Here is a 288,358-nt window from a genome sequence, read left to right as displayed (position 1 = left end):
GTGTTTGGCATATCGTATATGTCACAGGTAGCTTGCCATTGCTCTGCCATGCGGGCGCGATACTGTTGGTAGCTTACCGAGCTCTCCAAGAGGGGCGGAGGAATCGAACCTGGATGGGCCAAACCTGGGTCGGCTGTGTGTAAGTCAGATGCCCTCAAAAATCAAGATTAAAAAAAATACAAAGACTTTAGTCACTGAGATGGTACAACTTGTCACATATTTAAAAGAAAGAGTTGGATGAAATATCCTGCTATACTTTGAAGAGGAGAGGTAAAGGTAAAGGTAAAGGCCCTCCCGTTGATCGTCGATTTGCTCGAGCGGGCCCAGTAACGTCTCCATTGGAGACTTTGTTGTTACTGTGTCTGGCATATCGAATACTCTCGGTAGCTTGCCAGGCTCTCCGAGAGGGGCGGAGGAATCGAACTCGGGTCGGCCATGTTGGCCGCTTGTAAGGCGAACGCCCTACCCGCTGTGCTATCGCTCCCAAGACAATAAATATAGCAGTTTTGCGGTAGCCTATCACCATACATGCATCAGAGCAGTTGGGAATAGGAATTTAGGATATAAAGCTCTGTAACCAGTGAGAAAACAAAAGAGACACAGAGACTCGATGGATTGACTTTGGCAAAATGTACATACTTTGTCATAAAAATAAAGATATTAAAATTGAAACTGAAATTGAAATAGTTCCAAATACTTCCAGAGGCCAGGAACCTCCCCCACCAAAAAAATTGCAGAAACAAAAGAGCCAAACTTTTCCCAAGAGGAAGAGGAATTGAAAGTCACTGCTGTAATGAAACGCAAAGGGATAATGTTTGAAATATGTCAGAGAACATTTTTACTTAAGAAAAAGTTTTTAAAGTCTTTTTAGAAGAACAAAAATATCAATTTGCTGGAAAGAAATATTCCCCACATACCCAGAACATATTTTTTCATGGCAATCAAGTGCTGGTTAGGCTCAAGGAGGAAGAGTGAATACATGAATTACCAACTTGAATTAAGTGTTTTAAAAATTAAGTCAAGTAAAGTTTCAAGAGACTTGAGAGTGCAAACTCATTTTACAGACTTGTCTGTTTAAAAGAAAATATAATCATTACTCCGTGGAATTAGAATCATTGTCTACCCACTTAACCTGATCCAAAGAAATGTCAAAACTCAGCTAGCAAAAGATATCCTTACTAGTTTACCATTACTTTACAATCCTGTTTTTGTCATCCCATAATTATTTCCTAAGATTCACTTTTTAAATACATTGTAATTATGGGTGGGGGGGAGGGGAGACAGCTAAGATTATTTTAAAGTAGAAACAAGGTCCAGGAGGACTGGTCTATTGTTGGAAGCTTGTCACAAGTAGAGAGGGGCAGTTAGGATAGACCACTGTAGAGTGGTAGTTGGAAATGATCAGTTTGGACAATAATTGAGAACTGAGTGTAGGTAAAGGGGAAGGAAGGGGAGAGTGAGAGAGAGGAGAGGAGAGGGAAGGGGAGGGGAGGGGAGGGGGGGAGGGGAGGGGAGGGGAGGGGAGGGGAGGGGAAGACAAGTGCGTGCCATACAGGCAGACTGAGAGGGTGTGGATCTGAGGAGTTGTGGCAGGGAAACTTGGGACATTGGTGGTGGAAAATGTACACTGGTGTAACGATGGATATTAGAGCATCCTACGACTTAAAGTCAATCATGAACAACTTTGTAACTTTGTATCTCATAGTGATTAAAAAAATTGTTTTACATAGGTAACTAAGGCAAAAGTGTTGAGTGCAGAAGGTAAGGAATATTCAAAATAAGATCATATATCTCATAGTGTAGCTTTCTTTTCTCATCTGCCATGATTCAAGATCTGAGTATTTTATGTCTTGAGATAAAATACTTTTTCTCTTTCTCATGTTGCTTGTCATCCATACTCTAGCAATTTCTCTTCTTGATGATTATGTTACAGTCCTAGTTTGTCAAATCCCAACACAGGACATGCTTCAGAACATTTCAGGGTCTTTTGTATGGCTGTGGTAAGGTTCTAATGCAATGAAACATATGATTCCAGCCTTTTTACCAGGCAAATTTAGGAAGGCTATTTGATTGCAGCCATATGTTATTAGACAATGGTCATGTTTTACAGTCTCCCTAGAAAGCAATTTGCAGAAATTCCATCACTGTTATTTAGAAAGTATAGTCTTCACAGTGCTTTCACAAATGTGCTACTTTATTGAACTCACCTAGAAATGATTTGAACATCCAACTCATCATGGAATAACAGCAGGAAAAAATGGTAGTCAGATAAAGATCTCAGCTATCTCTATTAACTAACATACTTGATAACTCTGGTCACCTCTTGGGATGTCATAATAAGAGATTTATTTCAGCATAGATCTCATCTGAAAATTTGTTGCAGCAAATAAAATCCGTAGCATCAAATTGTAGGGAGCCCTATATTAGATAAACCTTCAAATCTTTAATTAAAGCAAAGTGGGGATTATTTAAAATTGACATTTCTCTGGAAAGCTTTTGAAATTAATCACAGGTGCAAGAATATAACATATACATATGTATGTGCTTATAAAATTATATATGTGCCAAGATAAACTATTTTCTTGGCAATTGAACATAAAAAATTTATTCAGAAAATTATATTGTGGAAATAAATTGTTTCTGATATAGACAGCATAAGTGAAATCTTATGAATTACTTTCTAAATTGTACATGTAGAAAAATGAAGAGACGGGTATAGGATTATTTCCTAGCAAGCTAAATGTACAAGCATCAGGAATAAATGAGGATGGGAATAGAAATATGTTACATAAATATATGCATTAACTTCATACCAAAAATAGCTTTAGGTAAGCCAAATTACTTGTTTAGTACTGAATTCTACTGTTAAGAGAAAGTTCTCTTCTAAATTGGCAGCAAGAAGTTTAAGGGGAAGCAGAATAGAGTTGAAATTAAAGTAAAAGACAAATAGATGAGAAATATAAGTACTCAAATTATTCATTTTGAGTATTCAATATTTATTGACTAGATAAAATTTTAGTTACTAAAGAGTAGAAGAAAAGACTCCATTCTTAAAGTCAATCATGAACAACTTTGCAGATTTCCAATACTCAAGGACTTCATCTCATAGAAGAATTTATAATACTCACATCAAAACTGATGCAATTTGCTTTCTTGTTATTATTTTGGTTTGGGGGCCACACCTGGCTCAATACATCAGGATCCTCTGTGAGCTGTATTACAGATTCACTACCAGGATCTCACCATTCTACAAGGAAGTAATCATCGAGTCAAGAGAGGGATTCGTCAGGGTGATACCATTTCACAGAAACTCTTCAGTGCCACCCTTGAGAATGTCATGCGACAACTGGAATGAAAAGAAATGGGAGTGAAGATAGACGGCCGGCAACTATACCACCTCTGCTTCAGTGATGACATCATTCTAATAACACCAAACATTAGCCAAGCGGCATAAATGCTGGCCGACTTCGACCTTGAGTGTGAAAAGGACGGACTACAGCTGAATCTCATGAAGACGTTTATGAGAAACAGTTTTGTTCCTGACGTTCCATTTCCTCTCAATGGAATGAACATCTCCGAATGCAACAGTTATGCGTACCTAGGTCGAGAGGTCAACATGACAAATGACCTGGCAACTGAGTTGTGCAGAAGAAAGAGAGTGGCTTGGAACACCTTCAAATAGCTAAGAGGACAAAGAACCTCTGGCTCCAGGCATATCTCTTCCATTCCACCATTCTTCCTGCATTAACATACGCCTCAGAGACCTGGGCCCTATGAAAACAGGATGAGAACACTGTTCAGGTCTCCAAAAAAAGGAATCAAAAGAGCTATGCTTGGATTATAATGCTTCACTCAAGTGAGAGAAAGAATCCAAAGTTCCGAACTCTGTCAAAAATCGAGAATCAAAGACGCTGTCTCGTTTGCCGAGGCATCGAAAATCAGATTGGCTGGACACATATTGAGATTTGGAGATGACCACTGTACTCGAGCTATTACCAACTGGATTTCACAGGTCGTTGAAAGATCATATGGCCGCCCACCTACGAGATGGTCAGACTTCTTCGTCAAGACCCTGAACAATTTTTTTCAGGTTTGAGGCTCTTTGCGTTCCTGGAGCAAGCAGACGACATTGGGCTACAGTAGCACGTGACAGGGATGAATGATTCCTGGCAGTGCTCAGCGTACCATATGTAGTGCTGGTGATAGAATCTCAACAGTTGCATGCAAGGCAAGTGCTCTACCCACTGTGCTATCATTCTGGCCTTTGGTTTTCTTATTTTTACCATAATTTGTCCTTTATTCTCACATTATTCTTTTCTCAAATACTGACAAGAAATTTCTAGAAAAAAATGTACAGACATTATGCTAGATGGTCAAAATTTTAGATATCTGGCTTGAACATTCTCTTTAACACATAGTCGGCATGTACTGATCAAAAATACGAGACTAACACCTAAGGATAGTGGAGATAAGGGTCAGGAGGATGGCTCCACGGCTTGGAAGCCAATCTCATGTTCTGGGGGAAAAGCAACTGGATGGAGAAGGGACCACTAAGTAAATGATGGAGGGATTGCTTGGGATGGGAGATGCGTGTTGAAAGTAGACTATGGACCAAACATGATGGATGCTTAGTACCTTTGTTGCAAACCATAACAACCAAAAGGAGAAAGAGTAAGAGGGAATATGCCTGCCATGGAGGCAGGATTGGAAAGGGGTGGGGGCTGGGGGAGGGATACTGGGAACATTGATGGTGGAAAATGGTCACTGGTGGATGGATGGGCACTCAAACATTGTTTGACTGAAATGCAATCATGAAAGTTTGTAAGTTTGAAACTGTATCTCACAGTTAAAATAAAATATTAATTAATTAATTTAAAAGAATACTTAACACAATATATATTATGATAACATTAAAAATGTATACATCTAAAATAACTAGTTTCATAGACAACATTACCGTTTTCTTGTCCTGACCAATAGAATCAAAGTTTTTGATACATCCAACACTCCCCAAAGCCTGTTGAACACATTCCCCTTAGAAATAAAAATGCACTAAGTGATTTATTTATTTTGAGATGAAACTTTTCTCTTTCTTGAGGGAAATTTTTGTGTTTTTATTTGGTTTGTGGTATTTTATCTATAGAGTTCCAAGCCAGCAAAATATATAAACCCTAAAAGAAAGAACAGCAGTGTTGACACTTTAAAACAAACAGTTTCACACTGTTAATTGATGAAAGCAGGTTAGAAAATAAAAGCTGGCACAACACTGCTATGAAAGCAACCGATCAAAAGGAAAAAGGAAAACAAAATAAAACTCAGAAAACTTTCAATGGTTGTTCTCATTCACTTCCACTAGGACAAAGGTCCATTAGGTAAATGAACCATTGTTTTTATTTTTATTTTTTTTCTGTCTCTGGAAATAGGCTCCTGGGAAAGAAAAGGGAAAAGTCTGATGGAGCAGTTGATGAGTTGTGCAACTCATAGCAAGTGGCACCTTTGCCTAACTATTACTTCTCCAGTTTTTTTGGATGAGTTTTGCAGACAGGGAATCAAAAGACAGCAATTAGCGATAACAGTGACCACAGAAATTGAAATGCCGAAACTTAGCCCTTCCTTAAATAATGCTGAAACAACAGTCAATTCAGATGGGAAATGCAATCATGAAAGTTTGTAAGTTTGAAATTCAGGAATTCACAAAACCATGATAAAAACAAATGAGTAGACAAAAAAAAGTAAGGTTATTTTTGTAATAATCTCATAAGTGCTCATTAATACTTTTAATGAGAGGCAAAAGAACTTATTTATAAATAAATTGGAGATATTGAAATTAATACTACCCTTAACAGTAACGAGATCAAAATAACACATTACTACATCATATGGAATAATGCACTGAAGCATTTATTACAGTCACCTGGAACCCATTTGATAAATAAGAAATTTTGTTAACTCACTCCACACCAAACAAACAACAAAAAAAAAGATAGCATTGAAAGTTAACAAAAGTAGGGGCTGGAGCGATAGCACAGCAGGTAGAGCATTTGCCTTGCACGCAGCCAACATGGCCGACACAGGTTCGATTCCCAGCATCCCATATGGTCCCCCGAGCACCGCCAGGAGCAATCCCTGAGTGCATGAGTAAGGAGTAACCCCTGAGCATCGCCAGGTGTGACCCAAAAAGCAAAAAAAAAAAAAGTTAACAAAAAAAGTTTTTCTTACTAATTACCACAGTTTCATCTAACAAAATGTTGCTTTTGCTTTTGGAAAACAATATGAACACTCCTCAAAAATTTAGGAATTGAGCTCCCATATAACCCAGCAATTTTACTTATTGGCATCTACCACAAGGTTCTAAAATATCTGTGTTCATCACAGCACCATTTACAATAGCAAAAACTGGAAAACATGCATGTCCAAGAAAAAATAGCTGGATTAAGAAATCATGGTACATATGCACAATGGAATACTATTCAGTTCTAAGGAAAAATTAAATCATACAATCTGCTGCTATGTGGATAGGTTGAAGAGTATCATGTTGAGCAAGTTAATCAGAAATAGACACAAAATTTCTCTCTTATATCACTTGATCACGTGATCACTTGACTTCCCGTTAATCGTCAATTTGCTCGAGTGGGCGCCAGTAACGTCTCCATTTGTCCCTGTCGCATGCTAGTGTAGCCCAATGGTGTCTGTTTGTTCTAGGAACACGAAGAGCCTCAAACCAATCGTTCATGATCTTGATGAAGAAGTCTGACCATCTGGTAGGTGAGCGGCCACGCGGTCTTTTGACATCCCGTGGTATCCAGTCGGTAAGGCTCTAGTCCAGCGGTCGTCTCTAAATCTCATTATGTGACCAGCCCATCTGATTTTTGACGCCTTGGCAAATGAGACAGCGTCCCTGATTCTTGATCATCAACGGAGGTCGAAACTCCGGATTCTTTCTCTCATTTGAGTGAAACGTGATACTCCAAGCATAGCTCTTTCAATTCTTTGGGAGACCCAAATAGCACTCTCATCCTGTTTGCATAGGGCCCAGGTCTCTGAGGCGTATGTTAATGCAGGAAGAACAGTGGAATCAAAGAGATGTGCCCAGAGCCAGAGGTTCTTCATCCTCTTAGCTATTTCTTCAATGCTCTTGAAGGTGTTCCAAGCCGCTCTCTTCCTCTTGAGCAGCTCAGGTGCCAGGTCATTTGTCATGTTGATTTCTTGGTATACATAACTGTTGTATTTGGAGATGGTCATTCCGTTGAGAGCGAATGGAGTGTCAGGTACGAGGCTGTTTCTCATAAACATTGTCTTCGTAAGATTCAGCTGTAGTCTGACCTTTCCACACTCACGGTCGAAGTTGGCCAGCATTTGTGCCACTTGGCTAAAGGTTGGAGTTATTAAAACAATGTCATCAGCAAAGCGGAGGTGGTGTAGTTGTCGACTATCTATCTTCACTCCCATTCCTTCCCATTCCAGTCGTCGCATGATGGTCTCAAAGGTGGTACTGAAGAGTTTCGGTGAAATGGTATCACCCTGCCAAACCCCTCTCTTGACATTGACATCTCTCTTATATGCAAGATATAATCATTGTAGGGGAGTAACAAATGTCCAAAAGCAACACAAATTGAAAACTGGTCTTCAGCAGGAAGCTTACTATGGGGAGTGAGAAGGGGGAGGCTCACTGGGACAATGGTGGAGGGAAGCAGGCACTAGTGAAGGGCATGATGTTTAATGTAGGAAAACTTACCAACAATAGCTTTGTAAATCATAGTGCCTAAAATAAAGTAATAATTTGTTTTTGTTTATCTTATTTTTAGTAAGAAAAAAATTTAAGTTGGTGTTAAAGCAAAGTCTTGAAAGAAATAATTACTTCCTTTATAATTCTTTCATAACTCAGTTTACATCAAATTTAAAACTTATTTCTGGGCCAAAGAGATAACACAGTTTTTTTAATTATAAAAATAGGTTCTTATTATTATATTTAATTTTTAGTAGCATTATTCACAGTTAATTTAACATTATCTGAAGCAATTACATATCTAACTAAGAATTTCACCTTGCCTAAAATATTTCATGTTTTTATTACTTTTTCTAAGGCATTTATTTACCTTGCACACAACTGACCCAAGTTCAAACTCTTTCCCAACACCTTATATTGTTGCCTAAACACTGTTGGGAGTTCAGAGAAATAGCCCCAGAGAAATGTCAGTGACATCCAATCCTTCCCCCAGAGATCTATTTGCTATATATGAAGAAGTGATTTAGTCTCAAAGATACTTCTAAAGATTACACAGAGACTTGGATTAGTATAGATATAATATTATGATACTCATTTGCCCACTCATTCAACAGCATGTATTCTTTACATACTCAATGATGGACTAGTAGAAAAATAAAAAATAGCAATATATATCAATACATTGTTACCACTTGATCACCTGATCACTTGACATCCCATTACTCATCGATTAGCTCAAGTGGGCACCAGCAACATCACCATTTGTCCCTGTCCCATTCTAGTGTAGCCCAATGGCGTCTGTTCATTCTAGGAACACAAAGAGCCTCAAACCAATCATTCAGGGTCTTGATAGGTGGCAGTCACGCGATCTTTTGACGTTCCATGGAATTCAGTCGGTAATAGCTCTAGTCCAGTGGTCATCTCCAAATCTCATTACGTGTCCAGCCCAGCTAATTTTCAACGACTTGGGAAATGAGACAGCATCCCTGATTCTTGATTGTTGATGGAGGTCGGAACTCAGGATTCTTTCTCTCATTTGAGTGAATCATGATACTCCAAGAATAGCTCTTTAGATTCCTCTTTGGGAGACCCAAATAGCGTTCTCATCCTGTCTTCGTAGGGCCCAGGTCTCTGAGGCATATGTTAATGCAGGAAGAACAGTGGAATCAAAGAGATGTGCCTGGAACCAGAGGTTCATTTGTTCTCTTAGATATTTCTTTGAATCTCTTGAAGGCATTCCAAGCTGTTCTCTTTCTTCTGTGTAACTCGGATGCCAGGTCATTTGTCATGTTGACTTCTTGACTTAGGTACACATAACTGTTGCATTCGGAGATGTTCATCCCATTGAGAGTGAATGGAACGTCAGGAACGAGACTGTTTCCCATAAGCATTGTTTTCATAAGATTCAGCTGTAGTCCGACCTTTCCACACTCACAGTCAAAATCGCCCAGCATTTATGCCGCTTGGCTAATGTTTGGTGTTATTAGAACGATGTCATCAGCAAAATGAAGGTAGTGTAGTTGCCGACCGTCTATCTTCACTCCCATTTCTTCCCATTCCAGTCATCGCATGACTTTCTCGAGGGTAGCACTGTAGAGTTTTGGTGAAATGGTCTCACCCCGCCGAACCACTTGGTTGCGCATCTTGAGGTCAATAATAACCTCCCTGTAGAATGATGAGATCCTGGTAGTGAATCCTTAATACAGCTCACAGAGGATCCTGATGTATTGAGTTTGAATGCCCTGTTTGGCTAGGGCTTCAATGAACACTCAGTCTCAAAAGAATCAAAGGCCTTCTTTAAATCAATAAATGTTAGACAGAGTGGCATCTTGAACTCCCAAGAAACCTCAATGAGCTTGGTTATCATGTGGATATGGTCGATTGTGCTGAATCCCTTTCGGAAACCGGCTTGCTCACATGGTTGGCCTTCATCTAGTGTTCTGCCAATCCTATTAAGGATGACTCGAGTGAACAGCTTGTAGACCACAGACAACAGGTAGATTGGGCGATAGTTGCCAATGTCATAGATGTCTCCCTTCTTGTACAGTAGTACAGTCCTGCTGGTTTTCCATTGGGACGGAACCTTGCATTCAGAAAGGTAACATGTGAAGAGCTGAGCCAGTGTGTTGATGAGTACTGGCAGAAGGTTCTCCAGGTGTTCAGGTCTGACCTTGTGTGGGCCAGGTGCTCTTTGCTTCTTTACAGATGAAATGGCGTGTCGGATTTCACAAGGGAGAACATTGGGAACAACATATCCATACTGCAGAATTTGGTATGTGGGCAGGTGTATGTGACTATCAAAGAGATCTGAGTAGAAGTAATGGATAATCTTCTCCATTGCCCTTCTGGAAGATGTGACAGATCCATCAGGACATCAGAGGGCAGTCAGCTTGGTCTTGTAGTTGGCAATGGACAGGCGGGCGTTACGAATGCTTTTCCCAGCTTCTGCCACATCTTCCAGCACTGCTGCTCTTCTCTCTTTGAGGTCTTCCTTGATCGCTTCTCTGCACTGCTTTGTTAGCTCGGACGTTTGCTTGAGGTTGCCCGAGGCTTGCTCTGAGCCACATTGGCAAATGAGTTAGAGAGTTTTTGAAGACAGGCGTCTTTTTGTGGCTCTCTCTCTCTCTCTCTCTCTCTCTCTCTCTCTCTCTCTCTCTCTCTGTGTGTTCCTCGCACAATCATGGAGTGCTGAACCATTCCATCATATGCTTCATCAATATTGCCAATGACGGCATCTTCCCATGTTGCCACAATAGTGCCAAAGAGCTCCCAGTTGGTGGTCGTGCTGGGAGTTGTCTTCTAAAACTTTGCAGCCCTTTCTCCCCGATCCGTGAAGTAGAATTTTGCATGAAGGAGACGTGGTCCAATCCCACTTGGAATTTTGGGACAACAGTAACATCAGTCAGGCAAAAACGTTGATTGAATATGATGTGGTCAATTTCGTTGTAGAACCGTCCACCGGGAGACTCCCATGTCCAACGTTTAGATTCAGTCTTCTGGAACTGTGAGTTACTATGGATGGTCTTGGTTGACATGATGAACTCAAACAGTTTCTTACCCTGTTCATTCCATTCTAGTCCATGGGTCCCGATATGTTCTTTGGCTGATCTTCTCGGTCCTACCTTGGCATTAAAATCACTGACAATGATCTTGTAGAAGGTGTGGTCTTCTTTATAGAACTTCTCCATTTTCATGTAGAACTTCTCAATTTCTCCTTCATCATAATTGGATGTTGGTGCATAGACAACGAAAATAGAAACTGCCTGCAGTAAGCCACATCCATTCAAGTGTAATCATTCGATTCGGGTTGTTCTATCTCCATTGTTACCAGAAGAGATATATGGAAATAGCTATGGGTGTGTCATGGTGAGTACCTGTATTTTGTGGGCAATTATTTCACCAGTTGTTTAGGTCATTTGGTCATATCTACTTCCACATGATCTGTTATGCCCAGCAAGCTACCGAGAGTATCTTGCCCACATGGCAAAGCCTGGCAAACTACCCTTATATATTCAATATGTCAAACACAGTAACAACAAGTTTCAAAATGGAGACATTACTGGGCCCGCTTTAGCAAGTCGATGAACAACGGGAGGACAGTGATACAGTGATACTGTTATGCTTAAGAATTTACTCCACCAGCCAGGAAGCGCTCCTGCCCCCCAGCCGTGCCTCAGATTCCCACCTGGAGCCCAGTGAGGAGAGTGCCCGTCCAGCTCTGCAGGACCGCCCACCAGTCCATCGGCCCCTCCCCTCCAGGTGGGTAGGGGACGTCCAGCCGGGAAGCGCTCCTGCCCCCCAGCCGTGCCTCAGATTCCTGCCTGAAGCCCAGCGGGGAGACTGTCGACCACCCTTCCTCCATTCCGGGATCCTGGGTGGGAGTCGCCTGGGATGGGCTAGGGGCGTGGCCACCAGGAAAGGGGTGTGGCCTCTTAAAGTGGGCGTGGCCTTCTCAGCAGGCGGCCGCTAATGCAGCCGCAGTTATATCACTCACATCAAGCACTTAGGACTCTCATCACACAACTTGCGGCCTAATACCAACCAAAAATTTTCCACCTCTTCTACTACAATCCAACAACAGCCCACTCGCCTACTCAATTTCCAACAAAGACCTGTTTGAAAATAGCTGTATAAGCTCGGTACCAAATAGCACCTCCTCCAAAAGTTTCACTCAATGTCGGTTATAAAACAAAGAATAATGCCTGATTGAGAAGAAGGTCAAACTCAGAAACGTAGAAGGGTGCCTACCATCAACAAAACTTACCCAAAATCCTTTCCCACTATAAGAGGGAACAGTATAATCTGCGCTGGACGGGAACCGAGGCCCATCTTTCGGCAACAAAAATGAACGGCTCCTGGCAGTCTCTCCTCATTCAACCAGGTACAGCCTGCCCCCACGGCTTGGGACTCCCCCAGGGAATGCGGAGCTAGCTCGATCCCCTAGAATTACCGGTTTTCTCCCTTGACCTGTGCCGCGGGACGGGAACTGAGGCAACATCACATCCGGCGGCAACAAAGCTGAACGGATCCGGGAACTCTCTCCTCACTCAACCAGAATAGTAACAGTGAATGTGAAGGACTAAAGCACACTGGTCACAATGGTAAAGCAACACAAAAGCCCACCAAACTTTCTTATTGAAGAGGCTAGCCCAGAAGACACCAACAGTATTGTAGTGTTAGACAACCTCTCTGACAAGGAATTCAGAAGGGAGCTACTTAGGATGCTTAGGGAACTAAAAGAAACAATGGAAAGCAATGCCAATAAAAGACAAGAGGATTTGAAGGCAGAAATGAGGAAAATGCAATCGGAAATGTCAGACCTAAAAAACCTGGTAGGCGAATTGAAAAACTCAGTGGAAGGCCTCAGCAGCAGAGTAAGAGCTGCTGAGAACAGAATCAGTGAGCTCGAAGATGAAGATCAGAGACTCTCCAGAAAAGAGCAGAAAATGGAAAAGAGACTCACAATTCGGGAACAGATGGCAAGAGAAGATCATGATGAAGCCAAGAGGGGTAACATAAGAATTATTGGAGTCCCAGAGGTACAAGAAGAAAACCTTGATGAAGAAGAAACTGTCAAAGACATCATTACTACAACGTTTCCAGAGCTGAAGAAAACTTGTGACCACATTCAGGAGGCACGAAGGGTACCAGCTAGAAGAAACCCGAATAAAAATACCCCAAGACACATTCTGATCAAAATGACCAAAACCTTAGACAGAGACAAAATTCTGAAAGCAGCAAGATCGAAGAAAGAAATCTCTTACAAAGGAGCATCCTTAAAATTCACAGCTGATTTTTCTGATGAAACCCTCATGGCCCGCAAACAGTGGTGGGACCTAGTGAAAAAACTCATGGAAATAAATGCCTCTCCAAAAATACTTTACCCAGCGAGACTCTCATTCAAAATAGAAGGAACAACACACAGTTTCACAGACAAACAACAGCTCAGGAACTTCATAGACTCAAGATCATGGTTACAAGTACAACTAAATGGGCTACTTTAAGACAGGACAGGCCCCTCAAATACACCTAATTTCAACAGAACAATGGGACAAAATCCCATAACAATAATCTCTCTCAATGTCAATGGGCTAAACACACCAATTAAAAGACACAGAGTGGCAGGATGGATTAGAAAATTGAAACCAACATTCTTCTGCCTGCAAGAAACACACCTCAATAGTCAAAGCAAACACAGACTCAGAGTCAAAGGCTGGAAAACAAACTTACAGGCAAACAGCTCCCATAAAAAAAGCTGGGGTAGCCACCTTAATATCAGACCACATCGATTTCAGAGTGAAGAAGATCATGAGAGACAGTGAAGGCCATTTCTTAGTGTTCAAAGGATCTGTACAACAGGAAGAACTTACAATAATAAATGTATATGCACCTAATGAGAGACCAGCAAAGTACTTAAAACAACTACTCATAGATTTGGAAAAAGACATCAATAGCAACACAATACTAGTGGGAGACTTCAACACCGCTTTGTCACCTCTGGATAGATCAACCAGACTCAAGCTTAGCAAGGACATACTTCATCTGAGGGAAACAATGGAGGAGAGGGACTTAGTAGATATATACAGGACACTTCATCCTCAAAAAGCTGAATACACATTCTTCTCAAGCGTACATGGAACATTCTCCAAGAGGGACCACATGCTGAGTAACAAAACATACCTCCATAAAATTAAGAAGATAGAGATTGTATCAACAATCTTCTCAGACCACAATGCGCTTAAATTAGAAGTAAATCACACACAAAAACAGAAAACTAAATCAAACACCTGGAAATTAAACAGTGCGCTATTGAACAATCAGTGGCTTAGAAAGGAAATCAAAGAGGAAATGAAAAGATTCCTAGAAACGAATGAAAATGAGGACACGAGTTACCAAAACTTATGGGACACAGCAAAAGCTGTGTTAAGAGGAAAGTTTATAGCTCTACAAGCATTCCTCAGGAAGGAGGAGTGAGCCCACATAAATAAACTAACCTCACAGCTTAAGATCCTGGAGAAGGAACAACAAAAGGAGCACAAACCGAACAGGAGGAAGGAAATAATAAAACTCAGAGCAGAGATTAACGAGATGGAAACCCAAAAAACAATCCGAAAGATCAATGAAACCAAGAGCCGGTTCTTTGAGAAAATTAACAAGATCGATAAGCCTCTAGCAAAACTCACAAAGAAAGGGAGAGAGAAAACCCTAATAAACCAAATCAGAAATGTAAAGGGGGTCATAACAACAGAAACTACAGAAATTCAAAGGATCCTCAGAAAGTACTTTGAGAAGCTTTATGCCACGGAACATCAAAACCTCGAGGAAATGGATAAATTCCTAGACTCCTACAGATTCCAAGGCTGAACCAAGAAGACCTGGAATACCTGAACAGACCTATCACCACCAAGGAAATTGAAATGGTAATAAAGGTCTCCCCAAGCACAAAAGCCCGGGCCTGGATGGATTCACTACTGAATTCTTCCAAATCTTTAAAGAAGACTTACTCCCAATCCTCTTTAAGCTTTTCCACGAAATTGAAATATCAAAAACACTTCCGAATAGTTTCTACGAAGCAAATATCACACTGATACCAAAAGCAGACAGAGATACCACAAAGAAAGAGAATTACAGGCCGATATCCCTGATGAACACAGATGCAAAGATCCTCAACAAACTACTAGCAAATAGAATCCAACAACTCATCAAAAAGATCATACACCATAATCAAGTAGGATTCATCGCAGGGATGTAAGGATGGTCTAGGTAAAGGTAAAGGTAAAGGCCCTCCCGTTGATCGTCAATTTGCTCGAGCGGGCCCAGTAACGTCTCCATTGGAGACTTTGTTGTTACTGTGTCTGGCATATCGAATACTCTCGGTAGCTTGCCGGGCTCTCCGAGAGGGGCGGAGGAATCGAACTCAGGTCGGCCATGTTGGCCGCTTATAAGGCGAACGCCCTACCCGCTGTGCTATTCGGAAATCAATCAACATAATCCATCATATCAACAAAAGAAAAGATGAAAACCATATGATCATATCAATAGATGCAGAGAAAGCATTTGACAAGATCCAGCACCCCTTTATGATGAAAACCCTAGCCAAAATGGGTACAGAGGGGACTTTCCTCAACATAGTTAAAGCCATCTACCACAAGCCTACAGCAAGCATCATCCTCAATGGGGAAAAACTGAGAGCCTTCCCTCTAAGATCAGGGACAAGACAGGGATGCCCACTCTCTCCACTGCTGTTCAATATAGTACTGGAAGTACTTGCAATAGCGATTAGGCAAGAAAAAGATATTAAGGGCATTCAGGTAGGAAAGGAAGAAATCAAGCTCTCACTATTCGCAGATGATATGATACTCTACTTAGAGAACCCAATAACCTCCACCAAAAAACTCTTAGAAACAACAGACTTGTATAGTAAAGTTGCAGGCTATAAAATCAATACCCAAAAGTCCATGGCTTTCCTACACGCAAACAGTGAGAGAGAGGAAAGCTACATGAAAAAAACAATCCTGTTCACAATTGTGCCCCAGAAAATCAAGTACCTAGGAATCAGCTTAACTAAGGAAGTAAAGGACCTGTACAAAGAAAACTAAAAAACGCTACTTCAGGAAATAAAAGAGGACATGAGGAAATGGAAAGATATCCCCTGCTCATGGGTCGGGAGACTTAACATTGTCAAAATGGCAACAATACCGAAAGCATTGTATAAATTCAATGCAATCCCTATAAGGATACCCATGACATTCTTCAAAGAAATGGAGCAAACACTCCTGAAATTTATATGGAACAATAAGCCCCCGCGAATAGCTAAAGCAATTCTTGGGAAAAAGAAAATGGGAGGAATCAACCTCCCGAACTTCAAACTCTACTACAAAGCAGTAATAATTAAAACAGCATGGTACTGGAACAAAGGCAAAACTGCAGACCAATGGAACAGGGTTGAATACACTGACATCTCCCCTCAATCATATGATCATCTAATCTTTGATAAAGGTGTAAGAAATGTGAAGTGGAGTAAGGAAAGCCTTTTTAACAAATTGTGCTGGCATCACTGGACGGCTACATGCAAAAAAATGGCCTCAGAACTCTGCCTCACACCATGTACAAAAGTAAGATCAAAATGGATTAAAGACCTCAACATCAGACCAGACACCATAAGGTACATTGAAGAAAAAGTTGGCAAAACCCTCCATGACATTGAGGCTAATGGTACTTTCAAAGATGCCATGCCACTGGCTGAGCAAATAAAAATAGAGATAGATAAATGGGACTATCTTAAACTACGAAGCTTCTGCACCTCCAAAGAAACAGTGACCAAAATAGAAAGAAAGTCTACAGAATGGGAAAGGATATTTACCGAATACATATCTGACAAGGGGGTTGATATCAAGGATATACAAAGTACTGGTTGAACTCCACAAGAAGAAAACATCCAACCCCATCCAAAAATGGGGCAATGAAATGAACAGAAACTTTCTCAAAGAAGAAATCCGAATGGCAAAAAAGCACATGAGAAAATGCTCTACATCGTTAATCATCAGGGAGATGCAGATCAAAACCACAATGAGATACCATCTCACACCTCAGAGACTGGCCCACATTCAAAAGAACAAAAGCAACCCATGCTGGCGCGGATGTGGCGAGAAAGGGACACTCCTTCACTGTTGGTGGGAATGTCCACTGGTTCAGCCCTTTTGGAAAAGAGTATGGACGTTCCTCAAAAAATTAGAAATTGAGCTCCCATTTGACCCAGCAATACCACTCCTGGGAATATATCCCAGAGAGGCAAAAATGTGTAGTCGAAGTGACATCTGCACTTGTTTGTTCATTGCAGCACTCTTTACAATAGCCAGAAACTGGAAGAAACCTGGGTGCCCAAGAACAGATGACTGGTTAAAGAAACTTTGGTACATCTACACAATGGAGTACTATGTAGCTCTTAGAAAAGATGAAGTCATGAACTTTACATACAAGTGGTACAATATGGAAAGTATCATGCTAAGCGAAATGAGTCAGAAAGAGAGGGATAGACATAGAAAGATTGCATTCATCTGGGGGATATAAAGCAACAAAATATGAGATTAATACCCAAGAATAGCTGAGATCAACACCAGGAGGATTACTCGATAGCTTAGATGCCAGCCGGGTATTCTAGTGGAAAGGGCAGTTCAGATAGAGAAGGGAGCACCAAATAAAGGGTGCTTGGAGGATCCTCCCAGAAGGGGAAATGCTTGTTGAAAGTAGACTATGGACTGAACATGTTTGCCACTCAATGCCTCTTTTGCAGACCACAACACCCAAAAGGAGAGCGAGAACAAAAGGGAATGCCCTGCCACAGAGGCAGGGTGGGAGTGGGGGGGTGGGGGAGATATTATCCATGGTGGTGGAAAATGGGCACTGGTGGAGGGATGGGTATTTGATCATTGTATGACCGAAACCCAAGCACAAAGATTTGTAAATCTACAACTGTACCTCATGGTGCTTCACTAATAAAATTTTAAAAAAAAGAATTTACTCCAGTTTCGCAAAATCTCAGGAGACCTGTGGAACTTAGATGAGGGTGAGATTTAGCTCTTTCAGAGAAAAAAATAAATAGAAGTGTAAGAGGTCTCCACCAGCTTCTTCATCCTCCCAAAGGAGTGAATTCAGTCATGAGACTAAGTTACATCTAAGTCATGGTTACAGAAGGATCTTACCAGGAAAATATAAGAAGGCCCCACCCCTACCCTGCTCCAGTTTTTGATTCTTTATTAGAGAAAGTTTTCAAGAACAAGTCAGTAATAACAGTAGAGTAGTTTATTTAAGAGTTTATGCACATTTGAGATAGGATGCAGATGCTCTCAAGGCAAGTTCCTCTCTGGGTTTCCTAAAATTCAGTGAAACATTTTTAAGGAGTGAGCTGAGGAGAGGAATACTCTCTATGGGCTGGGCTTGAGTAGAAATACTGTAATGCTTTTAGAGTTGCGCATATGTCTGAGAACTACAAACTTGCTCCTACGTTACATCTATCATTAGCATCCACTTATGCTGTTGGGGGGGGCATATGATTTAATATGTATTTGGTATTTAATGAGAAAACCAGTGTAACAGTGCTGAGGTCCTATCCACTAAGTTCCAGCAACTGTCTAGATGTAGTTTTCCAAAATCCTCTATTAGGAAGTTGGCCACTAAAGATGCTTTGGTTGGAGTCCCAAATCCCATGTGTTTGTTATTTTTTTAAGACGCATTAACTAGTCCTTTTCTAGTAGTTTTCCCACAATGCCTTTCTTATAGCGATAATGAAATAATATATAGAAAATTCCTTTGAAAAGCACAAAATTTTAGGGCTGGAGTGATGGCACAGCGGGTAGGGCATTTGCCTTGCACGCCGTCAACCCGAGTTTGGTTCCCAGCATCCCATGTGGTCCCCTGAGCACCACCAGGAGTAATTCCTGAGTGCAGAGCCAGGAGTAACCCCTGTGCATTGCCAGGTGTGACCCAAAAAGCAAAAAAAAAAAATTCACAGAAATGACAATGTTAAATAATGATGGTGATAAAAATGATACAACCATGTCCTTTTGGAGAAAAGACAACATAGTCTCATTTGAAATAAAGGAGAAATCATGTGTATAGTGGCTATAAAAAGGGATCACTTATTTTCACAACAGAACTTCAAGTATATAGTAAAAATATTCTGTAAAATGTCAATGTTAGAGTCAAATAAGTGAGCTAAGAATTTTGAGTAATTCCTGGTTTGAGTGAAAAACAGGTCAAAATTAGATATTTCTTGGTATTGAAAAGCATTTATTAGAAATATCTCACTTAATGTTTGTTGCTCCAAAGATTTCAGAGTGATATCTCTGCTTGCAAACAGTTCTTATTCAAGATTACTAAATAACAAGCTGGCTAGGGTCAGTTAGATCTGGTGAGTTGTAGAATAAAAACTGACAAATTAATTTTACAATCAGAAATGAGGAGGCAGAGCAACAGTATAATGTGTTTGCCTTGCACACACCCAACCCAGGTTTGATTCCCAGCACCACATATTCCCTGTGAGCCACCAAGAATGACCCCTGAATACATAGTCAAGAGCTAGACTTAATGGTTGCTGGATGTGGTCCAAAAGTAATAATCAGGAATAAAAAAATAATGGGGAAGGAGAAAACCATAGAATAATAGCTTCAAGAGGATAGCTCCTTGTGTGAAAATAAATCAGAAAATAAACAATCAAGACATTATTATCATTGTCCATTTGTGCAAAAACTTGACCATGATCCAGGAGTCCTTTCTTCACCTGAATTATGCACACTGTTGTTTTGACATGTGTTGTGATAATGTTTTAAAATGTTTGTTCACCATCAAAATGAACAAGGAGTTTGAACACAGAAAAATATAAAAGCAAAGGAGTTTTGTATTTCGTATAGGAGCGATAGCACAGCGGGTAGGGCGTTCGCCTTACACGCGGCCAACATGGCCGACCCGAGTTCGATTCCTCCACCCTTCTCGGAGAGCCCGGCAAGCTACCGAGAGTATTCGATATGCCAGACACAGTAACAACAAAGTCTCCAATGGAGACGTTACTGGGCCCGCTCGAGCAAATCGACGATCAACGGGAGGGCCTTTACCTTTACCTTTATTAGTGAAACAAATGTTGGAAGGAGAATCCTTATTTTCTTTGAAAACAATCACACAATACAGTTTTGCAATATGAAAAAGGAAGATGTTTAGAAGCTAAAGCTGGGTCATTGAGACACATGTAAAAAGATTAATTCTCACAACACCAAGTGTAGCAAACATTAATCAATTCTTCCAAATATTAGAAAGAACTTTTACTACAAAAGCAGGGAAGGAGACATAATTTTCATTATCCTTATCTAGAACTATAAGTAAGACATTGCACCAATTCATTAATTAGACAGCTTTATTTTTAAATTGAATTACCATGACATACACAATTACAAAACTGTTCATGATTAGGTTATACAATGTTCCAATACCCATCCCTCCAGTGTACATTTCACACCACCAATGTCATCAGTTTCCCACCTGCCACCCAAACCCTCGACTCCTCACCAGCCTGCCTCTTATGGCAGATAATTTTCTTCTATCTCTCCACTCTCTCTCTGGCTTTCTCTCTCTCTCTCTCTCTCTCTCTCTCTCTCTCTCTCTCTCTCTCTCTTTCCTTATGGGTATTATGATTTGTAATAAAGAGAAGTTGTCATGTTTGTTCCTTTACCTACTTAAAGCATGCAGTTCTTCTCCAGAGTGATCATTTCCAACTGTCATTGTCATAGTGGTTCTAGAAGACTTTCTTTCCCTCAGGAAAACAATGTTGTCTTTTGCAAACATTAACTTTGCAAGTTGTACTTTGATTAGAATAATATACATCACTATCCATAACATACACTTGATAACAGACACTATTTTCTTGAGTGAGTAAACTAAAAGTTTCTTTTATTGAAAAATGTCATTAAATTAATATAAATTATGAGAGAAAATTCTTATAAAATATGACTAAAAATATATTGTATTCAGTAAAATAAGCCCAATTCCTTTTACACATTTTCCTTTGTTAAAAGTCCTAGAAACTTAGAGTCTATTCACAGTTTAATCCAACTGTCTTTATAGATTTACATATTCATACAGTTGAATGATTTTGTACATATTCACTTTGAGAGATATTCCTTCAGACTGATCCTACCGAAAAGTCTGAGGTATTTGAAGACTATGAACACAACAAAAGCACATGGAGAATAAAACCCATATTTCTAAATCTGTTTGCAATTCTGAGAAATTCTGGTTAGTTCAAAAGAGTTACTTCTGCTGACAGGGATCCAACTGGGGATTAAGATATTATGACATATACACTCTTAACAGATAAAAGCAGGAAGAAAGACACTGGAGCTAAATAAGGATGTCAAGATGAATTGCACACCATTCTTCAGTATAAAATTTTGTCTTACCTATGGGGAATCATCTCTCATGTACAAGCCAAGAGAGAAATAATGTAAGAGATTTTAAACTAGGGTTTTTGTACACAGAAGAAAATAATATTTAAAAGATTAAGTTCTTGTGACTTGTAAAGCAGCCAAAAATGACACAGATACCCAAATTTCTTTGTATAGTGTTGGTAAAATTGGTAGTTAGAATGCTTGTTTAGGAGACACTCATGACTAAACACATATGAACATAAAGTCTCCTTGTTTGGGTATGGATATAGCATTGTTATACAAAGTGATAGCATTTCTGAGAATAGCGTTATACTTTCATATTCACCAAACTCAAATCAAAGTTTCAATGATTTTTCACTAGGAAGGGAAAACCTTCCATTCAATCCTCCCACTCCAGCTCTGTTTTCTCTCTGGCAATCACCCCAGTTATCAGCAATTCTGGGGTTAATTTTATTAGTTTTTGCCAGTTTTTTAATTTTAGTTATTTGATTCACCACTTGTAAGAAAAACTGTTCTCTAATCATTTTTCACTTATTTGTTTTACTTACCATAATTCAAGTTCAAAAATGTTGTTGGTATCTAGTAGTGATTGTGTTGAAAATGAAATTGCTTTAGGTAAGATGTCCTTTTAATAATATTACCTTTCCAATTCATGAACCCAGGATATCTTTCCATTTTTTTGTCGATTCAATTACCAATGTCTTATATTGCTCAATGTATAAACTTTTTACTTTCTTTGTTAGGTTAATTCCCAGGTATTTTATCTTTTTGATGCATTTGCAACTGGAATTTCCTTAATTTCCATTTTTTCTAACTTATAGTTTGCATATGAAAGTGCAACAGATTTATGAATGTTGATTTTGTATCCTGTCACTTTACTGAATTTACTGTTACTATTAAATTTTGGTTATATCATTGATTGCCACTCAATGCCTCTTTTGCAGACCACAACATCCAAAAGGAGAGAGAGAACAAAGGGGAATGCCCTGCCACAGAGGCAGGGTGGAAGGGGGGGTGGGGGGAAATGGGCACTGGTGGAGGGATGGGTATTTGATCATTGTATGACCGAAACTCAAGCACAAAGATTTGTAAATCTACAACTGTACCTCATGGTGCTTCACTAATAAAAAAAAAAAATTAAAGCAGGCAACTTTAGGAAAAAAAAAATTTGGTTATGTCAGGATCCTTCGTGAGCTCTATTGCGGATTCACTACCAAGATCTCACCATTCTACAAAGAAGTAATCATCCATATCAAGAGAGGGGTTCGGCAGGGTGATACTATTTCACCAAAACTCTTCAGTGCCACCCTCGAGAACATCATGCGATGACTGGAATGGGAAAGCATGGGAGTGAAGATAGATGGTAGGCAACTACACCACCTCCGCTTTGCTGATGACATCGTTCTAATAACACCAAACATCAGCCAAGCGGCACAAATGCTGAACGACTTTGACCGTGAATGTGGAAAGGTCGGACTACAGCTGATTCTTACGAAGACAATGTTTATGAGAAACAGCCTTGTTCCTGACGCTCCATTCGCTCTCAACGGAACCACCATCTCCGAATTCAACAGTTATATATACCTAGGTCGAGAAATCAACATGATGAATGACCTGGCACCTGAGTTGCACAGAAGGAAGAGAGCAGCTTGGAATGCCTTCAAGAGCGTTGAAGAAATAACTAAAAGGACAAAGAACCTCCAGCTACGAGCACATCTCTTTGATTCCACTGTTCTTCCTGCATTAACATATGCCTCAGAGACCTAGACCCTACGAAAACAAGATGAGAATGCTATTCGGGTCTCTCAAAGAGGAATCGAAAGAGCTATGCTTGGAATATCACGATTCACTCAAATGAGAGATAGAATCCGGAGTTCTGATCTTCGTCAACGCTCAAGAATCAGGGATGCTGTCTCTTTTGCCAAGACATCAAAAATCAGATGGGCTGGACACGTAATGAGGTTTACAGACAACCGCTGGACTAGAGCCATTACTGATTGGATTCCACGGGACATCAAAAGATCACGTGGACGCCCACCTACAAGATGGTCAGACTTCTTCGTCAAGACCCTGAATGATCACTTTGAGGCTCTGCATGTTCCTAGAATGAACAGATACCACTGGGCTACGCTAGCACGCAACTGGGATGAATGGAGACATTACTGGCACCTGCTAGAGTAAATCGATGAATAACGGGGATTAAGTGATTAAGGGAAGTGATTATGCTTTAGGATTTTCTATGTGTATTATCTATCATCTGCAAATGAAAATAGTTTAACACAACTGATTTTCTTTGTGGAAATCAATAGTTTTATTTATTTTTATATTAATATTCATTTTATTGGAAAGCCAGGTATGAGCCGGTCATGATGGGGCAACTGAAACCTCATGGGAAGGGGGGCATTCCAGGCTCATCCTTCACGCCCTACCGAGGTCATGAGTTATCCCCCACAAGTGGCTCTTCAGCATGGCCATGGCTCCAGAGCACAGAAACCAATCTCATAATTATCTGACTCTCAGCAGAAATACTTCCAGGCTTAATAAGTAAAATTCCAGAAATCCAAAATCATCATGTGGTTTTGTAACCAGCTGTAGAAAACAAATTATTTCACAATGTTTTTTCAGAATGTCTGATTTTGGGGTGTAAACTCTAAATAATGATGGTGCATCTTTTGTCGAAACAATGAATCTAATCAAAGTAGACAGAGTGTTAACTAGAACTCATCTGCCTCCCAGGCGTTGAGAGGGTTGGGGGGGGGGGGTTATTGGGGTTTTTGGTGGTGAAAAATAAGCACTGGTGAAGGGAAATGTGTTTGATGATTGCATGACTGAGACTTAAACCTGAAAGGTTTGTAACTTTTCCCACAGTGATTCAATAAATAAATTTAAAAAATTTTTAAAAAAGAAATGAAAGTTAAAAAAATTCTTTTTATATCTTTTCTTGTCTGATTGATCTCTCTAGGACATCCAAAACTATGTCGAGAGAAGATAGCCTTGACTTGTACCAGATCTTAGGGAGAAAGTTTTTAATTTTTCACAACTGGATGTGATATTAACCATGTACTTATTATACTGAGAAGCATTTCTTCTATTTCCAATATAGTGTTTTTGCTATGAATAGATGTTGAATCTTGTCAAATGATTTTATAACATCTATTGTATGATTATGTGATTTCTATCTTTTTTTTTATTTTTTATAATTTTATTTATTGAATCACCGTGAGAGCAGTTACAAAGCTTTTGGGTCTAAGTCTCAGTCATACAAAGAAACACCTGCACCTTCACCAATGTCCATTCTCCACCCCCAACAACCCCAGTATACCCCCATCCCACACCCTCCACCCTACCTGTAGGGCAGATGATTTCCACATTACTCTCTCTCTTCTTTAATCACATTCAACACTTTGACACCAGGCCCACCATTATTATTTGAGATTTTACCCCAACACTCAGATCTGCCAAAAAGGCAACAGTAGACAATCTATTTTCTATTGCTGGTTATGAATAACATATGATGTCACGTGGCTGCAGTAGTGCCATGCGATTTTGAAATTCCGAAATTTTAACACTTAAATCTGGAGGGATTTCAGCCAAAACCTGCTGGGTTCTGAGATTTGCTCCTGAGTCTCTGGGATCATGGCCATTAAACAGCTTGATCAGGAGCTAGAAAGGCTGTTCATGGGCGATGACTTGGTGTCTCATTGGGGTGAGGAGGATAGGACCGGCTCCACCCCCATCCCGTGAGGCCCAAAATGTCTCATCACTGCAGGCTCAAACCTGACTGTCATATGGCCTCTGGAGGATGATGGCCACCGAGCCGCCAGAGGGAAGCAGGCGGAGGGACAGCATCCTTTCCCCCTGGGGTGGTCTGGCGACAGTAACCTACTGCATGGCCCAAACACATTTCTGCCAAAAGCCTCTGGGTTTCGAGGTTTGTTTCTGAGTCTCTGGGATCATGGCCATTAGGCATGATCAGGAGCCAGAGAGGCCGTTCGTGGGTGATGACTTGGGGTCTCGTTGGGGTGGGGAAGACAGGACTGGCTCCACCCCCATCCCATGAGGCCCTACATGTCTCGTCACTGCAGGCCCAAACCTGACTGTCCAGTGGCCTCTGGAGGATGGCAAGTCACCAGGCCACCAGAAGGAATAGGCCAAGGCACAAAACCTATTTCCACCTGGGTTGGCCCAGCACGGGTAATCTACTGCAGGGACTGGACGCATTTCTTCCCAAAGCCTCTGGGTTTCGAGATTTGTTTCTGAGTCTCTGGGATCATGGCCATTAAGCAGTTCAATCAGGAACCAGAGAGGTCATGCCTCCAATTATATAGCTGAGCCCGAATTGGTTTGTGGGTGTGTTTTCCACATACCTAACTTTTGGCTGTCTACTTTCTTGGCAAACTTTGCCCCAAGTTTTTGGAGTCTGGCAAAAGGCATAGCAGCAATTTTGGGGTATCTGGAAGTCTGAAGGCACCATCAGGCTGCTGATGCACTCTCCTTACAGGTACAGATTGACCTGCTGGCGGCACCATACCCTCTCTATCATTTTTTTAAATATGGCTTTGCATACATTCACTTCCCTGTGTTGAACTGTCAATTAATTACTGGGATGAATCCTACTTGATCATGATAAATTTTTTTTATGTCACTGTCCACCCACTGTTCATCCATTTGCTCGAGCGGGCCCAGTAACTTCTCCATCGTGAGATTTATTGTTACTGTGTTTGGCATATTGAATACGTCATGGGTAGCTTGCCAGGCTTTGCCATGCGGGAGAGATACTCGCGGTAGCTTGCTGGGCTCTCTGAGAGGGGTAGAGGAATCAAACCCAGCTTGGCCAGGCTGACTGTGCGCAAGGCAAATGCCCTACTGCTGTGCTATCTCTCCAGTCCTTTTCTTTTATGTATTGTTTGATTGCCTCGAGCAGGCCCCAGTAACGCCTCTTTCATCCTAGCCCTGAGATTATATTCAAGGCTATTTAGGAGAGTGAGACCCATCATTGTTACTGGTATTTGGCATATTTGGTGCGCCACGGGGAGTTTGCCAGACTCTGCCCTGTGGGCAGGCTACATTCGATAGCCTGCAAGTTTGATTAAATATTCTAATGTTTTAAAGAATTTTGCATCTATTTTCATCAGAGATATTGCTATATGATTCCTTTTTTAAAATGTTGCTCTTTTCTAGTTTGGTCCTTAGAATAATCTTGGTTTTGTAATATGTGTTACTTTGAGAGTTCTTGCCCCCCTTAAATTTGTTTTTGAAGTTTAAATATTATGATCACAAGTTCTATGAAATATTTTTACAATTTACTTCTATTCCTGAATATTTATACTTAAACATATTTTATTAGCAGTGTTTTTGAGTTATATAGTTAAATAAATTGATTGAGTTGATCTACTCAACCTATTTCTTTTGGTTCAGTCCCAAATATTACATAAATCTAAAAGTTCGTCTACTTCTTTTGAGCTGTTCTATTTGCAAATAAATAAATAATAATAATAATCTCTTATCATACTTTGTATTTCTGCAGTGTCAAATGGAAGTTTCATTTCTTTCATTTCTGATTCTTTTTGTCAGGGGTTTCTCTCATTTTTGGTGAGCCCAGTAAGTGGTTACCAATTTTATCAATCCTTTCAAAGAACTATATTTTGGTTTGATCTTATCAACAAACTTATAAGTTTTATTTATTTCCACTCTAATTATTATTATGCCCTTTCTTCTAACTTGTTTTATGTCTCTTAAAATCACACCAGCTTTGAGAATATGTTACAATGTTGGTATATGATTGATAAAACATATAAGAGTTAGAGAGAGTATAGTGGTTATAGTACATTCCTCGCAGGTAACTTACTCCATTTTGATCCCTGGCACCACGAGTGGTCCCCAAGGAATCACAGGAGGTATTACTGAAAAAAGAGCCAGAAGTGTGTATCAAGATCTGCCTTGTGTGCCCATCTCCAGCACAATCCCTCAACAAATATCTGTCAATACATAAATATTTTTAATTTTCTTATTAAATAGACAGATAAGTGATCTACAATAATACTTTTCTAGCCTTTATAGTAAAAGCTAAAAAAACAATGCTTATATTTTTGAAAATGTTTACGTACAACAAAAGTTAAGATTATTGAAAAAATATTAGGCCCTTCTAGAGATTAATATTTATCCAAATTGCATAAATTTTTAGATTGCTATAAGAGAAAATTTTCTAAAATAGCTCAACTATATTATTAATGTATAATTATAGTATTCATAAGAGGAAACTTTTTTTTAAATTTTTTGTTAGTGAAACAACATGAGGTACAGTTGTAGAATTACAAATTTTTGTGCTTGGGTTTCACTTAAACTTTTAACTTGAGAGTCTCCTGTGTCATTCAGGTGAAAGCAGACATAAGAAAATTCAACATTAACAGGAAAAAGATGTATTAGGTACTGCAAATGACAGCTCATATTCAGCTAATAAAAATCATCATCCTACATTTCTTGCTTAATATTATTCCTATATTAGAGGTTTCATTAATTCTGTCCTTCCTGACATGTACTGAACAAGGAAAACAAAAAATTTCTTAGGAAGAGAAAAATTAAGCTATAATAATATCTATTAATGTCTGTGAAGGATATTAACTAAACTTACTGAGTATTTTAAAATATATGTTAAGTAATTATGTTATACATTCCTTATAGCATTATATAATGTTACACATGTCAATTATAGCTCAATAAAATGAAAATTTAAATACTTCACACCAATAATATGGTCAAATCATAAAACAAAAAGCATAATATCATAATGTTATAAAGCACAGGTATTTCTTTTTGTTTGTTTTTGGGTCCTAGTGCAAAAATTCTTGGAGTCTACTCCCAACTTTGGGCTTGGACATTGCTCCCAGTAGTGCTCCAGGGACCACCTAGGGACAGGGATCAAAGCCAGGCCCCCTGCATGCAAAGCTTATGCCATATCCATTGAACTATCCCCCAGGCCCAAGAAGAGTTCTAAAAAATTTATTAATAGATGTGCAAAAAATAAAGTGCTTACAAAAGGGAATGCCCTGCCACAGAAGTGGGGTGGGATGGGGGAGATGGGGTGGGGGGGTGGGAGGGATACTGGATCATTGGTGGTGGAGAATGGGCACTGGTGGAGGGATGGGTACTCAATCATTGTATAACTGAAACCCAAGCACGAAAGTTTGTAAGTTTACAACTGAACCTCATGGTGTTTCACTAATTAGCCTTGTTAGCACTGTCCTCCCATTGTTCATTGATTTTGTTTGAGTGGGCCCAGTAACATCTCCATTGTGAGACTTGCTGTTATTGTGTTTGGCATATCGAATACGTCACGGGGATCTTGCCAGGCTTTGCCATGCGGGTGAGATACTCTTGGTAGCTTTATGGGCTCTCCGAGAGGGACAGAGGAATTGAAACTGGGTTGATCGGGTCCGGCCGCATGCAAGGCAAACGCCCTACCCCCTGTGCTATCGCTATAGTGCATAAAAAAAATATTAATTAAGTACTTACAATTTGAAAAGAGTATTAAATAATAAACAACATCAAATAAGAAATAAAGTGGCAAATACTGTTATCTGCCTAGACTAGCATTTCTTCCCCCTTTTCTACTTAGTCACAATACCCTGATTTTGGTTGGATGTGTTGACCCCCAGCATTTAAGACTCTACTTTCCCAGCCTACCTTGTAGCCAAATGAGGTTAGGAACCATGCTCTATGTTCAGAACTGCTTAGTGTAAACACAAGGAGCACAGATGTGGCCTTCTAAAAATTATTTATAGAAGCAGAGTGTTAGTACACTGGGTAGGGAAGTTGTCTTTCATGCAGCCATCCTGAATTCAATCCCTGACATCACATTATGGATCTCTGAACATGGTTGGGAATAGTTTCTGAGTGTAGTTCCAGGAGTAAACGCTGAGAATTTCCAGTGTGGTCCCAAGACAAACAAACAAAATGTCATTTATATTTGGTAATCTTGGAGCAGGCTCCTTTTTTTGACTATCTAATTGCATTCCCTTTCTAGGCTGCAACTGCAAATGCCACATTGGACACACTAGTTGACCAGGATCATAGAAAACACACAGTAAGATGTGTGTCAGGAAGATTAGACGTTGGTCCTCAATAATGGTGGATTACCCTGCCAGACCACAAATGCTGCCTACGTTTATCTTTTGCACAAAAAAGAATTCAGGTCTGTTTTTTTGTTGTTGTTTTATCTTCTTTCAACCACTATTATTTAAGATTCCTTTCCTGAGTCCTTGAACATAAGCCTAACTAAAGCAGAAGTTCAGAGATGCTGAGTAAAAATTAAAGTGCAAAATAATCAAAAGCCTAAAACCATAAAATAACCAACCTGCATTAATATGATAAAGATTAAGAACCATTAAGATAGAAAAACTAATACAAAGATAAAACAATGCATGAAAACTATAGAACACATAAATCAAATATTCAACTAAGATAAGATAAAATTTGTCAAAATAAAAACATTAAATTAAGACAAATGTGCTGAAGAAACAAAATTAAAACCAATAAATCCTAAATGTATTACATTCCCACCCCCAAGATTCTTTTTAAAGGGTCTCAGTTAATTAAGGTTCACATATAAATCTCAAAACAAAGGCTTGTATAATAACTTCATGTAACTGATGATCAAGCATAGTTTTATTCCCCTTAGGAGCAAAGTTTCTCCACAATTTATGAGGGAAATGGATGTGATCATAAATACAACTGCCCCAACTGAGAATATATAAGTATTAAAAAAAAAACTCACCTCTTACCTACAACCATAGAACAAGGACATGGTAGACTTCCAAACCCATACAGTAAATTTAATTTACAATTTATTTCACGGATGCTGATAGTAATATTGTAGTTTTTAATATGAAGAATAACATCCTTACGAAAAAACTAGAAATTAAGTTTGCTTTTATTTGCATGCAAAAGATGTCTTTGTTAAATGTTTCAGATAGCGGTCTTATTTTAGCCTTTGTTTTGAAATTCAGAGTTTTAAAAGAAGTTTAAACAATACATAGTCTTAGGCATGACTTTTCTCTCAATATTGAAATTTTGGGGATAAAACTTTTCTTACCTTTTCATAAGAGTAAGAAATTGACACACTCAAAATTGAACTTGAACTGACAGTGCTCAGAGACTTCTGAGGAAAATATCTGAGGGGACAAAGCACATAGACCAGAAGTTCCAGCTCCTCCTCACAGCCCCATAGGATGTAATGATCAACACTTACCAAGAATTCAGGCTCTATTAAGTTAAGCAATTTTCTTCTTTACATGTCCCAGAGATATAATACCAAAGAAGTCACTAATTCAGATGATTAGCCTATTTTAAATCAAGATGATCATTTGCAGAAAAATACACAATAATTTCTATATAACGGCTCTCTTGGTTAAGATTATTGTAGTAATTTTTTTATCAGTTCATTATTAAATGCGCAAACCCATAGCAGTAGTTGAAAAGAAAAATGTAACACAATAAACATAAGATTTCTTCCCCACCCTTCTAACTCTTAATAAAATCTTTAACTTGAACAATATTAATGATGCTGAGGGATTATTATCTCTGGGGAGGGAAAGTAGTTGTAAAATAAAATTCCAGTATTCATTTAAACCGCGTGCAACCTTATACCACTGTTATTCGACCTAGCTCAGGCCGGCTTCCTCCACTGAGCACAACCTCTCCACGCTGCTCCACTCAGGAGCTGGCTGACTTTGCTCACAGGTGCTAGTGTGCAACTCACTGAATCAAGCCATCATGGCGCATAATACTGGCCCCTCCTACCAGTGCATCTGGGCAAATAGCAGCCAACCATCCAAGCCGGGTAATCTACATGTGGAACTGGGATGGGAAAGATGAGCTAAAAAGACTTCCACAGCACACACCGAGGGCAGTGAGAAGTTAGATAAGATCACAAGAAACTTTGTGAATGAAAAGTCAATGAAGTATAATCCCCACGGTAAGCAGAAATCTAAATGGAGATGATCCTAGTGGAGTGCTAAAAAAAATGAATATAGATTGATAGATCAATGCTAGTTATGTGTGCGTGTGTCTGTGTCTGCATGTCTGTGTGTGCATGCAGATGAATACACATGAATAACACTTTTAGGGAATGATCTAAGTAATTTTCCCAAATTTGTCCATTTATATTTGTTTAGCAGAAATTTTAAACCTTGAAAATATATTAAACTTTGTTATTTCTTTATATATTAAAATGAAATACTATCTTTTTTTGAGGGATGGTACAGTTGTTACTAATAGAACTGGACTTCTACTTAATATTTATGTAATTGTGTAACCACCAAACTACAAGCTAATGCACCCAGCCTGCAACCTTCAGTCTCCCCTGTTCCCTGGACACTTGTTTTGATTCTCATTTCACACCCACTACTCCACTCAAAACTTATCAACCTGAATCTGCATCCATGTTTCTGACAGTGATTCCTTGCTTGACAGGAAAGAAAGAAAGAAAAAGAAAGAAAGAAGGAAGGAAGGAAGGAAGGAAGGAAGGAAGGAAGGAAGGAAGGAAGGAAGGAAGGAAGACAGGTATTTGCACAGATTATTTTTACTTTTGAGATAAATGATACATCTGCAAAATTTCTATCTGATGAAATTCCCAGTATTCCAGATAAGCCAAAGCTGCAGCAGTTGTGCTTTAGGAAGCCACCACTAACTTGGCTGGCCCCAAAGTTCCATTCTTATAACATTCTCAGTTGAGTTGACACAATTCCTTTCCAGTCATTAGCTTAGAAGACTGCCCACTAACAGAAAATGAAGTCCTGAAGGAAAAGAAGTGACAGCTGACTTTGTTGGAAGATTCAACAAGACTCTCAAAGTTGCCAGATTAAAGGAAAGATCCTATATAGGAGAATTTAGAGCAGAGGTGGGGAACAACAGGCATGTGAGCCTAGTAAGGCCTGTAAAATCACCTGGTACGCCCTACAAGGCAACCATAACCTAGCAGCTAAATGTTTTAATAGGGGCAGGATGCTTGCCTTGCATAAGGCAAACCAGTGTTCACTAACCAGCATTCCATATTGTTCCCTGAGCACTGCCAGGGGCATCTACTTCCTGGCAGAGCAGGGAGTAACCCCAGAGTATCATGGAGAGTGGTCAAAAAGGAACAAAAGAACGCCCTGCCATAGAGGCAGAGTGAGGTGGGGGAATACGGAGGTAGGAGGGATGCTGGGACCTGTGGTGGTGGAGGATAGGCGCTGGTGGAGGGATGGGTACTTGATCATTGTATAACTGAAACCCAACAACAAAAATTTCTAAGTCTATAACTATACCTCATGGTGTTTCACTAATAAAAAAAGTAGAGAGAGAGTAATGTGGAAATCATCTGCCCCACAGGTAGGGGGAGGGTGTGGGATGGGGATATACTGGGGTTGTTGGGGGTGGAGAATGGGTACTGGTGAAGGTATGGGTGTTTCATTGTATGACTGAGACTTAGACCCAAAAGCTTTGTAACTGCTCTCACGGTGATTCAATAAATAAAATTATAAAAAAATGAAAAAAAGAACAAAAGACAAAAGATTATTAAAATTTGATAAATAAATATTTTATTAAATACTGCTGGCTAGAGAATAGTATAGTGGGTAGGGCATTTGCCTGGCATGTGGCCGGACCTGGCTGACCCTGGTTCGATTTCTCTGCCCCTCTTGGAGAGCCCAGCAAGCTACCAAGAGTATCTCGCCCACACGGCAAAGCCTGGCAAGCTCCCCATGATATATTCGATATGCCAAACACAGTAACAGCCAATCTCACAATGGAGATGTTACTGGGCCCGCCTGAGCAAATCGATGAACAATGGGAGGACAGTGCTACAGTGCTGCTGCATCAAATTTTTAAGTCTATATGGTCCATGAATGATGACATTATAAATATCCAAAGACGCCTGGCAAAAAAAAAAGTTCCCTATCTCTGCTTTGGGGAATCTAAGGGCAAGACTGACAGACACTGAGTTTGTAACTCAACCAAAGAGTGACAGCAACGAAGACTCTGAGCTCACCTACCTTAGCTAAGTGAGCTAGCTCCACAGGGTCAGTCCCAGTCAGAAAGGGAAAACACCAGCAGGAGACTTTGAAGAGGAAGCCAGATCACAACTCAATAGAAGTCTGATATAGAAATAGAGAGATTTTTATTTTCTACGTAAAAGTAGAGGAATATTTCCAAATTACATTTAACAAGGAAACAGTTCCTTAAGACTATGCTGGTCTTACACTGATGTATCGGTGGCAGATGTAATAGCATAATAGTTGAAACAATCCTAATAGTTTTCTTAGAAACTAGTGCTTCATTTTAACCACAGTTTATTATTTAAATATTGGAGTCACTCACAATATGTAATGTCACATATATTTAGCCTGTAAATAGTTAGACTGGTAAATGCGGGGGGTGCTGGCAGCAAACACCTACCTATGTTCAATATTATGATTAGTTCCACTTGGCTTGTGCCAAATTACACACGTTAAATAGAGCAATGTCTTCACAGTGACTTGGCAATTATTCTGCCATTACATTGTCCCCCCAAACCTGCAGATTTTAGCAGAGATGCTATAAGGGGATCATTTTTTGATCTTAATATTTTATTCCTAATAAATGCTGTGAATGCACTGCTGTGAATATACCTCTTGAAACATCATAAACCATATAATTGTTCTTAGGCTCTCTCTGTAGAAAATTTCCCTGAAGATTGCACTAATTCGAGTAAGCATGAAAGAAAATTACTCTAGACTGAAAATTGAGGGTGTTTATGATTTTTTTAAAAATGCAAGCATGAAAATAAGTCTCTTCAAAGAAGAATAAAATTAAAATCTGGTTAATGTTCCGGTCCGTCCTTCACGCCCTACCAAGGTCACCAGTTGCCCCCGCGAGCGGCTCTCCAGCATGGCCACGGCCCCAGAAGCACAAGGACTTAATGCAGAACCCGGCAGCTTGGAGCAGAAAAGTGAACGGACTATGCGTTAATCCAGGCCATCAGGTCTGTCCGGAGGGGAAAGGGTGTTGCCCCAGTCGCCTTCTCCTCTCTGGAAAGAAAGATGGCGGCCGCATGGGAGCCTTGTGGACAGCAGGTATGAGCCGGGGGACTGGGGGGCGACTAAAACCTCATGGGAAGGGGGGCGTTTCGGTCTGCCCTTCACGCTCTACCGAGGCCACCAGTTGCCCCCCACTAGCGGCTCTCCAGCACGGCCACGACTCCAGAGCACAGAAACCAATTTCTTAACTATTTGACTTTCAGTAGAAATATTTCCAGGGTCAATAAGTAAAATAGCAGAAATCCAAAACCAACATATAATTCTTGAACCCAGCTGTAGAAAGCAAATCACTTCACAATGCTTTGTCAGCATGTCTGATTCGGGGGGGGGGGGGGGGCGGTAAACTCTAAATAATAGTGGTGAATCTTTTATTGAAACAATGAATCTAATCAAAGCAGATAGAGTGTTAACTAGAATTCATCTGCCCCACAGGGACTGGGAGGGGTGGGGGGTGGGGTTTTATTGGGGTTCTTCATGGTAAAAAATAAGTTTTGGTAAAGGGAAATGTGCTTGATATTTGCATGACTGAGACCTAAACCTGAAAGCTTTGTAACCTTTCCCATGGTGATTCAATAAATAAATAAAAAAATAATAAAAATTAAAAAAATAAAAAATAAAAAAAAATAAAATCTGGTTAATGTACCAGTAGAATAGAACGACATTAAGCATATGAAAGAAAACCTATTATAAAATTCAACATAATTCTTTCTTTGGGGGGCAAGGACTTAGGCCACACCCAGCAGTACTCAGAACTTACTCCTGACTTTGTGCTCAGGAAAGCACCCTCAATTTTCAGTCTAGAGTAATTTTCTTTCATGCTTGCTCGAATTAGTATAATCTTCAGGGAAATTTTCTACAGAGAGAGCCTAAGAACAATGATATGGTTTATGATGTTTCAAGAGGTATCACTAATGAAGAGGCTTGGGGGACCATATGTGGTGCCAGGGATCAAATCTGTATGAAAAGTAAGTGCCCAAGCTGCTATACTATCACCCCAACTGCTGAATATAATGTCTGATCACTTCTGTATCTCTCAATAAACTACCTGATTATTTCAGTTGCCAAATGCTGTACAACAAATTTACCCCAAATATAGTGACTTAAATAAGTGATGATTATACTTGATTCTGCAAGTGACTTTTATTTTCTCTGTTCCATATGATACAGGTAATGTCACTCATAAGCTAACTGATACAAAATGTATGGTGGACAGAAGCTCCTTTACTTGTCTTATCCCACAAAGTGTCTTCAAGTGGCCTCCTTCACCAACAGGAAGGCCAAAATTCTTTTCTGCAGCAGTCTTCTGAAGAACAAAATCTGAATTTTCTAGCTTGCTTATTTGTTTGTTATTTGGGGATGGGGTCTACACAAAAAGCACTCAGTGCTTACAATTGGTTCTTTGTTCAAGGATCACTCTTGGAGAGGACCTAAGGATCATATATCGTGATGAAAATTAAATCTAGTTTGGTCACTTGAAGGCGAGTGCCTCTCCTGATGTACTATCTCTCGGGTCCCAGTTGTTAGATCTTTAACGGGCTAAGTTCAGAAATTCACAGCATCACTTCTGTCATAAAAGTGCACTTTCTGATTACAATGCAGACTACTTAACAAATCCAAATCAAATGCCTCATACAACTATTGTTTAGTATTCAGACAATCACACAAAGAGGAAGGATTCAACATGACATCAAAAATCAAGACTAAGCAATGAGTTTATCTAAGAATCAGAAAAGGTTGCAGAAGTTGATAGGGAATGATGAGAAATCCTTTAATAACTGATGTATTTTCTACTTCCTGATGCAAGGAAAATAGAGATACCAATTAATAATGTCAGTATCTAATCTGGCAACAAGGAAGCTGCACAAATCTAGTAACAATAAATACAGAAATAGCCGAGAGATAAATCAAGTGAAGTGGTATATTAAAGAAATAAAATTAAAGACCTCTATCTTGGTTTCTACCCTCTCTCACTCTAAAAAAATGTTTTGTGATGCACCAGCCACATGATATGTGGACACAGATTATAGAGTTGTAGGATGAATACACATTACTCTGGATGGCACAAGATTACCAGGGTCAGAGAATCCATAAAACATACAGATGAAAATACAGGAAAAACACTCCATGATATTGGTTTCAGTGTTGTCTTCAGTGATTTAACTTCACCAACAAGGAAAACAAAAGTAAAATTAAACAATTGAAATTACATCAAACTAAAAAGTTTCTGCACTGCAGCAAAAACTATGATGAAAACAAAAAGCATCCTACTAAATGGTAGAATATATTTAAATGCCATGCAAATCATAAATATCCAAGATATATATGGAACTCACAAAATCAACAATAGGCATTTTTAAAATGAAAATAAGAGAATAGATAATTCACCAAAGACATACATATAAGCACATAAAAATTGTTTACTACCACTGATTATCATGAAAATGCAAATTAAAATAACAATATTACTGGAGCTAGATAGGTAACATGGGAGTAAAGGAGTTTTCTTGCATGCAGCTGACCCTAGTTTGACATCTGGCACCACCAGGAGTGACATTGGCTTACTGGCACCTCCAGTAAGCATAGAGTTAGTAGTAAGCTCTAAAAACCTCTAGATGTGACCTCCTGCCACCCCTGCCCCCCAAATAACCAACTCTAAAAAACAGACAGTATCACATCACACCCGTGATAATTACATATCAAACAGTCAGAAATAAGGAGCACTGGTGGAAATACATTGTAATAGCAACCCCCATTCACTGCTGGTAAGAGTGTCATTCAGTGCAGCCTCTATGAAAGGCAGTAAGAATAGGTTTTAGAAAATTGAAAGGATAAGAACCAGAAAGACGGTGAAGAAGTACAGGGAAGTAAGGTGTTTGCCTCAAATACAGCCAACCCATGGTTGATTTCCAGCACATGATCCCAGGAGTTCCACTAGGATTAATTTCTGAGCACAGAGCCAGAGTAAACCCTGAGCAAAGTCGGGTGTGGCCCAACCCACAGCCCCTTAAAAAAATTAAAAATTTGAAAAAATTAAAACAAAAATATGAGATGATACAACAGTTCCACTCCCAGGTATCTTTCCAATGAATACAACACAACAGCTGAGTGAGAGAAAATATTCGCACTCATATGTCAGATAAAGGGTTGATAATAAAGTGTTCACAATGATCAACAACAAAAAATATCTAAAAGCAACGAATGGCCAACAGGCACATGAAAAAATCCTCTTCATCATTTATTTGGGAGAACCAAATCAAGAGGACAATAAGATATCATCTTACACCCGTGACAATGTATCACAAATATTGGGAACAATCTCTGTTGATGGGGAATATCATGGAAAATAGTATGAAGGGTATTCCGTAAACTCATAAGTGAGCTTCCACATGACCCAGCAATTCCACTTTTGGATACTTATCCCCAGAACAGAAAATTATTCATTCAAAATAATAAATGCACATCATTATTCATTGTGTTATTCAGTAAAATAGCTAATATTTGAAATCAACCTAGTTGTCCAACAATAGATATGATATATATACACAATAGAATACTATACAGCTATAAGAAATTATAAAATCATGCAATTTGCTGCAACATGAATGGAACTGGAAGCCATTGTATTAAACGAAGTAAGCAAAAAGCATAAACACTGGACGATATCACTTATATGCGGCATTTAGAATAACTTGATGAGGAAATGCAATGCTTTAAAGTGGGGAGGAGATATCTCTTATAATCTTGCTCCCAGAGTATAGAGAGGAGGAAAAAGAGAATGAGGAGAGGGGGAGAAGAGATAGATGGGAAGCAAAGGGGAACAGGTCAGTACCTCAAAGTACAAAGCTAGTGTAGTGCCAAAGATACAAACCACAAAGTCAACAATATTAAAATTAAGAGAACCAAATCTTAACAACTGAACTTAGAAAGGTATCTGTCAAGAAGACAGGCAGGAGATAGGGGAGGAGGGTGTAGGGGAGGGAACCTGCGAACATTGGTAGAGGAAAGTTGAGACTGCAGGTGGGATCAGTGCTGCAATATTTTCTTTTGTCTAAAAGTTAACTATAATTAACTTTGTAAATCATGATGCTTTAATAAAAAATTTTAAACTATGAGAATCAAAGTAAGCATTCCAAGACAAATAATTTGAATTCTTATGTGCTTCTGTTTTCAACTTAGGCATTAAGGCAAAGTAATAATTATCAACAAATGACTTATGAAATGTTTATCACTGTTCTGTTTTAGAGAGAAATAAGAAGTATTTATAAAATAATTTTATACATAAAAATATTCATCCTAAAGGTATATACAGGGGCTGGAGTGATAGTACAGTGTGTAGAGCGTTTGCCTTGCATGCGGCCAACCCAGGTTCAATTCCCAGCATCTTATATGGTCCCCCGACCATCGCCAGGACTAATTCCTGAGTGCAAAGCCAGGAGTAACTCCTGAGCATCAGTGGGTGTGACCCAAAAAGCAAAATAATAAAAAACAAAACAAAAGGTATTATACATATCTGTGTACATTAAGCACCTTTTATAATACCCAAGGCTTGGAAACAACCCAAATGCCTAATGACAGTAAAATAGATAAGAAATTGTGGTGTATATGCAAATGGACTAGTATTCGGTATGACAAAAAGATGAAATCTTGCCTTTTGCTACAAAATGAATAAAATCTGAGTTTCCTAATAATTGAAATATGAAAGTGAAAAGAAATTGAGATAAGTTCACTCTTGCACTACATATAATGAAACAGAGCAATGGAATAGACAATGTCCAATGCAAACAAAACCCTAGATTTCTGAGCACAGAATTGAAGTTCTCAAGGGACAACAAACAGGGAGGAACTGAAAGGGTCGTAGGTCCTAGGGACAGTGGTGCAGGGTTACTGGCACTTTGATGATGATGTATTGTGACACACCTAAAGTACATAAACATTTATACTCATAAATGAATGCTACCTCAAAAATTAAAGTAAAAAAATGATCAATAAGGTCAGGGAGGGTAGCCTGTTATGATATACTGAAGACTCAGCTTGATTGTGCAGGCACTTCAAATCATCCGTGGCAAATCATATGCCAACGAGAGGTGAGAGTTGCAGGAGTCAGGCTGACAGTCTATTTGGGAAGAAAAAAAAAAAACATGAGCTGAGGCTAGGAATTTTATACAACTGGTATGTCATCAATATACTTTTGCATCTTGTTAGTTCCCACTAGATTAATATCAAGAGCAAAGTGCTTTTACAATGAAAAATGAGCAGCACTTCATTTTCACATTATCCATGATAATCCATGTGGTTCTCTTTCATTCATTTATATAAATATAGAGATTTCATTGCATTACAATGTCACAATATATTTTCTCCTCCAAAGGATAGACATACCCACTCATTTTGGTATTTCACTCTTTAAGTGATACTGAAACAATTGGATTGTTTCCTGGTTCTTGTGTGTATGTGAGAGTTTTGAACAGGTACATGACTGGCACTTCTAACTAGTGTCAAATATTAACTAGGAATATGTAAAATTCACTGTTATTTTTTTCACCTACTTGCTAATTTTTTTATTATGGAGCTTCATGTGCATTGGAAAACTAGTGAATATAAATTGTATTTTTATCATTTTAAATTTTTATTTCTTGGGGACTGGAGGAATAGTACAACAGATGGACATTTACTTTGCACAGACCAATCTGGGTTTGATCTCCAGCATCCTATGTGGCAAGCACCAAGCACTGCCCCTGAATATTGCCAGGCATGGTCCCAAAACAAAAACAAACTAACCAAAAAAAATCTTTTAAATAAATAAGTTTCTATCTCTTTACATTATTGTGATTGAGCCAGGGCAGGCCAACTCCCTTTGGGTGGATAACTTTTTCCTATCCTTTTTTTAAGTTTTAGGTAGAGTTGCTCTAATTTTCACTTTATTTGAAAGAGGCACTTATATTCGTTAAACAATACTTTTGAGATTTGTGAATATGTTCAGCATTCTTGAGCCTTTCTTTTCATAGTGACCACTCCAATAGCTGCTGGAGGCAAGGAGACTTGCAGTGCGAGGGACCTAACCCAGGTCATCACACATGCGAGACACAGGCCACTGCTTCAGCCATGTACATAGGCCCTCTTGAGCTTCGCTTTTAGGCTTAATCTTCATGTACATAATATATGTGTATATATACATATATACTTGCAAATATGGGCTGGGGTGATAGCACAGCGGGTCGGGCATTTGCCTTGCAAGCGGCCAACATGGCCGACCTGAGTTTGATTCCTCCTCCCCTCTCAGAGAGCCTGGCAAGCTACCGAGAGTATCTCGCCGGCACGGCAAAGCCTGGCAAGCTACCCATGACGTATTTGATATGCCAAACACAGTAACAAGTGTCACAATGGAGACATTACTGGGCCCGCTCAAGAAAATCGATGAACAATGGGAGGATAGTGACAGTGACAGTGACTTGCATATACATATATATATATACATATATATATATTTGTAGTTTTTAAAAAGACTTTTTAAGTTCATAAATTATTTTTTATTTTTTAATTTAATCACAATGAGATACACAGTTACAAAGTTGCTCATGATTGGGTTTCAGTCATATAATGTTCCAATACCTGTCCCTTCACCAGTGTATATTTCTCACCAATGTCTCATTTCCTTCCTGTCCCAGCCCCCCACTCTATAAAAGGCACTTTTCCCCCTCCCTCTCCTCTCTCTCTCTTTCCTTTTGGGCATTATGGTTCACAATACAAAAACTGAATAATTATCTGGTATATCCCTTTACCTACTTTTAAAACTCAGTTCCTGTCCAGAGTTATCATTTTCAACTATTGCTGTCATACTGGGCTGGAGCAATAGCACAGCGGTAGGGCGATTGCCTTACACGCAGCCAACAGGGCCGACCCGAGTTCGATTCCTCCGCCCCTCTTGGAGAGCCCGGCAAGCTACCGAGAGTATCTCGCCCGCACGGCAGAGCCTGGCAAGCTCCCCGTGACGTATTCAATATGCCAAACACAGTAACAACAAAGTCTCCAATGGAGACGTTACTGGGCCTGCTCGAGCAAATTGATGATCAACGGGAGGGCTGTCATACTGGTCCCTTCTTTACCCAACTTCCCACCGCCCCACAAGACATATTTGGGCAAGCTTTCTAATCATTGACTGGCCCTCCTGACCATTGACCAGTCCTCCTGGCCCCTGATTTCCCTTGCCTTGGATTTAAACTTTGGTAGCATGAATAATCCCATACAACCTATTAATTTTACTTCTTGGTATCTATCCTCTAAATATATAAATTTAAAAAGACATATGCACACATGTTTATTGCAATAAGCATATGACTTAGTATAATAATGAACAAATGAAAAGGTAAAGGCCCTCCCGTTGATCGTCGATTTGCTCGAGCGGGCCCAGTAACGTCTCCATTGGAGACTTTGTTGTTACTGTGTCTGGCATATCGAATACGTCACGGGGAGCTTGCCAGGCTCTGCTGTGCGGGCGAGATACTCTCGGTAGCTTGCCGGGCTCTCCGAAACGGGCGGAGGAATCGAACTCGGGTCGGCCATGTTGGCCGCTTGTAAGGCGAACGCCCTACCGCTGTGCTATCGCTCTAGCCCCGAACAAATGAAAACAACCCAAATATAATCAACAACAGATTAATATAGAAATTGTGTAATATATATAGTGGAATACTATGCAACTTCAAGAAATCATGCAACTCAACATAATGTGAATAAAACTAGAGTGCATCATGTTAAAAAAATAATAAGGGGACAATACTGGATTATTTCACACATCTGTGGTACATAGAGAGACAAAACAAGGGAATATACCATAGAGAATAATGACAAACCCTAGGCATTAGATAACAAAAGAAAACAAACACTAACCAGTGAAGGTGTGTGTGTATGGGTGGTGAGGAGGCGAAATCAGACTAGAAATGATTTAGGGACAGTGGTACAGAGTTGTAGGAACTTTGGTGGTGATGGTAATTGTGTACATCAATCCCAAAAGCTTCAATGCTATTGTAAATATGCTACCTAAACCTTAGTTAAAATATTTCTTTAAATATCTAAATCAAATTTCAAGTTTGCTTTTACATTTTTACATTTTTAATCTACCTGGAATATATTTCTACATACAAGATGTTGATACATTATTTTCTTAAAAGATACCTCAGGGGGCTGGAGTGATGTACAGTGGGTAGGGCATTTGCCTTGCATGTAGCCAACCCAGGTTCAATTCCCAGCATCCCACATGGTCACCCAAGCACCACCAGGAATACTTACTGAGTGCAAAGCCAGGAGTAATCCCTGAGCATCGCCAGGTGTGACCCAAAATAGAAAAATAAAGATACCTCAGTATCATTCATTGAATATGCTATTTGTCTATCACTGACTTATATTTGCTGTTAGTTCAAATTTTAGCATTCTATCATTCTATTCATTATTAATGAATCACCATGAGATACAGTTACAGACCTATACTTTCATGATTATGTTACAGTCACACAGTGATCAAGTACCCATCCCTCCACGAGTGCCCATTCTCCGCCACAAACGTTCCCAGTATCCCTCCCACCAACCCCATCCCATTCCCTCAGTCTTCCCTCTGTGGAAGAAGCATTTGCTTTTATTTGCTCTCTCCTTTGGGGTGTTATGGTTTGCAATACAGGTACTAAATGGCCATCACGTTTGGTCCATAGTCTACTTTCAGTACACATATCACATCCTGAGCAAGCTCCCCAAGCATCATTTACTTAGTGGTTCGCTCTCTATCCTAGATACCTTTTCCCCAAGCAGGTGAGGCCCATTCCCAAGCCATGGGGTGATCCTCCTGGCCCTTATCTATATTATCCTTGGGTATTAGTCTCACGTTCTGTAACTTTATATTCCACAAATGAATGCAGTCATTCTATGTCTGTCCCCCCCCCCTCTCTCTCTCTGACTCATTTCACTTAGCATGATACTCTCCATGTTGATCCACTTACATGCAAGTTTTATCTTTTCTAACAGCTGCATAGTATTCCATTGTGTATATGTACCAAAGTCTCTTTAACCAATCATCTGTTTTCTGGCACTCTGATTTTTACCAGATTCTGGCTATTGTAAATAGTGCTTCAATAAACATTCAAGTGCAGACGTCATTTCTACCATATTTTTTTGCATCTCCAGGATATATTCTCAGAAGTGGTATTGCTGGGTCAAATGGGAGCTCAATTTCTAGATTTTTGAGAAAGGTTCATATTGTTTTCCCAAAAGACCAAACCAGTCGGCATTCCTACCAGCAGTGAAGGAGAATCCCCTTTTCCACACATCCATGCCAACACTGGTTGCTTTTGTTTTTTTGGATGTGTGCCAGTCTCTGTGATGCGAGATGATATCTTATTGTTGTTTTGATCTGCATCTCCCTGATGATTAATGATGAAGAGCATTATTTTCATCAGTCTCCCTGTGCCTTTTGGCCATTCAGATTTCTTCATTGAGAAAGTTTCTGTTCATTTCATCGCTCCATTTTCTGAATGGATTGAATGTTTTCTAATTGTAGAGCTCAACCAGTGCCGTATATGTCCTGGATATTAACCTCATATAAGGATGGTATTGGGTGAATATCTTTTCCCATTCTGTAAACTGTCTTTGTATTCTGGTCACTGTTTCCTTTGAGGTGCAGAAGCTTCTTAGTTTAAGATAGCTTCTGAGCTGTTATTTATCCATGAAATAGTGTATCATTCTTTCAAGTTTGAGTGAGAGTTTAGCTGGATAGAGTATTCTTGGTGCAGCATTCATTTTTTTCAAAGGGTTTTGCGCTATATCCCACCATTGTCCTTAGGCTCAGATGGTTTCCTCTGATAAGTCTGCTATAAATGTAAGAGGAGATTGTATGTGAATTCCTTCTTTGACCTTGCTGTTTGCAGTGTGTCTCTATCTGTGGTATTCACCATTCTGATTATGATATGTCTTGGAGTCTTTTAATTAGGGTCTCTTTTAGTTGGTACCCTTTGTGCTCCTTGGATCTGGAAGCCTGCATTCTCCACCTCTGGGAACGTCTCAGCAATGATATCTTTAACTGTTGCTACTTCATTGGGGTTGCCTCCCTGTCCTGTTCCTCTTGAGTTTATCCCCTAGGTTTCTAATTTTCCCTAGAACTCTTTTGAGGTCTTTCTCCCATTGTATGTTGTTCCCTGTATGTTTTCTGCAGCTCATCTTCAAGCTCACTAGTTCTATCTTCAGCTGTTGTCATTCTACTATTGAGGGTGCCCACTGAGTTTTCAATTTCATCTACCAAATCCTTTATTAGTGACACTTCTGTTTGTTGCTTTCTTATTTCTGCTCTCATTTATTCCTGTATTTTATTGACTGTCCGTTCCACTGTTTCTCTCATGTCCTCATTTAATTTACTGGATGCCTATTCCACCATTTCTTTGAGTTCATTAAACATCTTTAATATTTCTTCTCTGAATGCTTTATCAGAGAGATTATATTTGAGGGTATTCCCTATTGAGGTTTCTGGGCTCTTTTCTTCATGTACTCCTCGTGGTGGGGATTTGTGCTGTTTCTTCATGTTCCTGTGATCGTATGGAGGTGGGACCCTCCAGTTCACTATCAGTGCCCCCTTCTCAGGCGAGAAAGGATTCTAGATAAGCTCAGTCAATAATGGTCACCTTTTCCCCCTTCTAGAATACTAGCTTCTTCTTTGGTGCTATTCTATGACTTATATGAGTCCCCTGGTGTAGCTTCAGAGGGTGTATTCTTTTATATTAGGCTTGTTCAGTTTCTTGTGTTCACATTTATTTTGGTGAGATTGGAAAAGACTAGTGGGGTATCGGCCTAATGTGTTTGTGACAATTAGGCTGTCCTCCTCAGCATTAGGTAATGGAGATTGAGCTGTGAGTCCAAAGTGCTGGGAAAGGGAAAAATAACTGTGGCCAGGAGGCCACGCCCACCACTGCTGCTGGGGGCCACGCCTACTTCTGTACCTGCTGGGTATTTGGCTGTCTTTGTGCCTGACCCTGATTAAAGTCCCATTCCTGATGCAGTACTAAAACTTGCGTGGATGCCCTCTGGCAAGGGTGCTCAGGGGGACATCTTGGGTGAAAGGGGTAGCATTCCATTCATTTTAACTTTTCTTTTCTCAAAGGATTTTAGAAACACAAGGGTTGATAACAGTGTGCTACTTACTGCTACAAGCACCTGATCAACATTAACTCAGGAACCCTCATTAAAGTGAGGAAAAGGAATCAGAAACGTGAACTAACTTGTGCTGCAAAGACACAGATACTGACAGAAACACAATTCAAGCCAGCCTATGATTTTGTGTAAGTTCAAGCTAAAGCTATTGTTTGGGTGTTTTGTTTTGTTTTGTGAGGGTGTACACTTACACACTTAAGGATCATTCCCAGAGTGGTGGGTATTTTGGGGAGGAAGAAGGGAGTCAATCCTAGCATTTTTGGGGGACCATGAAGTACTGAATGAGATTCTGGGCCTCCAGGTTATTATTCTCATCATCATCATCATCATCACTGCCCTCCCGTTATTCATCAATTTGCTTGAGCCGTCCCAGTAATGTCTCCATTGTGAGATTTCTTGTTACTGTGTTTGTCATATTGAATACTCTTGTTAGCTTTCCAGGCTTTCCAAGCAGGGCAGAGGAATCGAACCCGGCTAGGTCGGGCTGGCTGCGCACAAGGCAAACGCCCTACCACTGTTATTATTAGTATATAATATGTTATATTATTATTATATTCTCCAACCTTTGAGCATCAATTCAGTTCAAGAATCCTTACTCTTAATCATTTAAATTTTAGTGGTATTTTTGCCACAAAATCTTTGTTTTTGTTCAAATTTATTGTTATTTGCTTGCCAATCATCTCCTTTTCTTCCTGAATAATATAATGACCTCTAGTAACACTTTCAACATATTTAAAAATGATTATTTATCTATGTCCTCTACCATACCCTCCCATTCTCTCATATTTATATCCAAATGCCAATTACAGCCTTCAGAGTTCATTAAGGAGACTGAATCACAATTTTGAACTATAGGTCTCCTTTTTTCCAGTTATATTAAAATATTTTCACTTTTATGGGGCTAGAGTGATAGTACAAAAGGTAGCAGTACTTGCCTAGCATGTCTGACTCTCCCAGCTCCCCTTGTGATCCACCCAGCCCTGAAAGTAGTGATCCCTGTGTGAAGACCCAGGATTAACAGGAGTAAGCCCCTGAGCACTGCTGAGGATGGCCCACCAGCAAAAAAAAGATATCCTGGTGTTTTCTAAATATAATTTAAAATTTTCTTTTATCACCATGTTCATGTTATCTAACACCACAATTGCGACCTGCCATTATCATTACAATCTTTCCTGTTCCAAGTCTGCACATTGTTTAAACATATATAAAAGTCACCATCATGGCTGGAGAGATAGTACAGTGAATAGGGTGGCTGCATTGTATGAGGCCAACACAGATGGTATCCCTGGTACCCTATAGCTCCTAAACCTGCAAGGAGTGGTGTATCCCTGAGCACAGAGCCAGGAGGAAGTCCTGAGAACTGCCAGGTGTGTCCCTAAAACAAAAAAACACACAGAAAAATAGCACAGGATTTAGAGCACATGTGTTGCATGTAAGGAACCCCAGTTTGATCCTTGGTACCACATAGTCCCCCAAGTATCTCCAGTTGTACCCCTAGAGACCCCCCAGAACCACCTGAGTGAGCCTGGAGGTCCCAGCAGCACAGGGCCTAGGGAGTGCTGCACCCTTGGGCCCTGGAATTCAGCCATCCAGCCTGATGGTAAAGAACAGTCAGGAGCGGCAGGCCCTGTGCCTGGGACCTGCCACTAGCGAGTGTACCAACACAGCAAAATTAATTAGGGATCTTAAACTTACATTGAGAGATGTATTTACTTGATAACTAAAATGTCTACACTGAACTATTTAAAGGAATAATTCAGGAACTGTTGTGTCTGAAACATCACGCAAATCTTAAAAGTTTTTCTTTTCTTTTTGGGTCACACCCGGCAATGCACAGGGGTTACTTCTGGCTCTGCATTCATGAATTTCTTTTGGCAGTGCTCTGGGGACCATATGGGATGCTGGGAATCGAACGCAGGTCAGCCGCATGCAAGACAAACGTCCTACCCGCTGTGCTATCATTCCAGCCCCAATCTTTAAATTTTTTAATTTATTTATTTTTATTTTTGAACCACACCCAGCTATACTCGAAGCTTACTTCTGGCTCTGAGCTCAGGGGACATTCCTGGCGGTGCTCAAGAAACCATATGGGATCAAACTTCGGCCAGCTGCATACAAGACAAGCACCCTACTGCTGTATTCTTTCTGACCCCCACTCCCAACAGATCTTTTTTTAGTTACTCAACTCTAAATATGCTTTGGTCAAAGATCTTTAATCAAATCCCCCTCTTCTTTTTTTTTTCTGGAATGTTTACTTAATGTGATTGGGCTGGAGTGATAGCACATTGGTAGGGTGTTTGCCTTGCACGTGGCCAACCTGGCTGACCCAGGTTCAATTCCTCCACTCCTCTCAGAGAACCCGACAAAGTACCGAGAGTATCTCACCTGCACGGCAGAGCCTGGCAAGATCCCCGTGATGTATTCAATATGCCAAACATAGTAACAACAAGTCTCACAATGGAGATGTTACTGGGCCCGCTGGAGCAACTCAATGAACAATGGGAAGGCAGGGCTACAATGTGAGGGGCAAATAATATATGTTTGGCAAAAATCTAAAAAAAAAATTCTCCTTTACTTAACTGTAAAGGACTCCACAAAAATATCTAACCTCCATCTGAAAGTTTGTCTGCATAAAAGCCCCTTTTTTTCTAATAGGACCACACTGCACTGGGGTAAAGGCAGAGTTAAGTGTCACAGCAAATCGAACTCTCCAACACAATCAGTCCATCAGCCTAATCCATATGCAAGATTTTCAAAACGGCAGTTTTCAGTTTCTCAGAAATCTGTGTCTGCAATGTACTTTGTGCAATGAAATAAAACATATTTTTAATATTTGGCCAAGACTTAAATCCTCAAGAGCCAAGATTCAGAGCAAATATTTCCACATTAATTGAAAATTTTATTGTCAAATATATTTCATGGTTTATTCATGCAGAGTAGTGCTTCTTGTCTTCTACCATTTATTCCAATGATTTCACGGAGAAGCCAGAGGCTATTTTCAAAATTGGGGTGACATTTAAAATCAGGGTGACATTGTTTTTCTCACAGCAAAAATAATGATTTCTTCCTTTCTGCTGAATTATCTTCTCCACTGGGTGATTTTGCTGATAATAATCTTTTCTGCCTCACTCACAGGAGAGTTATGAGGAGTCAAAAAGATAGAACACATGTGAATATGCTACATAAACTGTAGAGGGTTTTATAAATATTGTAGATTATTATCATCATTATTATTATTATTCATCTAAAGTAAGACTCAAGCATCAAGGACTCAAGGGGATATGGAACTGAATTGAGGAAATTAATTTTGAAGTGTACACAGAGAGGAAAAAGAAGAAATGTGCAACCCCCTGATCAAAGGCATTGTGCTGAGGTAATACTGCCTGTGTTTAGTTCTGACTTCATCCTTTACTTGTGCTTTCATCTTGTGTAAGTTACTTCACTGATCTAAAACCTAATATTTTAATTTTATAAAATATGATCAATAAGAGCACTTTATCAGAGTTCTATATTAGTAAATTAGGTGATTTATTGAAGTACCTGCTCTATGGAAATATCTGATTTGCTACTATTATCTTGCTAGCAACACAACAGTAGGATATTTTTCAAGCATTCAGTTTCTTATTCTGCAGACAAATGTTTATTGCCAGACCCTAATCTAGGCACTGGGTATACATCAATGAAAAGAGACAAGGTTTTTGCACGCTGATAATAAACAAGTCATTAAAGATACTTTCAGTTCTGCAAAGATGCTGAGACAGACTGATCACCTAGAATTAAGAGTACAGAAAGGAAGCAGCTGTTTTTTATGGGGTGTCGAGAAGCCCAAGCCAAAAAAAAAAATTATAATTGACCTAATGATCATCCTTCTCATCATAGGCCACATGTGCCAAGGTCCCAAAGATCTGAAGAAAAAGAACCTAAGACCAAGGGGATAACATTTGCAGCATAGTCAGGACAAGAAACTAGTTTACAGTGCTAAAAAAAAAAAAGTCCCCATTTATTCTGAATGTTATGAATGAACAGAAAAGTTGGGCGAGGGGAAGGTGAACAAACACAAACACCATGACCCTATATTCCCACTGCAAAACATAAAGGACTAGCGAGCAAGAAGAAAGGAGAAAGATGCTCCTAACAGTCACTGAAGAAAAAGCCACACCTTGGGAACAATAAAGCACAATTGGGAAGCGACATAGTAGGAAAGAGAACACAAAGATGCATGATTTTTCTCTAGGCTGGGGGAGGAAGGCTATGCCTAAAACTCTCACCTCTATCCTATGATCCAGCATAGGAGAGACAAACCCTTCTACCTTGAGAGTCAGAAAGAAAGGCCAGCATAGAAAAGCCAAGGGAGGAAGGAAGATTTAAAAACAGCCCTTAGAGTGGCAATCATGTTTACTCAGTGCCTCTTTTGCAAACCACAACACCCAAGAGGAGAGAGAGAACAAAAGAGGCAGGGTGGGATGGGGGGGGGGGGTATGGAGAGGGGAGGGATACTGGGATCCGTGGTGGTGGAGAATGGGCACTGGTGGAGGGATGGGTATTTGATCATTGTATAACTGAAACCCAAGCACAAAAATTTGTAAGCCTACAACTGTACCTCATGGTGTCTCACTAGTAAAAATTTAAAAAAAGGAAAAAAAAAACAGCCCTTAATCAGACCGTAAGTAGAGAGGGCAGGGTGGTAGGACATTTGCCTTTCACATGGCAGACCTGAGTTCATTCCTGGGCACTTCCTGAGCCCACATTGAGTGATCCCTGAGCATAAATCTTAGAGCAAACCCTGAACACATGCAGATATGTGGCCCCCAACCAAAAATCAAGAAAAACAAAATAAGATTGTGAGTATATTCACTTGCTCTAGGACACAAAGCAATAAAAAAAAAATAACCTGTACTTTATAACCTTATACTTTAACTCAAGAGATTGTGAAGGAAATCAACAAAAATGAGGAAATAAAGGAATTTGCTTTAGTTAATAAAAACAACAACCTGGGGGCAAGGGCTGGAGTGATAGCAGATCGGGTCGGGCGTTTGCCTTGCACGCGGCCGACCCGGGTTCGATTCCCAGCATTCCATATGGTCCCTAGAGCACTGCCAGGGGTAATTCCTGAGTGCAGAGCCAGGAGTAACCCCTGTGCACCGCCAGGTGTGACCCAAAACGAAAAAAAAAAAAGAAAAAAATCAAGCTGGGGGAAATGTCTAACACAACAAAACTAAGTAAATTACCTTAAGGTTTAAAAGCAACTAGTTACTGATTCTAGAGAAAGCGCACAGTAGGTAGGGTGGTTGGCTACATATAGCACAACACATAGCAAATACATGGCAAATCTGGGTTTTATACCAAGCATTTCAAATGGTCCTCTATGCTCTACTTATAGTGACCCCTGAGCACAAAGCGAGGAGAGAACCCTGAGTGCTAGTATGATTTTAAAGAAAAAGGAAATTTCCAAGATTGTTGGGTTGGAGGATAGCACAGCGGTAGGGCGTTTGCCTTGCTCGTGGCTGACTCAGCCCACCTGGGTTTGATTCCTCCTCCCCTCTCGGAGAGCCCCGGAAGCAACCAACCAACCAAGAGTATCTCACCCACAGGGCAAAGCCTGGCAAGTTACCCATGACGTATTTGATATGCCAAACACAGTAACAAGTCTCACAATGGAGACGTTACTGGTGCTCGCTCGAGCAAACTGATGGATAACGGGAGGACAGTGCTACAGTGCTACTCTAAAACTTATACTCTTTATTAATTCTAATTCAAAGAAGTTATCTTACTTTAGCTGCGCTACTAGAATCTCTATAAAGCAAATTCATCTTCACAGCAAACTCCTCAGTCATTATAAAGGCTGTTAAATAAACAGTAATTATAGCTTTTCTAAATGAACAAATCAGGAGAAAATTAAATTTTTAATTAGATTAGGAATAAGTATATTAAAGGTCTTTTTATCATCTACCACTCTGAAATGTTACAAAACTCTAATCATTTATTTTATTTTTTAAATTTATATTTCACTTACACTGGATATAAACACTGTGGCTTACAAAGTTGTTTATGATGATTTGTTACAGACATTCAGTATTCTAACACCAATCCCACCACCATTATTTCCAACCACCCCTTAATCCTGCTCCCACGGCAAACCCTCAATATTTTATTTTATATTGCTTGTAATAAATTATTTGCTAAAAGAATGATCAAAAACTGTTCCCTTAGAAGAAAGTTAGTGAAGATTGTTATATCACACCATGGAACCCTGAAGCCCTTGTATAAGATATTATTAAAATGCTGTTACAGATTAAGCCTTCTATGTTTATAATTGTTAATTGAGATTGGTTGCCTACAACATTACATCCTATCCAATATGGTGTGCTACTCCTGGTTCATCAGTGTTGTTGAGTTTGAGACGGCATTTGTGGTGCTCTAGGAAGTCCAAAATTTATACGGGTGTGATACAGCTGAGGTTAAGTTTTTAACTGGGTCACAGCTTTGGGGCATGTGGTGACTGCTGGAGCTTGGAAAGTATAGGGATACAGGGAGAGGCAGCCCATTCCTAGCTCTGTGAAGGTCTGGAAAATTCTTTATTTCTTAACACTGAACTTGGATATATTCATTGGGTTTTCTAACTTATGAATATATCCACAATATACTTCCGCGAACAACAGCAAAACCAGTTTAATTATTAAAAGTATTTTGAACAAGAATAGATACTATTGGCATTAATAGTTTATGTGGTCAACTGTAATTTTCATCACTGAGATTAACTGACTCTAAAGACAACTTTGGTGACAATATGATTGACTCAGATAATTGTAGAAATATGCTTTGCAGCAAATTCTTTAAGGTAGACCAATAAATCTGATCAATAAATAATTTTTAGTGTCTATTATGCATAAAACAATATGAGTAATTTAGGAATATTAGCATGTATTCAAGACAAACCTATTAAGAATCAGATATGTATTAAATTTTAGGTTAAATATGTATGAAATATCTTCAAAATATCTTGAAGATTCTTGGTAAATTTGTGGCCTTTGAAACAAGCAATCATATCATTATGAAGTAAATTTTAGTGATATCATGTCAGGAGAGAGCAATTAATTGTATCACATAATACCCAATATAAAGTCCAGAAAGCTATCCTATGACATGCATGATTTTATCTTTGTTCAATTTCACAGCATTAACCTTTTATTCAGGCAGCTCAAAAATAGCCAGTGCTATATTTATTGTGAGTAATTACTATTAATCTTATGTTATTGAATAATATCATTTCATAATGACAAAGATATCATAATATTACTGTTTTTATTCTATTGTCTTGTAAAGCTACTTCACATAGAATTATATATTAGCAAACACTGTGTATATGTACAATACAGTGGGAATTTCTGCCTATAATCATAACCTGAAGGGACCTTGAGACATCAAAATAAATAATACAATCTGAAATATTAAGCAATGAAAGTCATTCAATAAGCAAATATCTAAGTTTCTTTTACTATAGAAGTATCTATAATACAAATTAGCATAATACAAAGATGTGTCTAGACATCATTTTCAGGTTTGCTCTTCAAGCCATGTTCTCCCTTGAACACAAAATCTTGCTTGTCTTGATGTTTCTTTGCTTGCCTATTTGTACTTCCGACAAGTCCGTGTTTTCTCTCAAACACATACTTTACTCTTTCTCTCCCCTCACATATTCTAAATAAGTTTCAATAAAAACTACCTTGCTTCACACCCACCAAAAATAAAAAGATAAAGTGTGTGCTCTCAAGAAGTCCACAGTCACAGAGGGATCAGTGCCCCATGTTCTCAAGCTTCCTTCACTTTCTGATTTCATGTGGCAAATTCAGGTATTGAGCGTGAACCATATTGTCCTGCATATATCACCAATGAGGGTAGCAATGGAAGAAATGGAATGATTTTCTATAATCAATGAGTTGGTTTTTATTAAGAATTACTATGATTCTTGTATAAAGCGCTGTAGCACTATAGCACTGTCCTCCCGTTGTTCATCAATTAGCTCCAGTAATGTCTCCATTGTGAGATTTGTTACTGTTTTTGGCATATCAAATATGTCATGGGTAGCTTGCCAGGCTTTGCTGTGCGGCCACAAAGTAATAATTAAAATATAAGCTTAGGCATGTTAATGTTTTAATCGTTCACTTTAGCAAAATCTCTTAATTTTAGCAACAAATTAGAATGTTTAGCAAGGCTTTACCAATAGGAGTTGAGGAAAGTTTCGTGGGTTTTTTTTTAACAGAGAAATGGTGGAAACAAAGTAAAAAAAAAAACTAGTGCTTGATTATAGCTTAATTCTTAGCTGCTTTGATTGTTCTTAGTCTTTTATTTTATAACTGTGAGGCATTTTCAGGCTTAGAATTTGACTTGTTTGTGTAACCAAAACATCATTAGAACAATATCACTCTACTGAGTTCTTGTTTAATTGAACATTACACTGTATAGTCAATTTTCTCTAGGCGTATTGATATATAATTTACATATAACATTTTGTTTCACATACAATGTATTTAATTAATACAGCTAAATATTGTGATATGAATATGACAATTATCTTAGCAACCTCTCCTTCATGTCACTTATAACCATTTCACTTTTGTTGTGAGAACATTTAAGATCTACTGACTTAGCAACATTCAAGTACATGATACAGTATTGTTAATTATATTCAAAATGCTGTATATTAAAATTCTAGAACTTATCTTCTAACTACATATTTGTAGCATTTTTTACAATAAGTCCTTCAGATACATTTGACATGAAAATGACTGCTTTCCCTACATACATTTTTATAAACAATACTTATATATGCCTAGGAAACTCTAGAAAATGAAAATAGGATTATGTAGCACAACATGAATCAATTTTGTATGAAACTAAAGTTATCATCTAACTACCTTCCTCATTCTCTCTCTTGACTATAGGTAAGGGGACACAGTCATTTCAGTACTGAGTGACCTCCCTTCCCATTTCCCTTTGTATGTTTTGTGAATTATCATTTATCAAAAGCAAAATTTTAAAATTCATAGTAGTTTAGTGTCAGTACATATTATAATTTTACCAGTCATTCTAGGGCTAGAGCGATAGCACAGTGGGTAGGGCATTTACCTTGCATGCAGCTGACATGGCCAACCAGAGTTCGATTCCTCCACCCCTCTTGGAGAGCACGGCAAGCTACTGTGAGTATCTGGTCCACTCGGCAAAGCCTGGCAAGCTACCTGTGACGTATTCGATATGCCAAACACATTAACAAGTCTCACAATGTTACTGAGCCCACTCGAGCAAATCAATGAACAACGGGAGGACAGTGACAGTGACAGTCATTCTAATGATAACTATTAAAACATTTCCATCATTGTTAGTGACTGCATGTTACATTACCATCAGCTGTTATGTTTCTTTGGGCACCTTTATTTTGAAGTGGTTCTTCAGCCTGGCTTTGTGTTTATTGCCCCTGCTATATTTGTCATGGAACTGTACATGCAGTAATTTGATAGCACGTTCCTAAATTTAATATGCATCCATATTATCAAAATCACACTAGTTGAAATTTTGATACATGCTCAAAATCAGGCTATAATTTTACTTGACATATATATCCCAAGTCTATCTCTTCCACAAACAAAAGATGGAGAGTGGTTCCTCCATTCAGCCTATGAAATGTGAGCTTATCACACAATCGTTTTTACAAATTTGCTTCTGGGAAAATCTGGACCATTAGAAATGGGTTCAAAATGAAGGGTTATTTGCAAGAGCAAATATTTTCCCATTAGCAACAATCTAATTAACATGCCATATTTAAATGCAAGTCTGTATTTGCTATCTTGATTGGGGAAGATGAAATTATACTTATTTCTTCATAAATTTTATTCTACATTTTACTTATAAGTTTCTGTTTGAAAAAATTTAACATTGGCCAAGATTTACATTTTCCTCAATTACATTTTCCTCAATTATTTCCCTCTTTCTTTCTGTCTCATATTCATGTCTATACACATATGTATTTACATATATATCAGAACTTTTTGAGAGTAAGTTTTAGACATCATGTCACTTTAAACAAACATTTGTAGAATACTTTTTAACAAATAAGTATATTTTTATATAACTACAAGTTATCAAAATCAATATTTTTAGAATTTATGTGTCAAATGGAAGACCATGTTCAAATTTTATCAATTGTTTCAATAATGTTCCTTGCGGTTCTTTTTTCCCTTGTCCATGACCACACATCACATTCAGTTGTCATGCCTCTTTAGTCTTCTTTAATCTGAAATAGTTTCTTAGTCTGATATTTTTGAAGTACACAGCAGTTTTTTTGTAAGGTGTCCCTTAAGATGTTTTTCTCTGTTTTTGAGATGGGAGTTTTGTGCTACACAACTTCCATTGCTTAAACACATTCATTCAGTTGTTATCACGTATCTGGGGTACCCCACATTTGAACTGAAGCACTGGGCAAGAGATATAGCTCAGTGATCAGAGGGATATCCCTTACCTGTGCAGGAACCTGAGTTCCGTTCTTGGCAGCACTTGACCCCACCCAAATGCTGCTGATTACAGTCCCGAAGATTCTCAGCTTCTCTATGCATGGGCCTGATGGCTTCATCACTTCTGGGCCTGAAGTTCGCCACATCACTGAGTCAGAGCATAGAACTCTCCAGCCCTACTAGTCAAGTATTACCAGTAGAGGGCCCTGGTCTCCTGAATACTGCTTGTAAAGTCCCCAGAAATAAAGTGGAAGGAGATGGGCACGGTGGGGGATGTAGGAGGTGGAGGAGGGGAGGGATTAGTTAAGATAGAGAAGGGATCAGTAAAACACAAATAATTGGAAATGATCACTGGGAAAGAACTGAGTGCTAAGGCAGGTAAAGGGATATACATGATAACCACTCAGCGCCTGTATTGCAAAACATAATTGCCAGAAGGGAAAAGACAGAGAAAGACAGAGAGAGAGAGAGAGAGAGAGAGAGAGAGAGAGAGAGAGAGACAGAGACAGAGACAGACAGAGAGAAGAAAAGTGTGGTAGAGGCAGGCTAGGGGGAAGGCAAGCTGGGGAGGGTGACAGGAGAGAAATGGAGTATATTGGTGATAGGAAATGTACACTGGTGAAAGGATGGGTATTGGAACATTGTATGACTGAAACCTAATCATGAACAACCTTGTAACTGTGTCTTGTGGTGATTCAAATCTTTTAAATAATAAATGAAAAACAAATAATAAATCAGACAAAGTAAATACTATATACTACTATTCCTTACTTGTTGAATAAAAGGACACTGAAGTTATTAAAAAAAAGAAGAAGAAAAGAAAAGAATAGAAGCCTAGTTACCAGAAGCTGGGGTGAAAGAATTAAGAAGTTGTGTAAGGTTACAAGTTCACAACTAGTAAATAAAAAATCTTGGGGATCAAATGTACATTATAATGATCATTGACAATAATGTCATATTATAGCTTGAAAGTTACTAAGGGTTGCTAATTGTTCCTTTTATAGAAAATAAGTACTATATGACTTGAGAGTGGCAATTAGCCCTGTCATGACAAGCATACTGCAGTATAAGCACACATTAAGTCAACATCTTTTTACCTTAAATTTATACAATCTTATATGTCAAATATATCTGAACAAAATTAAATGCCCTTAAACTTGAAAAATATCTTTGTGTCTTTCAGTGTGTATACATACATATAAACGATTTATCTTTGACATGACAGTTATTCATTTATTCACTTTAACGTAAATTCTATATTCTCAACTGTTCTTGCAGCATGCAAAAAAATACATTTTTATCGAATTAGGTAAACATGGTTTAAAAAATTGCTTTACAGCTTAAATGTATATTCATTTAAACATTTGACAATTTATAGCCAACCTTGCTGTAAAATGTCAATTTTTAAAGCTTTTACCACAACAGATACTCTTATTAGACTTTTGAGAGTATTTGATAGCTCATTTTTAAGTAAATAAGACATTTCCTTATTCTTTCTCCCTATCTAAAAACACAATGGTAAAATTCTAAAAATATCCTTTTTTTTTTTCTTTCCCAGGGTCTCTTCCCCTTCTAGTCACACCACAAAAGTTAAAGTAACAAAAAGAAAATCTAACATCCAAAATGGCTACTTTCCCAATACTGGAAAGAAATTGTAAAGCAGGTAGCATGACAATTTTCTCTATTTACCGTGCTGTCGAGAACTGAATCTGACAGACTTCTCAGAAATATCTTTGCTTCTATCATGGAAATAATTCAAAAACAGTTAAGCTAAATGCTGCAGTCTTTTCTAAACACAGAGCCAATACCAAGTTCTTTTCCATTTTATGAGACATTGTTGACATTGAGATTTTCCACGTCCTCGGAGCCTTTATGCTACCTCGGTTGGAAGGACGGGCTGTTTTAGTCAATGCCAGGTGCTCTGACAAAAAACGTGCCTAGATCATCCTCTGGTGGCCATCGTGGGTATCATCAGTTTTGAAATCACAAAAGTTTCATTGCCCAACCCAGCTCTCACAAACAGCACTCCCGAGGAAATACACATAATGACAGAAAAATCGGATCTGTTCAAGTCAACGCAACTACCTCTACCTCTCACTTTTTGAAATCAGTCTGCTGAAGTTCTTACTAGGTGCTAGCATCATCTTGCCACAGGACTTGCATTCCTCTTTTTTCCATCCCAGTATAAACCTGAAGTGAAAAATGGAGACCTTAAGAGTTAGCTTTTCTCTCTCACTTCCCTTAAATTTGTTTACACATTTATCTTATCAAACCAATAAAAAACGTTTTTAAAGAAAGTGAAATCTAAAAGCATTCATAATAAAATAATAAAAGGACAACAACAACAACAACAAAGAGTTAGCTTTTCTTTTCATAAAGCAAAGTCTCACATATTACTGCTTTGCAAATTTCCAGAAAGATAAATTATTTTTATACAACATAAAAAGTATTTTAGTTATTTCACACTTCACACACACACACACACACACACACACACACACACACACACACAAAGTGGAACTCCCTATAGTAAGAAACTAGAACTAAACATGGAAAAAAGAAAAAATATTGATCAAAGAGTACAGGTTTAAGATGAGTCAATTCTGGGATTCTAATAATTAGCATGAAACTGGTCAGTGATACTGTACGAACATTTTTAAATTTGCTAAGTGGGTAGAGCTTAAGCACTTGCATTTAACACACAAAAAGAGAAAACTGCCATGAATGTGGTGATCAGCTTCTTTGTGGTAATATATCATAATGTATACATACATATATAAGATTATCACTGTGTACATTTCAAATACATACATTTTTCCAATTGTATTTCAATAAATCTGGGGGATTAATAACCCTTTAAATAAAATTAAAATTATTTTTTCACAAAAACAAAATGCTTTTGAAGCTTCATTGTCATGAAAATCAAAGTGTAATAAAAACTCTCCAAGCTATGACAGCCTGAGATTCAGAAGTTGCAAAATGACATTTCCTCACCTGATGACCGTGGTCTTCACTCTTTGTTTCAAAACCATGAACCTCATAGAAGATGTTTTCTGATGGTTTGTTTGTTTTTCTGTTTTTAATAAAAAGCAAATTTTAGATATCAGTAAACAATAACCATCTTTTTGGAAACAGGAAAGCTCAGCTCTTGATCATAAATTAGCCAACCTTTTGTGGTAATAAAAATCTATAAATTTAGTGAGGAGCATTCATTTAAACCAGTGATAAGTGCATTTGAGAGCAACATTTTCCTACTATAGGACACATGTTCATTGTATTTTATTACACATCATACAGTGAATTAAAACTAATGAGGCTGGCTGGTTTCATTAAAGGTATCTATTAATGTAAAGTATAAAGGATGTGGCAAAAAAAACTCTCTGTTGACTGTCAGGCTCATAAAAAGGTAAAGGTAAAGGCCCTCCCGTTGATCATCAATTTGCTCGAGCGGGCCCAGTAACGTCTCCATTGGAGACTTTGTTGTTACTGTGTTTGGCATATCGAATACGTCACGGGGAGCTCTCGGTAGCTTGCCAGGCTCTCCGAGAGGGGCGGAGGAATCGAACTCGGGTCAGCCATGTTGGCTGCGTGCAAGGCAGACGCCCTACCCGCTGTGCTATTGCTCCAGCGCTCACAATTCACTACAGGCCACTAGCTCCCAGAAATGTAATTATTCTTAAGAATGACAACTTTGCAACTGTGGCCTTTGTAAATTATTAAAAGACAAAGAAAGCAAATATGGACATATTTTCCAGATTCCTGAACAAGAACATGAAATTTAAGGCAACCATCAATCGAAAATGACAACAATATGATTTTTTTTAAAAGATAAAAAACTTCTGGAGCTAGAGCATATAGAATAATGAGTAGGGCGTTTGCCTTGCATATGTTCAATCTGAGTTTGATCCCGGCATCTGACGTGGTCCCCTGAATCCTGCCAGGAGTGATCCCTGAGTGCAGAGCCAGGAGTAAGCTCTGAGCACAACTGGGTATTAATGACCACTCCCCCAAAAGTTTTTAAGATGTAAATTTAAGATGTAAAATTCCTCACAGATCCGGAAAAACAGAACACTCTGACCTTGGACTACAGGCTCAGCGGGCCCAGGAGCAGAGATCCTCTGCCTGCTTCCAGCAGCCCTGCAGACCTCCACTGCCTCATCTACCTCCATTGCCTGACAAATGCCACACTCCAGGATGCTTTCCGGACCACACGACTGCAGACCGGCCACACTACACATCATAAAACACTTAATACAGGATTACTGCACCATGTTTGATTGATTTCAAATATGGTTTGAACCATGTGAACACCTGCAGGGACGATTAGAGGCTGTCCTAAAAGCCTCTATCCCTCTCAGAGTGCCTGGCAAACTACCGAGAGTATTTCACCTGCATGGCAGAGCCTGGCAAGCGATCCATGGTATTTTCGATATGCCAAAACCAGTAAATATAATGGGTCTCATTCCCCTGACCCTGAAAGAGCCACCAATACAGCAGTGTTAAGAAGGATGAGGAAGGAGAGACTGATAAAACCTCAGGGCCAAACTAGGCTGCCAAAACGAAGAAGGACAAAAATGACTGTCTGTACTTTCAATGCACGTACACTGGCATTGGATGCATCCATGGAGGACCTGATGGTGCAAGAGCGAAAGATTAAGAAAGACATCATTGGTCTGATCGAGACCAGAAGGCATCAATCACATTTTGCCATTTTTCACACTGGAAAAGAACTATTCCTCGGAACATGCGACAAAAGAGGCATTAGTGGTGTCGGTGTCCTTGTCAACATGAACTTGGCCATAAACATTGATTTATTCGAATGCCTAACAACCTGAATTGAATGATTACACTGGAATAGATGTGGCTCACTGCCAGCAGGTTCTATCTTCGTTGTCTATGCACCAACATCCAATTATGATGAAGGAGAAATTGAGAAGTTCTACATGGAGCTGAAGAAGTTCTATAGAAGACCATACCTTCTACAAGACCATTGATGGTGATTTTAATGCCAAGATAGGACCGAGAAAATCAGCTGAAGAACTCCACATAGGGACCGATGGCCTAGAATGGAACAGGGTCAGAGGCTGTCTGAGTTCATAATGTCGACCAAGACTATCCATGCTAACTATTCCAGAAGGCCAAATCTAAACATTGGACATGGCAGTCTCCCGGTGGACAGTTCCACAACAAAATTGACCACATCATATTCAATCGGCAGTTTTGCCTGACCAATGTCGCTGTTGTCCCAAAATTCCAATTGAGATTGGACCACCATCTCCTTCGTGCAAAATTCTACTTCACAGAGCAGGGAGAAAGGGCTGCAACATTTAAGAAGAGAACTCGCAGAATGACGACCAACTGGGAGCTCTTTGGCACTATTGTGGCAACATGGGAAGATGCCGTAATTGACGACATTGACGAGGAATACAATCAAATGGTTGAGCACCTCCATGATTGTGCAAAGAACACTGTGAGAGAGAGATAGCCACAAAAAGATGCCTATCTTTAAAAACTCTCATGCTCATTTGCCAACATGGCTTGGCACAAGCCTCAGACAACCACAAGTAAATGTCCAAGTTCACAAAGCAGTGCAGAGGAGTGATAAAGGAAGACCTCAAAGAGAGAAGAGCAGGAGTACTGGGAGATGCAGCAGAAGCTGAAAAGAATTCGCAATGCCCGCCTGTCCTTCACCAATTACAAGACCAAGAAAACTAACCTTCAACATCCTGATAGATCTATCACATCTTACAGAAGGGCAATGGAGAAGATTATCCATGACTTTTACTCGGATCTCTTTGATAGCCACATACACCTGCCCACATACCAATTTCTGCAGGATGGATATGTGGTTCCCAATGTTTTCCCTTCTGAAATCTGAAACGCCATTTCATTGGTAAAGCAGTGAACAGCACCCGGCCCATGACAAGCTGTGCCAGTCATCCTGAATAGGATTGGCAGAACACTAGATGAAGGAAAACCATGTGAGCAAGCAGGGTTCCGAAAAGGATTCAGCACGATCAACCATATCCACATGGTAGCCAAGCACATGGAGGTTTCTTGGGAGTTCAAGGTGCCACTCTGTCTAATGTTCATTGATTTAAAGAAGGCCTTTGATTCTGTTGAGACTGACGTGGTCATCGAAGCCCTAGCCAAACAGAACGTACAAACTCAGTGTATCAGGATCCTCTGTGAGCTGTATTGCAGATTCACTACCAGGATCTCAGCATTCTACAGGGAGGAGATCATTGACGTCAAAGAGGGGTTCGACAGGGTGATACCATTTCACCAAAACTCTTCGGTGCCATCCTCGAGAATGTCATGTGACAACTGAAATTGGAAGGAATGGGAGTGAAGATAGACGGTTGGCAACTACACCACCTCCGCTTTGCTGATGACATCTTTCTAATAACACCAAACATCAGCCAAGTGGCACAAATGCTGGCCAACTTTGAGCATGAATGTGGAAAGGTCAGACTACAGCTGAATCTAATGAAGACAATGTTTATGAGAAACAGTCTCGTTCCTGACGTTCAAGTTCAATTTGCTCTCAACAGGACGAACATCTCTGAATCCAACAGTAAGTGTAGCTAGGTCAAAAAGTCAACATGACAAATGACCTGGAACCTGATGTGCTTGAAGGGAGAGAGCGGCTTGGAACACCTTCAAGAATGTCGAAATAATAGCTAAGAGGATGAAAAACCTCCAGCTCTGGGCACATCTCTTTGATTCCACTGTTCTTTCTTTATTAACATATGCCTCAGAGACCTGTAACCTATGAAATCAGGATGAGAATGCTATTTAGGTCTCCCAAAGGGGAATCGAAAGAGCTATGCTTGGAGTATCACATTTCACTCAAATGAGAAAAAGAATTCAGAGTTCTGACCTCTGTCAATGATCAAGAATCAGAGATGCTGTCTCATTTGCCAAGGTGTCGAAAATCAGATGGGCTGGACACATAATGAGATTTGGAGATGACCACTGGACTAGTGCCATTGCTGACTGGATTCCACAGGACGTCAAAAGATTGTGTGGCTGCCCACCTGTGAGATGGTCAGACTTCTTCGTCAAGACCCTGAACGATCGGTTTGAGGGTATTCATGTTCATAGAATGGAATGAGCAGACGTCATTGGGCTACATTAGTACGCGACAGGGATGAATGGAGACGTTACTGGTGCCCGCTCGAGCAAATCAATGAGTAACAGGATGTCAAATGATCAAGTGATCAAGTAAATTGTCTTCAACGGTACATACCAGACTTCACAAAACACCCTACCACTTAACCTCTTCTCAAGTAGAGAATTCATAAATCTCAAGAAAAAAGAAAAAAGCCCTGAACTCTGGCTAGATGAAACATATGGTAAACTATTAGAAAAATACAGGAATGCTTCTAAGTCTTGCAGGCAAATTGAAGAGTCCAGCTTGGCAAAGTCAAGAAAATGCAGTTCCACAGTTTCCATGTAACAAGGGTTAGTGGAAATAGAAACAGAGATTCTTTCGGCATACCCCTCACAAGAAAGACAGAAACATAAATTTACCATTCCACCTCAGACCTAATACAGTGTGAGAGAAGCATTTTTCCAAAGAGATATCAAGGAACACATGTTGTGATAGGCAGCAAAACAGCGCTACACATCACCCAGGACCATGGTCCACTTTAGCATGTGCCTTTCCACCTGCTATTTTACATTTCCAGCACTCTGAACAAAGCACCACTCATTCAAATGTTTTTTGTACGTCCATTAAAGATTTTGACTTTTTATTATAGATTTTCATGTCTTTAATTTTTTCTCATTCTAAAATAGCATAAGTGTTCTGAAATACATAAGAATAAAAATATTAAACAAAACCTCTATTTCATAGGTCAGGGTGCCAGGCATAAGTGATTATGACAGATATGACATCTCTTGATTGACAAAGATACTAAAGTCTATAGTGAAGTTTAAAGCCACCAGCCAGCAACCATGTGAACTGGTTTAATTACTTCTGTGACAAAATCCAAGTAAAGGGGTTGAACTTAGTAAGAGTAGTAAGGCATAGGTCAGAGAAGAACTGTCACTGTCACTGTCACTGTCCTCCCATTGTTCATCAATTTGCTCGAGCGGGCCCAGTAATGTCTCCATTGTGACACTTGTTACTGTGTTTGGAATATCAAATACATCACAGAACTTGCCAGGCTTTGCCACACGGGTGAGATACTCTAGGTAACTTGCCAGGCTCTTCGAGAGGGGTGGAGGAATTGAAACTGGGTCGGCCAGGTCAACCACATGCTAGGCAAATGCCCTACCTGCTGTGCTATAAGGGTTTATGAAAGTTTAAGACTCCAATAGAGAGCAAGAGCACAAATCCCCATGAAGTTTAGAGATAATTAGTAAGCACAAAGATACAAGGAGAATTAGCATACAGAGAGTCATAGGACACACCAGATACTGAACGCAAAACCAGGATGATGCTAAGTCAGAGTTCTATTGTTGGTAAGGATTGGGTTTGAACACACATATCTAATATGCCTGCTATGGTTATATAGGACTGTACAGAGCTTAACTAACATGAGGCAATCCTTCAATAGTAGTAGCTGAAATTTGATAATTTACTATTACTAACTCCCACATGCTACGGCATCTCCAGAAGGCTGATGACAATAAAATGGCCCATGAGACAATAAAATAATCTTGCCATTGGTGTGTAGCCCAGACTGATAAAGTCAAAAATGGTATTGACTATTTCTCCTAGTCTTGCTTCTCCCCATCCAAAACTAATGGGACAGTAAAATCACATTTAATTAAGGTGATAGAAGGAACAAGGTCTCATAATTTTCTAGTAAGCAAATGTGGAAGGCAGAAACACCTAGTTATCTATTAATATTAGAATAAATAAAGTCTTTTTAATGTATGATCCTATTGTTATTATAATTATTTTAATAGCCATAAATACATTTTAAGACAAAATATGTATTTAAACCAAACGTTGGTTCCCCTCTGCCTAACAAAAATTATTACATATTCCTGCATATTAAAAAGAAACTTGTATAAACACAAAGCAAAATGATAGAAGACTCCTTTAGAGTTACTTAGGATGGTTTTAGAAAATCATCAGGAAAACTGATTGCATTAATTGGTGGAGGGGGGGTAGAAACTAGGGCCTGTTGTTTCCAGTGTCATTTATCATAATTTGTTATAGGTCCTTGCAATAATATAAATGTTTGACAATAGTTATACTTTATCTCAATCTAATTAACTCATTATTTCCCAATTCAGATAGTTAGATATTTATTTGTCTTCAACCAAATAGGCCCTATAAAACTGTAGAGATAATATCATATGATTCCTGTACTCAAGGGTACAGTATAGTATTTCGGAGACAATATAATAACTACAGGGCTGAGTGAGACTAAATAAGAAACCACAAAGTATTGAAGTACAAAGAGAAAGCAAGTTACATGAAATATAACGTTCTCAGAAACACAGGACATCATGTTACAGATATTTTATTTGATAGGAAGTTTTGTCTAATTGAAAATTTTATATATTCATTCTTATTCTCCCTTCCATATTATAAATAAAACAGTACCCTTCATATCATTGGACCTTGAACTTTAGTTTGCATAAGGATACCTAAAGAAATGGTAAACATGCAGATGCCTCTCCATTTTTAAGCATCTGATTCAGGGGGTTTTATATTTTAATGTGTACTCAAAGTGATTTTCTTGCAGATCCTTGGACCATGTATTAAGAAATGTCAGTTAGATATTGATATTTTGTTCCATGTCCTTCAAAGTTTTTATTCCTTGAACATTACTGAAATGAGGGCTTAGGATATGTGAACTTTTATAAGGCACTTTGTAAGGGGAACTGAGGCAAAGTCATTGAACCTGGAGTCATAGTATAACTGCATCAATGTTGGAGCAACAACTTTGAAAAGTATGAGAGTGAAAGAGAAAGAGTGTTGAACAGACATACAGAAGAAGAACTAAAAGTTAAAGTAATAGTATTCAAAATAATAAATAACCAAAATAAAATCATGGAAAAGCATAGTAAAGTCTGAATGCAGACACTGGGGAAATGGTGCTGGAACAGTGGCACCCAAGATAAAGTCGGATCCTCAGTGATCAGAGTTCCCACCCATGTACACAAGGGTTTGTCCTAGAGTAGGGTGGCTTCCCTGGTTTGGAAGGAAGACTTTTCTAGAGAGTGTAGAGAATTCTGAAGTCAGAGCCTGAATTTTTTGTTGTTGTTGTTCTGTTGTTTTGGGTTTTGGTCTTTGCACCACACCTGGCGATGCTCAGGGCTCACTCCTGGCTCTGCTCTCAGGGATCCTTCTGTGGTGCTGAGGGTGGAACCCAGGCAGCCACGTGCAAGGCAAGTGTCCTACCCACTATGGCTCTGACCCTGAGAATTGAGTGTGGTGAGCAAGGTGTTTATAGTGAGTGTCCTTCATCCCTGTTAGAACTGTGGCATCGATAGACATACTGTGAGAAGAGTTGCCACAGAAGACTTAGATTAAGCCTAGAGAGAAAGGCATAAAGCATGAAGCCCAACTGGCCCGTACAGGTATCAGGGGCCTCTGTAAAGCCATGAGCAGTGTCTCACAGCTGCAGGAACCTTTTACCATCCAGCTTCTCTGCCCTTGCCGGAACCTCAGACAGGAAATTGTTGCCTGTCAAATATGCCAAGATCAAAGCCAGGAGATAGCAGAGATGTGATTGCAGCTGAAGTTTATAGAAAGTTTTACAGAGAGAATCTTCCTTGAGTTAGCAGTACAAATAGATCTTTTAGGCAAAGTTCAAACAACTACAGCAGCATACTTTGAGTGGGGAGGCTAATGTGTTCTAAGAATTCTGTCACAGCAATTCCTCCCTTCCCATCTCTGCAGAACACACACTTAGGCTGGTTACCTGGGCCATTACCCTGTACTGATACTTGAGAGTCAGTTACTTTACTCAGTTGACAAGGATTTAAGCTATTTGAAACAGAAAGAACAGCATCCAGGATAAACCAATTATTGCAACCTTTGATTTCAACAAGAGACTGTTACTTTAGACCTGGGAAAGAAGGCAGTTCTATAAAAGAAAAAAAAAACATAGCACCATAAATAATGAAAAAAACTGAAGAATTCTTTCCAACTGATACATCAAAACAACACATGGTGCGGGAAATTTCCAATGAAACAGAACTAAATAAACTAACTGAATAAGACTTATAAGAAACTTATAAAACTTGTAGTACTGTAGCACTTTCCTCCCATTGTTCATCGATTTTGCTCAAGAGAACACTGGCAATGTCTCTATTGTGAGACTTGTTACTGTTTTTGGCATATCCAATACACCACAGGGAGCTTGCCAGGCTCTGCCATGCAGGCAGGATACTCTCGGTAGCTTGCCAGACTCTCCGAGAGGGATGAAGGAATCAAACCCGGGTCGGACGCATGCAAGGAAAATGCCCTACTAGCTGTGCTATCAGTCTATACTTACAAATCATAATGATGTTCACTAAAATAAGGATATCAAAGGAAAAGAATTTTGACCAAAAAAAAAATATAAGAAAACCTAAACCAGAAATCATAGAGGTTAAGAATGAAGTAAGTAATAGGAGGTATGGTGCCACCAGCAGGTCAGTTTGTACCTGTGAGGCGAGTGCATCAGCAGCTTGATGGCACCGTCAGGCTTTCAGATACTCCAAAATTGCTGCTGTGCCTTTGGTCAGACCCCAAAAGCTTGGGGCAAATTTTACCAAGAAAGTAAACGGCCAAGAGTTAGATATGTGGGAGACACACCTACAAACCACCTCCGGCTCAGCTACATAATTGGAGGCATGGTCTCTCTGGTTCCTGATAGAACTGCTTAATGGACATGATCCCAGAGGGCCACTCCAGGTGGGAACAGGTTTCGTGCCTTGGCCTGTTCCCTTTGGCAACCCGGTGACCACCATCCTCCAGAGGCCACTAGACAGTCAGGTTTGGGCCTGTAGTGACGAGACATGCGGATCCTCACCAGATAGGGGTGGAATCAGCCCTATCCTCCCCATACCAGCGAGACCCCAAGTCGCCACCTACAAGCAGCCTCTCTGGCTCCTGATCAAGCTAAGTAACAGCCATGATCCCAGAGACTCAGAAACAAATCTCGAAACCCAGCGGCTTTTGGCAGAAATGCATCTGGACCGCATACAAGGTGGCCGCCACCTCAGAGCTTCTTGGAAAGCCAGTTATGAGCCGGCAGTGACAGGGCAACTGCAGTCTCATGGGAAGGGAGACAGTACCGGCTCATCTTTCACGCCCTACTGAGGTCACGAGTTGCCCCCCACAAGCGGCTCTTTGGTACAGCCATGGCTCCAGAGGCAAAAGGACTTAATCCAGAGCCCGCCAGCTTGTGGCAGAAAAGTGAATGGACGATTTGTTCAACTACGGCACCATGCCTCCCTGGGAGGGAAGAGGCGTTGCTCCCTTACACCTTCCCCTCCCCCCCCCCCCAAGCAGCAAGGTGGCCACCGCCTCAGAGCTTATTGGAAAGCCAGGTATGAGCTGGCAGAGATGAGGCAACTGCAGTCTCATGGGAAGGGGGGCACTACTGGCTCGCCCTTCGTGCCCTACCAAGGTCACAAGTTGTCCCCACAAGCGGCTCTCCAGAACGGCCATGGATTCAGAGGCAAAAGGACTTAATTTTGAGAGCCCGACAGCTTGTGGCAGAAAAGTGAATGGACCATGAGTTAAACCACGGCGCCATGCTTCCCCGGGAGGGAAAGGCTGTTGCTCCCTTCTGCCTTTCCCTCCCACCCCTAGCAGCAAGATGGCTGCCACCTCAGAGCTTATAAGAAAGCCAGGTATGAGTCGGCGTTGACGGGGCAACTGCAGTCTCATGGGAAGGGGGGGGGCGGTACTGGCTCATCCTTCACGCCCTACCGAGGTGACGAGTTGCCCTCCACAAGCGGCTCTCCTGCACAGCCATAACCCCAGATGCACATAAATCAATCTCGTAATTATCTGGCTCTTTGCAGAAATCCAAAGTCACAAGGCCGCTATTGCAGCCATGCAAGATTATATGATTCTCATAACCAGCTATAGAAAATGAAGTATTTCACAGTGCCTTTTCAGCAATTCTGATTGTTAGGGGGTAAATTCTAAACAATAATGGTGCATCTTTTGTCGAAATAATGAATGTAGTCAATGTAGAGAATAGTTAAGTGGAAATCATCAACCTCAGGCATTGGGAGGGGTGGGAGGGGGGGTATATTGGGGTTCTTGGTGGTGAAAAATGAGTACTGGTGAAGGAAGAGATGTTTGATCATTGTATGGCCGAGACTTAAACCTGAAAGCTTAGTAGTAACTTTTCCCACAGTGATTCAATAAATAAATATAAGAAGAAAAAATAATAATCAAAATTATGAAAAAAAGTAAGATGGAGTTCATGCCCAATTTAATCAGCTAATCAGTGGCTGAATAAATAACAGTACTTCTACATAGAAAAAAAAGAATGAAGTGATAAAATTTTAAAAATTACTTTAGCAAGGTAGCATAGTCCTCCCATTGTTCATTGATTTGCTCGAGTGGTCCCAGTAACATCTCCATTGTGAGACTTGTTGTTACTGTGTTTGGCATATCCAATACGTCAGGGGTAACTTGCCAGGCTTTGCTGTGAGGGCAAGATACTCTTGGTAGCTTGCCAGGCTCTCCAAGAGGGGTGGAGGAATCGAAACCAAGTTGGCCACGTGCAAGACAAACATTCTATCCACTGTGATATCGCTCCTTAAAAAAAGAAAAAAAGGAATAAGGTGGTTGAACTAAAAAGCATGAGTAAAATTCTCAGAAAAACTTAATGGAAGAAGGTAAAGATAAATCAATGATCACAGAGACAGATTGGTAGAAAATACCCAAAAATAACAGCAAAATAAATCATATGAAGATAACTTAATAGACTTCTAGAAAACATCAAGAGAAACAATATTATCTCCATAGAGTTTTCAGAAGAAGAGAAAGATATAGGTGAACAAAATTTATTCAAAAAATAATACAAAAATCTTCCCCCAATCTGAGGAAACAGTCATCCACATCAAGGAATCTCCAAGGTCCAAACAAAATAATCTAAATAACTTCACATAAAGAGCCATTACCTTGTACAAAAATCAGGCTTGTACATCATCAAAAAGTGTGTAGACTGGGTGGATAAGGCACTTGCCTTGTGCACAGTTGACCCAGGTTCAATTTCTGGCACCACAAATGGTCCCCCAAGCAATGCCAGGAGTGGTCCCTGTGTGCAGAGCCAGGAGTACGTTTTGAGCTTGGCCAAGTGTAGCTCAAACCCCACCCCTGACTACCACCAATGTACAGACCAATACTTCTAGTGAAAATATATGCAAAGATCATAAACAAAATCTTAAAGACCCCAACAACAACAATTCACTGTCACTGTCACTGTCCTCCCGTTGTTCATCGATTTGCTCGAGCAGACCCAGTAACGACTCCATTGGAGACTTTGATGTTACTGTGTTTGGCATATCAAATACATCATGGGTAGCTTGCCAGTCTCTGTCGTGCAGGCAAGATACTCTCGGTAGCTTGCCAGGCTCTCCGAGAGGGGCAGAGGAATTGAACTTGGGTCGGCCATGTTGGCTGCGTGCAAGGCAAACGCCCTACCAACAGCAATTCATTAAAATTATATCTCGAATAAGTAGATTTATTCCAGCAATGAAGGAGTGATTCAACATGTTCAAATAGGTTGATACAATATACCACAATAATAAAAAGAGTTAAAAATAATATTGTCTTCATATCTTGATGCAGAGAGAGTTTTTGATGAGATTCAACATTCATTTATAGTAAAAGAAAGCTCTCTACAAAATGGAATTCAAAGAAATATTATTCAATATAGTAAAGGTCATATATGACAAATCCATTATTAACATCATATTCAGTGGAGAAAAACTCGAAATTTATCTCCTAAGCTTAGCCACAGAACTAAGATGTCCACTCTTCCAACATTTATGTAAGAAACAGAAATAAAATAAGCTCAAATTTGAAGGAGGAAAGCTATCAGTATTTTTTCTGACAATACACACAGAAAATCTAAGAACTCCACAAAAATATATATAAGAAGTAATAAACCAAAACAGAAAAGTGTCAGTCTACAAAATATATATACAAGTCAGCTTCATATCTATATGTAAGCAAGAAAGTCAAGATAAAGAAATCAAAAAAGCATTTCATTTATAATTGTATCAAAATTAATTGAGTATCTAGAAATCAATTTAACAAAAGAGGCAAAAGAAATGTTGATTGAAAACTCTAAGACACATGCTGAAAGAAATAGAAGACGCAAAAAAATGGAAAGTTATGTTCTCATGGATTAGAAGAATTAACTTTGTTCAATTGACAACCCAACCAAAAGCAGTATATAGGTTTCAATTATCAGATTACAAAGGTATTTTTGTAATTATTAAATTTCAAAGGTCTTACCTGGTGGTGGTCAGGACTTACTCCTGGCTCTGTCCTCAGGGATCACTCCTGGTGAAGCTTGGAATATCTTACACAGTCCTAGGGGTGAGCCTGGGTCAGCAGCATGCAAGGCAAGTGCCCTGCCTGCTATACTATTTCTCTGGCCCCAGAGGTATTCTTGAAGATAGTAAAACAAAGATTACGAAAATTTACATAAAAAAAACAAAAAAAAACTTGAGTAGCCAAAACAATTCTGAGGGGTTAAAAGGATGTACCACATTCGTGAATTCAATTGTAAATTATACTGTAAAGCTATGGTAATCAAAAAAAATGCAGTATTGAAATAAAAAATAGATATATAGAATATTGTAATAGAATTGACCCCAGAAATAAATCCTCATATATGTTGATACTTAATTTGTATGAACCAAGGACATGAGGAACCAAGAACACAAAATGATATATAGAAATCCTTTTCAATAAACAATGTTGAGAAAACTAGTCACATGCAAAAGAATTATACTGGTTGCTATTGCACACCATGTACAAAAGTTAATTACAAATTGAGCTATATATTATCTCAGTGCTACCTCTAAGCACAGAAGAAATCAGGTAGCATAATATTATCTTTAGTGTTTCTTGATGATTCTATTCTAATTCCATGGGGAAAAATAAACAGATGGGATTACACCCAACTAAAAGCTTCTGTACAATGAAAGTATTACTAAAACAAAAAGACATCCTATCCTACTGTATGAAAAAAACTGCATCTGGCAAAGGGTAATATTCAAGGTATATAATGAACTCACAAAAGTCAAGAACAAAACAATAGTCACATCAAAAAATAGGCATAATTACAAATAGAGAGTTCTCTAATGGACACAAACAGGTGGCCAATAGGCATATTTTTTTTAAAGTTCAGATCAAAATCACATGAGATACCACTTCATACTTGTGAGAATATCATATAACAATAATTCTAGAAACAAATGCTGATGAATATGTTGATAAAAAGACTGTTATACACTGTTGTAATGGAAAAGTAAACTGGTCCAGCCTTTATGGAAAAGAATGTGGATGGAATACTATTGAGTGATAAGCAAAGATGAAATCTTGTTATTTGCAATAACGCTGATAGAACTGAAGGAGGTAAATGCTAAGTGAAATAAGTCAGAAGGAGAAAGACAAATGATGGAAGTTTTTTTTATAAATGGACAGAAATAATCAAAGCAAGGAAATAGGCATAATCAAATAAGGGCAAATCCTTGGACTCTGATGGAAAACAATGCAAGAAAAAGGGATGTGATTAAATGGATAGGGATGTCTTTTGGCCTGCAGTGGAGGGCCTGGTCTGATAATACACATTTGACGAGATACAAACTGTACTCCTAAGGCATACATTAGCTTGCATATATTATCTCAGTGCTACCTCAATGAAAAACTAATTTTAAAAATATTTTATAATGATATTACCCTTCTCAAAGTAAAAGATAATGAATAGTTTCACTCCTGTATGACACATAAATGAAATAATTAATGGAAAAATCTGACATAGCTAGTCCAATAAATATATAGTAGTTACCAGAGGAGAAAGGTGGAGGAAAGAAATTAGAAAATGAGAAAAGAGAATTTTTTTTCTTGTTTGGGGGAATACTTTTCTGTTCTCTGGGCTTACTCCTCACTCTGTGCACAAAAATCATTCTCTGGTAGCACTCACGGGAATGTATGTGGGTGGGGGATTAAAACAGTGAGAAACGTGCAAGGCAAACACCCTATCCTCTGTACAATCTCTCTAGCCACAAAGGATATGTTTTCAGCTGGGATGGTTTTATACACATATCAAAAACATGAAAATAAATACCTAAAGTTCTATCTGTATCCACCAGAGTAAATGCAAATTTTTCAGCAACAAAATAGTAAAATTGACACATTATGAGGTCTATACACCATTATTTGGAAAATAGACATATATATTATAATATTTGGGGGAGACAGGCACAGATATTTTCACTTCTTTCCTCTGCTAATTTTATGTGCTGCCATATAATATCAAAAAATTATTAGATTTATATGACATTGATTTACTCTGCATAAGGCTATGCTTCTTATATCTCCATTCATTTGATTGTAGAATTTTAATAGACTATAAAAACAAACTTCTAAGATTAATAATCTTAAAATTGCCTGAACTGGTGAAAGCATTTATTTCAATTACAGAATTTCATAGCATTTGCTTTACATCTCATAGTTACTATTATAAATCTAATAAATGGCATAAATTGTACTGAAGAGCAATTTGAATAATTTAAAACACTGTATTTAATGTTGGTCATTAGGTATAATTGAAGAGTTACACTATTATAAATACAATATATATACTGTACTATTTCTATTCTGTTTATTTCTGTCATATTACCTATTATTATTTACTATTAATAAACAAAACATAAGTAATCATTATTTTTACCTAAAGCCTCTGGGAAAAAGGAAAAAGTAACCATCCATCTTTTATAAATAAACTTATAAAAATATTAAACATTATAAATATTTAATATGAAATTTAAATGTTTATAAAGTTTAAAGTTATAAACATTGACAACGAATATGATCGACTGGTTCAGCACCTCCATGATTGTGCAAGGAGCGCCAAGAGATAGCCACAAAAAAACTCCTGTCTTCAAAAAATCTCCAGCTTATATGCTAATGTGGTTTGGTGCATGCCTCAGGCAACCACAAGCAAACATCCGAGCTTGCAAAGCAGTGCAGAGATGCGATAAAGGAATATCCCAAAAAGAGAAGAGCAGAAGTGCTGGTAGATGCGGCAGAAGCCAGGACAAGCATTTGTAATGCCCATCTGTTGCCAGCTACAAGACCAAGACGACTGCCCTTCGACGTCCTGGTGAATCTATCACATCTTCCAGAAGGGTAATGGAGAAGATTATCCATGACTTCTACTCAGATCTCTTTGATAGCCACATCCACCTGCCCACATACCAAATTCTGCAGGATGGATATGTCGTTCCCAACATTCTCCCTTTCAAAATCTGACACGCTATTTCATCAGTAAAGAAACAAACAGCACCTGGCCCAGACAAGGTCAGACCCGAACACCTGAAAACCTGCCATCAGTACTCATCAATAAATTGGCTTGACTCTTCACATGCTACCTGTCTGAATGCAAAGTTCTGCCCCAACGGAAAACCAGCAGGACTGTATTGTACAAGAAAGGAGACATCCACGACATTGGCAACTATAGCCCAACTGCCTATTGTCTGTGGTCTACAAGCTGTTCACTCGAGTCATCCTGAATAGGATTGGCAGAACACTAGATGAAGGACAACCATGCAAGCAAGCAAGGCTCCAAAAAGGATTCAGCATGATTGACCATATACACAGGGTAGCCAAGCTCATTGAGGTTTCTCAGGAGTTCAAGATGCCACTCTGTCTAACATTCATTGACTTAAAGAAGCCTTTGATTCTGTTGAAACTGAAGTGGTCATTGAAATCCTAGCCAAAGAGGGCATTCAAACTCAGTGCATCAGGATCCTCTATGAGCTGTATTACAGATTCACTACCAGGATCTCACCATTCTACAAGGAAGTGATCATCCATGTCAAGAGAGGGGTTCAATCAAAATCTCGAGGAAATGGATAAATTCCTAGACTCCTACAGACTCCCAAGGCTGAACCAAGAAGACCTGGAATACCTGAACAGACCTATCACCATCAAGGAAATTGAAATGGTAATAAAAAGTCTCCCCAAGCACAAAAGCCCTGGCCCGGATGGATTCACTAGTGAATTCTTCCAAATCCTTAAAGAGGACTTACTCCCAATCCTTTTTTAAACATTTCCACGAAATTGAAATATCAAAAACACTTCCGAACAGTTTCTACGAAGCAAATATCACACTGATACCAAAAGCAGACAGAGATACCACAAAGAAAGAGAATTACAGGCCGATATCCCTGATGAACACAGATGCAAAGATCCTCAACAAACTACTAGCAAATAGAATCCAACTACTCATCAAAAAGATCATACACCATGACCAAGTAGGATTCATCCCAGGGATGCAAGGATGGTTTAACATTCGAAAATCAATCAACATAATCCATCATATCAACAAAAGAAAAGATAAAAAGCATATGATCATATGAATAGATGCAGAGAAAGCATTTGACAAGATCCAGCACCCCTTTATGATGAAAACCCTAGCCAAAATGGGTATAGAGGGGACTTTCCTCAACATAGTTAAAGCCATCTACCAAAAGCCTACAGAAAGCATCATCCTCAATGGGGAAAAACTGAGAACCTTCCCTCTAAGATCAGGAACGAGACAAGGATGCCCACTGTCTCCACTGCTGTTCAATATAGTACTGGAAGTACTTGCAATAGCGATTAGGCAAGAAAAAGATATTAAGGACATTCAGGTAGAAAAGGAAGAAATCAAGCTCTCACTATTCGCAGAGGATATGATACTATACTTAGAGAACCCAATAACCTCCACCAAAAAACTCCTAGAAACAATAGACTTGTATAGTAAAGTTGCAGGCTATAAAATCAATACCCAAAAGTCCATGGCTTTCCTATACGCAAACAGTGAGAGAGAAGAAAGCTACATGGAAAAAACGATCCCGTTCACAATTGTTCCCCAGAAAATCAAGTACCTAGGAATCAGCTTAACTAAGAAAGTAAAGGACCTGTACAAAGAAAACTACAAAACGCTACTTCAGGAAATAAAAGAGGACATGAGGAAATGGAAAGATATCCCCTGCTCATGGGTCGGGAGACTTAACATTGTCAAAATGGCAACACTACCGAAAGCACTGTATAAATTCAATGCAATCCCTATAAGGATACCCATGACATTCTTCAAAGAAATGGAGCAAACACTCCTGAAATTTATATGGAACAATAAGCCCCCACGAATAGCTAAAGCAATTCTTGGGAAAAAGAAAATGGGAGTAATCAACCTCCCGAACTTCAAACTGTATTACAAAGCAGTAATAATTAAAACAGCATGGTACTGGAAAAAAGGCAGAACTGCAGACCAATGGAACAGGGTTGAATACACTGACATCTCCCCTCAATCATATGCTCATCTAATCTTTGATAAAGGTGCAAGAAATGTGAAGTGGAGTAAGGAAAGTCTCTTTAACAAATTGTGCTGGCATCACTGGATGGCTACAATAGGCAAAAAAATAGGCTCAGAACTCTGCCTAACACCAAGTACAAAAGTAAGATCAAAATGGATTAAAGACCTCAACATCAGACCAGAAACCACAAGGTACATTGCAGACAAAGCTGGCAAAACCCTCCATGACATTGAAGCTAATGGTATCTTCAAAGATGCCACGCCACTGGCTGAGCAAGTGAAAACAGAGATAGATAAATGGGACTATCTTAAACTACAAAGCTTCTGCACCTCAAAAGAAACAGTGACTAAAATACAAAGACAGTCTACAGACTGGGAAAGGATATTCGCCGAACACACATCTGACAAGGGGTTGATATCAAGGATATACAAAATACTGTTTAAACTCCACAAGAAGAAAACATCCAACCCCATCAAAAAATGGGGCAATGAAATGAACAGAAACTTTCTCAGAGAAGAAATCCAAATGGCAAAAAATCACATGAGAAAATGTTCTACATCATTAATTATCAGGGAGATGCAGATCAAAACCACAATGAGATACCATCTCACACCTCAGAGACTGGCCCACATCCAAAAGAACAAAAGCAACCAATGCTGGCGCGGATGTGGCAAGAAAGGGACACTGTTTCACTGTTGGTGGGAATGTCGACTGGTTCAGCCTTTCTGGAAAACAGTATGGACGATTCTCAAAAAATTAGAAATTGAGCTCCCATTTGACCCAGCAATACCACTCCTGGGAATATATCCCAGAGAGGCAAAAATGTATAGTCGAAGTGATATCTGCACTTGTTTGTTCATTGCAGCACTCTTTACAATAGCCAGAAACTGGAAGAAACCTGAATGCCCAAGAACAGATGACTGGTTAAAGAAACTTTGGTACATCTACACAATGGAGTACTATGTAGCTCTTAGAAAAGATGAAGTCATGAAATTTATATACAAGTGGTACAACATGGAAAGTATCATGCTAAGCAAAATGAGTCAGAAAGAGAGGGATAGACATAGAAAGATTGCATTCATCTGGGGAATATAAAGAAACAAAATATGAGATTAATACCCAAGAATAGCTGAGATCAGCACCAGGAGGATTACTCCATAGCTTAGAGGCCAGCCAGGCATTCTAGGGGAAAGGGCAGCTCAGATAGAGAAGGGAGCACCAAATAAAGGGTGTTTGGAGGATCCTCCCAGGAGGGGAGATGCATGTTGAAAGTAGGCTATGGACTGAACATGTTTACCACTCAAAGCCACTTTTGCAGACCACAACACTCAAAAGGAGAGAGAGAGAACACAAGGGATTGCCCTGCCACAGAGGCAGGGTGAGATGGGAGGGATGAGGGTGGGAGGGATATTATCCATGGTGGTGGAAAATGGGCACTAGTGGAGGGATGGGTATTTGATCATTGTATAATCGAAACCCAAGCACAAAAAAATGTAAATATACAACTGTACCTCATGGTGTTTCACTAAAAATTAAAAAAAAACAATTACAGGGACAAGACCATCGGCAGTCACATCTGTAGCTCAGACTTTATTTCCAATTGTTAACTATTTTCATTGCTTTTTTACATAGTACCTCTGGGGTTTACCGTATGGCAGTTTACCTAGGAAAACCGTTCCCAGAGCCGAAGAAGCATCTGCAGCAAATTTTGGTGTGTTGTACGACTTCAATGTAAGTGTCTAGAAAAACTTGTGTGTTAATAAAATAGATTTGACTGTAAAAATAAAAAAAGAGAGGGGTTCAGTAAGGTGATGCCATTTCATCAAAACTCTTCAATGCCACCCTCGAGAACTTGTTGCGATGACTGGAATGGGAAGGAATGGAGTGAAGATAGACGATTGGCAACTACATCACCTCCGCTTTGCTAATGACATCATTCTAATAACACCAAACATTAGCCAAGCGGCACAAATGCTGGCCAACTTCAACCATGAGTGCAGAAAGAACTAAAGCTGAATGTCACAAAGACAATATTTATAAGAAATGGACTCGTTCCTGACATTCCATTAGCTCTCAATGGGACGAACATCTCTGAATGCAACAGTTATGTGTACTTAGGTTGAGAACTCAACATGATGAATGACCTGGAACCTGAGTTGTGCAGGAGAAAGAGAGCATCTTGGAATGCCTTCAACAGCATCAAAGAAATATTTAAGAAGATGAAGAACCTCTGGCTCTGGGCACATCTCTTTGATTCCACTGTTCTTCCTTCATTAATATATGCCTCAAAGACCTGGGCCTTATGAGAATAGGGTGAGAATGCTATTCGGGTCTCCCAAAGAGGAGTCGAAAGAGTTATGCTTGGATTATCATGCTTCACTCAAGTGAGAGAGGGAATATGGAGTTCCAACCTCTGTTGATGATCGAGAATCAGTGAGGCTGTTTTATTTGCCAAGGCGTTGAAAATCAGATGTGCTGGACGCGTAATGTGATTTGGAAGACAACTGCTGGAATAGCCATTACCAACTTGATTCCACGGGACGTCAAAAGATCACATGGCCGCCCACATACCAGATGGTCAGACTTCTTCGTCAAGACCCTGAACAATTGGTGGAGTTCATGCCCAATTCAATCAGTCTAATCAGTGGCTGAAAAAATAGCAGTACTCCTACATAAAAAAAAGACCCTGAATTTTCGGTTTGAGGCTCTTCATGTTCCTGGAGCAAGCAGATGCCATTGGGCTACACTAGCACGCGACAGGGATGAATGGAGACATTACTGGTCCCCACTCGATTAAATTGATGAGTAACGGGATGTCAAGTGATGAAGTAATCAAATTATTACTGTTTAACGTGACAATATTATTAATACATTATAAAATGTCATTTGTAGTTACAAACTTACCATAGTAAATGTGAAATATTAAAAATCAAGGGAAATAAGGGCGGGGCCTAGAGCAATTCCTTTTGTCTTCTGTTTAATTTCTTTTTTTTGAGGCCACACACAATGATTCTCAGGGATCACCCCTGTGAGGATTTGTAGAGCCAGGGATTAAACCCAAGTCAGTTTTGTGCAAAGTAAGTGTCCTACCCACTGTACTAACTCTCCAGCCCCAACAGGAATTCTATGTTCTCTCCTTACAACATTTATGTAATTGAATGCTTTTAACATTTAAAAAATAATTTAAGTTATAAACAGATAATACCATGAAAGGAAAATCTAGGAGAAAGTATTGGCAACAACATAATAGACAAATGATTGATCACTTGATCACTTGACATCCTGTTACTCATCTATCTGCTCGAGCAGGCATCAGTAACATCTCCATTCATCCCTGTCACATGCTAATGTAGTCCAATGGCGTCTGCTCATTCTAGGAACACAAAGAGCTTCAAACCAATCATTCAGGATCTTGATGAAGAAGTCTGACCATCTCATAGGTGGGCAGCCACGTGATCTTTTGATGTCCTGTGGAATCAGTCAGTAATGGCTCTAGTCCAGTGGTCATCTTCAAATCTCATTACATGTCCACCCCATCTGATGTTTGATCCCTTGGCAAATGAGACAGCATCCCTGATTCTTGACCATCAACGGAGGTCGCAATTCCGGATTTTTTCTCTCATTTGAATGAAGCAAGATACTCCAAGCATAGCTCTTTCAATACCTCTTTGGGAGACCCAAATAGTGTTCTCATCCTGTTTACATAGGGCCCAGGTATCTGAGGTGTATGTTAATGTAGGAAGAACAGTGGAATCGAAGAGATATGCCCGGAGCAGGAGGTTCTTTGTCCTCTTAGCTATTTCTTTGATGTTCTTGAAGGCGTTCCAAGCCGTTTTCTTCCTCCTGCACAACTCAAGTGCCAGGTCATTTGTCATGTTGACTTCTCGACCTAGGTACACACAACTGACATTCCATTTGCTTTCAATGGAACGAACATCTCCGAATGCAGCAGCTATGTGTACCTGGGTCGAGAACTCAACATGAGGAATGCCTTGGTGTCAGAACTGCACAGGAGGAAGAGAGTGGCTTGAAATGCCTTCAAGAGCAATGAAGTAGTTGTTAAGAGGATGAAGAACCTCTGGCTCCAGGCACATCTTTTCAACTCCACCATTCTTCCTGCACTAACATACGCCCCAGAGACCTGGCCCTACGAAAACAGGAAGAGAACACTATTCAGGTCTCCCAAAGAGGAACTGAAAGAGCTATGCTTGGAATATCACATTTCACTCAAGTGAGAGAAGGAATCTGGAGTTCCAACCTCCATCGATGATCAAGAATCAGGGACACTGGCCACAGGACATCAAAAGGACATGTAGCTGCCCACCTATGAGAAGGGTAGACTTCCTTGTCAAAACCCTAAACAAAAAGTTTGAGGCTCTTCGTGTTCCTGAAGTGGAGTAGATGCCAGTGGGCTACACTAGCACATAACAGGGATGATTGGCACCCACTCTAAAAAATCAAAGATAAGGGGATGACAAGTGATACAACTGATATGTGAGGGTCTATATCAGGATATTGAATCTTAGTCCACTGGTCTGTGAGTCTGCTTCTAGTCCAGTACCATGTTGTTTTAATTACTACTGCTTTGTAGTACAGTTTGAAGTTGGGGAAGGCACGAATCTTCTTTTTCTGAAGAATTGCTTTAGCTGTTTTGTGGGGGTTTCTGTTCCATATGAATTGCAGGAGTGTTTTGTCTATTTCTTTGAAATATATCATGGGTATCCTTATAGGGACCACATTGAATATATATAATGTTTGGGGAGTATTTCCATTTTGACAATGTTAATCCTTCCGATCCATGAACATGGGATGTCTCCACTTCCTCATGTCATCTTTTATTTCCTGAAGTAGTGTTTTGTAGTTTTCTTTTTACAGGTCCTTTGCCTCTTTAGTTAAGCTGAATTTGAGGTACTTGATTTTCTGAGGCATTATTTTGAATGGGAATTTTTTAATGTCTTTTTCTTCTCTTTTATTATTTATATATAGGAAAGCCATGGACTTTGGAATATTGAGTTTTGTAACCTGCCACTTTACTATACAAAACTATTATTTCTAGGAGCTTTTCTGTAGTGTCTTTAGCATTTTCTAAGTATAATATCATATTATCTGCAAATAGTGATAACTTGACCTCTTCCTTTCCTATCTGGATGTGCTTGATATCTTTTTCTTGCCTAACTGCTATGGCAAATACTTCCAGTACCATACTGAATAGAATTGGTGACAGTGGCCAACTTGTCTATCTCCAATCTTAAAGGGAAGTTTTTTTTATTAGTGAAACACCATGAGGTTCAGTTGTAGACTTACAAATTTTTGTGCTTGGGTTTCAGTTATACAATGATTGAGTACCCTTCCCTCCACCAGTGCCCATTTTCCACCACCACAGATCCCAGTATCCCTCCCAACCCCCATCCTCCCATCCCACCCTGTCTCTGTGGCAGGGCATTCCCTTTTGTTCTGTCTCTCCTTTTGGGTGCTTTGGTTTGCAAAAGAGGCATTGAGTGGCAATAATCTTTGGTCTATAGTCTACTTTCAGCATGCATCTCTCATCCTGGGAAGATCCTCCCAACACCTTTATTTGGTACTCTCTTCTCTATCTGAGCTGCCTTCTCCTCCAGCATGTGCGGCTGCTCTCCAAGCCATGGAGTAAACCTCCTGGTACTTATCTTGGCTATTCTTGGGTGTTAGTCTCCCAATTTGTTACTTTATACTCCCCAAATGAATGCAATCTTTCTATGTCTGCCCCTCTCTTTCTAACTCATTTCACTTAGCATGATGCTTTCCATGTAGTACTACTTGTATGTAAATTTCATGACTACATCTTTTCTAACAGCTGCATAGTACTCCATTGTGTAGATGTACCAAAGTTTCTTTAAGAAGTCATCTGTTCTCGGGTAGAGGGAAGGTTTTTAGTTTTCCACTGTTGAGGATAATGCTTGCTGTGGGCTTGTTGTAGATGGCACTTACTATAATGAGAAAAACTGCTTCAATTCCCATTTTATTGAGAGTTTTTTAAATCATGAATGGGTGCTGGATCTTGTCATATGCTTTCTCTGCATCTACTGATATGATTATATGGTTTTTATTTCTTCTTTTATTGATATGTTGAATTACACTAATTGACTTGCAAGTGTTATGTGATCCTTGCATCCCCAGGATGAATCCTACTTGGTCAAGGTATATGATCTTTCTGATGAGTTATTGGATTCTGTTTGTTAAGATTTTGTTGAGGATCTTTGCATCTGTGTTCATCAGGGATATCTGCCTGTAATTTTCTTTCTTGGTGGTTTCTCTGTCTGCCTTTGGTATCAGGGAGATATTTGCCTCATAGAAACTGTTTGGAAGTGTTTTTGATTCTTCAATTTCCTGGAAAAGTTTGAAAAGAATTGGAAGTAGGTCCTCTTTAAAGGTTTAGAAGAATTCACTGGTGAATCCATCTGAGCCAGGGCTTTTGATTTTTGGGAGACTTTTGATTATTATTTCAATTCCCTTGATTGTGATATGTCGTTCAAGTATTCCAAGTCTTGAGTCAGCTTTGGGAAATTACAGGAGTCCAGGAATTTATCCATTTCTTCAAGGTTCTCTTGTTTCTTGGCATAAAGATTCTTAAAGTAATCTCTGATTATGCTTTGAATTTCTGTGGTTTCTGTTGTGATGTCTCCCTTTTCGTTTCTGATTCTGTTTAATAGGGGTATCTCTCTCTTCTTTGTGAGTTTTGCTAGTGGTTTATATATCCTGTTTATTTTCTCAAAGAACCAACTCTTGGTTTCATTGATGGTTCAGATTGTTTTTTGGGTTTCTATGTTGCTAATTTCTGCTCTAAGTATTATTTCTTTCCTCCTACCTGTTTTGGGATCTTTTTGGGCTCCTTTTAGGCTCCATAAAATAAAATTATGGGGGTATGTTTTGTGGCCCAGCATGTGGTCTATCTTGGAGAATGCCCTATGTGCATTTGAACAGAATGTTTATTCAGCTTTTTAGGGGATGAAATGTCATATATATGTATGTATATATATATATATATATATATATATATATATAAAACCCTTGATTTCAATTTCTTCTGTGATGTAAAGTATATTCTTGCTGAGCTTTATTATGGTTGATGTATTAAGAGGTGACAAAGAGGTCTTAAAATCTCCAGCTATTACTGTGTTGCTATCAATGTCTTTCTTCAAGTCTATGAGCAATTGTTTTAAATATTTTCTGGTCTCTCATTAGGAACATATACATTTAGGAATGTAAGTTCTTCCTAATGTACAGATCCTTTGATCATTAAGAAATGACCTTTACTGGTGCTGGAGCAATAGCACAGCAGGTAGGGTGTTTGCCTTGGACACTGCCAACTCGGGTGCAATTCCCAGCATCCCATATGGTCCCTTGAGCACTGCCAGAAGTAATTCCTGAGTACAAAACCAGGAGTAACCCCTATGCATCACCTGGTGTGACCCAAAAATAAAATAAATAAATAAATTACCTTTACTGTCTCATAACCTTTTCCAGCCTGACGTCTATGTGGTCTGATATTAGTATGGCCACTCCAGGTTTTTTTGAGGGAGGTGTTTGCTTGGAGAATTGTCTTCCATTCTTTCACTTTGAGTCTGTGTTTTCTCTGACTATTCAGATGTATTTCTTGCAGGCAACAGAATGTTGGGTTCAGTTTTTTTTTTTTTTTATCTATCCTGTCACTCTATGTCTTTTAATTGGTGTGTTTAGCCCATTGATGTTAAAAGAAATTATTGTTGTGGGGTTTTGTCCCATGTTTCTGCCAAAGTTTGGTATATTTTAAGGACTTGTCTTAAAATAGCCTGTTTAGTTTTTCTTGTATCCATGGCTTGGGTCTATGAAATTCCTGAGTTGTTTTATTGTTCCTTCCAAGATGAATGAGAGTCTAGCTGGGTAAAGTATTCTTGGTGAGGCATTTATTTTATTTCATTGAGTTTTTTCACTGTACTCCACCCCTGTCTTCAGGCCCTGAATATTTCATCAATAAGTCTGCTGTAAATCTTAAGGATGCTCCTTTATAAGCAATTTATTTCTTTAATCTTGCTGTTTTTAGAATTTTATCTCTGTCTATAGATTTTATCATTATGATAAGCATGTGTCTTGGAGTATTTTTATTTGGATTTCTTCAGGCCTCCTGAATCTGCATGCATATGCTCTTCAGCTCTGGAAACATCTCAGCAACTATATCTTTGACAGTTTCTTCTTCAACAGGGTTTTCTTCCTGTCCCTCTGGGACTCCAGTGATTCCTATGTTATTCCTCTTGGCTTCATCCCAATTTTCTCTTGACATCTGTTGATTTATTTTGAGGCCCCTTTCTATTTTGTGCTGTTGTCTAAAGATTCTCTGCATCACATATTGCTGCTCATTGATTCTGTCCTCAACAGCTGTTACTCAGCATTTTTCATTTCATGTACCAAATTCTTTAGGTCTGTCATTTCTGCTTATAGTTTTGTTTACATTTTCCTCATTTCTGCTCTCAGATCCTTTTGTATTTTATCAGCAGTGCATTCCATTGCTTCTTTGTATGCTTAAAAGCTCTATTCTAAATTTCTTATCTGACAGGCTATATAGTTCATTATTACTGTTTGAGTCATCTGAGCTAGAAACTTCACTCATTAAGTTTGGTGAATTTTTGCATTGTTTTACCATTGTGACCTTTGTGTTTTATAGTTTTTTCCTGTGCACTGTTTTATGTTTTGGCCCCTGCCGTGGGCCATTATGTGTTAGTGTGGGTTATAGATAGGTAAAGGATTGTGAGCCCTGGATTAACTAATACCTCAATTGTAAGTTATAAATGAAGTAACTTTGCGCAAGCACTGTCATATCTGTGTAGTTTTGTGGTTAGAGATTTGAAAGGTATGCTGTAAGGGTTAGATCCAGGGGCGATGCTGGGGTCTGCACACCTGTTTTGAGAAGTTAGATTGGTACATTGGGGGTGACAGCTGGCAGAGGAGGCAGTTCCCTGGGAGACTCTGGGAGGTAGAACTTCCCTTCAGGTTGGGGGGTCAAGATTCAGACAGGGGGATGGACATCGCTGGCCCCTAGGGTCTACACACCTGGTTTGAGATGTTAGATAGGCCTATTGTCTTAAAATCTTTGTCTCTTGATTCCTTTTTCTTTATTGCTTTGGCCTCCTTTACACTGGACTTTATACTCCACAAAACTGATCAGATTTTCCTGCTTCTTTACAAGCATAGTGCTTTAAAAAATAACAATAATAATGATAATGATAATAATAATAATAATAATAATAACAAATTTTTTAGAAAAACACCTGATCGTTACTAAGAATTTCAAGTCACTCCATGTTGGATTTTGTTGCTATCCATTGTCAATGAGCCAATGACCGTTTGGCTTATTGCATCACCTTTATTTGAACCTCGGTTTTGACCCTTTCAGCTTTGCTTTTAGGGTGAGCCCAGAGCAGCCATTTGTAGACCTAATTCTTTTCCCTGAGACATAGTATGATCTCACTAAGAATTCTGTAAAGTAACCCGTATTGTACTAATTTCTTCACTCAACTTGATGAGAACTCTCCCAAGTTCCTTGGAAGCTCTTAGAATTACTTGATCTACTGCTTTCTGCTGGCTCTTTTCTCAAAAGGAATCCCCTGCAAATGTTCAGAGAACGGTCTGTGTGGTTCTCTCTTCGACTTCACCTGCAAAGTGTGTGTGTTTCAAACTCTCTGAATCATACACCATACTACTGCAAGTGAGCAAACCACCAGTTTCACTTCTTTTCTCCATTTCTGCTGCAGCCTGGAAACTGACACGAAGACTTCACTTGTGGAAATTTTAGGGCTCAATGTACCATTTTCCTTCTCAGGAGATTACAAACCAGTTTTCTAGGTTTATGGTTTCTGAAATATTTCATTGTTCATGAGCTGTGAAAGTCCTACAATAGCTATTTTTTCATGTTTTCTTTCACATTAATAGTACAAATATAAAAACATGTAAGCCTATTTTTACAGCACATATCAATTTACATCTAGGATTAAAGTAATAATAACCACATTTTTCCCCCGCGCCTGGCTGTCCTCTCCAAGGCCCCTTGGAGGAAGCAGGTTGAGCTTTCCTTCCCACCCGACCAGGGCTCTGGCAGCCAAAGACCTCCAAAACCAGCCACCACCATGCTGAGACCACTCTCCACACACATGAAGGTACCAGCAGAGGAACAAAGGCATGTGGGTCCCGGGGCTGAGATCTTCAAGCCTACTCGGATTGGGGCTGAGCATCCTCCACCCAGATCCTCCAAATTCCAGTAGGCAGGGGTCACACCCACCAACTGGCCTCCTGGCGCCATGTAATTCCATCAACGGCCAAGGCCAAGACCCAGAGACTTTATATAAAACCCAGCTCCTAACATCTTATTATCTCATTCCTACTTTGGACAAAGTGACAGGCTACCGAATGTAACCTGCCCACACGGCAGAGTCTGGCAAACTCCCCGTGGCATACCCAATATGCTAAATAGCAGTAACAATGATGGGTCTCATTCTCCTAACTCTGAAAGAGCCTTGAATATGGCACTTTTTAAAAAATCTCAGGGCTAGGACGAAGGAGACGTTACTGGGGCCTGCTCGAGGCAATCGATGAATAACAGGATGGTCATGATCGTGATCGTAATTTTTTTCATCTAGCAAAGCTTCTCTAAGAGATATTAGCATACTCTACTATTTTGCATAACGTATTCTTGGAATGAATACATCTGAATTTCTTTTTGACTATTCTATAAAGCTTTTTATTCATTCACCCAACTATTGCTTTTTTAAATAGCATTATTTTTGTGTGCGTCTGAAACATCTGTAAGTACATTTGTTGCTTGTAGGTGCTCTGAAAAGAAAAACTGGAGGAAAAGAAACCTCATCAAAAATGGGAAGAAGAAATGAACAGAAATTTCTTCAAAGAATTACAAGTAGCCAAAAGGCACATGAAAAAATGCTCTGCATCACTAATCATCAGGGGTACGCAAATCAAAACAACAATGAGGTATCATCTTACACCACAGAGACTGGAACACATCCAAAAAACAAGAACAACCAGTGCCGGCGTGCATGCAGGGAGAAAGAGAATCTCAATCATTACTGCTGGAAATACCATCTGTTCCAGTCTTTTTTGAAAAACAATATGGGCATTCCTCAAAAAAGTAGAAATTGAGCTTTTATTTGATCCAGCAATATCACTTTTGGGAATATACCCTGGGGATCCGAAAACACACGGCAGAAATACCAATTGAATTTCTGTGTTTATTGCAACACTATTGACAATAGCCAGAATCTGGAAACAACCCATGTGCCCAAGAACAGACTGGTTAAAGAAACTATGGTACATCTACAGAATGGAATGCTATGCAGCCATACAAAAAAAATGAAGTCATGAAATTTGTTTATGAACTGATGGACTTGGATAGTATCATGGCGAGTTAAATGAATCTGAAGGAGAGGAACAGATATAGAATGACTAAACTCATTTGTGGTATATAAAACAAAAGTAGTATGAAACTAATATCCAAGGCCAGGAAAAAACAGGGGTCAAGAGGATTGGTCAATGGTTGGAAGCTTGCAACAAGTGTATGAAGGGCAAAAGGCAGTTAGGATAGAGAAGGGACCAGTATAACAATAATAGAAATTATCACTCTGGACAAGAACTGAGTGCAAAAAATTTGTAAAGGGATATAAATGATGACCTTTTAGTATCTGTAATGCAAACAATAATACCCAAAAGGAAAGAGAAAGAGAGAGAGAGAGAGAGAGAGAGAGAGAGAAGAAAAATGCCTGCCACAGAGGCAATCAGAGGGGTGGTGGTAAGTGGGAGGGAAAATGGGGACATTGGTTGTTGAAAATGTACACTGATAAAGGAACAAGGGTTTGAACATTTTCTGACTGAAATCTAATCATGAACAACTTTATAACTGTGTCTGTATAACACTAGTTCATTTTACTGATAATGGGGGTAGAATGAACTTATTAAGATCATGCAGTTAATGAGAGATCATTGTGATTCAACTGCAATTTCATACTTCTTCCCCATCATCTATCATCAGAATGCCTTGTTTATTGAAATAGCAATATTTTCAACATGGGTAGAAAGTGCATAATTTATGAGACAACTAATTCACTGACCCTCTTAATCATATAGAAGATAAAGAGGCCTGAACTCTAAATAACTTATATCTATTCAAATATCACAAACCAAATGCTAGATACCACAGGGAAAGGGGAAGGCAGTAGGTAAAATGAGAAGACCAACTGTATAGTGGTGAATAGAAACTTAATCTTTGGGACTGTAGAGATAGCACAGGCTAAAGCCTTCAATGCTTGACCGACACTGGTTTTATCCCTGCTACTACATATGGCAACTGGAGCACCACCAAGAGTGATCTAAAGCACAGAGCAGGTATGATCCCTGAGCACCATGAGGTGTAGCACTGTCACTGTAGAACTGTCCTCCATTGTTCATCGATTTACTCGAGCAGACACCAGTAACGTCTCCATTGTGAGACTTTTTGTTACTGTTTTTGGCATATTGAATACGCCATGGGGAGCTTGCCACGCTCTGCCATGTGGGTGGGATACTCTTGGTAGCTTGCCGGGATGGAGGGATGGAGGAATCAAACCTGGGTCGGCCATGTGCAAGGCAAATGCCCTACCCGCTGTGCTATTGCTCTAGGACAAAGGAGTCCAAAAGGTGTAGTCCAAAAGAAAAATAAATTAATAGTTGCTGATAATCATAATGTATCATGATGTTAAATATCATGCTGTACCTATGAAGCCTATATAATATTTTAAACTAAATGTTCCTTTGATTAAAAAGAAAGAACAAGACAGAAACTCAGGATGCCACTGTCAAGATCTCTGGGACCCTCATATAGGCTTCAGTTTCCTCTGCATGAAACATATGAACACTTAAATTTTAAAGGCTTCCAAAAGAGCAACACAAAACATTGTGAATTTATTTCTAAGAGTTTTAAATCTGATAAAAATCTAGGATAATAATTTAATATCAAAGGCTCTTTCTCAGTTAGTCATTTAACCATTACCCCATTTTTCTCCTTCAAATATCTGCTTAATTACCTGAATATTATTATAAAATATAAAATATTCATCATGGACGAGCAGATGTAGCATGCTGACTAACCTTGCTTAAGAAGAAACACAGAAATCCTATTTTTGATGGTCCTAATGGTCAAGGGTTAAAAATTAGAATTTCTGCTTGAAAAATGACAATTCATTACTTGTCACTTCCTGAATCTGAGTAATTTATATCATTCTGATACCTGGCATTTGAAAGAGTAGATATTTCTCTGTGATTTTGTTACATCAGATTTATTTTTGCCACTTCTGAGGAAAGTGTAATGGCAGAACAATCTGCATGAACATCCTCTGAAAAAATCGCACAGGGCAAAGCATTAATGGAATGGGATATTAGCTTATGGCTAGACTTATAAGAAGGGACAGAGGACACGTCAAAAAATAGTAGTTATTGAGGGAAATGTACATAAAGGAAACAAAACAATGCCATGAAAACACAATTTAGCAAACAAAATAATACCATCACTGCTGGAAAAATGAAGAGATTTTTAGCATCAGCAAAACTCTACTACAGGAAGATTTCTAAGGTTTAACAGTATTTTATCATCTTTCCCATGGTACAAAACTATTTAATGCTATATGTTTAAAACTTTTTCACCTAGGTACATGATGAATATTTATGACATTTTTGGATGAAAGCATTCTAAATGACCAGCAAAGATTTTGTTAAAAAGAAAAAAAACACAGTAATGAAAAGAGTATTCTAAAACATGGAGACAGAGCAAAAACATAATGTCAGATGAGAAATAGCAAACTAAAAGGAAACATATAATAATAAGTGAATACATAAAAGCATGCAAAATCAGACTAGGGAGATAGCTCCACAGGCTGGAGAACTCAAAGCTGAACAGCAAACATTGCATGCAGGCATCCAGGGTTCAAAGTTTACCAGTGTATGATCCCATAAGCACTACTGAGAAGCAATTTCTGAGCACTGCCTAGTACAACCCCAACACACACACACACATTCACACACACACACATACACACACAGAGTATACATAGACACACACCATATATTATGATATATATGCAAAATATGCTAAAGCAATTTATATAACCACACATATGCGTTTAGATAAGCTGAAAATCTGTGCAATAATTATAGTGATTGCCTATCAAAGTGGGTTAAGGGTGGAACTCATAATGTCATTAAAAGAGACCTTAGTTACGTGTTCCATTTCACATATTTAACAAACAGGAGAAACAAATATGACAGAATTTTTTATAGTGACAGTGAGCAAATACATACTCTAGCTGATAAATAAATGTGTACCCTTAATTTTGCTATTATTTTAATTTTAAATAATTTAAAAATATAATTTAATTTCTCAAGATAAAAGAAATTCAGACTCTGAAATTTGTAGAGCAATTTTCAATACTTGAGTGCTGAGAAAGATAAGATATTGTTCATGAGCGGATTAGAGTTAAGTAAAAATGTGACTTTGTGTGATCTACTCAAGCTGTGACAGGAGGTATGGCAGTGAGCTGTGTGCCCTGGAATCTGTGGAGCTGACACTACTAGATAGTTAAATAAAGATAGAACAAAATTGTATACTAAGAAGGGCACTGTGAACTCCCAGGAGAGCCTTGGTGAAGAAGATAAAAGGTCACTGAAAAAATATTTAGGTAGCATGGAATGCACTCATACAATTCATATGCTTCCATGGGGTGCTTGGCAAGAAACACCAAGGGAAAAAGCAGCAGAAAAACTCTTTTCTCAGTCTATTTTTATATATAAAAGTGTTAACCAATGGTGGTTTTGAGCACAGCGATTAGAGTACCGTTATAGAATAAATAAAGACGGAAAGAAGGATTAATAGGATGAAGATAAAATAGTCAGACAAAAAAATAGAGAAAATTAATTAAAACATTAATAACTGGGGCCAGAGAAGCAGTAAAATGTTAAGGTGCTTATCCAGCATGTGACAAAACCCACTTCAGTCCGATACCAATTTCACCCAAGCACCACCAGAACCCACCTAGGAACAAGGAATAAGGCTTGAACACCTCAAGTGTGACCCCTAAACAAGCAAGACTCCCAAAGTATTGATTGCTTTTAAGAGAACATTTGAAGTTTTAAAAAATCTAATAGGTCAATATATTTATTATCCTCTTAGCCTGGCAAGCTACCGAGAGTATTTGATATGCCAAACACAGTAACAACAAAGTCTCCAAGGGAGACGTTACTGGGCCCGCTCGAGCAAATCGACGATCAATGGGAGGGCCTTTACCTTTACCTTTACCTATTAAAGAAAACTTAACTACAAGAACCATCTTGAATTAGGTAATTTTCTAAGTTCTATCAAGTTTATCTTTGCATACTTAAAAAGTAGTACGAGACCATATCCAAGGCATTGTTTATTAAGACAATATTGGCAGTTGTTCTGATTCTGCAGATCCCTTATTTTGTAGATCCACCCACATCCCTTTGCATCAGGTTATAGCAATAGCAGCACTGTAGCACTGTCCTCCCATTTTTCATTGATTTGCTTGAGCGGGCCCAGTAACATCTCCATCGTGAGACTTGTTGTTACTGTGTTTGGCATATCGAATACATCATGGGTAGCTTGCCAGGCTCTCTGAGAGGGGAGGAAGAATCGAACGTGGCTCAGCCAGGCTAGCTGCTTGCAAGGCAAACGCCCTACTGCTGTGCTATCGCTCCAGCCCCATAGCAACAGTAATAGAGAAAACTTTTGACTTTAGTGGTAGAAATGATTAAAATCAGGGAAAATTAGTATCAGCAGAAATGTGTAGGTTGAATTCAGCTAACTCTTTTATGGTCTTAGAAATAGATTTTAGCCAAATATTATGTGAAAGAAACAGATCTAAAAATTTTATTCTAAATATGCTCCTTCCACTATATACACCACATATTTTGGCAGGGCTGTTCTATTATTTTGTTTTATTCTTAGACCAATACTCAGCAATGCTTGAGGTTACTCACAACAGTGCATACAGACATCCCAGTGGTGCATGAGAGACTGTGGCATCAGGGATTGAACCCAGGCCTCCAGAATCAAAAGCATGTGTTGAATCAGTTGAGCTCTCTCCAGCACCACCCCATCACTTTTTGAGCATAGCATTTTGTATATGATATTGGAATGAGTAAAATACAGTTAAACCCAAACCCAATAAACATACTAAAGTAAAGATTTAAACTTTAGATAAATCTATTGACTCGTTATACTGGTAGAAGGTTACTCTTCGTATTCCAAGAAAGTTCCTTCCTAGTAGTGTGATGGAAAGCAAACAAACCTAGTAGATTTAATGAAGCAATATAAGTGGGAAACCACTGAATGAGAAATACTCAAAACTGTCTTACTGCCTCTGATACAATGGATGCCTCAATTGTAGACTGAGATCATACATAAATTTTTTTTCCCATTCCACCATTAAAAAAAATTTTTTTAATGATAGAGACAATGTCATTGTTTTAAATGTGCAGTGCTGCCATACCATATCCACCATCATAATGCCTGGATCCTTCTACCATTATCCCCAGATGAAAAGAAAATTGGGGCATATCTGGACCAAATTAACAACCTTAGTGTGCAACTGAAATGAAATAAAAGTCAAATATCATAGTGCTTAACTACATTGTGCTTCTAACCAGAGACAAGCAGCTAAACAATGAAATTGGAATTCTTACTCATATTGCAGAGTCTCCTGCCCCCACGCCTGGCTGTCCTCACCAAGGCGCCTTGGAGGGGAGTGGGTTGAGTTTTCCTCCCCGCCCCGACCAGGGCTCCAGCAGCCAAAGACCTCCAGAACCAGCCACCACCATGCTGAGACCACTCTCCACACACATGAAAGTACCGGCAGAGGAACAAAGGCACGCAGGTCCTGGGGCTGAGATCTCCAAGCCTACTCGGATCGGGGCTGAGCATCCGCCACCCAGATCCTCCAAATTCCAGTAGGCAGGGGTCACACCCACCAACTGGCCCGCTGGCACCGTGTAATCCCATCAACGGCCAAGACTCAGAGACTATAAAACCCAGCTCCCAAAAGACATCTTATTATCTCATTCCTACTTTAGACAAACTTGCAGGCTACCGAATGTAATCTGCCCACACAGCAGAGTCTGGCAAACTCCCCGTGGTGTACCCAATATGCCAAATAGCAGTAATAATGATGGGTCTCATCCTCCTAACTCTGAAAGAGCCTTGAATACGGCACTTTTTTAAAAATCTCAGGGCTAGGATGAAGGAGACATTACTGGAGCCTGCTTGAGGCAATTGACGAATAACAGGATGTTCGTGATCGTGATCGTGATTGCCAGAATTCAAGTAGTGATTTAAAACCCATTTGAAGGCTGGAAAGATAGCTCAGTGGACTGAGTGCATGTTTGTCTAATAGGAAACCCAGATTCAATCCCTGGTACTGCATAGTCCCCCAAGCACAATTGCGACTTTGACCCCAACTCAGTCAAATCCCTGAATATGGCAAGGGTTGGCCTAAAAAACAGCAAAAAAATTTTAATGCTTCTGGCATAGTCCTGAATCTGTAACTAAATGTCATACTATGGAAGCAGAAACTACTTCACTCTCTCCTGACCTAAAAAAGTGCCTGCTACACAGAGGGATTTATAAGTATTGATAGTGGCTGTGCTATATTTCACTCATTTGCTACAGGTATTAATGCAAACAATTCACTTGAAAATGTACTTGTTTTTTTCAAAATGTTTGATTCCATATAACTGAAATATCCAGATATGGATACAAGTAAGTTTAGATGCATTGGTCCAATGGACATTCTCACAGACCTCTTATTTGTTTGGTTTTCTTTGGGGGGAGTAGAGAAGTACAGACACACTTGGGAGTACACTGGGATTACTCTTGACTCTGTGCTTGAGAATTTGCTCTCGTGGTTCTTTGAGATCATGCACTGTCAGGGATAGAACTGCGTTCAGGCTACCATGGAAAGCAAGTATCTAATACCTGTACTATCTCTTTGTACCTCTCAAAGATCTCTTTTGCAGACACTCTAGCTCCGTGAACTCCTTTCTCTAAAGGTTTAAATTTATCACAATAATATTGAACTATAACTGATTCTAACATAACAATAAATTACATAGTTTTGAATGCTCTCAGCTTGTCTTATACCTGGAAAGCAACATAAATGCATCTTTATAGTCTTTGAGTCTGAGGAAACAACTCATTTACTCTTCTTCCCTGAAAACTCCAGAAAAATCTTTACATCGGCTCAGTTTGGACGTTTTTGTTCCCAGCTAATTACTTGGTCTTTAGGATTTAGTGTTCAGATTTCCAAATCTAAATCACATCATAGACAAGGTAATAATTTGGCAATTTTGTTATTCAGGAGAGAGGAAATTTCCTAAAAGAAAACTTCTGGGTAGTATAAATGTGATAAGTGTTCATAATAAAAAAGGCCAGGAAAACTCAACTCCGTACACAAAATTTCATAGATGCTAAGAGGCTGAGCCACTTAAGTCAGCTTGACTAATTAAAAAACTTGAGCCAGTGTTCCAATCCCAATGCCGTCTATTACACTAAATATGTAACTTACATTTTTAGTTAAAAGCTGAATGTTCTTCAATTTCTTGGAAGTAAATAGGATCTCCTTTGTGGTTTAGCACAGAAATTTGAAACTTATGTGCAATGGAATAGTATAAAGACACAAGGAATGATGAAATCATGCAATTCGCTTCAACTTGGAACTGGAGGATACTAATGGTAAGTGAATTAAGTCATAGAAGGACAAATTCTGAATGTTCTCACTAATCTATAGAGATTCTCTATAGAGAAATGCATGTCTAGAGAACTGGCGGTATCAAAGATACACAAAACAATGATTCTAGATGACAGAACAAAAAAGTCCAGGGAAGGAGATAAATGGAAGGATGGGAGGGGAAGAAGATGTCTGGAAATAAATAACATAAGAGACCTTGACCTGCGTTTGGTGTTTGGTGGTGAGATATATATCCAAACCATTAGATCCTACACTACTGAACACCTGGGACCCAAAATACAATAATTAAACTTAAAAATGTATGTCAGGTATTCAGGTTAGAAGAAGAAGGGCAGGAATTTGGGTTTGCTGGTGGAGTGCAGTGAGGGGGGGTTGGATCACAGGGTGATAAGATCAGACGTGGGAACAATGTATGCCCAAAACCCTATTGTAAACAGCTTTTGTACAATGAGTTATCTAAATTTTTTTTAAAATAAGTTTAAGAAAATTGAAACATATAAAGGTAAAATTCCTAGAAGAGGAATTCCTGGCACTGCTTAATGTTGAATGCTTTCTACCACTCAAGGTTGTAAGGGTTTACTAATTGATCTTCCAAATACTTTGAAAATGAACCACACTAAGTGCACTCAGCTCACTAACATCAGAGGTAGTTTAACTGAATAAGGCTAAAATATGCTCCCTTAAGAGATGAGGAGTAGGACCATTATGGTGCTCTATTTCTGTCTTTCATCTATTGTGTTTCATCTCCTCGCCTTTTCTCAGATTCTACCTGTAAGAGCTCGTCATTTGAATTAGTGAGAAAATGAGTAGTGAGTGCCTGTAAAAATGTTTTTTATGTTTCTTAAATCTGTTTTATCTTCTAAACCTCAAAATGATTTTTATTTTTCCTTCAAAATGAAAGGGAGAGAAAAAAATCTTAAAAAGTATCAAAGCAGGGATGAGACATTTACATTTATTCCCCAACGCAATAGGTATTCTTCAGGGGTGCCAATATATGAGGAACTTATTTTAAATGTTGCCCGTTCCTACCTAGGCTCCAGTATTCTATTCTGTACCACTGAAAAAAGAAAATAAAGTAAATGTTGTTTATAGTCAAGGGTTCTGGAAAAAGACTGGGGCATCCTTTCTGGCTTTGTGGTAATTGTGTGATTTTCATTAACGTTAGCAGGAGTGCTTTGCACTGAAAGAACAAATTCCATGTTTTTCAATGCTTGAGTGATGATTCACACAAAGCTGGAGAAAGCCTTTTTGTCTGGCAGCTAGCTCTGCTGTGGCAGAACCAGGATTACGAATCACAGTAGGCTGTCCTTTTAAGTCAGTTCATCCATCCACAATCATTTCAGAATGCTTGGGCAGAAAAGGATGTCATGACAAAGCAGTGTCATATTTCAAGCATGGTTCATCATTCCAATATTAATGGAGAAGGCTTACAGGGAACACTTATGTTGAATCAGGGACAAAAAGAAATCTGAACTAATTGAAAAATTGGTCTAATTTTCTGCAGTAAAGTTAAATTAAAGGGGAAAAAAGTTATTTCTATGTTTGCAACTGTGGAATTAATTTGCTATAATACACAGACACAGAGCAATGACTCTAGCATTGGTGGGAAGAGGTTTGGACCACATCATTCCTATCAGTGCTTGGGGCACCACATGAGCTAGGGATTGAACTAGAGTCAGCAACAGGCAGGACAAGCATTTTTAACCCCTGTACTACCCGCTCAATCCTGATTTGTTATTTTTGATGTTGTTTGGTTATTTGGGTTTTTTTGCGGGGGGGGGAGGGGGATTTTGTTTTTGGGCCATATGCAGTGGTGCTCAGCACTTCCTCCTGGTTCTGCACACAGGCATTACTTCTGGTAGTCTTGGGAAGAACCATATGGGATGCAGGAAATCGAACCTAAGTCTGACAAGTGGTTGGTAAGCATGTTACTCACTATACTATCTCTCTGGCCCCAGTCCTGGTATTTTCTAAGCTAAGGTTTACCACATTAACAAAATGACTTTTATTTAACGTTCACTTCCAAGATAAAAATAAAACTACAGCATTGTAGGTAAAATAATTGTGGAATAAGGTGATGTACTAAGAGGTTTCTAAAGATCCAATAAGCCATAAGTTAGATTTTTCGATTAATGTTTGTAAATCACTAAAGATCTGAAGAAAAGACATTAATTATGGAGACAAATCCCTATTAAAATGAGAAATAGTACACTAGATTGCATTAAATGAAAAATCACTCAAGTGGCATAAAACAGAAAAAAGCAATTTGTAAATGGATACAAATATTCAAAGGAGTGCTATTACAAAACAAAATCACACAAGCATTTGAAAATTGAATGCTGACAAGACAGGGAATGGGCTATCCAGAGCACAGAAGTGGAGCTGCCAACTCAGGCTGGCTGAGTTTCCTAAGTTTGGGCACCTCTCAGCAGTGACCTCCCTGTCCAACCAGCTGCTACCAGCAACTGTACTCGAGCAGGTAGAGGAATACCTAACACACACTCTGTCAACATTGTCTTCAAATTGCCCAGCTCCAACATGCTTTTGGATTTGTCTGCATGGATAAAGCTGCATGGGCTTGGGTGTGGCACAAATACAGAACTGGAAGGCAGGCCTACAGGTGCTGAGGAAAAGCTGAGGGGCCTGGAGTGTCACTGCTGATTCACACAATCCCTGGGAGTATCACTGTCACTGTCATTGTCCTCCCATTGTTCATTGACTTTCTCAAGCGGGCCCAGTAACATTGTGAGACTTGTTGCTGTGTTTGGCATATCAAAACGCCATGGTGAAGCTTGCCAGGCTTTGCCTTGCGGGCGAGATACTCTTGGTAGCTTGCCAGGCTCTCTGAGGGGGTGGAGGAATTGAACTCGGGTCAGCTGTGTTGGCCGTGTTGACCATGTGCAAGACAAATTCCCTACCCGCTGTGCTATCATTCCAGCCCCCCCGGGAGAATATTTATAGAAAATAGAAACAAGGTCAGAAGTTGATAGGTTCATTACATGTCCCTTAGTTTGTGTCAAGACAATACACCCATCCTGAGTGCCTGATCCTGGACAACTCTGAGTCAGCAAGTTAAAGGAAGGGGAGTGGGGGTGGGGCTGGGGCAGAGAGGTGCTTCAGGATAATATTGAAGGCTCAGGAACACCATAAATATTTTAACTGGGGCTGGAGCATTAGCAGAGTGGATAGGGCATTTGCCTTGCATGCAGCCAACCTACGTTTGGTCCCTGACATCTCATATGATCCCTTGAGCACTGGCAGGAGTGATTAATGAGCGCAGAGCCAGGAATAACCCCTTAGCATCACTGTGTGTGGCTCCCCTCAAAAAAAATAAATAAATGAATATTTTAACGATGAAATAGTGGATTCAACAGAGCTAGCTGAGAAAATATGGAAGTGCTGAATAAGAATAAAATATATACACACCTTGTATTTTACATTTCCAAAAGATAAATTTGCATTTGTATTTGATTGCTATAAATTGGGGGGAGGGGAAGTTTGCAGGGGAGAGAATGAAAGTGTGAGAGACAGATAGTAAACCTCAATTTTTTTTTATCTCATTGGAAAAACTGTCAGAAATCAAAGGTGTATAGGAGAACTATGTCTCCAGAACCATTTGGAGGGATTGAACACAATAGTTCTTTTTTTTTTTTACATCTACACAATGGAACACAGTAATTCTTATCTCAGAGATGCTTAAATGCGACTAAAACCTCATGGGAAGGGGGGCGTTCCGGTCCGTCCTTCACGCCCTACCGAGGTCACCAGTTGCCCCTCGCGAGCGGCTCTCCAGCACGGCCACGGCCCCAGAAGCACAAGGACTTAATGCAGAACCCGGCAGCTTGGAGCAGAAAAGTGAATGGACTATGCGTTAATCCAGGCCATCAGGTCTGTCCGGAGGGGAAAGGGTGTTGCCCCAGTCGCCTTCTCCTCTCTGGAAAGAAAGATGGCGGCCGCATGGGAGCCTTGTGGACAGCAGGTATGAGCCGGGGGAGTGGGGGCGACTAAAACCTCATTGGAAGGGGGGCGTTTCGGTCCGTCCTTCACACCCTACCGAGGTCACCAGTTGCCCCCCATGAGCAGCTCTCCAGCACGGCCACAGCCCGAGAAGCACAAGGACTTAATGCAGAACCCAGCAGCTTGGAGCAGAAAAGTGAAAGGACTATGCGTTAATCCAGGTCATCATGTCTGCCCGGAGGGGAAAGGGTGTTGGTCCCTTCCGCCCTCCTCCCTCTGGAAAGAAAGATGGCGGCCACATGGGAGCCTTGTTGACAGCAGGTATGAGCCGGGGGTGTGGGGGCGACTAAAACCTCATGGGAGAGGGGACGTTTCGGTCCGCCCTTCACGCCCTACCGAGGCCACCAGTTGCCCCCCACTAGCGGCTCTCCAGCACGGCCACGATCCAGAGCACAGAAACCAATTTCTTAACTATCTGACTTTCAGTAGAAATACTTCCAGGGTCAATAAGTAAAATAGCAGAAATCCAAAACCAACATATAATTCTTGAACCCAGCTGTAGAAAGCAAATCACTTCACAATGCTTTATCAGCATGTCTGATTTGGGGGGTGGGGGGTAAACTCTAAATAATAGTGGTGAATCTTTTATTGAAACAATGAATCTAATCAAAGCAGATAGAGTGTTAACTAGAATTCATCTGCCCCACAGGGACTGGGAGGGGTGGGGGGTGGGGTTTTATTGGGGTTCTTCATGGTAAAAAATAAGTTTCGGTAAAGGGAAATGTGCTTGATATTTGCATGACTGAGACCTAAACCTGAAAGCTTTGTAACCTTTCCCATGGTCATTCAATAAACAAATAAATTTAAAAAAAAATGCTCCTGGAAGGATCCCACACAGACACAATAAGGGGAGTTTTAAAGGGAAACTCACATTCAAGGCCTTTTATGAAAAGTAGATATTTTATATTCTTGGAGCCTAAAGTGTAATATAAAAATTGTTCAAATAAAAGGTGAGACACAGTCACTTCCTTGTGTCTGGTTGGTGATCATTCTAGGAATTCTCTTCTTAAACTTTGCAGCCCTTTCTCCCTACTCCATGAAGTAGAATTTGGCATGAAGGAAATGGTGGTCCGATCCCGTTTGGAATTTTGGGACAACATCGACATAAGTCAGGCAAAACTGTCAATTGAATATGATGTGGTCAATTTCATTGAGGAACCATCCACCGGGAGATATCCATGTCCAACGTTTAGATTTGGCCTTCTGGAACTGTGAGTTACCATGAATTGTCTTGATCGACATGATGAACTCAGACAGTCTCTCACGCTGTTCATTCCATTCTAGGCCATGGGTCCCAATGTGGAGTTCTTGGGCTGATCTTCTCTATCCTATCTTGGTATTAAAATCACCAACAATGATCTTGTAGAAGGTATGGTCTTCTTTATAGAACTTCTCCAGCTCCATGTAGAACTTCTCAATTTCTTCTTCATCATAATTGGATGTTGGTGCATAGACAACAAAGATAGAAACTGCCAACAGTGAGCCATATCTATTCAAGACTTATCATCCGATTTGGGTTGTTAGGCATTTGAATGAATCAATGCCCACGGCCATGTTCGTGTTGACAAGGACTCCTACACCACCGACACCTCTTTTGTCACATGTTCTGAGGAACAGTTCCTCTTCAGTATCAAAAACGGTGTGATATGATTGATGCCTTTTGGTCTCACTCAGACCAATGATGTTGTACTTGATCTTTCGCACTTGTACCATTAGGACTTCAATGAATGCATCTGATGCCAGTGTATATGAATTGAAAGTACAGACTGTCATTTTTGTCCTTCTTCATTTTGGCAGTCTACCTCGGCCTTGAGATTTTATCAACCTCTCCTTCCTAACAACATTCTTGACATGACAACATTGATGAGGAATACAATCGACTAGTTCAACACCTCCATGATTGTGCAAGGAACCCGGAGAGAAATATAGCCACAAAAAGATGCCCGTCTTCGAAAATTCTTGAGCTCATTCAACAATGTGGCTTGGTGCAAGCCTCAGGCAACCACAAGCGAACATCAGAGTTCACAAAGCAGAGAAGCGATAAAGGAAGAGCCCAAACAGAGAAGAGCAGCAGTGCTGGCAGATGTGGCAGAAGCCGGGAAAAGCATTAGCAATGCCCACCTGTCCTTTGCCAACTACAACACCAAGATGAATGCCCTCCGACATCCTGATGGGTCTATCACGTATTCCAGAAGGGCAATGAAGAAGATTATCTATGACTTCTACTCGGATCTCTTTTATAACCACATCCACCTGCCCACATACCAAAATCCGCAGGATGGATATGTTGTTACCAACATTCTCCCTTCCAAAATCCAACACCCCATTTCTTCAGTAAAGAAGCGAACAGCACCCAGCCCAGACAAGGTCAGACCTGAACACCTGAAGAACCTGCTGTCAGTACTCATCAATAAACTGGCTCAGTTATTCACACACTACCCGTCTGAATGCAAGGTTCCATCCCAATGGAAAACCAGCAGGACTGTACTACTGTACAAGAAGGGAGACATCCACAACATTGGCAACTATTGCCTGATCTGCCTATTGTCTGTCATCTACAAGCTATTTACTCGAGTCATCCGGAATAGGATTGGCAGAACACTAGATGAAGGATAACCTTGCGAGCAAGCCGGGTTTCAAAAAGGATTCAGCACAATCAACCACACCCACACGATAAGAAAGCTCTTTGAGGTTTCTCAGGAGTTCAAGATGCCACTCTGTCTAATGTTCATTGATTGAGACTGAAGTGGTCATCTCAGCCCTAGCCAAACAGGGTGTTCAAACTCAATACATCAGGATCCTCTGTGAGCTGTATTACGGATTCACTACCAGGATCTCACCATTCTACAGGGAAGTGATCATCGACGTCAAGAGAGGGGTTCAACAGGGTGATACCATTTCACTGAAACTCTTCAGTGCCACCCTTGAGAACGTCATGCAATGATTGGAATGGGAAGAAATGGGAGTGAAGATAGGTGGTTGTCAACTACAACACCTCTTCTTTGCTGCTGACATTGTTCTAATATCACCAAACATTAGCCAAGCAGCACAAATGCTGGCCAACTTCGACTGTGAGTGTGGAAAGGTTGGACTACAGCTGAATCTTATGAAGACAATGCTTATGAAAAATGGTCTCGTTCCTGACGTTCCATACACTCTCAACAGAACAAACATCTCCGAATGCAACAGTTATGTGTACCTAGGTTGAGAAGTCAACATGAAAAATGACCTGGCACCTGAGTTGTGCAGGAGGAAAAGAGTGGCTTGAAATACCTTCAAGAGCATTGAAGAAATAGCTTAGAGAATAAAGAACCTCTGGCTCCAGGCACATCTCTTCGATTCCACTGTTCTTCCTGCATTAACATATGCCTCAGAGACCTGGGCCCTATGAAAACAGGATTAGAACGCTATTTGGGTCTCCCAAAGAGGAATCAAAAGAGCTATGCTTGGAGTATCATGCTTTACTCAAACGAGAGAAAGAATCCAGAGTTCTGACCTCCATCATCAGTCAAGAATCAGGGACACTGCCTTGTTTGCCATGGTGTCGAAAATCAGATGGGCTGGACACGTAATGAGATTTGGGGATGACTGCTGGACTAGAGCCGTTACCGACTGGATTCCACAGGACGTCAAAAGGTCACGCAGCCACCCAACTTCGAGATGGTCAGACTTTTTCATCAAGACCCTGAACAATCGGTTGAGGCTCTCCGTGTTCCTAGAATGAGTAGACACCATTGGACTACACTAGCACATGACAGGGACAAATGGAGATGTTACTGGCTGCCGCTCAAGCAAAACGATTAGTAATGGGATGTCAAGTGATCAAGTGATGAATCAAAGCATTATCTAGTTTATATAGAGCTAGAAATGAATTGATTAAAAACTAATGCCCCATATTACTCATATTTTATGTATGGAATCTATCTTGATTCAAGCCTTCATCTTTTCTATAAGCTGACATATTTATACTTTCAAGTAATAATTAAACAATCTGATTAAGTCATTTGATAAGTATAGAAAAACAAGAGCTTCTCTGCTGATAATCTTATCATCAGGAGCCCAAAAGCCACCTTCTTTCACCCATCATTCATGCACAGATTTAGAGACTGAAGAACAGGTTCAATCTTTGAACCAGTCACTGCATATGACCCGCACTCACATTGTAAGATAAGACTATCTCAGGACCCTGGAGAGAGAGGTTAGTGACGAGTGGGAAGTCATCTGGGTTTCATGACAATTGATTAATTCAAAGTCAATAAAGACTTTTCAAATGTAGTACATGATGTATTTCTATCCTTCATAATAGATTATGTACTACATTTGAAGTTCTATACTGGCATTTACTGGGAACTTTTGTACAGTGCCAATTGGACATGACTACTGACCTACAAACATCAATCTAATGCAGTTGCCTTCAAAGTGAGCAGCAAGTAGGATATAATATTAAGTCAAGTGAGTCAAAAGACGGACAAAGAGATTAAATTACTTATTTTGAGATACATAAGTGAATAATGGGAGAGGGGAATACAAAGTATCAAAAGGAAGGATAACCAGATTGCTCTTAACCCTAGATCATAGGAGTGAGAAGAACAGGCAAGGGAAGAAACCGAGGGGAGAAGTAAAAAGTAAGAAGTAAGAAGTAAAAAGATATAAAAGGTGTAGAGGCCAGGGGTCTCACATCAGTAGTTGTGAGTTGTATTTCTATATACCTAAACCACAAAACCAACAACACTGAAAGCATGAGATCCAAACTACAACAACCAAACTTAAAAATGTGTCTGTCAAGGTGACAAGTTACAGGGATGAGAGAGAACCTGGGGACATTGGTGGAGGAAAATAGGCATTGGTGGTGGGACTGGTGTTGGAACATCCCCAAGCACCTGAAACTCAACTATGAACAATGATGTAAATCAAAGGCCAAAAAAAATTACTAGAAGAAGTGATAAGCAAACTGAGCAAGTAACCTCAACCTCATTTGTATTCTAGGATTTCTGTCCTGGGGAGACATTTTCTGCCATTTTTCAAACATGCAATATGCGTTTTAGCATGTCTGAGATCTGTGGACATGTTTCCAGTATATGGATGATTAAACTTCTGCCTCACCAATCAGTGCTCTGAATTCTTACATGCAGATTCCTAAATTTCCTGAGGCAGGCAAAGAGGAAGCCATAAAACAAAGAAATGTTTGGGGAGACAAAAATAAAAAACACCATAAAACCAAGAAATGTTTGGAGGCACAAAAACCTATAAAACCAAGAAATGTTTAGAGAAATGAGATACAATCTGAAACGGAGACATCCTGCTGCCATCTCAGTGCAAAGGCCAGAATTCACCCCAAGATAATTCACAGGGATAAATGGTGCCCTGAAAAGACTAAGAAAATATCAGAATTTAAAGTTTGTCTTCTTAACTATTCCCAAAGTCCTTCGGCTGAAATAACCTTAATGTCCAGATAGTGCTGGAATACCAACAGACTACCAGTCCTGACCTTCCAGATACAGGTCTTCCCTATAACTCTCCTTATGAATGTAATCTCTGGACATCTAAACAGAAATGGTCAGGCTCTCCAAGAGGGCTGGAGGTATCAAACCCGAGTCAGCCACGTGCAAGGCAAACAGCATACCTGCTGTGCTATCACTCCAGCCAAACATATATGGTATGGTACTGGGGATTAAATCTAAAATCAGCTGTGTACAAAGCATTTGCCTAAAACTGTGAACTAACCCTCCAGTCTAAGCTTGCTTATTTCTTGATAGACACCTTACTGCATAAAAATCTTATATATCGCAAGGGAAATGGAAGATTATTTCAGTCAAACATTAAGGAGCGATAGCACAGTGGTAGGGCATTTGCCTTGCACGCAGCCACCATGGCTGACCTGAGTTCGATTCCTCCGCCCCTCTCGGAGAGCCCGGCAAGCTACCGAGAGTATCTCACCCGCACGGCAGAGCCTGGCAAGCTCCCCGGACGTATTCGATATGCCAAACACAGTAACAACAAAGTCCCCAATGGAGACGTTACTGGACTTGCTCGAGCAAATCAACGAACAACAACAAACAACCTTTACCTTTATTAAGTTAAAAGTTACTTTTGCAGGGGTGTGGTGCTGCCAGCACGTCAATCTTTAGCTGTGAGGTGAGTGCATCAGCAGCCTGATGGTGACTTCAGACCTCCAGATACCCCAAAATTGCTGCTGTGCCTTTGGCCAGACCCCAAAAACTTGGGGCAAAGTTTACCAAGAAAGTAAACGGCCAAAGGTTAGGTATGTGGGAGACACACCCACAAACTGCCTCCGGCTCAGCTATATAATTGGAGGCATGGCCTCTCTGGTTTCTGATCGAACTGCTTAATAGCCATGATCCTGGAGACTCAGAAACAAATCTCGAAACCCAATGGCTTTTGGCAGAAATGCATCCAGTCCCTGCAGTAGGTTACAGGCGCTGGGACACCCCAGATGGGAATAGGTTTTGTGCCTTGGCCTGTTCCCCCTGGTGGCCCAATGACTGCCATTCTCCAGAGGCCACTGGATGGTCAGGCTTGGGTCAGCAGTGACAAGACATGTGGGGCCTCACAGAATGGGGTGAAACCGGCCCTTTCCTCCCCGTCCTAATGAGACCCGGAGTCGCCACCCACAAATGGCCTCTCTGGTTCCTGATCAAGCTGCTTAATGACCATGATCCAAGAGACTCAGAAACAAATCTTGATACCCAGCAGCTTTGGCCAGAAATATGTCTGGACTGCACAGCAGGTTACTGTCACCCGGCCACCCAGGAGAGTAAGGGGGCTGTCCTTCCACCTGCTCCCCCTTGGTGGCCTGGTGGGCCACCATCCACCTGAGGCTCCTGGACAGTCAGGTTTGGGCCCACAGTGAGGAGACACACGGGGCTCACGGGATGGGGGTGCAGCCAGCCTTTTCCTCCCCACCTCGAGACCCCAAGTCATCGCCCATGAACGGCCTCTATGGCTCCTAATTAAGCTGCTTAATGGCCATAATCCAAGAGACTCAGGAACAAATCTTGGAGCCCAGCAGGTTTGGGCAGAAATCCCTCCAGATTTAATTGTTAAAATTTTGAAATTTCAAAATTACGCAGCCACTACTGCAGCCACACGACATCATATGTTATTCAAAACCAGCAATAGAAAACAAATTGTCTATTGTTGCCTTTACAGCAGATCTGAATGTTGGGGTAAAATTCCAAATAATAATGGTGGGTCTGGTGTCAAAGTATTGAATGTAATCAAAGTAGAGAGAGAGTAATGTGGAAATTATCTGCCCTACAGGTGGGGAAGGATGTGGGATGGGGGTATATTAGGGTTTTGGGGGTTGGAGAATGGGCACTGGTAAAGGGACAGGTGTTTCAGTGTATGACCAAGACTTAAACCCAAAAGTTTTGTAACTGCTCTCATGGTGATTAAATAAATAAAATTATAAAAAATGAAAAAAAAGTAAGGTGGAGTTTATGCCAATTCAATCAGCTAATCAGTGGCTGAATAAATAGCAGTACTCCTTCATAAAAAAAAAAGTTACTTTTTCTCCAACAACATTGATGATTTCTTGACATCCTCCATTATGAGGTAATGAACACCGGTATTGCCTGTGACAAAGAAAACTTCCACCATTGGATTCTACACAATGCAGTGAGGCAGAGAGATTTTAGCAGATACAGACATTTTCATTAAGTCTGTGTGGTAATGTCATGGAATATGCTAGAGCAAAGGGAATCCTTTGAAGAAATAGACTGAAGAAAAATACAAATTCAAGATTGTACTTTGAGCAAGGACATAAGCAAAATTCTATGAATGAATCACGATGGGAAAAATATTTAATGAAAAATAACTGACAAAAAGGAGAGAAAAAAAGTAGTTTTCTTGAAAGAGAATAATATGCAACATAAGGAATGGATCCAGAGAGAACAACATTTGCTCCCTTTGCCACATTGCTTAACCACTACTAACTTTTCCTTAGTGAGAATCTGTGTATTTGCATCTAAATTTACTGTATCTTCTTTATACCTTGTTGTATAAATCATAAGTATGACTTTCTTTACTAGCTTTAGCCTCAAAATGGTCAGAGCTCTTATTCATTTTAGTGATCTTCATTAATAGGAAGGCTACATTCCCAAACACTAGGCAAGCATCCAACATTTTCATCAAAGAAAGACAGTCCAGTAACATTATTATTCCTGCTTCCTTGAATCTAAAGAGGCTGCCACAGCACTGTTACCCAGGATGTAAGGAGAAAAGAGACATATTTCCCTTTAAAATGCTGAAACCAGTCAACAGCTGATGTCCCTTGATTTTCAACCTTCATTTCCTTGTGGGCCCTGGAGTGAACTCCTGTAGATACCCTAACTTTCAAGTTCACTTAAGATACTTAGCTCCCTTCCTCCCAGAAAGTTCCTAGGTCCTTATGGAAATATCTTCAACTCTACCCCTAAGCTCTCCTTACCCAAGAGATACCCTTTTTTCAAGGTCAAAACCATTTCTGTTTTTTCCCTCTTAGCACTAAGAGCCTAGCTGACTACATTTGCAGCTCTAATAAAAGTCTCTCAGAGGATTCTGCAGTACAAGAAAGTTGTATCCTTGGGGGATTGGTCAATCTAACTGAGGCAGGAAAACAGAGTTAATTATTTTGCACCTACAAAAAATAACATAAGATATTACATATAGTACACATCCACTTAATCCTCATTTTAGAGTTATACTTGATTCATTCTTCACAATTTTGTCATAATCTTCTTCCAATTATTTCAGAATTTGAGGCTGATGTTTTGTAAGGATGATAGCTACTTCTAGTGCCAATTTCATGGAACAAAAAGAATGAGAAGTTTCTTGGGAGAGTTCTGCCTTGGGGACTAATAAACTCTCCTGGTTCTTGAGCATGGTCTAAAACAGGCACACAAAACAAAGAGAGGCATGTGATTGCCTATCCAAAAGGCTGTCAGTGAATAAAGTGAGCATAGGAAAAATTATCCTTGCAAAAAAGGGAAGCATGAGTGAGAAAGAAGGGAAAGGTAACAGTGGTGGTCAGACCTGCGCCAAATAGCTCAGAGCAGTTGGCCACAGCTGATGCAAGATAAATTTTTTACAACAGCCTGCCAAAAATCATAAGGAAATCACAGAACCTCAAGGCTTGTCCATTTCATTGTCATAACAGAGTTACTACCTCTCATAACAAGACAAAGTACTGAAAGCTTGTTCCAGTTCTAGTGATTCAATTTTGCATCTTAACATTATGATAAATACCAATGTTTGCTATTTTGTCATGATTCTGTAAAAATTTAGAGGAAAGCCACTTCTCAGTGTTCCACCTAGGAATAAAATCTATAACTGGTTGTCATCACTATCCACTAACTTGCCTATAATATGGATCGTGGTTGCCCTGCGAAGCTAAGAGCCTGAACACAGAAACAGGTACATTGCAAACTCTCCAAGAAGAGTGAGAAATGGGTAAGTAAGCTGAGATCACTAGACAGCCTGGGCACTTAATTCCTGTCAACTCTGAGGGTAGGGATAGCTTGTGCCCAGTTTGTGACCTTCTCATTATCCTCCAGCACAGCGCCGGGAACTTTCAGATGTGCTCGATACAATTACTGAATGAATAAAGGTACTCATAGAAATATAACCATATGGCACATGGTCTTCTCTAAAATTTTACATATACCTATAAGAGTAATAATGGAAGGCACTTATTCAGACACTCTCACTAGCACTAAAATAATTAAATATATTTTTGAAAGAATTTCCCAAGAAGTGCTCAAGGAACCTAGAGGCCCCTCCTTACAAATCTCAACCAAATGAGTTGGCAACTCATTGTGAGGATCCAAAGATGTGGTACTTCTCTAGCCTCGTCATGCCAAGGTTTACCCAAACCACATGGACAGTGCTCTTGGGCCACATCCAGTGGTGTTCAGAAGACTCAAAAGACCATGCGGTGCTGGGGACCAAACTGGGTTGGTTGTATGCAAAGCAAGAACCTTAACCCCCACACTATCACTCGGGACCCTAACACAAACATTTCAAGATTTAAGTCTTGAGATTAAAGATGAGGAAATTAATCCCCCAAAACATTAAACACAATGCTCAAGGTCACGCATTGCTGTCAGACCTCAGATCCATATTTAGTTTAAGCAATTTGCCTTCCGCCTAAGCCTTGAACTTCTACAATGTCCAATATCTGACTGCTTGATGAACACTATACCTGTCACAAAACTCTGCTCAGTAAATGGTATCCTGATTCGCTAATTTACATCTCCCAGTGTAATTACTCCACTACTGACATCACTGAATTCTCCTTTTGTGCAGTCTGCACAACATTTTTCTTTTCTGTATCAATCTTGAATACATTCTCTTATTATATTAAAAAATTTGTTCTTGGAAGTACTTTCTGTCTCTCATTTGGTTCCGTTGTGGTATATTTTCCACATTTGAACTGGAGATGTGCCCTAGTTTTCAATGACTTATCTCACAAAATGATGGTAGGAGGTAAATCTGTTTGGGAAATTTGTTTTGTTAAGAGTATTGTGAAATCAGGCCAGAGCTATAGTTCAGCAGGGTGGTCTGCTTGCCTCACACATGGATGATCAGGATTGATCCCCAGCAACCCAAATGATTCTCCGAACACTGTCAGGAGTGATTCTTCAGCCAGAGCCAGGTATAAGCTTTGAGCACAGGTGGGGGTGCCACCTCTCAAAAAAAAAAAAGAGCATAGGGCAATCTGTTGGAACTATCCTAATGAAATTCAAAACAAAAAATTCTTTATCATATTCATTGATTTGTTCACACACGTACTTGATGCAGCTTTTCTTTTCTGGCTAATAGCAAAGGTTGGGGTGAAGGCGACTTCTCTTATATAAACCAAAGAACATAACTAAGAACCCCAGAAATCAATTATGTCATCTGATTTAGAAAAGAAAATATAGTATTCTGGTTTATATGTTGGCTATATTTTATGACCTAATTCCCTTAATCTAATGATAGCAATGATAAAATATATATTGAATACAAATGCATGAGGTGAAAATTTCCTATAATCAACTGTCCAGAAAATTGCCTATAATCCAGAAGTAAGAGAAAAACTTCAAGGATAATATTGAAAAGTTGTGCTCTCTCACTAAAGATGTCTAAGTTAGCAACTGGGGATCCTCCAGTACCCCACAGAGGCACTGAGAATAGAGAAACAGAACATTTGAAGCCCAAGGGTCAGAGTATATAGCAATATAATAGGCATAATCAGTGTCTATAAAATGTTTTCAAACACACGGTTTTGTGCAAGGACTAACAGCATTTAATGGTTCTAACCTATATCAGATGTGCCATGCAGTGAACTCAAGTGCTCACTGCCTCTCACACAACAGAGTACCACTTAGGGTATTTTCTCACACTTACAGAAATAAGAAAATCACCTCCTTGGTGCTCTGGAAGCATTAAGTCCTCTGACTGAGAAGACCAATTTACCTACAAGAAGTATATTCACATTTCCTGTCTATACTTAGAAAATAAAAGTCTGTGGCATCATAAGGTTTTTACTTACCCTGGTTCTGTTTGCCCCAAACAATTTCTTGCTTCTGGTTATGTGTAAAGGTTGAGCTTGGCCATCATAACTACTGCACCTAACAGCAGAGACAGTTTCCTTTCTGAAAAACCTATAGAAGAGACTTCACTAAGAGAGATAGAGATAGAGAGCAAGAAAGAGAGAAAGAGAGAGAGACTTCACTAAACTTGCATGTATTTTTAATAGGGCTCCACATATATTTATTGATGACTTAAAATATTTCATATGAATATAATTCCTAAATTTAAGTAGGAATTAAAAAGGAAATAAATGATATACATTTTATGTATTGTTATTATTTCATTCAAATGAAGTTTCTTCAAAATGTATTTGTGAGAAAATTTAATATGACAGATATTTCAAGGATTCCATTTTAATTTCAATCTTTTACAATAATAAAACTATTGATTCCCTCTTATGCCATAAGAAAGTTATGTTATAAAAGATAAAATGGTTTTCATGCAATGTATAGACTTCATTTACATTTCAAAAAATTCTCTTTGGGCCATATTCTAACATAATTTTATAGAAAAATTCCTACTGTGGCTGACTAAATTCCAATATAATTTGAAGGTAATTAAAGTTTATCAAAAGCATTATGCAAAGTTATTCTAGAAATAAATCAGGTCCCAAAGGGAGCAAAGTAAGCATATCTTAGTCTTTGGAGTAAGTTTAAGAAATATCATGAGCTCTACTGACTCACAAGGATTACAGTTGTTCTTGTGTGTGTACTGGGGAACAGGGTAAATTTATTACAAAGCAGCCCTTTATGCAGATTGTTTCTGAGATTTCAAAGTTTTCAAAACACAAAAGTGTCATTTGGAAAATGGGTGCTTAAGTACAACCTAAAGTATAAAAGTTCTAGAATGCGTTATTAAAATGTGTTCTAGTCAAATGTATCATAAAAATCCAATTAAATACCTTCATTACTGCTTCTAATCTCTTAAAAATGTCTGAAGGCTCATGCCTCACTACTTATCTACCACAGTGGATGTTTTCCATCTGCACTGGAAAAATGTTCATTGCAACAACATTCACCATAACCAGAATCTGGAAACAACCCGAGTGCCCAAGAACACATAAATGAATAAAGAAACTATGGCACACCTACACAATGGAATACTATGCAGCTGTTAGGAAAAATGAAGTCATGGAATTTGCCTATAAATGAATGGACGTGGCTGAGTGAAATGAGTAGGAAGGAGAGGGACAGATATAGAATGACTGCATTCACTTGTAGTATTTTAAAAGAATATATAGTAGAAGACTAATATCCATGCTCAGGGAAAACAGGTGCTAGAAAGACTGGTCAATGGTTGGAACTAATCAGAAGTGTGTAGAGGGTTAAGGGTAAGTAAAATAGAGAAGAGACCAGTATGACAATATTATCACTGTAGCACTGTTCTCCCATTGTTCATCCAGTTGCTCCAATGGGCCCAGTAACGTCTCCATTGTGAGACTTGTTGATACTGTGTTTTGGCATATAAAATACGTCAATAATAGCTGGGAATAATCATGCTTGACAAGATCTGAGGGTTAAAGAAAAGTAGGTAAAGGTATATTTTTGATAATCTTTCAGTACCAATATTGCAAACTACAGTGCCCAAAAGGAGAGAGAGAGAGAAAAAGAGAGGGGGAAAGAAAGAAAAAAAAGAAAGAAAGAGAGAAGGAAGGAAGGAGGAGAAGGAGAAGAAGGAGAAGGAGAAGGAGGAGAAGGAGAGGGAGAGGGAGAAGAAGAAGAAGAAGAAGAAGAAGAAGAAGAAGAAGAAGAAGAAGAAGAAGAAGAAGAAGAAGAAGAAGAAGAAGAAGAAGAAGAAGAAGAAGAAGAAGAAGAAGAAGAAGAAGAAGAGGAGAAGAAGAAGAGAAGAAGAAGAAAAGAAGAAAGGAGTGGGAGGGGAGGGGGATGGGAGAAAGAAAGGAGGAAGGAAGGGGAGAAGGAGGATGAGGGGGGGAGAAGAGCAACTGCTATAGAGGCAGGCTGGGAAGGGGGTTGAAGGGTGATGGGAGAGAACCTGAGACATTAGTGTTGGGAAATGTACAGCAGTGGAGGAATGGGTGTCGGAATACTGTATGACTGAAATCTAATCATGAAGAGCTGTGGAAGGGCCTCTTACAGTGATTTAATAAAAAAAGTCCAGCACTATCCTCTCATTGTTCATTGATTTGCTCAAGTGGGCACCAGTAACGTCTCCATTGTGAGACTTGTTGTTACTGTTTTTGGTATATCAAATTCATCACGGATAACTTGCCAGGTTTTTGCCGTGAGGGCAGAATACTCTCGGAACTAACTCTTAAACAAAGGAAAGAAATTTAAAAAAAAAAAATGTAGGGCACATATCTTAGAAACTGAATTATATCCGTACCTGAGATATGTTCCCATTTGCACGCTCTCTCTCTCCCTCTCTCTCTCTCTCTCACACACACACACACACACACACACACTTGCCTCTCCTCTTTTTCTAAATAAAAGTATTCTACTTCAAAAAACAAAAGGAATGAACACTTCTGTGTAAATATCTTTATAAGCTGTATTATATCATTGGTGTAATGGCATTTAATATCATCTTAATTCGTATTTAATATCATCTTAATTCATGATACTCTATACAATATGAGAATATATTGTATTAAATTAGCTTTTTAAAATAATAACAAAATTCATCAGATTACAATGTTCCAAAAGGTATGACTAGATCATAAGGAAAATAAAACTTATTAGATGTTTGTTTTGTGTATGCCATATTTTGTGTATATCATATTAGAACAATGAGAGGACAGTGCTGGACTTCTTTATTAAGTTTGTAACATAAGACTTGAAAATCATTTGTCAGTACATACTAGTTGATATTTCGTCAAAATAAATAAATAAATCATTACGTTAATACTAATATCAACTTCATTTTCATTTAAATAGATTATCAAAACTATAAGTCTCTGCCCAATCATAATAATACTATTTAAAACAATTTTTAAGTTAACTCAAATTAAAAATTTCAAAAGGGAACTGGATATGACATTTTAATTCATGAGTTATGAAACAATAAAGAATTACACCCAGAACAGCAATCTGAGGAGCTCCAGAGATGTGCTGCTCACCAGTGACATATCAGAATGACTAAAAAAAAAATGGGGGGCCAGAGTGGATAGTACAGTGTGTGGAGCGCACTTGCCCTGCACACAGCAAACCCAGTTTTAATCTGCAGAATCCCATATGGTCCCAAGTGATTCCTAAGCAAAGAGCCACGTGAGCCCTGAGTACCACCAAGTGTGACACAAAAAATAGAAACAGGGATCTGAGCAATAGTACAGCAAGTACAATGCTTGTCTTGCATGCAACCAACCCAGGTTCCATCACCAGCACCCCACATGGTCCCCAAGCCTGCCAGGAATGGTTCTCAGAGTCAGGAGTAAGCCCTGAGAACCTCCAGAAGTGGCCCCAAAATCAAAACATGCGTGCATGCAGATACACACACACATTTTATACATCTTGAAATTCTCCTTAGGATTTGCAACAAATAAAATATTTCTTCCAGCCAACCTCTTAAATCTCAATAAGAACAGTGAAAGAATATTTTGAGCCACAAACTCCCTCTGCCACAGCACAGCGGTAGGGCGTTCGCCTTACAAGCGGCCAACCCCAGCTAAGACAATTAAATGTCCGCTTAGGTGGGTCTTACTAAAATGATGCTCCCACTTCTCAATTAGGAGCTACTTTAGCAGAGACTCCAGTGAGATTTTGCAGAGGCTAATCTATTCGGAACTACTGTCAGAAGTCGCAGGTCCTGTTCTTCTGCCCAATCCCTCTCACAGAGCAGAGGTTCTACCTCAGGTGCCACCCGGGGAAGTTCCTGCAGTCGATCACCACCTCTCCACAGCTGACTGATACACAAGCTGGCTGTTACAAGAGACAAACCTCTAAGACCAGAGGCTACCCAGAACCTGCTGGCCAAGCAGGAACTTGACAAGAAGCAAGCTGCAGACCCACCCACAGCTCCACGGGGCAGCTCAAGATTTTTCCTAGGGTGAGAACAAGGAGTATCAAATCTTGCTTTAAACGCTTTAAAAGAATTGACCTTGCTTAATGGGATATCCAGATCTAAGGATATTCTGAAAAACAATAGAGATTCAGAGACAAGCCATTAAAAGCAGCTGCAGGAGGGTAACAGCTGAAACCACTAGCTGATTTATCAGAGAAAAAAAGGAAAAGGAAAAGCCTTTCTAGGGCCAGAGGGAAAAAATACCTCAAAGTTGTCCTCAGAGTACTGTTTCAAAGGCTCCCAAATTTAACTGAGTCAGATGCACAGCAATTGTGCACCAGGGCATTTTAAAAACAACAGAGCAATCAGCTGGTAATTAGTGGCCCTAAGAACTGAAGCAAGCAAGCCTTCAAACACACCGGGAAGAGCTGGCAATGAGTTCTCTAGAATAAAATCAAGATGTGCTTCAGTTACTCTTGTCACTAGCCCTGAAGTAGCCAAAAGGCATGAAGGCCAGACCTACTTTGCGGACCAGGAACTGAGGCCAGTAAAATTCCAGCTAGTGCTTGCACAGGGACAGAGAAGGTGGAGCTCCTCCAAGGAAGAACAAAAGTCTGTGATAAGAATGTGAAAGGGAACTACCAAAAGTTCAAAACCACCCCCCTGGACTTCCTAGCTACAGTCCTTTATCTACAGAGAAAGCTGCACATGGGAGTGGTTTGCAAGAAAATCTGTAAAATCAACTTTGCAAAGGCAAGCAGGGTGACAACGCTCTTGGTCAGAGTTGAACCTCTCTCAGAAGTCACATCGCAGGCTTCCTTCCCATTGTATGGATTTCCAGTTGGGATTTTGAAACAGCAAAATGAACATTCCTCAGTTCCCGTAGAAAATAAATCATATGCCAGTTCATAAAAAACTCTGAACGTTATTCTCTGGCCAGAGTGGAAGTAAATTATCAATCAATAACAGAAAGTCAGAAAATCACATATATGAGAAAATTAAGCCACACATTCATAAATGGCCATTGGGTAAAAGAGAGAAAATCACAAGAGTTGAAAAATACTTTGACATTAATAAAAATTAAATGAATCAAAATATGAGGTGTGATTAAAGGATAGCTTAGAGAAAAAAGTAACATTCCACCATGAGATTCTGGAAAAAAGCATAAACACCAAAGAAAGCAGAATCAGAGAAATAATTATAATTGGCATTCAGTGAAATAAAGAATAAAAGCACAGTGGAGAAAATAAAGAAAATAAACAAAATTAAATGTTACTTCTTCAGAAGAATCAACAAAATTCGCAAGTCTTTACTAGATTGACTAATGAAGAAAAAAGGAGACTCAAATTATATTTTATTACCAACAAATTTAAGAATATCACTTTACATCTTGTCAGGTGCCTTGAATAACACGAATGAGAAGCACTTATATTTGGAAAAGCACCTGGTTGTTGCCCTTTTTTCCCTGTATTAGGTAAACAAAATCAACTCCAAATAATAATTTCTCCCTAGCCAACTCTCCCTCCATCCTTCCCCCTCACCTACACACACACAGACACACAGACACACAGACACACAGACATACAGACACACACCCTCTCTTTTCTTTTTGGGAAACTCCCGCATCAATTTCCATTACAGATCTTTTACTTTTCTTTCTCACCTCCCAAGAAATAGGACAGATCAGAGACCAGCTATTTCTTCTTTTAATGTTGTTTGACATATTGTTCTTTCAAGGATCATTTTAATATTAAGCTAGCACACAGTCTTGAAAATGGAAACCAGAAGCTGAATAAATTAATTCCTGTTGTTTTTTTTTTTTTTGACTCAGAAAATAGCAAATAGGATCTGAGGGTTTAGGTCCTCCTTGCCTTGAAAACGGTCAACCCTGGTTTGATCCCTGATGGCATATGTGGTCCCTAAGACCCACCAGAAATGATCCATTAGCACAGAGTCAGGAGTAAGCTCTGAGTACTTCTATGTATGCCCTCCATGAGAAAAAAGAAAAAGGAAGGAAGGAAGGAAGGAAGGAAGGAAGGAAGGAAGGAAGGAAGGAAGGAAGGAAGGAAAGAAGGGAGGGAGGATGAGGGAAGTATAGGGAAACGGAAGAGAGAAGGAAGGAAGGGAGGGAGAAAAAAGGGAAAAAGACAGAAAGGGGGAGAAAAGAGAGAGGATGAAGAAGAAAGAGGAGGAGAAAAGGAGGAGGAGGAAGAGGTGGCGGAGAAGGAGAAGGAGAGTAAATAAATTTGGTTGCTTTAATTATTTTTGTTTGGGGGCCAAACCCAGCAGTGTTCCAGCCTTACGTCTGCCTCTGCATCAGGGATCACTTCTGGCAGGGCTCAGGAGTCCACTTGGGGTGTTGGGGCTCAGAATCTAGTCTACCATCTGCAACACAGCGCCTTACCCACGGTACTATGACTCTGACCCTGGTTGCTTCTTTATAAAAAAAAACGAAAGGGGAATGTATATGTCTGTCAGTCATTTGAGTTTATTTCAATTGTTTAAATTCACTGGAGTCATCTGAATTCATTTTTTTCATGTTTACTTTTCACTTTTCAGACACGGATGTTTGGAGACTATTAGAAGCATCAGAAGTTCAGTCCTGGAATGTTCTCTGGCCACTCCCCAACGGTCCTGTAGGGAGCAGAGGCTGGGTGCCTGTGGGCCGCTGTCCCCTGGCCTGAGCTCAGGGTCCACCAGTAGAGCACAGCAGTGTTGTGTGGCAGGCCTCTCCCTGGCGACAGGCTTCAGAGTTCTGTCGTTTGCAACATTTGGCAGACAGAAGGATGAGTTTTAGTTCATAAAATTATTGACATGTCACCATTTCTAAAAGCAATATTTTTCCACTTCTTTACTTGTGCATATAAAAATAGCAAGAGGGAGTCTCTCTGCTTCCTAGGCACACTGCCTGCTGCTGCTATGGTGTATGGTCAATAGACACATCGTGGCCTGCACAAGCCACTTTTTTAATAGACAACAGGGTGGTACTTACTCTCCTTGCCCCATTCTAGTACTCATGAACCTCCTTCACTTTTGTCTGCAAGGATGATTGGAATATTGCATTATTTCATTATTTCAGTCCTACTCAACACAACCCACATCTCGGAAACACAGTCTTTCCACCTGCATTATCTGTATTTCGAATAGGTTATTTACATCACAAAATTCTTCACAATAGGAGCCCTGTTTTGGAACTCATTTGCTTTACAATCAATAAAAACCACAACAGTCTTTATTAAATGCTTGTCTTGTGTCAATCACTTTACTTTTCAATTGTTTCCACTCAGTCACATCGAGCTGTACCTAACGCTAACTTTAGACTTGCCAATAAAACTTAAATAAAGATACTGGTCATCTTAGAAAGAAATGTCTCAATATACCCAAGCAGTGGAATCCACAGAATATTTTTCATTTCCTATATTATTCTTGACCTTCAAGGAACCACAATTATGTCAAATAATTAGGTTCATATATTTGATAAAACTATTTAACTAAGAAAATAATGTATAAGGTCTAATTTTCATGCACTAACTTCCAAATCATTTTCTATAATAGCAAATCATTCTGAAATTAATTGTATACAAATGTCAAAAATAATGCAATGTGATTTTCACTAGTTCTTCACATCGCATTTTGAAGCTGTATACTCTTATTGATCAAAACTCTTAATTTTAACATCAATGATAAAACTATTCTCCAAATGAATGAATTTGGTGCTGGAGACAAGAATGAAGAACTGCTATTATTGGTAATATATTTTCCCGACTCAATATCAATAAATTATATGTATTCACATTGATAATGCTGAAAACTAGTTTAATTTCTTCTACACATAAGCAATCACAGAATTGCAAAAATACGAATACTAGCAGTAGTGATGTAGATATATAGTACAGGGTTTTCTCTGTATGTACAGCCATTTCTAATATTTCATTAGAGCCTATGTACAGACAACTATTACAGAAGTCCATCAGAGCTGGATGTGATGATGACAATGCAGGCTTTGAGAAAAATGAAGTTGCACTCAAAGTTTCCATTGCTCACTGAAGAGCACTGTAGGATCATTGTCTTCTTCCTTTAAGCAAAAAGAATGAGTGAATTATGTTACTGACATGACACAGTCCTCTATAGTAGGCTGTAACAAAACCAGACACAATAAAAATTAAGTATTTTATAATAAAATGTGGAAATTTAAAAAATATTCTACGCTGTCATCTCTGCAATTGTTCCACCAAGTCTGACATACTTTTTATTTCTATGGTCTAATCTGTTAATCCAAAAATTGATAAATACAAGTAATTTCCACCAAAATAAGCAAGTTTATGAACTGTTTTCTAAGCAAAAATATCATGGATAATAATAAATAAAAATTAATGTAAGCATTGTCATTCATTTCAGTGACGTCATTAAATTTCCATGTGCAAGCATTGTGGACTGAAGGAAACTGCTTAAAAACAAAAAGCAGTCATTCCAGTACCCAAATAACTTTTAAAGTCTAGTACTTTACAGGATAAGGTGTTTTCCTTGCACATGGCTGACTCCGGTTTGGTCCCTGGCATTAAATATGGTTGCTTGAGCACACACACACACAACGTTATACCAGAGAATTCCACAGAGCCAAGAATAAAGCCCTGAGCACTGTCTAGTATGCTCTAAATATAGATTCACATATATATATACATATATCTGTATGCATATACAGATATATGAATAACTCATGAAATTATACTACTTTTGAAACGGATGAACAGACTCCCCATTTTGGAAACAGTATAAGCGAAGATTTTAATTCAGTGTATCTACTTGTGTCACTAGAATAGGAGAGGTTACTGACACTTCTGACAGGTGATGAATGTAAATTTGTATAGTATTTTGGGTTACAGATATGATTAAAATTTAAATGCATATAACTTTTAACCCAAAATTAAACCTCTGAACACAAAAATCATCCAACAATACCTTTTATGTGTAAGTATATATACACTGTAGCTAAAAAAAGGAAAAGAAGCTGGAAACAAAACAACAACCTTCATGAATTATGATACAATGTAATACTTAAAAATTATCTTTGCATGGCTTTTACTCACGACTGTGTGTACATATATACATACACATTTCCATGAATTTGTGCATAAATACATAGTTGTAAGTTTTGGAATAGTTTAGTAGAAATCTTTATAATGTTGAAGGATGCATTTCCAAACTACATTTCAAACAAGACAATCCTATCAAATCTTGTTTGTTTGGGGGGACCAGACCCAGCAGTGCTGAAGGCTTACTCCAGACTCTGTGCTCAGGGAATCTATAAATATTTGGGGCACCATATGTGGGGCACAGGTCAAAGAAGTGTCAGCTATATGCAAGGCAAGCACCTAAATTCCTAAACTATCACTCTGGCCCCAAATCTTTTAATAATATGCTTTGCTCGAGCGGGCCCAGTAACATCTCCATTGGAGACTTTGTTGTTACTGTGTTTGGCATATCGAATACTCTCGGTAGCTTGCCGGGCTCTCCGAGAGGGGCGGAGGAATCGAACTCGGGTCGGCCATGTTGGCCGCTTGTAAGGCGAATGCCCTACCGCTGTGCTATCGCTCCAGTCCCAATAATATGCTTAAAAAACATTATTTCAAAATGAGATCATTGTTTATGCATATATTTTATCTACATGTATTTACGAAGCCATAAATTATAAATCAGTGGTTGACAAGAAAATGACTGATAATATTGTCACTGTTACTGTCCTCCTATTGTTCATCTATTTTCTCAAGCGGGCACCAGTAACATGTCCATTGTGAGACTTCTTGTTACTGTTTTTGGCAGATCGAATACATCAGGGGTAGCTTGCCAGGCTTTGCCCTGCAGTAGTGTAGCAGGTAGAGCGTTTGCTTTGCACGCAGCCCATCTGGGTTTGATTCCTCCGCCCCTCTCGGAGAGCCTGGCAAGCTACCAAGATCCACCCGCATGACTAATAATATAAATGGTAAAAATGGAACCAGAGGGTACAAGGGGTAGGGTATATGTCTTGATTATGCCTGACCCCAATTTGCTGCCAGCACCACACGATCCTTAGATAACTGACAGGTTACTGTCACTGTCCTCCCGTTGTTCATCAATTTGCTCAAGTGGGCCCAATAATGTCTCCACTGTGAGACTTGCAGCCTGAAATTCCATGAGCATTCTCAGATATGGTCCTGGAAGTCCTTAAGCACTGCCAAGGTGACTGAGGTAATTCCCAACACCACAGGGTCAGAACAACAATGCATCTTGGGCCACTGTATTGAGCTTCTTGTCCTGTTAGACCAGAATCCCTGGGAGGAGCCCCTGGCCCTCCTGAGCATGTTTGGGAGATCCCCTCCCCCCAGTTGTAAAACTATAACATTTCAGATTTAGTGAACAATAAGGTGAGCTATAAAATTTCCACAAGTTCCCAGTTTCCTAAAATGTGTATCCTATAAATCTAGAATCAGAAAATATATCCACATTTTTAGAAAAAAAATTAGTAAAATATGGTTCTTAGGACAGAGAGATAGTACAATAAGTAGGGTGCTTGCCTTACATGTAGCCAACCTGTGTCCAATCCCTTGCGCCCTATATGAACCCTAAGTATCACCAAGAGTGGCCACAAAAAACTAACAGAAAAGTAAAATATGATCCTTTCATACAAAACCATCTCCGTCTCTAATGTTAATTTTCATTGTAAATATCTAAAAGAAATATGTCATATCCAGAGTAGTACAAATTTAGGTGCATAGTTATTACCTGATTTAATAAACACCATAAAGAATCATGTACAGAACATAGAAGCAAAAGCTGGTCTAGATGCCCGAGGTATTATTTAAAAAGACATATTCAACCTTTCCAAAAGTATCAGATCCAAAATATCAACTAAACAGAGATGGTTAAGCAAATACACTCTTAAAAAATATATTAAATCTGAGGCTATTTAAACTTTAAGGGCTTTTAAAATTAAACATGCACCAATAATGCAAAGACATAGGGACTTGTCCATTTGCTCGCTGGGGATTTGTTCGCTTTTGAAGCCACAAGGACTTGAGTTAAAGTGTCCTCGATGCGTGTCGAATGAATCTTGATTTACCTGAGGATCTCCTCTGGTGGGAAATTCAGGTACTCTGCTAAAATCTCCCTCCTCGAGGAAACTAATGCCTTATGCTTACTGAACTTTTTCTACATATGTTTTTCAAAGAAACTGTCACTTCCCAATATCAAGGCTCACTAAAGATGATTTTTCTATCAATTCCCCCTAGAGATGGACAATTGTTCTTATTTAGTCATTTAGAACATTTGCACAACTACTCTTATTTAGGTATCAGATCTCCTGGGAGGAAAATATTTCAATTAATCACAATCTGGGATACAGATTGGAGTCAGGAAGATACTAGTTTAAATCTGTCATCAACTCAGTGTAAGATTTTAAACAATCTAATTACTCTTTCAGAGTCTAGGATAGTAACACCTACTTCATAGGGTCTGTGTGAAAATGTAATGTGACAGCACATATAATGTGACAATAGTGTCCCCAAAAGCACATAACTGAAAAACTAGTAATACTTTTGGCTGATTTTACACATATATCACTAGCTGAAATTAAACTATATTGGAACCAAATATTTTCCATAGCATGTTTGAAATTTAATTTTCAGCATTTTAGAGTGAATTTTTATGGAATAAATATATACTCTATCTCCATCTGTATTACTTACAAAGTCCAGCAAAATATTTGACACAGTGCAAACACTCCAAGAAAAGTCATGTTAAATGTGTAGTGTATATACTAGAAAGTACAGAAAATAGTGGTAGCTCTATTTTCATTTTTCTTCTTTGTATCAAAATTTACACAGCTATGGTTTAAAGGGTTATACAATGCAAAGGTTCTGAATCTCCCATATGCCCTGAGTTCCATCTCATCAAGATTTTTTGTTGATTATTTTATTAACATCATAGATCTATACCATGACCTTACAGAGTTTTTTAGTACAATTATTTGATTACTGCCTTTAAATTTCTAGTGTTATGTTACTTTTCTGTTAGGGCATTTGCTTTGCACATGGCCAGCCCAGGATTGATTCATCCATCCCTCTCGGAGAGCCCAGCAAGCTACTGAGAGTATCCTGCCAGTATGGCAGAGCCTGGCAAGCTCCCCGGGGCGTATTCAATATGCCAAAAACAGTAACATTAAGTCTCACAATGGATATGTTACTGGTGCCCTTTCGAACAAAATTGAACAACAGGAGAACAGTGCTACAGTGCTACAGTTACTTTTCTTTATGGAGAATGAAAATTTGATTCTCTTTTCTCCTATCCCTTCTACCTCCCCCCCCACCACCACGCACACATGCATCCTTCCCTTCACCCCACCTTCCCAAGATGGTTATTTCACCAGATCAATATTCAGTTTCTATGACGGTGATGATGCAAATATTGTTCAAATCGGAAATGATCTATCTGCATTAATGTATCATTGATTTTTCGTTTAAGCAATAATGTTTTTTCTGGAGTGAATAGTTTTATCTCCAAAATTTTCTACTAATTTCTACCCACCAAATGCATAACTATCATTTCAGTAAATTAAAATATGTCGTGATTTCTTTCAAATTTTTCCCCACCACAAGGATTTTTTTTTATCAATTTTCTCAGCATCTCATATCTGGACTGTCCCTCTGACCCCAATTCACCAGTTTTCTGAGATTCTCCTTTGACTTTCTCTTTTGTTAGAGCTTATTTTCTGAATTCCATGTTTGCTTTCTTTGCTTTGTTTTTCTTCCATTTTGCTGAAGCACATCTTCCAGTATTATCTGAGAAGCAAATTTTCCATCCCTAAGTGACTACCGAAAGTTTGAAGTTGGTAAGGAGTTCCGGTAGGTTGTCATTTACTCTCGGTATTCTGAAGGTCAGACTTCATTGACTCGGAGATGTCAGGATTGGTGCTGAGAACCTTCAGTTTCATTTCAGCTTCTTTGATTGTGTCTGTTTGTTTGTTCTTTCTTTCTTGCCCCCTGTTATTTCTACCTTAATTATCAGAGATTTTAGAATAATATTCTCATGATTTGGGTGTGTTTTCTCCTACTGGACTGGAAATTCAGTGGTTCCTTTCAAAATTTCTGCTAATATCCATGAATTCTAAAAAAAACACTTTGAACAATTTTGTTACTGGTTTTCTTTTCTCTCTGTCTCTCTTCCTCTCTCTCTCCCCATCTCTCTTTCACACACATATATACACATTCCCTTTCATATTTTTCTATTATTTGGATAATAGACCATCACAGGTGGTTCTCCAATTTTCTTATTTTATTTTTCTCCCGATTTTGCTCTACTTTCCAAGAAATTTCTTCAATTCTGTTTTCTGTCACTGCTATAAAATTTTTCATTTCTGCTATCATGTTTTTCAATTTCCGAAAGCTCTTGTTTTTTAATATTTCTGGAGAAATTGAATACTGAATAAGAACAGCATCCCATTTCTATTTCATGGATTGCAATTTCTTTCTTTACCTCTCTCAAAATACAATTACTTTTTTGAAGTTTTCCTCTTCATAAATATTTATTTCTCACACTTTCTCTTCCTGTTTCTTTTGGGCTTGTCCCTGTTACAGGCTTTCTTCAAATCTCCTTTGCTTCTTAAACTAAAACTGGGAACAACCACTGCAAGAAAACAGGAATACAGGCTCTGCACGTATGGGGTGAAGTCACCCATCACAGCCTCACTCTAAAAAACAAGTTCCAGGATTTTTCAGAATCCCAGAAAGATTCTTCCAGTCCTATCGAGAATAGATGCCTTTCTGCCTTTATATTGGATGCTGAGTGGAAGAGAATGTAAGTAGGATGTAGAAATCATGTTATCAATAATCTTATTTTCAGCCAAATTAATTTAGTTTTAATGATGCCTTCTTCTAATAGATTCTCTCTTCATCATCTTCTAAGGCCAAGTATTTCTAGGCAACCATCAAAGATGGGCAGAGAATCTGGAGATGTAAGTGCTGCTCAACAGTTTTTAGCCAGTACAGATTATTTTGGTCTCTTTTCACTCCGATTTAGAGATCTCTACTGCTACTTATTCCTGGGTATTTGGGAGATTTTGTCACATAAAGAGGCTTTGCCTAAATCTGTTAAATCTGTTACCACACTACTATCTACTTTGATTTTTCAAAAGAATATTGCTAATGTATTCTATTTTGCTTTTTTCTATCTTTATAGGTATATACAATTTAAAACTTCCGTTCCTGAGCTAAAGGGATAGTACAAGGTGAAGGCATGTGTCTTGCATGTGGCTGGCCCTTATTCAATATGGTCACTTGAATACTGCCATATGTAGCCCTTGAGGTTTCTTCAGTTCACAGGGGTAAAACAGGTAATCTCCAGCATTGAAGGGTCTGAGCAGTAAGAGACAGACACTTTGGCCCTCACATTGAACTGCTGCCCAAATTTCTTGGAGTGGCCCTCAGGGCCCTGTATGCCACTTGTACAATCGGGACACCATACTCACCCCCAAACCCTTTCTTAGTATTGTAAAGCAATTTGTGGTGATAGTAAAATTGTATATGTTCAGGGACCAGAAAAAATAGCACAGTGAGTAGGGTGCCTAATTTGTACATGGCTGACCAGGGTTAGATCCCCAGCACTCTATATGGTCCCCTGAGCACCACCAGAAGTAACCCCTGAGCACAGAGCCAGGAGTAATCCAGCTGTGACTCAATGCACAGGAGAATTGACAGGTATGACTCAATGCCTCCCCCAGTTGTCTACATTCAATGGATTATCATCATTTGATTCAAAAGTTCCTTTTTAAATATTTGAGTTTTTCTAAAATTTTTACAATACCTATGTTACTTAGCAACCAGCATAAGTTAAAATAAAAAACTAGAGAAACGACATCTTTAAAAAAATAATTACTGATTTCTGATAAAAGAATTTAGTGAACTCTAAAATGCAAATCATATCAGACTACTTTTCCTTTAGGAACTTCTTCCAAATATCATCCATCATCTACCCATATGTCCTAAGAAAGCCTAAGTACAAAAAAAGATAACCCACTATCCAAAGATCACTTAAATCTTAAAGTACAGCCATATCCTAAGAAGTCTTCTAAATTGTCAGATATTTCAGTACAATTATAATGCATGCTATCTTTTATGCATTTCTGATCTTTATTTACCCTTCTATGAATAGATCCTAGAGAATGAGTAGCACTATAGCACTGTAGCTAGCACTGTCTTCCCGCTGTTCATCGATTTGCTTGAGCGGGCACCAGTAACATCTCCATTGTGAGACTTGTTACTGTTTTTTGACATATCAAATATGCCATGGGGAGCTTGCCAGGCTCTGCCATGTGGACAGGATACTCTCCGTAGCTTGCTGAGCTCTCCAAGAGAGACGGAAGAATCGAACCCGGGCCGGCCATGTGCAAGGCAAACGCTCTACCCGCTGTGCTATTGCTCCAGTTCAGAGAATGAGTACAAATTAAAATATCTTAGGAAGACTTCCGGAAAAACTACCAAAAATTTAAAAAGCACATATAGCTATATGTTCTATCTCAGAGGCCACTGCAGGTCACAGGGCTGGCCCATGTTCTAGTGAGTCTAGCTCAGCAAACAGCGCAGAGTCTCCTGCCCCTGCCCCTGGCTGTCCTCGCCGGGGCCCCTTGGAGGGAGCAAACGGCTTTGAATTCACTTCTTGGAATCATAAGGCTTAGTTAACCCCTCCAGGTGTCGCCTGGTGCTCACTGAGCACTCCCAGGGTGGTCCTGGTGCACACAAACACTATGGGTCCTGCGATGCACTGCATCACCAACTCCTAGCACTAGCATGAGACTAGCTTGGCAATTATCACTGGTATTGCCCCCCAAGCTTCAATACAAGTTGAGGATCCCAAAAGGAAAAAAAAAAACCTCCAGGAAAGTCATATGCTTAAGAATTTTCATGTTATTCTACATCAAAATATCATAAAGCATTAAATTTATGTTTTAAAGTCATTCAGAAGTAAAGCTATAATAATCTGACACTTTCTCAATCTCAATTAGCACTAAACTAATTAACAAAACTATTTTGTACACTACAGTGAGTCACATTTTTCTTCCTTCTTTCTTAATTCCCATGTGTTGTAAGGGTGATTGAGTATCTAATTACTCCTTAATTGAATGCTCATATTATACATTTTTCACTAGTTGAAGCATAATGCTTTTAGTTTAGAAATCAAAGTCAATAAAATTAAGTTAAATAAGAATTTGGGCCACTATTATAATGAGAAAAGGTTTTTATTGTGTCTAATTATAAGTAAATTTGGATTTTAGCATTATTTTTTATGAAAAAAATAATCCATTTTTAATGCTAACACCCATGTTTTTGTATAAAAATATTTCATAAATTACAAATTTAAATGATAGATAATACTGTTATTTTTATTTACAATTTTTTATTTCTCTTGGCTTGAACCCACTAAATGACTAAACATAATCATTCTTTTCAAAAAAATACAATTAGAAAACTGTTGGTTGTATTCACATTAAAATCAAAATGAACAATTATATTTGAGAAAAATATAATTGTTGTTTCTCCACAACATCAATGTTGTAGAAATTCTTACATATTAGAAACAGTAGAGGAACATGAATATTGAAATAATTTGAATATTACCAATTACATTAATAACATATATATTTAGTGATAAATTATAGAAGAATTGCTTTAAATTTGAATTATAGAAGAATTGCTTGAAAATGTCATTCTAACCAGTTAGTTAAGCAGTTAATACTTTATGAACATAATATTTCCTGAGGCTTTTTTCTTTTTTAATTATAGGTGTGAAAATACTCTACAGTAGATGCTTAAGGACTACAAGTGTTTACTTGCTTGTTTCTAGATGTGGTGAATAACCATTTGGGATAAAATTCTCTTTAGGCAAATGACTAAATAATTTTTTGAAAATCAATTCAATTCTGTTTATAAGGAGTTTCTGAAAATAATTTCTACAGATAACCCCCCACAACTTTTATGAATATCTAACCACTAAACATACAAAAACTCAGAGTCTTTTAAAGGGGGTTTTAAAAAGCATCGTAAATGCTTTACATTTACAAACAGCCACATACAAAATTGATGTGTTTTTAATATTTTAACAATTAATTTATTTTGAAAGCATGTTATCTACTCACAAACATTTTGATCAAATATCACTGTTATTGACAAATATTTCAGATCCTGTCCAAAATATTGCCCACTCTCTATACTACCTTATCTTTTTTATCCAAAAAATGTTTCAACAAGAATATTTGTTTATTTAAAACTGAAGCAGTCAAAAGCAGCATCAAACCCATCTGTCTTATGACAAAAATATTTTTGGGACCAGTACAGTTAAATGAATACTTTTGTGTATGGCATCTGATTTAAAATATTGAAGAGTTTCTTATCTTTGTGAGGATCCTTTTAGCTTCACTTTCTTACAAAATTTCTACTCTAAGTTCCCCTTTTCCCTACTTCAGGAGATGATTTCCATTAATACAAAGGTCTAGGGTAAATTAATATACACTGTCATGTGAGTCCTTTCTTCTTCAACCACATGCCATTTCATTTCCATGCTAAGATGTCAGATTTTCTAGGTCTTGCTAAAATTAGCGATTTTAATTAGAACCTAATACATAATAAAATTAAGATATTTTTTAAAAGATGAATCATGGGGCTTCAGTCATTGTATCATTTTCTGTATTTCTATAACAGCTAACTCCTAGTACTTATCTAGGTGGATCTATATAGATCAATTTTCCAAAGTCCATTTCAAAAGATTTTGTACCTTCACATGTAGGACATTGACATTTAAAATCTGATTCCAATAAAACTCAATTCATTATGGACAGCCATAATGAACTACAAATCACCAACAACAACCTTCAATGTCTGATGCTGCTAATTAGTTATGTCACTCTTTCCTACAGTGCAACTCAGTCGAGGTCCAAATCCTTCTCAACCTTTGATACAGCCTGAAGATAGACCATACAGATCAAAACTGACAGGCACACTTCAATGCTTTTCATCCATTTTTAATGCTAACACCCATGTTTTTTACTTAATAAGTGTTCAATAATCCTGTGTGATACAAACAGAGGGGCGTTCCTGTAGCAGTACATGCAGTGATGATGCTATATTGGGGGGGAGGGGGGGTTATGATGGAAAAAGAGACACACAGATGGAGCTGGAGGTTTCAGAAAGCAAATCTGCAGAGCTGTGTGATATAGTAGAAATGTGAAGTGAGGTGAAGAAAAGAGGTGTTAAGCATGACTCAAGTTTCTAAGAAAATTGAGAAAGCCAGGTTTTGTAAAGATAAGTCATCAATTCAATATTGTATGTATACCAAGTTTGAGATGCCCTTAATACAATTCCAAGAAAAGCCACACAGACATTGGAAACTCAATTCTTAAACCTGAAAAACCTATTTGAGGAATGAAAATGAGCAGGTAAACTGTAGTAGTGATAAAAGACACTGCAATGCAGATGTGTCTTATGGCAGGGCCATAAAGGGGCCCCGCAGTCAGTAGGCACCTGAAAGAAGCTTCTGGATTTGGGACTTTCATAGTTCTATCTCAACAATTGTTTTCTGGAATCTTTATTCTAGAGCATATGTTCCCAAACTTATTTGGCCTACTGGTCCCTTTTCAGGGAAAAAAAATCATTTGGGGTCACATGGAAACCTACCTTCTATAACCCAAAGGGGTTTCCAAGTGTATCTGTAGCTACTATAGCTTTGGGGGTGTTTAATGCCCTGGGCGAATGAGGGGTGATGGTATCACCAACTCTGAAAAACTGAATGAGATCAAGAAAAAGAAAAATTACAGATACAAAAATAGACAAGGGAGAAATTAAAATGACTAGTTATTAATAAGGCCTTCTACGTCTCAAAACTAAAGATATAAAGCAAATAGACTGATTTATGTACTAAAAATGAGTCTCCTGGAGTAAACCAGAGTATAACATATTTAGATGAAATAATCTAGTCTCTCTGATTTTTTTTATAAAAAGTATTTCAGCTTAAAAATCATGAAATTACTTTACTCAGGGTATCAGAATATATTTATATTCAACATACAAGTTTACCAACAGTTGTAAGACATTCTTTTTTCTAAACAAATACAATATTGTTTTATTTCCTAAAGGAGAGATAAAAATCATTCAATAATTTTTATGCACAATAAATTAATACTTGTGAAACATAAAAAGGAAAGCAGGACATTTTAAAAATAGGGATTATTTTCTTCATTCAGTAACCCTGAAGAAATACCTCTTCTGTGTTGATATTTTTCATTCTTAGGTTAATAACCATTTTTATATCACATAATCAAAATATGATAGATAGGTTGAGCATCCTAAAATCATTTTGAAATCCTTTAGGAAATCCATTCTATTTTCAGGAAATTCTACATGATACAGTAAATAGAAAACAGCTATATCCATTGAGCTTTCAATTCTCACTCTAATGCTGTGCATCATGTTAAATTATTAGAGTGAGGAGAGTCCAAGTTCTATTGACTGAAAATATGACTTTGAGCTTTGCATTTATACTAGAAGGATAATAGCTTTTACCTACTTGGTCATTCAGACTTGGCATTTTCCTTTTTCACATACAGCACTCTCCTTTTCTTTAATACCTTATTCTTTTCTAACCTATAACTCTTTTTAGTTCATAAAAGAAGGCTGATAAGAAATTGGAGCTGGCTATTACTTTACTGAAGTTAAGAAGACATTATTAATTGCAATATGAAGAAGTTGCAAAGTTAAGAAGACATAGTAATTGCAAAGTATATATGGGGAAGAATTTTTAAGTCAAAAATGACATCAAAGACCCAGAAATAAAAATAATGGCAGGTTTAACAAAAGGATTATTTAGAGATGCTTGCAAAATAACCCCATTTTCCCCCTTTTTCTAATTTATTTGATACATACCGATACTTCTTAAAAATTTTAAAAAGTAAAACTATTTATGACTGGATTTTATCAAAAAATAATTGCAATAAATTATAGCTACTGTTAGCATGTACACAATTCAATGATTTTGATTCACTGGGGAAATAGATATATGAACAGTGAGAATAGCCTTTATGAATGAGTCAAAACTTAATGAAACAAATAGACAAAAAATCATTTCTTAGAAGAAAAGCACCAGTAAAATTATACCAAGGGCAATAGATAAACTGAACCGAAAGTTTAGACTTAGTTTCTGTTTCTTCTTATTAAGACTTGTTTCTCTTACTTGATAAAGGAAATTTATTAAGGGATTAGTTGATGTCAATTGGTGCTGAAGTCTGAACTAGCACTGCTGAACTAAAGATTTTTCAACACCTGGCTGAGTAATATGCTAATTTTTAAAACAAGTACCAAACCACCAAGTACTTCTCAAATGGTAATATTAAAAGTCACAGATTATTCATTGGTGCAATAAGTCTTAGTTATCAAAGCCCTCCAGATGTCTAGACATGTCATGAAAAATAAATGTCATTTTAAGTCCAAAATTAAAGTTATTTTAGTAAAACATAGCTAAAATGAATCTGAATTATTTTAAACAATTTTAAAGAACGACCAGAAAAAAATTTCCCCTTTTCAGTTCCAAGAGCTTAAATGAAACATTCATGCATTAAATTCAAAGTCTGACTGTCAAATCATTTCACTTTAATAAAAATTTGAATTACCTGCCTTAGGGCATTATTAAATATCAAATAAAAAGCTCACATCCATAAGTCTGATTTCCCAATATAATTTTATGTAGAACTATGACTAGATTTGTATTACATATTTCAAGATAAAAGGATCAAAATGTATTCATAAAAGAATAAAGTCAGAGGGGTGGAATTGAAAGAATGTGTGCACCATTCTTAGGAATTTGGAGGGAAATGACCTCCTTTTAATAATCTCACAAGATAAGGACACAAATCCACACTACTTTTAAGGATGCCTAAATAAATTAAAGTCTTTGGAAACTTACATGTGATCCTATCATCGAATAAATATGAATATCTTAACCATAAACAACTTTTCAGCTTGGTCAGGATGTGTCAGAGAAGAAAATAACAGTGATAGATGACTATTTAGACATTTAGAGAGGCAACATTAGTCTACCCAGAGATCTCTATCAAAAAGTCAAAGCAATTATCTTACTTCACAAAAACTGCCCTTTACAGGTATTGAAATACAAGTACAGGTATTGAAATACTAGAACCTCACAATCACAGTCCTGTTGTTCATTGATTTGCTCAAGTGGGCCCAGTAACATCTCCATTGTGAGACTTGTTGTTACTGTGTTTGGCATATCGAATATGTCACGGGTAGCTTGCCAGGCTTTGCTGTGCGGGTGAGATACTCTTGGTAGCTTGCAGGGCTCTCCTAGAGGGGTGGAAGAATCGAACTTGGGTCGGCCATGTTGGCTGCATGCAAGGCAAATGCCCTCCCTACCCGCTAATCTAAACTGGAAAAATTCATAAATTCACGTTCACCCCAAGATGGACAACGCCTGTAAGCTCACTTGTCATCCTTCATTCTGTTCCATTCTTCCATCTTCCCTGCTGCTCTCACCCCTCATAGTTACTATCCCATTCTTCCATAATTTGCAAGTCACATTAACATTAAGTCCATAAACCTCTTTTTTCCTTCCCAGCACAATGTGTCAATTCTCTTAAAGAAAGTCAATCCCACATCTGCAGGACTTCACATGCCCTTTAATTTTCAACAATCTCACTGCTATAACCTCTGCTATCTACTGACTCATTTTCCTGCATACAGAGAACTTCTTCTGTTTACCAAAAACAAAAACAAAACAAACAAACAACAACAACAAAAATGGTCTGCCTCAAACATTTCCCTGTCTGTTGTAGCCATTCTTCCCTTCCAGGCTCACTTATCAAGAATCTCCATCACAGATATTTTGGCAACTCCCTTTGCATTCAGCTTTAGCCTCCTGCAACAAGCATCTCTCATCTTCAGGCCACTCTATTTGCCAGTGTGAGCCATATACTGTTTTTGAAAAGGGTTTCTGCCACTCAGAGCTGGGTTCAGTTTCCAGTTCTGTGGTTCAGTGCCTCAGTGCCTATATTAGTTTGCATGGTCTACCTTCTCTCTTCTCAGGTAACTGCTCTGTAACACTTCACACATAAGGTTTCAGGAAGACTTCATAAGAGACATCCTACATGTCATTAGAACATTGTACACTGTAGGATAACACTCTTTTGTCCTTTCTCAGGTAGCTTAGGTTTGTCAGGTCACACCCATCTAAGAACACTCAACTTGTATTATAAGCAATGGCCTTTCTGTGTGGACACAGGAAGACAGTTAATATTATGCTTTGTAACTTGGGAGTTGATTGACTCCGAATAATATTTACTCCTGGGCATCTGATTTCTTGACTCAGTTGCCCTTAGTTCCTAGCACCCCAAAAGCAGGGTCCCGACGAGGGACTGAATGGACCCAGGGCAAGCAGTGAGCTACCCTGGCATCGAAATGGGCCAGGCCAAAGAGCCACGATATTCAACTATAAGTTGAGGGCATGATCATGGACAAATGCTGTCATGATCCAAAAGTAAGTAACGACGAGACTAGAACCCTGCTGGAGCTAGGAAGATTAACCTGGCCTGAGGACTGCGAAATGTATAGTGAGATGTTCTCAGGAAGAACCAAACTAAATTTATATCTCTTACTGTGCTCATACAGAATGACATTGCTAGAAATATTAGAAGTAAATTTATTACAACTATTTAAGTAGATTACTAACTGAAGGAAGAACACACCCTTGTTGGGATCCCACCCTTGGGTGGATCTCCTAGTAATCTGAAGTAATCTCTGTAGATGAGATTTTATCCTTGAGTTAATCTCCTGGAGGAGTGGTCTTACCTCTCTTTGTTGATTCGTCAGTATTCAACCCACCTTTATGTCACCGCCTTATGTGACTGCTATATAAACTAAAAACGTAAGATCGGAAAAGGGGTCAGAAGTGAGAGAGCTCGGGCTCCAGAGATCCAGAGTCAGAGCCAGAAGGAGAGAGCTTCCAAGACTGGGGCCCAGGAGAGAAGGAGGCAGAGAAAGACAGGAATGAAGAGGATTGGAATAAACTACTATTAATATAGACCGGCCTGGCCCCCGTTTTTTCTTCCGTCTGCCCTTGGCCAACAGCCATTTCGATCCAGGCCACACACAGTGGCTCAAGAGCACCGAATGCAGGCGTTGAAACAGTGCCGTCCAGTGAGCCCGTGAACATACAACCTTCGGCGTGATAAGATTTTACAGTACACAATAGATTATGAATATCTTTTTTAATCATGGTATTAGACAGCTCTTCTATGCCAAATATTCCAGCATTTATTCAGAACTCTTTTCTGATCTTCACTTGAAACTCCATCTACTTTTATGATGGATCTGTTTTGACTGACAGGCAGTTTTCATGAAACATGCTCCAATTTGCCAGAGCCTCCTCCAGGTTTCTTGCTGTCACTCAATAGTCCTCTTACCTACACAATATTTGAAATCCCTAATCTCACATGCTATCTTTTAGTTTCATCTCATTCCACGTTTATCCAGTTATTCACTGAATGACTCTTCAATGTCCATTTCACATGCATTAACTTAGATCTCCACTGGCCCTAACCTAGAGCCTGAGGATCTGTATCTCTCACTTTGGCTACTCAACACACTTCCAAAATATCTTTCCGCTCCTGCCTGGCCACTATAACCCAATCCATTCATTCTTCACTTTGATCTCCAGGCTCATGGGAAACATACAACAAATTCAAAGTGCATTGATAATAACAAATGCATTAACATGGCTGACAAGGTAAGAGATGTGCCCTACCTAAACTTCCCTTTGATAGCTCAAGCCTCATGGGGCCTTCTCTCAGGTACCTGAACTCATCAGATTCTTACCTTCTCAGTAGGAAACAGATGCTCAGGGCCTTTGTAAAACGTATTCTTTCAAGCTGAAATCTTCTCCATTACATTTCTTTGTTCATCTTATTCATGGGATTTATCAAAATTTATAACTGCATATTTTTGTTTTTCTACTACAGACTCTCCATTTAAGACTCTGTTTTGCAAGGGAAAAGATTTTCTAACAAACGTTCTGCTAACTTCTCTAAACCCAGAATCAATCACATAGCAGAGACTCAATAATGACTTCTGACTTAATGTTATATTAGTTCTTTAGTTGATCTACTATAGTTATCATATTCAACATTATTGAATTGTCTCCATTCATAAATTTACTGAAAGTTTCTTTTCATTCCTATGAAGGTGACCTTGCTAGGGTCTCATTTTCTCCCAGTTTTAAAAACAGGAAATAATAATTGCACTGTAGCTAGCTAATATGCAAATCTGTAATCTGAAAACTTATAATTTGCCTAAAGATCTTCAAGTCACAAAGTATTATGTTTCATAATTTTCATAACTGAAATAAAATAAACATATTTCAGCCCTTAATAACCTTAAGGTTTATGAAAAAGATATATATATGTATATATACATATATATATACACACACACACACAAGGAGTTAAGTGGAAGAAAGAATGTGAAATAAGAATTACAATTAAACAACCCAAATATTCAACAACAGATAGTATTTAAAACAAAACAAGGACACACAAACGAATCTCAGACCCAAGCAACTTGCTGCAGAGATGGCCCTGGACTTTGCAAAAGGCCATTTCCACTGGGCTACTCGAGAACAGGGCAGGTGTCGTCCTTCCACCTCCCCTCTAGGAGCCCTGGTGGCCGCCATTTTCTAGAAGTCAGCAACAAGTTCCAGGTATGTGAGGTGGTGGCAGCAGATGCCAAGCCTCACAGAACAGGGGAGGAGTAGGTCCTTCTCCTTCCCTCTGCCCCAACAGGAGTTTGAGATGTCTACTTAAGCTCTGAGACAGCCATGATCCAGAGACACAAACGAATCTTGGACCTGAGCAACTTGCTGTGACGATCTCTTCAGATCCTAATTATTAAAATTTTAGAATTCCTAGAGTGCATGGCCACTCTCCTGGCCGCATGACATTATATTGTATCTAATATAATACAAAATACATTGTCTAGCATTGCCTTTTCGGCAGGTATGAGTCGTGGTGGGACTGGTGTTGAAATACCTAAGGTAACTAAAACAGAGAAATAGAGTATTGTACAAAATGTCTACCACACAGGTGGGGGGAGGTGTAGAATGGAGGGGATACTGAGGATTTTGGTGGTGGAAAACGTGCACTGGTGAAGGGATGGGTGTTTGATACTGTATGATCGAAGCTCAAACATGAAAGTTTTGTTACTGTACCTCACAGTGAATCAATAAAATAATAAATAAATAAAACAAAACAATGTAAATATAATCAAAAGAATATTATGCAGTTATGAAAATAATAAATTCTTCCAGTTTTCTTTGACTAGTATGAACCAGAAATAAGTCAGAGGGAAAAGAACAAATCATTTATAGTATACAGAAAACAAAACAAGGGAGAAGACAGTATCAAATGATGATAAATCCTTAGTCCTTGATTGCAAAATTGAGATCACTATGCAGTGGAGGAAAGGTGGAAGAGAGACATAGGATAGTAGCAGAGGGTGTTGGGCATTTGGTGGAGATGAAGATACAAACTTTGTAAAGCAAAATCAGAAATAGTAACACTATTGCAACCACATAAAACCTACTCTAAAAGCAGAGACCTTCCATTGTTTGCCTAGTGACTTACACCATTCCTGGTGAAAAGTTCATCAAGAAAACAATAACAATTACAGTGAAGGACAGAAGCAGAAAATTCATACTGAGCACTGTAGCACTGTAGCACTGTCCTCCCGTTGTTTATTTGCTCGAGCGGGCACCAGTAACGTCTCCATTGTGAGACTTGTTGTTACTGTTTTTGGCATGTTGAATATGTCACGGGTAGCTTGCCAGGCTTTGCCATGAGGGCGGAATACTCTCAGTAACTTGCCGGGCTCTCCAAGAGGGGCAGAGAAATCGAACCCAGATTGGCTGCATGCAAGGCAAATGCCCTACCCGCTACGCTATGGCTCCATAGTATTTAAACTAGCTGTAGTAAAAATAGGAGTTCAACTGGTGAAAGGAAGAGCAGGAAACAGTATGTGAACAAACAACATTCACAGAAGGAGAAAATGACAATCTCGAGTACTGGGATACAAGGTAGTCACAAAGACAGAGAAAACAATAGACTGAAAAACAAAATTGCAGAATTATCAGTTTTTAAAACTCCTACATCAATCATGCAACTCAAAGATTCCCAAACCTACTGGATCGCTGCCCTCTTTAAAGAAAAATTACACAGTGACACTTGAAAATATCTACGTCTATAATAGATAAAATATCTATAATAATATCTATATTTAAGTAAACACACAGAAAGCAGCCCTCAATAACACCTGAGCCTATACCTGCCTCCTCTGGATCAGTCCAGTGTCGCTCAAGTAACAGATTGGAAAACACTGGTCTAACTCATGAGACTGTGTGAGTTTCTTGAATCCAGAGATTTCTTTTCATCTCAGTTCCAATCCATTATGCCACTCACACAGTATGGTAGTACAAGCTCCCAATAGTTTATTGAACAGTCAAACTCTGTCCTGCTCACCTAGGAAACTTTAGCAACAGATGTTTTCTTCTCACAGGAAGCAGTAGTTTGCCAGCAGTATGGATAGACTCATGTATTGACAGTATATAGTAATTTATTTATAGCTTAACTTTTCCATGTCTATAATGTTTATTTGGTAGTTCCTTACAAGGGTAAGAAGTACACATATTGAATTCAATTGATTAAAATATATAGACTATGTTTTATTTATTAATTTATTTTGCTTTGGGGGTCACACCCACTAATACTCAGGGGTTACTGCTGGCTCTGGACTCATCAACTACTCCTGGCGGTACATAGGGGACCATATGGGATGCCAGAGATCAAACCCAGGTTGGCCGCATGCCACCTTACCCGCTATTGCTCCAACCCTGTTTTAATCAATAAAGTCACATAGCATATTCAGATGATCAAAGGAGACTACTGGTTGAACAAGTCACAGGACTTCTGTAACAGGACAAATATTTTAATACCTGCCATATCTTATTTCACCTACATTTGTTACATCAATATACAAGATGAGCAAATCTACTTTAGACAACAAAGATCATCTCTCAGATACACCTATTCCCTTTATGCTTCTCCATCATCTGGAGGTGATCAATGAAATCCCAAGGAGTAAACAGAAAATTACTAAAGAGGCAAATCATGTTACTATTCCTCTGCCTTAAGAAACTCTCCTTACAAAAGCTAACATTCGGTGGGCTAGAGGAGGTAGGGCTTTTGCCTTGCATGCAACTGACCCGGATTTGATTCCCTGTACCCAATATGATCCCCCAAGCAAGTCAGGAGTGATCCCTGAGCACAGCCAGGTATAGCACAAGAAACAAAGGGGCAAAAAAAAAAAAGAAAGCTAATATTAGAACAAAAGCTAGGAATTAAAGACATCTCTGATGGGAAAATAAAGAGGCAATTATTTTTTTCAATATCACCTGAAGTTAAAAAAATTAATTTGTAATAATGCTTGACAGTGTGAACAAAATATTATGAACATGTATTACACTCACATTGCTAAATGTTAAAGATTACATAAAGGTAATTTTGCCATAAGTTTCTGTAACTGTGTGCTTCATTCTTCTTATTAACCTGCACATACCCAGAGGAAGACAAAACTTGTTCCTGTTGTCTGGCTACTGAAATGCAGCTCTAATGACTCTGTCACTGAGTGGTTGAGTGGGTCTAAAATTGTCTCCCAAAATCCCATCACAGCCTTCCACAAGTTCTGCCCCCTTAACATGTGTCCTCAGTCTTCGAAATTCTTCAATCTAAAAAGAAAAGTAGAAAAAAATAGATTAATCATTTTCCAGACATTGCAAGATTAGAGTTTCACAAATGACTTTAAATATGCATAAATTACAACATTTTTCATAGAACATTAAAATTAAACTTTAAAAGAAAATGAGACTGAATCTTTTTCAGGTCTTAAGACCCTACCTTTATTTTTACAAGACAAATGAAGAAAACAAAAGATAATTCATTCTCTAAACAATCCCAACAGCCATAGAAACCTGCCAGATTTGTGAAAGCAAACATAATGTATAACTCTCTCACAAAGCTTTCTTTAAGCTTTTTATTTTTCCTTAAGCATGCTTATCTTTAAGCAAATAAGAGTGAAGAAACAAGAATTTTAAAATGCTTACAGGTGTAGCCATGGTCAGACTTGTACTATCGGGCCACAACTCTGAGATGACCCTGCCCCTCCAACCCACCACTGCTGGGTATGACACTTCTATAACCAAGAACACCCCCAAGTTTTTCCATTACTGACTTTTCTCCCTAGGCTTGCTGGTGTCTCTGAAAATCAGTGTCATAAGGACACTGTGATATAGAGATGTGTCATGGCCAAAACCACCAGCGAAACCAATTAACAGCAGATACACACATGGTAGGGACAGAGGGATAGCCCAGTGGGTAGAGCATTTTTTGCCTTGCACTTGGCCGACCCGGGTTTGATTCCTCCGCCCCTCATAGAGAGCACAGCAAGCTACTGAGAGTATCCCGCCCCCACAGCAGAGCCTGGCAAGCTCCCAGTGGTGTATTTGATATGCCGAAAACACTAACAAGTCTCACAATAAAGACGTTACTGGTGCCCGCTTGAGCAACTCGATGAATAATGGGAGGAAGTGCTACAGTGCTTTCAAGTCTATCCTTACTTAATATATTCTGATGTTACTGTGAGCTAACATTAATTAGATGCTGGATTCAATAAATTAAGTAACCTTCATCAAAGGACTCTATCACGAGTCTAGTACTTTGGAGATTACAGCACTGTAGCACTGTCCTCCCGTTGTTCATCAATTTGCTCGAACAGGCCCAGCAACATTGTGAGACTTGTTGTTACTGTGTTTGGCATATTGAAGACGTCACGGGGAGCTTGCCAGGCTTTTCCATGCGGGCAAGATACTATCGGTAGATTGCTGGTTTCTCCAAGAGGGGCGGAGGAATCTAACTCGAGTTGGCTGGGTAGGCCACATGCAAGGCAAACACCCTACCTACTGTGCTATCGCTCCAGCCCGGAGATTATAAATCCAAAGTTTTCCCAAAATTCTTAAAAGCAATTCCCTCACTTAGCAATACTGATTTTCAAGTCTATCTGCCTTTCTCCATGGCATCTCCATGTCCTGTGGCTTCATTATGGGTGATGAATCAATCCACCTCATCAGTTCGGATAATCAGTTGTGCTGAAGACTCCCCAAGTTGGACTCCCCAAAACCCTGCAGCTGGACACTCAGAACCTTCTCACAAGTATTTAAGCAGTGAGCCTCTGTTCATTCCGTTTATTGACTGATTTATCTACAGGGCTTGCTGGTGGCTATTTTGTTCAAATGAGGCAACAATCAGGTGATAGTCTTTCTTTCTTTCTTTCTTTCTTTCTTTCTTTCTTTCTTTCTTTCTTTTTTCTTACCAAATGGCTTTATTCTGGAAACAGGAAAAAATATAATCTGGAAGCTGTAGTCTTGTAGCAAACCAAGAAGTACTTCCCAAAACAAAGCGTGCATTTCCCAGAACAAAGGAGAGAAATGTTCTTTTATAAAATTGTCATAAAGGAGCTGTCATAAAGATTGGAGGAAGTTAGGGAATGGCAGGATAGTTGATCCTCATTTACATATTTTCATTTCATTTACATTTACATTGGCTGGAAAAGGAAGAGCTTTTTCTCATCCCCTTTAGATCCCCCAGTAACTACAACTGGTCTCATTCACCTGACCCTGAAGGCTTCACCGACATGGCAGCACTGAGAAGGATGAGAAAGGAGAGGCCGACAAAATCTCAAGGCCGACCTAGGCTGCCACAACGAAGGAAGACAAAAATGATCGTCTGTACTTTCAATGCACGTACGCTAGCATCAGATGCATCCATCGAGGACCTGATGGTACAAGCGCGAATGATCAAGTACGACATCATTGGTCTGACCGAGACAAGAAGGCACGAATCTCACCATGCCGTTTTCGACACTGGAGAAGAATTGTTCCTCGGAACATGCGATAAAAGAGGTGTTGGAGGCGTCGGTGTCCTTGTCAACACAAACTTGGCCAAGAGCATTGATTCATTCGAATGCCTAACAACCCGAATCGGACGTTTACATTTGAATAGATGTGGCTCACTGCCTGCAGTTTCTATCTTCGTTGTCTACGCACCAACATCTCATTATGATGAAAGAGAAATCGAGAAGTTCTACATGGAGCTAGAGAAGTTCTATAAAGAAGACCACACCTTCTACAAGATCATTGTGGGTGATTTTAATGCCAAGATAGGACCGAGAAGATCAGCTGAAGAACTTCACATCGGGACCCATGGCCTAGAATGGAACGAACAGGGTGAGAGACTGTCAGAGTTCATCATGTCGACCAAGACCATCCATGGTAACTCACAGTTCCAGAAGGCAGAATCTAAACGATGGACATGGGAGTCTCCCGGTGGACGATTCCACAACGAAATAGACCACATCATATTCAATCGACGGTTTTGCCTGACTGATGTCGCTGTTGTCCCAAAATTTCAAACGGGATCGGACCACCGTCTCCTTCGTGCAAAATTCTACTTCACAGAGCGGGGAGAAAGGGCTGCAAAGTTCAAAAAGAGAACTCCCAGAATGACCACCAACTGGGAACTCTTTGGTACTATTGCGGCAACATGGGAAGATGCCATTGTTGACAACATTGACGAGGAATACGATCGACTGGTTCAGCACCTCCACGAATGTGCGAGGAACGCCAAGAGAGAGATAGCCACAAAAAAATCTCCTATCTTCGAAAACTCTTGAGCTAATTCGCCAGCATGGTTTGGCGCATGCCTCAGGCAACCGCAAGCTAACGTCCAAGCTTGCAAAGCAGTGCAGAGATGCGATCAAGGAAGACCTCAAAGAGAGAAGAGCAGAAGTACTGGTAGATGCGGCAGAAGCCGGGAAAAGTATTCGTAAGGCCCGCCTGTCCTTCGCCAACTATAAGAGCAAGATGACTGCCCTCCGACGTCCTGATGGATCCATCACATCCTCCAGAACGGCAATGGAGAAGATTATCCATGACTTCTACTCAAATCTCTTCGATAGCCATGTCCACTTGCCAACATACCAAATTCCACAGGATGGGTATATTGTTCCCAACGTTCTCCCCTCCGAAATCCGACACGCCATTTCGTTGGTAAAGAAACAAACAGCACCCGGCCCAGACAAGGTCAGACCTGAACACCTGAAGAACCTGCCGTCAGTACTCATCAATACACTGGCTCGGCTCTTCACTCGCTACCTGTCTGAATGCAAGGTTCCGTCCCAATGGAAAACCAGCAGGACCGTACTACTGTTCAAGAAGGGAGACATCCATGACATTGGCAACTATCGCCCGATCTGCCTATTGTCTGTCATCTACAAGTTGTTCACTCGAGTCATCCTGAATAGGATTGGCAGAACATTAGATGAAGGACAACCATGCGAGCAAGCAGGGTTCCGCAAAGGATTCAGCACCATCGACCATATCCACACGATAACCAAGCTCATTGAGGTTTCTCGGGAGTTCAAGATGCCGCTCTGCTTAACGTTCATTGATTTAAAGAAGGCCTTTGATTCTGTTGAGACGGAAGCGGTCATTGAAGCCCTAGTCAATCAGGGCATTCAAGCCCAATACATCAGGATCCTCCGTGAGCTCTATTGCGGATTCACTACCAGGATATCACCATTCTACAAAGAAGTGATCGTTGATGTCAAGAGAGGGGTGCGGCAGGGTGATACCATTTCACCGAAACTCTTCAGTGCCACCCTCGAGAACATCATGCGACGACTGGAATGGGAAGGAATGGGAGTGAAGATAGATGGTCGGCAATTACACCACCTCCGCTTTGCTGATGACATTGTTTTAATAACACCAAACATCAGCCAAGCGGCACAAATGCTGGCCGACTTTGACCGTGAGTGTGGAAAGGTAGGACTACAGCTGAATCTTACGAAGACAATGTTTATGAGAAACAGCCTTGTTCCTGACGCCCCATTCGCTCTCAATGGAATGACCATCTCCGAATGCAACAGCTATGTCTACCTAGGTCGAGAGGTCAACATGACAAATGACCTGGCACCCGAGCTGCGCAGGAGGAAGAGAGCGGCTTGGAACGCCTTCAAGAACGTCGAAGAAATAGCTAAGAGGACGAAGAACCTCCGGCTCCGGGCACATCTCTTTGATTCCACTGTTCTTCCTGCATTAACATATGCCTCAGAGACCGGGGCCCTACGCAAACAAGATGAGAACGCCATTCAGGTCTCCCAAAGAAGAATAGAAAGAGCTATGCTTGGAATATCACTTTTCACTCAAATGAGAGAACGAATCCGGAGTTCTGACATCCGTCGACGATCAAGGATCAGGGACGCTGTCTCATTTGCCAAGGTGTCGAAAATCAGATGGGCTGGTCATGTAATGAGATTTAAAGATGACCGTTGGACTAGAGCTGTTACTGATTGGATTCCACGGGATGTCAAAAGACCGCGTGGCCGCCCACCTACCAGATGGTCAGACTTCTTCGTCAAGATCATGAACGATCGGTTTGAGGCCCTTCATGTTCCCGGAGCGAACAGATGCCATTGGGCTACACTAGCACGCGACAGGGACAAATGGACACGTTACTGGCGCCCACTCGAGCAAATCGACGACTAACGGGAAGTTAAGTGATTAAGTGATTAGATCCCCCAACATCACTTCTTGTTAGCATGCAAGATGTGTCTCTTACAGTTGGTTCTGTAGCATGCCATATATTTGCATGTGTGTGAGAGAGAGAGATCTCGAAAGCCTCTAGACTTCAACTAATGAGATTTCTGTTTGTTAATTTCAAAATGTATATATTAAAAATAAATCACTGTATCACTGTCACTGTCATCCCATTGTTCGTTGATTTACTCAAGGGGGCACCAGTAACGTCTCTATTCCTCCCAGCCCTGAAATTTTAGCAGCCTCTTTTTATTTGTCTTTTCTCAACAATTGGAGGCTCTTCAGAGTCAAGGGAATAAGACCTGTTGTCATTACTGTTTTTGGCATATCGAATACACTACGGGGAACTTGCCAGTCTCGGCCCGTGCAGGCAGGATACTCTCGGTGACTTGCCAGGCTCTCCAAGAGACATATATTTATACATTTCTCTCTAGAGAAAATATCATGTTAATTTTGTTTTATATATGCACCATTCGACAAAAGTGTTCCTCCCAGTCTGAGTGACAGAGTCAATAAATGCATTCATTCTCTAGCTGCAAGACATTTCAAAGTCTTATGAGTTTGTAACCACAGTTGATCCTCAAACATTTAACCTGGAAACCCCTGTGCAAACCCCACTATATGCACAGAAACCAGCACCACTTGAGAGAGAGTGAGAGAGAGAGAGAGAGAGAAGAAAAAGAGAGAGAGAACGGAAAGACTGAAGTGTTGAGAAGTTGAAAGCACCAGTTAAGCTGGTGTAGTTGACAGATGAGAGGCTGGAGGAAACGAGAAAGAACAGTCTGATAAAGTGAGCAATGGTGAGAGAAACTCCCTGCTGGGAAGTCGTGAAGAAAAAGTGTGAGGAAGGCTGATTTTTTTTTAATTTTTTATTAGTGAATCACCATGAGGCACCGTGAAAGCACAAACTTTCATGCTTGCATTTCAGTCATACAATGATCAAGCGCCCATCCCTCCACCAGTGCCCATTCTTCACCACCAATGATCCCAGTAGCCCTCCCACCACCCCTATCCTATCCCCTCCACCCCACACCGCCTCTGTGGCAGGGCATTCCCTTTTGCTCTCTTTCTTCTTTTGGGTGTTGTGGTTTGCATTAGAGGTATTAAGTGGCCATCATGTTTGGTCTATAGTCTACTTTCAGCTTGCATCTCCCATCTCAAGTGGGCTCTCCTAGCACCCTCTACTTGGTGATCCCTTCTCTATTTGAGCTGCCTTTCCCCCCAGCATGTGAGGACGGCTCCTTAGCTGTGGAGTAATCCTCGTGGTACTTATCTCTACTATTCTTGGGTGTTAGTCTCCCGTTCCTAAACAGACTTTTAAAATCAAAGAGTATATCCAGTCAATACATTAGCATATAAAAGATACTCTACACATGAAATGAAAATTAAAACAATCGACTCATACTATGCACCTATTAGAATAAAGCTGAGAACACCATGTCCTGCCAATGATAGAGAGCAACAGAAACTCTTTGCAAAATGAGAATGCAGAATGTTACTACAACTTTGCATGGCAATGCACTGGTTTCTTGCAAAAACTGAACAGTCTTTCCATGGGTGTAGATACCCAAGGATGCTCAGAAGGTTTCCAGCCATTCCCACTATAACCAGCCAACCAGACTGGTGGGTCATGGTGAGGACTGGAGGAGGCAATGCTGCTTGGGCCTCAGGGTGCTAGGAACCACCAGGGCTACTCTGGCTGAACTCAGGGGGCTCCAGGCCACACTAAGCAATGCTCAGGGATCATATGATGCTGGGGACCAAACCAGGCTCAGATACATGCAAGGCAAATACCCCAAGCCCTGTATCTCCTGGTCTAAAATTAAACATGTTTATATAACAGGATCTAACAAACCTTCTTCTGGTTAGATACCCAAAGGGGTTAATAAACCAATGTATATACAAAGAATGTACATGAATGTTTAGAGCTACTTTAATCAAAATATCCCATATTTGAGAGCTCCTATGTCCTTCAGTAGGTGAATGAATAAATGAGCTGTGGTGCATCATGATAGTGAGTTTTGCACTAAAGAGGAATGACTAATCCAGACATGTTTCTTCATGTCAAAAAAACTTAAATGCATATTATTAAGTGAAAAAAGACAATCTGCCAAAGATTATATGCTATATGACTCTGGCTATAGAGCATTCTGGAAAAGGAAATACTGTGGAGACAGTTAAAAGATTAGTGATTGTCAGGTTCAAGGCAGGGTTGGTGATGGTACTGATTAATCAAAAGAGCATCGAGAATTTTTAGTTGAAAATACTTCGTATGATATCATAATGATGGATACATGCCAATGTACATCTTCCCAAATGCACAAAGAGGAAGCTAGCATGTAAGCGAAGAATTTGGGGTGATTATGATTTGTTAATGCATGTTCATCCATCGTAGCAATTGCACCCCCCTGAAGGAGAGTCTATATAAGTTTGCGGCCAAGGAGTAAGGAAAATCTCTCTATAGCAGTCGGGAGGTGATTTTTAAAGGTCACAATTTCTCAAGTAGTGCCCAGAAAAGAAATGAAGGATGCTACCTAAAAGATTAGGTAATTCTCTTGACTCAAGAGGGAGACCCCCACAATTCTTGTGTGTAAAAATAAGCCTGTCAAGCTACCCGTGATGTATTCGATATGCCAAACACAGTAACAACAAAGTCTCCAATGGAGATGTTACTGGGCCCACTCGAGCAAATCGTGAACAACTGGAGGACAGTGACAGTGACAGTGACAGTTATTCTACAAATAGAAACCTATAAATAAAGCCAAAAAGTATTTACTTCCTACCACATCTTTGTTGTCAATACTGGGAGTGTATACTTGGGTTTGTTGAAGTTGGGGAGTTGGGATGGTGGTGGGAGGGATACTGGGATTATTGGTGGTGGAGAAAGGGCATTGGTGGAGGGATGGGTACTCAATCATTGTATAACTGAAACCCAAACACAAAAATGTGTAAGTCTACAACTGTACCTCATGGTGTTCCTCTAATAAAAATTTAAAAAATAAATAAAGTAGAATATATACACATAATTTTCACATAAAGTAGAAAAAATTTATATCACAGTATTTATATTACAGCATCAACAAGGAGATGGCCATGATGGGATGAAGCCAAAACATAGCACGACTAACACATGATAGATGGAAGAGCCTGAGGCAAATTAATAGATTGTTTGATACAGTCTTGATTCCTTACACAAAAGAAAAAACTAAAGATACAGGATGTGAGAAAGTATTCAAATGAGCCAGGTCTCACAATTCCAATCCACAGGCATTTTTTTCCGGCTCCACAACCTCAGCTTCAAAAATTCTTATCAACTCAGTAAGATCTATATCCTGCATACATCCTGCATACATCCCAGGATGTTAAGCAAATGTGATGTGAATTAGATCAGTCCACCAAAAGCTCACCATCTGGGAATCAGAGGATTATGTCTACCAAGATTCTTTATATAGCATGGCACTGAATTATTATTATTCATAAAGCGAAATGAGGTGACAAAGATAAACTAATTCAAGTCTTCTAATAAAAGTCTAGAAACCTCTAGAGACTTAAGGGCACATAGATAGGGGCATAAAACTTCAGACTGATATACAAATTTTATGTATAAATTTTGCTAGGAAAAGGTCACCTATTTTGGAGTTAAATTTTCAAGGTTTTACTCAATCTCTTCATACGCATATTAGATTAGGAAACAATGAGATGGAAAAAAATTAACTGCCTTGATATATTAAAATGGGATTCGAACTCTAATTTTTCAGGTTGTAGATACAGCACAGATGTAAGGGGCACATGCTTTGCATGTTCAGGACCCCCTTGAATACCCACCGCAACAGAGTCCCCTAAGCACCAACCAGTGTAGATCCAGACACCGCCAGCATCATCAGATGTGGACATAAAGGTGACCCTTGAAGTCCCTGGCACCACAGGGCCAAGCAACGCTGCATTCTTGGTCTCTAGCAGTGAATCATCTATCCCAGCTGGTTGACTCTTACTTGAGAGCAGTCCCAGGATTCCCTAAGTATTGCTTGGGAGAACCCCCGCATCACAAATAAAGAAATCTTTGAAGATTTTATTTTCCCTAATTCCCCAATCCCCATTGACGAGGAATACGATCGACTGGTTCAGCACCTCCATGAATGTGCGAGGAAAGCCAAGAGAGAGATAGCCACAAAAAATCGCCTATCTTTGAAAACTCTTGAGCTAATTCGCCAGCGTGGTTTGGCGCATGCCTCAGGCAACCGCAAGCTAACGTCCGAGCTCACAAAGCAGTGCAGAGATGCGATCAAGGAAGACCTCAAAGAGAGAAGAACAGAAGTACTGGTAGATGAGGCAGAAGCCGGGAAAAGTATTCGTAACGCCCGCCTGTCCTTCGCCAACTATAAGACCAAGATGACTGCCCTCCGACGTCCTGATGGATCCATTACATCATCCAGAATGGCAATGGAGAAGATTATCCATGACTTCTACTCAAATCTCTTCGATAGCCATGTCCACTTGCCGACATATCAAATTCCACAGGATGGATATGTCGTTCCCAACGTTCTCCCTTCCGAAATCCGACACGCCATTTCGTCGGTAAAGAAACAAACAGCACCCGGCCCAGACAAGGTCAGACCTGAACACCTGAAGAACCTGTCGTCAGTACTCATCAGTACACTGGCTCGGCTCTTCACTCGCTACCTGTCTGAATGCAAGGTTCCGTCCCAATGGAAAACCAGCAGGACCGTACTACTGTTCAAGAAGGGAGACATCCATGACATTGGCAACTATTGCCCGATCTGCCTATTGTCTGTTATCTACAAGTTGTTCACTCGAGTCATCCTAAATAGGATTGGCAGAACACTAGATGAAGGACAACCATGCGAGCAAGCAGGGTTCCGCAAAGGATTCAGCACCATCGACCATATCCACACAATAACCAAGCTCATTGAGGTTTCTCGGGAGTTCAAGATGCCGCTCTGTTTAACGTTCATTGATTTAAAGAAGGCCTTTGATTCTGTTGAGATGGAAGCGGTCATTGAAGCCCTAGCCAATCAGGGCATTCAAGCCCAATACATCAGGATCCTCCGTGAACTGTATTGCGGATTCACTACCAGGATCTCACCATTCTACAAAGAAGTGATCGTTGATGTCAAGAGAGGGGTGCAGCAGGGTGATACCATTTCACCGAAACTCTTCAGTGCCACCCTCGAGAACATCATGCGATGACTGGAATGGGAAGGAATGGGAGTGAAGATAGATGGTCGGCAACTACACCACCTCCACTTTGCTGATGACATTGTTTTAATAACACCAAACATCAGCCAAGCGGCACAAATGCTGGCCGACTTTGACCGTGAGTGTGGAAAGGTAGGGCTACAGCTGAATCTTACGAAGACAATGTTTATGAGAAACAGCCTTGTTCCTGACGCCCCATTCGCTCTCAATGGAACGACCATCTCCGAATGCAACAGCTATGTCTACCTAGGTCGAGAGGTCAACATGACAAATGACCTGGCACCCGAGCTGTGCAGGAGGAAGAGAGCGGCTTGGAACGCCTTCAAGAACGTCGAAGAAATAGCTAAGAGGACGAAGAACCTCCGGCTCCGGGCACATCTCTTTGATTCCACTGTTCTTCCTGCATTAACATATGCCTCAGAGACCTGGGCCCTATGCAAACAAGATGAGAACGCTATTCAGGTCTCCCAAAGAAGAATAGAAAGAGCTATGCTTGGAATATCACTTTTCACTCAAATGAGAGAAAGAATCCGGAGCTCTGACATCCGTCGACGATCAAGAATCAGGGACGCTGTCTCATTTGCCAAAGTGTCGAAAATCAGATGGGCTGGTCATGTAATGAGATTTAAAGATGACCGCTGGACTAGAGCTGTTACGGACTGGATTCCACGGGATGTCAAAAGACCGCGTGGCCGCCCACCTTCCAGATGGTCAGACTTCTTCGTCAAGGTCATGAACGATCGGTTTGAGGCCCTTCACGTTCCTGGAGAGAACAGATGCCATTGGGCTACACTAGCACGTGACAGGGACAAATGGAGACGTTACTGGTGCCCGCTCGAGCAAACCGCCGACTAACGGGAAGTTAAGTGATTAAGTGAATTCCCCAATCCAGTTTTATTTGGATAAGACAGATTCTATTGGAATTGTCCATTTTATATTCCCTACATGCTCTCTGGATATAGAAGCGCCCATTAGATAAGCAATTAACTGTTTAATTTACTTAATAGCTTTTTATGAGAACATCTTCTGTCTTAGGTGTTCCTAAAGGAATTAGAATATGTGGCACCTATTGTGTGCTGCAATTGGCAAATTCTCAGAGGCAAGGCTACATGAGAGTTCCCTGTCAGAACCTATGGAATAAATTTATCTTATTTTTTTTATTATTTTTAAAAATTTTTATTAGTGAAATGCTATCAGGTATAGTTGTAGACTTACATATTTTAGTGCTTGGGTTTCAGTTATACAATGATCAATTACCCATCATTCCACCAGTGCCCATTCTCCACCACCACTGATCCCAGTATCCTTCCCAACCCCACCCTCCCATCCCACCCTACCTCTGTGGCAGGGCATTCCCCTTAGTTCTCTCTCTCTCCTTTTGGGTGCTCTGGTTTGCAAAAGAGGCATTGAGCAGCAATCATGTTCGGTCTATAGTTTACTTTCAATATGCATTTCCATTCCTGGGAGGATCCTCCCTATACCGTTTATTTGGTGCTCCCTTCTCTATCTGAGCTCCCTTTTCCCCTAGTGTGTGCAGCTGGCCTCCAAGCCATGGAGTAAAATTCCTGGTACTTATTTCGGCTATTCTTGGGTGTTAGTCTCCTATTTTGTTACTTTATGTTTCCCAGATGAATGCAATCTTTCTATGTTTGTCCTTTCTTTCTGACTCATTTCGCTTAAGCATGATACTTTCCATGTAGTACCACTTGTATGTAAATTTCATAACTTCATCTTTTCTAACAGCTACATAGTACTCCATTGTGTAGATGTACCAAAGTTTCTTTAACCAGTCATCTGTTCTCAGGCACTCAGGTTTTTTCCAGATTCTAGCTATTGTAAACAGTGCTGCAATTTTTACTTAGTTTTCCTATGGGTGAAGTGGAAAGCATTCTCGTCAGAGGACTGACCTTAAACTTGTTCAAAAAGAGGACAATGAAGGGAAAGGCAGAGAGCTTTGCATGGAAAGGGCAAGTCTCATCCTGGCTCTGTTACCCAACACCCAAATGACCAAAGCACCAACCACAATAAATTCAATTTCCACCTGTATACTACTGAGATGATAATATTATCTGCAAGAATAGTGTAAACAAATAAAATTTCGAATAATTCATGAAAATAACTCAGCTTAGTTACGAGTGGTAAACAAAGGCAGCTGTTTTTTTAGGTCAAACCTTCAGCATTTTGGGGTATTTCTCAAATTTCTATATGCAAAAGTTTTGGCTGATATTATAAACCAACTGATGGAGAGTAAATAGAAAGCCCTCTCTTAGCATTCACTTTGAGTGCCATCCGAAGTAGTAACTGCAACCTGAATCTATAAAGCAGGAAAAGGTGACTGAGGAGCAATTTGGATGAATTTTTACTGGCCAAATATATTTTAAGAAACACTCCGTTTTGATTAACTTTGAAGCTTCTTTCCAAGTGAGGTTAATTTTTTATTTATGTAATCTGGACTGAAGATAAATCTTGCCAGCCCCGGGCCTCAGCCTGAAGCACATTCTGTGAAAAAAGTTTCCTCTAGAAGAGACGATGGAAATCAACGGTCAGTCAGCCTCAAGTCACTGCCTTCTTAGAGAGAACTATTTCACAAGAAATGTTTTTCTCTGATCACAGCAACACTTTGAAAACTTCAAACATCAACAGAGATTGAGGGAAAAACACGTCTTTCCGAAATGCCATTTTTTTTCTGAAGTAACCACCTCTCAAAACCCTTTAGTCACTTCAAACGGTTTCAAGTGCATACTGTGCTATCTCACACTGAAATAAGAGTGAGAAATGAGCAGAATAATATTTCAGGATAAAGGTTTTCAAAAAATTCAAATGTCAAGGCAGCACAGAAACTGTTATTATCACCCTTCTTGATACACATGATTTTGTCATGTTTTAAGGCTACTTTTCTTAAACATGGTATTTGTTTTTAGACAATTTAAAAGGGAGAGAAACATAGTAAGACAGGAAGGGGGAAGGGAGGGAAAGAAAGAAAGAAAGAAAGAAAGAAAGAAAGAAAGAAAGAAAGAAAGAAAGAAAGAAAGAAAGAAAGGGAGAGAGACAGGGAAAGAGAGAGAGGGAGAGAGACAAGACAGAGATGTAACAGTTCAGAGAGAACCCGTGATCTTCTGAAGGTAAGAGCACTGGCTAGCCACTGTTCTCTCTCTCAACAGGGTTGTAGTCCAGTTGCTCTTTAACGGTTACTTCAGCCTTCACTGAGTCATGAACCAATTATTCACTCGGAGTTAAGCTTTAAGACTTCTTTCCTTATGAGTACGTTTAAAGAGACATTTTCAAGCCTTGAGGGTTGACACTAATTTTAATAGTTCCCAAGTACCATGTCTAAAAGGCATATTTGATTTACATTTTGTGCATAACCATGTCAAAAGAAAAAAAGGAATGCTTAAAATTTGGCGTTCTCATTGAGAGCCCAGTGGTAAACACTCAAATGTATGGACAGTTAATCTAGAACAAAGGAATGAAATAGAACAAAGTCTCTTTAACTAACGGTACTGGAGGTAAGAGAAATAGCTCTACAGACTGGAATACATGTTTTGTCTTCAGGAGACTGTGGTTTAATCCCTGGCACCAAATGGTCCCCAGAGCACCACCTAGAAGAGAAAGTTCTACAGCTTCACTAATCAATATGATAGCCACCAGTCCCAGATGGTCATTGAGAAATAGAGATGTGTTGGGTCAAGACTGAGATGTTCTGAGAATGCAGAAAGTAGGACATAGTGTGGAATTTAAAATGTAATCTTATTAATGGTTCTTTTATAAATTACATAAAAATTTATTTTTTGAATAGACTGTGTTAAAATGTCATGCTTTACATGAGAGAGCCTCATATTTGATCCCCAAAACCATATGGTACCCTGAGCACAATCAGATATGGCACCTCATATATAGATAGGTCAAGAGTATCTACCTATAAATAGAAATCTATAAACACAAGTAGATACATATTCATTAAATTAATTGCACATGTTTATTTGATTTGTATTGTATCTACTACAAAATTAAGTTTCACATATATGGCTCACCTCATATTTCCATTGAACAACATATATAACAGAGACTCAGCACTCTGGAATTAGAGTTAAATCCAAGTTATACGTGAAGATATATGCAGTTCATTAGGTAGGACAGTGCTTCTTGTGATAAATGCCTACACCAGAACTACCTAATCAGTAATGCTGAAGTAAGGCGCAGTGGTTCTCCTTCAGGAGATTCTGTTCCATATTCAAATTTAAGAAAATCAGAAATAGAATAAAACATACAACAAATGTTTCAGGACACCTGAAACAAGTTCTAAATATTACCATGCTGTGTGTAAGTCCTACTAGGTCTTTGGAGCTAAAGCCTCTCCAGTCTCATTTGGAGCTGTACAGGACAAGAAAGGCCTGCTTCTGAGACCTGGGTATAATCACACTTTTCCTTCTATCCAGAGCCAGGGCTGTTACCAAAGGCACAATCCAAGTGATACCAAGTCCTAACTCAAGCTATCACAACTTTTCAAGCTGCAAGAAATATGGAGTAGGGGAGAATGAAGAAAAGAAGAAGCAAAATAAAACATACTTCTCAAACCCCTAAAAACCTCACATATATATGCAGATAATGATAAGCGGCAAATATTCAATATCCTTTTGTTTCACTGGTACTATTCAACACTGAAAGAAAAGAAAACAATTCTATATATACACATAGATATAAATTTTTGAATAGTAAATAAGTTAAGAAATAGTAGTAGTTAAGTGAGGAAAAGCTACAAAAAATGATAAAAATAAGCAAGGAAAGTGAAACTTAATGACCAATCCATGTCTCTTCTAGATGTTTTGCTATGTGGTGACATATTTGAAATATGCCATTATATCAAAATACCATATTTTATCAGTTCTGAGTGGTGTTCACATTTTAATGCCTTTCTGAAATCAGAATGTGTTTTACAATTTCGGTTGTCAGATTTGATAAAATTTTGTATTTTTATTCTGCTCTTGTTATCTCATTTCTAAAAATAACAATCCAGTTGAAAAAAAAGACTTTCACTCTGGTTTTCTAATACACAGATCACTGTATATCTTAAAGTAACTTAATGGTTACAGATCATAAAATATAAAAGAAAATTACACTCATTCAAATCCATTGAATCCTTATTTTCCCCTGAGCATATGGTATGCTAACCAGGAATAATATGAAAAATTCAACTAAGTAGACACTTCTACTTCCAGATCACAGAATTCACAGTATTCGGAAGATATAAATGTCCCACACTGGATAGGTATCATTATCATCACTACACTTTAACAGAATACTACTGTATTTCACCACATAATAGATGCACCACGTTTTTAAGTAATACTAGTAAAATTTTTAAAAGCATCACATGATGGTCACAACTTGCTTTTCTGGCAAAAAAAAAGTCATAAATTCTGTAATTATTATGCAGTAAAATATGGTACTCCTCCTTGAATCAGAACATTACATTCCATGGGAAAGCACTGATTTCTTTTACTGTTGCTAGTGCAGATAGCCTTGTGGCAGATGATGTATTTCAACATACCAATTATTTTCATAATAGTACCCTGAAGCACACTCTAATGGAGGAAAAAACACTGTTCTTTGATGAAAATTTTACATTTCTCAACAGAACTATACAGAGATTCCACCTAATTCCTTTTCTTATTTCATATGTCAATCCCCTCCTGCCCTTTGTCCCTCTTTCACTTTAAGGGCAATAATATAGTGTTTTATTATTTTTCTTAGAGACTCTAGAATCACATCCTCTCTGTATGGTTCCTCTCCTTTATAGTGCCTTTTATGGGCCTTTTCTGGTGTTGCTCTACTATCTCTGAAATAATATGCACTGTAACAAAGAAATATTCAAGTCAAGGACAGACTCTTTATGTTTACTTTTTCCCCCTAGATGACTCAAATTACATTTAATATACATACATGTAGGCATGATATGTGTGTACATTTTAGCATCACTGCCCTCTACCCAAATGTTAAAATAAAACTATGTGTTTATAGCACCTAAATCGATTTTTTTGTGAAGGGCTAAGGTTAGTGGCTAACTAGAAAGTTATTTATTTCAAGTGTCATGAAGATTATTCCTTCCTGTATACATTTCTTTGGTTTTGCTTCCCCTTTATAAAAATACAGCTTGATTTCCCGATAATCAAAGAGTATGACTTAGTAAATCAAACTTTCTCACTTGTCCCTACTCAAGGGGAAGAGACAAAGTCAGGTTCTCTTTGAAGCCAATGATTTTCAAAGCCACTATGATTTGTCTCTGGGCAACTGGTAATAATCACTTAATCACTTAACTTCCCGTTAGTCGTCGATTTGCTCGAGCGGGCGCCAGTAACATCTCCATTTGTCCCTGTCGCGTGCTAGTGTAGCCCAATGGCATCTGTTCGCTCCGGGAACATGAAGGGCCTCAAACCGATCGTTCATGATCTTGACGAAGAAGTCTGACCATCTGGTAGGTGGGCGGCCACGCGGTCTCTTGACATCCCGTGGAATCCAATCAGTAACAGCTATCAAAGAATTCTTGTGGGGACAAGTATCTGGGGTTCCTCAAGGAACACTCTCAGGCAATACTTGTCCCAGCAGTATGAGCCAGAAAGCTCAATGCAAGGCCCCGGCCAAGCAATGCCACGCTGTTCAGACCCCGGAGAACTGTGGGTGACCAGGGTCACAGCCAGCAGTAGCAGGGGATTATTTATGGAATTCTAATTGGAACTAAGTGGAATATTTTTCAATGTGGTTAATAAAGAATAATAATATCGTGTTTTCAATACATACACATTTATTGTGATGGTGAAAAAATTTTACCTAAATATTTGATTCATATTTTAATATTCCCCCAAACTAAAGTACTCCTACACAAATGTGATTCTAGACCCTCTGTGGCTTCAACTTAATCTGCAAGCTTGAGACATCTCCTTATGGTTCAATCCCTGGCTAATACTTTCCTGTCCTTCTTAGAGCTGAGACAGGGTGACTACATGAAACTGGCTGGGAAACAAAATAAAAACACATAAGGGGATCAGGAGAGACAGTACAGTGGGTAAGGTGCTTGCCTCGCACACAGTCAACCTAAGTTCAATCCCCAGAACCCCCTATATTCCCAAAACCTCCAGAAGTGATCTCTGAGCACAGATCTAGGAGTAAGCCCTAAGTACAGCTGGGTGTGCACCACACCCCCCTCAAAAAAAAAAGCAAGCAAGCAAAGAAAATCCACAAGGGCTGTTTCCCAGGGAATCTACAAGACTATCAATTTCAGAAAGATTCTTCATCCCTCAACACTCTGTTCAATTCTCACATCTCTTTACTCAGGAAGGAAGTTACTGCAGCCCATGTATTAGACAGGAAACAATAAATGTACTGAATTTTAAATTATTTTTCTAAAGAAAACTTTAAAACTGCTGCTACTTGTAATGTAAAAAAAATCAGTTTATGTAACATGAACAGACAATCACATTTGGTACTTTTGGGTATTCTGGTTCCTCTGCACAGTCAATTGGATAGTATTTCCACACACCCACAGTGAGAGAAGAAAGATGTTCTTTAACAAGCCACCAAGGCATGAATAGATATTTTTTTACTCAGAAAAATTACTTTTCTGATCTTAACTAGGTGTATGCAGAATACCTCTGCTCTGGAGGTGGGGAGACAGGGGGCTTGGGGGCCTTATTCAGTGGTATTCTGGGGCTACTCAGGCTTTAAGCTGGGGGATCACTACCAGCCATGCACAGGAAACCACTCAGAGTTGGGAATCAGGTCCCTGTAGAGCTCACACCTCCTTTGACCTCCAGACATCACGTCAACCTGACCTTTCCTAGTTCTTAAACCGTACTTTGGGGACTACTCCTCCAATGCAAACCCCTATCAACTGCAGTGTCCCAATTCTGTGCACCTCTTCTTTCCTTTCCCATTGTGGCCTCAATCAACACACCTAGATATTCTACCCTGTTTTGGATATGTTTACCTTTCAAAGGCATCTCAAACTCTCATTGTTTAACACCATAAAAATGACAGTAGTCTCCATAAAGTCTTTTCTTCCTTTTTTATTCCCTGGTATGTTGAAAAGCAGCATCTTATATTTACCTGTCATTTGAGTCAAAATCCAAGGATTAAAGATGAGTCCTTTCTCCCTATAATTACAGGGCATCATCGATCACCGAATTTTACTGAGTATATTTCTTTATTACTTCTAAACATGTTCCCTTTTTTGCACACCACTACCATAATCTAAACTCATATCTACATCTTCATAATGTTTTGGTCATGTCTCTTTCTTTGACACAACATTCCAGTTATTCACTGGAAGTTATTATTTTCAGAAGAAAGTACACTTCACCTCAGCATACATCAAGTTCCAATGATAAAGTCTGTGTTAACGCTCCTAACCCAAACCATTTCTAAAATATCAGGTTTTTTACACAAATACTATGTATTCCCAAAGGCACAAAGTGTTTTCTTGTCTTTGTGTCTCTGCTGATACTAAACACCCATGTCATATCTTTTATGTGGTTTGGAGAAAATCTACCAGATGGCTAAATCTTATCCAGGTGCTTTTCCTATATGATGCCACAAGACCATGTATATTTCACATTATGGCACTGTGTACATAATGTTACTGCTTTTACTATCTGAACCTCCTTGCCTTCCCCATAGATGGTGAACTCCTTAAAGACAGAACAACATCTTAGTTATGCACCACTTTCGGGGGGCAGAGGTGTGCTCTCAATAGCACAGTTTAAGGGCTCACTATCAGCTATATTGGACTCAGCAGTGATCAGGCATGGCAATGCCATGTTTCTCCAACCCAGTGGTGCCCTAGGGCCATCAAAGCCACAACTAATGGTGCTTAGGGGAACGGTTCCAGAGATCAAACACAGGGCCTTGTAAATACAAAGTGGATGTTCCAGTTCTTAGACATATCACTGTGGCCCCAACCTCTCCACATAGCATCAGTTTTGAGATTATCATGCTTCTTCTTTCTCCGATTATTTTTCAAAAATAACTCCCTGAACCTCAAAGACCAGGTTTCTTTCTTACAGTTTCAGACATGCCTTTCTTAGGTCTATGTAATTTTCTACCTCCCCAACTCTAACTTTTGAGTATTGAAACTATATTTTTTGTTTCCTCTGTATACAGTTAAAATTCAGTAAGGACATATAAGTTAATGAATAAAAGTTTCTTGTAAGAATACAGAGATGAATGAATAAGAGAAATTCTTATTTGTGATATTAAAATTGCAAAGGTCATAAAATACTGTGATCAAATTTTATAAAATAACTAAAAGATGGAGAAATCGATAGCACAGTGGTAGGGTGTTCGCCTTACAAGCGGCCAACATGGCCAACCCAAGTTCGATTCCTCCGCCCCTCTCGGAGAGCCTGGCAAGCTACCGAGAGTATTCGATATGCCAGACACAGTAACAACAAAGTCTCCAATGGAGACGTTACTGGGCCCGCTCGAGCAAATATGAAACTTTTAATATTAATTAGAAGAAAGGAAATGAGAATAAACTGTAAAACAATATTTGCACACAAAGCTCAGTATTGTCTTATAGTCCTAGTTATTATATAATCCTAGGTTAAATAAAGGACTAATATCCAAGATTTATAAAGCATTCACAAAGCTCAACAAAAAAAATCCAATAAATAATTCCATATAAAAATGGAGGAAGAAAATGAGCAGACACTTTCCCTAAAGGAGATATGTATAGCTAGTAGACATATGAAAAAGTGCTCATCATCACTTATTATTAAGAAAATGCAAATCAAAACAACACTGAGATATCTCATACCAGTGAGAATGGTATATTATCAAGAAGTCTAGAAATAACCAATGTTGGCTGTGTTGTGGTGAGAAAGGAATTTTCATTCACTGTTCAGGATGTTACCTTGGTTCAACCACTATGTAAAGCAATACAGAAATTTCTATAAAAAATAATAGAATGCCAGAATGGTAGTACAGTGGGTAGGGCATTTGCCTTGCATGCAGGCGACCCAGATACGATCCCCAGCATTCCATATGGTCCCCCGAGCACCACCAGGAGTAATTCATGAGTGCAGATACAGAAGCAACCTCGGAACATCACCGGGTATGAACAAAAATCCAAGAAATAAATAAATAAATAAATAAATAGAGCTCTCATATGACTCAGCAATACCACTTCTTGGCATCCACCTCAAAACACAAAAACATTAATTCAAAAGGATAAATACAAACCTTTGCTCATTGCAGCACTTATTATAATATTCAAGATATGGAAACAATCCAAATGCCCAGCAACAGATGAAGGCATCAAGAAGTTATGGTATAATATACACAGTGGAAAACCATGAAGTAATAAAAAAAAGGATGAAATAGTGCAATTTTCTGCTACGTGGATGAAACTAGAAGGTATCATGCTGAGTAAAGTCAGTAATAAGTAAAGGGAAAGACACAGAATAAACTCTCATCTATAGGGTTTAAAGATACACAGTAAAGGAGCAACAAAGCAGGAGTCCCAAGAACTGAGTCTGAGAGTTGAGCGTGACCATTGGGACACTGGTAAAAGGAAGTGGGCGCTCTGTTGTGGGTACAGGGTTGGTACGACATTTGTGTGAATTATCATTATTGATAATCACAGTAACTCGTGGGTGGGAGAGGGGGGAACATGGACTCATAGTAAAAGGTTTATATGTAATGAGATATTTAAAACTGAAAAGACTGTAAAAGGCACAACCTGCTATAATGGCATTAGAAGTTGTGGTATATAAAAATCACTGAATACTCTTCAGCTATTTAAAAAAAATGTAGCTGTACCTTTCAAGACAACATGCAGAAACTTGAGGTGACTATGAGAAAAGAAATCAAGAAGTAAAAGATAATTATCTGACGGTTTCACTTAGATTTAAAATATAAGTAACTGAAGTAAAACTGGCCATATAGAATAAAAATAACTCTTGGATTCCAAAAACAAAACAAAAAGAAAAAGAACAGAAAAGAAACAGCAGTTATCAAGTGAAAAGTAGAAAGGAAGTGGAAGAAACAGCACAGAAGTCATTTTTGACAATGGATGGACCTGGAAATTCTGTCAGGTTCAGTAGGATTTATACAAATACAACAAAATGAAGCTGCACCTCCAAAATCTTACAGTACTGTAAACCAATTTACACATAAATAAAAATTTTATATAAAAAGTAAAATAAATTTTGAGGTAGGCAGGGGGTGGAAGCCAAGGACAGAGCTACATGGGACCAGCGGGCCCCAGGCAGGAGACAGCCCCAATTCCGGGTTCAAGCTGGAGGTATTGGAGGGCCTAATGCCTCCAATTACAGGTCAGAGGCCCAGTGGAAGTGGCCTCTGAGAGTTAATGTCTTCCTCCATATCCCATAATAACCACATATTAGCCTCTTATATGGAGCCTTATCACCAAAACCACATTATGCCAATAATTTATTAGCCCCTACCTCAATTAGCATCACACCAAAAACACAAAAGTAATAGTGAGCATGAAAATCCAAACTGCATCTATTACAATGGTAAAGCAATGTAGAAACCCATCAGGCTTAATGAGTGACGAAGTTAGCCCAGGTGACCCAGCCAGTAATAATAAACGACTTAATCTCTATGACAAGGAATTTAGAATGGAGCTATTAAGGATGCACAAGGAGCTAAAAGAAACAATGGAACACACTGCCAATAAAATACAAGAGGATATGAGTGCAGAAATGAGGACAATGCAAACAAAATTACAAACAGAAGTGACAGGTCTGAAAAACCTGGTAGATGAAATGAAAACTCAGTGGAAGGACAAAGCAGCAGAGAAACAGCTACTGAAAACAGAATCAGTGAACTCCAAGATGAGGTTCAGAGAATCTCCAGACAACAGAAGAAGATAGAAAAGAGGCTCAAGTTAAATCAACATATCAAAAGAGAACATTTGGATGAATCCAAGAAAAACATAATAATCACTGTGGTACCAAAGGAGCAGGAAAAAAACCTGGATGAAGAAACAAACGGTCAAAGCCATCATTGCTGAGAAGTTCCCAGAGCTGATGGGGACATTACCCATATCCATGAGGCACAAGGAGTACCAGCTAAAAGAAATTTAAATAGAAACACTCCACAACACATCCTAATCAGAATGACAAATACTGTAGATGGAGAGAGAATACTGAATGCAGCAAGATCAAAGAAGGAAATAGTTTACAAAAGAGAATCCTTAAGATTTACAGCAGATTTATCTGATAAAACCCTCAGGGCCCAAAGACAGAGGTAGAATATAGTGAAAAAAACTAAATAAACACCTCACCAAGAATACTTTTCCCAGCCAGACTCTCATTCATATATGAAGGAACAACACACAGCTTCACAGATAAAGAACTCAGACACTTCATAGAAACAAAACAATGTTGTAAGAACTAAATGCACTACTTTATTTTAAAACAAGTTCCACATTACACCAAAACTCCTAAATAAAGACAGTATAAATTCCCCTCATAATAATCTTTCTCGATGTCAATGGACTAAATGCATCAACAGGAGGCACAAAAGGACAGAATGGACTAGAAAATTGAACCCAATATTCTTCTGCCTACAAGAAACACATCTGAACAATCAAAGCAAACACAGGCTCAAAGTCAATGGTTGGAAAACAATTCTCCAAACAAACAAATCCCTCAAAAAAGCCGGGGTGGCCACTGTAGTATCAGACTGCATAGACTTCAGACTGAAGAAAGTTATGAGACAGTAAAGGTCATTCCTTAATTATCGAAGGATCCTTACACCAAGAAGAACTCACACTCCTAAATGTATATTCACCTAATGAAGGAATAACAAAATGCTTAAAACAACTGCTAATGGACTTGAAGAAGATCATTGATAGCAACACAATAATAGTAGGAGATTTTAACACTGCTTTGTCACCTCTCAATAGATCAACCAGACTAAAACTTAGCATGAAAATACTTTGAGAGAAAAAAATGGAAGAGAAAGGATTAGTGTGTGTGTGTGTGTGTGTGTGTGTGTGAGTGAGTGTGTGTGTGTGTTTCTTTTCATCCTCAAAAAGCTGAATGCACATTCTTCTCCAGTGCACATGGGACATTCTCCAAGATAGACCACATGCTGGGCCACAAAATGTACCTCAATAAAATTAAGAGGATAGAAATTGTATCAACTATCTTTTCAGACCATGAGGCACTGAAAATAGAAGTGAATTAGACCAAGAAATGGAGAATCAAATCAAATACATGAAAATTAAACAACTCACTACTCAACAGGCAGTGGCTTAGAGAGGAAGTCAAAGAGGAAATCGAAAGATTTCTGGAAACAAATGAGAATAAAGACATGAGCTACCATAATTTGTGGGCTGCAGCAAAAGCAGTGTTAAGAGAAAAGTTTATAGCTCTGTAAGCATTCATTAGTAAGGAAGAAAAAGCATACATAAATAATTTACACACAGCTTAATATCTTAGAAAGTGATCAACAAAAGCAACCTAAACCAGAAAGGAGGAAGGAAATAATAAAACTCTGAGCAGAAATTAATAACATGGATTTCAAAAAACAATCAAACAATCAATGAAACCAAGAGCTGGTTCTTTGAGAAAATAAACAAGACAGCTATACCACTAGCAAGACCCACAAAGAATGAGAGAACCCTAATAAACAGAATCAAAAATGAAAAGGGGGACATCACAACAAAAACCAAAGATTAAAAGCATAATCAGAGGTCACTTTGAGAAACTTTATGCCACAAAACAAGAAAACATTAAAGAAATGGATAAATTCCTGGATTTCTACAGCCTCTCAAGGCTGGACCTGGAGGATCTGGAATACTTAAACAGACCTATCACCATCAATAAAATTGAAATAGTAATCAAAAGTCTCCTGAAAAACAGAAGCCCTGGCCCATATCAATTCACTAGTGAATTCTTCTAAACCTTTAAAGAGGATCTACTTCCAATCCCTTTCAAACTTTTCCAGGAAATTGAAGAATCAGAAATACTTCCAAACAGTTTCTATGAGGCAAATATCCTCCTGATACCAAAGGCAGACAGAGACACCAAGAAACAAAATTATAGACGAATATCCCTTATGAACACAGATGCAAAATTCCTAAACAAAATCCTAGCAAACAGAATCCAATGACTCATCAGAAAAATCATACACCATGGCCAAGAAGGATTCATCCCGGGGATGAAAGAATCATTTGACACTTGCAAGTCAATTAACACAATACAAGACATCAATAAGAGAAAAGATAAAAATCATATTATCATATCAATAGATTCAGAGAAATCATTTGACAAGCTCCAGTACCCATTAATGATTAAAAATAAATAAATAAATAAACCTCTCAACAAAATGGGAATTGAAGGGGCTTTTCTCAGATAGTTAAAGCCATCTATCACAAGCCCACAGCAAGCATTATTCTCAATGAGGAAAAACTAAAAGCCTTCCTGCTAACTGGGAACAAACAAGTTTGCCCACTGTCGCCACTTTCATTCAACATAGTGGAAGTACTTGTCATAGCAGTTAGGCAAGAAAAAGATATCAAGCTCATCCAGATAGAAAAGGAAGCGATCAAGCTATCACTATTGCAGATGACAAAACACTAAAGATTCTACAGAAAAGCTTTTAAAAACAATAGGTTTGTATAGAAAAGTGACAGGTTACAAAATCAATACCCCAAAATCAATGGCTTCCCTATATACAAATAATGAAAGAGTGGAAAGAAAAATTAAAAAGCAATTCATCCACAATAGTGCCTCAGAAAATCAAGTACCTCAGAATCAGCTTAACTAAAGAGGCAAAAGACCTGTACAAAGAAAACGACAAAACACTACTTCAGGAAAAAAAAGAGGACACAAGGAAATGGAGACATATCCCCTGCTCATGGATTGGGAGGATTAACATTGTCAAAATGGCAATATTCCCAAAAGCATTAAACAGATTCAATGTGGTCTCTACAAAGATACACATGATATTTTTCAAAGAAATAGACAAAACACTCCTGAAATTCATATGGAACATTGAATCCCCACAAACAGCAAAAGCAAACCTTGGGAAAAGAAGATGGGTGGCATCACCTTCCCCAACTTAAAACTGTAGTACAAAGCAGTAGTAATTAAAACATCATGGTAGTGAAATAGAAACAGATTCATAGAATAATGGACTAGAGTTGAAGATCCTGACACAGACTCTAAAATATATGATCACTTAATCTTTGATAAAGGAACAATAAAGGTGAAGTGGAGAAAGGAAATTTTCTTCAACAAGTGGTGCTGGGGAAACTGGAGAGCTACATGCAAAAAAAAAAAAAATCAACTCGGACCTCTTTCTAATGCCAAGCAAAAAAAAGTTAGGTCAATATGAATTACAGAACTCAATATCAGACCTGAATCCATAAGGTACATGGAGGAAAGTGTTGACAGAACTCTCCATGACACTGAAATTAAAGGTATCTTCAAGGATAAAACATCACTAAGCAAGCAAGCAGAAAAGAACATAAATGAACCATGAGCTTAGATAAATGAAGCTCCAGAATGTGGGTTTCAGGACTAAATCTCCCAACTGCATGGTGGCAGTGGAACCGGACAGCCTCAGCCCAGCTTCCTGTCTGCTCCTGATGCCAGAAGTCATGCCCATAACCCACCCCCAGGTGCCATCTTGGTGCACCAACAGCCCGGGCCCAGAAGTTCCCAATTGAATGCCAAAATGGAATAGCTCCCTTCAGAGATGTTTCTGGAACCCAACCATTTATAATTTTAGAATTTCAGATATGGGAAATGATATGCAAAATGAGCAATAGAAAATAAATGATCTAGCATCTGCCCCTGGAAGGCAGGCTTGAATGGTGATGGGAAAATTTCATCAAAACATAGTCCCCAAAATTGAGAGAGAGAGTATCTGAGCAATTGTCTCCCATAGAGGCAGGGTGAGGACTGGGGGGGATGAGGGGGATAATGGGGACATTGGTGGTGGAAAGTTTGTACTGGTGTAGGGATGGGTGTTTGATCATTGTATGGCTGAATCTCAAACATAAGATCTTTGCAACCATCTCACAGTGGTTCAATAAAAATAAATAAATAAATAAATGGGCTACATTAAACCAAGAAGCTTCTGCTCCTCAAAACAAACAGTGATCAAAATACACAGACCATGGAATGGGAAAAAATATTACCTAATACCTACCAGATAAGAGGTTAATATCCAAAATATATAAGACACTGGTAGAACTTTATGTGGAAAAAAACTCAGCCTCATCAAAAAATGGGGAAAGGAAATGAACAGAAGCTTCCAAAAAAGAAAATACAAATGGGCGAATAGCACATGAAAAAATGCTCCACGTTGCTAATCATCAGGGAGATGCAAATCAGAATAACAATGAGATATCACTTCACACTACACAGACTGGCACATATCAAAAAGAACAAGAACAACCAGCGCTGACATGGATGTGGGAAGAAATGAACTCTCATTCACTGTTGGTGTATGCCAACGGGTCCAGCCTATTTGGAAAACAATATGGGCATTCCTCAAAAATACTAGAAATTGAGCTTCCATATGACCCTGCAAGACCACTTCTGGGAATATACCCTTAAGGTTCAAAAAAACAGTAGAAATGACATCTGCACTTGTATGTTCATTGCAGCACTGTTCAGAATATCCAGAATCTGGAAACAACCCAAGTGCCCGAGAACAGATAAGTTTGGTACATCTATACATTGGAATACTATGCAGCTGTTAGGAAAAAAATGAAGTCATGAAATTTGCATATAGGTAGATGACCGTGGGAGACTATTATGCCAAATGAAATGAGTCACAAAGAGAAGAACATCCAAAAGAACAAAAGCAACGAGTGTTGGCGTGGATGTAGTGAGAAAGGGACCCTCCTTCACTGCTGGTGGGAATGCCAACTGGTTCAGCCCTTTTGGAAAACAGTATGGATGATTCTCAAAAAATTAGAAATTGAGCTCCCATTTGACCCAGCAATACTACTCCTGGGAGTATATCCCAGAGAGGCAAAAAAGTACAGTCATCTGCACTTCTATGTTCATTGCTGCACTATTCACAATAGCCTCGAGTGCCTGAGAACAGATGACTGGTTAAAGAAACTTTGGTACATCTACACAATGGAATACTATGCAGCTGTTAGAAAATATTAAGTCATGAAATTTACATACAAGTGGTTCTAACATGGAAAATATCATGCTAAGTGAAATCAGCCAGAAAGAGAGGGACAGACATAGAAAGACTGCACTAATCTGGGAACTATAAAGTAACAGAATGGGAGTCGAACACCCAAGAATAGTTGAGATAAGTACCAGGAGGTCTGCTCCACGACTTGGAAGCCAACAGCACACGCTGCGGGGAAAGGCAGCTCAGATAGAGAGGGGAACACCAAGTAAAGGATGTTTGGAGGACTCGCTCGGGATGCGAGATGTGTGCTGAAAGTAGTCTACAAAACAAACACAACGGCCACTTAATACCTCTATTGCAAACTATAACACCGTAAAGGAAATAGTGAGCAAAAGGGAATGCCCTGCCATAGAGGAGGGGTGAGCTGGGGGGTATGGGGTGAGGGGTGGGAGGGCTAATGGGATCATTGGTGGTGGAGAATGAGCACGAAAGTTTGTAAGTCTACAGCTGTACCTCATGGTGCTTCATTAATTAAAAAAAATAAATAAAAATTTAAAAATTAAAAGAAAACATAGCAAAACACAATTTTAAAAAAAAGAAAAAAGAGAGGAACAGACATAGAATGACTGCACTCATTTGTGGAATATATAATAACATAGTATGAGACTAACACCCAAGGACAGTTAGAGACAAGGGCCAGGAAGATTGGTTGGAAGCCTGCTTCATGAGTTGGGGAAGAAGGCAGCTGAGACAGAGAAGGGACCACTGAGTCAATGTTGGCTGGAGGGACCACAGGGGATAGGAGATATGTGTTGAAAATAGACAAAGGACCAAACATAATGTCCTCTCAGTATCTGTATTGTAAACCATAATGCCCCAAAGTAGAGAGAGAGTAAGAAGGGAACTGCCTGCCACCATAGAGGCAGGGGGTGGGATGGAGTGGGGGTGGGGGGAAGGATACTGGGGACATCGGTGATGGGAAAACTACACTGATGGAGGGATGGGTGTTCAATCATTGTATGACTGAAACTCAATCATAAAAGCTATACAAATGTATCTCATGGTGCTTAAATTTAAAAACTTTTAAGTAAAATAAAGTTTAAATGGGAAGATTTTATTTTATTTTTATTTTTTTTATTCCATTGTGTAGATGTACCAGAGTTATTTTTTTTTTTATTAGTGAAACACCATGAAGTACAGTTGTAGATTTACAAATTTTTGTGCTTGGATCTCGGTCATTCCACGATCAAATACCCATCCCTCCACCAGTGCCCATTTTCCACCACCAGGATAATATCCCTCCCCCCCATCCCCCCCTGCCACTGTGGCAGGGCATTCCCTTTTGTTCTCTCTCTCCTTTTGGGTGCTGTGATCAGCAAGACAAAGACAAACAAAAGACTTCACTGGTTAATTAGTAAGCTCAAACTTCTTTTAGAATGATAAGTAATATACTAAATATTGGTAAAAAGAAATTTTTTTATTTAAAAATATTCTCGAGGCTCATCATAAGACAAATATTGCATCTAAATACCTTTTAATATATACTGCTGAAGGAAAATGACATTAAAAGCATTTTTATGATAGAAAAATAATTGTTTAAACACATAATAATGGTGTTAAATAGTATACAATCCACATTAGTGCTCCCACACATTGCATTAGTGACTGGAGCACCTAGGCACAATCCGGGGCAGGAAGGAAATGATCAAGAGAGGGGCTAAAGAATATTCAAGACGTTTCTAGGGCATTCTTCCTAGCATCCTCACCCCTCTCTATCAGAATATTTCTGTGAAAGCACAAGAAATTATTAGAAAGCCTGTGTGTAATTTACAGTAATAACCAGTGTTCTCAATTTACTTCCAAAACCTCTCAACAACCGATGCCTAATGATACCCACATTAAAAAAACAAACGCTACACTGATAAAAAAAAAAAACTATTTTAAAAACTAGTTTTATAGCTCTATTTACTCTATAAAAAACTAGTTTTGAAAATGCACATCATAAATGATGGCTGGTGTTTTTTTTATCCTTGACCTTTCAATTGCTTTCAGTGGTTCAAGACATTTAACTTTCATCTAAAAAGATGTGACTGAACTGAAGGGAGCTAAAACATAAAATAGACATTTCCCTTTCACAGAAACAATATGTAACCTTTAACTCTGAACTGCATGTCGGAAGATTTAAAGCACTGCACTCACCTGTAGCTGGGATATGGTTAAAGGGTATCGGAATAATATCCAGGTAACACCTTCACTGCATGGCGGAATAGTTAGAGAGCCTTCATAGACCCAGTAGTCCCGCAGCAGAGGATCTGTGCAACCACAGGGACAAGCCACAAAAATGCAAGTTAATTAACAATAATTTGAACCCTCCAATGAGGATCTTCAAAATTACAGATTTCAAGCAATAGCTTAGATGATGTTATTTTAAAGTAAGAACCTCATGTATGCATTGCTTGTTTTTAATATTTTTTAATTCAGTATATACCAAAAAATGATCAATTCCATATATAATTAATGAGTATTCAGTAACATTGACCATATGTTTTCTTAAACTAGAAACCACAAAATTAATCAATAAAAATAAAGTAAACTCTATTATTTATTGTGATTTCTAATGGTGGTTCACCATATATATATATATATATATATTATAGGCAAATCAAGACAGTCACTTAAAAAGAAACATAAGCTTAGACTTTTGTTTTTTTTGAAATATTTAACTGACTTTCTAAGTATGTTGCATGAACTCCTACAGTGTCTATAAGAAACTAGTGTTATATGTCCTTATTAGTCCCTTTTTTCAGATGAGTATAATAAAATCACAGAGGTTGTAAAATTTGCTCAAGATTACTCAGCTAAATTACTGGGAGAGCCAGAATTCGAACCCAAAAAAGTTTGAATTCAAAGTCTGTGTTTTTATTTATTTATTTAGGCCACATATTGCAGTGCTCAGAGCTTACTCTTGGTTTTGTGCTCAGGGATCTCTCCTGGAAGTGCTCAGGGGAACACAGATGGCACCAGAGATCAACCCCAGGTCAGCAGCATACAAGGCAAGCTCCCTGCCCACTGTACTGTTTCTCTGGTCCTCTAAGTCTATGGTTTAAAGTACCTTATTTTAACTACCTATCCCTTACTTGTTCAACAGCAAAATGTTAAGATTGTCTTTAAAATGATAGAAGCAAAGCAATTGTTCTAATGGAACTTTCATTTTGCCTTATGGGAATTCATGATTGAATAGAATGTGTACAAGTCCAACATATGATGAAAGATGATTTGATGTAAAATAATTAAATGTAAAAAACAAAAGATGCAATGCAAGCTATTTGGTCTTATTTAAAACATCAAGTAACAGCATTATTTACACAGAAATGTGAAAAATAAATCTTAATTCAAAAGTTTTTTTTTCTTTTTGTTGCTTTTTAAAAAAAACAGTCTTGATTATAAATTACATTGTGAATGTTATGTGCGATCAGACATCACACCTTGCTGGCAATGTTTGGGATTCCATGTGGGACACCAGGGATCTAACCCAAGTTTTGACATGCAAGGCAAATGTGTTATCCACTGCACTAGGCATAGGCCCCCAATATTCTGGCTGTTTTGTGCACAATAACTCTTACCTGTCCAGATATCCCTAGGCAATATATGTAAACCACAGTATGATTACAAAGGGTTAGTTTATAAATTAGACCTTTTAACTTTACTCGAGATAAATAAGAATTTCGCTGATTAAACACCAAGACTACACTATTATGCTTGTGCTTTATATTTTTTTGTTACTTTTTTAATCCCAGGATTGAACTTAATACCTTATTTTGCAAAGTATGCACTCAGCCACTAAGCTCCAACCCCTAGAAAGAGGTAGAAATGTTTACAAATGATAATCCTTATACTCCTAATGGGAAAGCTTATCATTCCCAAAGGTTTACTCCAATGCTCGGAGCCATCTCTAACCAGTACATTTTGGAGACATTATAAGAGGTAAAGAAACTGTAAAAACCAATAATATATGTAGTCAGATATACTATAAGGAAAAAGGGCACTCATATGCATAATGAAAATATATTTGACATTCTGGTAAATGTGAATACTCACCTGGTAACAACGTGTTAGGGTTAAAGCAGGGAATTGTCTTGGACTTCCCCTGAAAAACAAAAACAATATGCCCTATGTTAACCTAATATTTGAAATTTTTTAAATAAAAAAAACACTAACACTAAAAGTCCAGGATGAAGCTTCTTCTGAATAACCTTCATGACCCCCAGAGATTTGCGGGTGCCTCATTCTCTTCTGGAAGGACCAACAGATGTCAGTTTCAACAAATATCCCTGCTCTGGGTGTATGGCTACTTTCTTTGGTACTGTAGTTTGGTTTTCTCTATAATTCTTGGTGTGAAACTTAACATCTGTCTGTCATAGTGGCTGTCTGCCTCAAGTCAATTATTTTTCCATGCATATCATAGAGCCCTGGTATAAAACACCTAAACCCTAGCCTAGGAAATTCTTTCCTCCTGTGCTTTGATTTCAGCCCTTTGCCTTCTTGGAATTACAATCCAACGATTGTTTTGTCTCATCTGAGTCTAGTAACATGTGCTGGATCTACACTGGATACATTTTGCTTCTAGAGAAGACGTCTGTCAGTTGGACCAAAAATAAAAATTAAAAAAAATAATAACTTCAATCAAAGTCACTTAATTTTCAGAAATGTAGAGACATTGCTCAGACTAGACTTAAATTTCATAGAAAACAACTGTACTTTTATTTAAATAATTTGTATTCAAAGCCACTATTTATTTTTGATTTGGGGCCATAGACGGCAATGCTCAGGGGTTACTCAGCGATCTGCACTCAGATAATGCTGGGGGAACTATATGGGATGTTGGGGATTGAGCCTGGTTTGGCCATGTGCAAGGCAAGCACCCTACCTGCTGTACTATCATTCCACCCACCCCCCACAACCACTATTTTAATAATGCCAGACTTAGAGGCTGACTTAGAGGCAGACAGGACTTAAACTTCTTTAATTATGTAAATAAGAAACAACATTCATGCACAATCTCTCAGCCTTTTACTTAGAGAGACTCTATGGCATATGAAAGAATCCAGCTTATTTGCCTCTCACCATCCTCCTGTATTCCACACTGACTCATATTCTATTAACTGAAGAAATAAAGGAAAATTTCTCAGTCTATTCCTAGTGGGAAAATTTCCTCATTGCCTTTTGATTAGCTATCCCTCAGGCAGCCTAGGAAATGACCTCACACCATAGAGTAGTCTGCTTTACCTGATAAGAGTATTTCTGTGTGCCCTAAGACCTGAGGCCACCCATACCTGCTGGATCAGATGAATTTATCCTGACAAAGTGGTTGATGGTGAATGTTGGCTTTGCTATGGGATTCTGGGGGTGGGGGAGCTGAGGGATGGGACATGGTTCAAATCAGAGAGGCTCAGGTCATGCAGGCCTGGCCTGCCTCCTAACTCATCCTAATAAAAATCTCTGGACACTAAGGCTAGGGTGAGCTTCCCTGGTGAGTCTCATAAGATGGGGGTACCTGGGGCTGGAGTGATAGCACAGTGACAGCACAGTGATAGCACAACAGGTAGTGCATCTGTCTTGCATGCAGCCAACCCAGATTCAATTCCCAGCATCCCATATGTTCCCCTGAGCACGGCCAGGAGTAATTTCTGAGTGCAGAGCCAGGAGTAACCCCCTGAGCATCGTTGGGTGTGACCCAAAAAGAAAAAATAGATGGGGGTACCTTCCAAGAATTTCCAGGGAAGCACAAGAGTAATTCTCAGGAATTCAAGGGTGTCACTCAGGCCTAAAGTGCCATGACCCCTAGGGCCATGCTAGTGGCACTTTGGAGCCACCAGAGTCAACCAGGTGGAACTCAAAGATCTCTAAGGTTACATCTGGGTATACTCAGGGAACATACAGGGCCACTGAACTGGGATTCCATGTATGCAAGAAAGTATGTGTCTTAACCCTTGCATGGTTGCCCCAGTCCTGTGTACTGATTTGTTGTTGTTATTATCTGTTTTATTTTGGACCACACTCAGCAGTGCTCACGGCTTACTCCTAGCTCCGCACTTAGGGATCAATCCTGGCAGGATTCCGAATTGACTTGGTGGTGATCAAACTCGGGTCAGCCACCAGTCCACTGTGTGCTGAATTTTTATCTTCATTCCCTGCTGTAATAAACTTTAACCCTGGGAATAATCACTTCCTGTTAATCCTTTTGGAAATCATCAAGTCTGAGGGGATGGTCTGGGAATCTCTTCCAGAAGCAATGTTTTCTTTCCTGTTAAATAATGACTTACCTTATATTGAATATCCTGGAGGATTTCAGTCACAGCTTTCAGGCCTATATGTTCCTTTCCTATCTGAAATACATAAACCATAGATCATAACCATGACATTTTAAATAGTAGCATTTTACTCAAAATTACAGAAGTATATTCCAGTCCATTTGAATGCTCTTCCTGGGGAGTACTTGAATAATATTATTAATAACCAGTATACTATCCTCTGAAGGCAATTAGAGCTACAACAGAAGTAGTACAATCGAGTACTATAAGGGCCAGGAGTACAGGAATAAGGCATTCTTCTTTGCACACCTCCAACCCAGGTTGGAGCACCACGACTGGCCCCCTGGGCTTTTCCAGGAGTGAGCCCTGAGCACAGAGCCAGGAGTGAGTCCTGCGCACAGTAGGGTATAGCTCCAAAGTAATAAAATATTAGAGACTTTCTTGGATGTTTTTAAGAAACAGTATTAAATTAATCTTACTGTGTATAAGCATCACTCATTAAGCTATGGAGATCAAATAAATGATCTAATACTGTGGGAAGAAAGAACATTTCAGGGATATTGCTGATTTAAAATGATCATATGCCCAATCTTTCCATTTTTATCTTAGCTATAGATTATTGTTATAAATTTTAATCTAGTTTTGAAAATCATAATCAATGTTTATTAACTTGGAAAAGTGGGTATATTCCATTTTTGAGAGTAACATTTCTTGCTTACCACTAAATATAATTCTGTAGTCACATTTTGTTCTTAAATTAATAAAAATATGCTATTTGTGGCTTTCAATTTCAAAATATATGTCATTATATATTATTAGTGTAGTTAATGCTGCAGAGACAATAAAGTTTATAAAAACTTACTATTAAGTATTCTTGATCTTAACTTTAAAAATTATAGCTATAATCTAATTTCTACTTTCCCTACAAGTTTCAATACTGATTATGTCCTCCAGAATAATAAAAGACTGTAAAACAGATCATCTGTAAGCTCAGATACACTATCACTGTTATCATTTATTTTTTTTCCTCATCCACATTTTTGGGAGAAGGACCTAGAAAAGCACAGATAGACGAGCTATGTCAATATTCTATTCATCTCCAAATTGTGAAATAAACTAGATGAAAGGGCACCAAAGAGGAAAGAGAGACAAGAAACTTTCATAATCCAAGGCCAATCATGATTTTAAAATCCAAGTGTTTGCTCATGAGATACGTCTTTTAAAAAAATTATCTGCAGTTCAAAGAAATCTCTAAAGCATATTTACTTATGAATACAAAGGCCCAGCCTTGAGGAAGAAGCCATCCTTCACTAAATCCTGCAGGCAAGCATGTCCCAGTCTTGCGGACTTCAAAAAGACACAGCACCGGCACATCTGCCTGCCGCTGGGATCTCTTTTCCTGTCGTGGCTCTCCTGACAGGCCATAGCTCCTGACAAGCCACATCACAACATCACAGTGCTGCAAATCAGACAACACAGTGACTCAGGAGCAAGGTCACTTGTGTTGGGGGCCAGCGCTCTGATCCTGACTTAGAGCGATGAGCCAGTTTACTTAACCTCTATGTCTTTCACCTTCCTCATTTATATATCTGGGAAGATAAAAGTAATAAATTCATTGCTTTGTTTTGGTTTTGTAAGGGTTTTTTCATGGGGGGTGGGGGGGCGAGGTGTTCCAATGATATTTAAGGCTTGCTGCCAGTTCTGTGCCAGAGATCAAGCAAGTGGGGCTTGAAGAGCCATATGTAGTGCTGAGGATTGAACCAGGGTTGGCTGTGCGAAAGGCAAGCACTCTACCTGCTATACTCTCCAGCCCCAAAGTAATAGTTTTAAAGGAGCTGAAGGCAATACTAAATCAAGCAAAGAACTTAAAATTGAGCATCTTAATTTGATAACTACTATAATTATTCTTACTCAGAACATACAGCATTAAAATCAGTTTGGACATAGATGGACAAGTAGCTATTGTACATACATGTAAAGGTAGATATATATACATGTATATCTACCTGTATATATGCATATATATTACAGTAGCTATTATTATTACTGGCAGCTTCCATCTATAAAGATTTTTAACTTTATGAGCAAAGCTGGGCTGGAGTGATAGCACAGCGGTAGGGCATTTGCCTTGCGTGCAGCCAGCCCGGCCAAACCGGGTTCAATTCCTTTGACCCTCTCGGAGAGCCCGGCAAGCTACCAAGAGTATCTCGCCTGCAAGGCAAAGCCTAGCAAGCTACCAGTGATGTATTCAATATGCCAGACACAGTAACAACAAGTCTCACAATGTTACTGGGCCCGCTTGAGCAAATCGATGAACAACAGGAGGACAGGACAGGATGAGCAAAGCTTTAGAGAGCCTGCAACATATTCTAGCTACTGTCTCATCACTCCTCTCATTTTTTGTCAAATTTCTGCATAAAGATATTCAACCACCAAAAAAAGCAAATAGAGATGAAAGTCTGGATTCCACAACCCTGAAAAGTCTGCAGTAGTTCAGGTCACAGCACTACCTGGCACTGATTCTCCCGTGATCCACCAGATCAATGAGTTTCTTTCCCACAGGAGTCTCATCCCCTAGTGGTATTGGTAAGGGGGAAGAGGAGCCACTCCTGGTGGTACCTGGCCCTGTGGCTCAGCCCAGGGACAAGGGCTACAAATACCATTGCTCAAAAGCCAGATGGTAGCAGAGACTAAACTTAGGGACCTCACACATGAGAGGCACACACTCCCCAACTCTGAACTAGCTTCATGGCCCCTCACTGAGCTTCTAACATTGATGATCACCATCTTTTACGTACACATACCCTCTGGGGAGTTTCCTCTTAGAATCTCAGCCCTGCCCGATCCTGTCCTGTCACCCTTCATCTTCTCTCATTCTCAGGAATGGGAGGACTGAATCTTCGAGAATCACTCTCTCACCAACAACTCTTGGCTTATGTGCAGCCCTCTCATCTCTGAGATGTCTTTTCCAATGGACACTGAGCTGCTTCCATCAGAGACAGAACTGAAACGGGGGTCAACACCCTGCTGCTGCCCATTGATGGGGGTCACTGACCACATGAACGGGCAATCAATGCTCCTCTGACTGGCTGATCATCTTGTGATGTTATCATGCTCTATTTGTCACTACTGACCCTCTGGTCACTTGCTTGAAGGCATCACTCCCTGTCAACACTCTTCAACGCCCGTGTTGGTGGCCTTTTTATCCTTTAATCCATGGCTTTCAACCACTTCCTCAGCAAACAAACCTGAAAGAATGCCTGGAATTGTTTTCTCTCTGAAAACTTGCGCTCCACAATGCCATCTCTGTCTGACCAGAGCTTCTCACCCACCAAGCTTGAGCCTCTCTTTTCTTTCTCCCATTCCCTCATCACAAACTTTTCTGGCCACTGTCACTTTGCCTCTATTATTTCCTCTACACCAAATGATATCTTTTGAACTATTTTGGTTTCTTTAATCCCTTTTTCCTTCTAAATCATTTGCTTTCCATTAAGTGCAACAATTTTCTACAATTCTATGCTCTCTTACCTGGATAGAAAATAATCCCAATACATAGTCCTGTGCAATTCTATGATATCCCATCTCAGCTAGGACCACTCTACCTCATTCCTCTCCTGGGTTTATTCAAAACCCAGTTCCACATCAACATTTCCAATAAAACAAACTAGACTTTGTTGTATTCAACACTAGCTATTATGTCAAATGCCTCTCTTTCCTTTTTCCTTTGGGGACAGAGTTGAATGGGTCATAATCACTTATGCTCATGGCTTATTCCTGGCTCTGTATTGTGATAAGGGACCTCAGGGATCACACCTGGCCATGCTCAGGGAACCGTATTCAGTGCTAGGGTTTGAACACGAATTGGCAACAAACATGAAGGAAAGTCCCTTACAACTATATCTCTCTGGCCTCTGCCTTTATGAAGCTGAGCTTCTTGAAAGGGAAATCTATGCTCAGTGCTGTTGAGCTCACCCTTCCTACTCACCCATCCTCTAGACTAAGTGCCCGGCCCATGGGTGCACTCAGCCCCTCTTCTCTCTTTTGTTCACCTTACTGATCAGAAGTTCTTACCTTCGTGCATATTGCTCTCATGGATTCTGCATAAAATGATATTTTTTCTCACAGTGAACTTTAGGAAAGTGAGAACAAATGTGTAAATACTGTTTCCCCTGGCCTATAAGAACAACCTGATTTCTGGCAATAGTTGTGCTCATTACAAGGGTCTCAGCACTCCCTTGCATCACCTTTATATTCAGTAACCTGTCTTTGAAGATATTGTTATCATATTTAACTCCACTCACAAATATTGAATACAAACTCCAAACATGAAGCTAACATATTCTATTTCCTTCTCTTTTGATATACTAGTTTATGTATTATTATTTTTATCATTTTTATTCTTTTTTAACTTGATCACTTGATCCCCCGTTATTCATCGATTTACTCGAGCCGGTGCCAGTAACGTCTCCATTCATCCCTGTTGCGTGCTAGCATAGCCCAGTGGCATCTGTTCATTCTAGGAATATGCAGAGTCTCAAACCGATCATTCAGGGTCTTGAGGAAGAAGTCTGACCATCTTGTAGGTGGGCGTCCACGCGATCTTTTGACGTCCCGTGGAATCCAGTCAGTAATGGCTCTAGTCCAGTGGTTGTCTGTAAACCTCATTACGTGTCCAGCCCATCTGATTTTTGATGCCTTGGCAAATGAGACAGAGTCCCTGATTCTTGAGCGTTGACGAAGATCAGAACTCCAGATTCTATCTCTCATTTGAGTGAATCGTGATATTCCAGGCATAGCTCTTTCGATTCCTCTTTGAGAGACCCGAATAGCGTTCTCATCCTGTTTTCGTAGGGTCCAGGTCTCTGAGGGATATGTTAATGCAGGAAGAACAGTGGAAGAGAAGAGATGTGCTTATAGCTGGAGGTTCTTTGTCCTCTTAGTTATTTCTTCAACGCTCTTAAAGGCATTCCAAGCCGCTCTCTTCCTCTCTTCCTCTCTTCTCTCTTCCTTCCAACTCAGGTGCCAGGTCATTCATCATGTTGATTTCTCGACCTAGGTATATATAACTGTTGCATTCGGAGATGGTAGTTCCGTTGAGAGTGAATGGAGCGTCAGGAACAAGGCTGTTTCTCATACAAACATTGTCTTCGTAAGATTCAGCTGTTGTCCAACCTTTCCACACTCACGGTCGAAATCGGTCAGCATTTGTGCCGCTTGGCTGATGTTTGGTGTTATTAGAACGATGTCTTCAGCAAAGCAGAGGTGGTATAGTTGCCGACCATCTATCTTCACTCCCATTCCTTCCCATTCCAGTCATCGCATGATGTTCTCAAGGGTGGCACTGAATAGTTTTGGTGAAATGGTATCACCCTGTTGAACCCCTCTCTTGACATGGATTATTACTTCTTTGTAGAATGGTGAGATTCTGGTAGTGAATCCGTAATAGAGCTCACGGAGGATCCTGATGTATTGAGTTTGTACGCCCTGATTGGCTAGGGCTTCTATGACCGCTTCCATCTCAAAAGAATCAAAGGCCTTCTTTAAATCAATGAACATTGGACAGAGCGGCATCTTGAACTCCTGAGAAACCTCAATGAGCTTAGTAATCATGTGGATATGGTCGATGGTACTGAATCCTTTTCAGAATCTGGCTTGTTCACATGGTTGTCCTTCATCTAGTGTTCTGCTAATCCTATTCAGGATGACTCGAATGAACAGTTTGTAGACGACAGACAATAGGCAGATTGGGCGATAGTTGCCAATATCGTGGATGTCTCCCTTCTTGTATAGTAGTACAGTCCTGCTGGTTTTCCGTTGGGATGGAACCTTGCATTCAGACAGGTAGCATGTGAAGAGCTGAGCCAGTGTATTGATGAGTACTGATGGTAAGTTCTTCAGGTGTTCAGGTCTGATCTTGTCTGGGCCAGGTGCTCTTTGTTTCTTTACCGACAAGATGGCATGTTGGATTTCGGAAGGGAGAACATTGGGAACGACATATCCATCATGCAGAATGTGGTATGTGAGCAAGTGGACGTGGCTATTAAAGAGATCTGAGAAGAAGTCATGATTAATCTTCTCCATTGCCCTTCTGGAAGATGTGATAGATCCATCATGATGTCGGAGGGCAGTCATCTTGGTCATGTAGTTGGTGAAGGACAGGCGGGCATTACGAATGCTTTTCCCGGCTTCTGCTGCATCTACCAGCACCGCTGCTCTCCTGTCTTTGAGGTCATCCTTGATGGCTTCTCTGCATTGTTTTGCCAGGTCGGACATTCGCTTGTGGTTTCCTGAGGCATGTGCCAAGCCACGTTGGCGAATAAGCTCAAGAGGGTTCGAAGAAAGACGGTTTTTTGTAGTTATCTCTCTCTTGGCATTCCTCGCACAATCATGGAGGTGCTGAATCATTCGATCATATTCCTCATCAATGTTGTCAATGACAGCATCTTCCCATGTTGCCGCAACAGAGCCAAAGAGCTCCCAGTTGGTGGTCATTCTGGGAGTTCTCTTCTTAAACACTGCATTCTTTTCTCCTTGTTCTGTGAGGTAGAATTTTGCACGAAGGAGACGTTGGTCCGATCCCGTTTGGAATTTTGGGACAACAGCAACATCGGTTAAGCAAAACCGCCGATTGAATATGATGTGGTCTATTTCATTGTGGAACCATCCACCAGGAGACTCCCATGTCCAACATTTAGATTCAGCCTTTTGCAACTGTGAGTTACCATGGAAGGTCTTGGTGACATGATGAAGGACATGATGAACTCAGACAGTTTGTCACCCTGTTCGTTCCATTCTAGGCCATGGGTCCCGATGTGGAGTTCATCCGCTGATCTTCTTGGTCCTATCTTGGCATTAAAATCACCGACAATGATCTTGTAGAAGGTGTGGTCTTCTTTATAGAACTTCTCCAGCTCCATGTAGAACTTCTCAATTTCTCTTTCACCATAATTGGATGTTGGTGCACAGACAACAAAGATAGAAACTTCCGGCAGTGAGCCACATCTATTCAAGTGTAATCGTCCGATTCGGGTTGTTAGGCATTCGAATGAATCAATGCTCATGGCTAAGTTTGTGTTGACAAGGATACCAACACCACCAACGCCTCTTTTGTCACATGTTCCAAGGAACAGTTCTTCTCAGTGTCAAAAACGGCGTGATGTGATTGATGTCTTCTCGTTTCAGTCAGAACAATGATGTCATACTTGATCTTTCGCACTTGTACCATCAGGTCCTCGATGGATGCATCAGATGCCAGCGTACGTGCATTAAAAGTACAGACAATCATTTTTGTCTTTCTTCGTTTGGGCAGCCTATTTCTGCCTTGGGATTTTATCAGCCTCTCTTTCCACATCCTTCTCCACTCTGCCGTATTCAGGGTCAGGGAAATGAGATCCATTTTTTTTTTTACTGGATTTGGCATACCAAATAGACCACGGATAGCTTGCCAGGCTCTGCCATGGCAATATTTTTTTAATAAAAAAATATTATTTTTTACTTTTACTGCATCAACTCAAATTTAAATGTTAATTAATTTTTAAGTCAGAAAAATGAATTTTAACAGTAAATATTATAAAAAATATAGTATGTCATTTATTTTCTCAATATGTTAAGAATCCATTCTGTTATCCATCTCATCAAAGCAGTTGTAAAATAGAAAGAATAGGTACTTCTTTATGAAAATACCAAGAAGTATATATAGTGCAAAGAGTTCATTTTAAACTATAAGACTTTGTTTATAATTTCACTGACTACTGTCATAGTTCAAGATTGATATAAAAATATTAAAAGCTTAAAACTTGATGACAACTTTCAAACATAAACCAAGAATTAGCTTAAAGGTTAATATAATAGCAAGCTCTTGGAGATAAAGTGATATACATCTTAACCTTTCAGTACCTGTATTGCAAACCACAGTGCCTAAAAGGAGAGAGAGAGAGAGAGAGAGAGAGAGAGAGAGAGAGAGAGAGGAGAAGGAAAAGAAGAAGGAAAAAGAAGAAGAAGAAGAAGAAGAAGAAGAAGAAGAAGAAGAAGGAGAAGGAGAAGGAGAAGGAGAAGGAGAAGGAGAAGGAGAAGGAGAAGGAGAAGAAGAAGAAGAAGAAGAAGAAGAAGAAGAAGAAGAAGAAGAAGAAGAAGAAGAAGAAGAAGAAGAAGAAGATGGAGGAGGAGGAGGAGGAAGAGGAGAAGGAGAAGGAGGAAGAGGAGGAGGAAGAAGGAGAAGGAGGAGAAGGAGAAGGAGGAGGAGGAGAAGGAGGAGGAGGAGGAGGGAGAAGGAGAAGGAGGAGAAGGAGGAGGAGAAGGAGAAGGAGGAGGAAAAGGAAAAAGAGGAGGAGAAAGAAGAAGGAGAAAGAAGAAGAGGGAGGAGGAGGTGGAAGGGAGAGGGAGGGGGAGGAAGAGGAAGAGGAGGAGGAGGAGGAGAAAGAAGAAAGAAGAAAGAAGTAGAAGGAGGAGGAGGAGGAGGAGGTGGTGGTGGTGGAGGAGGAGGAGGAGGATGTCTGTCATAGAGACAGACTTGGGTGTGGGGCAATGTAGGAGAGCATTGTTTTGACCTTCCTGCATAGCCTCAGGTAGTGTAGGTTTATTGGTTTGGTTTGCTCCCATCACAGTGCTCCCATTCCTCTGTGTTTATTTGTAACTTCTTTCTTTGTGCTCTGTTGACTTGTAAATGTTGTTTTGCTCTTGTCCCTAAGTCCTTTGCATAGTTTATTTAGAGCAATTTCCTTTTTGTATGGACACAAGATGACAGTATATGTTATGCTTTTGTAACATGACTCTCAGTGATATTTTCCTCCTGGGCATCTGTTCTCTTACCTAAGCCTCAGCTGCCCTTATTTCCTAGCGCCCCTAAAAGCAGGGTCCTGATGAGGGACTATGTGCTGCCCTGGCATCAAGATGGGCCTGACCAAAGTGCCTAATGCTCAACTATAAATTAAGAGTTTGGTCATGGACAAATACTGTCATATCCAAAGAGTAATAACTAGATTCAGACCCTGCTAGGGTTAAAGTAAGTAAAGTAAAGGCCCTCCCGTTGATCATCGATTTGCTCGAGCAGGCCCAGTAACGTCTCCATTGGAGACTTTGTTGTTACTGTGTCTGGCATATCGAATACTCCCGGGCTCTCCGAGAGGGGCGGAGGATTCGAACTCGGGTCGGCCATGTTGGCTGCGTGCAAGGCAGACGCCCTACCCACTGTGCTATGCTAGGGTTAGGAAAGATTAATCTGGCCCGCGCGCTGTAGTCTGAGTCTGTGGCAAAATGTTCCCAGGAAAGCTTCCCTGCAAGCCTCAATGTATCTCTTACTGTGCCCGTACAAAAATAACTAGGATTAAGATGTTGATAGCGTTATTGGACTGAGGAAAGGAGAAAAATACCTTAAGAGGTATTTTTCCCCTGGGCAGTCAGGAAGGGCTTTGGAATACCCCTAGGTGGTGTTTCTGCTCTTGAGCCTGACAGTCGGGAATGGCTTTCTTATGTTGATTTTGCTACCTGAATGGGTTCTGTTTTGGCCCAGAGTGCTGGGGAGATGGAGTGACTAGAGACTGGAGAGAGGGAGAGAGTTGGAAAGATGAGAGAGAGCACGGGGCTGCAAGATGGAGTGCAGAGACTAGCAAGGGGGACAGAGGGAGAAGAATGTAGAAGGATATAGCAGCAGGTATGTGGAGAGAGCCCAGGCTGTGAGATGGAGCACGAAGAGATGAGCGGGAGAGACAGGAGGAGACGGGACTGAGGGGCAGTGTGAGATTAGAATGGGAGGCTCAGAGAGACTGGGGCAGGCGCATGGGGAGAATGGAATAAACAGCATCTGATCAATCAACCGGCTTGGCCCTGGTTTCATCCACTGTCTGCCCCATGGCCCAGGCTGCCCTGGCTGGGTGAGTGGCCCAGGGCCCACCTGAACGCGGGCAGCTAGGGGAAGAGCCATCGGGCATTGGGCCCCCCTGACCACCCCCAAAGATATTATACAGGGCAGGAAGGAAATTGGTGGTGGGAAATGTACACTGGTGAAGGGATGGATGTTGGAACACTGTATAACTGAAACCCAATCACGAACAATTTTATAACTATGTATCTCACAGTGATTCAATTAAAAAATATATAATATGGAGCCCTCAGAGGTTGTTTGGACTCATGAAGAGTCTCCCAAGAAGCTTCCCATGGGTTCAGCTGCCAAAGTGTCAATAATAAACACCTGGGTGTATTCCAAGTAATATATTATAAATAATAATTTTTATTTACCAAAAAACATAGCAGGTTCTTATCATTACTTATGCTTTTGAAATATGTGTCCCCCCAAAAAGTAAGCTTAAAGGCTGTTTGGACAGTTAAGTTGCTAAAGACCCTATTGTCAACATCATTGTTCTAATCCAAGGCACCCAAGAGGTCACCCAGGAACACACAGACTTAAAACAATGGGTCTGATCTTGACAATGGCAGTGACTTACATAAGACAGTAAGAATGACTTTCTTTGGGGGGAGTTTTTTTCTGGGCCACATCTGACAAGGCTCAGAGATCACTCCCGGCTCAGCACTCAGGAATTGCACTGGCAGTGCTCAGGGAACCATATGGGATGTCGGGGATCAAACCCAGGTCAGCTGTGAACAAGACAAGTGCCTGACTTGACCTCTCTGACCATTGGCTTTCTTCTGTAAGAGCGCTGTAGCAGGGCTCCTAAATTTTTCAGATTTGTTTCACCTCTGAATAGTTTACAGTCTCCAGTAGAGAACGCAATAAAGTTGAGAAGATCCGCCTTTGTAGCTGGATGTGTGTATGTGCATGTGTGTGTGCATGTGTGTGCATGTGGTGCTGGATGAATACAACCCAGGTATCATGTATGCAAGGCATGTGCTTTAAAGCTGAGCCATGACCCTGGTACCAGGATTAATTTTCTTTTGAGGAATACAATAAATTTATTTGGGATATGATGAGGTGGGTGGTAGCTTTTCCACTCAAGTGAGAATATAGGCTGCCTAGACTGGGAAGAGTGAAATATATATAATATGTTCTATGTTGGCCTTTTCAGACTGAATTTTTGTAATATTCTTTACCTACAACAGAGCTCAAACATAAAACTTTATATTGACTATAACCACTGAGGTCTCTGCCAGTCTTATTTTATCATTTTTTTTCTGTAAGTCACTTCAAAACACCTTGGGGTGAAAATTATTAATAACAGAGTTAAAGGAATCTAACACATAATTATATTATTGATTTTTCTTAGATTTTGCAGTAAGTCAAAGTCCAAAAACATTTTCTGAAATTCTTTGTCATTAATTAAATGAGCTCTGCCTTCAAGAAACATTTTCTACATAATTTCTCCAAAGACCCTGAACAAATATCACTCTTGAGAAATATTCTAATAAGCAAATTAATCATTTTCTACCAAATCCCCGCTCCTCCTAGACATCAAAGATAGAGTTTTCTATTTTTATATTCCAGTATTTGCTGCAATTTTAAATTGTGTCATTTCTTGGTGATAAAACTGAGAGAATAAAAAATCTTCTACAAAGTGAATCAGCACTAAGCATTTCTGAAAAACACATCATTAGCAGGATGCCATTTACCTGGACAAACAAAGCGATGATGGCAATTCCATGTGGCTTCCCCACAGCCTCATCAATGCTGCCGAACAAGGTGGAGTTCCAGTGTATCAGATGGAGCTGGGGGAACAATGACAAAAAGGTCATGTCACTATTTCATGTACTTCTATATATAAAAAACAATAGATACAGTAACTTCTCTTTCAGTATGCCTACATGACATCATATACAACTATGTCGCCAACAGACACATAAAATAGTTATGCAGTAGAGATTCTCAGCATGAATTTCTCCATTCTTATTTCTGAGCTGAAGTAATTGCTTAGAGGATTGCTACCTCTGGTTCAAATTCAGTGTGTGTGTGTGTGTGTGTGTGTGTGTGTGTGTGTGTGTGTGTATACATTCACAAATTTCAAACTGAATTGCTTCTCCATAAATCTCTTTTCTGGACTCCAGTGAAACAAAACTTCAGGTGCCGTCACAAACACTGGAACTCATTCAACAGATTTGTTTATGAATAATCACATACTATGACTGTCATGATTTCCACTAAGAATACTACAAAATCAGTCTCAATTTCTGGGTAGATGATTTTAGCTCTTAAAATTATCCATAAACAGCATCCTCTAAAAAAAATGCTGCATCAAATAAAACTATGGCAAAATAAAGAATACTGATGTAGAGGTCTTTAAAAAGGCCATTTCCTGCATAGGAAATAAAATTTTATCTGTGGAGGAAGACAGACAATGCTCTGAGGACTCCCTAAGGATTTCTTGGCTCCTAGCCTTGCAGAGTTTTACAAAGCTTGCAAGTTTATCTAGAATATGCACTTGCTCTAATAGCAGTGATTAAATAGTTTCATAGATACGAAACTCAATTCCCTCATTAAAATCAAATGGCCACTGAGATACTTAACACTACAGTAACTACATAAACTCACCTAGAATACTACCACAACCACTGACAATCTTAATTGTTATAATAACCGTTTTGAAACACTGGTTTAATTAAAAACTATCTCTAATACAAAAAGGAAGAGGTAAAAGTCAGTAATCATGTTCTTTTAGCATTCATTTTAATATATTAGGAAAAATTACAGTGAGGATTGCCAAAAATCTGACTTAGAATTCTAACTGCAGCCAAGTAGAATTGAAGATTTAAAGGTGAGCGCTAGAGGGAGATAATGAGTCCTCTACCTATTACAAAACCTACAGCAAAGGAAAGTTTCACACCTAAGGTCATGAACTGTTAGTGACCACCAAATTTAATTTCCATGGCGCTTACTTAAAAGAGGGCAAAAAACTCTATACTCTTTCAGTTAGTAATGTGAGACAGACGAATTTTAATATTCCCTTCACTAAGTACAACGCACAGGAGTTCTGGTGATAGGTAAAAGCTAACCACCTTAATTAAGTCAACAACAAAAAAAAAACCAAATGAATAAAAACCTGTTTTTTTTTTTGTTTGCTTTGAATGCTTAAATCCACTCCTATTATACTCTTTTTTTAAAGCAAAATAATATCACTTAAAAAAATTTAGAGACATGTAAGGAGAGAGAAAAAAAAGGGGGGGTGAGAAACACCAAGATCTGTTCAAGAGGGAACTTGGGCTTCTCCAGAAAGAAAAAAGGCAAAAATATCTTTCTTATTTTACAAAATAAAAAATTAAATCTGGCACTTTATGTCTCACAGCAACATTATCATTTTATTAAACAAATAAATGCAATGGTCTCTTGGGATGAGGCAGGGGCCCTTCTCCTAATTCAGCAACATCATCACTTACATTTACTCTTCAAAATTTTTTTTATGTTTGAAATTTTTAAGGTTCTCCACTTCTTCAATGTGTGCTGAATATGTGAATGTTGGGGCAGGGCACTAAATAAATGTGACTTTCAGTAGAGAAATGTGATAAGTACTACTCAGACCAGTGATGGGTTTCTCATGATTGATAGTTATCAGAGTTCATAGTGCATACCCTCAATATGATGTGATTAAAAATAACATTTTAATTATTTGGTCTTCCTTACAATAACAAAATTCTCAGTACACTCACAAGCGAAACACTAAACAAATCTCAGTAAGGGGGGAAATCTAGTCTGAGGGGGGGAAATCTAGCACTGTAGCACTGTCCTCCCCGTTGTTCATTGATTTGCTCGAGCAGGCACCAGTAACATCTTCATTGTGAGACTTGTTGTTACTGTTTTTGGCATATTTAGTATGCCACAGGGAGCTTGCCAGCATGCAGCCAACCTGGGTTCGATTCCCAGCATCGCATATGATCCCCTGAGCACTGCTAGGAGTAATTCCTGAGTGCAGAGCCAGGAGTAACTCCTGTGCATCACTGGGTGTGACCCCCCCAAAAAAAAAAGCTAGTCTAAGTAGTTCTCAAAACTGTCAAGGTAATCAGAGAAAACATAGATAATAATAAATATAGTCAATAATAAATATTACACTGAAAAACTACTAGAAATAATTCGCTAGTTCAGTAATGAATTACAAAAGCAACCCGCGTAATTCTGCTGCTTTTCTATATATAAAACAATAAGTCAGAATAAAGGGAAATTAAAAGAACAATCTTGGTCCACGGAAATAACTTGTGGTAGAGCACATGCCTATAATACTCAAGACTGAGTTTGTACGCTGATAATGCCTGGACCTCCAAAGAACCACAATGATTATAATCCTGGTTGCCCCTGAGCACTGCCTATCCCAACCTAAATAAATAAATAAATAAATATATGTCTTATGATTCAGCAATGAAAGTCTCAGATACTGAAAGCTCTGAAAGGAGTTATTTGAACACTTGGAGGAACTAATTTTAAGATGTTTTCTTACCTATATTCACACAGCATTATTGACAATTTACAAATCATGGTTTCAACCCAAATGCCCAGTGACAAATGATTGGATAAAGATACTGTGTTGTACATATAATGGAATACTTCTATGCATTAAAAAAAGATTAATTCATGATATCTGGGACAAAAATGGATACAGGTTGACAGTATTGAACTAAAATGAAATAAATGAGTATGTGAAATATAATTGCTATTAGATTACTTCACTCACTGCTGACTACAAACGGCTAAATCAAATAAACTGGCAAAAATCTATAAAACCAATTCCTAGATATGGAATAAACTGCAGTAGTTAGCAATGGGAAAGGGGATGGGAAGAAGTGGATATGGGGATATTTTGCTGGTGGAATGGCAATGGAACTCTGAGGTTAGCTGCAGTGAGTGTTACAGATACAGAGGTAACAAGCTGTATGCTGAAACTCTGTAATACTATAAACCAAAGACGAATCAACTTAGTGGAAAATGGAAACAAAACCTCTGCCATTAACTGTGTTACTTCAAACTTGTATAACCTTATATAATAATAACCTTATATAACCTTACATATCCTTATATACCCTTGATCTTATATAACCTGTAACTTAACTGATTCAGCATCATTCCTCACAGTCAACAAGGGTTCCAGGTTTTATAAAACTCTGTTCTGCTACTATTGAGAAGACCTCTTCTTTTGGCGACCCTTTCTTTCATTTTAAGACCAAACAAAATATCCAACACACTCTAAACTAATCCAAAAACCCTAGTGGTCATTACTTCAATGCATGATCCATGGACACAGCATACTTCACATTTCGTTGCAAGAGCTTGCTCTGCATCCTACACCCTTTCTCACTTTAACTGGGGAAGTATACTCAAGCTACTCAATTAACAGGTGAAGAGGCAGGTTAAATCAAACAACAGAAAATGTATTGCTGTTGCTCACAGGTCTGGAGGCTCAAAGACTATGGTGTGGGCAGTGTGGGCTTCTAATGCCACCTTCCTTTGCTTATAGATTTTTATTATATAACATGTCTTTCTCATTTTATCACCTGGTCTTTCTTTTGTATGGGTCTGTGTCCAAATGTCCTCTTCTAAAATGGATTTTTGCCATACAGATTAGAACCTCCCTAATGATCTCATTTTAGCCTGGCTACTCTAGAAAGAGCATTTCCAAATATAATCACATTATGAAGAGGAAATGACTTTCAGCCCACCTGCCTCTCTATCTCTCCAAATTCTTTCTCTATGCCTTAATAAAGATTTTTTTTGGGGGGAGGGTGTCTCAAAGTCTCTTGAATAATTCTCATCAACCTATATTCATGATAGAGATTCTCCTTCCGTATAATCATATATCAGACTTTATACTAATATTGCTTCTGTTCCATTGAATTCTGTCCATGTGCTATTAGAATTTGAAGAACTAATTCTGCGTAACCACAGGATAAGTAAGTTTGATAGGAACCAGAAAGATGAGTTTAGAAGCTTACAAAGCCTCCAGATTACAAACAGCTTCAAATTTTATCATTTTCAAATTCTTGTTTTGTAGAACAACAAAATGGCACATGACAGTGAACATTATCAATATTTATGCTGCTTAGAATCAAACTTCCCAATGCCTTTCCTTATAATTTTATTAAGGCATCCAATCCAGCTGAGATGAAGTAGAAGCAGTAAACATAAGTGGAAGAGAAGCTAGGAGGAGCTAAGAGTCTACCACAAAAGTTTCAGCTAAAAAAATTACTATAGGGGCATAATTTCATTTCATGTGTGTATTCTAGACTATGGTTCCAACTGTTCATCAAACATTCTAGGCTGCTAGAATGTTTGATGAACAGTTGGAACCATAGTCTAAAATACACACATGAAATGAAATTATGAAATGAAAACAAAACAACTTTTGTTGTTTTGGAGCCATACCCAGCAATGTTCAGAGCTTACCCATGGCTCTATGCTTAGGAATCACTCCTGGCAGGCACAGGGGACTGTGTGGGATGCCAAAAAATTGAACCCAGTCAGTCATAGCTAGGCACTGACCCACCCACTGTACTATAACTCCAGGCCTATGCTAGGGTATTTTTAACACTTTAATTAGTGACTCTGAGAAAACCGCAATGATTTCTATGATGTGAGTACATCTCACTCAGCTGGATAAAAATCTTACAGATAAAAAGTGAGGTTCCTCCAATAGAGAATTCTACTTCTATCTCTACATATTTTATTCTTGACAGGGTTCAAAGTAGTTTAAAAAACTGACTCAATATGATTATCAGTATTATCTCCTCTCTCACTAATATAGTATGTGGATTAAATCAGAACAATGGAACTGTAAGTTTGCACAATAAGCGAAATAAATCAGAAGGAGAAAGATGAATGCTGACTGTTCTCACTCAGAGGTGGTATAAAAAGGAACAGAGCAAGGGAGGAGATAGTGACCAGGGAAAACCTGTTAGTCACTGAACTGAAGCTGGGGGGATAAAGTGGCTGAAAGAGTCCAGTGGACTGTGGTGAAAGGATATTGGCATTCTGGAGGTAAGCATAGTATGGTAACATCATAATCTTACTGTCACTGTCCCTGTCACTGTCCTCCCGTTGTTCATCGATTTGCTCAAGCGGGCCCAGTAACGTCTCCATTGGAGACTTTGTTGTTACTGTGTCTGGCATATTGAATACGTCACGGGGAGCTTGCCAGGCTCTGCCGTGCGGGCGAGATACTCTCGGTAGCTTGCCAGGCTCTCTCGAGAGGAGCGGAGGAATTGAACTCGGGTTGGCCATGTTGGCCGTGTGCAAGGCAAACACCCTACCCGCTGTGCTATCACTCCAGCCCCATAATCTTACAAACATGACATTTACACTCTTAACCGAATATTAAATCAATCAATAAAAAATAACGTATCTGGAGTCAGAGATATAGTACAAATGGAGGGTGCTTGCTTGCCTTGCATGTGGCTGACCCTGAGCACTGCCAACACCCCACACAGCCCCTGAGCACTGCCAGGAGTGATCCCTGAGTGCAGACCAAAAAAAGTGTAAGCCCTGTACAACACCAGGTGTGGTCCAAAAATAAAAACAAACTTAAATAAAATATCTTTCTGTGAACTAATTGTTTTTAAATAAAATAAAAATATATCTGAACAAGACTAATAATAAGTACAAAGACAAAAGGACTTAACAGTGTCATATTTTTACATTTCTTCGCTAAACTAAGCAATTCTTTTGCAAAAAAAAAAAAATAGTGGACTAAACAATCCATTACTGAACAGCAGAACACATTAGAACTCTGTCCTCCCGTTGTTCATTGATTTGCTCGAGCGGGCCCAGTAACGTCTCCAATGTGAGACTTGTTGCTATATGTAGCCAGCAAATGCATAGAAGCAGGGTGATAAATTCAGAAAATTGAAAAGCAGCAAAACAACTGAAGTGAAAAAAAAGTGAAAAAAATGAGGCGAGCATTAAGTATGCCAATACAGCTCACTAGTCCTAAGCCGTCTAAATGTTCTGAAGTTATCATTACTGTGTCATCCAAACACGCATGGTACCGTATCTCTGCATAGTCACTTCATCCTCCAAGATCCTTGAGATGAAAGATGACCCATGATGAACTCAGCCTCACCTCAAGGTCTCCTTTGCCTTTTAATCAGGCAATGTAGCAATTGCTAGAGGGCCTGCCCATTGCAATAGGATCCAAACTCCTCCAACAGCTCAAATATCAAAAAAGGGGTTGCTTCCTTCCAACTCTGGCAGAACAGAGGAAAAGAAAATGATTTTCCCTGATTAAAAATGAGTTTGTTGGGGCTGGAGTGGGTATGGCGCTTGCCTTGCATGTACAATCCCCAGCATCCCATATGGTCCCCCGAGCACTACCAGAAGTAATTCCTAAATACAGAGCCTGGAGTAATTCATGAGCATCGTCTGGTGTGTACCACCACCCCACCAAAAAAAGAAGTGCATTTCCTCTCTTCATTCAGCTCTTCTCTCCAATCACAAAATCACAGTGTATGTGAGCTCTTGAGTTAACAATGTATTATGATACAGAAGAATTTATTAAAAAAGCAGAAGTCCATTATTACCCTATCAGCATCACAACCATCGTTCCTTCCTATTAAGCATTCTGGCCACAGAATAACAATGATAAAGCATCTTTTTACAATTATGGAAAGAAAATCTTTGGCTTAGGTCTTGCTATAAGACTCACAAATTCAAATTTTCTGCAATTGATTATGCTGCTTTGCTATTAGTACCTGTGAAATGTTAATCTTAATGTACTTAACTCACAGCAATTGATAAATTTGTCTGAAGTTATAAAACTGTGGCAAGCCATGGCCTTATAATCATTTATTTGTCACCCAGAAAAATAAGTTTGAAGATTTCATGGCAGTCTAACAGAAAGCTATCTGCAAGATAAATGAGGTTTATTATTAACATAAATAACATGGCAGCATTAAAGTACAAAAGAATGAATCATGAGGAATGAGACAGGCAGGAATAACCGAAAAGGCAATTATGACACAAATTTTAGACAGCCTTAGACACTCACATAAGTTCTATAATGTCTCCGCTCTTCAAAGTGGACATTTCTTTTCAAAGAGTTTCATGTTGTCTCAAGCTGAGTCTTTCTAGAATTGACATTCATTCCCTACTATCTCTCAGTAAAATCACCAGCCTTCCAGTGTTGAGACTCTGAACTCCATCCCTTAATCTCCAGTTTACTAAAATCTTTCCTGACCCTTCATGTTCTGAATCACAAAGCTCAGCCCACCTCTTTCAAAGGAGCACCTCACCACATCTTTCCTGTTCAAAATCTCTTATTTCCTTTATTTCCTACCTACATCAGGCTATTTCCCTAACACCATCAGTCCTCTCTGAGGATCAGGCCCCCCAAGACGTGCCCCTTTGACATGCATATGTGACTTCAAGTTAAGGTTCACTCAAAGCTGGAAAGAAACTTTACCACTCCCTTAATGAAAGTGGGATATGACACATATTTACCATTGTCTCTGGAAATAAACTAATAGAGAAAACTTCCTATGCAGCACGGCAAACACAGACTCCTAGAGCACAGGATTATTCTGCCCTGTGATTCTCTTCCTCCCTCCTGGAAGCCCTCAGCCCCTCCCAATTCCTTAGATCATGATGTTCGCCTTTATCTCCCTTGATAAGTAGTGTCATCCCATTCTATTATGTTGATTTCCCCATACTCTCATCCTTTACCTTTTGAATTTCGCTAATTTTCTTGAATACTACTGTGACTAGCCCAAAACATAAAGAAGCAACAGGAAATTTCTCCACTATCCAATGCCATTCTAAGTTGGAATGCCTCCCAAATACTCAAATCAAAGGTTATTCCGGTTTTTTCATAACACCCTTCCCAATTCGCTTTATAAGTTCACAAGTAATGTTGCGCCCTACCTATTTGCCACTTATCTAAATTCTACCTCTCCTTCTAGGCTCTGCAGGAATTCACCTAGAGGAACAGACTGGAGATGGAGATGATGGAGAGAAAGACAAATTGAACAAATACATATGAAGGAAAATGGGCTTTAAGACTACACCCTCAGTCACTTCCAGAAAGTAAAATGAATTTTACATGAGTTGAAAACTACAACTGAACAAACTGAGAAAGAACTCCCTAAAAAGGAGATTCTAAGGGTGCAAATTACAGCTATTCCTTGATCTCTAAGAACACAGTTTTGTAGATAATCTTATAGATAATGGCTCAATTCAAGATAAAACTGACTTTGAGGACAGGATGAAATAGTACAGGAATCAAGTTATTTACCTTGCATACAACTGGCCAATATTTGACCCTGAGCACCTATGGTCCCTTGAACACTGCTGAGAGTTGTTATTGAGCACAGAATGAAGAGTAGCTTCTGCATGTGACTGCTGGTGTGAACCAACTTTCCAACCCCACTTAAAAAAGATGTTGTCCAGAGCAGAAGATCTCTCCAGGTGCCATACCATGCCACTTTCACCGGGCACCCGAGATGGAGCAGGTACAGTCTACCCACCTACTCCAGATGGCATCCCAGTGACCAAGAGCTTCCACAAGCAAGGTCCAGGTATACGGGTTCCAGGACTAAATCTCCATGCCACATGGTAGCAGAGGTGCTGGGCTGTCCCTCCCCAGCTACCTGCCCACTTGTTGGCCTGGCTGTCACCCCACAATGTGCCTCCGAATGCCATCTTAGTGCACCAACAGCCCTGGTCCAGAGGACCCTGGGACCCAACTGAATCCCAAAATGAATTAGTGCCTGACAGAAATGTCTCTGGAACCCAAACATTTACAATCTAGGATTCCAGAAACATGCAGCCATGGCACCCATGATATTAAAAATGAGCAATAGGCAATAAATGATCTAGCATCTGCTCCTGACAGGAAGACTTGAATGGTGGTGGGAAAATTCGAGTAAAACATAATGCCCAAAAGTAGAGAGAGAGTACTGGGGAAATTGGTATGGAGGCAGGATGAGGATTGGGATGGGGGATGGGGGAGGCATATACTGGGGACACTGGTGGTGTAAAGTGTGTACTGGTGGAGGAATGGATGTTAGATCATTGAACTGCTGAATTTCAAACATGAAAGCTTTGCAATTGTGTCTCACAGTGATTCAATTAAAAAAAAAGTAATATAGATTTCATGCACAATTCAATCAGCTTAATCAATGGCTGAAAAAAAAGCAGTACTCCTACATTAATATACACACACACACACACACACATATATATATATATGTTGTCACCACCTATGAACACAAATGTAACTAAAATTTAAAACCAGACTTTCCACATCCATAAGTCATCAAAAACTTTGCTCTGGGATTGGGCATGTAACACAGAGGCATATGTGCTCTGCATGTGCAAGGCACCAAGATTGAACCCCAAAACCTCGTGATCCCCAACCCCACCACTGCCAATTCTGGCCCTGCTACTCCTCCACCACCAGCACTGAGCCCAAGTTTTGAACTATATAGTTGTTGGCTAAATATTGTCAGTGGTGACTTCCAGGGTCCCCGAGTACTATTTTGAAGCTCTCCAACCCACAAAAAAAAAAAACCCTGCTGAGCTAGGCAACCATAAAGTAGAGACTCAGAGGAAAAATAATCATCAGGAGCACATTTTTATTAGCACCTTCATTCCAATGAAATCATACGCTCGAGAATTAGAGCAAGTCTTCATTTAGAAATTAAGATTTCCACTTCACCCAGACTCTATCACACCCAAATAACCGTTCCCCAAGTATTTGGGAAAGCAGTAACATTTGAAAAGAGAAAAGAATGCCAATATCCCAACTGTGTTTATGATATGGTGATATGGAGTGTTAGTAAAAAGCAGTGGAATTATTAAAAAAACAAACAAACAAAAAACTGCAAGTGTGATGTTGAATAACAAAAGGGTGCACTAAATAACTGAAAAAGTTAGCAGAGAAAGTGCCCTCTCTTTCCAGATCCAATCTTAATTATGTAAAGGGGCCATTCATCTACAGATAAATTGAGATTTAGTGAATATTATTTTCAAGTGCTGCTGCAGTTTAAGATGTCACTGTCAATATATTATGCAGCTATTATTCAGTGAAGGACATTCAAGGTGTAGACAGATATAATAGTGACAAAGTGCTTTAAAGCATGGAGTGAAAAATAAATTATTTGAAATTCTCTCTGACTGTCACCTACTTGTTATGTTTGCCAAAAGTTAATTATGTTTCCTCTTATAGGTAAAAGAGAAATAGCAGGACGTGTTAGAGCATCTCAAGGCAACTTCGCCCATTACCATATTAATATCAAAAGGTATTTATGATGTTCCTAGAGTTTCAAATCTTCAATTAAAAGAACTCTAGTTTTAGCAATTTATAAAAAGATTTTTTTCAAAGCAGAATGATTTCCTATTTGAATGCTAATTTCCTTTTGTTTGCCTTAAGACTTAAGATTTCAGCCCTCTTAGGAAGGGGACCTGGTAAAGAAAGCTATTAGATATATTTTCCCTCTAAACAAATCTCCCTTTAGAAAATTCACTGTGGTTAGAAAAGTCTTTTGGGAACAGTCATGTGAATCAAAGAGGGGGGTGGGGGTGCTTGGGGGGCAGTGTATCACTTTGAAATAGTTATTTTTAATATAAGACCACCGTAGCACTGTAGCACTGTCCTCCCGTTGTTCATCGATTTGCTTGAGATGGTACCAGTAACATCTCACAACAAATTGTGAGACTTGTTGTTACTGTTTTTGGCATATCAAATACGTCATGGGTAGCTTGTCAGACTTTCCCGTGCAGGCGAGATACTCTTGGTAGCTTGCGGGGCTCTCCAAGAGGGGCAGAGGAATCAAACCCGGGTTGGCCACACGCAAGGCAAACGCCCTACCCGCTGTGCTATATCACTCCAGCCCATATATAAAATCAGAATAAACTAAAACTGATTTTTTTAAGATTGGTTTCTTAGTTTGTCAAGACATACATTGTGCCATTGTTATAGATAAAAATACATATTTGATCATTGAGACAGTATATTTTTCATATGTATTTGGTCATTATCCACAGGTCCTGACTCACAGCTTCCAAAGTCTTTGGAATTTCCAGAGTGATCAGAGCAATGGGAGTAACTTATGTTATAATATTTAATCTCTTGTCCCCCAATTCCTAATACCTCTTAATAATTACAAAGGTGAGCTAGGTATCTTATTCAAGCTAAGTCCCCTTCCACCACAATTCAGCTTAGGTTAATGAAGTGATTCTGTAAAGCACCTAAGGACGTAGATGGTTGCCCACAGAACCAGTCAATAAAGGATTAGAATTCCCAGACCCATTCCCTGATTTCTGGGGAGGTCTGAGAGAGGCTGGAGGAGTTGAATCCATTACTAAGAGTCAATGATTTCATCAGTGATTATATGTAATAAAACCGCCATTAAAAATACCCCCAGTGGGGGCTGGAGTGATAGCACAGCAGGAAAACAGTGCGGCTGACCCGGGTTCAATTCCCAGAAACCCATATGGTGCCCTGAGCACCACCAGGAATAATTCCTGAGTGCAGAGCCAGGAGTAACCCCTGTGCCTCTCCAGGTGTGACCTAAAAAACAAACAAACAGAAAACTCCCCCAAGTCTGGAGAGCTTCTGGGTTGGTGAACACACAGAGATTTGGAGAGAATGGTGTAGCAGAGAGTACTTGGAAGCTCCATGCCACTTCCCCATACTCTCGACCTGTACATCTCTTCCATCTGGCTTGTCCTTGTTTTTATCTTTCTGTAATACACCATAAACCCAGTGAGTAAATTATTTGTGAATTCTCTGAGCCACATTATCAAGTCAATCAAATCCAAAGAAGAGATTTATGGGAACCTGTGATTATTACAGTCAGGCAGAAAGAATTGTAACAACTGGCTGCCAAAGCTGGGAAAGGAGAACAGCTCTATTGTGGGATCTGATGCCTTTTCTGAGTGGATAGTGACAGAACAGAATTCAATGTACAACTCTAACTGGAGTTCCAGGGAATTGCTTGGTGGTGCTGGAAACCCACCACGTTGGAATTAGATGCTCAGAATCATTTATATCCTGTTTCTTATCCTCAAGAAAAAGTCCTCAATCATGAATTATGGTTGCACTTGAATTGCTCTATCATTTTATTTGTTGTTTTACAAAATAAAAACATATAGAAATTATCGAGGTTCTTGGTGCTATGGAATATGTATGGTATCTGTTCATTGTGTATAATCAATCAGCAAATAATGGCTGTAACTTATTCCTCTATGCTTTCGAGTCATAAACTCATCTGACAAAAAGAGTTCTGAAATAAAAGTAACAATCGTCAGAACACTTGTATTTTTTGTGTTTAGGGGTGACATTTGAAAGTTTTCAGGAACAGTTCTCTCAGCAGTGCTCAGGAGCCATAAGATACCAGGGACTAAACCCAGGGCTACTCCATGCAGAGCATACTAGCCCTTTGGGGTATCTCCGTAGTGCCTATCAAAACATTCACTGAGGGCTGGAATGAGAATACAGCAGGTAGAGTGTTTGCATTGCACACAAAGGACCCGGATTCCATCTCTCCCCTGCCCCCCATATGGTCCCCTGAGAACTGCCAGAAGTGATCCCTGAAAGCAGAGCCAGTAATATGCTCTGATCATTGCTGGGTGTGCCCCCTCCAAAATTAAAAAGGCAAGTGTGAGATATCAATCAATAATAGAGTAGACTTTGGGTGTCTGTATTTAATGAGCATTCCCCATGGTGTTACATTCTATTTCTTTCAAGTATTACCTCACATGTTCCTCATTCCTCCCTATCATCTACATAAAGATAAATGGCATAACTGTTACCACTTAACAAGAAAAGAAGATGAAACAGCCTGAAGTCATCACACAACTAACCAGTGACAGATCCAGGATGAGGTTTCACTGCCTGAATGCCAGGGCTCTAGTCTCCAAAGAGAGACAGAAAAATCCTGATCAGCGTAGAGTTCACAGGGCTAATGTTCACGGTAACTATAATAGACTGCTAGATTCATGGCCCAGCTCTCTTAAATAGTCTCCATATTTCCAAAGTTGATTTAGAAAATCCATTCTTCATCTTGCAGTGAGACTATCAACAGATGATCAATTCACACTCCTGAGAAGTTCACCCCAGGAGGACATACTCACAGGGTTGATCCCCAAACCTTAAAATGCAATGCACTAATGAATTAAAGTGGGGTTCCTAGTTCATCTTGATCCCAGAATATAAAGAGGACAGAGAAGAAATCAAAGAGGGAAGTAAGAAGAGACAGAAAAAAAAGCAACAGAGGACAGAGGTAAAGGGGATCTGAGTACATCGGTGGTAGAGCTGAATAGCCAAACCAGAGTCAACAACACTGAAGTCATGAGACCCAAACTTTAAAATGTGCCTGTCAAGGTGACAGGCTGTGGGCAAAGGTGGGGGCAGAAGAGCGACAAGAGCCATGAAGGGGAAGGAACTTGGGGACACTGGTGGAAAAAAGCTGACACTGGTGGTGTCCTTAGTGTGAGATCATCGTATGCCTAAAACTCAACTAGGAATAACTTTGTAGATCACTGGTGTTTTAACACAATAAATGAATAAATAAAACAACTCACTAAAATAATGTCTTCCCTATAATCTTTGAAAGTATTGAAAATTTGGTTCATTATGAAGTAATTCGGGGAAGGTAATGATAACAATTATAGTTGGCAGTGTCTTTTTAGTCATAAGAATGCAATTTTCACTGGATGTAATTCAACATCATTTCATTTCTCCATGAAGTATCACTATCAGTTTCAACACTCTACCTTTATATACTTTATACACTGTCTGATGACCTAATTTTCTAAACATCTCAACCCAATGACAAATTCAAATATTAAAATTTACAATAAAATGCATTAATCTGAAAATTTTCAAGGAAATTCATTTTAATCCACACTATACCTGCAAAGGTACCTAACTGCTAACACAGGTTAGCATTCTTTCACTTTTTTGGAAAAAGTGGACTGAAATTATCTAGAGAAAAATTCAGAATAGTTTTATTAGAAATATGAGAAGACACATATTGTAGTAGAATAAGAATAGTACTGGGTCCTAGCCTCAGCCATTATCATTGTAACCTTAGGCAACTTATTTAATGCCTCTTGACCTGATTATTCAGCTGAGAAAAACAGACATAATACCTACCCACAAGGGATATTTTCATGATTAAAAAAGATATGGCATGAGGCTTGCACACAATCTTTTAAAACTGCATCCCTGAGAATTGCAACCGGAATGAATTTACATTAATTCCAGTGCTGTGAAATAAAACAGAAGACAAAAAAATTAACAAAAATAAAAAACACCCTATATCTTTTAAATATTATGAGAAAAGTGATATCTGACAGGCAAGACAACTCAATGTATATACAGAGTCATGTATAATAAAAGGTCACATCCCCCCTAGCTTGGGGAATTCCCCCGCCCCACACATAACCAGATGAGAAGGGCAGCTCTCACACTGGGACTGAACGCTCAGTAAAACCCTACAGGAGGATTCATCCACAAAGTACTTCCTTATTTGTGTAAGTTTTGCAATTTATTTTAAAATCACAAGAAACTAATCCAACTTTCTTGTTGCTCAAGAGTGCTGACTGCACAATGACCCATTCTTTAGAAAACTCCCATAAACCAAACCATTTCCAGAGTCCATTAAAGGGGACCAACTTTTCCTGAGATTCAAGTGAGCAACTCCTGCTAACCACCAGAGCAATAAGGAAATAAATGCAAACAAAATTACTTTTTAAAAAAATTTTAGGAAACTTGATTTTGACCTAGAACGTGAAGTTTAAGTTTCTCTTCCAAGGCTATGACAAGGTAATGTATCACTTTCCTTGATTGAGATGGAACATGTACCAAACATCTTGGGTGCAAAAAGGTCAGCTAGGAACAGGAAAGCCATCATCAGTGGGTATGAAGCAGAAAAAAAATCACAATATCCAGACAGCAAATTTAACCTATGTTGAAGTGACAATGTACTTCAGTTCTGTACAGTTCATACTGACTTAGAGGGGAAAACACATCTAAAATGTGATGATTATGTTTTGAATATAATCCAAGTGTATAATCATCAATGGTGCCTCAAATGTAGAAGGCAAACACAGAACACCTATTAGACTGAGGACTTCACACGTGCCCAGGCTTGCCTCTGAGCCAGCCAGCCTTTCAAGAATGCGCTGGAGTTTGTCCCAGAACACATCTCCTGTTACATAGTCACAGTCGTATGGCGAGTACGTATACAACACACACAACACCATTAGCAACTTAGCCATACAAACCATCATCCAAAAATTCATAAGAAAAACAAAATTGTGTTTTAGACAGATTATGTTTCATGAGCCCTTAGAAAGGCCTTCCCTTGCTCTATAATAAAAGACCACCGAGATAAATTTGACATCTGAAACTATTATAGATTCATAGTTATTTTTACCTTTGCTTTATGTAATATAGTAATCAATACTTCTAATTTGTTTGCAGTTGACATGTTTACATGAATGACAGTTTAAAAACTAAAAAATAGCATTGTTTTATGGGAAAATTTTGCCCAATTCCCAGGGTGCACTTCATGGCACCGTGGTAAAATGAGACTGTGATGAAGAGGAGTGAGGACCTCTTATATGTACCAAGGTGAATAGTCATCCATTAGTAGCATGGCGAATTTCTTTTAAGTTATTAAAAGATAAACTAGGGATCACATAAATGGTATAGTTGGTAGGGTACTTGCCTGGCATGCGGCTGACCCAGGTTAGATCCCTGGCACTGCATATGTTCCCCAAGCACTGCTAGGAGTGACCCCTGAACTCAGAGCCAAGAGTAAGCCCTAAGTTACTCCATGGGCATGGCCCAAACCCCCCTCTTCTGCCAAAAAAAGTACATTTTAAAAAGAAAGTTACACACTACTGAATATATTTGTTGAATACTTATTATTTAGCCAAATAACCTTAAAACCTGGTAAATTTTTCTAAATAATTTTACAAGTGGCATCTTGTGGAGTACAAAGTCACTTTTTCTGACAGAAATCTAACTGGATGTTTCTAACATTAAAATTAATATCTCCCACCTTTCATTAACCTTCTCTTCTCCATGGAAACAATTCCACCTTACATTTATATAGCAGAAAGCCGAGTTTAAAGGAAGGTGACTCCCCTTCCCAACCCTTTCAGGGGAACTACAACAATAAGAGTTTTTGAAATGACTGTTTCAGGAACCTCTGTGGACAGGCATTCTGACTAGTGATTTATGAGGGGACTGTTCCAGGGGGTGGGATGCTTCTGGGGAAACGCTTTCCAGTTCTTACGGAGACAATCATAGATTGGTAAAACTAACAATGAGCATAATTGCTGTCGTTCACTACCTGGCAGCATTCATGAGAACTGACCTATTCTATAGCCTATAGAATAACCTAACCCTACCCTATAGCCCTTGGTTGAAGTTTTAAATAGCTATTTGCCAAAAGGCAGTCTTTATAAATGTTATATTCTAACATACAATATCTGAATAAAAGCCAAATATCTCTCAATGACAGAAAAATATATACTTTGAACATTTCATATAACAAAAGTGAACCAAAAAAATTCTGACCTTAATGTAGATGGTCTAAACATTAATTCTGTGTGAAAAATTACAGACAGACCTGACACTATGTGATTTAATTTTTATAAAATTCCAAACACGCAAAACTTATCTATGGTGTTAGAAGTTAAGATCATGACCTGCCTTGAAAGACCATGAAGTGAAGCTTTGGGATACTGGTTTTGTTCTGCTTATTAATCCGAATGCTGGTTTCTTAACTATGCTGACTCTGTGAAAATATTAAACACTGAACACTTGTAATTGGGTATTTTTATGGATAAAAGTTAGCTATCTATAGAATTTTAACTTATAAAAAAGAGATGGCACCAAACACACAGTGTTAAGAATGATAATTAGACTTTATCTAAACGCGTTGTGGTATGTTATGTTATGATATCTAAACATGCCATAACTTCATATGGACTTCAAACAGCACCATGAAGTAAAAAGACAACACAGGGGTCAGTCCCTAGACCTGCATGGGCTTCTGAGCAGCACCAGGAGTGAACACCTGAGCAAGCAGGCAGGAGCAGTCTTGAGCCTGCCAATATGAATCTTTCATCACCCAAATTAAGACAGCCCATAGAATGAGAGAAAATGTTGGAAATTCATGTATTTTGCAAATCACACTTACATCTAGACCTCTAATAAGAAAGTCAACCAATTTTAAAATGAGCAAAGAATTTGAACAGAAAGAAAAATAGTCAATGAGCATATATCAAACTCAACATGATTATGATGGAAATAAAACCCAGAGCACAATAAGATACAATTTCAAACCCACTAAAAGGCCTTTGACTGTCAAAACAGACAACAATAACTGTTGACTAGAATGTAAAGAAATCAGGCTCCTCAGACACTGCTGGGAAGACTGTGAAATGATTCTGACATTTTGGAAAACAAATTATCAATTCCTAAAATTTTAAACAAAGGGTTTCCATATGACCAACATTTCTATGCTGAGGTATATACAGAAGAAAAATGAAAACATATATTCATACTAAAAATGTAAGAATGTTCATTGCTATTTTATTAATAAAAGCCAAAAGGAAGCAAACCAAATATCAATCAACTAATGAATGGAAAACAAAATGTGTTACAGCCATTCAAGGTAATACTGCCAATAAAAAAGGCAGTAAGATACTAATACAGTTCATAATATGAGTAAGTGAACTTAGAAAACATAATGCTAATTAAAAAGTCTTATCAAAAAGACCTCATCATTGCTTAATTCTATACATATAATATCTAGAATATACAACTATAGAGAGATTAAAAAGCAGCTTTATTTCCCAGGATAGGAGATGCATGCTGAAAGTAGACAATAGACCGAATTTGATTGCTCTTTTGCAAACCACAGCACCCTAAAGGAGAGAGAGAACAAAAGGGAGTGCCCTGCCACAGAGGCAGGGTGGGATGAGGGGATGGGGGATGGGAGGGATACTGGGATTAGTGGTGGTGGAGAATGGGCACTGGTGGAGGGATGGGTACTCAATCATTGTATAACTGAAACCCAAGCACAAAAATTTGTAAGTCTACAACTGTACCTCATGGTGTTTCACTAATAAAAATTTATTTAAAATAAATAAATAAAAAGCAGCTTTATGGTGACTAGGCTTAGAAGGAACAGTGAGAATAACAGTTTCTTTTCAAGGTGATAAAAATATCCTAAAACTAGATTATGATTGTGGAACGCTATAAATATATTAAAGCATTGATTTGTATGCTTTGAATACATGAATTTTATGGTAAGTAAATTATATTTTAATAATACTAATTTGTATGCAGGGGAATAAAGTTACCTCTTTAACATTTTTCAACAAGTACTTTAGATGGATTTGATGCTTGTTGCAACCCAGAATTGAATAAATCAAATGGAAAACTCAAAATGCTGAAATGGCTTAGCAGAAAAACAATAAAAAGGCCTTTATAAATATGGTCGAGCAGCTAAATTAATCAAACTTGGAATTTTTCCTTTTTTAATTTTTTTTTTTTTTTAGTTTTTGGGCACCATATCTAGCAGTGCTCAGGGCTTACTCCAGGCTATGCTTTCAGGGATCACTCCTAATGAGGATCAAGGAGCCTTCTGTGGTACTGGGAATCAAAATCAGGTCAGCCACATGCAAGGCCGTACTTGCTTTACTATCTCTCCTGCCCATCTTTACTTCTTGAAATGTGAGAGAAAAATTTCATTATTTGTCTGAACCCAAGTACTCCTATGAAAAAAAACTTGCATATTGAGAAAAAAACATGACTCACTTAAATCTAATCTGTCAGATCCAGATCCACATATAACATAAATAATAAAGAAATATTTTAATTAATAAGATACAACAACACTGTCCTCCCATTGTTCATCAATTTGTTCGAGCGGGCCCAGTAACGTCTCCATTTTATTTTTTTGAGACTTATTGTTGCTGTGTTTGTCATACTGAATATGTCAGGGGTAGCTTACCAGGCTTTGCTGTGCGTGCGAGATACTCTTGGTAGCTTGTTGGGCTCTCCAAGAGGAACCTGGGTCGATCTGGCTGGCTGTGCGCAAGGCAAACACCCTACCGCTGTGCTATCATTCCAGCCCAATTAATAAGAAAAAAAAAAGATTTTATTTTATTGCAGTCCAAATTTGGTCTTCTGATTTTAAAAATATATTATTTCATAAAAATTAAGCTATTTCTAGAGTAGACAAAAGTGGATTGAAATATCTGCTGTGATATAGAGCTCTTCCTGAAAATATTCTACATGGCATTTTGCATATCTTATAAAATTCTAAAATTTAAAGACATGAAGACTATAAACCAGTTATCTATGAACTTAAAATGTATCCTGGCTAAGGTAATTTTAGGATATAATAAAATCCTTAATCTCTTATGCAAAGAATAACGCTCCTTATAATCATCGGATTATATTTTTAGTTTATTACTCAGTAACTTACTAAGATTAAGAAATAGAGTAGTTAGTGATTCTGATAAGGATAATATATACAATTATTATGACTATACTCATTATGTGAAAACCAAGATTTTGCCTAGACCAAGCATTACCGAGAAAAGGAATATAATTTCCCCTTGGTATAATACTACATGATGTGTTTTACTCAGGAACGTTACCTATTACTGTGATACTAATAAACAGTTGAGATAGCATATCAAATTTAAATTGCAACTGTTATCCCATGACACTGGATGAAAAGATAATGTTTTATTTTATTAAATCTTTTACTCACAGTCAGAAATAAATACAAAAGTAATTAATATCCAGGTTTCAAAAAATCCTAGTCTGCCATTTTTCTTCTGAGTTACACATATGCCTTTCCAGTCCTTTTCTAGCCATTTCCATAAGGTAATTGGCAATGAGCAACTCAAAACATATCAAATGACTAAAGACTCAGGAAACTTTGAACATTCTCTCCACATATTTCTAACATGACCTTCTCAATCTCTGTCAAGGATATCATCCCAGTTGACAAAACAACAGAGAGCAATTCTCTGAACATCATTTCTAGTCTTTAATATGATTTTCAAAAGAGCACAGTATCTTCCGATCAATAAAACTGCTTATATTTTATTAAAAGAGAAATTTTAGAAGAGAAGTGGTTTTTGCATATTTTATGGTTTTAGTGGTTTATGTTACATTCTCAGTACTTAAAACTGTATGGAATATGCATTGGAGGAGCTCAATAAAAATATGATGAATGAACAAAAAAATGTATAACTGTGAATGCAGAACAATGTAAAATAAAGTACAAACATATGATATCTGACCTATGAAAAGGTTTCTAAAGAAAAACCTTGCATTCAAGGGCTACCATTCTTTGTCCCCAACCTATAGACTGCACTGTAGCACTGTCCTCCCGTTGTTCATTGATTTACTAGAGCCGGCCCAGTAACGTCTCCATTGTGAGACTTTTTGTTACTGTTTTTGGCATATCAAATACACCACGGGGAGGTTGCCAGGCTCTGCCATGCAGGTGGGATACTCTCTGCAGCTTGCCAGGCTCTTCAAGAGGGACAGAGGAATCGAACCTGGGTCAGTCACGTGCATCATGCCTACCCGCTGTACTATTGCTCCAGCCCATGTCCCAAACTTATCACTCCAAACTTATTTCCAAATATTTCATTTTCAGATTTGTAAACCACAGCTAGAATACTATGAAATGACAATATTTGTAGGCCAGGAAGATATAGGGTGTTTGCCTGGCACATAGTCAACCCAGGTTTGATCCCCAGCACTGCATATGGTCACCCGAGCACTGCCAGTATTTATCCTAAGAGTTAAGCCAGGAATGAACCATGAGCACTGCTGGGTGTGCTCCCCCAAAAATAAACAAAACAAAAACCCTATATTTACATGTTTACAAATAATAGGACATATGTGTAAGTAGCTGGATTTATTAAATTACTACAAAATGAGGGAACTGGAGAGATAGTACAACAGGAAGGGCATTTGCCTTGCATGCATCCAACATGGGTTCTATCTCCAGCACCACAGATGATTCTCCAAGCCCACCAGAGAAGATCCTTGGGCATAGAGCCAGTAGTAAGCCCTACGAACTGCCGAGTATGGCCCAAACGCCAGCTTAAAAATATACAAGCACAAAAATTTGTAAATCTACAACTGTACCTCATGGTGTCTCACTAATAAAAATCTAAATAAAAAATGTATAAATTACTACAAAATCCTATGAAGAAAAATAAAGAGAAGGGCCATAGACTGAAATTATGGAAAATTACTCACTAATTATGTGACATCTAAATAGAAACCCAGAGGAGCTGTGAGAGCAAGCTGCATGCCTAACTTGGAAAGAATATTCCCAACAGAGGAGAGAACAAGGACAAAGTCCTGCAGGGAGATGGACATCTCTGTCCTATTTCTGTCCTCAGCACCTGGCATCATGCCTAGAACTCTTCCACATACTTGAGTATGTTTATTTAAGGTTCAATAGGCCAGGAGATGAAATTCTATTAGAAATGAAATTAGACCAGACATTCCTAGAACTTACCTTTGAGCTTAACTGCATGACATTCTTAACCAGTCTCAAATTCAGCATGACCACAGGTGACCTTGATATCATTCCTCCACTCTTCTCTCCCATGTCATTTAGCACACCATGTCTCCAAACCTTCCACTCATGCAATTTTACAGCATGAAATACTAAATATTATTCCAAAAAAAGTTTATAGTCGTTGCTCAGTTCCATTTTAGTACTACTTCTCCAAAGCCTCTTCGATGCTACCCTCCGCTTCCCAAGAAAGAATTGGGGAAAGAGAACAAATTCAAATGTCATTCTCTCAAATCTTTGTCTCCACAGGATTCAATCTATATGGAATTCAATCAATAAGGAATACAGACGGAATGTTCCTAAAATGAGATTCAAACAACTATGATAATTGTTCCTCCAAAGAGGTACCATGTTTAATTGGGACCAAGAAGCAAAAACTCTAGTTTTCTAGAGACTTTATACATCAGTAAAGCCAGTAAAACAAATTTTATTAACCTGAAATAAAAATCTCAAAATGAAAATTATAGGAGTGAAAGAAAGTGGTAGAAGGGTTCCACGTGATAACAGTTAATGGTATAAGACTTTTAGTAGTGAGCATAATGTGACAGTGAATATTTATTGAGCATGAAACTATACCCTCAGAACTTACATAATTTTAAAAACCAATGGTAAATAAAAAGTAATCTTTAAAAAATAGACTGTTGTGTTGCTTGCACTATAGTCTTAAAAGCAAATTCAAAATAATGACTGTGAAAATGCAGATACATGTAAATGTAGACATTCATGTATTCAGATCCACCATACTTGTTGCTTTTACAGTCCATATCTTTTTATTTCTGACACTTTAATTTTTAAAATACAGAAACTCAGAAGATTTCAGAGGCACTGAAAGAATATGGACATCTCTATTGAAAAATAATAAGGGACACAAGAAAGATAAAACAGAAGAGAGACAATTTGTAATCACAAGATGCAGAAACTCCAAGGATCATTTTTTAAAAAAGTTCTTCATAAAACATCAAAAAAGGAAAAAGGGTAGCATTTTGTTTGGGGCAAGGGCAGGAGGTGAATGGGTTGGGAGTGTTGCCTAGGATACCAAAGCAGCAATAAGTATGAGTCTATTAAAATTAATGAGTTTTGGAGCCAGACTGATAGTACAGTGGGCTTGCATTTGCCTTGCCCAAGGCCTATCTGAGTTCAATCCCCAGCATCCCATGTGGTCCCTGAGCCTGCCAGGAATGACCCTTGAGTGCAGAACCAGGAGTAAGCCCTGAGAACCATCAGGTATGGCCCCCAAACCAAAAACAATTAAAATTAAACATTAATTTAGTAACTTTAATACCATCAGGTTAAATAAAGAGGATGAAAATTCCAAAGCTAAAAGCTGACCAGTCCACAGATGTAAGCTTGTCACAAGTGGACAGGCAGGGAGAAGGCATTTAGGATAGAGAAGGGACCAGAAAGACAATGATAGTAGGAAATGATCATTCTGGACAAGAACTGAGAGCTGAAAGTAGGTAAAGGGATATACATGAAAACCTCTCAGTACCTATATTGCAAACCATAATGCCCAGAAGGAGAGAGAAGGAGGAGGAGAAGGAGAAGGAGGAGGAGGAGGAAGAGAAGGAAGAGGAGAAAGAAGAGGAAGAGGAGGGGGAGGATGGGGAGGAGGAAGAAGAAGGGAAGAAGAAGGAGGAGGAGGAGGAAATGATGGATGAGAAGGAGGAGGAGGAGGAGGAGAAGGAGAAGGAGGAGAAGGAGAAGAAGAAGAAGAAGAAGAAGAAGAAGAAGAAGAAGAAGAAGAAGAAGAAGAAGAAGAAGAAGAACAACAACAACAACAACAACAACAACAACAACAACAACAACGATGCCAGCTATGGATGTGGGGTGGTAGAGAAGGAAACTGGTGGTGGGAAATGTACACTGGTGAACAGACGAGTGTTGGAACATGATATAACTGAAATCCAGTCATGAATAACTTTGTAACTTCTGTATCTCACGGTGATTCAATATAAAAATAAATTAATTTTTTAAAAACGATTTAAAAAATAACAATAAAAACTTTTTCCAAAAACAATTTACCAAGCAAATAAGAAAGAGAACCAACTGCCTAAGTCCTACAGATGCTCTCTCCAACCCCTAACTCCTAGAAGGAGGAAAAGTATGGCCTAACAGGTACAATGCAGCAGGTGGCAATGAGACTTTGGTCCCAGTTGATTAAATAAACCAACATGCAGAAAAAAAAAAAAAAAAAAAAAACTGTGACTGGTCTCTTGCTAGTGCCTCATGTCACATAATTTTAAAGGTAAATGAGAGAATTTTCAGAGTTAATCTAATTATCAGGAAACACTTCTTCCCTGTTCCTGGTTCCCAGATAGAGGGACTTTCTCTAAACAAAGTTGGCCTTCCTCTCACTCCTTCAAATAATTTCTTCTCTTTTTTTTCCTCTTTTGAAACCTGAGCTACCCTCAGACCACAGACAATAAACCCTACCTGGGAACCCTCTCCAGCTCCCTTCCCCCACCACTGCCTATCACTGAGAGGGGGGTCTCCTCACTAAACTGTGTCTGGAGGATAATTCTTTCCACAACAGAGTTTTTTTTTCTGTCTTGTAACTCTAATCAGGCCATTATTTCCTCACATGTTTATAATTCAGCCTGGGGAGGAGGGATTTTTTTTCCTTCACTGAATTTCCTGAGAGATCTCACCAATTTCCAGTTCCCAATGAACATCCATGGGAAATACATTAATTTTGAAGCCAAATAAATTGATTCCACTGAATAAACTTCCATCCGGAACGTTAAGTGATTTGTTAAGCTGATTTAGGGAATGTACTTGCCTTTGGGTCCCCATGTGAAAATCTTAATTGATGATCATTCCTCAGATCTTATGAGCATAAATATCTTCTTTGGAGTTGTTTATATTTACTCATTTGAAATCGGGATTTCTTTTTTCCTAGAAAACTCATTTCAAGGTTTCTAAAAAAAAAAGTAAGCAGTAGTGTCCTAAATCACAACTAATAGAGCTAACAATGCCCTAAAGTGCTTTTGGGAAGCATATTAAGTGGATATCGAGTATATTTAATAGCAATACCTTCAACCACTATATGAGATCTTCCATTGATGTTGCCTCCAATATTACAGTCAATTCCCTACTACATTTCTCAAGGGTATTTGTAAGAGTACATCCTTATTGACCAGTGAAGGGCTGACAATCCAGAAGTCAGGAACACATACTAGGAGCAGGAACTAATTGTGATTCCTGGAGCGATAACATAGCAGGTAGGGCATTTGCCTTGCACACACAGCGGGTTCAATTCCTCTGCCCCCCTCTCGGAGAGCCCAGAAAGCTACTGAGAATATCTCACCCGCATGGCAAAGCCTGGCAAGCTCCCCGTGACATATTCAATATGCCAAACATAGTAACAAGTCTCACAATGGAGACGTTACTGGGCCCACTCAAGCAAATCAATGAACAATGGGAGGACAGTGTCACAACGCTACATGGCAATGTATGTGGCAGAAAAAGCTGATCCTCAGGAGCTACTAGAATCAGGTTCCCATGGGCTATATGGCAGGTTGTTTCTGAATTGTATAATTTTGTTGTGTAAAGCCCAAAGAAGAAAAATCATACTGACACACAACAGGTAAGCAGGAGCAAGAATAAAATGATCTTACTACCACCAATGTGTCGTGTTAGGCTGTCACTCGATATACACTAAATACACACCACACATACATAAATGCAAAAAACAAAAGCCTTTTTGTTTTTGTACGGGTTAAGATCTTACAGAGTTAAAAAAAAAAAAAAAACCTTTTAGGGCTTGAGAGAAAGTACAGGAGGTAAAACATTTGCCTTGCAGGCAGCTGACCACAGTTCAATCCCTGGTCCCCAGGCACTCCCAGGAGTAACTCCAGAGCACAGAATCAAGAGTAAGCCCTGTGTGTGGCCCAAAATCTCTCTCCAAAAATCTTTTAACATGCTTCAATTTATCATAAAAGTTATTGTAGTTACTCCTAGCTAGGAAAGATTACTGTTTAGTTTTGGTTTTTCGGTTTTGGGTTTTTTTTTGGGAGGGGGGGTTTGTTTTTTGGATCACACCCAGAAATGCTCAGGAGTTACGCCTGGCTTTTCACTCAGGAGTTACTCCTGGTGGTGCTCTAAATCTGTATCTATAATTTTAAATGCCTCGAGAGAGCTGGGGAGGTCACACAAGTGAGAGGGCATAAGCCCACCCTGTTCAAAGCCCTAAGCCCTAACTTTGCTCCCGGTCACTGCTGGGTGTGGCTCCTAGAAACAAAGAAAATTTAAAATAGTGATTTTTGTTAAAAAATCAAAATACTAGCTTGATGAATTTCTGTCAAAATCAATAAGCAGCCATGTTTATTGATCTGTTAAACATGTTTCAGAAACCACCCATTAGGTTCAAGTGAAAACCACAAAAATGAACTATGGATCTGATGTGATTTTGAAAATAGTTTTAAAATATAAATAAAAATTGAAAATTGACCTCAAAAATGTTTTTCCTTTTTTTTTCAAATTGAGTCGCCATGAGATACACTGTTAAAAAACTGTTCATGATCAGGTTTTAGTCACAGAATAATCCAACACCCATCCCTTGACCAGTGTCCATTTCCCACCACCAATGACCCCAGTTTCCCTCCGGCCACCCCTCCTTCCTCCAGTGTCTATCTCTATGTCAGGCTCTCTCTCTCTCTCCTCTCTCCTCTCTTTTCTCCTCTCCTCTCCCCTCTCCTCTCCCCTCTCCTCCTCTCTCTCTGTCTCTATCTCTGTCTCTCCCTCCCTCTCCCTCCCTCTCCCTCCCTCTCCCTCTTTCTCCTTCCCCCTCCCCTCCCCCCCCCCCCCCCCCCCCGCACACATTGGGCATTATGGTTTGCAATACAGATTACAGGTACTGAGCAATTATCATGTTTGTTCCTTTACCTACTTTCAGCACACAGTTCTTTTTTTTTTCCCTTAAATTTTTATTAGTGAAACACCATGAGGTACAGTTGTAGACTTACAAATTTTTGTGCTTGGGTTTCAATTATACAATGATCGAATACCCATCCCTCCACCAGTGCCCATTCTCCACCACCACCAGTCCCAGTATCCCTCCCACCCCCCTTCCCCCCATCCCACCCTACCTCTGTGGCAGGGCATTCCCTTTTGTTATCTCTCTCCTTTTGAGTGTTGTGGTTTGCAAAAGAGACATTGAGTGGCAATCTTGTTCGGACTATAGTCTACTCTCATCACGCATTTCCCATCCTGAGAGGAACCTCCCAATACCCTTTATTTGGTGCTCCCTTCTCTATCTGTGCCAGCACACAGTTCTTATCCAGAGTGATCATTTCTATCTTTGTCATAGTGGTCCCTTCTCTATGCAAACTGTCTTTTTCCCCAAACACTTGAAGCAGGCTTCCAATGGTGTGGCCCTCGTTATTACTCTCCTTGGGTATCAATCTGATCGTGCACCCACATGGGTCCCTAGTCGTCTCACTCCACTCTCCTGTTAGTCAAACCCTAGGGTTGCAGAGTCCTTCATGGCAGTGCAGAGCCAAATACCGGAGGTGAGTTGGCACCTCACTCTGCTGTGACTATCTCACCGCTGCTTCAGGACGATTGTGCGGGAAGGTCCTCTTTCCATACTTTCACCACATTACATGAGTCAATATACAAACCTCATTAGGAAAAATAAATAAAACTTTGCCTGCAAGCATCTCACTCTAATTCTACCACCCCCCCCCCCCCCACACACACACCACTGATGTCTTCAACAGGATCTAACACCCAACTCATCTGGAATAACTAATTTTACAGAGAACTGGTACAGGGAGAAAGAGTTATGCATGTAAATATTATTTACCACCTATTTTGGAAAAAGCGAGTCAATAATTCCATTATCTGCAATATAAATATTTCTATGGAAAAAATATCTTACTGCCAGAATTTAAATCATACTCAAAACAAACCATTACCTGTGCTTAATGGACTGGCACAGTTAAAACACCACAAGGTAGCAAGACCCAACTGAACATTTGGTCCGGAAATTTTATTTGCTATGGAGCAAAGGGTCACACACATCACTGACTCTCCTAATCTAATGACACTTTCCCGGGGCTGTAAATTCTCTGTGTCACCAGCAAAGCCACTAAATTCCTGCTTAGAAGTTGCTGACTGCCCAATTATGCCCATCTCTCCCTAAAATTTCTAATTACTAGAGCATTCCTTTGAGGTTTGGTAGGCAAAGAAAAAAACAATAACAAAATGGTCTTTCAAACACAAATAGAAGGCAGGGAGGAAGCTTTCCCATTGAGTGCATTTCTCCCCCTCCCACCCCAGCCTGCCCCCAATATTTAAACCTTTAGAGTTGTTTGGTGTCCTCTCTGCCTTGGGATGTGTTCTGATATTATCTTTTATGTCTCTAATTTGTTTGTTCAGTGGCCAAAGGGGAGGCAGAACAGGGGCCAAAACTATTTTAAAGCAGTGCATCAAGGAGAGAGGATATTAATAGACAGAGAGGATATTAGTAAACAAGTAAGATGGCATTTGAAGACCCCCACCATCATCCTGTCATATCAGTCAGGGCCTTAAAGATTTCATCTTCTCTTACTGTCCTAACCATCCATCCATCCATTACTCACTTTTTCACAGTCTACTTGAAACATCTTCCCCCTCCTTGGTTAACATGTTTAGTATTTTACTTTGAATAGTTTGAGTCTTTGCTTTTGTAGAAAACATACACAACAGCATTTAGAGGACCGAGGGGATGTGGGGAGATGAGGGGCAATATGGTGTCAGGGGTAAACTCAGGGACTCACATATGTTTGGAACTTATGAGTCATATTCCCAGGCCAAGACAACTGAAAAAATCTTATACAACTGAAAAAATCACTTTCAAAGTTATTTTTATTATAATTAATATTCAGAGGGAGGCATGTCTCTAACTTCATACTTTATTCATTTATTTATTTTGATTTTTGGGTCATACTTTTTTTATAAAATTGTTCACAATAATTTACTACATTCAATATTCCAACACCAATCCCACCACCCTTACACCTTCCCACCACCATTATTTCAAATTTTCCCACCACCACCAAGCCTGCCCCAAGATCAGGTCCTAAATAATTTATTTTGTATTTCTTGTCATGAATAACCCACTAAAAGTGATCCCAAAAAAGTTTCCTTAGAGGAAAGTGTGTAAAGATTGCTGTATCTCACCCTGGAATCATTTAGCCCTTGTATAAGAGATGACTAATACATTGTTATAGGTTGAGTCTTATGTGCTAATATTTTTTTCTTTTAGATCAAGAGTCATTTAACTTCATTCTTTAAGGTATATGTGTGTATACATATATTTATCTGTATATGTGTACATATATACACATATATGATTTGTAGAAATTATATAGCAGAGATTACCAGCCCCTAAGTTGAGAATTGGGTGTTATATGTACCTATGAACAATTCCTTAAGTACATATGAGGTGGTAGAGAACTCCAGCAGCCTAGCATATATAGATAAAACTAATCTAAATAAGCTTGTCTAACTTTACTTTTTTTAGAAAAGATATAACCCAGGCCTGCATCAACAGGACCTCTCTTCAGCTCCACCCTGATGAACGCTGATGTACTTAAAGTAGATAAATAATGGAGGTAAAAAGTAGAGGAAAAAAAATATCAGGAGCTATCAGCTCAGACTGCCAAAAAAACTCATAGACTGGATGAATTACCAACAAAGTTCATGACCACCTTGAATCCTGTGGCCCTCTGAAAGGTCCCACCTCCTGGTACTATCACATTGAGTAGAATTTTAACGTATGAATTTGGGAATGGAGGAAAATGGGACAAAGACATTCAGTTCACAACAGAGCCAAAGAGAAAGATATGTTACCTACTAAAATTTCACTCATTCATGAGAACAGAGCCACAGCTTTCGAGCACAGTGAGCACAGAGAAGGAAACACTGATTCTCTTTCGGGAAGGTACTTAAAAAAGGCCCATGGGAGGGAAATGATATTACAATTACATATTGGAAGAAGAAATGAAGTTGACCATGAAAATTCTTGAAACAAAATAACTCTCTAAGAATCTCTTACTCTTTCCCTAATTGCTTGAGTGAATAAAACCAGCCTACACATTTTAATCAAAGTTAAACTAGACTTTTTAAAAATTTTAGTTTTATAATTCGAAAACCATCATTTACAAAGTTATTGATATTGATTTCGGGGCATGTAATATTTCAACACCAATCCCACCACCAATGTCAACTTCCCTCCACCAGTATTCCCATACTCCATTCCTCCTCCCCTTCCCCCCACCCTCACCCTCCCACCCGACCTCACCCCCCCCCCCCCCCCGCCACAGTCCCTCCCACCTAGTCCTCACTCCACCCACAATTTAGGCAAATGACAAAATTCCATGGTTCTCATCTTAGATCCCCTGTTTTCATTGTTGCTGAGTTTGTGCTTTGAGTGTATAGCTACAGCACTCTCCACATTAGCTGGACACCCAAGCCACAACTCCTGTTCCCCCATTACTTCCCTTCCTCATCTTCTTTGTTCTCCCCTTGATTTCTTTCCTTTTCTGTCCTTCTTCTCCCTAAACTCTTGAGTCAAGGGTGATTAAACTAGACTTTTAATTACTGTTGAGATCTCTTCAAAAAGTATTTGTTTTTCAGCTTATTATCTTTTGGTAATATCTACAAAACCAATCAATTGCATTTGCAGAGGCAGCAAAATGTTCGCAAGAGTAATAATAGTAGGGAAAAAACTTAGATTTCCTTTATTACCAATTGTCTGGAGCGATAGCACAGCCGGTAGGGTGTTTGCTTTGCATGCGTCCAACCCAGTTCGATTTCTCTGTCCCTCTCGGAGAGCCCAGCAAGCTACCAAGAGTATCCCGCCTGCACGGCAGACCCTGGCAAGCTCCCGGTGGCGTATTCGATATGCCAAAAACAGTAACAACAAGTCTCACAATGGAGATGTTACTGGCACCTGCTCAAGCAAATCAGACAACGGGAGAACAGTGCTACAGTGCCAATAGCCCATATTCATTCTTCAAGCCCATTAAAGTCAATAGGAAGCTTCATTCACTATCCCAAGCTTTACATTTCATTAAACACTATTTTTTACTTTAAATGTAAATTGATAAAATTCAAGAGTTACACATCTATTTTTAAACAATGCCATTTTCAATAAATCACTGACAGCCTTATATGAACAAGTGTTTAGAGAGGATTGATTATTCTCACCTCCATGGGGAATGCCTTGAAATTAACCGTGTGCTCAGAACCACGTTGATTTTCTCTTCCCCAGTGAAATCTAACTTCATACAGTTCATATTCATGCCCTTGAGGGAATGGACCTCCTGAAAGAACTGAAGAAAAGAAAGAAAAGAAATCCCATTTAGGTCTACCTGAAACACATTCATCAGTACAGCATCATAAACACCAGAGACACTTTTTGTCTAAAAGTTCTTGAGAACTCTAAATATTAAACACAGATTCCATAGGCCCAAAACAAAAAATATAACTATATAATTTTCTGAACTTCTCATACTGGCCATCAGCTACACTAGACATTCAAGGTCTTGGAAATAATTGAAATATTCACATATTTTTTAACTTCTTATATTTTAGGTGCAAAAATAGACAAAGAAAATAAATATAATATCTTTACACTCAGACCTAAATTTACCACTAATCATCAGACAAGAAAATGATTTCAATCTACACAAAAAAAAATGCTATAACTATGCCAATACATCAAACTATGCTTACAAACTACCCATTTGTACTAATAAGCTTTCAATTTAGTGGACAGTTGGCTAACACATTTATCCATAAAGAAAATGATGATCAAGTAAATCTGATTTTGGACAATAAAAACACCCTTAAAATCAATTCACCAGGGGGACAGAGAGAGAGAGAGAGAGAGAGAGAGAGAGAGAGAGAGAGAGAGAGAGAAAAGAGAGAAGAGAGAGAGAGAGTACAGCAGGTAAGGTCCTTGCCTTGCGCCCCGTCAACCTAGGTTCAATCCCCAGCATTCCCATATGGTCCCCTAAGATTGCCAGGGGGTGATCACAGAGTGAAGTCAGGTGTAAACCCCGAGTACTGCCAGGTGTGGCTCAAAAAGAAAATAAAATTAGTTCACCAGTGTCACATACAATGCTAACAAAATAAAATGATAAAATATTAACAAGATTTAAAATTATAATATTTTAACATTAACTCGGCAGGGTCTAGTCTCTATTTTTTAATCCTTAATATGGTTCTTCAGGTGTACATCACTGAAATTCAACATATTCAACACACATATACTATGTTAAGTCCACCACTGAAAGCTCATTTTATTCCTCTACCATATATTTGCCTCCATTTACCCATGCACACTTAACCCCTTCCCTCTGGTAACCACTCCCAAGAACTTGTCACAAATTAATAAAATACTTTCTTCAGCTAAACTCTCCTTGAATTCAAATATAATAGTTGAAATGATACCTATCCAACTTTAACACCATACTCATTTACAATTTTCCTGCAAAAACTGTTGGTTCCTAATTCCATTTGTTAAGAATTATAGGTTATTTCTTTAGTAAAGAAGATGACAAGTTCACCCCCTGCCTCCAGAAGTGTCTCCTTGAGATGGATTAATATTCACGTGCAGGTTGCCACTGTAGATTAATAGTGTGCAAAGGACTCTCTTGAGAAGTTCTGTTGACCATCCTGAATAAAAGTCTAGGGGAAAGATCATGAATTGGTAGAATTTGGTGTTAGTAACTGGTTGGTCGGTCAACAAATAACTTCATCTAAAGGGATTTATAGCTATCGACATCAAGGTATATATAAATGCAGCCAGATAAGATAAATTAGAAAAAGGAGTAAAAGAAAACAAAAGCAAGAGGCAGATAGTAAAAGGAGAAAGCAAGTCCATTATACATGAATGTCGCACAGTGCCCTTGTTAAAAGTGCCTTAAGAGTTTTCTTCTAGCATGCTGCCAGCTCCAGCAAAGAGCTCAAAGAGTACCAGGAACAAAAAGTAAGTCTGTATTTTCCAAGAGCATGAGTACAATGGGGAGGAATAGCAGGAGAGAGCAAGACGCAGTCTTTTCGGATAATGCTAGCCCACACAACTTTCCTATTTTCCTCATGCTGGGCCTTATGCAAATCAAAAAACAAAGAAACCCAAATGTCAGCATTTGTGAGTAACAACTAGACAGAAATGAGTTCTACAAACCTACATTTCTATACTGTATACCATCCACTGAGTACAACACCTCCTCCCAGTTCCCTGTACAACCAAAAATAATGTTTCAATAGAATGATCAAAAAGGTTTTCAGAAGCAGAACTGTAGGTTCTTGGCATCTGCTTCAATAACCACCCAGCCTGTGCACTAGAAAGGTGTGAAATGTTTCATTTACAATATGGCAAAGCTTCTGAATAACCTCAAAGTGCCTTCCTTTCCATGAGCTGTCCGAACGTGGTCTCAATTTTTTGCTACAAGGATCGTTATGGAGAGATTCATACTGAGTAAAATTAGGAGAGAGAGAGAGAGAGAGAGAGAGAGAGAGAGAGAGAGAGAGAGAGAATATGATATCTCTCATATGTGCAACATAAGTAAATAGCACAGAGTCTCCTGCCTCTGTGCCTGGCTGTTCTCACTGGGGCCCCTTGGAAGAGGGTAGATTGAGTTTCCCTCCCCACCCTGAGCAGAGCCCTGGCAGCTGAAGACCTCTGGTTCCAGCCACAGCCATGCTTAAGACCACTCTCCACACGTTCGGATGAGCCTCACTAATGAAGGAACCGGCAGAGGAACCCAGGTGTGCAAGACCCGGGGCATAGATCTCCAAGCCTGCTCGGATTGGGACTGGGGCCTCCTCCACCCAGATCCCCCACTTTCCAGTATATAGGCGTCACACCCACCAACTGCCCCTGGTGCCGTGTAATCCCATCAACGGCCAAGACCCAGAGACTATAAAACCCAGCTCCTGGGAGTGTGTGGCTGCATTTGCAGTCGCTTGACATCTTATTATCTAGTTCTTACTCTGAAGAACCTGGCAGGCTACCAAAAGTTTCGTGCCCACATGTCAGAGTCTGGCAAACTCCCCATGGTGTATTCAGTATGCCCAAAACCAGTAACAATGATGGGTCTCATTCTCCTGACCCTGATAGAGCCTCGAATGTGGCACTTTTTAAAATCTCAGGGCTAAGACAGAGACGTTACTAGTGCCTGCTCGAGGCAATCAATGAACAACAGGATGACAGTGATACAGTGATACAGTGAAGTAAACATAGGGTTATAACAAGCATAGTAAAGGTATAACATTGGATGGAAACTGAGAACTGGTACAAAGCTTACCACAGTGGAGGGAAGCAGGAACTGGAATGAGGGTGAGAGGAACCCTAGGACAATGGTGGAGGGAAGTGGACACTCTAGAGGAGGGTGTAGTATGGGAATGATTTATGCATGAAACTCTAACCTTAACAGTATCACAAACCCTGGTGTCTAAAATAAAATTTAAAAACAGAAAACAAGAACACTAGGAAGAAGTCCTGGTTTTTACCCTGGTGTACCACACTTCCCAAAATTAAAAAAGTCTTGCAAGCATTATCAGAGCAGTGTATCAGCATGGTCTTATGGAAAGAAATGCTATATCTGAACTTGACTAGAACAGGGGTGTAGGATAACATTGGTTTGACCTTCCTCCCTGGCCGGCGGGAGCTTGTGTTTGTTGATTTGATTGCCCCTCAATCTGTCAATTACCTCTGTCTCCTGATCAGACTCTGACTTGTAAATATTGTCTTTCTCTTCTCTTTACTGTCCTTTGCATGGTTAGTTATTTCAGAGCAATTGCTTTTTGTATGGACACAGGAAGACAGGTAAAAAACAAGCCTGTGGCTTTGGAGTTGATTGACTCCAGATAATATTAACTCCTGGACATCTGCTCTCTTGATCTAATCCTCAGTTGTCACCCTTCCTAGATCCCCAAAAACAGGCTCCCGACGAGGGACTGGATGGACCCAGGGCAAGCGGTGAGCTACCCTGGCATCAAAATGGGCCTGGCCAAAGTGCCCTAATGATTAACTATAATAGCTTGGTCATGGACAAATTCTGTCATGATCCATAAAGTAATAACTAGATCTGGACACTGCTGGAGTGCTGGAGTTAGGAATAATTAATCTAGCCTGAGCACTGTAGTCTGAGTCTGTGGTGAGATGTCCCCAGGAAAATCACCCTACAGGCCTAAAAGTGTTCATACAGAATGGTACATATTAGGAAGTAGAATTAAAGATGTTAATTAAGTTGTTGGTCTAAGGAGAGGAGAAACACACCTTAAGGGCTGTTTTGCCCTTGTGGGCTGCAGGTGGTCTGGTCGGGAAGACTGGAAAAACATGTTGATCACGTTTCCCACAGGGAGGTATGGTTTGGGGAGGCGTGGAGAGAGAAGAAAAAGAGTGGCAGGGGAGAAGAAAGAGGGAGACACAGAGACGGAAAAGGACAGGAGATTGAGGAGAGACACGCCAGAGACAGATACAGTGGGAAGAAAGAATTGCAGGCTTACAGGAAGAAAAGAGGGAGTTACAGAGAGACAGAGAGATGGTGGTGACAGTAAAGAGGGGATGAGTAGATTGAGTGAAACAGAGAGTTCGAGGAAAATTGAAGAAGATACAGAGATAGAGATGGAGAGAACAAGAGACACAGAGTTAGAGAAGGTTGTGAGTTAAGAGAGAAAGCTGAGAGGAGAGAGTAAGAGTGGCTGGGGAGATTGGAGAGGAGTCACAGAGAGAGTTTTGGAGTGAGTTAGAGAGAGGTTGGAGAGAGCTGGGAGTGACGAGAGATTGAATCAACAGCAACTAATCTAATCAGCAACCAGCTTGGCCCTTGTTCTTCCTTCATCCATACAAGGCAACAGCCGTCCCGGGTGGGGAAGCGGTTCTAGAGCCCCAAACATGGGCGCTGAGAGAGAGCCACCCAGAGAGCCCGCGAGCATCCTTTAATTGTAATCCCTGGCCGAAGGAGTTTACACAGCTCCTCGACAGAGGAGGGTTGTTATAGCTGGCGTTCCTGGGTGCAGGCCCAAACTACCAACTAAAGGTAAAGAAATTATACACAGGGGCAAAGAGAGGCATGCACCAAAATATACCTCTTACCCGATTTGTGCCTGGCATCTTTTAACAGGAGAAAAGCTTTAATTGAAAACTGCAGGACAGAGCTTATATGTATTTTTTCCTTTTATAAATTTACTTATTGAATCACCATGAGAGCAGTTACAAAGCTTTTGGGTTTAAGTCTCGTTCATACAATGATGAAACACATGTTCCTTCACCAGTGCCCATTTTCCACCACCAAAAACCCCAGTATACCCCCCATCCCACTCCCTCTCCCTACCAGTGGGGGAGATGATTTCCATATTACTCTCTCTCTACTTTGAATACATTTAATATTTTGACACCAGACCCACCATTATAATTTGGGATTTTACCCCAACACTCAGATCTGCCAAAATACCACAGACAATTTGTTTTCAATTGCTGACTATGAATAACATATGATGTCATGCAGCCACAGTAGTAGCCACACGATTTTGGAATTCCTAAATTTTAACAATTAAATCTGGAGAGATTTCTGCTAAAACTTGCTGGGTTCCGAGATTTGTTCCTGAGTGTCTGGGATCATGGCCGTTAAGCAGCTTGATCAGAAGCCAGAGAGGCTGTTTGTGGGCGGCAACTCTGGGTCTCGTTGGGGCGGGTAGGGAAGGGCTGGTTCCACCCCCAGCCCATGAGGCCCTGCATGTCTCATCACTGTGGGCCCAAACCTGACTTTCCAATGGCCTCTAGAGGATGACAGCCACCGAGCCACCAGGGGGTACAGGCCAAGGCACGAATCCTATTCCCACCTGGGGTGGCCCGACACTGTTAACCTACTGCAGGAACTGAAATAGCTCAGTTGGGAGAGCATTAGACTGAAGAGAGCTTATATTGTATATAACTGAAAATGCATGCTGCAAAGAACTATGTCAAGAAAAATAGGGCCCTTTCAATAAATACTGTTGTCACAAAGCCAGGCACCATATTAAGTGCTTCAGATATTCTGATTCTGACAAAAGAGATGAAATCCACTGACCCCATGAAATTTACACCCTCGTAAAATAAGGTGTAAATTCACAAATGCATGAAGATACATTTTTGCTTACATATACTCACAAAATGCCAATAATCTCATTATGTTTAATAAAATTACAATGGAAAAAGATCCCCGAGGATCTTAAATTCCAATTGTTTGAAAATAAACAAAGAAGGGAAGCATTCAGTCCAGGCCTTGTCTCTGGGGAGAGGTGAGGAAGAGTTCATTTTCACCCAAGTCACCGATACAGGGGTCTTTCAGTTTTGTCATAGATGAATAATCAAAGTTAACCACACTGAAATCACATAGCTATACCAAACCATTTTAAAAATATTGAACTCAATCTTATGAAGTGTCAGGTAAAATCATCACTTATTCGGCACCCAAGATTGATCATTTTTACAGAATAAAAATAAATGGCAGATCTGTTTCATCCATTTGGCAATATCCTCTTAAGGCGTTGTTCTCCTATTTTTAAAGCATTTTTTAAATAAGGAAGTTAGTCATACCAAAAAGCATACCCTTTCCCTACATTTATGAATATCAAATTTTGCTGAGTGATATTCTGTCACTGCATGGAGGGTTTATTGGCTGTGATGTCATTAAGTTCAATAGCATTATAATGAAACTTGTACTCAATGACATGCTACATTTCCTTAGAATAGCAAACTTGGGAAAAGAATATAAAATTAACTGATGCCATTGCCTTCTGCCTTCATTTTCTTTAATAGGTATGCCCATTATGTTTATGGGATATAAGAAAAAAGAGTTCCTTTTGAAAATTTCAGCAAAATTTTAGAACTCCACAGAGATATGATCTATAGGCATTTACCTAAATCTATCAGAGTTTCTAAAGCCTCTGCAGAAACACGTTTGCTGGATAGTTCAAAAGCTGTTAAGCAAAGTTTATTCTTCCTCTTTTCTTTCTGTTTTAACACATACGTTTTGAGAATGACTTCATGCCTGGCTCTGTGCTCACTGCTGAGAATATAAAGACAGAGATATAGTATAGTTCTTGGAAAGTACTTCTTAAGGTTTAAGGAACTAAATAGTCTAAACTAGAATATGTCAGATGCAGTAAGAGGAAGTGCACAAGGTGCTTGGGAGAGCAGCCAGCAAGAACAAAGCCAAAACCAAAGGACATTAGAAAGTGAGCGAAAACTTTCAGGAGGTGCTGATGGCTAAGCAGAGTCTTGTGGTGTCATCTAAGAGAAGTGAGCAGGTGCATCCTGAGCGGGAAAGAGGCCCAGACAGGCCCCCATTTGACATGCAGAGTGGCACTTCTCAAAGGGGGCCCAAGAGAGTCCGAGGGTGCCGAAAGTGATAGTCACATAAACGTGGGTCATGGCACAAGACTAGGACTCAAGCAGTAGAAGACAGGGACCGGAGGTTCAGGAAGGAAACAAGGTTAGAAGGGGGTCAAGGTCGAAAGAACACTGCACTGGAATCTGGTCCTCGGTCGAATTAGAGACACCCAGTGGTGAAGAGGCAGATCTAAAGATTTGAACCAAAGAACTGTAAGGTTAAGCTGGCTCTGCAGAAGCAAAGTGAACTAAGACAACTTCCCAGGTCATTCCTATGCCAACAAACTGCTTAATAACTATAATTATAAAGTTAACTTGACATTTCACATAAAACAATATGTAGCTCTTCATTTATTTATTTTTTTTAATTAGTGAAACACCATGAGGTACAGCGATAGACTTACAAACTTTCGTGCTTGGGATTCAGTTATACAATGATCGAGTATTCATCCCTCCACCAGTACCCATTCTCCACCACCAATGATCCCAGTAGCCCTCTCACACCCCCACCTGCTCCCCCGACCCCGCCTTTGTGGCAGGGCATTCCCTTTTGCTCTCTCTCTTTCCTTTAAGGTGTTGTGCTTTGCAATAGAGGTATTGAGTGGCCATTGTGTTCAGCGGTCTATAGTCTACTTTCAGCATGCATTCCAAGTGAGACCGCCAAACATCCTTTACTGGGTGCTCCCTTCTCTATCTGAGCTGCCTTTTTCCCCCAGCAAGTGATGCCAGCTTCCAAGCCATGGAGCAGACCTCCTGGTACTTATCTCAACTATTCTTGGGTGCTCGACTCCCATTCTGTTACTTTATATTTCCCATATGAGTGCAGTCTTTCTATGTCTGCCCCTCTCTTTCTGGCTCATTTCACTTAGCATGATACTTTCCATGTAGAACCACTTGTAATGTAAATTTCATGACTTAATCTTTTCTAACAGCTGCATAATATTCCATTGTGTAGATGTACCAAAGTTTCTTTAACCAGTCATCTGTTCTCGGGCACTCAGGTTCTTTCCAAATTTTGGCTATTGTGAATAGTGCAGCAATGAACACTGAAGTGCAGATGTCATTTTGACTATACTTTTTTGCCTCTCTGGGACATATTCCCAGAAGTTGTATTGCTGGGTCAAATGGGAGCTCAATTTCTAAGTTTTTGATAATAGTCCATACTGTTTTCCAAAAGGGTTGAACCAGTCGGCATTCCGACCAGCAGTGAAGGACAGTTCCTTTCTTGCCACCTCCACGCCAACACCGGTTGCTTTTGTTCTTTTGGATGTGGGCCAGTTTCTGTGGTGTGAGATGACATCTCATTGTTGTTTTGATCTGCATCTCCCTGATGTAGTGATGTAGTGATGTAGAGCATTTCCTCATGTGCTTTTTAGTCATTCTAGCCCTTCCTTTAGTGGAAATAATGTCACTATATTTTGACAACTTCACCTTGAAAGAAACACTGAAAAATGTTGACATGTTTTTTTTTTGGTGGGGAGGAGTAACAATTAATAATAATGATCTTGCCAAAAATTAATATTGAAAGTTGTAAGAGGCACACAGTAAAATTTTCTTAAAAGTTTTATAATAAGTTACCATCAAGGGCACAAATGACCTTCTCTGAGCTGCAATTACTGCCACATTGATGTTCCATTAAAAAGTCATTACTGGTCCTGGGCTAGGGAGACAGTTCAAAGGATTGAACATATGCTATGCATGCATGAATATAGTCTACTTGAACCTGAGCATTGCCAGGCCCACGTCCTTCTGGGGGTGCCTCCTTTCCCTGCCTCCCAGCCCAAATAATCAGGACCTCTGCATTCTCTGGATCTCTCTTCAAGCCCACTCCCACACCCAGCTCTTCTGGGAAGCCCTCTGGGTTCAGACCTCAGGGGCCTTTCGGACCCTTAAGTAGATTCCCCTCCACTCACAAAACTGTACTCAAACCTTCTGCCATGAGCCACAGGGTCTCACCTCTAACATCAACCCCACCAGGAGAATTCACAATTTACCTCCACCCTGCCTGCCATGTGAAAACACCAGCACTGGCAGGGGCTAGCAACCAGCAGAGGAGAATAATGCAGCCTGACAGAGTAAAGAGCATAGCAGATTGCTGCTCCGACCATCTGGAACTCGAAGTTCCATCCCTAGCACCCACAGAGCATTAGGAATAATGAGAAAACAAAGTGCTTGGAAGCCTCAGTACTGGGGGACAGAGTAAATCCTCAAGTTTAACAGAACTCTTGACCATTGTAGAAGGAGGACCTCAGAACAACAACTTCCTCAGAGGTGCCTGAAATGAAAGAATATGATGAGCAATTCTCTCAGATCAAGGGATTTGAGGGATGAATAAAAACATCCTCAGACAAACAAAAACTGAAGACATCTTCTGCATCTAAACCAACACTGAGAGAAATACTGAATGGTCTCCCATAAAATGCTAACCTTTCAGAGAGAGAGATAAGACAAGGGACTAATGTACATGCTTTGCATGCAGAAAGCCTGGGTTCAATCTCTTGCACCGTATGGACCAAACCCCACCCCCCTACCCCCCAGCACCCGGCCATAGCCAGACTCCAGAACACTATACTAGGAGTAGTTCCTATGTACATCATGAGTGGTCCAAAGCAGCAAAATAAAATTGCTATGCTTACAGATTTCAGTGCTTCGGGGTTGCTTTAGCTTCACCCCTGCATTCTGGCATTTGAGAAAGAAGCCTCATTTTCTCAAAACATGGCAACCATTTGGTTATCTGGTGATGGAGAATAAAAGTGGACATAACCTATTTCACCATTAGTATAAGATAATATAAGACTTCTGGATAAAAGTTTATGTCTTATATGAGCTAAAAAAATATTTTATATACAGAAATATGTATATGTGTGTGCAAACATGGCAGATGGGTGTATAGAACTGCTATATAAACAGACTGCTAAAAATGATGCCAGAATATTTAAGAGTATAGATTTTAAAATTCAAATACATTAATCTTCTTAGAACAGTGACACTCTAACATTCACTTTCTTCTAGTTATGTTTCTGTTGCCACGTTAATTTGACTGTATTGTAGTCTTCATTTTTTTGCTAGTATCTATGCTTTTTAATTTAATCACCATTAATAAAAAGTTATGCATAATTGGGTTTCACGTGTACAATGTTCCAAGACCAGTCCCTTCACCAGTGTCCACTTCCCTCCAGTGGGGAAATTTGTTAAAATTTATACTCATTGTTAAAACACTTTTGCTAGGGAGGTGGGGGGAGGAGGGGAGGTAGTTGAAATTTTAAATTCTATATTCAGAAAAAGTTTAATTCTAATAAAAACAGAGCTTTCTTTTAGTTAATGGCAAAATATCTTGTGAAGATTTACCAATCTAAAAAAGAAACAGGAAGCATACATATCTGTTGAAAAGTTGTACGCAATGAAAGTCAGAGTTTACATGCTTTTTTAAAAAAATGTGTGTATAGGGGGCTGGAGTGGTAACACAGTGGGTAGGACATTTGCCTTGCATTTTGTCGACCCAAGGTCCATTCCCAGCATCCCATATGGTCCCCCAAGCACCACCAGGAGTAATTCCTGAGTGCAGAGCCACGAGTAACCCCTATGTATCGCTGGGTGTGATCCCCCCAAAAAAGGTGTGTACATGTACAATAAACTCCAAACTAAAATGAAGAATACTGAATGAAATAAGTAGGTGAAAGCTTGGACAGAGATGAAGCAGAAAGAAAAGTGACCCTAGCCTGCTTCCAGCACTGCTGTGTCAGGATGCAGTTAGGAAAGTCACTTCCTCCAGGTTTTATTAAGAATATCATCTGGGGGAAGTTAGATCTGATGTCAAATAATTAGTTTTTTCCCCTTAAATTGTTCCGGAAATATGAATTATCAATCATGTCCTCCAGCTTATGACGTAATTTTCCTTTTCACCTCGAGCAAAAAATATTCCATTCTTTCCTATGTTAAAGAAAGTTCACATGGGGAGAAGGGACAAAGGGACAGTGGAGGAGAGGTACTGTGTCTCTGGTGGTGGGGGTGGGAAAGTAGTATTGCAAACATAAAATAATAATACAGGAACTGTTAGAAACCGTGTTACCTCAATACAAATAGGGAAAAAGGGATCTCATTGTTAAAATTTATACTCAAACTAAAAATTATATTCTTTTTTGCTACTATATACAGATGTTGATTCACAATGATGCTATATTAAACATAGGTAATGTTGCAGCCAACATTATTTTAATAAGGATATTAAAATAAAATACACCAAATAATTGTAAATTTTTTAAAAGAATTATTAGCCTAACATACCACTTGGCATCAGATAAAAATACCATTCTATTGTACATGCGTAGGCAATCTCACACTTTTTCATAAAGAGTATCAAATCACTCAGGCAAGCAATCTATAATTATATTTTTACACTTGAGCCTATTCTTTTTACCACTGTTTCCCATTTTAATTTGCCTTTCTATATTACTACTGACTTTTGAAGTACAGTTACTCAACTATCCAAGAGAGAAATTAATCGTCATATATCATACTTAATAAGGTTGTCCAGAGTCAAAGAGACAAGATCAACAATCCGCTCATTTGATAGTCATGAATGTGATGCTGGACTCAGTTCTACATTAAGAGGTACTCTGCCACCTTGAAATGTCACAGGGCAGCGATCAAAAGAAGGTGACAATATCCAAAATGTGGTCCAAATGGAAGGCCTCCACCCCAACCCAGCCTTCTAATGATTCTGGCTCTTCTAGTCCCACATAATTAACTATGAAGATCTTTCACATGGAATCACAGCAATTCCTCTATGTCATGATTTCCATTCCACCAACCCTACCAGTGGAGTAGTGGCAATGGAGGAATTCCAGTTAGTAGAGTACCTTGCAGTAACTTGTTTTAAATTTGGGGTCACACCTAGAGCCACTCAGATGTTACTCCTGGCTCTGCACCCAGGAATCATTCCTGGTGGTGTTCCTGGATCCATGTAGGATTCTGGCGATCAAACCCAGGTCAGCTATGTGCAAGGTAAACACCCAACCTTCTGTCCTATCTCTTCAGCCCCTATAGCAGTAACTTTTAAAGTTGATCTGACCAAATCTCTCCGGACACAGTACAACCAGGTTAATTATCCTAAAATAATATGCTAGCACTAAAATTGTTTAACTTAGGGGGCAGAGTGATAGCTCAATGAGCTGAGTATGTATGTTGCATGAAGGAGACCTGGGTTCGATCCCTGACACCACATGGTCTCCCAAGCACCAAAGGAAGCAACACCCCAAGCACAGAGCCAAAAGTGGTCTCCCCCAACACTGCCTGGTAGAGCCCAAAAACCAAAAATAAATGTTTAATATATTATTGTGCAAACATTTATAGCATACTATATTACTGCAATCATTCTGGTAATTGTTAATAAAAGCTTAATCTAAACACAGAAAAAAAAACAAAAACAAAGGTAGGTTCAGGCAACTAACAGTCTCACTACAAAGCTTGAGGTTTTGATGCTGTGTATGAAGTGAGTTCTAATTTCTAAAAAGAAATTCTTCACCTATACATTTTTTTATTTAAAATAAAAATATCAGCAGGGGTCAGAGAAATAGTACATATGGTGCTTTCCTTGCACATGGCTGACCCAAGTTAGATCCCTGGAACCCCATTATGGGCCCCCAAGCTTCGTCAGCAATGATCCCTGAATACAGAACCAGCAGTAAGCCCCGAACATGGCTGAATGTGGCCCTAAGCCCAAAAACAAACAAATAAATAAATAAATAAAAAGACAGTATTTCAGTAAACTTAAACCCATATTCCTGAAATAAAGGAGTTCTCCTAAAAAAAAAAGTCCACATATTATACAGTTTATACAATGTCACATGGAAAAGGAAAAACCACGGAGACATTAAAAAAAAATAAGCTCAAGTAATTTCCAGAGAGAAGTTAGCGTGGGATAAATAGGCAGCGCCCACAGGAGAAGTCTTAGGGCAGTCAAAATGCTCAGTTATGATACAATGACAATATATGTGCCATGCATGATTCCAACCCCACAGAACATGCAGCACCAAGAGTGAACCCAAAGGTAAACCTCCTGGTGAACTCTAGACACTGGTGCTCCATCGATGGTAGGTCCATCAGCGGTAATGAATGTGCCTCTCCGGTGCAGAATTTGAAAACAGAAAGGGCTGTGTATATCCAGGAGGTAGAAGAGAAATATCTGTACCTTCCCCTCAAATTTAGTTTAAAACTAAAATTGCTCTAAAAACTGTCATCAATTTTTAAAAAACAACATCCTATAGTTGAGGGGGGAATTTCATTAGATAAGGCCAAACATTTTTCTATTCTCCTCGATCCTCAATAAATTAAAAGGGCTCAAGTTTGCTAGAACAGAATGGACAAGGACTTGGAACAGGGACTAGAGATGACTTCCCCCACCTAATAAAATGAGGGAGCTGGGGGACTGTTAATGGATTTAGTAAAACAGAGAAGCTGAAAGACACAGACCTTCCTGAAGAGAAGGACAAGAAACAGAAACTGATTCCTATCGCAGAATTCAGGAAAGTCCCAGGAGTGGGTTATCTTAAGGACTCGTGACTATGGAGTAAGAGTGGAAACATGAAAACACGTTTGAAGTCTTGCATGGGACCGAATAAGCTCCCAAGACCATCTGCCATGGACCATCATCCACCTGTCTTTCCCACCCTGGCAGAAGATGAAGGGAAAATGGACACAGCAAACAGGAACCCACCTGTGTGTGGTCAACACCCAGACTGCTGTGTCAACAACCGGCCAGCTGTGAAATGAATAAAACCCACATGTAAAGCACACGCCTGGTTTCTGCAATGCCCTAAATTCAAATCCTGGGATCAAAGGGTAGTGCTGAAGAACTGCCAGGCCTGAATACTGAAGGGAAAGCCCACACCACAGGCTGACCATTGCCGGGAGTGGCGCCCAGACTCCTAAGGACTTTGGGTTATAGCCCCTGTTACCAAACATCAACCCCCAAAAAGCTTCTCCTGCAACATGGTCGGATCGGAGCTGCTCAGAGGCAGAATACAGACCTCACTCGTGGGTGGAGTGACTATTTAAGATGCATTCTTAAGTATGAACAGAGAACCACAGGTCGCTCAATATTCAAGGAGGAAAACAAATGGAAGTTCTAAGAAAGAGAGAGCAAGACAAGCTGAAGAAAAAAAATAGACAAAAACAGAAAAATATATATATACATATATATATATATATATATATATATCACTGTAACACTGTCCTCCCATTGTTCATCGATTTGCTCCAGCAGGCACAGTAACATCTCCATTTTGAGACTTGTTGTTACTGTATTTGGCATATTGAATACGTCACGGGTAGCTTGCCAGGTTTTGCCGTGCGGGCGAGATACTCTCAGTAGCTTGCCCGGCTCTCAGAGAGGGGTGGAGGAATCGAACCCAGCTCAGCCGGCTGACCACGGTGCAAGGCAAATGCCCTACAGCTGTGCTATCGCTATATATCCAGAAAATAATGGGGAAATGATCTTCCATTTGTAAAATAAATATTAGGTACAATTTTTTGTTTGTTTGTTTGTGGGGCTTATACCCAGTAGCGTTCAGGACTTACTCCTAGCTCTGTGCTCAGGGATCATTCCTGGTGGTGCTGAGGGAACCACAGGTGGTGCAGGGAATCAAACCAGGTTCAGTCATACACAAAGTAAGTGCCTTAACATGTACTATCTCTCCAGGCCCTGGATGCTAGTGTTAAAAATTGAAAAAAAAATGTAAAATAAGTACAATTTTTAGAAATCAAAAATATAAGAGTAGGAATTAAAAGTTCAATAAAAAATAGAAAGTTATAAGTTAAGGAAATCTACTAGTTAAAAACAGAAAAAAAATGGCAAGGAAAAATAGGAGTTACTAAAAGACAAAAACCTGAAAATCTGTTAATGAAATAATGTAAAGTAAGCTATGACAAATAAAAGACACAGTTATCCTGAATGAAAGAATCTACCTCCTACACCCAACACAGAGTAGGGGAAAAAAAAGAAAGAAAAAAAAACCACTGAAGTTTATGGATGTGAAATTTCAGTGCAATGGCAAAAATGAGAAAGAAAATCGTACAAGTTTTCAGAAAAGAAAAAATAAACACTATCTTGTAGGAGAGATAACATTGGTTTGTCCTTTCCACCTTGCCACAGGGAGCTTAGGTTTATTGGGTTACTCCCATCACAGTGCTCCCATTCCTCTGTGTTTATTTGTAACCTCTTTCTTTGTGCTTTGTTAACTTGTAAATACTGTTTTTTCTTCTCCTTAAGTCCTTTGCATAGTTAATTCAGAGCAATGTCCTTTTTGTATGGACACAGGAAGAGAGTTAAAAAGACAGGCTTTTGTAACAACTGACTCTGAATGATATTCATTCCTGGACATCTGTTCTCTCGACTTAAGCCTCGGTTGCTCTTACTTCCTCGCACCCCAAAAGCAGGGTCCCGATGAGGGACTGGATGGACCCAGGGCAAGTTGTGAGCTACCCCAGCAACGAAATGAGCCTGGTCAAAGCAGGCTTTTGATATGTCTGATTGTGCTGCTGAAAGGGGTGTGGTGTTTACCCCCAATTCAAGAAGTTGGAGAGAGTCACCAACAGAGAGACCAAGGCAGCAAGGTGGAGCATTGAGAGAGTAGCAAGGGGGACAGAGGGAGAAGAGTGAAGGGGAAGAATTCAGGAGCAGGAGCATGGAGAGATGAGAGGGAGAAATAGTAGGAGACGGGAATGAGGGGAAGTGTGAGACGAGAATGCTGGGCCTAGTGAGACTGGAACAGGCAAGTGGGGAGAATGGAATAAACATCAACTGATCATCAACCACCTGATGTCCTCATTTCCTCCTTCATCCGCCCATGGCACCCGCTGTCCCAGGAGGGGGAGAGCAGCTCAAGGCCACCAAATGCAGATGACGAGGAGAGCCGCTGGGGCTTTCCCTAGCCACCCAGATATTATACTCTATCTAGCTGAAGAACAAAACACATATTCAAGAACACAGATGCGTGCCTATGTTCACTGTAACACAATTTAAAATAACCAAAATATGAACACAACTCAAGTACCAGCGAATGGTGGACATACACAATGGAGTACTGCTCGCTTGGTTATAAAAGAAGATAAAAGTCTTCCCTTTCAAAAAAGGAGTAGTATCACAATAAAACCTGGGATGCGGGTGGGTGGAGTGCTAGATATTTGCCTGCTTAGAGAAGGTACATTTCAAGGGGTGTCGGGGAGACAAGGGCTGGGTAATTATGTTTTTCCTGAAAATGAAGCAGTAAAACAAAATAAGTTTGGGAAACACTGCCTTAAAACATAGTTTTATAAACCAATGTTTTCTCCAGAAAAATAAATAAATAGGGGCAGAGGAAGGGATATAGTACAGGGGGGCAGGCACTTGCCTCGCTTGCCTTGTACACAGCTGCCTCCGGTTAGATCCCCAGCACTGCATATGGTGCCCCGAACAACACCAGAATGATCCCTGATCAATTAATAAATAAATAACAAAAACTTTAAAGGTCACATAAGGGAAACTTTTGGAAAAGGAAACTATGGCTCGAGTAATAACACATATACCTTGCGTGCGATCCCGGGCTCAGTCCCCAGCACCAGCTGATCCTTGTGCATCACTGAGTATGGCCCAACAGCAATAAAAAAAAATGAAAGGCCGAAAGGCACATGATCCTTCAGTTCCAGCAGTGAAAGTGTTAGTTTCATAGGTAGCTAATATGAAACTAACAGCCAAGGATAGTAGAGGTAAAGGGCCAGAAAGATTGCTCCACAGTTGGAAGTCTGCCTCATGAGCTGGGGGAGAAGGCAGCTGGGATAGAGAAGGGATCACCGAGTCAATGATGGTTGGAGGGATCGCTCGGGATAGAAAATGTGTGCTAAAAGTAGATAAAGGACCAAACATGATGGCCTCTCAGTATCTGTACTGCAAACCATAATTCCCAAAAGGAGAGAGAGAATAAGAAGGAAATTGTCTGCCACAGAGGCAGGGGTGGGTTTGGGTAGGGGTGGCAGGAGGGATAATGGGGACAGTGGTGGTGGGAAATGTACACTGGTGGAGGGATGGGTGTTCGACCACTGAATGACTGAAACTCATGAAAGCTTTGGAACTGCATCTCATGGTGATTCAATAAAATACTTAAATGAAAACCAGAAGTAATGTAGCAATGACAATCCAATATCTGAGAAAGAACTTCCAGTCTGAACTGCACTGCCCAGGCAAACTCTGGTGCAGTGTGAGGTATGCTGAAGGAAGGCATACGCGGCACAGGATCTATCCAAATATTGATACTTACATTCCCTTCTCAGGAAGAGGAACTGTAGGAGGCTAGAAATCAAGGAATCCTCTGATATGAGGGAACAAGCCCACAAGAAGAGGCAATCTATAAAATATATAATTGGATGCAGGAGACTGAACAAAGGGCAAAAGCATTTTCCTAGGCTCAAGGCCTAGGGACTTGCAGGCAACAAGCACACTTGGGCCTCCAGAGCAATGATCGTAGCAGAATCAGGGAAGAGAAGGCTTCCAAGGGGTGGGGGGAAAGACAGAGAGGAGGAAAGGAAGGACTCCCTGTGTATCTGACAGTCCTGGGAGGACATATGCCATATGTCAGTTTGGAAATGAAATCATATTAGATCAATAAAATACTAAATAAGCAGAAATGCATTAACTCCAGGAGGTGGGGAACACTGCATTGTTCAATAAAAGAAATTGAATATATTCTCAGCTGGAAACAGCATTTATAAAGTCGTAATAATAAAAAATATATAGTATTTATTCAAATTAAATAGTAACTTAAGTATACCAAGACCACAGGGGAGCGAAATCATGAGGGGAAGTAGGGGAGTCTAAAAACTGCCTCATCTTCCTTGAAAGGCAGATCCCGATATAAACAGACACTAAGAAAAAGGGAGGGATGGGCTAGAGTGATAGCACAGCTGGTAGAGCGTTTGTCTTGCATGCAGCTGATCCGGGTTTGATTCCCAGCATCCCGTATGGTCCACCCGAGCACCACCAGGAGTAATTCCTGAGTGCGTGAGTCAGGAGTAGACCTTGTGCATCACCAGGTGTGACCCTCCCTCCCCCCCAAAAAAGGAGGGGAGGAGATGGAGGGAGAGCTCAGTTTTGAAAGTAGCTCCCACCTAATGCCGACTGGTTCAACTCTTTTGGAAAACAGTATGGATGATTCTCAAAAAATTAGAAACTGAGCTCCCATTTGATCCAGCTCCTGGGAATATATCCCAGAGAGGCAAAAAAGTATAGTCGAAGTGACTTCTGCAATTGTCTGTTTATTGCAGCACTCTTTACAATAGCCAGAATCTGGAAAAAACCTGAGTGCCCGAGAATAGATGACTGGTTAAAGAAACTTTGGTACATTTACACAATGGAGTACTATGTAGCTGTTAGAAAAGACATAGTCACGAAATTTACATACAAGTGGTACTACATGGAAAGTATCATGTTAAGCAAAATGACTCAAAAAGAAAGGGATAGACATAAAAAGATTGCATTCATCTGGGGAACATAAAGTAACAAAATAGGAGACTAACACCCAAGAATGGCCGAGATTAGTACCAGGAATTTTACTCCATGGCTTGGAGGCCAACCACACATGATAGGGGAAAAGGGAGCTCACACAGAGAAGGGAACACCAAATAAAGGTGTTGGGAGGATCCTCCCAGGATGGGAGAAGCATGCTGAAAGTAGACTATAGATCAAACATGATTGTCACCCATTGCCTCTTTTGCAAACCACAACACCCAATAAGAGAGAGAGAACAAAAGGGAATGCCCTGCCACAGAGGCAGGGTGGGGTGGGGGGGGTGAGGGGTGGGAGGGATACTGGGACCCGTGGTGGTGGGAAATGGGCACCGGTGGAGGGATGGGTATTTGATCATTGTACAATTGAAACCCAAGCACAAAAATGTGTAAGTCTGTAACTGTACCTCATGATGTCTCACTATTAAAAATTGAATAAAATAAAATAATTTTAAAAAAAAGAAAGTAGCTCCCACCAAAAAAAGGAGTTTAGATGGGAAGGGTTGAATATGACCAGAGGCACAAAGCAATAGAATACTATTCCAGTAGCCAGCTTTTCTGTTGTCCTATTCTGCTAGAGATCAAAGTAGGACTTAATAAATGAATAGACAGCTATTCAGGGCTCACAGACCCATTCATTTAATAAGTTTAACTCTTAAAGAAAAATAAACTGGTTGGTACATAATAATAATCTTACTTTTCTGATAGTCTCTTTAAGTTTGGAGACATAGTCAAAGGGAAAAAGTGAAAAAGAAATTACTGTAGTGGCAGAAAGGAGAAAAGATATTGAAGGAGCAGATCCACGGAGCACGAATAAGGAGTCAGAAGTTCAAGTCCCAAAATTAAACCTAGACAGAAAAACAAATTTTCCTTTGTGTTCCTATGAGAGGGGAGAATGGAGGAAGAGAAAAAACTGGAAGAAAGGAGAAAAGTATATTTAAAAGTTTATATAAAAGCACTAATATACAGACATTCCTCTCATAGAGAGTGAAAACACTGCCTGACACTATTCAGAGGCGAGGTAAAGAAAACTGTAATGTTTGTCTGCAAAGGCACCAGAACAGACTGTTGGGTTCAATTTGATCCGATGAATTTGATCTTAGAGCAGGACTCTATGGGATTTTTATGTGGGCATAAAACACACCATGTCTTAAGAGACAGCATTTTCACTTAGCTGTCGTCTATGTTTCTATAACACTTCTGAGCACTGGCATTCATATTTACACTAATAAAATCACAAAGTACTAAGCGCTCTACCAACACTGTTATCATTCACCAGCCCGCAGACCAGTGTGCAAACTGACACAAGGCCACAGGTGCAAACATGGTCTAGGGACTCAGAGAGCGGGAAAATGAACGTGCATGCAGGAGGACTGCACTCTATCCCTGGCACCTCATGGTCCCCCAAGAAGCACAGGAGCGACCACAGGCACTGAGACCATGCTGGGAGTGAGTCTGCAGCAACACCAGGTGTTGCCCAAAACCCATTTAAAAAAAAAAGTTGAAAACCATTGTACTCACTATTAAATCCTCAAAATCCATTGTATCCATTTTATGTAGACAATACTTACATGGTGCATAATGTGAAATACATTTTTGCTGTATAGGTGTATAAATATTTATTTCCAGAAGTGCTAAGACATCGCAACACACCAGCATGTAATATTATCTTGAAGTATTTTATCTACCAGTATGTTAAATATTTTGTGTGTTTAGAAATCATTGCATAAAGTCCCATCACAGATAATACTCCCATAAAAAATTCTGATTGAAGTTCAAATTTACTCTAAAAATTTTCTGACACTAAACATGAATAATATCTAGAACCTTTTTGGGGGGATACACATAGCTTGACTAAACTAAATTAAAGTTTAGGAACATTTACAATTAATAAAAATTCAATAATTTCCCTGCCAAATATAAAGTTAAACATTACATCATTTGAAGTACAAAACATATCTATTTAGAATTAATTTGAGTACTGTCTATTAATCACATTTTAATATATTCTTATTATATGTTCTTTCCAAGGGGTAAATACAGTTGCTACTGACAATAAAAAACATACTAAGGTTAATTTTTTTAATTCTGCTTTAATTCCTCTACATTTAAGCCAAAAACAACTTTCTTTGGTAATTACACCCAGACTTTATGACAAGTTATTTCAGACTTATTTCAAACAGATTCAGAAGGGAAAATAAAAACCTTAAGAATAAATAAAAGAACATGTTTGTTTGGCTTTTAATTTTCTTACTGGCAACCAGATGAGCTAAATAGCATTAAAACTTTTATATTATAAGACCTATTTAATAGCTAACAGAAGAGAAACGGAGAAGAAGGTAGGTCAATAGGGTACTAAAAGTTCAGCTAGATGGTAAAGGATTGTCTTGAACATTTATTTCCCTATTTTTTAGAACTGAACTTTTTTAGTGGTGAGATTCATATAGTTTATATATTTAATGCTTTATTAAAATGCACACTTGAAACTATGTAATAATGCCATATTACTTGAAAAAAACTGTCCATCACCAGAACCAAAAGACAGGAAAATATATATATAGCTGAGTTTTAATGGTCTATTTATTGTTCTTATTAGTTACAATTCTTCCCATTCAACTCAAAGAACTGAACTGAATTTGATCCCAAGTCCTAGCTAGCAACTTGAACACCACCATGTGTGGCCTGGTGGCCATTAAGCACTATCGAGGACTTCGATGCCAGGCCCAAATACTGAACCTCCTGCTAGTTCACCAAGTATAGTACAAAGCGGCCCCAACCTCCTGAGCCATGATTGGGAGGAACAACAAAAATTGTGCTGGGGACGAGATATTACAGTCTTGCCTTGCATGCAGCTGACCCAGTTTGATCCCTGGCACCCCACTTGGTCCCCCAAAGCTGCCAGAAGTGATCCTTTAGTGCAAAACCAGGAGTAAGCCCTGAGCATAACCAGGTGTGGCCCAAACAGACAAAAACTCTTCTGCTCACATTAATCCAGTGAATAAAATTAATCTATAAACTCTATCTGAGAAGCCAGATTAGAGCAATACATCCCCCTCAGTAGTTTAAAAAGCAGTAAAAGAATTTGCAATAAAATGTAGATTTGATGGCACCTCCATATATCTCTCTTCAAATTCCAGTGTTGACTATCTGAAGTAGTTCCAGTGGTTCTACACAAAGAAGTATTTCTACACAAAGTAGAACAATTAAGACTTATATCATATCATGTCATCATTTTATCCTTTCAAAACATTTCCCAAAATAATTCTGCAAAATATGCAATGGAAAAAGATATCCTTACAACAGAGTTGTATTAGTCCTTACCCATAAGTGCATACAAACTGAATTTAAAAGGTACAAGATGACTTATTTGCAAGACCATATAAAAGGCATCTTCTAGAATACCTGATTTTGACTTCAGGATCACCTGAATGGTGTGTCCATCGTTTGTGACTTCGCAATCTCGGCAGACCACATAGTTTGGTGACAGGCGGACATCCAGCAGTGAGGGGTCATACCGAGCTTCTCTTGAGTTTAGGTTAATGGGAGACTGGTATTCGCCATTAGCATCAGGAAACACCAAGCCCCACTCAACACCTACGGACAAAACAAAGCAAGTTTGGAACAGGTTGAAAATAATGACAGTAAAATTTAAACACTATTCGTGATCCCTGACATTATCAAGAAGACTATAACTATTGTGCTTTTGCAGAAGAAATACATTGTGTGAATTTTTGTATTCATATTTGAATAGTTTAACTATTCCCAAATCCACGTTATAAGCCTGAACTAAATAAGTACTCTGCTTGTATTCATCCACATAGATGTGACCATTTCTGGCGCTAGGAAGTGCAGGTCACCTTTAAGTGATTAAGGAAAAGAAAAATGACACCACAAAAACTTCCTCTGATCATTAGTTCGGTTTTGTGTGGCACTCGCACTAGCACTGGTGACAGCCAAAACCCATTCATCTGCTAGAAATAAATCAACATCCCACCTCAAAAATGTGAATACAGTATTTGGATGTGTGCGTACCTTTGCATACACATGCTTACTTACACATTCGTGCATAAACGCCTGTTTGGCCACGGTTTAATAACTAAAGCAATGAATTAATAATTACATGATTTCAATACGTGCAGTCACCATCAGCTCCTCTGGCCAGCTCTCTGGAGAGCCCCTACATCTTACGGGATAACAATGAGGGAATTAAACTTTGTTGGAAAAGTCGTCCCCGCCGAGCCCACTGCAACTCGGCCTGAATTTGCGGACCCGTCCAGAAAGTCGCGCGCGTCGCTATCATTCCCGGAGTCTGGGCGCTGAGCGACTACAGCACCGGGTCCTGGGAGCAGACAAGAAGTGTGGAGGGAAGCGTCTGCCTGTCCCATTCGGCTGCTCTGAAGACAGAAAGTGCAGCCACGGCTTCCAGGCCGGCCAGATGTGGGCAGGTGCCACGCACCGTCCCACACGCTCCAGGTAGAACCGCAGCGGCGGGCGAACCCCGGATCGCGCGCTCCTCGCCGCACCTTCCAGAAACCCGGCGCGGGACGCGGCGGGGGCCGGTTACCTTCCTCGTAGCCCCACTCCACGCCCTCCTCTTCCTCCTCCTCATCCTCCTCCTTCTCCGGGAAGGCCACGGAATCCTCGATGAAGCTCAGGTCAGCCATGGGCGGCGGCGGGGCGGGGAGCCCGAGGCACAGAGCGGAGCGCGGGGCGATGCGCGGGGAGCGGACGCAGGGCCCGGCCCGAGTCCCCGCCGAGCGCCGAGCGGCCACAGTTACAGCCGCGCGGACCAGGAGCCTTATAAACCCGTCCGGGGCGTGTCACAGGAGGAGGATCCACCCCCTCGACAGGAGCTCCGGGGCCCGGGGTGGAAAGAAGGAAAAAGACTGGAGGTTATGGGTCCGAGCGACTGCCAAGTCCAGAACAAGACGCCCTGGTCTATGGCTAGGGTCCCCATTGTAACCCACCTAACCTCTCCAATCCCTGCTCCCCCAAACCGACGAAGAAAAGAAGGGAGGGAGGAAGAGAGGGAGGAGGAGGAGGAGGAGGAGGAGGAGGAGGAGGAGGAGAAGGAGGAGGAGGAGGAGGAGGAGGAGGGAAGGAGGGAAGGAGGGAGGGAAGGAAGGAAGGAAGGAAGGAAGGAAGGAAGGAAGGAAGGAAGGAAGGAAGGAAGGAAGGAAGGAAGGAAGGAAGGAAGGAAGGAAGGAAGGAAGGAAGGAGAAAGGGAGGGAGGGAGGATGGAGTGGGTAGATAGAAAAATGGGTGGTAAGACCCCACATCAAAATTAAAAGTTTCCTTCTCTGATTCTCTATTTACTCTTGAATTTCGTGTTCAGAGCAAAGTGGAAATGAGCGTGGAAAGGTTTCCAAGAAAATTTGCACTTCCTAAAAACACTGAAGAAAGAAACTATTTTAACCTGGAAAAGTTGGTAGATTCTAAGGGAAATTTGCCATGAAAAGAAAAACAAAAACATTATTCCAAAGGCTCAAGTCGTGAAAGGCAATAAAGAAAGGCTGTTTGCTTTTGGTTTCCGAGTTCAAGGTGCTGCTTCATGCACAACTTGCTGTGTACACACCTCCCAATCGCCCAGTGAAATCATGTAAACAATGAAATGCACACATTGCATAACAAACAGGAACTTTTCTGATCCACACAGGTTCATTGTTACTTCTGAAACAAACTCTCCTGTCCAATACTCAAGACTACAGCTACCAGCCCCCCATACATCCATCTTTCAAAAACTCAAGCCAGAATAGAAAATACAAAACAAAACAAACAAAAAAACCTGAGCCAGATCAACTCTTTATTTGTATAAAGTCTATCTGCATAACTAGGTCAGATTTCAGCCGTGTACAGTGTGTGCAAGCTAGCACTTTTTTACAAGCTGTATGTCAGCAATTTGACAGTCCAGTCTTAAATCGTGACATAGTTGTGAATGTTCAATTCCTCATAGAAGGATGATGATGCTGTTTTGAATGAGTATTTTTCAGTTCTGTACTCCAAGCCCTCACTGCCCGATCAGTTTTTAAAAGCTGCTTAATGAGCTATTAGAAATTTCTCTATAATAGTGGATTGAAACTGAGAAGGGAGAGGTGGAAGGGATGCAATTTTGTCACTTTCTGGAAACTTTTGGGCAGCTTTACATTTGAGAGTAACTTGTGGATTCCAAACATGCCTGTAATTTTTCATTTCTTTTAACACAAGTCCATCGTTCACAGAACACAGCCTGAGAGATACTAAAGTCTTTCATTTACTCGTGCCAGGTTATTCTTCCATAGATAGCATCTGTCCTCTGTGACTCAGTAAACCTGAGATTGACCGAAGCAAAAGCCTGCTCTAAAGCCTGAACTATGAAAAGTGATAATAAGAAGCAGTACCCAAAATATTAGCCATTTTCCATTGATAGTCTTCATAAAGGAACATTTTGTTCTTCCTATCCCTTCAATATTTGTTTTGAAATTTTAAGAAGAAAAAACAAAATTGAGTCTTTATTAAACTTCTCAGAGGTAGAGATACTCCTAGCTATACTTAATAGGCAAGCATTTCTGTGCTTGGGGACCTATTTGTGATGCTCCTCGGACCAGCTGAAAGCCCTGTGGTCTCAGCTCCCTAGTCCTAGCTTTCTTTTTTTGTTTGCTTCATTTGGGGGACCACATCCATCTATACTCAGAGCTTACTCCTGGTGGGACTGAAGGAACCATATGGAGTGCCAGAATCTACTCTGAGTTGGCTACATGCAAGGCAAGCACCCAACCCATTGTACCATTGTTCAGCTTTCTTTTCATAAGTATGCTTATGCATTAATCAAGTGCTCCAGCCAATGCATCTCCTGGAGGAACTCAACAATAAAAATGTACTGCCAACCTGGATTCAGCTGCCATGTACTTGCCCCTCTACCCCAAATCATGGGTTGATTCTGTACCTTGCCCATTGTGTAAACAATTGCATTTAAAGGATGACATGAATAGGGAATGGAAAGACAGTACAGGGGGTTAAGGCACTTTCTTTGCATGCAGTCAATCTCAGTTCTACCCACTGCATCACATGTAGTCCCCTGAGCACCACCAGACTGGTCCCTGAGCACAGAAATGTGAACACCACCAGATGTGGCCCCAAAACCCAAAACAAATGATGTATTCCATGGATTATAAAGATAATTACCAAACCAGAAAATAGGAAAATCACTTGACTTTCCATAAGTAAATAGAGTACCATATTTAAAACACACAATCTGAAAGATTAAGTTGTTAATATTGAGTTTTGTAGCTAATAGGCAATTTTGCATATACCAAACAATGTCTCATCATTCATAAATGCATTTAACTACTAGGCAACCAAATATTTACCCATGTTTTTTTTGAATTTTTAGCATCATGTGTATAATGTAAAACTGAAATTACCCTGTCCAGTAACATATGAGCTATTCTACGATGCATCTAAATATTCAATTAGCAGCCTTAATTGCTTTGAGACTCTGTGATTCAGATTTCTGCTAATTAACAGCACCTTAAGACCTTCTCTTCTCAGATCCCTGTACTATATTATCACTAAAGATGGAATTTCTATTTCTAGTTATTATAAGGATGTCTGTCACCATAAAGTCTAAACACACAGATCAAAAATATAGGCCAATTCTTTGATTTACAAAATAGAACAAGTACACCTAAATCTATAATAAGATAATCTAAAAATATACATGTTCTATATTATGTCCATAGCTATTCCATATATCTCTATATAGATTGTTAATTTATTTCAACCTAGCACTTTGATTCTTAAATTAATTTTATATTCCCCACTTTCTGAGTTTGCATAACTTAAGCCAACCTACATCAATAAAACAACTATTAAAACTGATATATCGATAATTGCTATTTTATGCTTGGAAAAACATATAAATTCCTGGAAAGGGAAAAACTATTCTAGATATCAAAGAAACAAAGATAATAAGACTACTTCCCAGCAATTCACTTATACCTACTCAACTCTCCTCCTTTTCACAACCTTTTCCTACCTTTCCAAAATCTTTTTCATTGTATGGATGAGTTTTGGTCCCAGATAGGCATAAGTAATTATGATATGCTTCCTGTATGCACCTTATGTTATGGAAATATCTTAACGATAGTACTAATAGTTTGACAAATAATTCCTACCAAATTAGAAACTTTTTATGGGTTGGGAAGGGAGCCGTATTTGGGGCACACACAGCTGTGCTCAGAGCTTACTCCTGACTTACACCCCTGGCATGATCTCAGGAACTATGTGGTGCCAGGGATAGAACCTGGGTCAGCTGCATGAAAGACAAGCGCCTTACTCGCTGTACTATCTCTCTGACTCCTTTTTGCATATCTGTTTCTTATAAGTAAAAGTCCCTCTCTGCAGGGAACATGTATTATGAAACAACTTACCTCCAACTTACAAATTCCTTATGGTTTTATAAAATCACTGAAATATATAATTTCATAATTATATATTTATATGTTGCAATCATACAATTTGTATCATTGCTTATGTTTATATTTTAATTTTATTATGTATTATTATTGGGTTCAATTCCTTCCCTCCTCTCAGAGAGCCTGGCAAGCTACCGAGAGTATCTCGCCCGCACGGCAAAGCCTGGCAAGCTACCCATGCCATATTTAATATGCCAAAAACAGTAACAAAAAGTCTCACAATTTGTTATGAGACATTACTCTTGTCCGCTCGAGCATATCAATGAACAACAGGACAGTAGACAGTATGTATTATTATAAAATGTAGAATCATAAGGTATAAAGAAATGCCTTACCTTCAACTTGCAAATTTCTTAAAGCCTCAGTCCTAAAATTGATCCTGAAAACCTTGCCAGTGAAAAAACTTTTATCTACAGAAATTCCCCTTTCTTCTAAGTAAACATGAGCTCCACCTCTCCACTTCTAAAACCAGCAATGGCGAGGGCCCTAGACCTCTGCAGCACCAAAATGACAGCAGATAATGTTATAATGTTTGAGATCCTTATATTGAGGACTTCAAAAATTACCTAGCAAGTAAAATCTTTTCCAAGTAGACTTTCTGGTCTTTTTCTGAACAAAACACCCTACTCAAGTGCTAAGTGTTCCTTCCTAGAGCTTCCATAATCCCCTGCACAGTGCTCTGAGCCTTAACTGAATATTCTGCTTTCAATGAGGACATTTTCTCCGGAGACTATGAGCTATCCAAAAACAAGGTTTCATCTTATTCCCCTTTGGCTTTTGTTTGTTTGAGTTTTGCAGTGCCAGGGACCAAACCCAGCGCCTCACTAGACAAGGCAAGTATTAATAAATGACCCACCCTCGACTTATTCCTCTTTGACTCATCCCCACATGACACATGGCAGAGACTTAGGAATTAACTTTCTTGTCATCAACCATTCAATGACCTGATTACCCTCTACAAAAACATTAGTAAAATAAAAAGTGTTACTAAGGTGAAATCTTTTGAGGTGCAGTGAACCCACACCAAAAAGGAGAGTGATCAGTTTGACTTGATAACAGGTGTGTCAGAAAGGGTTTCAGAAAGAACATGACAAGGCAAGCTGGGTCTTTCAAGATAAATAAATGCTCTGTAGCCCATAGATAGGAGAAAAACAGACGACAAAAACTCAAACTTTAAAAAACAGTGTAGGTTCCCTTGCTGATCAAGTTTTTCATATTCAGACACACATTAGCCAACACTTTGGACATTTATAAAATTATAAAATGATACCTTTAAGTTGTGTATCTGTTTCTTTCAGTGATTTGCTTAATTTTAATGTCACAAAATGGTTCCATGATGTGAGGTAAAACATGAGCTCCTTCGAAACTGCAAACCCTCTCCCTTCAGAGTTATTGCACTCAACAAATACACTTTTTTTGTATCCATCACCAAAAGAATAATAGATTGTAGGAAGGGTTAGGAAACAAACACCAGCTCTCCAAATGAAATGCACCCTACTACCCTATCGCATCGTGCCTCAGTCAAACGGGGATTGGTGGGACCAGGTCTGGTCAAAGGTCAATAATAAAGAAAAACAAGTTGGAAAGAGACATACAGCAAGTTAATCTTTTTTCAATTAATAGACCTTACTTTTTGAGCATTTTTTTTGGTTAATAATAACTTAGCAGAAATTAGTTCCAAGCACCTCTTCACTTCAATTCCCCAGTTCCCTTAATTAGTATCTTGCACCCCTGTGATACGTTTGTTACTTATTAATAAGTCAATAATTATAAAAACAATTCATTATTAATGGCTAAATTCATAAGTCACAAATTTCTGGTTTATTTTGGCCACAACTAGTGGTGCTCAGACTTAATCCTGGCTCTGTACTAAGCGATCACTCCTGGAGGAAACTGGGGCACCATCTGTAGAACCAGGGACCAAAACCCAGTCAGGTGCATGCAAAGCAAATGCATTACCTGCTATACTATCTCTTTGGCCCTATAAGTCACTCTTGGTTTTGCATATTGTCTACTTAGGCATACAAAAGGGAATCAGAGATCTAGGTGATAAATATTTTCCCTTTCACATCCACACTCCATAGCCACATTCATCCCTCACTGTGTCTGACTCTTCCCTTTCTGTCCTCCGCCTCCTGTATATTTGATCCTGTCTATCTCGATTTCATACCTTGGTTGCTCCATTCCCACTGCACGGCTTTTCTTCAAACTTGGTCTTGTCCTGCTCAGGCTAACAACCTAATTTTTTTTCTTTTTGGGTCACACCCATCAATGCACAGTGGTTACTCCTGGCTCTGCACTCAGGAATTACCCCTAGCAGTGCTCAAGGGACCATATGGGATGCTGGGAATCAAACCGAGTCAGTCGCATGCAAGGCAAACACCCTACTTAGCATTAACATAATATATTGCTGTGCTTTTGCTCCAGCCTCATAACCTAAATTTGAGATATTGATGGCCTGCCGAGTTCTCTCTCATTGGATAAGAGTTTACAGATCACCTGCTACGTATGTAACAACTCCTTAATTCATAATAATATTAAAAAGTTACTTTTTATGTAAGAGTACTTTTTACTTTTTCTGAAACTCAGAAAAGTAAATGCTGTCCTATTGTGCACACCACTAATAAAATGGAAGAGTTAAAAATTTGTACCCACTCTATAGCAATGCTCACTCCATAATTGTTTCCAACTCCTAACCTCAGAGTCAGGTTTTAACCATTATATATATATATATATATATATATATATATATATATCCCATTTAAAATACCTGGTTATTCATCCATTCACACTTGGAAACAATTCTCAATGCGATATGAATTAAGCACCAACTTAGTTTAAAATGCTGCTTCTAAAAAAGCAGAAAACATTCAAAATGTTTTATATTAAGTATTTCTGTTCCATAAAGAGTTTGTGTAATGAGAAGGAACCAGGAACACTAATGAAATACACAAAGCAATAAGCATTTTTAATGCTAATGGAGCACAGCATGTTTACATTATGATTGGAACCTCTTGATTAGGTTTCACTGAATATTAGTTTTAGCATAATTATCAATGATGGAAGAGAAAGTCTAGCTTGGTGCTTAGCATCCACTAAGCACTAAACAAGACTAACTGCACTAGTTTAACTGAGTCTTAATTATTTAAGAGACATAACATACCCCATCACAGCTTGATATTCCCTACCTTGACAAGAGATGTAACAGAAAAACAGACTTAAACTAAAACATTAGAGAGTTAGATGAGAAAATAATCATTAGATATTAAGAATTATTCAAAACTTATCATCTTCAAAAGTAGATGGAAACATATCATTAAGCATTAACATCTCATTATTAGCATTAACATAATATATCAAGAGACAGTTTAGTTCAGGGCTTTGTCACTTAGTAAGTTTTGACCTTAATCAAATTATGTAACCTCTGCACAGTTTCTTCCTCTATAAAATAAGAACTGCCAAATCAGAAAGATAGAACAGAAGGTAAAATGCTTACTTACATACAGCCAACCCTAGTTTGATCACTGCAACATTATTTGGTCTACTGAGTACTGCAAGAATTCATGCCTAGGCTCAGAGCTCTGAAATAGTCCCTGATCTCTGCTGGGTGTGACCCAAACCCAAATGATGCCAAATAAGAACCACAATAGTACTACCAGAAGGAGTATTGGGGGAATTAAATAAGTTAATATACAAAAATCATTTAAAGTAAAACAGTCAACTGCAAATGCTTATTTTAAGAATGTGAATTTATTCCTATACAATTGATAAATTTAGGAACAATTTGGTCACAAGACTTCTGTTTCCATTTTGTGTATGAACTAGATGAACACAGAAGCTGGAACCACATATACCCCCTGATGAACATACCAGCCAATGCAATACAACATGTGGTAGGAGCCAAGCCCATATACCTGTGCCGCTTCTCTATCTAATGTAAACTTCCTTTCCTCATAAAATTGTAGTAACTCACATACTACAATATTTTTAACATCCATATAGACAGAAAACATCAAGTCATTTCCAAATTGAATGCCCTTTGTAGTTTAACATTTATATATTTCTCTTTTTAATGTAGGAGAACTGCTATTTATTCAGTCACTGATTAAGCTGATTAAGTTGGGCATGAACTCCACATTACTTTTTTATTATTGAATCACAGTGAGATACAGTTACAAAGATTTCATATTCAAGACTCAACCATTCAATGATCGAACACCCATCCCTCCACCAGTGCACACTTTCCACCACTATATCCCCAGTATATCCCTCCCCATATCCCAGACCTCACTCTGCCTCTATGGCAGACAATTTCTCAAATACTCTATCTCTACTTTGGGGAATTATGTTTTGCTCAAATTTTCCCACCACCATTCAAGCTTGCCTACCAGGGGCAGATGCTAGATCATTTATTGTCTATTGCTTATTTCGAATATCATGGGTTGTGCACTTTTGGGGTCCTAGATTGTAAATGGTTGGGTTCCAGAGATAATTCTGTAGGGCACTAATCCATTTTGAGATTCAGTTGGTCATATTCTCCATGAGGCATGGAGATTTAGTCCTGAAACCCATGTACCTGGGCCTTGCTTGTGGAAGCTCTTAGTCACCAGGATTCCATCTGGAGTAGAGGGAGAGAGTGCACTTACTCCATCTGGGGTGCCCCGGTGAAACTCGGTTGGTATGGGGCCCGGAGAAATCTCCAGCTCTGTAGTGTCTCCTGGGACTTATTGCTGTGTCTCTGAACCAGGGTTGTTGGTGCGCTAAGATGGCGCCCAAAGACACATTGTGGGGGTGATAGTCAGGCCGACAAGTAGGTGGGGAACCATGGAGTGACAGCCCTGCACCTCTGCCACCATACAGCATGGAGATTTAGTCCTGGAGCCCACATACCTGGGCCTTGCTTGTGGAAGCTCTTGGTCACCAAGATTCTATCTGTAGTAGGCCAGAAGAATATACCTGCTCCATTGGGGGTGCCCCAGTGAAATTGGCTCAGTATGGGCTCTGGAGAGATCTCTGACTCTGGTGTTTTCTGGGAATCGCTGCTGTGTCTCTGGCTTTTGATCTCTTTCAAGATTTATTTATGGGTCTCTGAAGCAAGGCCAGTAATAGAGTTTACAGGGTGATGCTGAAGTTGGTTCATAGGTTGACTGCCAGTGCTTCCATGTGTATTGGGAAATGGGGGGAGGTAGCTCACCCCAACTCCATGAAAACCTGGAGATTTCAGTCACAAAACCCACATACCGAATTTTCAGCAGATTATATCTTGGTGAGGTCAATCCTGGAACGATGGAGTCAGGCTGGGGTTGTGGCAGCAATTTTGAATTGTGGAAGCAAGTGGCTGCTGGGAGTTCTGCTTGTGCAGAACAGGCCAACCTGCCCCTCTCAGATTTACCCAAGTCTGTTCAGCCATGTACGGGTTCGAGATTAACAATGGCTTTTGATCTCTTTTTGGATTTATATACGGGTCTCTGAAATAAGGCCAATAAATGAGCTTGTATAGCTGAGCCAGAGGTGTTTTGGGGCATAGCTCCCACTCACCTAACTTTTGACTGTTTAATTTCTTGGTAAAGTTGGTCCCAAGTTGTTGGGGTCTGGACAAAGGCACAGTGGTAATTTTGAAGTGTCTGGAAGCCTGAAGGCACCATCAGACTGCTGATACACTTATCCTGCAGGTTCAGGTTAACCTGTTGGCGGCACCATACTTTTCATTTATGCATTTCTTAATGTTGGATGCATGCAAAAAAAGAGATGTTGATAAGGTGTCACCATTCCCAATTTACTTATCTTTAAGCTCAGGCTAGCCCTGCTCAGATTCTCAGATTAACAACTTGATGTTTGATTTGTTTTGTTTGGGAGGCCACATCTGACTGTGCTGGACTTACAGCTGGTTCTGAGCCTAGGAATCACTTCTGGTGGGCTTGGAGGACCATATAGGGTGCTGGGGATTGAACTTTGGTGGGTCATATGCAAGGCAAATGCTCTACCTGCTGTACTAAAGCTTTGGCTCTTTATGCTTGGTTTTTTTTAATAGAGTCTACCACTAGTGGAGCTAGGATAAAAATAGAGCCACTCCTGACAATGTATTGGAGGCCTGATGGTTAGGTGTTGGCCCAGGAGTGAAGTGACTCAGGTGCTCAGCGGCCAGCAGGCTACAACTAGTGGTCTCAAGGGGTTATGTGGTGCTGAAATTGGAACTCAGGGTCTCTAACATGCTTGAGATATGCTGTACCACTTGTGCTATCTCCCTGTCCCAATTTTTGATGGTTTAAGGGAGTTCAGAGTCCTCTCTCACTGGTGACACCATGAGAGATGCTATCCTAAAGATCCTGGATAGTATCTTGAAAAGAGCCCCCCTTTACCCTCAAGAAACTTGCAGCATCAAAATAAACTGTTTCCACACTTAGAATCCCTTAGGTAATTAGCTGAAAAATAAGCTTTACAAATCACTGTTGATTATTCAAAAAAGTTATATACATGAGGAGCTTTTAGGTTTTCCTAAAAGCTCCTCATGTATACTGATGTGTACTCCAGAAAATACTGATTTACAAAAGACCTGATGATAAATTCAAGGACAACCTTGTTCACCTGAAGGTTGAACATTTCATGTATTCAATGTGAAATGAAACACAATCACACATACCATTTCATCCATATTAACATGTAATCACATTGACAGAAATAATTTTCCTGTGAAATAAAAAATATAGTTTTAAACAGCTTCACCAATTAGTATCAGTAAGCAGCAGGCTAAGAATCACTGGGCAGAGCAAACTTCAAGTAATTTAACCAATAAGTATCTCCAAGTTCTTAAAAGGTTTTACAAAAACCTAAAGGTTATTTAAATACATTCAATGTTAAGTCTATAAACAGACGTTGAAAATTATACTGGAGGAGTCTGAGAAATTGTACAGGAGGTAACCGCTTGTCTTTCATGCAGCCAAGCCAGATTTGATTCCAACACCAAATAGGAACTTCCAAGCCCCTCTCGGAGTAATTTCTGAGCACAGAGTCAGAAGTAAGCCTTGAGTACAAGGAAGGAAGGAAGGAAGGAAGGAAGGAAGGAAGGAAGGAAGGAAGGAAGGAAGGAAGGAAGGAAGGAAGGAAGGAAGGAGAAAAGAGGGAGGGAGGGAGGGAGGGAGGGAGGGAGGGAGGGAGGGAGGGAGGGAGGAGGGAGGGGAGGGGAGAGAGTTAAGACAGAAGTGAAGAACATGTTTTAAGCCCAAAGCACATTTGCTTCTTTAAATACTCATGGTAATTCTGTGATGATTCTTAAAATAAGGAACCAGAGGCTCAAGAGTTTATGTGACTTACCCAAAATGACAGAAATAAAAACTAGTGAAATTAGGTTACAGTCACTTTGCATCACAGATAGCATGGATTACGTTACTCAGTGAAACTCTAAATTAGTCTATCATAAATTGTTGACTATTGGTTATCAGCCAGTAACACATGTTTTATAAAACATATTTTTGAAAAATAATACATGTTATTTAAAAATGTGTTTGATATTCAAAATGTATTGATAGACAGTAGACTGTCAGGATGCTAGCTAGTTTGACCTCGCTGTTTTCCACCCTGACTCTGCCTACTAGCTGTCCTCCCTCCCTCTAGATTTTCTCTATCTCTACCATCCTCTGCTTTCAAAAGTCTATTGAGATCCACACAGGATCTTTCTCAATTGGATTAAATCAGTGTCTTCTATAACTCCTACAACACCACTTTCTAGTCTTTAGATAGACTATGTGTTTTGTAGGTAGACCACTTGTGTGAGTATTCTAATTATATGTACTGCATATGCTATTCCTCCACCCAAATGGAGAATATCTCTCACTGCTCCTGTTCTTCCACCTCCAGTCCTCCTTAGCTCCTCACTGCCTGCAAAACTCTGTTCAGAATCTCTCTGTAAACTCCCACATTTGGCAAAATTATGTGCTATACTCCAAATACCATAATTGCCAATTACCTGTATTTCTCTAGCTTTGTAGAACAAACTTTAAAAAAAAACACAGTGGATATATTTTATTTGGCCTAGAGTCATTGAGGCCTAATAGGAGTTAATGTTATAGTAGATATTAAATATAAATGCTTGTTGACTAATTCAGAGGAGCAGAATTTAATCTTTTAGAAAAGCAACCTGCAACATTTTTTTAATTTTCCTAAATTTGTCTCTAAATTCTGCATCTGCTGAGAATAATTTAAAACAATTCCAAGCAAAAATAACTGTTTCGTATTTTACACATTTTAAAGGTCAAAGTCCTGTTCTTACATAGTATCTCTCTGAGCCACAAAACTTTGGAATGAATTCCTTTCTATGGAACACAGCCTAAATTTTTCATTTACATTTGAAAACTGCCTATATATCATATTTTAAACCACTGATTTTCATCCTTTTGGGAAATGACCCAAGTTGAATAAGCTTCCTCTCTGTATTCGAAACCTGACAGGAATCTGGTATTCCTGACTAGCAAGCATGTCCAGGTCCATCTATATTTGGAGTTGATGGGAACTTAGTGCATTTACTGTGACTGAGAAAATGATCCCTACTATATACCCCAACATCCTAAGAAGAAACTTGTGTACATTAGTTACATGAAAATGATATATTTCTTGGTTTCTACCAAGAAGAAACTTTTTGTCTTCATGGCTACAACAAGAGTCAGATCTGACTTCTTTTCTAATAGACTGAAAAACAAATCGCCTCCTCAATATCTTTCATACATAACTAGGTCTAACTAATAATTTTTTAAGGGACCAATTGTTTTAATGTGCAAGGAATGGAGATTGTATAGCATTCATTTATAAATAAATTCCTTGTAGATATTGATGAATAAATACCAATAACGAAGACCCTAACAGAAATTTTCTAAAGACAGATCTAGACAGATTCTAATTGAGGAATGTTGTGATATCCATAAATTTGATAAAAGTGTGTTTACCAAATTCTTACATTTTGGGAACCTGCACTCCCTTTCCAGAGATTAAAAAAAAAAAAGCCAAAAAAACAAAAAACTCAACTTCCCCTCCCCAACTTGAAATCAACCTTCTTTAATGAGCAAACAGATAATGCCCATCAATTACATCCAAGGCTATATTTTGCTCCTAGGCCAGTCCAGCAACCCCCCCAAGGGGTTAATATAATCTACCATGAGAAAACAATTCTATGAATGTCCTGACCCCATGCCAGGCTATCTTCACCAAGGCATCTCAGAGGGGGGCAGGTTGAGTTTCCTCCCCACCCCAAGCAGAACCCTGGCAGCTGTAAACCTCCAGTACACAACCGCCACCATGCCCAAGGCCACTCTCCACACACTCGGACAAGCCTCACCCAAGACAAGCCTCACCCAAGAGGGAACCAACAGAAAAACCCAAGTATGCAGGAACCTGTGACTGAGATCTCCAAGCCTGCTTGGATCAGGACTGGGCATCCTCCCCACAGCTGTCCATTTTTTCAGTAGCTTGGCAGTCATACCCACAAACTGCCACCAGCATCATATAATCTCATCAAGGGCCAAGACCCAGAGACTATAAGGGAGAGAACAACACAGAATTTCCTGGAGTGACTTCTTATACTCTATCTCACCTACTTATCAAAAGTAGCACACATTTGTTTGATTTGAACATTCTTGCTTGTATTCTCTTATCTATGGGCTTAAATGGTTCCAGAATGAAATACAACAACCTTCACACTCTGCCATCTTATTTTGATGGGAAGGTGCTCAGTGGTGGGATTGGTGTTTGAGTATTATCTGTAATGAACTATTGTTAACTACTTTATGAAAATAAAATATATATAAAAATAAAATAAAAAAAGAAAACAAGTTCTAGTACCAATTGTCTTAAAAGTGCATCCTGGAATAGCAGTATAAGCTTTACCTGATTGTGAGAAATACAAATTTCTGATTACCACTCCAGACTCCCTGAATCATCAACCCATATGATTAGAGCCTAGCATCATGCTTTATCTAGTTCTCACACTTGAATCAGTGCTCTGAGCTGTGATGTCCATCAGATAATCAAAACTAGGTATATGTTTATATTGGATATTTGAAATTATGTCCAATCCAAAGTGAGATATGCTGGTGATTATAAAATACACACTGGAGTTCATAAATTTTATCTTAAATATTTAGTTAGGGGGGTGGAGATTGTGGATCTGGTAGACCACACTCCCAGCACGTACAAATACATAAATTTTCTTTCCCTTGCCATGTGCATCCGCCCTAAGAATCTCCAGGAGTGTTGTGATGAACTGTAAGCACAGTCAACAGAACAGCCCAGCACCAAACTGCCAGGTCAAGAATTCCAATAAGTGACCCCTAAGCACTTCTAGGGTAAACTTCTACTTTTTTATGTATTTAATTAATGTTCTTATATTTTAAGTATGTTAAAAATAACTATTTAGCTATATCAGGTTAAACAATTTATGTTCTTTTTTTATTATTAGTGAGACACCATGAGGTATGTTCTTAAAATCAATTCAATTGCTTTTATTTATTTAAAGGATAAGGGAGTCCTCCAAGCAGTGCTCATGAAGCACAAGGACTACTTCTGGTGATCGTCAGTCAAATAGCCTATGGTGCAATGCAGGTGCCCAAGGATGTGATGTTCTGGAGGTCTTGTAATGCAGAGACTACCCAGCCACCCAGGCAGTGTTAGGGAAACTTCAGGGCCTGCTTCAGTGCTTAAGGATTCAACCAGGATTGGCTGCTTAAAAGGCATGTACCTTATCCCCTATACTATTTCTTCAAGCCTTCATTTTTCTTCACCAAGAAATTTTAAAGTTAAATATGAATCATGTTTTATTTCTATAGGACAACCCTACACTGGACTGAACATTTTAAAAATGTAAAAACTCATTCCACAAAATTCCTATGGAAATATTCCATGGCTTCTGACTGTGCCTTTTCAGTAGCAAAGAATGCACAAATCAGTCCTTTCATTTCTGAACAGATCTTTCATGCATTGAATTAAGGTCTGCTGTAACTTCCTACCTTGGAGGTTTTTCTGTTTGTTCCCTTTAATCCTGGTTTTGACCTTTGAACTACACAGAGTTCAATACCAATAAAGTTAATTGCTTAATAACAGTACCTTAGAATTTTGTAACTCGAATCACAGTCAGTATGTGTTGTCTTTGCTAGCTGAAATTATTCCTGCTACCATCATCCATCTACCTAATACAAGTGCTTGAATTTCCTGCTTTCAAGATTACTCCCCCATACATTTTTCTCAAAGGAATATTCTCATAGGAAAAAAAAATGTCCACCTCTTGGAAATGGGCCAAAGTAGTTTCTGATGTTCTTGTTGTAGAGCTCAAGGTATTGTTGCTAGGCATTATGGTTATCTAATCCTATAGGGGTGTGTTCTTCCAGCTATTTGTCTTAGATTGGGGAGAAGGCTGTGCAGATCTGCAGGATTAGAGTTTAAATTACAGAGAATAGATAACAGTATAAATGTTGTGCATCCCTAAGCTTGACCCAGAGTGATTCCTAAGCACAGAGCCAGGAGTAAGCCTTGAGCTTGGTGTGACCCAAAAACAGAAGAAGGAGAAGGAGAGAAGAAGGAGAGGAACAGCAGGAGGAGGAGGAGGAGGAGGAGGAGAAGGGGGAGGAAGAGGAGGAAGAGAAGGAGGAGGAGGAGAGAAAGGAAGGAAGGAGGAGGAGAGAAAGGAAGGAAGGAAGGAAGGAAGGAAGGAAGGAAGGAAGGAAAGAAAGAAAGAAAGAAAGAAAGAAAGAAAGAAAGAAAGAAAGAAAGAAAGAAAGAAAGAAGAGAGGGAGAGGGAGGGAGGGAGGGAGGGAGGGAGGGAGGGAGGGAGGAAAAAAAGAAAAGAAAAGAAAAGAGGAAAAGAAAAATTGTGTACCCAGTGTCATCCATTAACCACATCTACAATACATATCACTAATTCATTATGATCAATTTTGGAAGATTCTGGGGAAGAATTATAAATAGCTCCCTGTTGAACCCTCCCAAAACTGGGAATACTCATTCTGTTGACCTACTCTCTAGTTTCTTAAACTACGGGTCGCAACCTTAGATAGGGTCACATCACTGAAAGTGAGCTCAGGAAGAAAAATCTGGAAACAATTAGAGGTGTCTGAATGCACAATGACCAAAAATGAATCCAAACTCAGACTCATAATGAACCCATACTGTTTCTGGCAGCACTCACCTGTGCTGGGGCCAAAAGGGGTCATACATGGAAAAAAGTATAAGAAGTCCTGATTTTTCCACTAGTTTCAACACCTTCATATTACATGTTTACAAATAAATAAATTTGAAAAAATCCATTAGTTTTTAAATGAAAGCTGGAGAAATAAATACCAGTCATGGACCACAGCAGACAGTGCTCCTTGGTCAATATCTCTATGTTGTTTCTCCCTCTCCTCAGCCTTTTTTTTCTCCAGTTGTCTTGGAAGATAAGGGAGTAACAGTGACAGGTCCCCTGATGTGACTTGCTTCCCAGACCCTACTAAGTTCGTTCATGACTGTGTTTACCTGATACTCCTAATGCAGAGTATGTCTTCCTTCTCACCATCAATTCAAGGTGTTGAGGCTGGAGAGATAATACAGCAGGTAGGGCATCTGACTTACCTGTAGTCAATCAGGATTCAATCCCTGGAGCCCTCTATGTCCCCCCCAGCATCACCAGAAGTGATCTCTGAGAGTAAGGTCAGGAGAAAGCCCTGAGCAGCCCCTGGTGTGGCTCAAACTCCCCCCTTAAAAAATCTCCACATAAATCAATTCAAAGTGTGTGTGTGTGTGTGTGTGTGTGTGTGTGTGTGTGTGCATGTGTGTATGGTTGCACCCACATGTGCAGGGTATGTGTCATGTGTCTGAGTGTTGTTAGAGTGTTCCTGGTCAATTTTAGAAACTAGAGAATGTTGTGTGACCAGGGACTCTCCATTGAAGAATTGTACCTGTCAATCTGTACTCCTACAACATATGCGGTATTGTAAACCACTGTTATTTGAATTTTAAGGGTTTTGTTCAGAAATTGGAAAGGACAAAGGCAATGATGTCAGTATTGGGGGGTTGATTTTTGTTTTGATACAACTCTTATCATTTCTGTGTGCAGAGTAGCTATTATGCCAGATTATGTTAATCTTTTATTTGTGCATTTAGAAGTGAACAAAAATTTAATATATACTTCAGTATTTACTTCAAATGTTGAAAAGGGAATTTTGTTACCAAACTGAATATGTCAAGATGAAGAACCGTGGATGTCTCTTCCCTGAGGACACAAATGTCTCTTTCAGCTGTCACCAATGGGAAGACATTAACCAGACTGCTGTTAAATAGATGAAATTTAGAAAACTTCATCATAAACTAAGTTTTTAATTAAATATTGCTGCCTCCAATTTATTTATTTTCCTTTCTTAGTAAACTTCCTTTAATTCACTCTAAGAAATCACATATTAAACAGAATATTTGCTTAAGACCACAAAATATTTCCTAAGTTCTTGATAGCTATCATTTTTGGATGGTGAACACAGGAACAATATACATTGAAATTAATAGTTACACATACTAAAGAGCTGTAGAAACCATATGTCTTTTTTTAACTACTCAGTCTTTCTGTATAGATGAACACAAAAGTGAAATTTCTCCCTTTTCAACTCATTCAAATTGAATTGGCAACCAATATGAAATCATTTTTAGAACTATTATGGTGTATACATGTGGCAATATCAAATATAGTCTAGACTACTATTAGTTTCATTAGAAAAGATATTTCTATCATATTGTCTTTATTGAGAAAATTAAATCTAAGAATTGTTAGCTGGTGGATAATACTCCTCACGAGATAGCTTTTAAATGGCTTGTATTGTTCTTCATTTCAATGAAAACTGAAATAGATGCTACTTTAGCACTGTTTAGAAAAAAAAATAGCATACTTTCTGAAACTGGTGAAGAGGGCAGAGTTCTTTATAACTAAGCCTCTAGCACAGCCATAAAGTTTTAAAAGCTGACAGGGGTTTTATTAAGCTCATCTATCCCATCTATATCTGAGGAAACAAACAGACATGCAGAAATATTAAAGGTCCAAAGTACAGCTGTTCTCTGACATCCAAATTATGGTTTCTGTTCTGGCCATCTGCTTTAAGTATATTGAGTCTATTCTTTCCTGAATTAATATTGAGTAGAGAATAAAGAGAATTTATCCTTAGAATATTTTCTGTATTAAGTATCCTTTAAGATTTCATAGGTGTTAAACCTAGTTGAGTCTTTAACATAATAAAAATCAAAAGTTTAAACAGGAAAAGGGGAGAGAACGAACACTTCTAAGAAACATTTCCCCCTTAAACAAAATGAAGGTAATGTTTCTTCAACCTCTTCAGCAGACATCACCTGGGAGCTACCATATCGTCTCCCTCCCACCCCAGTTCTCAGCTGCGCCCTACCCACTGCTACCCACAATTGTCCCTCCGTCAAGGACTAACTGTGACCTCAGTTGTGGTCTGAAATCACAGTTCAATGTTAAGAGGAGAAAGGCATCAGGGATGTCTTTTCCGTCCCTATTGAAAATGGCCACTAAGAATCTCCCTGCTCCTTTCTTCCCAGTCTCAGGACGTTCTAGCACATCCAGGCTAAATTCAACCTGCAAGGGCAACTTGTGACCAAGATCGGAGTCCCAGATCACCTTTGCCCGCTTCCTACTCAGGCGCATTCAGCATTCACTGAACACAGTACAGGTTGTATTCCAGGTATTGGAATGGGGGAGGGAGGTGTGCTGAAGGCTAAAAGTGAAAGTTTTGTGTCCAAACACATTAAATTAAGTGCCAATTTGGAACAATCTTTTTCCTGTCTCCTGCTTGCTACTAAATCATTTCGAAAAAGAGGAAATAAACAGCTGGAAGGCTAAGCACTTAGTATTTTTTTTCCATACTTGATCTCCTACATCTCAGCTCAAGGACATACAGGGAGACACTGGGCTATGCTAAATTAGTAGCTAGTGGAAGTCCCTTGATAAATTAAAAAGAAATGAATTTATATCAGCACTCTGTAAGGAGAAGGCCTGAAGCACCTCTCTGGCTGAGATAACTTAGGATGACCCAGTTATGATTATAATGAAGGGATGAAAAGAATATTCCCTATAGAATTATTAAAATTAGAATATTGTACAGTAAAGGTAACCCACATACAAACAAGAGCTGACTTTTAGGGAGCACTTGTCTAACAAACACCATGCTGAGCAATTTACAAGCCTGAGCTTAATTTTCTTCATAATAACCCAAAGGTAGATTTTATTACTATCTCCACTTTCAAGGCAATGACTCAGAAGCTGGGAAAGGTTAAGTAACTTAGTATATGGCACACCACCACTAGGAGGTGAAATCGTAATTTTATTCTGTTGCAGTCCATCACCAGAACCCCCCATAATCTCAATGGTTATTCTAACACAATAAGACACTTACGAAATACCTGAACAACTTGGAAGGGGGCAGATGAGTTCCTCTTCCCACCCCAACAAAGCCCTGGGAGCCAAAAACCTCCAGAACTCTATCGCTGCCAAGCTCATGACTGCTCTCCACAGGCTCAGATGAGCCTCACTCATGAGGTACTTTGCGGAAAAACCCAGGTATGTGTGACCTGTGACTGAAATTTCCAACCCCTCTTGGAGCAGGACTAGGCCTCCCCCCATCTCCCAAGTTTACCAGTAGCTTGGCAGTCACCCCCACAAACTGCCCCTGGCAAAATGTAATCTCATCAACAGCCATAATCCAGAGGCTCAGAAATAAAGCTCCTGGAAAAGAGCGACATAGGTCTCATCCATGAGTGAATCTGCTGTATAATCGTTTTCTAAATTTTAGAATTCCTGGAGCTCACAGTCGCATGACCTCTCATACTCCACACCACTGATGTATCAAGAGTAGCACACAACACATCATTTGATTGGATTTAACAAACATGTTAGTAATCTCTTATACAAGGGTTTAATTGTTCCAGGATGAATTACAACAATCTTCACACACTTTCCTCTAGGGAAACTTTATTGGACCATTTTTAGCAGATTATTCATAGCAAGCAATACAAAATTAATTGTTTTGGTTCTGCTTTTGGAAGCATGGTGTGGGATTTGGGATGTAAATATTCAAAATATGATGGTGGGAAGGTACAATGGTAAAGGGATTGGTGTTTGAAATTTGAATGTAATTATTGTGAACAACTTTATAAAAATAAAATAAAATTTAGCTCCAAAAAAAGATATTTAAAAAAACCATGATATATCCATAGACTTTAGATATGTACAAATTGTTTAAAAACTTGGAGTCAAAAAAGGTCTTACCTCTCTTTTTTTTTGAAAAATTGAAAAGAATATTTATGAAAAGTGTTTCAAGTCATAGAGAGACATTTGAAGACTGTGCAAGTCCAGAGTGACACTGTTAGATTGTTTAAGAGGAGGAAACAAATGCAATGCTGGGATTTTGTACTTGGAAATAGAGTGATTTTTTTCCTTTCCCCCAAATGGCCCTAATTCTAGCTAGATAAAACTAAATAAAATTGCACAACTAGCTCTACTACATTTGTAATACATTATTCTCACCTTGAGCTGGAGCCATAGCACAGCAGGCAGGACATTTGCCTTGCACACAGCCAACATGGCCGACCCGAGTTCGATTCCTCCGCCCCTCTTGGAGAGCCTGGCAAGCTACCGAGAGTATCTCGCCTGCACGGCAAAGTCTGGCAAGCTACCCATGACGTATTCGATATGCCAAACACAGTAACAAGTGTCACAATGAAGAAGTTTTGCTCGAGCAAATCAATGAACAATGGGAGGACAGTGACAGTGACAGTGATTCTCACCTTGAAAAGTACTAAGAAACAGTTCCGAAAAAAATGGAAAGGAGAAATGTGTGGAGTTCTCCCTCCAAAATTCAAAGTTTGTGCCTGGGCATGGGAAAGCTCCACTCTAAATTTTTATCTTTGCACTAAGAAATCTGGAGCTTAGGTTTGTAAGATCATTCCAAAGATGTTATGCAGCCAACTACAAGGCAGTAATAATTAAAACAGCATGGTACTGGAACAAAGGCTATAGACCAATGGAACAGGGTTGAATATACTGACATCTCCCCCCAAGCATACGAGCATCTAATCTTCGATAAGGGGGCAAGAAAAGTGAAGTGGAGCAGGGAAAGCCTCTTTAACAAATTATGCTGGCAAAACGGGACGGCTACATGCAAAAAAATGGGCTCAGATCTCTGCCTAACTCCATGTACAAAAGTAAGATCTAAGTGGATTAAAGACCTCAACATCAGACCGGAATCTATAAGGTACATTGAGGAAAAAGTTGGCAAAACCCTCCATGACATAGAAGCTAATGGTGTCTTCAAAGATGTCACACTGCTGGCCAAGCAAGTGAAAAAAGAGATAGGCAAATGGGACTATCTTAAACTAAGAAGCTTCTGCACCTCCAAAGAAACAGTGACCAAAATACAAAGACAGTCTACAGAATGGGAAAAGATATTCGCCAACTACACATCTGATAAGGGGTTAATTTCAGGGATATACAAAGTACTGGTTCAACTCCACAAAAAGAAAACATTCAACCCTATCAAAAAAGGGGGAGATGAAGTGAATAGAAACTTTCACAAAGAAGAAATTCAAATGGCTAAAAGGCACATGAGAAAATGCTCCACATCATTAATCATCAGGGAGATGCAGATCAAAACCACAATGAGATATCACTTCACACCACAGAGACTGACCCATATCCACAAGAACAAAAGCAACGGGTGCTGGCGCGGATGTGGTGAGAAAGGGACACTCCTTCACTGTTGGTGGGAATGCCTACTGGTTCAGCCCTTTTGGAAAACAGTATGGACGATTCTCAAAAAATTAGAAATTGAGCTCCCATTTGATCCAGCAATACCACTCCTGGGAATATATCCCAGAGAGGCAAAAAAGTATAGTCGAAGTGACTTCTGCAATTGTCTGTTTATTGCAGCACTCTTTACAATAGCCAGAATCTGGAAAAAACCTGAGTGCCCCAGAACAGATGACTGGTTAAAGAAACTTTGATACATTTACACAATGGAGTACTATGTATTAGTGTTAGAAAAGACAAAGTCACAAAATTTACATATAAGTGGTACTACATGGAAAATATCATGTTAAGGGAAATGACTCAGAAAGAAAGGGATAGACATAAAAAGATTGCATTCATCTGGAGAACATAAAGTCACAAAATAGGAAACTAACACCCAAGAATGGCCGAGATTAGTACCAGGAATTTTACTCCATGACTTGGAGGCCAACCACACATACTAGGGGAAAAGGGGGCTCAGATAAAGAGGGGAACACCAAATAAAGGTGTTGGGAGGATCCTCCCAGAATGGGAGAAGCATGCTGAAAGTAGACTATAGACCAAACATGATTGCCACTCAATGCCTCTTTTGCAAACCACAGCACTCAAAAGGAGAGAGAGGGAAATGCCCTGCCACAGAGGCAGAGTGGGATGGGGGGGATGGGGGGTGGGAGGGATACTGGGATCCGTGGTGGTGGGAAATGGGCACCGGTGGAGGGATGGGTATTTGATCATTGTATAATTGAAACCCAAGAACAAAAATGTGTAAGTCTGCAACTGTACCTCATGATGTCTCACTATTAAAAATTTTTTAAGAAAAAAAAGATGTTATGCAGCCATAAGAGTGATGAATAAATATTGGAAATAAATAGCAACTTTAAATTTAAATGAGCCAAATTTAACTTAAGAGAAGAAAAATTGCTCGAGCGGGCCCAGTAACGTCTCCATTGGAGACTTTGTTGTTACTGTGTCTGGCATATCCAATACTCTCGGTAGCTTGCCGGGCTCTCCGAGAGGGGCGGAGGAATCGAACTCGGGTCGGCCATGTTGGCCGCTTGTAAGGCGAACGCCCTACCCGCTGTGCTATCGCTCCAGCCCATAGTTATACTTTATTTTCATGGAAAGATTTGTTTTAGAGATGGGTTACGGTATTTTCCCCCAATCTCTGTTTTTTGTGTTGTTGTTTAATCTTAGGTTTGCAGTTCTGAAAAGTTCTAAGATTTAGCACTATTTAATGTCAACAGCTTATAAGCTTGGGTAACTGGGGTTCACTGTGGTAAAGCACATAAAACTACCCACATTCAGACCATTCAGTTGCAGCATGCCCAAGTTCCATTTTCCTTTGCAGAGCAACTACCCAATTTATGCAACAGTATTTGGTATAAAATGTTTTGCCAACTCATACAAAACCCTAACAGTTTTAATACAAGTTTAGAAAACCACAGTCATAAACTTTACTCCTTTCTAATTTCTTTGTATGTAGCTAATAATTTAAGTCAGTTTGCTATAATTCTTTGGCTTATGAGGAGTTATGGGAGTATATAAGTTACTAGTTACTTTTCAATGATTTCTTTGATAAAGGAAAAGTTACAACATGAGCAGTGTATCCTGTGTTCACTTTTGTATGTTCACTTCAATCATACATTGTAGACTTTACTGACTTAGAGAAATTAAAGACATGGAGGCACAATATCTGCTGTATAAACAGTATGATAATCTTCCAAGTCATTTCTTTAAAGACATTAATAACAGTCCTTGCTATGCTTTAAAGGAACCGACCTGAGTTTGTTTAAACAACTATAATATTCTTTCATTTCCAAAAACACCAGACATATTGGAAAAGTCTATTAATAAATACAGTGTATTAATAAATGCACTCCTAAAATCAAGAGGAGGAGGAGGAGAGAAAGAGAAAGAAGAAGGAAGAAGGAGGGAGAAGAAGAAGGAGAAGGAAGAAAAAGGAGGAGTAGAAGGAAGAGGATGGAGGAGAAGAAGGAGAAAAAAAGGAAGAAGAAAAGGAGGAGAAGGAGGAGGAATAAGAGAAAGAGAAGGAAGAAGGAGAAAGAGTAGGAGGAAGTAGAAGAGCAAAAAGAAGAAGGAGAAGGAGGAAGAGGAGGAGTAAGAGTAGGAGAAGGAGAAGGAAAAGGAAAAGGAGAAGGAGAAGAAATAAAGTCATCTATGCCAACTCCCACCACGACAGTACTTAACTTCTAATGAAATTTTAGCCTCTCCCCAAAGTGGAAGTTCAAACCAGTGTGGAATTTCCCGCTCAGGTTATCTGCATGATTAGATACCCACCACCTTTCTCTAACAGAAGATGGCTTTTTTTTTTCATTTCTTTGTTTTTTTTTTCTTTTTTTATTAGTGAAACACCATGAGGTACAGTTATAGACTTACAAATTTTGTGCTTGGGTTTCAGTTATACCATGATCAAGTGCCCATCACCCATCACCACGGATCCCAGCATCCCCCCCACCTTCCAACCCCCCCCCCCCCGTCCCATCCTGCCTCTGTGGCAGGGTATTACCCCTTGTTCTCTCTCTCTTCTTTTGGGTACTGTGTTTTTCAAGAGAGGCATTGAGTGGCAATCATGTTTGGTCTATAGACTACTTTTAGCATGCTTCTCCCACCCTGGGAGGGTCCTCACAACACCCTTTATTTGGTGCTCTCTTCTCTATCTGAGCTTCCTTTTCACCTAGCACGTGTGGCTGGCCTTCCAGTCACGGAGCAAAATTCCTGGTACTAATCTCAGCAATTCCTGGGTGTTAGTCTCCCTTTTTGTTGCTTTATGTTCCCCAGATGAATGCAATCTTTCTGTGTCTATCCCGCTCTTTCTGACTCATTTCGCTTAACATGATACTTTCCATGTAGTACCACTTGTATGTAAATTTCATAACTTTATCTTTTCTAACAGCTACATAGTACTCCATTGTGTAAATGTACCAAAGTTTCTTTAACCAGTCATCTGTTCTCGGGCACTCAGGTTTTTTCCAGATTCTGGCTATTGTAAAGAGTGCTGCAATGAACAAACAATTGCAGATGTCACTTCGACTATATCTTTTTGCCTCTCTGGGATATATTCCCAGGAGTGCTATAGCTGGGTCAAATGGCAGATCAAATTCTAATTTTTTGAGAATCGTCCATACTGTTTTCCAAAAGGGTTGGACCAGCCGGCATTCCCACCAGCAGTGAAGGAGGGTCCCTTTCTCGCCACATCCGCGCCAGCATTGGTTGCTTTTGTTCTTGTGGATGTGGGCCAGTCTCTGTGGTGTGAAATGATATCTCATTGTGGTTTTGATCTGCATCTCTCTGATGATTAGTGATGTAGAGCATTTTCTCATGTGCCTTTTTGCCATTCGGATTTCTTCTTTGCGAAAGTTTCTGTTCATTTCCTCGCCCCATTTTTTGATGGGGTTGGGTGATTTCTTCTTGTGGAGTTTATCCAGTACCTGGTATATCCTTGATATCAACCCCTTGTCGGATGTGTATTTGGTGAATATCCTTTCCCATTCTGTAGGCTCTCTTTGTATTTTGGTCACTGTTTCTTCAGAAGATGGCTTTGCCTGAAATAATCTTTCTTTACTTGTCCTACTTATCTCACCCTCTTTCTGGTTATAAAACTTACCATTTTGTACAAAACCTTACAGTCATTTTGTACAAATCCTTGCAGTATCTTTCTATATGCTGCTTAAGATACTGTCCTGTTCATGAATTGTTAAATGACGTTTCTCCAAATTTATTCAGATGAATTTGTTAAAGAATCAAATGAAAAAAGACTCAAATGAAAAAAATATTTTTTTAATGTTCTATGGAAGCTACTATATAGAGATAAGGCCATGATGAACGTGTATAAATGCCTGCCATGGGTCTGACACTCTTCAATGATTTGGACTCTGAACAAAACAGGAAAACCATTCGTAGGATACTTCTGGAGCAATTGCTCTTCCTAGAGTTGTTCTCAGTCTTGCTGAGGGATAAATAAGAGACCTGCACTCAGAGGCAAGGGTCTCCGTTTAGTGTGATTCTCATTAAAGCACAGACTCTGTGGTTGGTAGAAAAGGAAAGGGGCTGGGGGGGAGGGGGCGGAGTGGTGTTACTCCTTTGGTTTATAATGTGGAAAAGATAACCAGGCTCTAACTAGATATTGTTAGCACAAATCAATGTAAGGAGGTTTGTCCTAGTGAGTGATCTCAGCATGGATGGAAAAATCACTGTCGTGATAAATCAGAAATTTCCTCAGGAAAGTCATATTTGGAAGAGAGCTTAAAGAGTGGGTAGGATTTCAGGAGACATAGATGACAGAGTAGAATTTCCAGCAGAGCAAAGATAGGAGGCAGAAATAATTAGACACAGGTAGAAGTTAGGGCACAACAAGCAGCTCGGTCAGAACCAGAAAACGTGCTAAGAAGCAAAATAGGCAGATCTGCGTACAAGGCATTCAGAAGGATGTAGAACTCTGGGAGAGGTAAAGCTAACTTTTCCCTAAAGCAAAGACATAATTTCCTAGTACCATGAAGTCACTTTGAACCATTCATTCAATATGGGGGGAAAAATGAATTATTTTGTCCCAGAAATCTCCAAATCCACAGGTTACCCAAAAGCACAATTAGTATTTGGAAAATGCTTGAGGCAATTCCTGTTCTCTTTAATGTTCCTTTTGCTGTGGATTATTTATTAAGCATTCAGAGTTCTATTTTTTTTCTTCTAGTTGCCGAGGGTGAAGGACTTTAGACATCTCTTCTACCTTGAGCTTACAACATTACAAAGCGGATATTTTTCTATCCTAGAAAACAGGAGAAACCTTTGTCCTGTGTAACAGACATACCACACCCCGAGAGATCAATGTAAAATGTGTCTCTCTATGGCAATGGTGTTTTTTTTTTCCAGCCAAGGGTCACTTTAATATAGTTCAAAATAGAAGGCAGGGCAAAGTTTTATTAATCATAAAACCCCAAAGCAGGTTAATCCCAAATAAGAAATCTTTATCTGAACACTGACACTCCAGATAATTTCTTAACTGGTTCAAGGATTACTTTTCCCAGCGGAAATTACTCTGTTGCCAAGAATAGCATTCTCAAAGGCTAGATTTATATAAGGTCAACATTTGACGGATTAGACATTACACATATATGTTCTTATGTTTTCCTGACAATGGAATTAGTCTTGTTTTGTTTTGTTGCGAGTGCTCAGGACTTATGCCTAGCTCTGTGCTCAGGAATCACTCATAGAGGGCTCAGGGGACCATATGAGGTACTAGGGATTGAACCTGAGTTAGCACATGCAAGGTAAGAGCCCTACCTTCTGTACTGTTGCTCCAGCCCTCAAATTAGTCTTTTATATGACCAATGGTTTCTAAGGAAGATCATTTACCATTTTTCTGTCAAATGCATTATCTTTTGAAGTACAATCTATAAAATGTTGGCCCATTACTATGAATTATAATGTTAAAAAATATATAGCTTTTGAGTGTTTCTACTGTAATTGAAGCACAGTTGATTTCAAATGGGCAAGGTTGAAATTTAAAAGAAATTAACTTCTTCCTCATCGCCCTTTGCATGAGCCTCCTACCTTTTCTAAGATTTAATTTCACTAATTTACTGCCATTAAAACTCACCTTTATCATAATTTCCAACATATTTACTATTTAAAGACAGCCAAAATAATTTTAAATCAAATCATGTTTTTAACTAGACTCAAACCAGATTTGTTCAGCTTAGCAGCCAACTATTGAAAAGTTTTAAGAATTCTAAGTATTATTGGTAATATTTCAAAAATGAGCAGTTCCTCAGACCTTTCAAGAGGCAAATCTGAGACTCAGAGCCCTTTTGATCTAGACCAGAACTTCCCAAAATTATTTGACCTTTTATCCTCTTTTCAGAAAAAAAAATTACAGTTTTTTCCAGCTGCAACATATATGACTTCAATACCCCAGAGAGGCCACCGGGCCCTGCAATGCTTTATTTATGGGAGAAAGGGCAAAATATAGTATCTGTAGGGAATTTCTGTCACTTTTCTGACCACCAGAACTCTAAAAAAGATGGCATATATGACAACAACAGAATCTGTCATAATCTCTGCTTTGTTATAAGGATGGGATTTTTACAAGGAAAAATTCATCTTTTCTCTAAACCTCTCCAACTAAAGAATATATACAAATATATTTGAAATCTTATCAAAAAGTAAATTCTCAGGCATCACTCAGAGGAATTTTGATTTCAAATATATCTGCCGTGAGTCAGGAATCTACGTTTTGAAAAAGCCTCCCCCACCCCAACACACACAGATATTTCTGCGGACTTTGAGAAACTTTTCTATGCCTTTGAGCATGCTAGTGACTCTCCTATCATGGTTTCTGCTATTCACCTTATCAAAACCTGCTCACTCTGCAAGGCTCAGTGCTAACTGAAGTCTCTTGTGCAAAGATATTTCCAACACTCCCCAGGCTCAGATAGTCCCTCAGGATACCATGAAAATTTCATGATACTTTTGAAATTTTGTGCAAGGCCAACCTTGTTTTGAGCTCCAGTATCACATATGATCCCTAGAGCATTGCTAGGAAAATGATCTCTCAGAAAACAGTTAAGAGTAAACGCTGAGCACAGCTGGGTGTGGCTCAAAATTAAAAAATAAAAATAAAATTCATAGGGCTTTTTATGAAATGCCGCCTTTCTACCAGGATGGAAGCTCCTTCAGCACAGGTATTTTCCAGCTATTATGTCCAGTGATTATCTCAATACAAGCTCATGGTAGACACTCACTGTATGTATACTTCTTTGATTGATGAAAGTATACAAATGCTGGGGATATGTCAATGAAAATTTTAGCTGTGAATTGGCTAACATCCCAATCTTAAAAAGTTTTTATGTCAACATTTAATTTCTCATAAATGAATAACATATGCTTTCTTCAGAAATTTCATTATACGTTTTCCTTAATTCCCTTATGAGGTACAAGATAAGGTCCAAATACCTCAGATACTGATAGTTGATCAGCATTTTTAATACTTGTCTGAACAGAGTGTAGCTTTTGCTTGTTTGTTTTTCATTATTTACTTTCAGTAGTTGGGCCACACTCAGCAGTGCTCAGGGCTTACTCCTGGCTCTATACTCAAAAATTACTCCTGACAGGGCTCAGAGGACTTATGTGTTGTGTGGCAAAGAAAAGGGGTTGTACATTTACAAGACAGTACAAGGACAGTACAAGAAGCAACATCTTATGAGTTTCCCTTTCATTTTAATGTTGAACTCTTTTGCTAATTATTAATTTGTTTGACCTGACCCATTTCTGAAGTGCTGAAAGTTCAGTCCTCTGTGTATCTGTGTCTTTAATAAACCACAGAGTGACTGGGAAATATTATCTTAGCTCTACCTTTGCTCTATAAATTTCCACAAAGATTATTTTATTTCAACCCAAACAAGAATCAAATTATCAATGTTTGAACAATGACATTGGCGGTATTGGTGGTATTCATAATTTGTCTAAATGCCATGAATTATTTCAGAAAACAGAATTCCCTCATGCCCCCCCAACTAAGTCTAAGAAATCTCTTAGTATTTGAAGAGGATGAGTCAGAAAAAGTGTCAGAACAAAAAATAATGCAATATAGGAAATTAAATTAATTCTTCAAAAATTGCCTAAGAAACTATGAACTTCTGATCAATGTCTTGTGTAATATTTATTACCTTTCTTGTGTTTCAGTTCATGAACTCCATCCTGTAAACTTAACAGAAGCCGTATGGTTTATTCCTTGATAACACTGACTTGTTATCTCAGATTGATGAAGAGCCCCTGATCCATCAAAAGAAAAACTCCTAGTATATTGAAATAAAATAAAGTTTCAAAAATTGGGTAATGAAATGCAAATGAAATTAGAACAGACATGGATCTCATTTTTTACCATATGCACTAGTAATTGTACTAAAAGAACAAAGAATTGTTTCCATTGTTTTCTGAGACTATACCCATACAAACAAAACTAAAGACCAAAAATCATAAAATTATTCCTATAAATGGGAAGACATTTATTTCTTTTACCAAAAATTATAAAGAAAAATGTCTTTTAATAAATCACACAAAATAATTTAAAATATATTTGTGACACAAAATTACCAGAAGAACTCCTAGGTTTTTTAATACAGTCTCTTCAATCTTTTCTTACCTTTTACAAGAAAATACTTGTATCTAAAAAGAAATTTGAATTTAAAATAACAGTACATACTGAATGTAAATATTGTTTAATTTTATCGCTTCTAAAGTCCTGTAAGTTCCACTGATGTCTGGGAATTGTAGCAATTTTTTCCTGGCTCAAAAGGGAAACAATGATCAATGGAAATGTTTCCAGAATTATTAAGTGTAAATGTACTGCAGTATACCCTAAAGAAATTTTAACAATGCCAGAAAATAGTGATTTTAATAATAATAAAATCTACATAGCTTCTACATTCTCCTTCTGTAATGGAAGAATGAGTGGAGTATACAGAACTATAAAGAAAGAGGGAATGGAACTGGAGTTGACGAGTAGTACAAAGAGTAAGGCACTTGCTTTGAATGCAGCAAACCCAGGTTCAATCCCCAGCATCCCATATGGTCACCCAAGCCCTCCAGAGGTGATCCCTGAGCGCAGATCCAGAAATAAGTCCTGAACACTGATGGGTGTGACATAAAAAAAAGAAGAAGAAAAAGAAAAAGAAGGAATGAATCTTCCACTGTCACATGACTATTTATATTGACATTTGTCAGATAAATCAAGAATTCTTTGGGTTAAATAAAAACAATGGCACTGATGGCATATCTATTTACTCTTGATTCTGATATTTGTGATGCTTCTTAGCTCCAAAATAAATATACATTTCTATAAACATGTACATACCTATTGCAATGGTATAAAATCACATGTTTTTTGTTAAAGATATCTTTCTTGATCTCTTTAAAATTAAATTATTTCTAGGAAGAGGAACATATTATTATCTTAGCAAAAAAAAAAAAAGTATTAGATCCTTCTCTGTAACCCAGACTACAAGAAAAGAAGTAAGAAAGACAAAAAGTGAAAAAAAAAAAGAGTACAAGAAAGGGAAGTAGGGGCTTCAAAGACAAAGCCTACCATAGAATTGCCAGTCTGACATCCTGCATTTGAAGTGCTTGCCAAGTGCTTTGCAAGCACAGTTCCCAGAGTAAATATATTCATTGCCACCAACAGCTATTCAGAAGACAAAGGAAAGACCAAATTCTTGTCTTTGAGGACTCTGGAGTCTGCATAAACTGAATTGTGCACCATAAAAGTCTCCTTGGTGAAAAAAGAAGAATGCTCTTGCTCTCTGCAATCTGATTTGTTCAGACCTACCTACCCCCTGCCCCCAGAAAAATAAAATAAAATAAAAATTTGGATCAGATAACTAAATCATGCTTTATTGGGTCTAATTTATTTCACTCACTCACACCATGCAAAGAAGAGTTGAGTGGACTGTTTGTCTACTAATACATGTAAACAATTCATAGCCCTCCTAACAGTTGGTCCTCAATTACTCTCTAAATAGAAAGACTGATGCAATGATTGCAGTGATGTTTTCTCTAGGGAAAAGGGTCACAAGCTCACCAGTGATATTGTACATGACAACACAATAGTTCTCTTTCCTAGAAATAAAAATAGATACCTGCAGCTGCAGATACAAATTTTCTGTACTAAATGATTCTCTTTCATCATGGAGACCTTATCCAATAGAGCTCTACCCTGTAGCACCTGCACCTGCAAAAATATCTATTTTTTTACAGTGTTCCAACCTCTTGCTGTGTATTGTTTGGGAATGTAGCCAATTAAAAGAGAGGTGAGTACAAAATCAGCATTTGTGCTCAAAAGCAATTACACAAACACAGTAGCTATTCCAGAGAAGTATCCATCCTAAAGCAGGGTGGTCCCTAAACTGTGGGGGAAAGCTGGTCTCTATGACAGCTACTAAATAAACATAGATAGTCCCTGCCCTACACACACACACACACACACACACACACACACACACACACACACCCTGGTTCTAGCTACTCATTTACTTTTCTGCCATAGAGACAGGAGAGATTTAATAATACTTGACTAATGCTCTAAAACATTATTTTCGAAGAGTGTTTCTCTAATCCTCATTTTGCCTGTCTCCAAAACCACTAATATGTTTATTGGCATGCAAGAAATTCAGTTAAGTAGTAAAAGATGCTTGGAGGCTAACCAGTATTTGCATTACAGCTTGGTGCAGGTCTTCCAAAGGCCTCAAAAATATGTGTACTATTGGAATATCAATTTAATTTCTAATAATTTTTCCAGTAAAAAATAGATATTTGTGGGGGTATGATGCCGCCAGCAGGTCAATCTGTACCTGTGAGGCGAGTGCATCAGCAGCCTCATGGCGCCTTCAGACTTCGAGATACCCCAAAATTGCTGCTGTGCCTTTGGCCAGACCCCAAAAACTTGGGGCAAAGTTTACCAAGAAAGTAAACGGCCAAAAGTTAAGTATGTGGGAAACACACCCACAAACCACCTCCGGCTCAGCTATATAATTGGAGGCAAGGCCTCTTTGGTTCCTGATTGAACTGTTTAATGGCCATGATCCCAGAGACTCAGAAACGAATCTCAGAACCCAGTGGCTTTAGGTAGAAATGCGTCTGGTCTCTGCAGTAGGCTACCGGTGCTGAGCCAACCCAGGTGGGAATAGGTTTTGTGCCTTGGCCTACTCCCCCTGGCGGCCCAGTGGCCGCCATCCTTCTGAGGCCACTGGATAGTCACATTTGGGCCCCCAGTGACGAAACACACAGGGCCTCACAGGATGAGGGTGGAGCCGGACTTGTCCTCCCCACCCCAACGAGACCCCAAGTCATCGCCCACGAACGGCCTCTCTGGCTCCTGATCAAGCTGCTTAACGGCCATGATCCCAGAGACTCAGAAACAAATCTCAAAACCCAGTGGCGTTTGGCAGAAATGCATCCGGACTCCACAGTACGTTACTGTCACCGGGCCACCCCAGGGGGGAATGGGTGCTGTCCCTCCGCCTGCTCCTTCTTAGCGACTTGGTGGCTGTTATCCTCCAGAGGCCATTGGACAGTCAGGCTTGAGCCCACAGTGACGAAACTTGTTGGGTCTCACGGGATGGGGGGGGGGAGGTGGAGCCGGGCCTGTCTTCCCCACCCCAATGAGACCCCAAGTCATCGCCCACAAATGGCGTCTTTGGCTCCTCATCAAGCTGCTCAACGGCCATGATCCCAGAGACTCAGGAGCAGATCTCTAAACCCAGTGGCTTTTGGCAGAAATCCCTCCAGATTTAAGTGTTAAAATTTCAGAACTTCAAAACCACATGGCCCTACTGCAGCCACACGACATCATATGTTATTCATAACCAGCAATAGAACACAAATTGTCTATTGTTACCTTTTCAGCAGATCTGAGTGTTGGGGTAAAATCTTAAATAATGGTGGGTCTGGTGTCGAAATAGTGAATGTGATCAAAGTAGAGAGAGAGTAATGTGGAAATCATCTGCCCCACAGGTAGGGGGAGGGTGTGGGATGGAGGCATACTGGAATTTTTGGTGGTGGAGAATGGGCACTGGTGAAGGTATGGGTGTTTCATTGTATGACTGAGACTTAGACCCAAAAGCTTTGTAACTGCTCTCACGGTGATTCAATAAATAAAATTATAAAAAATGGGAAAAAAAAGTAAGGTGGAGTTCATGCACAATTCAATCAGATAATCAGTGGCTGAATAAATAGCAGTACTCCTACAAAAAAAATAGATATTTGTGCAAGTATTTGATTACAAAATTTTAGACTACAAAATGATATAAATAATAATAAATAACTTGAAGATGGAGCTATATAAAATCTCTAAATTATTTGTGATGAACCCATATTCTAGCATATTTTTCTACCATGTACTATTATTAATAGTTCACAAACAAATGAGAAAATAATGTAATGCTAAGTGGGAAAGCTTGGAATGGAACATTTTCTATTATATAAATGATAAGGGAGAAAATCTAAAAAGTACACTGGAAGAGTATGTATGAGACTCCTTATATCTCAAACCCAAAAATCACCTATATAATCTTTGGTTTGCTTCTTTATATCTTCCACATAATGTACAGTAAATATTTATTTGTTGTACATTGGGGGACAGAGCTGATTTTCAAAACAATAAGATTAATTTGGGAATATAGATGTGAGTCAGGTGATTGAAAATTCAGAGCTCTGGGCAAGCAAATTTAAGTGTGTATGTCAACTTTGTGAAGTGTTAAGTAGAAATGTGCCTATAAAGTTTGTGTTTAACATGTATTTTCTTTCCAGAAGATCTGGGTCAGTATGTAATGCTGAGTATGTTAAGCAGTGTTGGAATAAACTATAGGTAATAACGGGACTTCCTGCATGTGCTGTGCTCTGGATTCCTCAGAATAAGAACAAAGGTTGGCAATTCTTTTGACATCAAGTGACTTTTCCTCAACCCTATTTCCTGCCCCACTTTCTGCTGACCACACTTCCAGGAACTGCAGGAACCCAGGAGAATGGTGACCTGGCAGCTGAGTACCCGGCGCTCATCTGTCATGAAGGTTCAACTGCAATTCCTACACAACCCTGCAGACAGGATCTGCTGCACTAGAAGTCTGTAAGTAATCAAAATGTCACTGAGAAAGCTGGTGATAGAGCAGAAAATATAAACTATGAAGTACAAAAGATAAAATACAAACTACAGAAAATATAAATTGCTGTATAAATATTTTGAAGGTTGGAAAATATTGAATTTATTAAACTCAGCTCTGTCACTTATATGTATAAAGCCTATCACCTACTTCTAGACTTTCATTTCTTCCTCTACGGAAAGGAGAAGCCGGTTGATTGTAGTATTCACAGTAGTTATGGTCTATAAATTGACTGAAAACACCAAGTTAGTGAACAGTGAATTGTTGCCTTTGCAGGAAATGCAGGGCTAAATTCTTCAAGCTTCGGATCACTATATAAAACAACCAGTAAAATTGTTTATATGTATATATGTTGAAAGATGTCTTTTTAAATGTAAATATAAATGTCTCTAACATTGTTTATATGTGTATATGTTGAAAGACATCTTTTTAAATGTAAATATTATTGACTTACCAACATTGAATTTAGAGCCAGTGAACTGTGCATAAGTAATGTTTGAGTAAACTTTATCTAACACACCCAATTTCTCCAGAGTTCATTTGGCCTGCTTACTTGCTCTCAGAAACAGTGGACAGCGCTCAGTAATATACTTGGGGTCAGTTCAAAGAAATCACTAGTGTAAAGTACAAAAATAGGAGAAACCCAGTACTAAGTGGACCATAAAAATGACACTTGCCATTTTGTTTGCCCTTATTTGAAACACACATACCATTGAGTAACTGAAATGTTTTGCTGCTTTCCGTGCATACATGTCAACAAATTACTGCAAAAGTAGTGCAGATTTGGGATATGGAGTTGCAGATGAGTTTTCATATGTTGGTCAATTCACAAATGCAAAAGCCTCAAATAAAGAAATTCAATGGTAACAACAGTAGCACTGTAGCATTGTCCTCCTGTTGTTCATCGATTTGCTCGAGCGGGCCCAGTAACGTCTCCATTGTGAGACTTGTTGTTACTGTGTTTGGCATATCGAATACATCACAGCAGCTTGCCAGACTTTGCTGTGCGGGCAAGATACTCTCGGTAGCTTGCCGTGCTCTCCAAGAGGGGCAGAGGAATCGAACCTGGGCCAACCGGGTCAGCCGAATGCAAGGCAAATGCCCTACGTGCTGTGCTATCGCTCCATGCCCACTAACTGCCTCTGAGCACCATTTAAGTATATTAACAGCCACTATCCAGAGACTCACTAATGAATCTCAGAAGAGAGCAGCACCCTGCTGAGATGCCTCTAGACCCCAAATATTTAAAATTTTAGAATTCCAGGAATGAGCAACCACTTGACATCTCATACTATTCACAACAAGCAATACAAAATAAATTATTTAGCATCTGCTTGTAAGGCAGGCTTGGGTGGAGGTGGAAAAATTCAAAATAATGGTGATAGGAAAGGTGTAATTGTAGTGGGATTGGTATTGAAATATTAAATGTATCAATTATTTTGAACAACTTTATGAAAATAAAATTTAAAAATTTAATATTTTTTTCTTTTTAGGTCACACCTGGCAATGCCCAGGGGTTACTCCTGGCTCTGCACTCAGAAATTACTTCTTACAGTGCTCAGGGGACCATATGGGATGCTGGGAATCGAACCAGGGTTGGCCAAGTGCAAGGCAAACGCCCTACACGCTGTGCTATTGCTCCAGCCCCTCAACCAAATGATAAGGAATTTTATATTCTATTCCTATTATTACGTTGTGACTTGTTTCAAATTTGCCGATTTGCTTTAGCATTTTACATATACATATGGACTTCCACAAATATATGTACATGGAGACACACACATATATATATATATACAAACATATATACTGTTAACATGCACATACTATTTATATGAGTAAAATATTTTTATATATTTGAGATTTGGGAACAATACTTTATCCCCTTGTTTTAATTTTTCATCTATAATTCCTAAGAAAAAGAACATTCTTTTACCCACAAGAGTAGTATAATTTAGCAAAGATATAAAATTATCTAACGCAAAGTCTAAATTCCAAGTTTCATGAAGTTTCCCAATTCAATATCTAAATTACTGTGCATTTTTCTTAAGTTTCAGAATTTTTTGTTTTCTTTTTACAAAAACAATTGCACTATCCCACAAATGATTGCTTTGAGAACAAGTAAACTATTTCATATAATGGTTAAACATGATTATACCATTTCATAATTCAAATTCTAACTGGTATTTTTGGTCAAATCAACACCAATGAGATACTGAATCTTTCTCAGAGAACCTTTTCAGATAGTTTATTTATCTCAGTAATGATGATGTCAGCATAGATTGGGGATCCTTAAATCATTTTTGCTTGTGATCCATTTTTGCCCAATAAATATGCAAGATGATTGATGTGAAAAACATTTTTGATTCATTACACATTTTGTTTTTTTTTAATTAATAAAACCTTTCACAAATTTTTCTCAACCTGCCCATTCAGTTATCACTCCATATGGGGCTATGTTTCACAATTAAAGAAACTAAATAAATATATATATATCTTTTTAATATTGTGTAAATATGCTCTTTGTTGGGCTGGAGCGATAGCACAGCGGGTAGGGCGTTTGCCTTGCACGCAGCCAACATGGCCGACCCGAGTTCGATTCCTCCGCCCCTCTCGGAGAGCCCGGCAAGCTACCGAGAGTATTCGATATGCCAGACACAGTAACAACAAAGTCTCCAGTGGAGACGTTACTGGGCCCGCTCGAGCAAATCGATGATCAACGGGAGGGCCTTTACTTTACTTTACTTTATGCTCTTTGTTATTTTTTTTAAATTTCAAATAAACATGTTCAGATATATTTTGAGACAATGTATATATAATCCATCTTATGAAACATTAAATCATAACATTCACCAATATTTTATGAAGCCTACAATTCCTTTGCATTTTTAATGCAGTGCTATGTAATGAAGAAGATATTTTTTATTCCCTCTGTATTTATTTATCAGTTAAAAATAAATTTCAATATCATTTAGCCTGTAAGAGAAAAAATACTGACTTTATCATTAGTCCTGTGCTTTACATATCTTCAGTGACTCCCGGTCAATGGCAGAATGAAGCCCCACATCCTCGTTTCTTGGAGGTGAGAGTCTTCACGAGCTTTTCCGCAGTCTCCCTTTCAGCCATTTTTCCCACAGGGGAGAGTGGAGAAAGGGACATGACATATTCAAAAGGAGTGAAATCTGAGGTAGAACATGACCAGAGGAAATATAGAGGCATTTCCTGAGTAAACACTTCAAGCATCTTTTTTGTTGTTCAATCATTTTCAGTAAAAAAAATAACAAAAAATTATGTCCCCTGACACTTCCAAAAGGTATTTCTTGAATCCATGCATGGGATAAGGAAGCTATGCACCTCAATTATTTTATATTAAAAAGAAAAAACTCTTTTTTTCTCTGGTAACATTTGCACAGTTACAGAACTACAGGATTTCTGATGAAAAGATGCTGTAGATTTTCTCCAATCCAGGTGGAAACCAGGACCTAAAAGCCTCAAGGCAAGGCAGATTATGCATGGAAAGGGGAAAAAGAGAAAAATAACTTAAATATGAGGGCCCAGAGTGATAGTACTGCAGGCAAAGTGCTTGCCTTGCAGGATGCTGCTAATCAGGATTGATCTCTCATGCCTCATGTAACTCCCTGAACTCTCCAGGAGTGATCCATGAACACAGAGCTTGGAACAAATGCTAAGCACCACCAAAAGAGGCCTCCAAATCAGTGAATAACAACAAACCAGGGAAAAGGCTTCTTGTACTGTGTCACCTATTAGTCAGGTCAAATAATTAGAACCTATGAAGGGGGTCTTTCATGGGGTTACCAGACATGTCAAATAATGACAGTGGTTTTAGAATGAAACTTTAGTGGAGTTTCTCTATTCTCTTCTTACAAAAGGCATCAGAATTGACCTACCACTATGACTGCAGTCTAGTACTTTTAAATCTACCAAGAAACTGCAGAGAGGAAGATGAGAACAAAGCAATTAGATGACCAAAAGTTTGCTTTTCTTATAATATTCAACCATTTCTTATACATATATATGTATCTTAATACATATATATGCATATATACATATATGTGTGTGTGTGTGTATATATGTATATATATCACTGTATCACTGAGATCCCATTGTTCATCAATTTATTCGAGCAGGCACCAGTAACATCTCCATTTGTCCCAGCCCTGAGATTTTAACAGCCTCTCCTTACTCGTCCTTCCCAATGCTGCTGTATTGGAGGCTCTTTCAGGGTCAGGGAAATGAGACCCTTTACTGTTACTGTTTTTGGCATATCGAATATGCCACGGGTAGCATGCTAGGCTCTGCCATGCAGGCGGGATACTCTCGGTAGCTTTCTGGGCTCTCCAAGAGGGACAGAGAATGTATATAAGAGAATGCAAGTAAGTATGTTAAAACCAAACGCATGTGTGCTGTTTTAGGTACATCAGTGGACTAGCCTATAAGAGTTTTTCTAAGCTTCCGAGAGGTTTGTTTTAGTCTCTGGATCTTGTTCATTGATGGGATTACATGACGACGGAAGCATTTTCTGGGTGTGACTGCCAAACTACTGGAAAGTGGGGGATCTGGGTGGAGGAGGCCCAGTCCCAATCTGAGCAGGCTTTGAGATCTCAGCCCTGGGTCCCGCATACCTGGGTTCCTCTGCTGGTTCCTTCATGCTTGAGGTTTGTCCGAGCATGTGGAGAGTGGCCTTGAGCATGGGTGTGGCTGGTTTCTGGAGGTTTTCAGCTGTCAGGGTTCTGCTTGGGGCTGGGAGGGAAACTCAACCTGCCCCCTCCAAGAGGCCCTGGTGAAGACATCCTGGCGCTCGCTGGATAGATAGATAGATAGATAGATAGATAGATAGATAGATAGATAGATACTTATGTAGCTCTCAATTGCTATCCAAATGACACTACAGAACAATATATATATCCAGGAATATATATATGTATATATACATATATATGTATATATATATCCAGGAATAATACTTTTGGTATCAGTTTGAATTTTTATTCAGAGAATATTTTAATTATTTTAAAGGATATACAGGTAAATCCATTTTAAGTTCCTTGTAATGTGTAATCCCATCAGCGGCCAAGACTCAGAAACTATAAAAACCAGATCCCGGCCGCGCGACATTTTATTATGACATCTCATTCCTACTTTGACAAACTGGCAGGCTCCCGAATGTAACCTGCCCACACGGCAGAGTCTGGCAAACTCCCTGTGTCGTACCCAATAAGCCAAATACCAGTAACAATAATGGGTCTCATTCTCCTAAAGAGCCTTGAATATAATCTCAGGGCTAGGATGAAGGAGACGTTACTGGGGCCTGCTCGAGGCAATCGACGAATAACAGGATGATCTGTGATCTGTAATGTGTTTTAACATATTCTTATTTTGATACACATTTTTTCACAAAGCTCCATATGCCAAAGGGATTCTTTTTCCTGCTTTTTCTTTTTTTTAATTGATCACTGTGAGATACAGTTACAAAGATTTCATATTTGAGTTTCAATCATACCATACAATGATTGGACACCCATCCCTCCACCAGTGCACATTTTCCACTACCAATGTCCCCAGTATCCCCCCTCATCCCAACCCTCCCCCTGCCTCTATGGCAAACAACTTCCCCCATACTCTCTCCCTACTTTTGAAAAGCATATTTTTTAAAAATAATACAGCAGGTAAGAAAGTTAAGCATAATTTTATTCTGTAGTGTCATTTGGATAGCAATTGAGAGTTACGTAAGTATCCAGAACTCTTGACACCGGGCTTATAATCCTTTATACATTATATTATGCATAAATTGGGCCATGCAAGTTTCATGAAGATAACGTTTTGTGCACAAAAGAAAAAGCAGTGGTACCATGTCCTAAATATCCTCATAGAACACAGATATGACCTCTATTTAGGAAGACTGAACTCTAGACAATTTGGAGAGGACTAAGATGACAGTTCATCAGCAATAAGATGTCATAACCTGATCAAACTTTTATACAGAAAAGCAGCCTATCATCTGTTAAACTAATACAGTCTTGTCTTTGCAAATATTTAATAGATAATTCATGAATGTATAGTTGAAGGGGCAGGAGGTACCTACCTCACTTGTCCAGAAGGTCTAACAGTCTCCATCCAGAATTCTAATATTTGAAGTCACCTCTTGTAGCAAAGCAAAAATTATAATGATGAATTTTTAATTAATCATTTCAAAAATCACAATAAAATCTTCCATAAATTTTAACCACACGAATAAATGTGGTGGATATTTTAAAACTTGTCTGAGAATTAGAAAGATAATAAAGTGGAAGAGAAGATAAAACAAAATAGATTGTAGCTTTAGTATAGAGAACTGGAGAGATAGCACAAGGGTTAAGGTGCTGGCCTTTCACACAGCCATCCCAGACTCAGTCCTTGGCACTACATAGAATAGCCTTAAGGACAGAACCAGGAGGAGTCCCCAGACACAGCCAGATGTGGCCCAAAAGCCAAATAAATAAGTGAATATAATATAGTATTGCCAGATGAGAAGTGGAAAAGTTAATCAAATCAGTTGTAGCATTGTGTAATTGTAATTAAATTTGCATTTACTTACTGAAGGAACTTCCTTTGCTTAGTTGATATGACTAAAGATCTTTTTGTGTCATATAATAGGAGGGTAAAAAAAATCACAATTTGCATATAAGAGTAAAGTTAAAACACTCATGGTTTGATATGCTTCAATAAAAATCAACTTCAAGCCCAAACCCAGGAAAAATAAATGCAATGTTGGCATCAGAGATTCTTCATTTTTATCTCCCCACTCAACAATAAAGCCTCAGTATTCATTCATGGAAATGGGTGAATTTTAGGGAGCTATGGAATCCAGAATCTTATGTCGAGGAACCCAAGAAGGGACTTTACCATCTTTGTACCAGTTAAAAGTAAATATACCTTGAGGTCAGAGAGATAGTACAGCAGAGGCAGGGTGCTTGCCTTGTGACCAACTGACCCTGATTCAATCCCTGACGCCCCAAATTGTTCCTCTAGTTCCTCCAGGAGTGAACCCTGAGTAGAGAGCGCCAGGAGTAAGCCCAGAGCACTGAAAGTAATGTGCCTCCAAAAACAAAACAAATAAAAAATAAATATTCCTTGATGTTGGTCATAGATCCTATAAAAACCTACAAACTGCATCCAGCCCCTTTTTGTCAGAGTCCCTGGAGAACAATAATTTAGATAATCTCCATGGATGATAAAGACTTTGTAGAAGTGTAGGCATCAAGAGAAGTTCCAGGACTCTTTTGGAAGAGAAGAAGAGAGTATGGATGCATTCAAGTGAGCATTCAATAATAACAAGAGGAAATACTCTTACTTTAAATGTGAAGACAGCAAAACAAAACTTAAAAAAAAAAACATAAAAAATCAAAGTAATATGACACACCACTGATGTTCACATAATCTACAACTCAACTTTAATAAAGCATTTAAAATATCTATTTTAAGGATATGCAATAAGCTACTAGAAAAGATAGAAAATATATTCAAATCCAATAATATATATAAACATATGGGCTAGAGCGATAGCATAGCGGGTAGGGCATTTGCCTTGCACGCAGCAGACCTGGCTGACCCAGGTTCGATTCCTCCGCCCCTCTTGGAGAGATTGGCAAGCTACCAAGAGTATCTCACCAGCACGGCAAAGCCTGGCAAGCTACCTGTGACATATTCGATATGCCAAACACAGTGACAAGTGTCATAATGGAGACGTTACTAGGCCCGCTTGAGCAAATCGATGAACAGCAGGACAGTGACAGTGATATATACACAAACCAAAAAAAAGGTGAACGAAGAGATAAGAGTCAAAACAGGACATAATAGAAATTCTATAACTAAAGGATAAAATCAAAGATGCAATAGAGAGCATCAATAATTTTCCCAGAAACATGTGTTGAAAAGGTTTTCTTTGCTCCACTTCATATTTTTAGCTCCTTTGTCATAGATCAGCCACCAATAAATTTGGGGTTTAACTCAGAACTTTCAGTCCTGTTCCATTGATCTAAAGGTTTACCTTTATTTCAGTACCATGTAGTTTTTAAACATTTTTTTTTCTTTTTGGGTCACGCTCAGTGATATACAAGGGTTACTCCCAGCTCTGCACTCAGGAATTATTCCTGGCCATGCTCGGGGGAACAGTACCATGTAATTTTGACTATTATAGTCATAAGTATATATTACCCACCAAGGGAATACCAAAATATAGTTAAGTGCTAACATCTAAAGTGAGAAACAAACAATACAATATCAGTAGAAGAATTTAGTACCATTCTTTTAACAAGAGAAAGATCTTTCAGACTGATCAAGAGGAAAACATTGGACTTGAACCTTACTTTAACCTAAATGGACCTAACAGACATTACAAGATAGTTTACACAACAATATAATAAAATGTTGTTTTCAAGTACAAATGGATAAATCACAGAAAAGAATCTTAGCAAATGTAAAAAGAATTAAATCATAAGGGGTATCTTTTTCAACTGCAAGAGTATGAAATGAGAAATCAATATAGAATATAATCTGGAATATTCATAAGTACATGTATATTAAACAGCATTTTCCTGAAAAAACAATAGATCAAACAAATCAAAAGAGAAATTTTAAAAATGTGTTGAGCAAACAAAAAAGAAGCGTGGAATGCTTCAGAAACAGTTCTATGAGAGAAGTTGAAGTAGGCATTGCTTTATTTTATTGTGTTTCACTTCATTACACTTCTCAAAGACTGTGGTTCTTCACAAATTGAATTATGGCAGTCTGCTTTGAGCAAGCCTATTGGTTCTGCTTTTCCTACGCTGGCGTCACTTTATATTCCTGTATTGCATTAATTTTGACAACTTGCAATAATATTAAGTTTTTAAAATGTTATTCTATATCATATCATTCTACGATAAAATTCCAAATTATTTGTGATCAGTGATTTTTATGTTATGATTGCAGTATGATGCAGGGCTGTGAACCACATCCATAGAAGATGGTAAACCTTAGAGATAAACGAAGTATTCTGACTGTTCCTCTGGCCAACTATCTTTTCATCTTTACCCTCCTCTCAGGACTTTCTTTCCCTGAGAAATAACTCGTGAAAATTAGACCAGTTAATAACCCTACAATGGTTTCTGCATGTTCATGTAAAAGTAAGTCACACCTCTCTCTCTTCAAATCCAAAACTAGGATTTGTACTACTCAGTAAGCTGAGTAGAGAAATAAATTTGACGTAGGTGAAAAACTCAGTCTCTTGTACCAAACAGTAATTTTAAGTTATAAGTGCAAAGGAAAAGTTCTTGAAATAAATTGAATAGACAAATGATAAGAAAGCAAAACAGTCTTATTGTCAGTATGGAAAAAAATTTTAGTGATAGGAATAGAAGATCTGATCTGATCTAAGCCCAACAAGTCCCTAACTCATCAATTTTACTACAGCTAAAAGAAACGAGGTAGCGGCAGAAGAGAGGATTAAAGTGGCAGTCACAAAGTTTAAGGAGAAAAGCATCTTTATAATATAAAAGTGCAAGAAAAAGCTGCAAATAATATTTGATGTAGATGCTATGTAGAGTTATTCAGAATATCTAAGAACATTTGTAAAGGTGGCTGCAATAAACAGTAATTGAGTACATGCAAAAAACAGCCTCCTATTAGAAGAAATTATTGAAAGGTCTGGCACAGGGTCATGGAAAGGAATAAACAGAGTTCAAGACAAGAACTAGGCTGAGATGAGGTTTATTGAAAAGCTAGCGCTCCCTGGGCAGACGTCAGAAACCTCTAGAGGGCCTCCGGAAGACCTGTCTTAGGGTGGGTTTCTGCACAAGTAAAGGAGGTCTGGGGGTGTGGAAGGATTGTGAGGTTAACTCAGAGCTAGGTCCTGTTTCTGCCTGGTGGGTGTTGGCTGGGTGGGGTCAGAGTCCAGTAGATAGTCTTGTTGTAGGTACCAAGGGCTCCCTGGTGGGACCCAGGTGGTGTTGGAACTGCATAAGCAGACAGCAAATTGTTCATCACTGGGCTGACCTAACTGCCATACAGAACTTTCCTAGTTGGAGAGAAGTCAATGCCTGGCTGTAACATTTCAAAGTCAACGCCAGACTGTCTTGTAAGAGCCAGCTAGTCTCCATCACAGCTGGTGAGTTTAAGTTGAAGCCCAGACCCTTAAATAATTATGCTAAATACACTCAGCCTGTAAGTGGAACAACAAAGCCTAAATGAGAGCATGTCTGCCAACAGCACGAGCTACTGATATTTTACGCCCATTGAGAACCTCTAAGAAAACAATCCCTTTCAAAATATTTTTATTCACTAATGATGAACCTAGTCATCCAAGAGTTAGCTCTGAAGGCTGTGTATAAGGAGATTTGTGTTGCTTCTCATGACTGTTAGCACAACATCTGCTCTATAGCCTGTGAACCAGGGAATTATTTCAAATCTTATTATTGAAAAATATATCTGTGGAACTAGAGAGATAGTATAGGAGCCTATGCACTTGCTTTGCATGGAGACAACCTGTGTTTGATCCCTGGTGCTGTATATGACCCTGTGAGCACCACCAGAAGTGATCCCTGAGCACAAATCTAGGAATAAGCCCTGAGCACTGCCAAGTGTGGACCTTCACCACAAGTAAACTCTATATACATTAACATAAATCATTCCTATCCTTCAAATTCTTCCAAAAACTCAAACTCCTAAGATAGGAAGTCTGCATTGCCTGGTACCAAAATCAAGCAAAAATACTGCAAGAAAATAAGATTACTGGTCCAAACCCTTAAAGAACATGCATGCCAAGTCCATGGGAATAACACTGGAGATTAGATCACCTGCCTTGTAAGCAGATGGTCACAAATTCAAATCTCCAGTGTCTTTGATATACCAAGCACATTCCGGGCAGCTCTACTGTTTGAACCTAGCATCTCTGCTCTCTGAGATTCCTGTGAACTGTAAGTGATTTCTATCCACACTGCAGCCAGTTGTGTGCAAATATGACAAAGGGTACCACTTCTACAAGCACTGCAAACAACAATGATGGGCATATACCACAGCCAAGAAGTGCAACCTCCAGTGAGGACATGTATCAACACTGCAGTAACCCCAGGACCCTGCCAAAGAGCTCCTCAACCATAATGTATGTGTCTCAAGCTCCTTAACTAAACATCAGTGAGCACTGCAGCCTACTGTGCAAGCTCCAGCTAACACTATAGCTACGAAGGTGTGAGCGCCACAGCCAGTCATGTGTTCAACCTCTGGGCATTGCAGCAACAACATCAACAACATGGAAGGCAAAGGGTGAATTTAAAATACTTTAAAAGGGGCCAGAGCCCCTGTATAGCAGATGGACATTTGCCTTGCATGCAGCCAACCCGGGTTCAATCCTAGCATTTCTGAGCATTGCCCGGGAGTAACACCTGAGCAGCACTGGGTGTGACCCAAAAGGAAAAAAAAAACTTAAAATGATCAATGTTATGTTATTAGATTTACCACAGTTAAAAATAAATCCTTTTTTCCAAATTTTATTTTGGCACTGTGATTTACAATAATAGAGTTCCAACACCACACCCACCAGTGCCAATGTCCCCCCACAAATGTCCCCCAGTCCTTACCCATTCCCCCTACCCCACCTACTTGGCCAACTCAGTTCTGTCAGTCAACTCTCAGGGTCTGCGGGACCTTCTCTATTCCTTTACTATGTTCCTTCATATTCCACATATGAGAGATGGTTCTGTTGGCTCCTCTCCCACAGACACCCTCTAGCTCTGTCCACCTAGCAGTGAAGTGCAGTATTTAATCTTACCTTTCAGCTGAATAGTGTTACACTGTGGATATGTAGCAATGTCTTTAGATACTCATCTATTCTTGGCCCTTTGGCTGTTGCCAGATCATGGCAACTGTGTCTAGCACTGGAACATAGGAATGCAAATATCTTTTAGAAATATTGATTTTATTGTTGTTGTTTAACTCATGGAGTTGAAACCAAGAAGTGGAATGACTAGGTTATATGAAAGCTTGGCTTCATATTTTTAGAGGTTTCCATACTGTTTCCTGTAGAGGATGATACAGATGATATTTCCACCAATAGTGAAAGAGGTGGACTGGAGCGATAGCACAGCGGGTAGGGCGGTTGTCTTACATGCGGCTGACCTGGGTTCGATTCCTTCATCCCTCTTGGAGAGCCTGGCAAGCTACTGAGAGTATCCTGCCAGAGAGCTCCTGGCAGAGCCTGGCAAGCTCCCCCATGGCATATTCGATGTGCCAGAAACAATAACAACAAGTCTCACAATGGAGACATTGCAGTTGTCTGCTTAAGCAAATTGATGAACAATAGGAGGACAGTGATACAGACAGTGACAGTGAACAAGGATTCCTTCTTCACACCCCTACCAGCACTGTTGTTTCTATTCTTTTGGAATATTATCTTAGTATACCCTGTGTAATCACGGGCTAGGGAAAGCCCAGGCAGCTCTCCCTCTCAACGCCTGCACTCAGTGAACGTGAGACGCTCCCCCACCTGGGACAGCTGATGCCATGGGAGGACAAAGGAGGAAATAAGGCCGCCAGGCTGGTTGGTGATCATTTATTCCATTCTCCCCACATACCTGTTCCAATCTCACAAAGCTCCCCATTCTAGTCTCACACTGCCCCTCATTCCCATCTCCTCCTATGTCTCCTGCTCTTCTCTCCGAGCTCCCTCTCACAGCCACAGCCACGTCTCTCGTCTCTCCACGTACCTGCTCCTGCATTCTTCCCCTATATTTTTCTTCCTTTGTGCCCCTTGCTAGTCTCTCCAAGCTCTATCTTGCTGCCCTGGTCTCTTTCTCTCTCTCTCTCTCTCTCTCTCTCTCTCTCTCTCTCTCTCTCTCTCTCTCTCTCGTCTCTCATCAGCTTGTCTCTCCTCAACTCCCCAGCATTTGGGGTAGCCAATCAAGATATCAAAGGCCCTTCCTGATGGCCCATCAGGCTTAAGGGTGAAATACCACCTAAGGGTGTTTCTCCTCTCCTTAGTCCAATAACTTAATTAACATCTTAATTCTACTTCTTAATGGTAGTTATTTTATATGGACACAGTAAGAGTTACATTGAGCTTGTAGAGTGGCTCTCCAGGGGACATCTCATCACAGACTCAGATTATAGTGCTCAGGGTTCAAATCTAATTTTTACTTTTTGGTTCATGACAGAATTTATCCATGACCTTGCTCTTAATTTATAGTTAAGTATAATGGAGCTTTGGCCAGGCCCATTTTGATGCCAGGATAGCTCACAGCTTGCCCTGGGTCCATCCAGTCCCTCATAGGGACCCTGCTTTTGGGGTGCTAAGAAGTAAGGTCAACTGAGGCTTAAGTCGAGAGAGCAGATGTCCAGGAGGTAATATTATCTGGAGGCTATTAACTCCCAAGTTACAAAAGCATGTCTTTTTAACTGTCTTCCTGTGTCCATACAAAAAGGACATTGCTCTGAGTTAACTATGCAAAGGACTTAAGGAAAAGAGAAAAACAATATTTACAAGTTAACAAAACACAAAGAAAGAGGTTACAAATAAACACAGAGGAATGGGAGCACTGTGATGGGAGTAACCCAATAAACCTAAGCTCCCTGTGGCAAGGCAGAAAGAACAAAACACTATTATCCTGCAAGACGGTTTTGGACTATTATCTCCACTCATTAATTTTTGTGGGTTCCTCTCCTGTATTGTGTGTTCTACTCTGGCGGGGAAGGGCAGCTGTGGGCAAAGTCTAATCTTGTTCACCCCTAGTAGCAACCTAAGGTTTGCGTTCACCAGTTCCATGTGAGCCTGTGTAACTATGTTTATGCTGTTTATGCTGCCTCATAAAGAGTAAGGTTGACTTACTCTTTTATAGTTCTCCTCCTGGAAACTCTCTCAGATCTCTGAACTGGTTATTGCCATTCTCATCCACTGCAGGATCACTCACAGAATCCTTTGGTCACTTGTGTTTTTTTGCATTTTCAACTCAGTATGATTCAAGAGGTCCCTTCTCCATAATCTCGGGCTGCCTCTTCTCCAATTCCAAAAGTGAATCATTTTTGAAAAGCACATGCCTGTGAAAGTTCTCAGAAAAATACAAATAAACCTCACTCCACAATATATTTCGGGAAACATATACTATGATCACTAAAATTTATTCCAGGTTTACAAGGAGGATTCAATACCTGCAAATCAGTCAATGTGTTACCCCACATTCATACAGTAAAAGGTAAAAAGTCATGACTTGGGGGACTAGAGAGATAGTACAAAAGGTAAGGTGCTTTGTCTTGCATACAGCCAAACCAGGTTTGATCACTATCTGGAGTGATTTCTGAGCATAGCCAAGTATGTGACCCCTCCAAAAAAAAAATCATAACTTTTATATAGATGCAGGAAAACATTTGACAAAATACAACATCCTTTTATAATAGAAAATACTGAACAGTGGCTGGAAATACTGAACAAACTGCATGCAGAAGGAATATATGCAACACATGAAGATCAGGTACGACAAATCCACAGTTAACCTCCCATCAGTGGTGAAATGCTAAAGCTTCCCTCTAAGATCAGAAACAAGTCAAGGAAAGCTTCTCTTGCCACTTTTAGTCACTGAAAGCATAGTCAGATTAATCATGGAATTTTGCATTCAAATTGGGTCAAAAAAAGTAAATTTTTCTTTTCTGATAGTTTGATCTCATACGTCAACAACAGCAAACTAGGCTCTATCAAAACTATTAAAACCAATCAATGAATTCAGGTTATAAAATCAGTATACAGAAACCAGTCATACTTCTGCACAATAATAACAAAATACCAGGAAAATAAATAAAATAATTGTATGAAAAATTCATTAAACCTAACTTACAAAAAAGCCAAGAAGGATGACAGAAGTTGTGGCTATTAGATATATAAGAGACCCAGATTTGAGTTGGAGGGAAACCAGGATTCCCTTGAATAATCACCTTGTAGTTTCTTTGTCATCTAAAAACCATTCTTATATTAGAAAATGAGGAAGAAATTCAGGTACAGAAAATTGTGTTTTAATAAACTAAGGGATGGTGCCTGGTGAGTCTTGTTTCTAAAGTTGCCAAATATCGCCTCCCCCAGATGGAATCCCGGTGACCAGAAGCCTCTACAAGCACAGCTCGAGTATGCGGGAACTAGGACTTTTTCTCAAATCTGCCGGGACTACAGCTCCCAGGTAACCTCTGGTTCAGGAAGTCACGCCCACAGCCCGCCCCCCAGCGCCATCTTTACAACATACAGCCAAAGAGAAGGACCACATGGAGGGCGGGAACCACAGATCCCGGAGGAAAAAAAAAAAAAAAGGTTCCAAAAAGAGCCGAGATCACCGGGAAGTCCCAGATGGGGTAGGTACCGCATCCCGCCTCCCCCAGATGGAACCCCGGTGACCAGAAGCCTCTACAAGCACAGCTCGAGTATGCGGGAACTAGGACTTTTTCTCAAAACCACACGCGACATCTCTCTATATACAAAGTGATCAATGGGAAGTAAACCACCCAACCTTTCTCCCTGAAAATCAGAGTTAAGTTTGGAGCACGGCCACAGCCCCAGAAACACAAGAACTTAATGCAGAACCCAGCAGCTTGGAGCAGAAAAGTGAATGGACTATGCGTTAATCCAGGCCATCATGTCTGCCCGGAGGGGAAAGGGTGTTGCCCCATTCGCCCTCTCTTCTCTGGAAAGAAGGATGGCGGCCGCATGGGAGCCTTGTGGACAGCAGGTATCAGCCGGGGGTGTGGGGGCGACTAAAACCTCATGGGAAGGGGGGCGTTCTGGTCCGTCCTTCACGCCCTACCAA

General features: G+C 39.4%; 1 protein-coding gene across 1 annotated transcript; it reads right to left on the bottom strand.

Moving 5' to 3' along the window:
• Positions 1-117,238: 117,238 nt before the first annotated feature.
• Positions 117,239-238,406, bottom strand: CA8 (carbonic anhydrase 8). Its single transcript, XM_056109951.1, has 9 exons — positions 238,187-238,406; positions 237,025-237,216; positions 214,911-215,035; positions 183,774-183,869; positions 172,227-172,289; positions 170,002-170,050; positions 168,103-168,215; positions 138,462-138,630; positions 117,239-118,846 (listed from the first exon to the last, which is right to left on the bottom strand). The coding sequence occupies exons 1-8, from the start codon at positions 238,284-238,286 to the stop codon at positions 138,496-138,498; spliced, it is 873 nt and encodes a 290-aa protein (XP_055965926.1). The 5' UTR covers positions 238,287-238,406; the 3' UTR covers positions 117,239-118,846; positions 138,462-138,495.
• Between the last annotated feature and the right edge of the window lie 49,952 nt (positions 238,407-288,358).

This window comes from Sorex fumeus, unplaced genomic scaffold (assembly GCF_029834395.1).
Source record: "Sorex fumeus unplaced genomic scaffold, SorFum_2.1 ptg000002l, whole genome shotgun sequence".
Lineage (NCBI taxonomy): Eukaryota > Metazoa > Chordata > Mammalia > Eulipotyphla > Soricidae > Sorex > Sorex fumeus.
The sequence above is the reverse complement of the archived record's forward strand: the minus strand, read 5'-3'. Positions and strand labels throughout refer to the sequence as shown.

Bases quoted from the DNA above. Each gene is read 5' to 3' on its own strand.
- CA8 (XM_056109951.1), bottom strand. From the start codon at position 238,286: ATGGCTGACCTGAGCTTCATCGAGGATTCCGTGGCCTTCCCGGAGAAG. The intron at 215,036-237,024 runs GTATTCTAGAAG...TCTTTTCTTCAG, and splicing joins GATCCTGAAGTCAAAATCAG to TTCTTTCAGGAGGTCCATTC. The intron at 170,051-172,226 runs GTAAGTCATTAT...TTTGTTTTTCAG, and splicing joins TCCAGGATATTCAATATAAG to GGGAAGTCCAAGACAATTCC.